The sequence below is a fragment of the Erythrolamprus reginae genome, chromosome 5 (genome assembly GCF_031021105.1).
Source record: "Erythrolamprus reginae isolate rEryReg1 chromosome 5, rEryReg1.hap1, whole genome shotgun sequence".
Classification (NCBI taxonomy): domain Eukaryota; kingdom Metazoa; phylum Chordata; class Lepidosauria; order Squamata; family Dipsadidae; genus Erythrolamprus; species Erythrolamprus reginae.
The window spans coordinates 101,586,693-101,875,050 of record NC_091954.1 but is presented as its reverse complement, the minus strand read 5'-3'; the positions used below and the strand labels follow the sequence as shown (position 1 = coordinate 101,875,050).

Genomic DNA, 288,358 nt, shown 5'->3' with positions numbered 1-288,358 from the left:
TCCTCTTGCTCAGCCACTCATGCCTTCTGACACTTCTGCACACCCTAGCATCAAGCAGAGGCTCTCCTCTTCTTCCAAGTCACTCATCTGCACCTCTTGAGATGCAACAGGCCTTGGTTGGCTTTCAGGTTTTGACCCCATATCCTCTCCGACCTCCTCGCTATCAGAGTCAGGTACATTGGCCTAGGATACCAGCCCACACCTGTCTCTCAATCTTCGGAATCCGTGATCAGCTGCATAGGATGCGGACAGGCCACAACATGTACAAGCCAAGCCACTTGTACAAATGGAACTTCATGGGCACGTACAGTATATGCACCTGCTATTTGCACAAAACCATCTCCTCTCTCCACTGCCACCATCTCCACCAGTTCACAGAGCCATGAAGGTTGGGGACCTCTGTCTTAGAATTACTTTGTATACCCAGGAGCGGGCTACCATTCCCAGCCCTACTGGAACGGGCCAGGAGCACACCCCTGATTCCCCCCCTTTGCGTGTGCCTGTGTGCACACGAGCACGATTTCTGGGGGGTTTTTTGCTTCTGCATGTGTGCACAAGCAAAAACCCCTGGAAATGGGCAAACAAATAAGTGCCCGCTCGCCATTGCCCGCCGCTGTTTGCCCCACCCACTTGCCATGCTCGCCTCTTGCTCTTGGGGCGAACAGCGGCAGCACGGGTAGTGGGGGGAGCCAGCATGAGAGGCGAGCAAGGAGAGGATGGCGGGGGAAGGCAACGCTCAAGGCAGGGCAGGCATAAGTCCAGGGAAGTATCGCCACCGGTGCTAACCTACGCACTACATGGCCGCCACCAGAATGGCATTCCCCACCGTTGAGGCTGGGGCCCACCAAATATTCACATGGGAGATTTTCTCAGTTTTGTTGCTGTAGAAAAATTAGAATAGAGTAGAGTAGAGTAGAGTAGAGTAGAATAGAATAGAATAGAATAGAATAGAATAGAATTCTTTACTGGCCAAGTGTGATTGGACACACAAGGAATTTGTCTTTGGTGCATATGCTCTCAGTGTACATAAAAGAAAAAGATACATTTGTCAAGAATCATGAGGTACAACACTTAATGATGGTCATGGAGGTCAAATAAGCAATCAGAAAACACTCGATATTGATAAAAATCTTAAGGATACAAGTCACAAATTACAGACATACTGTCATTAGTGGGAGGAGATTGTTGATAGGAATGATGAGAAAAATTAGTAGCAATAATAGTGCAGAATTGGTAAATAGTTTGACAGGGTTGAGGGAATTATTTCTTTAGCAGAGTGATGGCATTCAGGGAAAATTGTTCTTGTGTCTAAGTTGTCTTGGTGTGCAGTGCTCTGCAGCAACGTTTTGAGGGTAGGAGTTGAAACAGTTTATGTCCGGGATGCGAGGGGTCAGTAAATATTTTCACAGCCCTCTTTTTGACTCGTGCAGTATACAGGTCCTCAATGGAAGGCAAGTTGGGAGCAATTAAAACCATTGCCTCGATTACAAAGGAAATCACTCTAAATTCTTTCCTAATAACGTATATAGAGGAATCATATGGATCCTACAAACAAATCTCACAATGAAATTACTCTTCAGTAGTCTGTAGTCAATTCTTTTTCCCCATAAGAACCAACTGCCAATAACTTCCAGGTCTGTAGCCTGATGCTTTCCGGACAAAGATTTTGCAAGGAAAACTCTATTTGTTTTCCAAACTGTTGTGTTATTTTAAGTAATGGGCTAATCTTAAAGCAAAAACATTGGCTTGGCTGCCACCAGTATTCTAAAGCAGAACATCGTGTTTGTTTATATGTGTTAATGTTTGAAATAGGCTCTCTGATTTCATGCTACAAATTGGCAAATAAAGAAGTTTTAAGACTTCCTTTTTCCCATAAAGGCAGATTGATGTTGAAAGACATCATGCCAACTTTTATACTGCTCTGGTGCCACCATCGTGAGTCACAGGAAGCAATCCAATAGGATGCTAAACCAATATTAGTTGGAAATTATCCCTTGGTCAATCACACTGCTCGACTTCAAACAGCCCACAGGGCAAAGTCTCTTAATTAATTTTCCATAATTAAGACACTTAAAAGTGTTCTAATTCCATATCTGTTTATGTAACTTATAGCGAGCAAAGCCTTGGGGCGGAAGGCAGAATGTTAATTCTAACTGGGGTTCAATTAATTTGCAGCTTCAAAAACAAAAATTTCAAGCAAAGGGTCACACACAGGGTAAAATTGCACAGCATATACAAAGACCTTTTCTAAAATTTAGTCTTTTCCCCCCCTGAACACCCACCAGTATGTTTTGTTTTCCTACTGTATATTGATTCGTACATTAGCAGGGACAAAATCAGTGATGGGCTCCTACAGGTATAGTCATGTACGCTGAACCGGTAGGTATTCTTCTGCCGGCGTGTCTCAACTGCCCGTAATTACAGGGTGATTAGTCCAGGAAGACACACACCACACGATAGAAGGAAACCCCAAAAGTCTTTATCAACAGAAAAACAGAAACAGCTCCCTTTTTAAGTGTCAAAGTGATTTTCTGATAGGAACCTACTTCTGGGTCAGATCATGGGACTTGAAATAAAACTTCACCTCATGGTGCCAGAATTTTTTTAAAAAAATATCCAATAGACCTACCTATAAAGGAGATTGTTTTAAATGCAACTGCCATTAAGCACAGGTAAAGTCTTTCTTTTACTTTCTTTCTTTACTGACCCGTCACATCCTGGACATAAACTGTTTCAACTCCTGTTCTGCCGGCGTGTTTCAACCACCCGTAATTACAGGGTAATTAGTCCAGGAAGACACACACCACACGATAAAAGGAAAACCCAAAAGTTTTTATCAACAGAAAAACAGAAACAGCTCCCTTTTTAAATGTCAAAGGGATTTTCTGGTACACACAAGGCACAGGTTAAATGCAATGTAATTGCTCACCCAATAACTGGGAAATTGAGTCCAATTTTAAAGTCCAGAGAGTCCACACACAATCTTGACGAACTATGAATCAGATAAACTGCCATGAGGCTAAAACAGCAGGCTGCTCTTTTATCTGTAGCACTAATTACAGCAGCCCCACCCAACCATAGGTGGCCTCATTTATCTCCTGTAATAATCCTTCAGTTGTTGTCTCCTATGCATCACTCTATGCATGTGTGGATGTGTCATAAATTCTTGTTCAGAATCCAGAGATGATTGATCTCCTCCTGGGCTGTCTGCCAAACTCCCCTCTTCCAAGTCACCCCCACCTTCTTCTTCTGAGGAAACATCACTACCTGACTCTGTCAGCAATAAAACAGGTCTATGACATGTTGATGTTTCCCCTGCATCCACCTCCACATTCCTTGGGACAGGAGCTGGGCCAGAGCCAACCACAGCAGGTATGCAGAACCAGTAGAAAAAAATTGATTTTTTTTTTTACCCTTCTGGGGTCGGGGTGTTTTTCCTATCATAGTAAATGAGGTTGAATGTGTATAATTTTAGAAGAGCTCTCTCTCTCTGTGTGTGTGTGTACGTGTGTGTGTACCTACACACAGGGGTGGGGAGCAAAAATGGGCGCTTCGTCTGGCAATGGAAGTCCGGAGGTGGGGTTTCCCAGTGAGCAAAGCCTCAGCGAAATCACAGCATTTGCGATGCTACGATTTTGCTGAGGCTTCCCTTGCTGGGAAACCCCACCTCCGGACTTCCATTGCCAGACGAAGCGCCCATTTTCACGCTGGTGGGATTCCCCTGCTGGGATTCCCCTGCAGCATCGCAAAATCCGGAGGTGGGGTTTCCCATGGAGGGGAGCCTCAGGGGAATCCCACCAGCACAAAAACATGTGCTTCGGCTGGCAAAATTGCCATTGATTCCTATGGGAAACATTCCTATGGGAAACATTTTTTCATCTTACGAACTTTTCACCTTACAGACCTGGTCCTGGAACCAATTAAGTTTGTAAGACAAGGTATCACTGTATATGACAGATATTCATAACATGCAAGGCAAGATAGTTCAAGCTGTGATTTTAATCCAAATTTGTTTAGCTTCAGGACATGTCCACCATAAATGATAATATGTACCGTACAATTTTTTTTACATTTCCATATTGGTGAAGTATTTGGACATATCTTTGCCAATCTTGCTGTAGGAAAAAATAGAATAAATACCGTGATGTTTCAACCGACCCTTTGACACATCACTATACAATTCTCTAACCTCTAAAAATCCCCTGATGTTAGTACTGTCACAAATTATTTCATATATTTATTTTGCATTTTGCTGAAATATCCATATTTACCCCTTTTCACACCTTTCCAAAACATTATTTTTATTTCCCTCAAAATTGCTCTACATTTATTTGCTAATTTTAAATTTAACCTTTGCCTGCTTTCTCTAATTACATTGTTTACAGTTTTCTTTCTCTCTCCATATACACTATGTAATTTACATAAAATGCCCATAACAATTTGAAGGGTGGATAAATGCAGATTTGTACCATTAGATGACTTCAAAACAAATGGTATGTTAATGTAGTTGATTCAGATTTTCAAGCATGGATAGAAGGCCATTCCAACTGTTGTATTTTCCACATTTTGATACTCTCAAAGCAAGGTTTCATATACTGCTGATTACTTTGATTGATTGAATGAATGAATGAACGAATGAACAAACAAATGAATGAATGAATGGACGAATGAATGGACGAATGAACGAATGAACGAATGAACGAATGAACAAATGAATGAATGAACAAATGAACAAATGAACAAATGCTTAGCTCATTCAACCAATGAGGTTCTTTTTGGAGCATTAATAAAATTAAGAATATAAAAAAGCAAGGTAATAGTAGAAAAAGAACCATGAAGCAGCCATGATAAAACCAGAATGAATCAAACAACAGAATTAGACCAAATGTAAGGATTAAAACGATGCAATGATCTGAAAACATTACCCTTATTTATGTATATTACAAAATTTGGCAAAAAAGTGAAATATAAAGCAAAATGTCAAGAGAAACAATGGATTAATAGACTCATGGGCTGAAGAAATGAAGCTGTATAGGGAGTTACCACTTGAGCTGGTTGTCGCTTAGCCAATACATATTACAATAAACAACCAGGGACAAACAAAGGATCAAATATTTTCATATTCAAATCCCTTCTGTCATATTTAGTCATGGTTTATTTTCAAATCCCTAAACAAGTCAGTGATTCTTGCAAACAAGCTGAGGTTTTTTTTCTTTTCAAATATCACTTGGTTATCCCCAAGTTTTTCTAGTTGCCCTTGACTTATAACACTGGAGGCTGATTAGAGACTTCAGTGAGGGAGAAAAACAAGCAGGGATAAGTCAGAATATCACAAACCACACAACCTTGTTTACATCTGTTGATAAGGTAGAAGCTTGGTTCATGCATGCTGATAAGCTATTCAATTATTGTTGATTAAATAACAGTTAGTGATCATGACCTTTTGAAATAATATGAAGGGTATCAGGAAATGAACTGATAACTATAGTTTAATGTTCTAAAAGAAACCATGATCTATTCATTGTCCATTTGGCACACCACACAGGCAAGTCATATTAGGTGATATTTAAGGCCTTACTTATGTAAAAAAGCAAAGCTGAATTTGAGTTTTTGGTAGTTACCTGAACATACCCATATTGTTTTCTTCACAACAGAAAAGAAGTGGTTTAATATTGCTTTCTTCTGGGATCAGATCAGTTCTGGATCCGTTCGCTACTGGTTAACTCAGGGTCACACTGTGCGCAATAAAAATAGCTTCTGCCCATGCGCAGAAGCAAAATTTTGTTTCTGTGCATGCACAGAAACAAAATCCAAGATGGCGGCACCCACAGAGACTTGGATGCATGATGTCATCGCCAAACTACTAACGGTTCTAAAGAACCGGTTAGAACTGGTAGGAACCCAGTTCTGGATCAGATCATGGGACTTGAAATAAAACTTCACCTCGTGGTGCCAGGAATTTTTTTAAAAAATATCCCATAGACCTACCTAAAAAGGTGATTGTTGTTATTTCAACTGCCAATCAGCACAGGTAAAGTCTTTCTTTTACTTTCTTTCTTTCTTTACTGACCCCTCGCATCCTGGACATAAACTGTTTCAACTCCTGCCCTCAAAAGGTCACTACAGAGGACTGCGTGCCAAGACAACTAGACACAAGAACAGTTTTTCTCCCAAATGCCATCACTCTGCTAAACAAATAATTCCCTCAACACTGTCAAACTATTCACTAAGTCTGCACTACTATTACTACTAGTTTTTTCTCATCATCCCTATCACCCATTAACTTATGACCGTATGACTGTAACGTGTTGCTTGTACCCTTAAGATTTTTATTAATATTGTTTCTTCATTGTTTATTTGACCCCTAGGACCATCATTAGATAGAATAGAATAGAATTTTTATTGGCCAAGTGTGATTGGACACACAAGGAATTTGTCTTGGTGCATATGCTCTCAGCGTACATAAAATAAAATATACATTTGTCAAGAATCATGTGGTACAACACTTAATGATTGTCATAGGGGTCAAATAAGCAATGAAGAAGCAATATTAATAAAAATCTTAGGATATAAGCAACAAGTTACAGTCATACAGTCAACATGGGAGGAAATGGGTGAAAGGAATGATGAGAAAAACTAGTAGAATAGAAGTGCAGATTTAGTAGAAAGTCTGACAGTGTTGAGGGAATTATTTGTTTAGTAGAGTGATGGCGTTCGGAAAAAAACTGTTCTTGTGTCTAGTTGTATTGGTGTGCAGTGCTCTGTAGCGACGTTTTGAGGGTAGGAGTTGAAACAATTTGTGTCCAGGATGTGAGGGGTCAGCAAATATTTTCCCCGCCCTCTTTTTGACTCCTGCAGTATACAGGTCCTCAATGGAAGGCAGGTTGGCAGCAATTGTTTTTTCTGCAGTTCTGATTATCCTCTGAAGTCTGTGTCGATCCTGTTGGGTTGCAGCACCAAACCAGACAGTTATAGAGGTGACAGACTCAATGATTCCTCTGTAGAACTGTATCAGCAGCTCCTTGGGCAGATTGAGCTTCCTGAGCTGGCGCAGAAAGAACATTCTTTGTTGTGCTTTTTTGATGATGTTTTTGATGTTAGGTGACCATTTTAGGTCTTGAGATATGATAGAACCTAGAAATTTGAAGGTCTCTACTGTTGATACTGTTTTGTCTAGTATTGTGAGAGGTGGAAGGGTGGAAGGGTTTCTCTTAAAGTCTACCTCAAAGTTGTACCTCCTGATTCTTGACAAAAACATATTTTCTTTTATATAAACTAAGAGCATATGCACCAAAGACAAATTCCATGTGTGTCCAATCACAGTTGGCCAATAAGGAATTCTATTCTGCGAGTCTGCGGAGAGGGGTGGCATACAAATCTAATAAATTATTATTAAATTATTATTATTATTCTATTTTTTTAAAAAAAAATAATCTTATTTTTCCCTATGAAATTGATTGAGGCTTCAATAGTTGCATTGCAGATCACCCTCAGTTGCTGGCAAGGTGTTACAACTGACTATTTCTGCCATCAAGCTGTTAATCACATTTTTGCAGCTATGATAACAATAACACTAAAATAGAACATAAAGCTACATCTTAGCTCACTGAAGATTGGTCCCATATAAATGCCCTCATTTCATTGCCAGTATCTGTCTCAAGAGGTGAAGTTGCGATTTAACTGGGCTTTCCTTTGATCTGCAAAAGAGTTGGCAATAGAAGCCGATGACTAGAGGCTATTTTTGGTGAAGTTAAGTCCCTATAGCTGCAAGTCTTTTTCCCCCTTGAATTGGAGCAGGTTTACTCCAAATGCTAGGCAGAGCTTTGCTATGTTGAAGACATTGGCCATAGCCAATGTCTCCTCCTTCTCTTTCTCCTACTCTCCTTCTTCTTCTTCCATTCCTCTGATCACTACTACATGTTACAAGTGGGACTGCACCCACTCCAGCCTCCTTCCCTCAGCTGTCATCTTCTTCAAAGGGATTGTTCTGTTTTGTTTTAGAAAAGAGTTGCCATTAACAGCAGTTTTAAAACCTTTGATGGTTGGAAAGGAATCTTTTTTCCCCCAGCGCTAATGACAGCTGTTGCTGCTGCTCATATCTCTCCTTTCTTCCTCCCACCCACCATATACTATTTCTTTTTTTCTCTTTACTTTTGGTTCTTTTTTTTAAAAAACCCCCCACAATATCAGTGTGTGTACATGCACATGACCAAGAGATGGAATGGAACATGACCAATTTTCATTTGGTTCCTTTTTTAATTTTCTTTTTACAAAAATTGCCCTGCAGGCAAAAGATGAGAGAAGGAATAAATTCTTAGGACTAACAGGAAGTTAGAGGGGAAGACCTGATGTCAAATCAAGGCAGGAACTAGATTGTCTATAATAAATCATTAGCAGGTGTCCTGAGAAGAAAGGAGGTTGAATGAGAGTTTTTAATGCGGCAATTTACTCGGGATTTGGTGCTTAAGATTGGGTTGAATGTGCAATGTTTATTTATTTATTTATTTATTATTTATTAGATTTGTATGCTACCCCTCTCCGTAGACTCGGGGCGGCTCACAACACAATAAAAAACAGTTCCTGACAAATCTAATAATTTACAATTTACAATTTAAAATAGTTAAAAAAACCCATTTTTAAGCAGACATACCTACAAACATATCATACATAAATTATATAGGCCCGGGGGAGATATCTCAGTTCCCCCATGCCTGACGACAAAGGTGGGTTTTAAGGAGTTTGCGAAAGGCAAGGAGGGTAGGGGCAGTTCTAATCTCTGGGGGGAGCTGGTTCCAGAGAGTCGGGGCCGCCACAGAGAAGGCTCTTCCCCTGGGGCCCGCCAACCGACATTGTTTAGTTGACAGGACCCGGAGAAGGGCCACTCTGTGGGACCTAATCGGTCACTGGGATTCGTGCAGCAGAAGGTGGTCTCGGAGATATTCTGGTCCGATGCCATGAAGGGCTTTATAGGTCATAACCAACACTTTGAATTGTGACCGGAAATTGATCGGCAACCAATGCAGACTGCGGAGTGTTGGTGTAACATGGGCATACCTGGGGAAGCCCATGACTGCTCTCGCAGCAGCATTCTGCACGATCTGAAGTTTCTGAACACTTTTCAAAGGTAGCCCCATGTAGAGAGCGTTACAGTAGTCGAACCTCGAGGTGATGAGGGCATGAGTGACTGTGAGCAGTGAGTCCCGGTTAACACAAGACACTGCTGAATGCTGGCATATAGACAACATGGTCTGAAAGGAAATAGTTATTTCATGAGTATTAAAAGAGTGAGGTACGGTATTTTAGAAATAATCATATATCGGTTATTTCTTATGACCATTCTCAACTGAGCCTTGAGTAATTCACCTAAGTTCAAATATAAGCATAAGTAAGAAACAATGGATGGATGGAGAGAAAGTATCAAGGAGAGAAGCAACTGGTTCTAAGGAGTAAAATATTAAGGGGTAAATGGCAGTCTGCATTGGTTGCCGATCAGTTTCCGGTCACAATTCAAAGTGTTGGTTATGACCTATAAAGCCCTTCATGGCACCGGATCAGATTACCTCAGGGACCGCCTTCTGCTGCATGAATCCCAGCGACCAGTTAGGTCCCACAGAGTGGGTCTTCTCCGGGTCCCGTCAATTAAACAATCTCGCTGGTATGGTATATGGCTGGTATATGGCTGGTATGCCATATACTGGCCACCTGCAGACCCATCGAGTACAGCCCACAACCCATTAGATATCAAGGTCCTCCTTAAACATGATGGACGAACATCATCAGTTCTTGTGCAATCAATAATCACTAATCCCTTTATGGCAGGGATGGATTCCTCCTTGTTTGAACACAATCACCCGAACCCACTGGTTAACCCACTGGTTCTGGTTAGCAACCCACTGGTGATGTAATTTTGGCATCACAGATCCAGTTTTGTCTGTGCTGGTCTGTACTCGCCACCATCTTTTCTTCCTAAATTTTTGGCCGATTTTCCTGTGATGCAAACGGGTGGCAAAGGTAATTGGAACCACCCTTGCTTTATGGTAAGGGAAACTATGGCAATCACCCTTGCTATCTCCTGCAATCACCCTTGCTAGGTCAATGTTTTGCAGGAGAGGCGGAGTAACGACACGGACACAAGAGCTGGATTTAAAACTGGGTCATTTTTATTAAAATAAATTAGCATAATTTATTTTAAACAAATTAGCATAATTAACATAATTAACTATAACCCTAACAAGGACCCGCAGGGTCAAACAATTGCTTCCGGGGCGGAAAATGACGTAGAATAAACTTCCGGGGCAATTTATGGGCGTAGCTCCATGCTAATCCAGGTGAGGGACCACTCCCTCACCTGAGACCTTGCCATGCACTTGCATGTGGGAGGTCCCGCCGGCTAACCCCTACAAGGGGAATTAAATGGGCGGGACCCAAAGACAGGTTCCCCCCAACTGCTCAGGTCGCCAAAACCACAAGCCTTTGGAGAGAACCTGTCAATCATCCCCAAAGATGCCCAACGGAGAACACGCAATTGCTAAACCACCACCCAGTTTTCCGCCCCTAACCTGCCTACCCAAATGACCAAAGGTAAGCCAATTAACCTAAAACGGGTGCAAGCACCCCCTAGCCGCTTATCCGTCTCCACAGTGTGGAATAGGTGAAAAAACGGTCCCGGCTAAAACGCCAAGACCGCCAAAATTTCCTATTCAGCCCCATAGGGCGACCCCAAGTGGCATACTGCAAGATAGGGAGGGTGGGTGGGTGTCTGCTGTGATGGAGTCCGGGCGAAAATGCCGACTCCGAGCCTGCCAGCCCTTTTATAGGGCTGGCTGACTCCGCCCGGACACGTCACCGATCAGACCACTCTGGCCTGATCTTCGGTCGAGATCTCGCGAAACCTCGCGAGATCTCGGCCGAACACCTAAAATGGCGGCCACGCCGGTCTCCGTGTCCCCCGGGCCTCCTGCAAAATGCGCCGGGGGATGAAGACCATCAGCGTTATTTCTGGGTTGGGGAATTCCAGGAATTGACATCCATCTACACATTTTAAACTTACCATGGTTGAAAGACACTTCTCCAATCAATCAGAAAACACAATCCTAGTCTATTCCAGCCAATTTCACAATGCCTGAGCTTGGTTTACAGTGCTTACAGTATCATTTTTGTATGTCTCTCTGAGTAATATTCCACATGTTTAGATAGAGCCTCAGTTTTGAAATAGTGGTGTTTGATAGAGAAAACACAATTGCCCAACGAGACTGGGTCATAAGTGAAGTAGGAATGGATTTTGAAGGAAATTATTATCAGAAGACTGTGTATTCTTATTGCCATCAACAAACTGATGGGCTATAACACATATATAAATCAGACTTTGATTCTTTTTCTTCTGGAACAGACATACCTATGAGTTCAGCTTTCTTGAGGGCTATGATTTTGTAAAAATAGTTCAAATCTATGGTCAGCTACCAAGACAACTAATTTATTTATTTATTTATTTATTTATTTATTTATTTATTTATTTATTTATTTATTTATTTATTTATTTATTTATTTATTTATTTATTTATTTATTTATTTATTTATTTATTTATTTATTTATGTATGTATGTATGTATGTATGTATGTATGTATGTATGTATTTATTTATTTATTTATTTATTTATTTGTATGCCGCCTCTCTCCGTAGACTTGGGGTGGCTAACAATAATGAAACAACATGTAACAAATCTAATATTTAAAATAATTTTAAAACCTCTTATTTAAAAAACCAAACATACACACAAGCATACCATGCATAAATTGTATAGGCCTAGGGGGAAGGGAATATCTCAGTTCCCCCATGCCTGATGACAAAGGTGGGTTTTAAGGAGCTTACAAAAGGCGAGGGGGGTGGGGGCAATTCTGATCTCTGGGGGGAGTTGGTTCCAGAGGGTCAGGGCCACCACAGAGAAGGCTCTTCCCCTGGGTCCTGCCAAACGCCATTGTTTAGTCAACGGGACCCGGAGAAGGCCAACTCTGTGGGACCAGACACAAGAACAGTTTTTTTTCTTAAACGCCTACACTCTACTAAACAAATAATTCCCCCAACACTGTCAAACTTTTTACTACGTCTGCACTTCTATTTCTACTAGTTTTTTCTCATCATTCTATCACCCTTTTCCTCCCACTTAGGACTGCATGACTGTAACTTGTTGCTTGTATCCTAAGATTTTTGTTAATATTGTTTCTTCATTGTTTGACCCCTCTGACAATCATTAAGAGTTGTACCATATGATTCTTGACAAATCTATATTTTCTTTTATGTACAATGAGAGCAGATGCACCAAGACAAATTCCTTGTGTGTCCAATCACACTTGGCCAATAAAGAATTTTATTCTATTCTATTCCATCCACCATTTCAGTGCTCTTGATGAGATAGAACACAGAACATTTGAAGGGACATTGAAGGTCTTCTAATTCAACCCCTTGCTCAAGGAGGAGACCCTTTCAGATAAATGGCTGTCCAGTTCTTTCTTGGAAGTCCCCAGTGATGGGGCACCCACAACTCCTGAAGGCAAGCCATTCCACCCATTGATAGTTCTCACTTTTAGGAATTTTACCATAATATTTTACAATTTACCCCTTAATATTTTAACAAAAAAAGGGAAATGAAATAAATTTGAAACCATTGAGAGACTTGTGCTTTCTCCTTAATATACTGCCAATTAGACAGAATAGACTGTGATTGTCGACCCCCTCCACTGACTTGCCTACTCACCGACCTGTAGTTCTTGAATGTAAGAAAAAATAAGAACTTTCCATCCAGAAATGGCTTTTGATTCCATCCAATTCATCCTGGTGTCAAAAGGTGCATATCCTGTACTCACTTTATAAATAAACAGTGGGGGTTACTCTGTATGGTTTTCTCCAGTGCCTACCAAACAGCAATTGTGTTGTGGAAAAATACCTAAATGCCATGGCTTGCTGTCCGTAACAAAGTGAATGGGTTGAGTCTTAAAAGCAAGATACTACAGGCGGTAATCTATTCTAGGAAGCAAGGGAAGGTGGTGATATTTGAAAAGAGCAGTGACAGCTACAGAAGAAAGAATTCCAATGAATACAAATAGACTGGGGACGTGTATAGAAAGCAGAAAAGCAAATCGCCAAATGTAAGTACAAGCACAGCATCAGACTCTTAGGAAGAGCTGAAGTTTGCAAAAGATGTTAAGATTTGGGATGGGAGTATATTTAGAGAGGGGGGAAATAAGGTGTTGATAAGTCCACAAGGGTGAGAAAGATTGACAAATATTAGTAGACAACAAAGGCAGAAATATTTAAATGCCACAGGGAATGTGGGTTTGACCTTCTGGTACAGTGATAGTAGATCAAATGGACAAATGAAGTTTGAAGCCTACAGTAAGTAAAATAGGGGTTGTAAATAATACGCCAATGTCTATTGACTATAGACATAATGCTAAACTAAGGTGTTAACCATAGATAGTTGAATTATTTATTTGTTTATTTATTTATTTATTTATTTATTTATTTATTTATTTATTTATTTGTTTGTTTGTTTGTTTGTTTGTTTGTTTGTTTGTTTGTTTGTTTGTTTATTTATTTATTTATTTATTTATTTATTTATTTATTTATTTATTTATTTATTTATTTATTTATTTATTTATTTATTTATTTATTTATTTATTTATTGTTAGAGTTGAAAGGGACCATGAAGGCCATCAAGTTCAACCCCCTGCCCAAGCAGGAACCTATAGCACACCAGTCAAGTGGCAGTTCAATCTTCTCTTAAAAATGTCCAGAGTGTTGGAGTTCACAACGTCCGCTGGTAGGTTGTTCCATTGGTTGATCGCTCTGACCATCAGGAAGTTCCTCCTTATCTCCATGTTGAATCTCTCCTTGGTCAGCTTCCAGCCATTGTTCCTCGTCCAGCCCTCTAGTGCCCTGGAGAATAAAGTGATCCCCTCCTCTCTGTGACATCCCCTTGGGTATACTTGTAGACTGCTATCATGTTCGCTCTGGCCCTCCTTTTCTCTAGGCTATCCATGCCTAGTTCCCTCAGTCTCTCTTCGTAAGTCTTGTTTTCCAGTCCCTTAATCATCTTGGTTGCTCTTTTTTGCACCTTCTCCAGAGTTTCAATGTCTCTTTTGAAGTGTGGTGACCGGAACTGAATACAGTACTCCAGGTGTGGTCAGACCAGGGCGTAGTAGAGTGATATTAAGACTTCCCTGGTCTTGGAGTGTATTCCCCTGTTGATGCAGCTTAGGATTGTGTTGGCTTTTTTAGCTGCTGCTGCACATTGTTGGCTCACGTTTAGTTGATTATCCACCAAGACTCCAAGGTCTCTTTCGCAGTCGCTACTGTTAAGAGGGGTTTCTCCCAGGTTGTATGTGTGTCCAGGGTTTTTTCTGCCTAGGTGAAGGACTTTGCTCTTGTTGATGTTAAACATCATTTTGTTAGTATGGGCCCACTGTGTTAGTCTGTCTAGGTCTTTCTGTAGTTTTAGCCTGTCTTCTAGGGTATTGGCTACCCCTCCAGCTTGGTGTCATCTGCGAATTTGATCAGTTGCCCTTCTATTCCCTCGTGAAAATGTTGAAGAGCACAGGGCCCAGGACAGAACCCTGTGGTACCCCATTGCCTACGTTCTTCCATGTGGATTTGGAACCGTTGAGGATTTGGCCATGGCTTATTCAAGTACTGATAAGGCATAGTACTTCAATTACATATGAATCAGCCTAAAGAAGGTCAGGTTTTCAAGACTTGGTAAAATGTACAGTAATGAGTAATAATTATATATTGTTGGCTATAATTCTGGGATCGCAACTCTTATTCTTCCAAGCTAAGAAGCCATATTGGATACATATTAGAGGAGGTATATTCCCAGTTTATCTAGAAAATGCTTGGTTGAAGAAGGCTGATTTAAAGGTTTCTAATTATCCTGATTTATGTTTGATGGTCTTAAATACATTTTGGAAGGTCACACATTAAGGAGACTTATAATATTTAAGTTTGTGTAGCCTTTAGGACTGAGTTCCAAAGAGGACCTTTGGAACATAAAAAATAGCATGAAATACTATCTGTCAGCAGCTCATCAAACCAGCTTGGGAAAATCTATAAAACAATATTTACGCAATCCTAGGAAATAGCACAAATTAATCTCAGTGTAAAGAGTTGCAGGCAGAGAAATCCATGTTCTCATGCACTCCAAAGCATTGTTCTGGAATTGCCCAAAAGCACACTGCACACAGTCATGATTAATATACATTTTCAATAGCTGTGCACATTTTTTCACTAAGGTTGCATCTTTCTGAGATTGTTGCTCAATGGAAAACTTTATTCAGACACATGGAATCTAACCTGCTGGTGTCAACCAGTTCCAAAAGAAATGAATTAGGTTGAGCAAACAGTAAAAAGAAAGAGTCTCTGTCCTTGCAAACATTTTTGGACCTTTGATCTTTGTCTTTGTAGAGCAACAGCCTGTGATCTTGAAAAGGTCAGACTGTACATTTAAATTGAACTGTACTTGCAACATGGGGTCGATAGGTTGGGGGGGGCGGCGAAGAAGATTCTTTAGTCCGTACTGACTGGTTGGCTGAAGCTTTATCTCACCATGTTCCTAACAGAGTGTATATTTGAACAGGAATCAAGCATTCTACATTAACAGGATTTACTGGAAATCTTTGAGATTGGAATTAACTATTCACTTGCTATAGCTGGGCTAAAAAATAAACAATGGATGTTTTAAGGACAGACTGTTCTGGCTGCTATATTCCGTTGGATTATTGGATTGGATTGGATTGGATTTGTATGCCGCCCCTCTCCGTAGACTCAGGGCGGCTAACAACAGTAGTAAAACAGCATATGACAATCCAATATTAAAACAGTTAAAAACCCTTATTGTAAAACCAAACATACATACAGACATACCATGCATAAAATTGTAAAGGCCTAGGGGGAAAGAGTATCTCAGTTCCTAACAGAGTGTATATTTGAACAGGAATCAAGCAGAGGTGGGTTTTAAGAAGCTTACGAAAGGCCAGGAGGGTGGGAGCAATTCTAATCTTTGGGGGGAGTTGGTTCCAGAGGTATTGATGATTAAAAATCAATTAATATAAAAACCAAACATACATACATACATACCATGCATAGAATTGTAAAGGCCTAGGGGGAAAGAGGATCTCAATTCCCCCATGCCTGGCGGCAGAGGTGGGTTTTAAGTTGTTTACGAAAGGCAAGGAGGGTGGGGGCAGTTCTAATCTCTGGGGGGAGTTGGTTCCAGAGGGCCGGGGCCGCCACAGAGAAGGCTCTTCCCCTGGGGCCCGCCAGGCGACATTGCTTAGTTGACGGGACCCGGAGAAGATCCACTCTGTGGGACCTAACTGGTCGCTGGGATTCGTGCAGCAGAAGGCGGTCCCTGAGGTAATATGGTCCGGTGCCATGAAGGGCTTTATAGGTCATAACCAACACTTTGAATTGTGACTGGAAACTGATCGGCAACCAATGCAGATTGCGGAGTGTTGGTGTGACATGGGCATATTTGGGAAAGCCCATGATTGCTCTCGCAGCTGCATTCTGCACGATCTGAAGTTTCCGAACATTTTTCAAAGGTAGCCCCAATAATAATAATATAATTCTTGATTGGACACACAAGGTATTTGTCTTTGGTGTATATGCTCTCAGTGTACTTTTAAAAAAAGATGCATTCATCAAGAATCATAAGGTATGTTCTGTCGGGCTCTCTGGTAGACTTCTCCCAAAAATTCACAGGTACAAATTTCAGACACACACACGTTTGAAAATTCAAAACAATGTTCTTTATAATGAAAATTCACTTAAACCAAGCCCTCTTTTGATATAGCAAAGAGCACTCGTCGCCAAACAAACTGGTAATTTGTACAAGTCCCTTATCAGTTGTGTGATACTTAGCTTGCAGCTGTGAGGCAATTCACAGTCCTTCTTCTTTCACAAAGTGAAACACACTTTGCTCTGGTTTAGTTTCAAAGCGGGGAAAAATCAGCACACAAAAGGTCAAAGTCAGTAAAGCAGTCACGAAACACAATGATCAGATAATCCTCTACAATGGCCAAACCCTGCTATTTATAGCAGCCTCACTAATTACCACAGCCCCACCCAACCACAGGTGGCCTCATTTTCTTTGATAATAATCTCTCAGTTGTTGTTGCCTATGCATCGCTCTCCACATGTGTGGCTGTATCATTAACTCTTGTTCTGAATCCAAGGAGGAGCTAGATAATTGATCTCCTTCTGAGCTGTCTGCCACACTCTCCTCCTCCCTGTCACTCATGTCTTCTTGATCAGAGGAGCCTTCATCATCAGATTCCATCGGGGGCAAAACAGACCTGCAGCATGTGGATGTCTCCCCCACATCCACAGTCCTTGGGGCAGGAGCTGGGCCAGAGCTAACCACAGCAAGGTACAAACACTTAATGACAGTCACAGGGTACAAATAAGCAATCAAATCATACTAGGAAACAATCGATATAAATTGTAAGGATACAAGCAACAAGTTACAGCCATACAGTCATAAGCGGGAGGAGATGGGTGACAGGAACGAAGAAGACTAATAGTAATTGTAATGCAGACTTAGTGAATAGAATGACAGTGTTGAGGGAATTATTTGTTTAGCGGAGTGATGGCACTTGGGGAAAAAACTGTTCTTGTGTCTAGTTGCCTTGGTGTGCGGTGATCCATAGCGACGTTTTGAGGGTAAGAGTTGAAATAGGATGTCCAGGATGCGAGGGGTCAGTAAATATTTTCAGAGCCCTCTTTTTGACTAGTGCAGTGTTCAGGTCGTCAATGGAAGGCTAGCAACCCATTACTGTGTGTTAAGAAGGAGGGGTTCATGTGTCTGCTAAGTCATATCTATCTATCTATCTATCTATCTATCTATCTATCTATCTATCTATCTATCTATCTATCTATCTATCTATTCATTTATTCATTCATTTATTCATTCATTCATTCATTTACTTACTTGCTTACTTACTTACTCACTCACTCACTCACTCATTTATTTATTTATTTATTTATTTAGTCCAATACACAATGAGGGTTTTAGTGGGTATATATCTATATAAACATAGTAAAATACATTATGAAGGTTATAGAGGAGATACTCATAGTAAAATATATCTAAGAAAGAATAGCAAAGAAGGTATAGTAATAGAACATATCAATGAAAGAATAGAAGAAGAGATATAGGAATAGAAGAAAGGTATAGGAAATATAGGAGAGCAATAGGACAGGGGACAGAAGGCACTCTGGTGCACTTGTACTCGCCCCTTACTGACCTCTTAGGAATCTGGATAGGTCAACCATAGATAATCTAAGGGTAAAGTGTTGGGGGTTTGGGGATGACACTATGGAGTCCGGTAATGAGTTCCACGCTTCGACAACTCAGTTACTGAAGTCATATTTTTTACAGTCAAGTTTGGAGCAGTTAATATTAAATTTAAATCTGTTGTGTGCTCTTGTGTTGTTGCGGTTGAAGTAGAAGTAGGATGTTGCAGCATATGATCTTGTGGGCAATACTTAGATCTTGTTTAAGGCGTTTAATATCTAAAGAAATCACATTATATATTAACGAGTTTGTCAAATCGGGCCATAAATATTCTCCATATATAATAACAAGGCACACACAAACGTAACATATATTTTCGGTCTGTATTTTGGATTCTAGATTTTGGATTGATTATTACTCAAATGAATTACTTCAGACCACAGATCAAATGCAAAATACACAACCACTTTAAAATCTTCATGGAGCTCGGCTATTATTTTGAATATGGCAACAGAGGGAAATATTAAATCCATTAAGAATAAACTTTTGAACTGTGTTTCATGAAATTTAAAATTAAAATTAGATTTTGTTGTGACTGCTAATTTAATCAAGTCCTGCCTGACCTCTTTGGTATTCAGACTGTAGAAGAACTTTGAAATGCCAGGTACATCACTCCATCCAAATCATTGATTTATAACTTTCATTCACATATTTTTCTGCAAATTTAGTTTTGTTGATACCCGCATGGAAAGCTAAAGTTGCAGGGGACTAATTTATTTATTTATTATTTATTTATTACTTGGATTTGTATGCCGCCCCTCTCCAAGGACTCAGGGAGGCTCACAACATATCAAAAGTACGTAACAATATACAACTAAAAAATCCAATTAATGACTAAAAAACTTTAAAACCCCGATACAGTTTTTTAAAAAGCATTCATCACCATTCGTTGGTCAGGGGGTTAGGAACTAATGGCCCCAGGCCTGGCGGCATAAATAGGTCATTAAACTTTTTCGGAAGGCGAGGAGGGTAGGGGCAGTGCGAATCTCCAGGGGGAGCTGATTCCAGAGGGTCGGAGCCACCACAGAGAAGGCTCTTCCTTGGGCCCCACCAAATGACATTGCCTGGTTGATGGGACCCTAAGGAGGCCAACTCTGTGGGACCTGACCGGGCGCTGGGATTCGTGTGGCAATTCCTGTGGAAGTGCAGCAGCATCCACAAAAGTGCTAGCAGGATTTGTTGTTGTTGTGAGCCGCCCCGAGTCTGCGGAGAGGGGCGTCATACAAATCTAATAAATAATAATAATAATAATTTGTAAAATAATCTAGATTATTTCATTATCCAGAGTCCTGAATCCTGTACTCCCTGAAACAGAGGCTCTTCAGAGGTGCAATCTATGAAAGGCTGTGGTTGAAGGAAAAGTCAACATATTAAGTCCAACTCTTCTTAGAAATACTCTTTGTGCAGGGAACTCTCTAATTTAGTAATGGGTTGCTAGCCAGTACGGTATGAGCCACATTCCATACCAGTAGTGAAAATGGAGCTGCACACATAGATCAGCATTGACGGTGTGTGTGCGTGTGCATGCGCCCCAGTGAGATTTTGCAGAATGCAGCTGTGAGAGCAATCATGGGCTTTCCCAAATATGCCCATGTCAGACCAACACTCCGCAGTCTGTATTGGTTGCCGATCAACTTCCGGGCCCAATTCAAAGTGTTGGTTATGACCTATAAAGCCCTTCATGGCATCGAACCAGAATATCTCCGAGACCGCCTTCTGCTGCACGAATCCCAGCGACCAGTTAGGTCCCACAGAGTTGGCCTTCTCCGGGTCCCGTCAACTAAACAATGTCGGTTGGTGGGTCCTAGGGGAAGAGCCTTCTCTGTGGCGGCCCCGACTCTCTGGAACCAGCTCCCCCCAGATATTAGAACTGCCCCCACCCTCCTTGCCTTTCGTAAACTCCTCAAAACCCACCTGTGTCATCATATCTCCCCCGGGCCTATACAATTTATGTATAGTATGTTTGTAGGTATGTCTGCTTAAAAATGGGATTTTTTAACTATTTTTTAAATTTTAAATTGTATATTATTAGATTTGTTATGAATTGTTTTATTGGTTTTGAGCCACCCCGAGTCCAAGGAAAGGGGCGGCATACAAATCTAATAAATAAATAAATAAATAAATAAATAAATAAATGAATGAATGAATGAATGAATGAATGAATGAATGAATGAATGAACGAACGAACGAACGAACAAACAAACAAACAAACAAACAAACAAACAAACAAACGGGATGCATACTCATGTGCAATTTCGGCAATTTTTCTGCACATGTGCGGAAGCAAAAATAAATCACCATAATCTCTCTCACACACATCCCCTCACAAGATTTTGCTTCCTGAGCATGTGCAGAAGCAAGATCTCGCTGGGGCGCAGGTATATGCATGCTGGAAGCATGGAGTTGCATCATTCCGGTAGTGGCGGTAAGTAGGAACCCCCACCTGCTCTAAATACTACTCCATACATATAAAGCTGAGAAAGTTCTGGAATTCTTCACAAGAGAATTCTGCAGCAGAGAAATTGCAAGCTTTTTTATTTTTTATTTCTCATACAAACGCACAAATATACTATTCAGGAGTCGGTTCTAACTTATTTCGCTGCCGGTTTGCTTCCTCCCACGTCATGTGAGTGCATTTTGTGGACGCGCCTCATGGGTGAATGTGTATGCAGATGCAGTGCTGAAAAATTTGAGGGAGCCCAAAACAAGATGGTGACTACAAGCACAGTGCCAGAAACTCAGCTTCTGCACATGCCCAGAAGAAGAAAATATCAAAAAATTCAAAAATTCAAAAAAGAGAGAACAAACTGAAAACAAGATGGTGCCCACATGCACAGTGCCAGAAAGTCAGCTTCTTCACATGCTCAGTAGGAAAAAAAATCAAAAAATTCAAAAAAAGAGAGAAGCTGAAAACAAGATGGCGACCACATGCATAGTGCCAGAAACTCAGCTTCTGCACATGCTCAGTAGGAAAAAAAAATCAAAAAATCAAAAAATTACCCAACACCAAGGTTTTTTTGTTTGTTGTAATAAAATTTAATTTAAAAAATTATTTTAAAAAAATCAAAAAATTCAAAAAAGAAGAAGAAGCAGCTTAAAACAAGATGGCGACTACATGCACAGTGCCAGAAACTCAGTTTCTGCACATGCTCAGGGGGAAAAAATTCAAAAAATAAAAATAAAAATTAGAAAAGAAGAAGCTGAAAACAATATGGTGACCGCACATACAGTGCTAGAAACTCGACTTTAAAAATTCAAAAAAATGTTGGCGGTGCCCACAGACCGGCACTGACTGAACTGGTTCCATGACATCATTGTGACATCACCAGCCGGTCACTACCAGTTCGAGAGAACCGGTCCAAACCGAGAAGAACCTACCTCTAATACAATCTCTTAACCATTAAAAATAATTTACCTTATCTTTCCTAAAATTGCTCTTTTACCATTTCATATCCTCTCTTTATTCCACTACAGCCCTTCCCCTCTTTCTCTCCCCTCCCTTCTTCTCTCCCTTTCTACTTTCTTCAGAAGAGAAATTAAATAGGCAATTATTCTGAACATTTCCAGGAAAAAGAGACTTTCTCAAGGACAGGGCTTCCCTTAGTAATGGCAAATGAGTTTACTATTGAAAAATCCAAAATGAATTCTCTCCATTATATCATTTCTTAGGATTTAATAGAAGTACAGAAGACTGCTGCGAAATTATACAGAGAACGATGGGTCACTGATATGTTCATGGATATGAATAATTGTTCTCCTCCATTCTTCATTAGACTACATTCAGAACAATGTGTCCAGTTCTGGGTACACAGCTTTATAAAGACATTGACAAAGTAGAGCGTGGCCAGAGAAGGGCAATCAAGATGATAAGGGAGCTGAAAGGACAACCATATAAAAAATGCTTGGAGGTATCAGATGAGTTTAGCCTGGAGAACAAAAGTTTGCAGAAACTTGAATTGTCTTCAGAGGAACCAATGCATTACTAGTCCAGATCAATTGTCCATGCAGTCCTGCAGTCTATTCTCAGAGCGGTCAAGAGCTGCACAAGGAAGTTTCTCAGCAGATGACTTCAGAGGCAGTCACATGTGGATGCTATGGGTGAGTGTGAGGGGATGGATTGGAATCAGGGAAGGGCTGCAAAAAAATTTACTACCACACTGTAGGCATGGCTTATTGTGTGGGTGTGGCTTGATGGTCATGTGACTGGGTAGGAGTGGCTTGCCAGCCATGTGAACAGGTGGGAATGGCTTGGCAGGTCAGGTGATTGGGTGGGAGTTGCTTACCAACCAAGAGAAGTTTTCAAATAGATGCTTGGACTCTTTTTCAGTTGATTAAGTCACATTATTTGAATAGCCACAAAAGGACAAATGATATTATTTGTTGAGGAGCACAGGAACATTTTAAGGCTATGTACTGAACCCACAAGGTTCAGTATGATAACAGATTAGGCAAGTAGCTCAATTTTCTTTAATTGCTATAAAAGTTGTAAAAACTGACATTCAATCTCCTCTGTGAAGCTCAATCCAGATGTATGGAGGTTCCAGATCACCATGAATTCCTTTCTCCCTATTAAAAAAAAGGTAACAAATTAAGGTAACATAATTAAGTAGAGGCTAGACTAGAAGTGGCAACATAGGAGGGTCGCCCAGAATGTAATGCACCACATTTTTTTCTTCAACAATTATTTACTGAACACAATGAAACTTACCTACAAGAAAGAATGATGTTTCTTCTACACTCCCTATTTTTCCACATAATCCCTGGCCTGTTCTATGGTCTTCCTCCAGCGAAACACAAGGGCGTGTATGTCTTATTGGTACCACTCCTTGTTCTGGTCATGAAGCCATTTCTGCACTGTGCAAATCACCTCTAATGGCCTCACCCTCTGTGCCCAGCGACTAACCGTACTTCTGTCGACTGCAGATTCTCCATAAACTGTACACAAACATTTGTGAATGTTCCCAATACAGTAGTTTCTTTCTCCACAGTGAGAAATTCAATGATGACACACTGCTTGTAACTTACATCACTTAGAGACACCATTTTGAAACACTGCTGCAGCTACGCTATCTGTCTAAAGAAATGCAAAATTTACACACACACTCCTGACAATTCAAATAAGGTACAGTGTTCCCTCAATTTCCGCGGGGGATGCGTTCCAAGACTGCCTGCGAAAGTTGAATTTCTGCGAAGTGGAGATGCGGAAGTAAATGCACTATTTTTGACTATGAACAGTATCACAAGCCTTCCCTTAATACTTTAAACCCCTAAATTGCAATTTCCCATTCCCTTTGCAACCATTTACTCACCATGTTTATTTATTAAAGTTTATTTAAAAAAATATTTATTAAAGGTGGATGAAAGTTTGGCAATGACATATGATGTCATCGGGTGGGAAAAAACGTGGTATAGGGGGGGAAAAAACCATGAAGTATTTTTTAATTAATATTTTTGAAAAACCATGGTATAGACTTTTCGCGAAGTTCGAACCCGTGAAAATTGAGGGAACACTGTATATCTAAAGTTTCACATTCATACCATTACTGTAGGCTGAGAAAAAAATGTGGTGCATTACTTTCTGAGTGACCCTCGTAATTAGATAGATGGGTGTTTGCGGTGTATGATTTTTTTTAAAAGTCACAGCAATGGCAATGAAAACTCCACCATCTTGCCTTTTTTTAAAAAAAACCTGTATCCTATGGACACCCCTGTTGGAATGATTGTTTTTAATTAAATACATACGTAGTTCTATCAGCCCAAACACTTTTTTTGTGCCTGCCTGAGTGTTTGTGCTGCCAATGGAAAATCCCACCCCTAAGCAAGGAGCAATTTGCGGGATTAAAGATATTCAACCACAACAACACAAGAGCACACAACAGATTTGAACTTAATATTAACCACTCCAAACTTGACTGTAAAAAATATGACTTCAGTAGCCAAGTTGTCGAAGCGTGGAACTCATTACCGGACTCCATAGTGTCATCCCCAAACCCCCAACACTTTACCCTTAGATTATCTACGGTTGACCTATCCAGATTCCTAAGAGGTCAGTAAGGGGCGAGTACAAGTGCACTAGAGTGCCTTCCGTTCCCTGTCCTATTGCTCTCCTATATCTCCTATACCTTTCTTCTATTCCTATATCTCTTCTTCTATTCTTTCATTGATATGTTCTATTACTATATCTTCTTTTCTATTATTTCTTAGATATATTTTACTATGAGTATCTCCTCTATAACCTTCATCATGTATTTTACTATGTGTATATACCCACTAAAACCCTCATTGTGTATTGGACAAAATAAATAAATAAAATAAATAAATAAATAAATATTGGCATAATTCTAGATCAGGGTGTCCAATCTTGGACTTCAGCTCCCAGAATTCCCTGACCACAAGTCTTAAAGTTGCCAGGATTTAGATCACCACACACCCACATTCCATCTTACAACTGTTACTTACATTTTAAAAATAAAAAATGATATAACTGCTCATCACTCGGAATCACTCGTTTGAGATGTGTGGCTATACAAATTGAATGAATGAATGAATGAATGAATGAATGAATGAATGAATGAATGAATGAATGAATCTGTTGAAATTACGTATAATTTCTGCCAAAATTTAGCAATGTGGTCTGCTGGCGCTTAAATGTTTGCAGGTGGTGAAACATTTGCAGAACTCAGGTCAGGCTTGTGAGCTGCTACAAGCACATTTTGGATCATGTGAACTCAACTAATGTGGGTAAATCGTGATTTATAGTTTATGATAAGCCATTTGTGAGTTATTCAGACGTATCAATAACAAACTTATGTGCGAATGGAAAGTAGAAGATCAGACAAAAAGAGACACTAAAGAAACTTTCCCATTTGTAGTAGGCTTGTTCTTTTCATCAAAAATAAGCACCACTATCTGCATAATGTATAATGCATAACGGCATGAATCAGTGGACTATTGTGCCTACCGTCCCTGTCTTACTGTCCTATTGCCCAAATTTAACTGTATCTACTTTGCTTTTTGTTTATGGATATACAAATACCTGCTATCTTGTACATGTTTTGATGGATGGATGGATGGATAGATAGATAGATAGATAGATAGGTAGGTAGGTAGGTAGGTAGGTAGAGATAGATAGATAGATAGAGTTACATAGATAGATAGATAGATAGATAGATAGATAGATAGATAGATAGATAGATAGATAGATAGATAGATAGATAGATAGATAGATAGATACCTCATTTTAGCTGAGGTCAAAATATCTGTCTGTCTGTCTGTCTGTCTGTCTGTCTGTCTGTCTGTCTGTCTGTCTGTCTATCTATCTATCTATCTATCTATCTATCTATCTATCTATCTATTAGATTTCTATGCCGCCCTTCTCCTAAGACTCACAGAGCAAATACAATGCAAGAAATCTAACATTTAAAATACTAAAAAACACCAATCTAGAATCACGTCAGAAAATCTAGGAAGAATCATGGTCTAAAACTCCAATTCATTTAAGAAAATACAATCATCCATGTTTCATCCAAACATACATTACTAGTTCACATTAACCAGGTTGGGATGGATTGGTGCTTAGCCCATCAGATTCCCATCAGGGAGATGTAAAAGCTTACTGGACAGCATTGCCTGCCATGGTGTGATTGGGGAATAATGAAAAACAAGACAGTGTTTATGACAAATGCACCCAAGGGTGGGCTACTGCCCGGAGGGGTGGTGGTGCAACACAGTGGGGTAGCAAAAATGGAGCTCCACCCCAGAGCATCCAATATACCCTGTTTTTTTTCCTCTCCCTCCTTTGCTTGCTAATAAACCTATGCATGGCTTTACTAAACAATATTTGTATTGCATAGTAAACCATTCTCGTTTCATGGACCCCTTTAAAGTGAGACTGATGTTTGTTTTCACAAGTGTTTTATTTTAAAGACACTTGCTGGGATCAAGTCTGAAAAGCTCCTGCAATGATTGCTGTCCTCTGTTCACAGCTGTTCTTCTTTTCTTCTCCCTTCCTTTCAATAATTAAATGAAAACAAGCTTGAACATCACACTTAGTGGAGAAAGTAGCGGAGCTTCCAAGAAGAAACTGGCAGGAATAGCGAACACTCCAGATGATAGGCACAAATTACAGAAACTTGAACATTGGGCACTAGATAAATTTAGAGCAGGATCCAAATGGCTTTTCCAAATGTCTGGGCGGAGGGACTGTGGAAGAGAGCATTTCTCTGAATTTATCCAGGGGAAAGAGAAATCCTCTGATTATTGCTCAAGGACAGAAATCTGACTTAATACTTACTGGTCACACCACTGCTTAAAACCCCCCAGAGAAGCTGTGTCATCATGCTGCCTTTCCTTGGGATTTAATGGAAGCATAAATCCCTTACCATTTAACCTTAAGAGAAGCTGTGCACGTCTAAGCTGATTATAGTACCATGGAAGAAAGGACACTAAGATACTTTTTTCCCAGTTGTCTTGTCCTTGAATAAGGGCAAGAAAAATCCTGCTCTGTTCAAGAACATTCCTTTAAAATTCACTTCCTTTCTGAAAAGCGTATTTTCTCCCATTCAATTGAAAGAAGGGGGAAAACTTGCAGAAGAAATTTCTACCATTGCAACAGTTGCAATTACACAATCCCCCTAACCACACTCCCTGGGAGGTACCCTATCTTGATGTAAACTCTAACCAAAGAGGCTGGATTGCATTACACACTAGGCCAAGTAAAGCTAACCAGTATTAACACTAAGGAAGCTTAGCATTTTATGTTAGGACTCAATGACCTCAATCTCTTCCCCACAATCACATTAATGTATTTTCCAGCCATCCTTGTGTTGGGAAATGTTGCACTGCCCACGGCCAATTTTTATGGTGTTTCAACAATGGGCAGTTCCCATTAATGCAGCATAATTTCAGGGCAATAATTGGTGGCACCAGGTTGGCAAGTGTGCCAAACCTTAATTTTTCTTTAAAAAAAAATACTTTATTAATTTATTAAGAATGGGGAAGGGGAATGGGAATACAAAAAGAAAAAGAAGGGTGGAAAACAAGAAATCTTTTTACATAATAACATATATAAATTGTTGTATATTCATTTCAAACATTTATCTATAGATATTTACATTGTATTCAATATTCGTAATTACATAATCTCATATCTATGAAATATGTTAATTTAAGGATAAGGTAGTGCTTTGGTATATGTGTTAAGAGATAGATGATATAGTAGAAGTTTTAGATAGGGTAAGGGAGGAGGAGGAGTACCTGCGAGGTAGCAGGCGTATATATTTTGACAACTTAGTTTTGGTTATATTTATTAAGTTTGTGTATTAAAGATATTTGTGAGTTATGTTGTTAGTAGGTTGTCCATAGATATAGGTTGTCGATAGATATCGGTTGGACTCAGACAAAGCGTGTGTTTTGAATTTAGTCGGTATTTTTGTTGTATATATTTTTCTTTTGGTGTAAGATAAGGAGTTTTAGTTTGGTTTGTGTTTTATTGCTTTTAATATTAGATAGCCATCTGTACCATTTCTCCAAGCCTTAATTTTTCAATATTCACTTATTTAGCCTTAATTTTTCATCATTCATTCTGTGGCTTTTCTGGCATAGCACTGATCTTCCAATAGATTGATAATCTTATTACAGAAGATCAATATACCCATATCAACCCCAACCCTCTTCCCCCCAGTCTAAATGAACTGTGATTTGAAATATAAAGCAGAGAAAAGCCTAATCAGAGAGCTCTCGGTTCTATTATTTTTTTTTCGGATTGTTGTGTATGTTGGGTCTGGTCTCTGGGTTCATGTAACTGTCGTTGTATGTTTATACTCTGTATACACAATGACAATAAATTATTTATTTATTTATATTTATTTATTATGCTTCAGGATTTTTGTTTCCTTTTTCTCTGACTCCCTCCAGTTTCTTCAATTAATTATTTTTGATCAGCAAAGAGCCTCTTTTCTCCTCCATTCTATATTTTTATGCATTTAGGTCCCATTTGTCGGATGGAAAGCCAGCGGCCCAGATTCGAGACCTGAGCTCCATGAGACATGACGAGCTCTCCTTCTTACCCCAGGTCCTGCCACCTAGTTTCAAAGCAGGCAAATGTGAGTAGATAAATAGGTACCACTTCAGTGGGAAGCAAACAACACTCAATGTGAACACTGAAATATGTTCAGATTAACACTGGTTCAATGATTAGATTAGATTAGATTTATTGGATTTATATGCCGCCCCTCTCCACAGACTTGGGGCGGCTCACAACAATGGTAAAAGATAATACATAGTAACAAATTTAATATTTAGCAATCTAAATTACAGTTTTAGGTTAAAAAATCCAAAAGAAACCCCAATATATAAAAAAACAAGCACACAATCGAATCATACACAGAAACTACATGGGCAAGGGGGAGATGTTTCAGTTCCCCCATGCCTGATGGCAGAGGTGGGTTTTAAGGAGTTTCCGAAAGGCAAGGAGGGTGGGGGCAGTCCTAATCTCTGGGGGAAGCTGGTTCCAGAGGGTCAGAGCCACCACAGAGAAGGCTCTTCCCCGGGTCCCGCCAGACAACATTGTTTAGTCAACGGGACCCAGAGACCCAGTTTTGCTATCAGATAAATATCCACAAAGATAACATGATGACAAAAACTCATTCTGACATATCTCTGAATTTTATGGGACACTGATAGTCCAATGATGGGAAAAATAACATGAAGATGCAATGTCCAGTCATTGGATGGGGAAGGAGATGTTTCCATAGCAGAATGACCAGGCTAAATGAAGCTCAATCATATCATCCTATGATTCATTGTTGAGATGCCCTAGATGGCATGTTTTATAGCATAAGAATAAGGAAAACACCACTTCCAACGTTCAGCAAATTAAGCTGGCTGTCAGCTACTCCAGCAGTGGGCTAAAAGCAATGTCATGTGTCCATGTTCGACTAAACAATGTCGTTTGGCAGGCCCCAGGGGAAGAGCCTTCTCTGTGGCGGGCCCGGCCCTCTGGAACCAACTCCCTCCGGAGATTAGAACTGCCCCCACCCTCCCTGTCTTTTGTAAACTACCGCCAGGCATGGGGGAGTTGAGATATTCCTTCCCCCTAGGCCATTACAAGTTATGCATGGTATGTTTGTTTGTGTGTATGTTTGGTTTTATAATAAGAGTTTTTAGTTGTTTTATTATTGGATTGTCACATGCTGTTTTTATCATTGTTGTTAGCCGCCCCGAGTCTACGGAGAGGGGCGGCATACAAATCCAATAAATTATTATTAAATTATTATTATTATGTTCCTCAAAACTATTTAGTATTTTGCTCCCACAACCAGGATAAGTCACTTGGTTAATTATAAGCACAACAAAACTTTGTTTAATTGATATAAAATATTTAGATACCTTCTAAGGTTAAAACTAAGGAACGTTATAAATTCGGCAGATCACTCCAACCACATTTCTGGTTTTCCTATAACTAGATTCCTTAACATTGTTATTTAGGTATTGTTATGGTTAAATGGGTGGCAAACAAATTTAATAAATAAATAAATGTAATAAATAAAATTTATTTTAAGTATTGCTGCTGATAGACGAGCATGGATCAGAAAACCTTAATTTTCTGTTGTAGATTCACATAACTTTCAGAGACTACTTTGCTTTATGAAGTCCATAGTATGTTCTTCCAGCTTGATGTGGAATATAAAATCTACTTCCAGGACAATTATCCTGCTAATTTCTCTCTGACTGATGAGTTTGAGATCTTACTCCATGGTGAGAACAAAGCTAGAATCAGAATACAGTGTTCCCTCGATTTTCACGGGTTTGAATTTCGCGAAAAGTCTATACCACAGTTTTTCAAAAAATATTAATTAAAAAATACTTTGCGGGTTTTTTCCCTATACCATGGTTTTTCCCACCCGATGACGTCATATGTCATCGCCAAACTTTCGTCCGCCTTTAATAATTTTTTTTAAAATAAACTTTCATAAATAAACATGGTGAGTAATAATCTAAATGGTTGCTAAGGGAATGGGAAATTGCAGTTTAGAGGTTTAAAGTGTTAAGGGAAGGCTTGTAATACTGTTCCTAGCCAAAAATAGTGTATTTACTTCCGCATCTCTACTTCGCGGAAATTCGACTTTTGCGGGCGGTCTCGGAACGCATCCCCCGCGAAAACCGAGGGAACACTGTACTATCAACAAACACACTATTGCATGCTTTTCTCTGTAGAGTTTTGTTCTCTCTGATTTATTTTGAAAGAAAAGGAGCAAGACACTGCAGAGGAGAGGGAATGGGAGAGGAGAGGCAGAGGAGGAGGAGGAGGAGGAGGAAGAGGAAGAGGAAGAGGAAGTGGAGAACAGAAATGCTGAACATTTTATTTTCACCTGCTCAGCCCTACTCTAATAAAAACTGTCTTTTCCCTATGTGCTTGATTTAAATTTGATAGAAACAGTATCATCCTATTTAATCTAACAGGCCGTAGGAACTATTGGGTATTAAATGTGCTATAAACCTTAGAACAACGGGATGCAATTTGGAATAGAAATCATAAAATGACTAAATCAGCATCATATAAAGAGAACCTGTATAAAATGTACCGTAGGTGACATCTTCCTCCAGCGAGACTGGCCAAAATGTATCCAAATCTTATGCCAAATTATTGGAGATGTCATTATAAAACCGGATCATATTACCACATATGGTGGACATGACCACTTGTTTTTAAAAAATGGTATAAAATTCATGATTGGCTAAGGGAAATTACAAAACAGGAAATAAATATAAAACCTGAAGCATTTCCACTAGGAATAATTGATTAGAGAATGGAGAAAAATCATCAATATATTCTACTACACATTTTAACCGCAGCAAAAATCAGCAGAGCACAATATTGGGAACAAAAAAATATCCCAAGTAAAAGTATAGTAGTTAAGAAGATTATGGAATGTGAAGAAATGGATATGATGGCAACGAAATTAAAAGATAAGGAGGATTTGGAATATTGCAAAATTTGGAACCTGTTTTACGATTGGTTGGAAAGGAGGAAAAATAATAATAAATAAATAAATAAAATATACAGAATTGTTATTATTCAATGTATTAATGGAAACGGCACTTTGTATACAATATGAGACTATATCCAATATAACTGAGTTGTAAAGAAAAGATATTACTAGGGGAAAAGAAGTAGAGAAATATGTAAGCTATACAAAGCGTATTAGTGTAAATTGTCAATATGAATTGCTGTGGGAAAATCCTAGTGGTCATTTCATGTGTTGTTTAATGTGTCTCTGTGTGTGTGCTTTCTTTTTCTGTTTTTTTAAACTGTGTGTATATATTGTATTTTTTTCTTTTTTTAATGTACATAACTTAATAAAAAATATTTTTTTTCAAAAAAATAAAAAGTGCTACAACAATGCAGCTGTCAGAACTATGTTCTCAAAAATGTATTCATAGGCTGTTTAATGACTATATACTCAATAGATATTGCTTTTCAAGGCATTTTTGGCTTTAAGCCTATGAGCAATTCTGCTGATATTTCTATTGCAGTCCCAAAGGAAAAGCAAAAAAACCTGGTTGATCTTATTGCTTCTGGTTCAAGAAGAAGGAAAGTGGGATAGAAAATAATCAATTTCCCAAATAATAGCAAAGGGTCATTCAGGGTCTCCTCTGAAGAACGCCAAAATTTCTGGAACTCTATAAATAAGGCCCTTGAGAGGGATAAACAACTGTCTGGTTTAGTGGGCTGCAGATTTCTTGTTCTCCTTTTCAGAACCCAGCTGTTTAATTCTGAATTTTTGACTTCCAGATCTTCTAGATTCATTGAACTAACACTGTTTCCTTATTCAGTAAAACCTCAAAAATGTAATAGGGAGCAAAGCAAATAGCAAAACATCATACAACATTCTGGTTAGCAATCTGGTTACATGTAGGTTGGAGGGAGTAAATAAGTCCATAGATGGCTTAAAACCACTACTCAAAGCATAGTCATCACCAGTATTCCATCAAATAAGAGTGGTAGATCAAGTAGGCTTCGGTGTAGGCTCAGCCCAATTACCATCCACTTTTTCATTACTGACTTGAATGAAATAGTGGAGTCAGAGTTTTGTTAAATTGACATAAATGAATGACACAGAACTAAATGGAACTAGATGTATTTTGAACTCATCAGGCAAACTCTGTTTTAAATACTGTATCCAGTTGTCTAAGACAGGGGTAGGCAAAGTTGGCTCTTCTATGACTTGTGGACTTCAAAACAATGTTCTTTATCACAAAATTCAAAATAAACAAAGCACCCTTTTTGTATTGCAAAGAGCACTTGTCCCAAAACAGCCTGGTAGTCTGTACAATCCCCTTAATCAGTCTTTAAGTACTTAGCTTGCAGCTATGAAGAAACGTCACAGCCCTTCTTCTTCCACGAAGTGAAACACAAACACACTTTGCTCTGCTTTGGTTTCAAAGTTGTGAAAAATCAACAAAGTCCGGAGACAGCAAGGCAGTCCTGAAGCACAACGATCAGCAAAACCTACACGCTGCTATTTATATCAGCAGCACTAATTACTGGAGTCCCACCCAAACACAGGTGGCCTCTCTTATCTCCTGTAATATGCCCCCAATTGTTCTCTTCTACGCATAACTCTGCACCTGCATGGGTCCAAGACTTCCGCATCCGAATGGACCAAAGATAATAGAGATTGACTTCCTGGGCTGTGTGCCAAGCCCCCTTCTTCCAAGTCACTCCCACCTTTTTCTTTGTCCGAGGAAACTGAACTACCTGACTCTGTTGGCAATAAAACAGGCCTATGACATGTTGAAGTTTCCCCTGCATCCACCTCCACATTCCCTGGGGCAGGAGCTGGGCCAGAGCCAACCACAACAGGAAGTGACAGCAGCCGATCAGGTGGAGCTGCTCACGTATCTTCATTTCCGCCGGTGGAACTGCGTTCCACCCCATCCTATCTGCTTCCCACCCCTGCCTGTGGGCCATGTGTTTGACAACCCTGTTCTAGACATTCTAGAACAGTGATGGTGAACCTTTTTGGCACCGAGTGCCCAAACCAGAGCGTGCACCACAGCCCATGAAACCTGAAAGCTGGCATGTTGGCCAGCTGGTCTTTGCATGCGCTGGAGCCCTGGAAACCCCAAAAGCAGGTGTCAGTGTGCATGTACATGCCAGCCACCTGGTCTTTGGGTTTCCAGCAAGTGCAGGTTTGCCATTATGGTTCTAGAACAAAGAGAATGGGAGGGGGGAAGATAAAACACCGCTTTTAAATGTTAAAATGGACACAATTTTAATTGATCCACAGGATCTGGGAGAAAGCAATAACTCTGCAATAACTCAGACCGTATTTTGGACATAAACACTCTAGAAAACGTCCAGAGATATTTTACTAGAAGAGCCCTCCACTCCTCCACTCGCAACAGAATATCCTATGCAACTAGACTTACAATCCTAGGTTTAGAAAGCTTAGAATTCCATCGCCTTAAACATGACCTAAGCATAGCCCATAAAATCATCTGCTACAACATCCTTCCTGACAATGACTACTTCAGCTTCAACCACAACAACCCACAACAGATACAAACTTAAAGTAAACAGCTCTAAACTCGACTGCAGCAAATACGACTTTAGTAACTGAGTAGTTGATGCATGGAACTCACTACCAGACTCTGTAGTATCATCACTTAACTCCCAAAACTTTACCCTTAGACTCTCCACTGTTGACCTCTCCCGATTCCTAAGGGGAGTGCATAAGTGCACCAGAGGGCCTTCCATCCCCTGTCCTAATGTTTCTCTTTTACTAGTATCATGTATATAAATAGTATTATATCTTTGTATACCACCAATGCGTACTTGACAAAACAAATAAATAAAAATAAATAAATAAAAATAAAATAAATAAGCTCTGAATTAATACTCACATTTAAATGTCCAGACTGGAAGAGTCTTGCTGTGAGCTTGGCAACAGTAGTCAAAGATGCGCATAGAATGACAAGGCCAGAGATGAAGTCCAGTATTTGCAGGACCAGGTGATACCACTCGTAATGTAATGGATCTTTGCACGAAGAAGCAAACTTGCCGTAAGGAAAAAACGATGAAATGGCATAACTGAGGTAGTTTGTACCGGAAACCCCAGCAAAAGAATAATAACAATAGGGGCCGAGAAGGAGAGATGCCATGGCGGTAGCACCTTGAACAGGAGAGCTGATAACATTGAAGATGCTAAAGGCAAAAGCAGCCTCCCACTGCAGTGGAAACAAAAGTCCATTATCCCATTCAGCCACCACATAATATGCAAAATAGTCAACTAGACACAAGAACAATTTCTGCTAAAGAACACTCTGCTAAACAAATAATTCCCTCAACACAGTCAAGCTATTTATTAAGTCTTCCCTACTATTACTATTAGTTTTTTCCCATCATTCCTATCACCCCTTTCCTCCCACTTATGACTGTATGACTGTAACTTGTTGCTTGTATCCTTAAGCTTTTTATTAATATTGATTGTTTCCTCATTACTTATTTGACCCCTATGACAATCATTAGGTGTTGTACCGCATGATTCTTGACAAATGTATCTTTTTCTTTTATTTACATGAGAGCATATGCATCAAAGACAAATTCCTTGTGTTTGCAATCACACTTGGCCAATAAAAAATTCTATATGTCTATATACCTATCTAAATAGGCATGATGCTTTAATCTGGAGATTCCTAAGCAAACTTTTGCCTATTAACAGCTACTGAGGGTCTTGTGTATTTCTTGATCTCGTTTTTGCTCTTTGATGCTTTTGGAATCACAAATGCTACCAAAAGAAACACACTCAACTTAGAAAGTCAAACTACATTTTAAAAATACCTATTGCCAAGAAGCAAGATCTGCTGTTGTGCAAATTTGCACAAACACAGGCTATGGGCTTCAAAACTAAATCATCTTTCATTTCACATTTCATATCTTCACAAAATAACATTGCATTGGACAATTTTCTAGATAATGTCCATGCACGTTAGGAATCAAACAACACATGGTACAGGAGGAAGCAAACCGGAAGCAAGATAAGTTAGAACCTATCCCTAACATACACACATACATATGTATTATAGAATAACAAACAGACATTAAAAATGGACGTGAAGAAGACACATACATTCTTTAAAATAAAATTGCCTAGAACTAAGATGCCTTAAACAAGATCTAAGTATTGCCCACAAGATCATATGCTGCAACGTCCTGCCTGTCGGCGACTACTTCAGCTTCAACCACAACAACACAAGAGCACACAACAGATTTAAACTTAATATTAACCGCTTCAAACTTGACTGTAAAAAATATGACTTCAGTAACCGAGTTGTCGAAGCGTGGAACTCATTACCTGACTCCATAGTGTCATCCCCAAACCCCCAAGACTTTACCCTTGGATTATCCACGGTTGACCTATCCAGATTTCTAAGAGGTCAGTAAGGGGCGAGTACAAGTGCACTAGAATGTCTTCCGTCCCCTGTCCTATTGCTCTCCTATATCTCCTATACCTTTCTTCTATTCCTATATCTCTTCTTCTATTCTTTCATTGATATGTTTATTGATATGTTCCTATATCTCTTCTTCTATTCTTTCATTGATATGTTCTATTCCTATAACTTCTATTCTATTCTTTCTTAGATTTACTGTATTTTACTATGAGTATCTCCTCTATAACCTTCATCATGTATTTTACTACGTGTATACCCACTAAAACCCTCATTGTGTATTGGACAAAATCAATAAATAGAAACATAGAATCATAGAAGTCTGACGGCAGAAAAAGACCTCATGGTCTATCTAGTCTGCCCTTATACTATTTTCTGTATTTTATCTTAGGATGGATATATGTTTATCCCAGGCATGTTTAAATTCAGTTACTGTGGATTTATCTACCACATCTGCTGGAAGTTTGTTCCAAGGATCTACTACTCTTTCAGTAAAATAATATTTTCTCATGTTGCTTTTGATTTTCCCCCCAACTAACTTCAGATTGTGTCCCCTTGTTCTTGTGTTCACTTTCCTATTAAAAACACTTCCCTCCTGGACCTTATTTAACCCTTTAATATATTTAAATGTTTCGATCATGTCCCCCCTTTTCCTTCTGTCCTCCAGACTATACAGATTGAGTTCATTAAGTCTTTCCTGATATGTTTTATGCTTAAGACCTTCCACCATTCTTGCAGCCCGTCTTTGGACCCGTTCAATTTTGTCAATATCTTTTTGTAGGTGAGGTCTCCAGAACTGAACACAGTATTCCAAATGTGGTCTCACCAGCATTCTATATAGTGGGATCATAATCTCCCTCTTCCTGCTTGTTATACCTCTAGCTATGCAGCCAAGCATCCTACATGCTTTCCCTAATGCCTGACTGCACTGTTCACCCATTTTGAGACTGTCAGAAATCACTACCCCTAAATCCTTTTCTTTTGAAGTATTTGCCAACACTGATAAATAAAAATTAAATAAAAATTAAATAAAATTTTAAAAACCTTAAATTTATTTGGGCAGACGCCCTCAAACCCATATTCTAAAGAACTTATAAGGACAAACTTTTAGGTTTACTTGATATTTCCAAATGCATATCTCGTTTATTCATTTCCTGTGCATTCAAAAAAAAGCAGCAAAACATTTGTTTTGTTTAAAATAAATTGATTTGTTTGATGTGGCTTTTATTGGTTCTTTCAAGTCAGGAAATAAATATCTCTAGCTCTTGCCCAGTTTTGCAAACCCGGTGGAATCATTTAAATTGTGCATGCTCCAAATCTCACATTATTCCTATGATCTATAGCCTAAGGCAGGGGGGGGAAACTCCATACTTTCCCAGTTTGTATCTATGCTAGTTTAATTCTGTCTAGAATGTGACATTGCATGGAATAGCCGCATAAATGTACCAGGTATCTCGAAGTCCACCGTTTCTCAGCCAGAGTAATAAGGGCGCCTGCAATAACCGCCTGTAGACAGAGGGGAAAACATATGGATTTGTATCATAAAGTGAACAACACTAACAATCCCTTTTTTCTTTCTGCAGGATTTTGCAGAATAGTCTTTTTAAGAAAAACAGCACAAGGAAGCCAATTTACTAACATTTAAATAACATTTATTTATTTACTATTACTATTACTGAACATCCAAAATATATCATTTAATTATGTGTATGACCTATAAAGCCCTTCATGGCACCGGACCAGAATATCTTCGGGACCGCCTCCTGCCGCACGAACACCAGCGACCGGTTAGGTCCCACAGAGTTGGCCTTCTCCGGGTCCCGTCGACTAAACAATGTCGTCTGGCGGGACCCAGGGGAAGAGCCTTCTCTGTGGGGGCCCCGACCCTCTGGAACCAGCTCCCCCCTGAGATTAGGATTGCCCCCACCCTCCCTGCCTTTCGTAAACTCCTTAAGACCCACCTTTGCCGTCAGGCATGGGGGAACTAAAACACCTCCCCCTTGCCCATGTTGTTTTGTTGATTGATTGACTGTGTGCCTGTTTTTTATATATACTGTTTTTATGAGATTATTAATTTAAATTGTAACTGGATGGGTGGGCATTGGATTTGGTATTGTGTACTGTACTGTTTTTTATTATTGTTGTGAGCCGCCCCGAGTTTGCGGAGAGAGGCGGCATATAAATCCAATAAACCTAAACCTAAACCGTATACAGTGTTCCCTCGATTTTCGCGGGGGATGCGTTCCGAGACTGCATGCGAATGTCGATTTTCCGTGAAGTAGAGATGCGGAAGTAAACACACCATTTTTGGCTATGAACAGTATCGCAAGCCTTCCCCTAACAGTTTAAACCCCTAAATTACCATTTCCTTAACAACCACTTACTCACCATTATTACTTGTACTCAACTTTGAATAAGACACTTAGTGATCCTGATATTTATAAACACTAAGCTCCATATTTTTAAGTATGAAGATGAAAATGTTGTGTACAGTGGTACCTCTACTTAAGAACCATTTATAAAATAAATGCCTCATGTCATCCATTTTTCTTATAATGTTTCAAAGAATAAAGCGAGGGAAGATATGAGTTTGTTATTCTGGGCAATCTTAATGTCAAATTTATTTCTACTTTGATAAAGTAGCTACGCAACAGAACATCAGTTTGGCACGATAACTGTTTGGCATTGTCCAACTTTTGAAATGTCAAAAATGACCAAGAATGATTGCCCCTGTAGACAGCAGGGAACAAGTAGACAATCATCATTATTTGCATTTAGACTCTGATGACCAAAAGCATGATGGGAAGTTTAAAAAAATGACTGTAATTGACTAAAATCTGAAAGGATATTGGTTCTTCTTATTCATTACAATCATCTCCATTACAAGAAAAAAAAGGAATGAACTGTACAGGAGTTGTCTATAACATACAGTGCCCTCTGGAATCGACATGAAGAATGACTGGCTGATTGGAAATATCCTTGCCATTAAGGATTTTTGTACACAAAAACAAAAAACTGGAGTTTTAAGAACTTTCTTTTATCCGTTTTTTCAGAAAGCAAAGGAACTCCATTTTAAAGCCGGTTATATTATTTCTGCCATCAGGAATGTTAGATATTGCATATTAAATTTCATTACAAAGGGATAAAGTCTTGCTTTTATTGAATATCTCCCTCTCCTTGAAATCATGCTCACCTACTTGAAATATTTGCTTACATCTTCTCTGGAATAAAGAGTTCGCAATGTATAATTGAAGACAAAATAATTCAATTAGTTCAGCAGGGTTTTTTTTTTAAACGATAGCTGGATTCAGTTGCTATGAGTGACAGCCTGAAAGGACTCAGTGTAAATCTCATCCCTTTTATGAATATAGTAAGAGTGTTAGGCTTCAAACTGCCATCCATCTCTTGGCTTCAAATATCTTTTCATACATTATTTTGGATGAGGATTCAGGAGGGCACTTATTATTGTAGCTTCAGATGGATTCCACTGAAAGTAGAACTATACTGTGTTTTTCAGAGTATAAGATACACTGCATTATAAGATGCACATTACTTTTGGGGAAGGAAAATAGGTGAAAAAATCTACCTACCAGGTTTTCATCTGGCTAGCATCCTTAGTCTGTTCAGCTTCAGCACATTATTTTATTCCCTGGTTAGGGCTGAAAAAAACTTTTTCAGAGAGTGCAGGAATGAAAGCAAAGCTGCAAAGACTTCGGACAGGAAAAACTGCTTTGGAAGGAGTAGGAATAAAAATAAATGCTGCAAGCCAGGAAGATCGTTAGCACCATGTTAGGGCTGAAAAAGTCTTTTTCAGAGGGAATAGGAATGAAAACAAACTTGCAAAGACTTAGGGCTGGAAAAAAACTTCTTCAGAGGGAGTAGGACGCTGGGAAGATCGTTAATCCAAATATCTTTATATGCACCCATGATCTCTCCCCAGTATATAACATATGCAAAGGAGATTAGATAGATAGATAGATAGATAGATAGATAGATAGATAGATAGATAGATAGATAGACATAGATAGAAAGAGATAGATAGATAGATAGATAGATAGATAGATAGATAGATAGATAGATGATAGATAGATAGATAGAAAGATAGAGATAGATAGATAGATAGAAAGATAGAGATAGATAGATAGATAGATAGATAGATAGATAGATAGATGATAGATAGAAAGAGATAGATAGATAGATAGATAGATAGATAGATAGATGATAGATAGATAGAAAGAAAGATAGATAGAAAGATAGAAAGATAGAAAGATAGAAAGATAGAAAGATAGAAAGATAGAAAGATAGAAAGATAGAAAGATAGAAAGATAGAAAGATAGAAAGATAGAAAGATAGAAAGATAGAAAGATAGAAAGATAGAAAGATAGAAAGATAGAAAGATAGAAAGATAGAAAGATAGAAAGATAGAAAGATAGAAAGATAGAAAGATAGAAAGATAGAAAGATAGAAAGAGAGAAAGAGAGATAGAGAGATAGAGAGATAGATAGATAGATAGATAGATAGATAGATAGATAGATAGATAGATAGATAGAGAGTGATAGAGAGATTTCCGCCTCAACGCTGGAGACCTTCAAGAAGATTTCTGACAGTCTCAAAATGGGTGAACAGTGCAGTCAGGCAGTAGGAAAAGCAAGTAGCTAGAGGTATAATAAGCAGGAAGAGGGAGATTGTGATCCTGCTGTATAGAGCGCTGGTGAGACCACATTTGGAATACTGTGTTGAGTTCTGGAGACTTCCCCTACAAAAAGATATTGACCAAATTGAACGGGTCCAAAGATGGGCTACAAGAATGGTGGAAGGTCTTAAGCATAAAACGTATCAGGAAAGACTTAATGAACTCAATCTGTATAGTCTGGAGGACAGAAGGAAAAGGGGGGACATGATCGAAACATTTAAATATGTTAAAGGGTTAAATAAGGTCCAGGAGGGAAGTGTTTTTAATAGGAAAGTGAACACAAGAACAAGGGGGCACAATCTGAAGTTAGTTGGGGAAAAGATCAAAAGCAACATGAGAAAATATTATTTTACTGAAAGAGTAGTAGATCCTTGGAACAAACTTCCTGCAGACGTGGTTGATAAATCCACAGTAACTGAATTTAAACATGCCTGGGATAAACATATATCCATCCTAAGATAAAATACAGGAAATAGTATAAGGACAGACTAGATGGACTATGAGGTCTTTTTCTGCTGTCAATCTTCTATGTGCGTGTATGCTCTTTCAGCACCTGAGGAAAAAAAGGTTTTGCCATCACTGCCCTATAATATTTTTGAATTCAAATAAATACAGATTTGGCTTTTCTGATCAGGATTCCGACCCGTCCCGCCCCCTGCCCAGTCCCTCCTCCTCCCGACCTCCTCCCACGCTCCATTCCAATAGATGTTCACTTTTGTGACCTTTACGGCAACATTAACATAAGAGTTTGTGTAGGTAATTTATAAAAGCCTGAAATTATAATCTTGGCACTAGCACGCCATGAAAAAGTTCCCATGAACAAAAGCAGAAACATCTGGAGTCATGAGTGACTGTTGGCAAAATATATCAGGTAAAAAAAAAATGCTTGCGGAGTTTCTAGCCAGAACAAATAACACAACAGAATAAAGAACATTTGGGAAGCTTTCTTTCCCCCCGCCGTCTGCCTTTCCAATCCAGACTCCCTCATTTACACATGTGGTGGAGGGAACAAAGAGAAACAGAACAGAGATTATTCCATGGCTGCTGAGCCAAGCCCAGGAGGAGAACTTAAGCTATCAGATTATCAGTTTCCACATTGCGTTCAGTGTCATGGCAAGAAGTCTCTCTTGCTTTTCCTCCCAATTATTGCGAAAGTATAGTTCCGCAGATATTTTCTCGTTGTTCTTATGTTTTTTTTATATATTTTTTATTAAATTTTTATTACAACAAACAAACAAATCTTAAAGAAAAAGTGCCCAACACCAATAAACTCCACCACCATTTAGGGGGTTAAATTATTTACAATAAATTTCAATTTCTTCCTTGGCTCCGGTTTACATTTCTTTATATACAAAAAGTGATTGGAATTTATTTTTCACATTGTCATCATTAATTCTACTTAAGATATAATTTTTCACCTTATTCCATCGTGCCATCAGCTTCTCCAATTTATTTTCATCAAAGTTATTTAATCTTATTTCCATAATTTCGAAGTGGATGTGGTCCACCATATACCAGTACCAATTCTGGATTGTCCATTTATTACTATCCTTCCACCCTAATACCACTACTGCTTGAGCGCTGTCCAAAGCTGCTGTTTTGATTTCTTTAAATTCTCATAATTCCCCATATTTAACTAGTGTTGCTAATTCTTTCGTAATTATCCAATTAATGTTTAGCATAGTGTTAATTTCATTCTGTACTTCCTTCCAAAATTTTTGAACTTCAACGCATTCCCAGAGCATATGCATAAAAACTCCTTTTATTTGGCAACCATGCCAGCAATTTCCTTTTCCTTTCCTCTGGAAGTGTGCTAGTTTTACTGGCGTGAAGTACCATTTATGTAAAATTTTCCTTCTCATCTCTCTAATTCTTGTGTTCTTTATCTTATATATATTTTCTACTACTTCTTCCATCTCGTTTTCATCTCATTGTTCTTATGTTTGTCCTTTTTTATTATTTCCAGGTTCTGCCATTTTACTTGTCATCTTTTGCAAAACACTCTAAGCTACAGTTCCGCAGCCAACAGCAGGGCTGAAGAATTCAAAACAATATGGAAAGTTCAGAGCTGTTAAAATGATGGATTTCTTACTTATATGCCTCTTCCTGCTTTACCTGTTTTTCCTTCTCAAGTTCTTCTCAACCTTGTGTCAGACATCCGCCCCCACCTTCCTGTCCCACTCCTGCCTAAATAGCCTCCCTTCCTCCCCATTGCTGCCTAATTATTCTGCCATATCTTTATTTTGTAGATTCCTGCCTCAAGTATTTTGGATTGTTCCATTAGACCAGGGGTAAGCAAAGTTGGCTCTTCTATGACTTAGGGACTTCAACTCCCAGAATTCCTGAGGCAATCATGCTAGCTCAGGAATTCTGGGAGTTCTGTTTCCATATATAGAAACATAGAAACATAGAAGACTGACGGCAGAAAAAGACCTCATGGTCCATCTAGTCTGCCCTTATACTATTTCCTGTGTTTTATCTTAGGATGGATATATGTTTATCCTAGGTATGTTTAAATTCAGTTACTGTGGATTTACCAACCACGTCTGCTGGAAGTTTGTTCCAAGGATCTACTACTCTGTCAGTAAAATAATATTTTCTCATGTTGCTTTTGATCTTTCCCCCAACTAACTTCGGATTGTGTCCCCTTGTTCTTGTGTTCACTTTCCTATTAAAAACACTTCCCTCCTGGACCTTATTTAACCCTTTAAAATATGTAAATGTTTCGATCATGTCCCCCCTTTTCCTTCTGTCCTCCAGACTATACAGATTGAGTTCATTAAGTCTTTCCTGATACGTTTTATGCTTAAGACCTTCCACCATTCTTGTAGCCCGTCTTTGGACCCGTTCAATTTTGTCAATATCTTTTTGTAGGTGAGGTCTCCAGAACTGAACACAGTATTCCAAATGTGGTCTCACCAGCACTCTATATAGCGGGATCATAATCTCCCTCTTCCTGCTTATTATACCTCTAGCTATGCAGCCAAGCATCCTACTTGCTTTTCTTACCGCCTGACTGCACTGTTCACCCATTTTGAGACTGTCAGAAATTACTACCCCTCAATCCGTCTCTTCTGAAGTTTTTGCTCACACAGAACTGCCAATACAATACTCAGATTGAGGATTCCTTTTCCCCAAGTGCATTATTTTACATTTGGAAACATCATAGAAGAGCCATCTTTGCCTACCCCTGCATTAGACCAAGGGTAGGGAACAGTGGTCCTTTTATGACTTGCGGACTTCAACTTTCAGAATTCCTCAGCCGGTCACATTTTCAAGAGGTCATTGTTCCCGATCAAACACTTTGAAAAGAAATGGAATCAAAATAAGAGAGAGAGAAGGATTTAGTCAACAGAGGTTACAGTGCAGTACTGCAGGCTACTTCATATCTCTTTATTTATTTAACTTATTTATTTTGTTCAGTACACAATAATACACAATGAAGGTTATAGAGGATATAGTAGAGAAGATATAGGAGATATAGGAGATACTATAGGACATGGGACGGAAGGCACTCTAATGCATTTATGTACACCCCTTACTGACCTCTTAGGAATCTGGAGAGGTCAACCATGGATAGTCTAAGGGTAAAATGTTGGGGGTTAGGGGATGACACTACGGAGTCCGGTAATGAGTTCCACGCTTCGACAACCCGATTACTAAAGACGTATTTTTTACAGTCAAGTTTGGAGCACTTAATATTAAGCTTGAATCTGTTGTGTGCTCTTGTGTTGTTGTAGTTGAAGCTGAAGTAGTCTTTGAGTCTCACCAGACTCAAAGTTGACTCAGCCTTCCATCCTTCTGAGGTGGATAAATGAGGAATCCAATTATTGGAGGTAATATGCTAGCTCTTTAAATCACTTAGAGATGACTGTAAAGTGGTATATAAGTGTAAGTGGCTATTGCTATTGTCTAGTTCTTGGTTCCTTAGGCCTGAAAGAAGGTGCCAGTACACTTTGTCTATTTTCTATATGTTTTCCTGTGAATTGGAAGACAGTTTGATTTTTCAAGCACAATGGAGATACGACCCAATTAGAACTACGGAACTAAATTTCAACAAGCTATTATAAAATACAGGATGAGGTAGCATTTTCTTCTACGCCTGAGGGAGTGAAATATCTTAGAATTTCTTAGGAAACATGTGCAATAGGTCTTTGTAACAAAACTGTGACAGCCGTTAAAAACCCATTAACTAGGAAAAATCTGATTTCAATTTCTCCTTCTCTTCTTTCCTCAAGGGCTTTCAGTGGTAGGACTTGTCCTTGAAAATTTTAGTACTTCTCCAGAAGAGCTGACTTGGAAGAGTTTTCTCAAAATATCTTATTTTTTCCTTCAAATTTAATGGAAATATGCATGACGCAGGGGTGATATTCATTTACCGTCATGGAATAAGCCTTGCTACAAAGCTCAAAGTCTACTGAGCAGCAGTGCTAACTACCCTGATTTATGCCAGTAAATAGGAGGCATGCTAGGCAATTGAACCACTTCCACATGACCTGCCTCCATAGAACAACACAAGAGCACACAACAGATTTAAACTTAATATTAACCACTCCAAACTTGACTGTAAAAAATATGACTTCAGTAACTGAGTTGTCGAAGCGTGGAACTCATTACTGGACTCCATAGTGTCATCCACAAACCCCCAACACTTTACCCTTAGATTATCTACGGTTGACCTATCCAGATTCCTAAGAGGTCAGTAAGGGGCGAGTACAAGTGCACTAGAGTGCCTTCTGTCCCCTGTCCTATTGCTCTCCTATATCTCCTATACCTTTCTTCTATTCCTATATCTCTTCTTCTAGTCTTTCATTGATATGTTCTATTACTGTATCTTCTTTTCTATTCTTTCATAGATATATTTTACTATGAGTATCTCCTCTACAACCTTCATCATGTATTTTACTATGTGTATATATATATATATAATTATTATTATTATTGTTTTTATTATTATTATTATTTATGCCTGGCGATATAGGTGGGTCTTGAATAATTTACGAAAGACAAGGAGGGTGGGGGCTGTTCTAATCTCTGGTGAGAGTTGATTCCAGAGGGCTGGGGCCGCCACAGAAAAGGCTCTTCCCCTGGGGCCCACCAAACAACATTGTTTTGTCAACGGGACCCGGAGAAGGCCAACTCCGTGGGACCTAATCGGCTGCTGGGATTCGTGTGGAAGAAGGCGGTTCCAGAGGTATTCTGGTCCACTGCCGTGTAGGACTTTAAAGGTTATTACCAATACTTTGAATTGTGACTGGAAATAAATAAATAGATAGATAGATAGATAGATAGATAGATAGATAGATAGATAGATAGATAGATAGATAGATAGGTTCAGGACAGGTGGGTAGGCCCACCCACGATTTCTGTTACTAGTTTGGGTAAACCAGTCCAAACGGCAGAATACCATTTCTGCAGTGATGGCAGACCATTGGGAAAGATATTGACATACCGTAGGTTCTGTCCATCTCATCACTTAATAAATCTAAGTATAGTGGTCTCCAAAATTCTATTCTTGAAGGGAATTTTCCCAGAAAACCAGTAGAGAAAATGCAGGTGAATGTACCTTTTATGCCATTATTAATTCCAGCAACTCTTTGGCTAATCTAGAAGCTGCTCACAATGATATTCTTGAACCTTAGTCTACACAGAACATCAGAAAGATTCCATAACTCTTTGGAAGCCCAAAATCTGCTTGCCTCACCATCTTAGATCAAACTAGATATAATGTATGATGTTGGAGTTCCATTTTAATATTTACCAGAGTAGGGGTTTTTTGCGTATTAAAAAATAGCCATAACTTCTAAAGTAATTACATCCCTTTTTTTAAAAAAAAACCTCATTCCCACATAAACCTGCTAATAATGTAGACATTCTATCAATAATTTGTGATGTACTTATGGAACTATCATAGCAGGTCAATTTAATTCAGTTCCAAGCAATTACAGTTCCCAATTGCTAGAAATTAAGGGAAACACTTCCTTAATGAGTTTATAGACATAAGAGACAAAAGAGACAAAAGTTAGTACAGGGCAGCCCTTGACCCTTGAAAGGCCCTTCTGAGAGTACTCAGAAAAAGGACACACCACAAAATTGAGCTTTTGATCTCCAATTTATTGAGTACTTTAACAGGATAATGAGATCAGTGTATCCAAAGTTATACAAAGATCTCGTTTCTCCTGCTAAATACCATCCATTACGGTTATCAAATCTATGTTAATGCCAAAACAGAGGCTGAACCCAAAAAATTTCTATATAATATGTTTCCTCTACGCTGCTTCCCTATGTGTTTAATGCTTTCCTGTTCAGTCAACTTGAAAGTACATTTTGGCAGGAACATCTATAGAAGTAAAGAGAGACATACTCAAAACCATGGGGAGCAGGATGTACTTGGCCCTAAGATCAAAGGTTGGAATCCCCTATTGGTAAGTTGCTAAATGCTAGATGCTAAATTTTATAAGACTACAAAAGGCAAAAGATGCTATTTTTGTGAGCATACTATGATTTACTAGTCTTGGTCCATGTACCTATAAACATACTATGATTTACTAGTCTTGGTCCATGTACCTGTAAAGGATACCGAATATCTATCAAAGTATCCTCCTCGCTGCCTCAGAATGCCTCTTTTTTTTTAAGCCTTAAAGTTTTGGATTTTTTTTTATTCCCCTCACCTCACCTTCTTCCTTCGGCAGTGACTCTCTTCCTCCTCTTCTTCCTCCTCCCCCTCCCACCCAAATTCCGAGCTTTTATTTCTTTCCTAATGGGTTTGCATGCATTATTTGCTTTTACATTGATTCCTTTGGGAAAAATTGCTTCTACTTACAAGCGTTTCTAGTTAAGAACCAGGTCACGGAACGAATTAAGTTCTTAAGTTGTAACAACTGTACTAAAGTTTCTGGATCAGAAATTATGTGTTTGAAAGTTACAGATGGTTTAGATTTAGCCAACAAATGGGGCAATCTCACATTCTCGCAGTTCTCTCTCTATCACATTCTATTTATCCATTTAAAGAGGTTTACACCAATTCAGCAAGTAAACATCTACATGAAAAATACATATTCATCTGATGCCAGCATCCATAATGCAACGTGTGCACAACATACACACCCACAACACCTGCCCCTCGCATGTGTGTGTAACCCCTATGCTCCCCTGCCCACACACATACATATGTAACCCCCTGCCCTCCCCCTGCCCCCCATGCAAGTACACATGACCCCATGCTTCCCCTCTGCCCCCTCTGTGCATTTGTGTGTGTGAGATCCCCCCTCATCCAATTTTGGGCCTAGCAAGCCTCCCTACAGCATCCTTGTTCTTCCAGCATGTCCCAACTGCCCGTAATTACAGGGTAATTAGTCCAGAATGACACACACCACACGATAGAAGGAAAACCAAAAGTCTTTATCAACAGAAAAGCAGAAAAAATTCCCTTTTTAAATGTCAAAGGGATTTTCTGGTACACACAAGGCACAGGTTAAATGCAATCCAATTTCTCACCCAGTAACTAGGAAATTGAGTCCAAATTCCAAAGTCCAGAAAGTCCACACACAGTCTTGAACAGGGAAACAGCAAAACCACGATCTTGACGAACTATGAATCAGATAAACTTCCACAAGGCTAAACCAGCATGCTGTTCTTTTTATCTGTAGCACTAATTACAGCAGCCCCACCCAATCACAGGTGGCCTCACTTATCTCCTGTAATAATCCTTCAGTTGTTCTCTCCTATGCATCACTCTAAGAATGCATGGATCTGTCATAAGTTGTTGTTCAGAATCTAGGGATGATAAGGATGATTGATCTCCTCCTGGGCTGTCTGCCAAACTCCCCTCTTCCCTGTCACTCACACTTCCTTGGTCAGAGGAGCCTTCGTCAGGAGATTCTACCAGGAGCAAAACAGGCATGTGACATGTGGATGTTTCCCCCACATCCACCTCCACATTCCTTGGGGCAGGAGTTGAGCCAGAGCCAACCACAACACTCCTAAGACCAAAAATGGGCCACAGGGGGACACTGCACTATCACCCATGCTCACCCCGCCATCCACACATGCGTGACACCCAAAAATCAGCTGGCCAGTGGGAGGCATATGCACACATGCAGTGGAGCTGAGCTGGGCGATGGTTCGTATGCCCACAGAGAGGACTCTGCATGACAGCTGTGCCATAGGTTCGCCATTTTGTTTCAGAATTTCAAATATTTGCAATCTCTGTACACCAATCTCAGAGAAGTGATTGCCTTTCCTTGACTTTGATCTAAGCCAGTGTTTCCCAACCTTGGCAACTTGAAGTCCAGATATCTTCAAGTTACCAAGGTTGGGAAACACTGATCTAACAAATTTAAAGCATTTGTTTGGTAAAGCCAGGGGGGGAAATGGAAATTGATTTCCTGTGATGTATATAATTATGAAAAATAATAAATACGATTAATAAAGTTACTCTCCAGTTTACATATCATAACCTCAAGGTTCGACTACTGCAATGCATGGGGCTACCTTTGAAATGTGTTTGGAAACTTCAAATTGTGCAGAATTCAACTGCGTGAGCTATTATGGGCCTTCCAAGACATGCCCATATTTCGTCATTGTTCCGCAGACTGCATTGACTGCCGATCTGTTTCCGGACACAATTCAAAGTGTTGGTTATGACCTATAAATACCTACATGGCATAGGACCAGATTACCTGCAGGACTGCTTTCTGCCGCATGAATCCCAGTGCCCGGTTAGGTCCCACAGAGTTGGCCTTCTCTAGGGCCCGTCGACAAAACATTGTTGTCTGGTGGGACCCAGGGGAAGAGCCTTCTCTGTGGCGGCCCCGGCCATCTGGAATCAACTCCCCCTGGAGGTCAGGACTGCCCCCACCCTCCTTGCCTTTCATAAGAACCTGAAAAAGCATTGAGAAGAGCCCACGGAGAGGGGCAGCATATAAGTCCAATCAATCAATCAACCAACAAACCAACAAACAAACAAACAAACAAACAAATTCTCTCCACGATCACATTACAAATTACTTTTAGGAACAGCTTTTTGAAGTCCCTGTTTATCAAGAATTTGTGAATCTCTGGTTTAGAAAGAAGTGTGGGGAAGCTTTCGCAATCCCTTTTATCCCTAGGGTAATTTTTTCACTAGAAATTAATAACTCTGTTTGCATATTTTCACTAGAAATTAATAATCCCAGTTCCATATTAGTACTGTAGAAAAACTGCATTCTAGAACCACAAAACTGAAGCTTCAAATATTTGGCAGGTTATTTCCAAATGCATTGACAATAAACTTTTAATAACTTAAATAGTAATTTATCCTCTAAATCAGTCACTTAAATAAATACGTTAACATTCTTTCTTATTCATATATCAATTCTGCCTACCAAAGACCCGCTCCAGATGGGAGAAGCAATGCGAACGCTCCATCCAACAAACCCTGGTTTATAAGAAAAAACAGGAAAAAAAGCAATAGTTCCCAAAATGAGGCTTAGGATTCCAAAGGAAATGAGCATTTTTCCAGTAACTAAAAACAATTTCCTTGTGTTCATTTTGAATCTCTCTTATTTCTTTCTGTACATTGCCCAAGATTTACAGCAATAGCCTGACACATACCATTGTACACCAAAGCATCTTGGAGACTGTTGCCATGGGCGTTCTCTTATTGTTTGCTTACTCAGGTGGATCGCAATTCATTTTATAATTGAAATACAAGGCACTGATGTGGAATTAGGAACAATTACAGGTAGTCCTGACAATCAAGGCCACAATTTCAGTTGTAAACCATGATGGCTGTAAAGCAGATCAGCACATGACTGGGCTTTAATTTACATCTTTTTTACAGCACTCGTTGTTGTGGTTAGCTCCAGCCCAGCTCCTGCCCCAAGAACTGTGGATGTGGGGGAGACATCCACATGCTGCAGACCTGTTTTACCCCCCGGTGGAATCTGCTGATGAAGGCTCCTCTGACCAAGAAGACATGAGTGACAGGGAGGAGGAGAGTGTGGCAGACAGCTCAGAAGGAGATCAATTATCTAGCCCCTCTTTGGATTTGGAACAAGAGTTAATGATACAGCCACGCATGTGGAGAGCGATGCATAGGCAACAACAACTGAGAGATTATTATCAAAGAAAATGAGGCCACCGGTGGTTGGGTGGGGCTGTGGTAATTAGTGAGGCTGCTATAAATAGCAGCCTGTGGGTTTGGCCATTGTGGAGGATTATCTGATCATTGTGTTTCGTGATTGTTTTACTGACTTTGACTTTTTGTGTGCTGATTTTTCCCTGCTTTGAACCTAAACCAGAGCAAAGTGTGTTTCACTTTGTTAAAGAAGAAGGACTGTGAATTGCCTCACAGCTGCAAGCTAAGTATCACAGAACTGATAAGGGACTTGTGCAAATTACCAGTTTGTTTGGAGACGAGTGCTCTTTGCTATACCAAAAGAGGGCTTAGTTTAAGTGAATTTTCATTATAAAGAACATTGTTTTGAATTTTCAAACGTGTGTGTGTCTGAAATTTGTACCTGTGAATTTTTGGGAGGATTCTACCAGGGAGCCCGACAGAACACTCGTCAAGCAAAAATTGAGGTTATTTAGCAAAGAAAGCTTTTGTTTATTTGTTTTGTCAAGTACGCATTGGTGGTATACAAAGATATGACAATGTTTATATGCATGCTACTAGTAAGAGAGAAACTTTATGACAGAAGATGGAAGGCACACTGGTGCACTTATGCATGCCCCTGACTGACCTCTTAGGAATTGGGAGAGGTCAACAGTGGATAATCTAAGGGAAAGGTTTTGGGGGTTAGGTGATGATACTACAAAGTCAGGTATTTATTTATGTATTTATTTATTCATTTGTCCAATACACAAATACATAGGAAGAAAAATAGACATGTAGTAATATATATAAGGGTAAAAGTGAACTTAGAGGAGAGGATATATGAAAGAAAGAAAATATATATGATAAGTGAGAAAAAGGAAAGACAATTGGACAGGGGACGAAAGGCACACCAGTGCACTTATGTACGCCCCTTACTGGCCTCTTAGGAACCTGGAGAGGTCAATCATGGAGAGTCTAAGGGAGAAATGTTGGGGGTTAGGTGAGTCCAGTAATGAGTTCCACGCTTCGATAACTCGATTGTTGAAATCATATTTTTTACATTCAAGTTTGGAGCGGTTCATATTAAGTTTGAATCTGTTGCGTGCTCTTGTGTTGTTGCGGTTGAAGCTGAAGTAGTCATTGACCGGTAGGACGTTGCAGCAGTGACTACTTGGTTACTAAAGTCATATTTCCTGCAGTCGAATTTAGAGCGGTTTATTTTAAGTTTGTATCTGTTGTGTGCTTGTGTGTTGTTGTGGTTGAAGCTAAAGTAGTCGTCGACAGGAAGGACGTTGTAGCAGATGATTTTATGGGCTATGCTAGGTCGTGTTTAAGGCAACGTTGTTCTAAGCTTTCTAAACCTAGGATTGTCAGTCTAGTTGTGTAGGGTCTTCTGTTGCGAGTGGAGGAGTGGAGGGCTCTTCTAGTAAAGTATCTCTGGACATTTCCTAGAGTATTTATATCCGAAATGCAGTGTGGGTTCCAGACTGATGAGCTGTATTCAAGGATTAGTTTGGCGAAAGTTTTGTATTCTCTGGTTAGTAGTGTGAGATTACTGGAGCAGAAACTCTCATGGTCTTTGTTCTTAAGTGAACCCAAACTACTTTCCAGCCACAAATAATAATAATAATAATAATAATAATAATAATAATAATAATAATAATAATAATAATAAGTGAAATAATAAAATAAAGTAAAAATGCAAAACAAAGCAAAGTAAAAAATAAAATAAAATAATAAAATAAAATAACATAACATAACATAACAAGATAACATAACATCACATAACATAATAAAACAAAACAAAACAAAGCCAGGTATTTAGGGCTTCTGGAAAGCCCTAAAGATGTAGCTTTTCTGGCAAACCTGGGGCCATGATTGATCCATACATCTATAGATCCAGCCTCAATAAGAATTGTATGACTGTATTAATTGGGGTTTTAAAATTGTTTTACATTGTTTTTTAGTCATTGTAAGCTTCCCAGAGTCCTTTGTGCATTGGGCAGCATACAAATGTAATAGATAGATAGATAGATAGATAGATAGATAGATAGATAGATAGGTAGGTAGGTAGGTAGGTAGGTAGGTAGGTAGGTAGGTAGATGATAGATAGATAGACAGACAGACAGACAGACAGATAGATAGATTAGACAGACAGGCAGGCAGGCAGGCAGAGAGACAGACAGACAAATAGATAGATAGATTAGACAAGCAGACAGACAGACAGACAGACAGACAGACAGACAGACAGACAGACAGACAGACAGACAGACAGACAGACAGACAGACAAATAGATTAGACAGGCAGGCAGGCAGGCAGGCAGACAGATAACCAACCAACCAATTTTAAAATCTAATGTCACACGAAGAGGGTGGGATGGGATCTGCAACGTGTCTCCTCTGTCAGTAAGAGTGGGACCGGCCAATCTCATTGGAGTGGGACAGACCTTCAAATAGACTGGATCCATGCCATGAAATGCTTTAATGTTGCTGAGCCAAAGGACACATTCCTTTTATTGTTCCTTTCTACTTCACAAAACTATTCCACGGCTGCTTCCTTGTCAGGAGAAAGATTGTAGGGCTGATCCAAGCAATTTTGATTGTAGGACAAGCACAACCTAGACATAAAGAAGTCAACTCATCTGTTTATTCTTATTTGACACCCCCCCCTCCCTGTTACTGCAGGGTAATAGCCTGCATTTGGGTTGCAGGATAAATTGGGTAGCACACAGTGCTTTCAGAGAGAGGAGGGTGACTGAGAAATTCAGGAGGAATAACACGTCTCAATTTCTGCTGCCTAAAGTGATCTGATCACTCTGCTTAATGCTAAAGCCAGCAGCGGAAAAGACTCCATCCAATGGGAAAACAGCCACTGGCATCTCAGGAATGTGGAAGGAACACACCAGACATGTGGCAGGCAAACAAATGAAAACCCCTCCGTGTGAATTGCACAAGAGCTTCAGTTTATGGCCGTGGATGTTAATACAAACAACGGACCCGGGAATAGCATGCTTCTACCCTGAGATTATTGAGCTAGAGATAAAGGAAAGGATTCAGTATCTATCCAGTAACGAGGATGGCGGAAAAGTGGCTTTTCAGAAGCTATTTAATTATCATTATTCCTATATCTTCTCTTCTCTTCTTTCTTAGAGTAAAATGAGTAAAATATATTTTACTATGAGTACAAATGCACTAGAGTGCCTTCCGTCCCCTGTCCTATTGCTCTCCTATATCTCCTATACCTTCCTTCTATTCCTATATCTCTTCTTCTATTCTGTCATTGATATGTTCTATTCCTATAACTTCTATTCTTTCTTAGATATATTTTACTATGAGTATCTCCTCTATAAACTTCATCATGTATTTTACTATGTGTATACCCACTAAAACCCTCATTGTGTATTGGACTAACTAGATAGATAGATAGATAGATAGATAGATAGATAGATAGATAGATAGATAGATAGATAGATAGACAGACAGACAGACAGACAGACAGACAGACAGACAGACAGACAGACAGACAGACAGACAGACAGACAAACAAACAAACAAAAAACTATGAGTATATCTTCTATAACCTTCATTATATATTTTACTATGTGTATACCCACTAAAATCCTCATTGTGTATTGGACTAACTAACTAACTAAACAAACAAACAAACAAACAAACAAATAAAAAACTATGAGTATATCTTCTATAACCTTCATTAGATATTTCACTATGTGTATACCCACTAAAACCCTCAGTGTGTATTGGACAAAATCAATCAATCAATAAAAATAAATAAATCATTCCCAGCATCTCTCGCTCCTGGCTATTGCAGCGAAGCGTTTTGTAGCTCAGCAAACATCTGGAGATCTGTAACCTCTGCATCCACATGTTAGACGCTCTCCTGGGCTTTCCTCTGTTTTGCTATCCCAGCAGATGTTTTGCAAAAGTTAAGCCATTTGTTTTTTGGTGCAACAGTTTAGCACAAATTATTTATTAGCAGGGTCAAAGCGGTTCCTCGCATAGCTGGCTGCCATGAAGAATTTAATCACTCCAATGGTATTCCAATGGCCCAAGGCTTAAAACAAATCCCAAGAAGTCAGGGAGAAAATATTAATGCAAAGAAAGATTGGGATGCTTGGACCCTATGTGCAATCTTAAATTATAAACAATGAAGATTCCTGGTATGAAGCAAGACAGTTCTCTTTAAGTGCCCTGATTTATTGTTTAAACAGCTCTTTTGCCCAATTCCCCAGGAGGACAAACCACTTCCTTGTGTACACAGAGTTATTGACCTTATGGCTGAGTCAGTGTCATTGTTTTGGGTTATGTTCAGCAGAGCTCAAATGCAAACCCAACTTCCTGTGTGTCCAACTCCCCCCCAAAAAAACCCCTCTGACAACAGCAAAGAAGGAAGAACTAAGCATGGCCCTGGCTTGCAATCACAACCCCCCCTTCAGGATTAAATACAAAGGGTTTATCAAGGAGGGCTCAGAGAGAATTCTGCTTACTTTGGATTAAGGTTTGCTATCATCTGTTTTGCTCATCTGAAGGAGGTTTTTATTCTTGGTTATTGCAACCAGAAGTTGTTCTGCCGGTGTGTTTCAACCGCCCGTAATTACAGGGTAATTAGTCCAGGAAGACACACACCACACGATAAAAGGAAAACCCTAAAGTTTTTATAAGCAGAAAAACAGAAACAGTTCCCTTTTTAAATGTCAAAGGGATTTCTGGTACACACAAGGCACAGGTTAAATGCAGTCCAATTGCTCACCCAACAACTGGGAAATTGAGTCCAATTCTAAAGTCCAGAGAGTCCACACACAATCTTGAACAGCACAAAAAACCACGATCTTGATGAAACAATGAATCAGATAAACTGCCATGAGGCTCAAACACTAGGTTGCACTTTTATCTGTAGCACTAATTACAGCAGCCTCACCCAACCACAGGTGGCCTCATTCTCTCTTGTAATAAGCCTTCAGTTGTTGTCTCCTATGCATCACTCTACGCATGTGTGGATGTGTCATTAATTCTTATTCAGAATCCAAGGATGATACAGATGATTGATCTCCTCCTCGGCTGTCTGCCCCCCTCTTCCCTGTCACTCACACTTCCTTGGGTCAGAGGAGGCTCTCTGGAATCATCTCCCCCCAGAGATTCATGTTGCCGCCACCCTCCTCGACTTCCGTAAGAGTCTAAAGACTCATCTATGCCACCAAGCCAGGGGTTATTAGATTCTACTCCCTGGCCAATGAATGTATAGTAGGTTTGTTTGAATGAGTATGTGTGCATGTTCATAGGCCTTTTAGTTTCTTTTTAAATGTAATTTTTAATTTTAGCCTAATAATTATATCTCAATACATACTGTTTTTATACGTTGCAAGCCACCCCGAGTCTTCGGAGAGGGGTGGCATATAAGTTATAATAATGATAATGATAATAATAATAATAATAATAATAATACATCGCAATCCCAGGAGACAGTAGAATTGAGGAGAAGCAGCTAGAGAAATTAGTGAAATACGAAGATCTAAAAATCAAGCTGCATAAGCCAGTGAAAGTGGTCCCAGTGGTACTTGGCACACTGGGCACAGTACCAAAGGATCTCAGCGGACATTTGAAAACCATCGGAATTGACAAAATCTCCATCTGTCAATTGCAAAAGGCCGCTTTACTGGGATCGGCAAACATAATTCGCCGCTACATCACACAGTCCTAGGTGCTTGGGAAGCGCCCGACTGGTGATGAAATACGAAATCCAGCATAGTGATCTCGTTTGCTGTGTTGTACTGACATAATAATAATAATAATAATAATAATAATAATAATAATAACAATAATAATAATAATAATAATAATAATATGCTAATATGTGACACCATAATAATCAGGGGTGTTAAACTTGTGGCCCATGGGCTGGATGCTTCATGATACATCATGTGACTACTGTTAGGTATGTACATAACTGGTTGGATTTGGCAATATAGAACACAAACCAACAATGTATACTTACATGTAATTAGAACACTATTGCTTTAAGAGGTAGCGCTACGGATTGCCATAAGAGGGAGCCAGATTCTTTGTCTCTCGGTTATTCATAGAAACATAGAAACATAGAAGTCTGACGGCAGAAAAAGACCTCATGGTCCATCTAGTCTGCCCTTATACTATTTTCTGTATTTTATCTTAGGATGGATATATGTTTATCCCAGGCATGTTTAAATTCAGTTACTGTGGATTTATCTACCACGTCTGCTGGAAGTTTGTTCCAAGGATCTACTACTCTTTCAGTAAAATAATATTTTCTCATGTTGCTTTTGATGTTACCCCCAACTAACTTCAGATTGTGTCCCCTTGTTCTTGTGTTCACTTTCCTATTAAAAACACTTCCCTCCTGGACCTTATTTAACCCTTTAATATATTTAAATGTTTCGATCATGTCCCCCCTTTTCCTTCTGTCCTCCAGACTATACAGATTGAGTTCATTAAGTCTTTCCTGATACGTTTTATGCTTAAGACCTTCCACCATTCTTGTAGCCCGTCTTTGGACCCGTTCAATTTTGTCAATATCTTTTTGTAGGTGAGGTCTCCAGAACTGAACACAATATTCCAAATGTGGTCTCACCAGCATTCTATATAGCGGGATCATAATCTCCCTCTTCCTGCTTGTTATATCTCTAGCTATGCAGCCAAGCATCCTACTTGCTTTCCCTACCGCCTGACTGCACTGTTCACCCATTTTGAGACTGTCAGAAATCACTACCCCTAAATCCTTTTCTTTTGAAGTATTTGCTAACACAGAACTGCCAATACAATACTCAGATTGAGGATTCCTTTTCCCCAAGTGCATTATTTTACATTTGGAAACATTAAACTGCAGTTTCCATTGCTTTGACCATTTATCTAGTAAAGCTAAATCATTTACCATATTACAGACCCCTCCAGGAATATCAACCCTATTGCACACTTTAGAGTCATCGGCAAATAGGCAAACCTTCCCTACCAAACCTTCCCCTATGTCACTCACAAACATATTAAAAAGAATAGGACCCAGAACAGACCCTTGTGGCACACCGCTTGTAACCTGACTCTGTTCAGAATACTCACCATTAACAATAACTCTCTGTTGTCTACGCTTCAGCCAGCTGCAAATCCATTGAACTATCCAGGGATTAAGTCCAATCTTCACTAATTTATCTATCAGCTCTTTATGTGGAACCGCATCAAAGGCTTTGCTGAAGTCCAGGTAGGCAATATCCACGGCACCACCTTCATCCAACACCTTTGTGACATAGTCAAAGAAATCAATGAGATTGCTAGTTTGTGACTATGTTGTAAGAGCTATGTGCTAAATTCTGGCTTATGTATTTTGTAAGTTGAACAAGTAAGAATTATAGTTATAGTTTATTAGATTTGTATGCCACCCCCTCTCCGAAGACTCCAGGCGGATATGTATATGTATTGACTGATTTATGACTAGGATTTATGACTAGGATTGCTCTTGACAAAGATATTTGCCAAAGTAAACAATATTTTATACGCTTGATGTATATGGATTGTATTACTGAATTATTACTCATATCTGTGGGCTCTCAGCTGGATATCTGCAAAACCTCCATGTTTCTCTGTATTGTTCTGTTGAGCTCTCTGGAAGAATTCTCCCCAATGCACAGATACAATTTCAGACACACACACATTTGAAAATTCAAAACAATGTTCTTTATACCGAAAATGCAAATAAACGAAGCACTCTTTTTGTATAGCAAAGAGCACTCATCTCCAAACAAACTGGTAATTTGTACAAGTCCCTTATCAGTTCCGAGATAATTAGCTTGCAGCTGTGAGGCAATTCACAGTCCTTCTTCTTTCACAAAGTGAAACACACTTTGCTCTGGTTTAGTTTCAAAGCGGGGGAAAATCAGCACACAAAAGGTCAAAGTCAGCAAAGCAGTCATGAAACACAACAATCAGATAATCCTCCACAATGGCCAAACCCACAGGCTGCTATTTATAGCAGGCTCACTAATTACCACAGCCCCACCCAACCACAGGTGGCCTCATTTTCTTTGATAATAATCTCTCAGTTGTTGCTGCCTATGCATCGCTCTCTGCATGCGTGGCTGTATCATTAACTCTTGTTCTGAATCCAAGGAGGAGCTAGATAATTGATCTCCTACTGAGTTGTCTGCCACACTCTCCTCCTCCCTGTCACTCATGTCTTCTTGGTCAGAGGAGCCTTCATCAGCAGATTCCACTGGGGGCAAAACAGGCCTGCAGCATGTGGATGTCTCCCCCACATCCACAGTCCTTGGGGCAGGAGCTGGGCCAGAGCTAACCACAACATGTGTATGTGTATTTTCGACTATTAAGAGATTACTCTGCACACTCCTTAACACTTAACAACCACAATGTGACATCACAAATTTGACACCTGTACACTATAGAGAAGCAGAAGGTGGACTTTAAAGGAGTAGGATAGGAAGAGTGCTGACACTTTTAAACTCTGACAGTTGGAGAAGATTCCTGAAATATTGGGAATGTCTAATTTAATGAAAAGAAGGACAATGAGTGACATGCTAGTGGTGTTCCAATTTATAAGGGGTTGCCACAAAGAAGAAGGGTTCAACTTATTCTTCAAAGCACCTGAAGAAGAAATAGATGGAAACTAATCAAGGAGAGAATCAACATAGAACTAAGGAGAAATTTCCTGACAGTGAAAACAATTGATTTGATTTGATTTGATTGCCACCCCTCTCCGTAGACTCGGGGCGGCTCACAACAACAATAAAACAATTCAAGACAAATCTAATAATTTAAAAACATTTTTAAAAACCTGTTATTAAGGCAGACATACACACAAACATACCATATATAATTTTTGTATAGGCCTAGGGGAGATGTCTCAATTCCCCTATGCCTGATGGTAGAGGTGGGTTTTAAGGAGTTTACGAAAGGCAAGGAGGGTGGGAGCCGTTCTAATCTCAGGGGGGAGCTGGTTCCAGAGGGTCGGGGCCGCCATAGAGAAGGCTCTTCCCCTGGGACCTACCAAACAACATTGTTTAGTCGACGGGACCCGGAGAAGGCCAACTCTGTGGGACCTAATCAGTCGCTGGGATTCGTGCGGCAGAAGGCGATCCTGGAGATATTATGGTCCGGTGCCATGAAGGGCTTTATAGATCTTGCCTCCAAATGTTGTGGATACGCACACTGGATATTTTAAAGAAAAGATTGGACAATGAAATAGGGCAGTGATGGCGAACCTTCTGTTGCATGCACAGGAAGCAAAATCTCAGGAGGAGACATGCATGTGAGAAAGATTTCGGCAATTTTTTGCTTTGGCAAAAAAAATCAGCAAAATCTCTCTCGCACGCGCCTCCTCTCATGAGATTTTGCTTCCTGCGCAGAAGCAAAATCTCTCAGGGGCGCGCACGCATGCACGCCAGCATCCCAAAGCTGCGCACGCATTACACCTATAGCGGTGGCAAGTAGGAACCCCCGCGTGGCCAGATCTAAGCACCCCATGGGCAGAAGCCAAGCCTACAGCCCTTGAGTTTGCCACCCCTGATCTATGTGTTCATTAGGCTATGAAAAGGACTTGATTTTCATATCATCAATCAAGAATGAAAACACATTTTTATTCATTTAATCATGAAAATGTAATTGTATGGCTTGTATGCTTGTGTTCAAAGTTTGTATTTTAATGTTAGAAACATAGAAACGTAGAAGACTGATGGCAGAAAAAGGCCTCATGATTAGTGTTGGGTGAACCGAATCCGCAAAGTTCAGGTTCGTACCAAACCCGAACCCGAATTTTTGCAAAAGTTCGGGTTCGGGAGAACACCAGGAAACGCTGCCGCCCAGCGAAATTCGGGTTTGGGTTCGGCACCCGAATTTTAAAAACTCCCGAACTTTTGCCAGACTTTTCAGTTCGGCGCTCGGGAAAGCACCAGGAAGCGCTGCCACCCAGCTGTCAACAGATGGGGCGCTTCCTGGCGCTCTCCCGAAGCTGAAGCTGAACTTTTGCCGAACTTCCGGGTTCAGCGTTCGGGAGACCGCCAAGAAGTGCCCCGGCTGTTGACAGCTGGGCGGCAGCACTTCCTGGCGCTTTCCCGAGCGCCGAACTCAAAAGTCCGGCAAAAGTTCGGTTTTTTAAAAAAATTCGGGTGCTGAACCCAAACCTGAATTTCATTGGGTTCGCCTAACACTACTCATGATCCATCTAGTCTGCCCTTATACTATTTTTTGTATTTTATCTTAGGATGGATATATGTTTATCCCCGACATGTTTAAATTCAGTTACTGAGGATTTACCAACCAAGTCTGCTGGAAGTTTGTTCCAAGGATCTACTACTCTTTCAGTAAAATAATATTTTCTCATGTTGCTTTTGATCTTTCCCCCAACTAACTTCAGATTGTGTCCCCTTGTTCTTGTGTTCACTTTCTTATTAAAAACACTTCCCTCCTGAACCTTATTTAACCCTTTGACATATTTAAATGTTTTGATCATGTCCCCCCTGGGTACTGGGGATATTCCAGTCAACATCAGGTATGTTGAAATCACCCATAACCACAATATCTCCCTTTACTGCCATTTGGGTAATTTCATCCACCATCTTGTTGTCATATTCCTCAGATTGAAAAAAACTGCAGTAGTGGATTCAGCTCGAATTGGAAACCTATAATCAAACATTTAAAAGAAAAAACCAAACCATATTGGTGTGATGTTTTAAATGTTCTTTTTTAATTTTTTTTTTCAAAAACAAGACAAAACTTTGACATACAAAGAGGAACAAACATACAACCAAAAAAAAGGAGCTGTAGCCGCTCCACTCTTAATAGAAGTCTCTGGAGAAAATGCTTTGTTGATCAAATCATACATAAAGGAAAAAAATAACATATACTGTACTTATATTTTCCTATTATTTACAACTTTATAGCAATTTAATACCTTTATGGAGGAAAAAAACTGCAGTAGTGGATTCAGCTAGAATTGGAAACCTATAATCAAACATTTAAAAGAAAAAAACAAACCATATTGCTGTGATTTTACTCTGATATGCATTTCTTAGGTTTTTTGCTAATTATTAATTTCCCATGATGAGATGTGTCATAATGAGAAAGAACACTAGGTGTCGCTAGGCAGCAACAATTGGAGCCACTTTCCTTAATCAGCTGTTCTTTCTCTTGTCTCAGACTCAAATCTTTCCGATTTTCCTATCATAACCTATTTCAGGTTAAAAAAACCATCTTTTTCTCTTTAGTTCTCTTTGAGATTCTGAAATTCTGGAAAAGTGCTTGCTCTCCACCAATTCGTTCAGAAATATAAATAATAATATTCAGACAGACTTTTTTTACAGTCCTGTCTTATGCAAATATTTAGTTCAACTGGTTCTGCTTCATAGTTTTGATTTGACTTGGTGGTTTTTGTTTTTATTTTTTTAAAACAAGGGAAAGGACCTGTTGAACTGATAGAATCAGCAATGGTCTGGATAGACCACAAAGCCAAAAAAAGAACTGGAAGGACTGGAAAGTTCTTCTTTTATAGGTTTTCGTTCTATTTTGTTCTATTTCCATATATCTCCGGGACCGTCTTCTGCCGCACGAATCCCAGCGACCGATTAGGTCCCACAGAGTTGGCCTTCTTCGGGTTCCGTCGACAAAACAATATCATCTGGCGGGACCCAGGGGAAGAGCCTTCTCTGTGGCGGCCCCGACCCTCTGGAATCAACTCCCCCTGGAGATTAGGACTGCCCCCACCCTCCTTGCCTTTCGCAAACTTCTAAAAACCCACCTCTGCCACCAGGCATGGGAAAATTGATTCCCCCTGTTAATTTGGTTTATTTGGGATGTATTACTGTTTTATATTAAAGGTTTTAACCATTTTAATCATTTTAATCATTGGATTTGTACTGTGCTTTGCTGTTGTGAGCCGCTCCGAGTCTTTGGAGAAGGGCGGTATACAAATCTAATTTATTATTATTATTATTATTATTATTATTATTATTATTATTATTATCTGTCTTCAGACCATGTTGGCCCTCTCAGCTAAGAAACAGAGATGAGCACCTTCCACTAAAGTCGGACACAATTGGAAATAGGAAACCTTTACCTTTACCTTACCATTGTCATCATCATCAGGTGGGATCTGATGGAGATTTTCTGATGGAGACTATCTTTCCAAAATCAGCCCTTATTCCATGTGACAGATGGCTGTAGGTGGGAGAGGGTGTGCAGGTGGCTGCCATACAGTGATGGACTCCTACACGTATGGTCAGGTACGCAGAACTGGAGAAAAGTTTTGGTCAGGTATGCAGAACTGGTAGAAAAATTTTGATTTTTTCCCCCCTTTTTTTCCCTTCTGGGCTCTGGGTACGTTTTTCCTATTGCAGTAAATGAGGTTGAATGTGTATAATTTTAGAAAAGCTGTGCGCGTGTGTACATAAGTGCACTGGTGTGCCTTTCGTCCCCTGTCCAATTGTCTTTCCTTTTTTTCACCTACCTTATATATTCTCTTCCTTTCATATATCCTCTCCTCTAAGTTCACCTTCACCCTCTTTTTATATTATCACATGTCTATTTTCTTCCTATGTATTTATGTATTGGACAAATGAATGAATGAATGAATGAATGAATGAATGAATAAATAAATAAATAAATAAATAAATAAATAAATAAATAGTAGATAATGTATATTTTTGTGTGCCTGTGTGTGCCTATGTATATATGATAGAATTAAGTAGTATATTTTGACTGTTCAATAATGGTAAATAGACAGTTTATATAGTAATGTATACTGCTCAAAATAAATAAATAAAGGGAACACTTAAACAACACAATATAACTCCAAGTAAATCAAACTTCTGTGAAATCAAACTGTCCACTTAGGAAGCAACACTGGTTGACAATCAATTTCACATGCTGTGTTGTGCACATTCAACTTTGTACAGAACAAAGTATTCGATGAGAATATTTCATTCATTCAGATCTAGGATATGTTCTTTGAGTGTTCCCTTTATTTTTTTGAGCAGTGTATATTTTTGTGTGTCTGTGTGTAATATGTATGTACACATGTGGCATATATACATAGAATTAAATAGTATATTTTGGATGTTCAATAATAGGAAGGGAAATTGAATCTCTTTGAGGCGAGGAGAAGCCAGGCACCCTAACCCAAACCCAAACCCTTGATGTAAGTGACGTCAAGTTGGCCACCATTAAGCCAGTCACATGACCTTTAAATCAGCCCCTGGTCACATGATCATTGAGCCATTCCCACCTGGTCACATGGCCGGCAAGCCACACCCACAGAATAAGCCACACCCACAGTGTGGCAGTAAATTTTTTTTACAGCCCTTCACTACCTTGAACCTGGTGAGATTTGAACTGCCAAGTTGCAGTCAGCTGGCAGTCAGCAGAAGTAGCCTGCAATACTGTATTCCAACCACTGCGCCACCAAGGCTCCAAGACTGGAGAACTTAGAAACATAGAAACATAGAAACATAGAAGTCTGACGGAAGAAAAAGACCTCATGGTCCATCTAGTCTGCCCTTATACTATTTTCTGTATTTTATCTTAGGATGGATATATGTTTATCCCAGGCATGTTTAAATTCAGTTACTGTGGATTTATCTACCATGTCGGCTGGAAGTTTGTTCCAAGGATCTACTACTCTTTCAGTAAAATAATATTTTCTCATGTTGCTTTTGATCTTTCCCCCAACTAACTTCAGATTGTGTCCCCTTGTTCTTGTGTGCACTTTCCTATTAAAAACACTTCCCTCCTGGACCTTATTTAACCCTTTAACATATTTAAATGTTTCGATCATGTCCCCCCTTTCCCTTCTGTCCTCCAGACTATACAGATTGAGTTCATGAAGTCTTTCCTGATACGTTTTATGCTTAAGACCTTCCACCATTCTTGTAGCCCGTCTTTGGACCCGTTCAATTTTGTCAATATCTATTTGTAGGTGAGGTCTCCAGAACTGAACACAGTATTCCAAATGTAGTCTCACCAGCGCTCTATATAAGGGGAGCACAATCTCCCTCTTCCTGCTTGTTATACCTCTAGCTATGCAGCCAAGCATCCTACTTGCTTTCCCTACCGCCTGACTGCACTGTTCACCCATTTGGAGACTGTCAGAAATCACTACCCCTAAATCCTTCTCTTCTGAAGTTTTTGCTAACACGGAACTGCCAATACAACTTATTCCAGATTACATTTCTTATACGGAAGGTGGGGGGAAAGCTTTTCCCCACTTCAGCATCAGGGAATTTTCTCAGTGATCATAAGATTGGTGTGTTATATAAGCTTCTCTCCAAAATAGCCAACGGTTGAGGCTCAGTCTGCCTTGCGCGTTAGTTTCCTTGCTTAGCCACAAGATCCTCTAACTTCTTTCCTAAAGTTGCATTTTTATCTGCAGGGATTCAGAAACTTCCTCTCTTCTGAACCTTTTCTTCAAGCTGCTGCAAAGTCAGCAGTTCTCCTTGGCTAGTGTCTATGTGACAAATGAGCTGTAATTGCAAAAAAGCAAGAAGGCTGGTTTAGTGGCAACCCACAAAGCCAAATTCAGCTCACATTGGTTATGCAATATATCTGGATAAATTGATAAATCCTGTTTGATATACAGCTTTTTTTCTTTCTTTCTTTCTTTTAAAAAAAATATGTTTAAAATTATTTTTAATTTAAAAAAAATTTTTTTTATTCATTTATAAACTTTAAAAATTACATAAAAAGGAAAAACAAATAAGAACATAAGAAGAATCATGCTGAATAAAAAGGAAAAACAAATAAGAACATAAGAAGAATCATGCTGAATCAAAGCCCATCGAGTCCAGCATTCTGTGTCACACAGTGGCCCACCAATTGTCCTTGGGGATCTTCAGCAGAAAGAGAAGGCAAGACCCTCCCTTTCCCCTGACCCCCAACAAATGGTACTCAAGGGAATCCTGCCTGCCTCAACCAACATAGAGGCAGCACATGGACATCCATTTCAATAACCACCGATACAGTTGGCATCCATGAATCTGTCTAATCCTGCCTTGAAGTTATCAAGGCTGACAGCTGTTATGACCTCTTTTGGAAGTGAGTTCCATAAACCAACGACCCTCTGGGTGAAGAAATATTTCCCTTGATTTGTCCTTACTTTCTTACCCATGAGCTTTATGGAGTGCCCCCTTGTCCTAGTATTGTGTGATAGAGAAAATATTTTTTCTCTATCCACCTTTTCTATCCCATGCATGATTTTATACACTTCAATCAAGTCACCCTTTAAACGCCATCTTTCAAGGCTGAAGAGACCAAGGCGTTGCAATCTGGTATCATAAGGGAGGTGCTCCATTTCCTTGATCATTCTTGTTGCCCTTTTTTGCACCTTTTACAGTTCCATTATATCCTTCTTGAGGTGCGGTGACCAGAACTGTACACAGTACTCCAAGTGTGGTCTCACCATCGATTTGTACAGAGGCAATACAACACTTACCAACTTATTTTCGATTCCCTTCCTAATCATGCCAAGCATGGAATAAGACATTATACAATGCAAACCAAAAACAAAATGAAACGTATATACATAAATGTATACCTTTAAGGTTATTTTACGGTACATACTGGTATATCAACCTGTATTTTATGCTTATTTACTATTTTTCTCTATTTCTATTGTTATTGTACTCTAAGGATCTTAATTATAACACCATTACATTATATATATATATATATATATATATATATATATATATATATATATATATATATATAAATACTGTATATATATATTTCTAGGCGCAATACTATGTTAATTTGTCCTTACAATCTTAATAATAATATACTAATGTTTAATATATTATTTTATTTCCTTCTGTCAAGCCACTTATACAACAAATTCCATGTTTTATAATGTTCTGAATCTCCTTTTTCTTTCAATTCTATTGTCAATTTATCTAGTTCTATGCAATCCAAATTTTTTAAATTATAATTATGTTTTAATTATATGTTTTTAATTATAACGTTTTCTGTTTCCTTGTTTCCAGTATTGTGCCAAGATGATTCTTACAGTTGTGAGAATGTGTAATATTATATAACAGCATTGTTTTTCTATGTTTTTTTTCTTTTTATTGGATTTGTATGCCGCCCGTCTCTGCACACTCGGGGCGGCTAACAGCAATAATAAAAACAGCATGTAACAATCCAATACTAAAACAACTAAAAAACCCTTATTATAAAAACCAAACATACATACAAACATACCATGCATAAAATTGTAAAGGCCTAGGGGGAAAGAATATCTCAGTTCCCCCATACCTGGTGGCAGAGGTGGGTTTTAAGAAGCTTACGAAAGGCAAGGTGGGTGGGGGCAATTCTAATCTCTGGGGGGAGTTGGTTCCAGAGGGCCGGGGCCACCACAGAGAAGGCTCTTCCCCTGCGTCCCACCAAATGACATTGTTTAGTTGACGGGACTCTGTGGGACCTAACTGGTTGCTGGGATTTGTGCAGTTTTGATGTAGTATCCTGAGGAGGAATGTTTCTGGTTTCTTCCTAATTTTTTGCTTAGTTATTTCTTCTAATTTTTATTTTGTACCATAGTTTTTGTATCCCCAAGCAGGTCCACCACATATGATAATAGGTCCCATTTTTCTAGCCACATTTCCAACATTTTGGAGTCACATTAGGGTACATTTTGGCCAAATTCAGCTCACATTGGTTATACAATATATTGAGACTTTCTGATTAGACTGATAAATCCTGTTTTATATACAGGTTCTTTTTTCATATACTCCAAGCCAGCTAGAATGCATATAGGACTTAGTTATAGAATCTGCTGTTACAAAATAGGATACTAATCAAAATCTTGCTCAAACCTTACTAGGGAGGGACGGGTGATATACAGGGCATAGCTCCTGTTCCTCTTATCTTCCCATCTTGAAGAGGAAGAGCTGTAGAAATATTCACTGGAACTCAGACAGAAACCTCAAAATGTTGACAAAACCAATGTGGTCAAAAACGTAACTTTATCAAGGTTTCTCAAAATTTTACTTCATGCCTGTAGATATTGTTGCTCTTCAGTAGAGATTTTAAGATAAATGCGAGAAAGTAAAAATCAGAAAGGACAGAATTAACAGTTTGAGGACAACAGGAATACATTCACTACACATGGTCCCACAATTTGATGAAAGAATGCAAAGAGGAGCAACAAAGATGATTAGGGGACTGAAGGCTAAAACATATGGAGAACGGTTGCCGAGACTGGGTATGTCTAGTTTAATGAAAAGAAGGACCAGGGGAGACATGATAGCAGTGTTCCAATATCTCAGAGGTTGCCACAAAGAAGAAGGAGTCAACCCATTCTCCAAAGCACCTGAGGGTAGAACAAGAAGCAATGGGTGGAAACTAAACAAGGAGAGAAGCAACTTAGAACTAAGGAGAAAATTTTCTTACAGCTAGAACAATTAACCAGTGGAACAGCTTGCCTCCAGAAGTTGTGAATGCTCCAACACTGGAAGTTTTTAAGAAGATGTTGGATAACGATTTGTTTGAAGTGGTGTAGGTTTTCCTGCCTAAGCAGGGGGTTGGACTAGAAGACCTCCAAGGTCCCTTTCAAATCTGTTATTCTATTCTATTTATCAAATGCCTGATTTAGACTTTAGCTGATATTAAAAGGGAATTAGAGAACATAGAAGAATGTTTCTTTCAGTAGTCATGAAGGCTGAAACTAGACTTGAAACTATTGAGCCATGGTGGCACAGTGGTTAGAGTACAGTACTGCAAGCTGTTTCTGCTGACTGCTGGCTGTAGTTCACTAGTTCAAATCTTACCAGGCTCAAGGTTGACTCAGCCTTCTATCCTTCCGGGGTGCGTAAAATGTGGACCCAGATTGTTGGGGGCAATATGCTGACACTGTAAACCGCTGAGAGAGGGCTGTAAAGCGGTATATAAGTCTATATAAGTCCAGAAGAACATCAGCTGCTAGAGGAAACCAGGAGAGTCACCTGTTTACTCCAGATTTTGCAGGTAGACTTTCTAAAAGCATCTTAGTGGTTGCTGCAAATAACACAGAATTCTCTGCAAATAACACAGAACTGAACCAGCTGAGGTTTTTTAACAGGGTTAGTAATTGGAAGGTTGTATCTGCTTAGAAAACGTTGAAGTTGGAAATGCTCTCTATTCTATGCTTTGCTATGCTTCCTTGTGGTTTTATTCTCATTTTACTTTTTATTCCAATGATTTTTAGTGATGTGACTGCATTCATGTGTTGGCCGGTACATGAATTAATATAAGAAATAACTTATTGTATATTTGTATAACAAATATGCACAAATTAAAGTATTCTTTTTTTTACAGTATAAATTATGGGAGCCTGTGTGGTGTAGTCATTAAACTATTAGACTAAAACCTGGGAGACAATGCGTTCTAATCCTACCTTAGCCTAGACGCTATCTGGGTGACTTCATGGCAGTCACCCTCTCTCAGACCAAGGAATCAGACAGTGGGAAACCACTTCTGAAAATCTTGTGAAGAAATTTGGGCATTCCCCAGATGTTAAGAATGACTCAAAGGCATGTACATGCACAAATGCACGCAGGCAGGCACTCACACAGAGGAATGTTCAATCTAGTCTTTGGTGCACTTCCCAATGTGTTAAAGTGTAACTCCCAGAAATCCCAGATGCCTTTATTAAAACTTCATAAGGAACAATGATGGGTACAGCCAGGTAGGCAGAACCGGTAGAAAAAGTTTGGTCAGGTATGCAGAATTGGTAGAAAAAAGAGATAGCACTAGAATATTATAAAGAACTATATAGTAAAGATAACATTAAAGAAGAAGATATACTAATATATTTGGAAACCTATAAGTAAAGAAGATAAAGAAATGTTAAACAAAGAAATAACTAAAGAAGAACTAAAAAAAATAATCATGAAACAAAACAATAATAAAACACCAGGTCCAGACGGGTTCCCAATTGAATACTACAAAGTATCACTACATATAATAGAAAGTTATTATTAGAAATACAGTATATAATAATATGTTAAAAACTGGTGTATGTCCACAATCATGGCAAGAAGCCAATATAACATTGATACATAAAGAAGAAACAGATGCAAAATACATTAAAAAAATTTTTTTTGTTTTTTTTCTCTTCTGGGCTTTGGTTTCATCTGACCATATGACATTCTCCCAATACTCTTCTGGATCATCCAAATGCTCTCTAGCAAACTTAAGACGGGCCCAGACATGTACTGGATTAAGCAGGGGGACACGTCTGGATTAAGCATTAAAATAATGCACGTGGGGAAAAGGAATCCTCAATCTGAGTATTGTATTGGCAGTTCTGTGTTAGCAAAAACTTCAGAAGAGAAGGATTTAAGGGTAGTGATTTCTGACAGTCTCAAAATGGGTGAACAGAATGTCAAGCGGTAGGGAAAGCAAGTAGGATGCTTGGCTGCATAGCTAGAGGTATAACAAGCAGGAAGAGGGAGATTATGATCCCGCTATATAGAGTGCTGGTGAGACCACATTTGGAATACTGTGTTCAGTTCTGGAGACCCCATCTACAAAACATATTGACAAAATTGAACGGGTCCAAAGACGGGCTACAAGAGTGGTGGAAGGTCTTAAGCATAAAACGTATCAGGAAAGACTTAATGAACTCAATCTGTATAGTCTGGAGGACAGAAGGAAAAGAGGGGACATGATCGAAACATTTAAATATGTTAAAGGGTTAAATAAGGTCCAGGAGGGAAGTGTTTTTAATAGGAAAGTGAGCACAAGAACAAGGGGACACAATCTGAAGTTAGTTGGGGGAAAGATCAAAAGCAACATGAGAAAATATTATTTTACTGAAAGAGTAGTAGATCCTTGGAACAAACTTCCAGCAGACGTGGTAGATAAATCCACAGTAACTGAATTTAAACATGCCTGGGATAAACATATATCCATACTAAGATAAAATACAGAAAATAGTATAAGGGCAGACTAGATGGACCATGAGGTCTTTTTCTGCCGTCAGACTTCTATGTTTCTATGTTAAGCAGAGGGACACGTCTACAGAATCTTGAGTCCCTGGCGGCGTAGTGTGTTACTGATGGTAGCCTTTGTTACATTGGTCCCAGCTCTCTGCAGGTCATTTACTAGGTTCCCCCGTGCGGGTCTGGGATTTTTGCTCACCGTTTTTGTGATCATTTCGACCCCACAGGATGAGATCTTGCATGTAGTACCAGATCAAGGGAGATTATCAGTGGTCTTGTATGTCTTCCATTTTCTAATTATTGCTCCCAGAGTTGATTTCTTCACACCAAGCTGCTTGCCTATTGCAGATTCAGTCTTCCCAGCCTGGTGCAGGGCTACAATTTTGTTTCTGGTGTCCTTCGACAGCTCTTTGGTCTTCACCATAGTGGAGTTTGGAGTGTGACGGTTTGAGGTTCTGGACAGGTGTCCTTTATACTGATAAGAAATTCAAACAGCTGCCATTACTACAGGTAATGAGTGGAGGACAGAGGAACCTCTTAAAGAAGTTACAGGTCTGTGAGAGCCAGAAATCTTGCTTGTTTGTATGTCACCAAATACTTATTTTCCACCATAATTTGCAAAGAAATTCATTAAAAATCAGACAATGTGATTTTCTGGATGTGTTTTCTCATGTTGTCTCTCATGGTTGAGGCCTCTCTCATCTTTTTAAGTGGGAGAACTTGCACAATTGATCTCTGACTAAATACTTTCCCCCCCACCCCACTGTATAACATGCTTTCAGACTGTTAGGTGGTCAGAAGCTGAGGTGAGTGATGGGAACTCACCATACCACCATACTACCAAACAGTGCTAGGACTCGAACTGTTGGAGCAAAGATCATCCCCAGTATCATTAAGCCACTGAGCAGCCATGCCCATCATTGAATTGTATGTAAACAGCATATACAAATGTGGATGATAGAGATGCTTTCAGTTCCCTGCTCTTCAGTCTATTGAAGAGGTCTGTATGTATGTCCTTTTGACTCTTCAACCATATTTATTGTGGGAAGAATAAAGCAGATGCTTCCCAGATTTCCTCTGTGTTATGGTTAGCTCTGGCCCAGCTCCTGCCCCAAGGACTGTGGATGTGGGGGAGACATCCACATGCTGCAGGCCTGTTTTGCCCCCCCCCCCCGGTGGAATCTGCTGATGAAGGCTCCTCTGACCAAGAAGACATGAGTGACAGGGAGGAGGAGAGTGTGGCAGACAGCTCAGAAAGAGATCAATTATCTAGCTCCTCCTTGGATTCAGAACAAAAGTTAATGATACAGCCACGCATGAGGAGAGCGATGCATAGGCAACAACAACTGAGAGATTATTATCAAAGAAAATGAGGCCACCTGTGGTTGGGTGGGGCTGTGGTAATTAGTGAGGCTGCTATAAAGAGCAGCCTGTGGGTTTGGCCATTGTGGAGGATTATCTGATCATTGTGTTTCGTGACTGTTTTACTGACTTTGAATTTTTGTGTGCTGATTTTTCCCTGCTTTGAACCTAAACCAGAGCAAAGTGTGTGTCACTTTGTGAAAGAAGAAGGACTGTGAATTGCCTCACAGCTGCAAGCTAAGTATCTCAGAACTGATAAGGGACTTGTACAAATTACCAGTTTGTTTGGAGACGAGTGCTCTTTGCTATACCAAAAGAGGGCTTGGTTTAAGTGAATTTTCATTACAAAGAACATTGTTTTGAATTTTCAAACGTGTGTGTGTCTGAAATTGTATCTGTGCATTTTTGGGAGGATTCTACCAGAGAGCTCGACAGAACACTCTGTAATTTTTCTGCCCCAATACATAGCAGACGTAGGAAATATAGGAAAATTCTGTACTTTTGGTATCTTTTTCCTACTTTTATTTCTGCAGACCAACCGATCAGGGTTTTGCCATCTTAATATGGATCTTGAGTGGATGCTCTTGTTTTTATGACCTATTGTTCTCCAGAGGCATTTTAATCTCACTTCTGCATTTCAAGGATGGATGCTTTGTGTCATTTCCAAGGTGAGCGAATCTTCAGGGTTGACAGACTAAAACCTCAATCTGGTCATTTTGAATAGCAAAATATAGACGCAGTGGAAAATCTTGGTTACTGTAGAAAAATACCATGTATTTCTTCCATATTAAACAAGGAAGACAGGTAGTCCTTGGCTTATGACTGTCATTGAGCCCAATATTTATGTTGCTAAGTGGAACATTTATTAAGTAAGTTTTGCCCTATTTTATGACTTTTCACCGAATCCAGCATTCTGTGTCACGCAGTGGCCCACCAATTGTACATGGGGATCTTGAGCAGAAAGAGAAGGTAGAATTCTCCTTTTCCCTTGACCCCCAACAAATGGTACCCAAGGGAATCCTTCCTGCCTCAACCAACATAGTGGCAGCACATGGACATCCATTTCAATGCACATGCAAAACATGCACATCCGACACAATGCGAACTGGTAGCGAAGGTACCATATATTTTGGAGTATAAGATGCACCTTTTTCCTCCCTAAAAGAGGCTGATAATTTGGGTGCGTCTTATACTCTGAATGTAGCTTTTTCCCCCCCAGCCCTAATTAGCTGCTGATAATGTTCCCAGCTCTTACCGGCTTGCAAGCTCTTTCATTGTTTCTCTCTGTGAAGAAAGCCCTAAGTCTTTGCCAGGTTTTTTCATTGCTCTAACTTGCTCCGAATGATTCTTTCCAGCCCTAACCAGGTGCTAAAAATGTTCCCAGTTCTTACCTGCTTGCAAGCTCTTTCACTATTACTCTCTGCAAAGATTGTTTTCCAAACCCTGTCTTTGTAGGTTTTTTTCATTGCTTTACTTGCTCCAAATGTTTCTTTCCAACCCTAACCAGGTGCTAACAATCTTCCCAGTTTGCAAGCTCTTTTATTGTTACTCTCTGGGAAGAATAATGTTTTCCAAGCCCAAAGTCTTTGCAGAGTTTTTTCCATTGCTCTACTTGCTCCGATTGGTCCTTTCCAGCTGTTAATGATGTTCCCAGCTCTTTCATTGTTACTCTCTCTGAATAGGTTTTTTTAGGTCAAACCAGGGGATAAAATCATGTGCTGAAGCTGACCAGGCTAAGGACAATAGCCAGAAGAATATCTGGTAAGCAGATTCTTTTCCCTATTTTCCTCCCCCAAAACTAAGGTACATCTTATACTCTGAAAAATACGGTAAGTAGAACTCGCCCCTGCTTTCAGTCCTGTGTAGAACAGGTCCATCTTCTCTGCCTGCTTTAGCAGCCCAGAGGAAAAGCTATAAAAAACATTAGCTTCCCCTTAAATATGAAACTTTCTGAGATTAAAAACTGCTGAAGGGGACAGTCAAGAAACATTTCCTGGTTTTAGCTGCTGATGGTAAGATCATGACTTAGCTTCAGTCTCTGCAGAACTGGTTCAGTTGGTTGTGTTCAATATGTTTATAGGCCTAAGTCTCTAAATTGCCTATATAGGTCCTTCAGCTGCTGTGGCCTAGAGGTGGGGCTCTTGCCTCATAATCAGAAGGTTTTGAGTTCAATCCTAGATAGTGGCAGATATCGGGTCTCCTGCTTGGGTAGGGGGTTGGACTAGATGACCTCCCAACTCTGTTAATCTGTTAAAGTAAGCCTACACTCTTGAGCTTGCATCTCCTTCAAGCACTATTATTTTGACAGCCCCCCCTTCCCTGCTGAAGAGGGAATTTGTAAATTGTGATTAAGGTCATTCCAACCACCTCTCTATTCCAGGAGAGTTGTTTATGTTATCTAGAGCTGCAGCCGTTCAAAGTTACAGGGGCACTTAAAAAAGTGACTTATAGCCATTTTTCACTCTTAAGCAGTTTACAGAGAGAGAGCATATTGCCCCCAACCATCTGGGTCCTCATTTTAACGACCTTGGAAGGATGGAAGGCTGAGTCAACCTTGAGCCTACTGAGATTCTATCTGTCAAACTGCTGGCAGCCGGTGATCAGCTTGCAATACTGCACTCTAACCACTGCACCACCAAGGCTCTGCAGGTCAATATGTGGGTTTCGGTTGACTTCATGTATTATTTGAACACCACCCATATTGTCACTTATCAAATAAACTAGAATTAAGTATACCATGACCTATGCAAGTACACAGTACTGGTTGCCAGATGGCATCTTAAAGTTACACCCAATTATTAAATAAACATCTGTGTTGTAACAACTGCGTTCTCTGGAATTGCTTTCTCACTACTTACATCCCTTTCTTCTAAAGCTCTAGGTTGCAACTGGCCACCATTCTGATCTTCTAAGAATCCTTGTTGGGCCCAAAAATATTTTGGGAACCAAAGAGGCTGTTTCCATTTCATGTTTATACCAATACCCGCTATCTTGTATATGTTTTGACTTATTTGTTTGTTTAATGGTTTCTTTGGTGACCGTTCAAAGTTACAACAGCACTGAAAAATATGACTTATGACCATTTTTCACCGTTGCAACCATCTCTACGATCATGTGCTCAAAATTCAATGCTTGGCAATTGGTTCATATTTATGACCGTTGCAGTGTCCCAACATCATGTGACCCCCCTTTTGTGACCTTCTGAACAGCAATGTCAATAGAAAGCCTGACTTCACTTTAACAACCGGGTTACTAACTTATCAACTGTGGTGATTCTACTGTGCCATCAACTATGGAAAAAAAGATCATAAAATGGTGGTCTTTGTTTAGTCTTGAAAAATCAATAATTTTTTTTAAAAAAATAGTATTAGAATAGAATAGAATTTTATTGGCTAACTGTGATGGGACACACAAGGAATTTGTCTTTGGTGCATATGCTTTGGTACATAAAAGAAAAAGATACATTTGCCAAGAATAATGTATGTATGTATGTATGTATGTATGTATGTATGTATGTATGTATGTATGTATGTATGTATTTATTTATTTAATTTGTATGCCGCCCCTCTCCGTAGACTCTGGGCGGCTCACAACAGTAATAGAAAAAACAATGTACAATACAAATCTAATAATTAAAACTAATTAAAAATAATGTGGTACAACACTTAATGATTGTCATAGGGGTCAAATGAAGAAACAATCAATATTAATAAAAATCTTAGGATACAAGCAACAAGTTACAGTCATACAGTCCTAAGTGGGAGGAAAAGGATGATAGGAATGATGAGAAAAAATAGTAGAAGAGAAGTGCAGATTTATTAAAAAATCTGACAGTGTTGACGGAATTATTTCTTTAGCAGAGTGATGTCATTCGGAGAAAAACTGTTCTTGTGTCTAGCTGTCTTGGTGTGCAGTGCTCTGCAGCGACGTTTTGAGGGTACAAATTAAAGCAGTTTATGTCCACCATGTGAGGGGTCAGTAAATAGTATTATATCTTCATACCTACATGACCAGTGTTTCCCAACCTTGGCAACTTGAAGATATCTGGATTTCAACTCCCAGAATTCCCCAGCCAGCGTGCGCTGGCTGGGGTATTCTGGGAGTTGAAGTCCAAATATATTCAAGTTGCCAAGGTTGGGAAACACTGTACTAGACTAAACAAATAAATACAATAAAAATAAATAACTAAAAAGCAGGATCGCTGGGGAGTGCTGCAATCTTCGGGGCGTCGTCCCGGGAGCTCCCAGGAGGAAGCCCACGCAGGGGAGCCGTCTAGAGGTCCGACCTCTCCGGCTTCCACCGCCGCCCGTGAGAATCCGTCCACGCCTTCCCGGCTGGACCTCCTCCCCTCCCTCGCGGGGAGTTTTGCAGAAGGAACTCTCCGCCGGATGGCATCGCTGCGGCTTCTCTCCAAAAGGGTGCCAGACACGCTCCGCTCGCCGCCGCCCTTCACATCCAGGTAATCTTGGCGTCTTTTGGGGGGAGCAGTCGAAAGCACGTCTGTAGCGCGTGCGCCGGTGATGCAGGTGATGCGCAACGTGGGGACACAGTACACGTAACAGGAGTCGCGTGAAACTTTCCTGGGGAGACATTTCCCTCCTCCCTTCCTTTCTCTTTTCCTTCTGCCCCAAAATACAGTACATCCTTCTGGGGGTATACAGTATCTCCTTAAATGGCACACATCGAATGGTAAACATTGCCTTCTAGAGCAGTGTTTCCCAACTTTGGCAACTTGAAGATATTTGGACTTCAACTCCCAGAGTTCCCCAGCCAGCACATGTTGGCTGGGGACTTCTGGGAGTTGAAGTCCAGATATCTTCAAGTTGCCAAGGTTGGGAGACACTGTTCTAGAGCCTTATAATTTGGACCGGTGTCTCGATTTTTTTTCGCTGTGCTGCCTCTTAAAATTTTTGGACCATCTTCAAGATGTTCAAAATTCACCTTCCCGCTGTGCTCAAAAAAACCCCGTGACCGTCGAAAAGCAGAACCATTAAAATTACACGCGTTCCCCTTACTGCCACCGCGGTCATACCAGGAAGTTTTTTTTTCCCCTTGCAGTTTTGTTATACTGTACTGTACTGTACCGCCTGCAAATCTGCACAGAATTCAAAAATGCAGAGACAGCTTTTTCAGTTTTATTAAAGGCTCTCCCATCCATATAGTTTACCTTGGTGTGTTGAGCTTCATTTGATCACCGGATTAGACCCTGATCTAGGTTTGCACGATTCATTAAACCCTCAACTGAGCAAATAGAATGGATGTACATAACTCTCTTAAGTCTTTAAAATCCTAGCCAAGATTAAAATAAAGGAAGCTTAATACATTGTATGAATACATGCACACACACATGCGCGAGCATACACACACACACTCTCACACACACATATTAAGGCTTTATTTTTTCTTTTGTGTACACTAAGAGCATATGCACCAAGTCAAATTCCTTGTGTGTCCAATCATATTTGGCCAATAAAGAATTCTATTCTACTCTACTCTGCTCCGCTCCGCTCCGCCCTGCCCCGCCCCGCCCCACTCCTACTCTACTCTACTCTACTCTACTCTACTCTACTCTACTCTACCCTACCCTACCCTACCCTACCCTACCCTACTCTACTCTACTCTACTCCACTCCACTCCACTCTACTCCTACTCTACTCCACTCCACCCCACCCTACTCCTACTCCTACTCCTACTCTACTACACTCCACTCCACCCCACCCTACTCCTACTCCTCTACTCCACTCCACCCCACCCTACTCCTACTCCTACTCTACTCCACCCCACCCCACTCTACTCTACCCTACCCTACTCTACTCTTCTCTACTCACATGCAATGTCACACTTAATATGCCCTGAAGATATCTGAGTGCAGCCTTAAACCTTTTGAGAACAGAACTGGGATCAGGGGTCCTTTTGAAATTCTCTACCAAATTTGTAAAGTAGAGAATTTTTTTTTGGGGGGGAGGACTTCCAAGGATAAATTCTTCAAGAGTTTCTTAAGGACAGAAATCACCCTTTTTTAACAACATTAACGATTCTACTGGAAAGGAATAAGGTCTTGATGTCTTCCCTGGGGTTTATTAAAAATTTGGGGAAGAAAATTTTGGATAAAGGTAGAGATAATTCTCGTTTCGCTGCTGCAGTTGGGACTGCCAACTTGGTCATTAAATGAAGGAGTCCATAAATGAAAAAGTTGCTGTGCTTATGATCTTACTTCAGCTTTCCTTTGCTTTACAGACCTGGGGTAGTTGTAAATGTGAGAATTGCTTTTTGATCACCGTTGTAACTATAAACAGTCACTAAACAAGGCAGTCATAAAACGAGCAAGGCATCTTCCATCAAGTTTGAATGAAAATTGTTAGAGAAAACAAAGTACAGAATAATTTGTTTCCTGGTGTTATTTGAGACTCTGTTGCGTGTCCATAAAATGATGGAAGGGATTTTATAGAGCAGTGTTTCCCAACCTTGGCAACTTGAAGATATCTGGACTTCAACTCCCAGAATTCCCCAGCCAGCATTTGCTGGCTGGGGAATTCTGGGAGTTGAAGTCCAAATATCTTCAAGTTGCCAAGGTTGGGAAACACTGTTATAGAGGAATGTATAGTGTAAACGGAAGCCTGAGGCTTATTTGATCGTGAAAATATTATGGCACCTCTGTGATGATTACTCAAAAGGAACAAGTATATCACAGCACTACAGAATATTAGTTATGTGCAAAATAATCCATTGCACCACCATTTGTTGTTTAATTGTAATTGGCTGGTTATCATAGCACTCCAAGCCAAAACCTTCTTCCTTTGCGAGGGAATTGGATGGTTTTACAATGTGGTACCTCAATAAATAAAATAATAAATAAAACCAAACAATCATAGAGTACAGTGGTACCTCCACCTACAAACGCCTCAACTTACAAACTTTTCTAGATAAGAACCGGGTATTCCTCCCAGGAGATTCCTAGCGAAGTCTTCTCCTTTCCTTTTCTGGAAAGGAGATTTTTTGCCTCTTCTCAAGAACCATTTTCCACTTACAAATCCAAGCCTCCGAAACTGTAACAGGAAAAGGCAGAGAGAAGCCTCCATGGGGCCTCTTTAGAAATCTCCTGGGAGGAAACAGGGCTGGAAAAAGCAGGGAGAAGCCTCTGTGAGGCCTCTCTAGGAATCTCCTGGGAGGAAACAGGGCCTCCACCCTCCCTGAGGTTTCCCCAATCACACACATTATTTGCTTTTACATTGATTCCTCTGGGAAAAAAATGCTGCTTCTTACAAACTTTTTTTACTTGAGAACCTGGTCACGGAAGTAATTAAGTTCATAAGTAGAGGTACCACTATACTTTGTGATCTGCAAATTCAGTCATAGGAAACTGTTATATTTTCTCAATGTTGATTAGATCAGCCTTCTACAATCTAAATGTTCTGGATTGCAGATCCCCAATCCCCATACACTTCAGTCACAATGGAGGTGATGAAGATAGTGGCCCATCTTATTGCCAAATTGGAAACATTGCCACATTGACCACTGGTAAATCCCAAGAGATTTGATGTGATTTTCTGGATTAATACACGATTTGTCACTCACACTTTTGTTGAATCACATAGTAGAGTAATTGAGGTTCAATTGTAATGATTTTAGGGATACATCCATGCCAGTTTCTTGGCAATGCTACATTCTGGATTTTTTTTGTTCAATGTCCAAGTGTAAATTACAATCCTGGTATTTACTGGTAGTCTCTTTATCAATGCCAATAGATACAAATTGAGTTCAGATAAAGGAGGATGGTGCCTCCTTAGGCGATGTATTGTTTATTAGAGTCTTTCTAAGCTTGATATGAATTCTGCAAAGGTAGTTAATGTGGGTGTTTTATTAATAATTTAAAAGAGGACTTGGTCAGGCAAGGAGTTATAAAATGTGAATCCTTATAGAGCAAGAGTCCCCAACCTTTTGAACCTCAGGGACCCCCAAGGTCATAATTTTAAATCCCATGGACTCTAATTCACAATTTTAAGTTCCACAGATAATTAATATGATTTTTTTTTAAAAAAAAAAGATAAATACATTTGTAAAATAATCAGAGAGCTTACATTTTATTAATATGAAATGCACCTGTATAATATAACAAAATGATAAATGCTTATTGAATTTTAATGTTTAATTGTTGAATTCATGGACTCCAGGCCTGTCGGCAAGGCTAGGCCTTAGTGGCCTTACGAAAAGTCAATAGGGTGGGAGCAGTACCGACCTCGGGGGGGAGTTGATTCCATAGAACCGGAGTGGCTACAGAGAAGGCCCTCCTTCTCTGACACTTATTAATGAACGTTGCAGTAACCTGGGGCCATGTGATCTTCTTTTGTGATCTCCTGACAAGCAAAGTCAATGAGGAAGCCAGATTCCCTTCACACCTGCAACACTAACTTAATAATAATAATAATAATAATAATAATAATAATAATAATAATACCACTGTAGATGGTAGTTCTAGTCCACTGGAACTTGTGCCAGAACTACCATCTATCAGTGGCAAAGAACTGGTGGGATCATAAGACTGAAAAAGTGGTCGAAAATGAGCAAGCAAAACTACTGTGGGACTCCTGACTTCAGACTGACCGAATTCTGAAGCATAACACACCAGACATTGTGATCGTGGACAAAAAGAAAATATGGATCATCGACATCGCAATCCCAGGAGGCAGCAGAATTGAGGAGAAGCAGCTAGAGAAATTAGTGAAATACGAAGATCTAAAAATCGAGCTGCAACGACTCTGGCATAAGCCAGTGAAAGTGGTCCCAGTGGTACTTGGCACGCTGGGCGCAGTGCCAAAGGATCTCAGCGGACATTTGAAAACCATCGGAATTGACAAAATCTCCATCTGTCAATTGCAAAAGGCCGCTTTACTGGGATCGGCAAACATAATTCGCCGCTACATCACGCAGTCCTAGGTGCTTGGGAAGCGCCCGACTGGTGATGAAATACGAAATCCAGCATAGTGATCTCATTTGCTCTGTTGTATTGACATAATAATAATAATAATAATAATAATAATAATAATAATAATAATAATAATTTATTAGATTTGTATGCCGCCCCTCTCCGAAGACTCAGGGCGGCTCACAACATAGCAATAATATAATACATTACATATCTAATAATAAAATTTAAAAGTCAATTAAAAAACATTAATATAAAATAACCAGTGTCATAAAATCACCAACTACACAATCATACACATTCAACCCAGTTAATCATACAACAGAGGTCAGAAAACAACTGCAGTAATTCACTTAACGACACTGGCAAGAAAAGTCATAAAATGGGCTAAACTCACTGAACAGTTGGACTTGGCCAATTGTGGTTGGAAGTTGAGGACTACCTGTAATATAGAGCATGCCACGGATTGACAGCGTTCTTTATGTGGGTGAAATGTTCTTGACAGGAACAATTTTTATCAAACGAGGACTTCTTAGTTTTTTTATTTTATTTTATTGACTTTGCAACATTGTGCAAATATGCAGTCCTCTGTAAATTTCGGGCACACCCTATGATTAGAATGGTGGCTAGTGGGAGTAAACCACTGACTTTTCCAATGCACACATATGATCTTGCAGTTAGATATTACATGTGTTGCTTAAGCATCATATATAATGTGAAAGAACAAAACAACCTTATTTTTCTACCGTCTCCAGAGGCCTTGCTGGTTTGCTTTTGATTATACTGTGCTTCACAGGTAGTTGTTAATTTCCACAAAATGTACATAATATACAATTTCTTGGGAGTTTTGTGTCTGAATTTAAACCCCTGGCCAGTGCTTTGGAAATCAATTTTGTATGTTGGGCAAAAAAGTTTATTTTCCTTCTTTCAGGTCACACTTGGCCAATAAAATTCTATTCTATTCTATTCATACGTTTCAGAGCCAACAAGGGCTCTGAACATTAAAGCTTTTATTTTTTAGATAGGGCACAAAAATGTATCAGTTGTTAATAAATTAAAAAAAAATTCTGCAAATCCATTTAGGCTTGACTGTGGCTTCTTGTCATTTCTCACTTTACTCATAATTAGAAATTTTATAATAAAGTAATTGACATTTACCAGGCCATCCACACAACCCAAGGGTTTAAGGTATAGGTAAAATAAAGGATGTGAGATTTACAACGACAGATGAATTAACTCGGAAGTTAATTTGTTTATTTGATAAAGTTAATATTTACTTACATTTTTATTTTGCTCTGTTCCAAGAGCTGCTGTATCAAATAGAGCCTCGGTGGTGGAGAAATGTAAGCTACGTCTGCTGATCACCAGCTGCCAGCAGTTTGGCAGATCGAATCTCAGTAGGCTCAAGGTTGACTCAGCCTTCCATCCATCCAAGGTTGGTAAAGTGAGGACCCAGATTGTTATGGCCAATATCCCTACTCTCTGTAAACCGCTTAGAGAGGGCCGTAAAGCACTGTGAAATGGTATATAAGTCTAAATGCTAAATGCTGAAATATTTTTTAAATGATAGAGAAAAAGCCACAAAGAGACCTGAGTTTTATTTCCATAGATGATTAGTAGTGTTGGGCGAACCAAACTTGAAAAGTTCGGGTTCGTGCCGAACTTTGCAGTGTTTGGCATGCCGAACCCGAACCCAAACTTTTTAAAAACTTCGGCTTCGGCGTTCGGCCCGCCGCCTGAGCAAAGCAAAGCTGCAAGCAAAAGGAGGTGGGGAATCCCACAATGGGATTCCGGGGGCGGGGCTTTGACATCATGGAGACTCTTTCCTGGCCAGCCGAAACGGGGAGGAAGGAGTCTCTGTGACGTCAAAGCCCCGACCCCGGAATCCTATCGTGGGATTCCCCACATCCTTTTGCTTGCAGCTCCGCTGCGGCATCCTTTTCCGTAAAAATAAAAGGAAGCAAAAGGAGATGAGGAATTCCCCACCTCCTTGTTTATTTTTACGGAAAAGGACACCGCAGCAGCGCTGCTGCTGTTCGAGTTCAGGTTTGCCGAACTCACCTGAACTTCACGGCAAAGTTCGGACGAACTCACCAAACCAGAACTTTGTTGGGTTCGCCCAACACTAATGATTAGATCTGTGGTCCAATTGTGGAGGTTGACTTAAGGCCTATAGCAAAATAAATCATTGTACACAGATTCAGGGATTCCCGGCCTATGGACCACCATTGGGCCATGGCCTTCAGGCCACTGAACTACGCGGTGGCCTGCTAGAGCACATGCGTGCAGCCGTACACCTCCCACCACTCATGCTACCTTTGCTTGAGTGCTGTGCAGCCATTACTGGCTTCATAGGTGCCACATAGCTGCTACCATCACTGCAGGCGCTGTGCATGTGCTACCGTCACTGTGGATGCTATTGTTGTTGGTATGTGTGCTTGTGGCCCCATTTGCACATATGTATGCATGCATCAAGATGACTTTCTGGGCAGACAACCTCAAAAGATTGGGGAACTCTAGATTAGATCAGTGTTTTCCAACCTTGGCAACTTGAAGATATTTGGACTTCAACTCCCAGAATTCCCCAGCCAGCGACTGCTGGCTGGGGAATTCTGGGAGTTGAAGTCCAAATATCTTCAAGTTGCCAAGGTTGGGAAACACTGGATTAGATGACAGGTTCCTCTCTTAAGAAGGTAATAGTACAATCAATAAATCTATACTGCATTGCTCTCTACATGGGACTGCCTTTGAAAAGCATTCGGAAACTACAAATTATGCAGTCACTGGGTTGGCCAGACATTCACACGTTTCTCCAACACTCCGTGGTCTGCATTGGTTGCCAATTAGTTTCCGGACCCAATTCAAAGTGTTGGTTATGACCTATGAAGCTCTACATGACATGGGACCAGAATACCTCCGAGACCGCCTTCTGCCGCATGAATCCCAGCGACTGGTTAGGTTCCACAGAGTCGGCCTCCTTCAGGTTCCGTCAACTAGACAATGTCGTTTGGCAGGACCTAGGGGAAGAGCCTTCTCGGTGGGGGGCCCGGGCCTCTGGAATCAGCTCCCTCCGAAGATTCGTACTGCCCCCATCCTCCTTGCCTTCCGTAACAGTCTGAAGACTCACTTATGCTGCTAGTATTGGAGCCATTAGATTCTTGCCCCGTGGCCAATGAATGTGTTGAGAGAATGTAGAGTGAATGGAATGGTTGTTTTTTTTAAATGGTTTTTTGGGGGTTTTCTAGATTTTTAATTAGTTAATTGAATTACATTATGTATTGTATATTTTATATGTTGTGAGCTGCCCCGAGTCTTCGGAGAGGGGCGACATAGAAATCCAATCAGAAAGAAAGAAAGAAAGAAAGAGAAAGAAAGAAAGAAAGAAAGAAAAGGAAAGAAAGAGAAAGAAAGAAAGAGAAAGAAAGAGAGAGAGAGAAAGAAAGAAAGAGAAAGAAAGAGAAAGAAAGAAAAAAAAAGAAAAAAAGAAAATAGGTGGCACATAAATGAAATGAATAAAAGAGAGACACAGAGGGAAGAAAAAGAAAAGAATGCAAGAGTAGACTGGGGAAGAGTGTGTAGTTATTCCACAATTAATAATGCAAAGAATACAGTTTTGAAAACTGTAGCTTAATTTGAATCTGGATATGAAGTGGGACTAATCTCAGGCCGTATTTTAAAAATTTATTATGACATTGTTATGCCGTCATAGAGAAACCGAGCAGCATCTCTATGACTTTTCAGCTCCACATCACAAACTCATGTGTAAGAAAGAACAAGTCCTCTAGATGGCAGACAATACCAAGGATGAGTAAATACATTCTTTTTCATTCTCATGAAAATTCACCCACTTTTCCCTAGTCCCTGCATAATATTCCCCAAGGAATGCTATTTATGGATTTAGGAGATCAGCATTCTTATGAACAGTCTAAAGTAATTTTCATATGTTTTGTTCTGCTTATGATATGTGACACAATTTGCACCTTGACCCTCTGAATAGCAGTAAGTTGAAGAAACCAAGGTCAGAACATAAGGTTTGAGTCCACATTGTTTCTTCACATTGTTTCATAGGGAATAGAATAGAATAGAATAAAGTAGAGTAGAACAGAATAGAACAGAACAGAACAGAATAGAATTTTATTGGCCAAGTGTGACTGGACACACAGTGAATTTGTCTCGGTGTATATACTCTCAGTGTACATAAAACAAAAGATAAATTCATCAAGAATCACAAGGTACAATACCTAATAATAGTCCGGTACAAATAAGCAATAAAATCGTATTTGGAACCAATCAATATAAATTGTAAGGATGCAATGTTTGTGCAAGTAAGGCCTCAAGCCGAACTTTGGGCACAATTCAAAGTGTTGGTTATGACCTATAAAGCTGTTCATGGCATCGGACCAGAATATCTCCGAGACCGCCTTCTGCTGCACGAATCCCAGCGACCAATTAGGTCCCACAGAGTCGGTCTTCTCCGGGTCCCGTCAACTAAACAATGTCGGTTGGCGGGCCCCAGGGGAAAAGCCTTCTCTGTGGCGGCCCCGACTCTCTGGAACCAGCTCCCCCCAGAGATTAGAACTGCCCGTACCCTCCTTGCCTTTCGTAAACTTCTCAAAACCCACCTTTGTCGTCAGGCATGGGGGAATTGAAACATCTCCCACGAGCCTATATAATTTATGTATGGTATGTTTGTAGGTATGTCTGCTTAAAAATGGGGTTTTTAAACTATTTTAAATTTAAAATTGTATATTATTAGATTTGTTATGAATTGTTTTATTGTGTTGTGAACCGCCCTGAGTCCACGGAAAGGGGGGGGCATACAAATCTAATAAATAAATAAGCCTCTGTGATGCTTGTGCGAGGAGGGCAGTGTGTGCACGCACATGTGTAAGCACCAGCTGGCCACTCATGCAGCCCAGTTGTGAATAGGCTGCGGACCGTAGTGGGCTGTGGCCCTGTGATGAGCTGCTGAAATTTTTACTGCCATGCTGTGGGCGTGGCTTGATGGTCATGTGACTGGGTAGGAGTAGCTTGCCGGCCATATGACCAGGTGGGAGTGCTTGACAATCATGTGACTAGGGTGGCTTAAAGGTCATGTGACCGGGTGGGAGTGGCTTGCCAACCAAGATAAGTTTTTTAAATAGGTGCTTGGACTCTTTTTCAGTTGATTAAGTCACATTATTTGAATAGCCACAAAAAGGACAAATGTTAGACAGCATTATTTGTTGAGGAGCACAGTAACATTTTAAGGTTTTGTACTGAACCCACATGATAACAGATTGGGCAAGTAGCTCAATTTTCTTTAATTGCTATAAAAGTTCAGTTTTAGATAATGATTAAAACGATTGGAGCATTTATGGGTAAAAACATACTATTTAATTATTTCCCATTTTAAAAGTAGGATCATGCTAAGGTACTACAAAAGGAAGGACAATTAAAAAAAACTATTAAGTATTCAATAAATAGTGCATAAATTTACTAACCCCCCGGCATCCGTCCCCCCACCCGTGGGGGCAGCAGTCCATCACTGGTTGTGACCCACAGGTTGGGAATCCCCAAATTAGAAAGTAGCTTCATCCCCTTCTGCAATTTTACATGTGAAACCCAAGCCAAAAAGCTGTAAGCCACGTTTAAAAGCTAGCGCAACATTCTCTCATGCAGTAAAAATGGAAAAGAAGTGATAATGCTTATAATAAGCAGTAGTGCATCTCTTTCTAGTAAAGGAAACCAGGGTGAATGAGTTGATCAGCTCAATGCGCTGTTGATGGACAGTATCGAGGCAAGGGTTTCCCCCCTCCCCCCCTTCTTAGTAAAAAGTAGTCTCCTTCCAGCCAAGCTTGACTCTTGCTGATCATTGACTCCTTGGAAATCCATGTAATTTTAAGGGCAGGTGCCCAGCCGATAAGGATTCGACAGAAAATAGACAAACCTCCAGGCTCCTGCATTATCAGTAAAGAGACCGGCCACCTGGGCAGTTCAAGCGGAAGCTGTTAAAAATAAATTATGCAAAGCTCTCCCCTGCTGGCCCAGAAGGAAACTTGTTTTCTGATGGAAAATAATTTGGTTCCTGAAATTCTTGTACTCTGTATCTCTTCCTGGTTCTTATTAAGAAAACCATGCTGTTCATGCCTTGGATTTCTGTTTGAATCAGCTGTTTTGCAACCCATGTATGGTTCTTGGTAATTGATATGGAAGCTGTTGTTTTTCCCCCCTCTTCTTTTTAACATTTTTTAAATTTTATTTATTTGTTTATTTGTTTATTTGTTTATTTGTCTATTTGTTTATTTGTTTATTTGTTTATTTGTTTATTTGTTTATTTGTTATTTACTTACTTACTTACTTACTTACTTACTTACTTACTTACTTACTTACTTACTTACTTACTTACTGTTGTGGTTCAGCCTGAGGCTGCTCAGGGGCCGGCTGTGTCTCTGCTGGCTCCATGCCCGGAGGAGGATGACAGCGAAGAGGAGGGGGGCTGAACAGTCGGATGGGGGAGAGGAAAGTCAGGAATGGGATGAAGGAGAACAGCATGAGAGCCCGGGGGGGGGCCTCTCCCCAGCCAGTAGCTTGGAGTCATTAGGTGATGACGCACAAGCCGTCATTGACATGTGACAGAGACGGTCAGATCAGAGAAAGGAGCAATTAAAGAAGTATTATCAGCACTGAATTAGGAACAGCTGGGCTTGGGTGTGGTCCTCCTTAGCAGGGTTTAAAAGGCAGGCAAGCCCTTGAAGCCATGTGGAGTGTTATCAGTTTGGAGTTGCGTTATCATGTCTTGTTTCTCGGCGTCTCTGTTCCTGGCTTGTGGCCCAGCAGCTTTGGAAGACCCGTGGGAGGTGTAGGTCTGTTATCTACAGCCTCGGCTTGGCAGCAAGAATTCTGTATTGCTGCATGGACTTTTGCCTTCGTGAATATATCTGAAGATACAGCATTTTCCTGTTTGTAAGGACATTTTCTGTTACCTGTGTTTTTCTTGAATTTTATAAAAATGCCTTTGCCTTTTACCAGTGTGTCTGGCTTCGCTTTTTGGGTTGGTATTGGCTTCTGGAGTGACCCAGACAGAACACTTACTTACTTACTTACTTACTTACTTACTTACTTACTTACTTACTTACTTACTTACTTACTTACTTACTTATTAAATTTTGTCCAATACATAGTGAGGGTTTTAGTGGGTATATATCTATATACACATAGTAAAATATATGATGGTTATAGACGAGATACTCATTAAAATATATCTAAGAAATAATAGAAAAGAAGGTATAGGAATAGAAATATCAATGAAAGAATAGAAGAAGAGATGTAGGAATAAAAGAAAGGTATAGGAGATATAGGAGAGCAATAGGACAGGGGACGGAAGGCACTCTAGTGCACTTGTACTCGCCCCTTACTGACCTCTTAGGAATCTGGATAGGTTAACCGTAGATAATCCAAGGGTAAAGTGTTGGGGGTTTGGGGATGACACTATGGAGTCCGGTAATGAGTTCCACGCTTCGACAACTCGGTTACTGAAGTCATATTTTTTACAGTCAAGTTTGGAGCGGTTAATATTAAGTTTAAATATGTTGTGCGCTCTTGTGTTGTTGTGGTTGAAGCTGAAGTAGTCGCAGCGAACAGGAATTTGGGCAAACTCTGGTGGAGTGGAATGAAGAGTGGAGGATGGGGTAGGTGGTGGGTTGGAGTACTGGTGTGTTACGGTCCATGGGGCTGTGAAGAGTCGGTCATGACTTAACAAAATCCAGCCTATAAATTTGCTTGTTTTCACCTGTCCAAGATATAATATAATCAAACTCTTCTTAGGGTTTTTTATTTTTTTTAAATGGAGCCAAAAATAAACCAGTTGCTTCTTTTTCTGATTTTTTTAAAATTAAGCCAGATATAGAATGGGTGAAGTGCAAATTGTTACCTTCTGGGTTAAATTGAGAGGATAGCAATAGCAATAGCACTTAGATATATACTGTATACTGTTTCATAGCCCCCTCTAAGCAGTTTACAGAGTCAACATATTGCCCCCAATAATCTGGGTCCTGACCTCGGGAGGATGGAAGGATGGATCAACCATGACCGGATCAGGATCGAACTCCAGACTGTAGCCAGAGTTAGCCTGCAATATTACTTTCTAACCACTATGTCACCACAGCTCTTAATTTCTGTCTGCTGTAAACAAGAGCATAAAAAGGGGATTTGTAGAAAATAGTGAGGGAGAAACCAATGGCTCCCTGTGAAGATCACTGATGTTAAGCTCATATTGACTAAAAACACAGATGACACTAGATTTGCGGATAAATATTTTACCATGACATACAGATAGTCCTACAGCTTACAACTGTAACCAAGCCCCAAAATTCTGTTGATGAGCAAGACATTTGTTAAGCCACCCAAGTCTGCAGAGAGGGGCGGCATACAAATCTAATAAATTATTTATTATTATTATTATTATTATTATTATTATTATTATTATTATTATTGTTATTATTATTATTATGTGAACTTTGCCCCATTTTACAACCTTTCTTGTTCCAGTCGTTAATCACTGCAGTGAATCACTGCAGTTGTTAAGCTAATGACACGGTTGTTAAGTGAATCTGGCTTTCCCATGGACTTTGCTGCTCAATAAGGTCACAAAAGGGTGATCTTGGGTGACTACAACCCTCATATATATGAATCAGTCACCAAGGACCAAGAGTTTTGATCCTGTGACCAAGGGATGCTTCAAAGGTCATATGAAAAATGGCCATAACTCACTTTTTTTCAGTGCCATTTCAACCTTGAATGACCACTAAATGCCTTTTCCGGCCCTGTATCCTCCCAGGAGATTCCTAGATAGGCCCCACAGAGGCTACTCCCTGCCTTTTCCAGCCCTGTATCCTCCCAGGAGATTCCTAGAGAGGCCCCACAGAGGCTTATCCCTGCCTTTTCCGGCCCTGTTTCCTCCCAGGAGATTCCTAGAGAGGCCCCACAGAGGCTACTCCCTGCCTTTTCCGGCCCTGTATCCTCCCAGGAGATTCCTAGAGAGGCCCCACAGAGGCTTCTCCCTGCCTTTTCTGGCCCTGTTTCCTCCCAGGAGATTCCTAGAGAGGCCCCCAGAGGCTTCTCCCTGCCTTTTCCGGCCCTGTATCCTCCCAGGAGATTCCTAGAGAGGCCCCACAGAGGCTTCTCCCTGCCTTTTCCGGCCCTGTTTCCTCCCAGGAGATTCCTAGAGAGGCCCCACAGAGGCTTCTCCCTGCCTTTTCCGGCCCTGTTTCCTCCCAGGAGATTCCTATAGAGGTCCCACAGAGGCTTCTGCCTGCCTTTTCCGGCCCTGTATCCTCCCAGGAGAATCCTAGAGAGGCCCCACAGAGACTTCTCCCTGCCTTTTCCGGCCCTGTTTCCTTCCAGGAGATTCCTAGAGAGGCCCCATGGAGGCTTCTCCCTGCCTTTTCCGGTTACAGTTTCAGAGGCTCTGGTTTGTAAGTGGAAAACGGTGCTTGAGAAGAGGCAAAAAACCCTTGAACACCTGGTTCTTATCTAGAAAAGTTTGTAAGTAGAGGTGTCCTTAGGCAGAGGTACCACTGTATATCAAAAATGGAATTTTTTAGACAGTAGAAACCAGACAGTGCATTGCACAATCAGAGCCTTTTACTATCTATCAAGCACGAACGTATCTGCATCATACTTTGTAATGGGATGACCAACTGAAAGCCCATAAAATTGTTCTGTCAGGCTCTGAAACAATCAGGACATGCCAGAAAACCTGAAACATTAAAGCAGTTTGACGTGGAAGGATGGGCCAGAATTCCCCCAGGGTAGTGGAAGTGTCTGATTGCCAATTTGCAGGAAATGTAATACTTAGTTGCAGTGATTGGAGCCAAAGGTCATCATCACCATAATCTCTTGCAGGGTAGAGTCTGGGCAAGTTAATGGAGCTAGAGTGTTTTAATGGCCGGATGCCCTTCCAGTTGCTAATGTGGACATTTGTTCAGAAGATAGTCTCAGTATGTCCAGGGAGAGAAATATCTGCCTCTACCTAGGACCGAACTCACAGCCTCCTGATTGTGGGGCGAGAGCTCTACCTCTAGGCCACCGCACCACTTCCATTGCAGTCAAAGGCGATGCAGCCAGTTACTGAATTTAAGGGGGAGAGAACATTTTCACTCTGCCCATCCCATGGCAGAAGACTATCTAGGTTAGATTTATGTACCATGCGGACCAGTAGTGGATTGGTCCTGGTTTGACCCAGTTCTGTGAACTGGTAGCACTGGCAGGAGGGTCCACCCACCCACCCTGGACTCACAGAAGCAGAAGCATTGTACGTGCAGGTGTGTGCGTGTACTGGGTTCTAGACCCACTACTGATGCGGATCTATAGAAAACTGTTGACGTTTGATGGCAAATCCATTCAACACTTATAAAATCCAGAAAGGGATTAATATTTTTTTCCACACATAACCACTTATTAAATATTTTATGTCTCAGGGGATGTGTCTATTGGCCTCTCTGCTATATCTCCATCTGGTCTGTCCTGCAGAACAACCACAGATCGTTCTTGCTTAATGACCAGTTACTTAACAATCGTTCAGAGTTATTATTATTATTATTATTATTATTATTATTATTATTATTATTATTATTATTTATTTATTAGATTTGTATGCCGCCCCTCTCTGTAGACTTGGGGCAGCTCACAGCAATGATAAAAACAATATACAATGACAAATCTAATAGTTAGAATCTAAAATAACAATAATACATTTTAAAAAGTCTAAAAAAACAAGAAACCCCAATATATAAAAAACATACATACAGTCATATCATACACACAAAAAAACTACATAGGCAGGGGGAGATGTTTCAGTTCCCCCACACTTGACGACAGAGGTGGGTTTTAAGGAGTTTACGAAAGGCAAGGAGGGTGGGGGCAGTTCTAATCTCTGGAGGGAGCTGACTCCAGAGGGTCGGAGCCGCCACAGAGAAGGCTTTTCATTTATTCATTCATTCATTCATTCATTCATTTATTTATTCGATTTTTATGCCGCACTTCTCCTTAGACTCAGGGCGGCTTACAACTTGTTAGCAATAGTAGGTCAGCAGTTCAAATCTCATCACTGGCTCAAGGTTGACTCAGCCTTCTATCCTTCCGAGGTGGGTAAAATGAGGACCCGGATTGTGGGGGCAATATGCTGGCTCTGTTAAAAAGTGCTATTGCTAACATGTTGTAGGCCACCCTGAGTCTAAGGAGAAGGGCAGCATAAAAAATTGATTGATTGATTGATTGAATGAATGAATGAATGAATGAATGAATGAATGAATGAATGAATGAATGAATGAATGAATGAATGAATAAATAAATAAATAAATAAATAAATGACACAGACAATTGGTAAGAAGACTTGGTAATTGGATATTCTTTGGACTGTTATTCTGTCTATTACATGTATGACCTGGACTGTTTATTGAATTATGCTATATCTTCTAAATAAACTTTAATTTGTTGGCCACTGCTGTTGTCCAGGTTGTTTTTCAAGTTCCCAGTCCAATTTACAAACCTGATATTACCTAATAGTTTCCCATTGAAGTCCTAACCAAATCAAACCCTGTTTAGATAAGGCTGCTGTTTCCTTTGTTTGAATAGTATGCTTGGCTAGGGATCGGCTTGTTCGTGTAAATGCCCTACTTTGATAATTGTGGATTTGTGGCATGAGCTTTGAACTGTGCGTTGTATGTGCATACATTCTTAAGTATGTGGTGATGATTACAGCCCCAACACTGTTGCTGTTCTTTATTATTGTTGTGCTGAATGTTGAACCAGAAGATTGCCAAGGCAATAAAAGCTTTCTCCTGACACCCAAAGGGAGTTGATAAATTAGGAGTGACATAGGAGAAACAGACCATTAATAAATCTCTCAGCTTGCTATCCATCCTTTGCTTTGCTGATGTTTTTAAATGCATGACTCGCTATAGACTTTGTCTAGACTGGGCTTTTTCCACCTGCATACTTATTTGAAAGTTAGCTCCCTAAAACACCATTGCAGAGATATTTAACCGAATTTAGAAGCAGCACATTCACAAACGGGTTGGGAGATAGCAAGGACAATGTATGCAGAAGCCCTGCTTTTAATATGATTTACTTATTGTGTGTGATTAGAAGTTTCAGATTAAAAAGCATGGTCACCGTTGGTGACATTGCTCCTTTATGATATCCTTCTGAATTACCTGTGAAGGTTAGAAGTTGGAGGTTCTTATTTCAAAATCGTCATAGGCTTTCTTAAAATGGATCGTTTTATTTAGTGTTGATTATCTTGAGTATATTAAATGTTAATGTATCTTTTTTTTAATGTACACTGAGAGTAAATGCACCAAAGACAAATTCCTGTGGCCAAGCACACTTGGCCAATATTCTATTCTATTCTATTCTATTCTATTCTATTCCATTCCATTCCATTCCATTCCACTCCACTCCACTCCACTCCACTCCACTCCACTCCACTCTTTTTTTTGTACACTGAGAGCAAATGCACCAAAGACAAATTCAATGTGTGTCCAAGCACACTTGGCCAATATTCTATTCTATTCTATTCTATTCCATTCCATTCCATTCCACTCCACTCCACTCCATTAAATTGCATTCTATTCTGAAATAGTATTATGGTTGCTCCATATGAAGTGCCCTACCTCCTCCATTATGACACCAGTGCAGCCCTTTGCAACCTGTAGCATACTAGCAAGGCCTAGTCATTACTCAACATCAGCCCAGGGCCTGAAAAACATTTTCCCTGTGGTTCACTCTGACAGGGGAAGTTCACCACTTCCCAAATACTGAGTTGTCCCCTCAGAGCAAAATCACAACAGGGAGCAACTATAATGGTAAAAGGGAAGTAGGCTTATCTCAGCCATGATACTTATGCCTTAGAAGGGCCGGGAGCACAGAGACACACCACTTCCTTCTTTATTCCAATCCTGATATGATGAATCTCTCAGAGTCTGTGAAGGAACTTCTCCAATGTCCCTTTTGTATCAGGAAAGTGAGTGACAACTTCTCCACTGGTTTGAGAAGCAGACAGCAAGAGAATCACAGAATTCCTATCCACTCGAAACAGAATGCCCTACGAAAGCAGACTATCAATCCTAGGTCTAGAAAGCTTAGAACTACGTCGCCTAAAACACGATCTAAGTATTGCCCACAAGATCATATGCTGCAACGTTCTACCTGTCAATGACTACTTCAGCTTCAATCGCAACAACACAAGAGCACGCAACAGATTCAAACTTAATATTAACCGCTCCAAACTTGACTGTAAAAAATATGACTTCAGCAACTGAGTTGTTGAAGCGTGGAACTCATTACCTGACTCAGTAGTGTCAACCCCTAACCCCCAACATTTCCCCCTTAGACTATCCACGATTGACCTCTCCAGGTTCCTTAGAGGTCAGTAAGGGCCGTGCATAAATGCACCAGTGTGCCTTCCATCCCCTGTCCAATTGTCTCTCCTTATCTCATTTATCTTTTCTTCCTTTCTAATATGTTCACCTATACTTTTATATCTTTTCTTCTATTCTTTTCTTTACTTATATTATTACACATCTATTCTCTTCAATGTGTATTATGTATTGGACAAAATAAATAAATAAATAAATAAATAAAATAAACAAATTAAATGGGATGCTGAAGGATACACATTCCATTTCCAAGGTTCTGTAACCTGACCCCCTTTTTCTTTTCAATAAATCTGTCTAACTGTAATAAAACCCTGTGAGAACCCAGCCTTTTTTTGATCTTGAGCAGCTGCTACAGGCTTGGCACCAAGGGGAAGACCTGCCCTCTTCACAGATACTGTACAAGTTTTACAAGACCTCACCCCAACCCTGACAGCTGACCCTCTGTAGCTTTGATCTCCACCGCTTTGACCTGCTCCCTCCCAAGCTCCCTCCCTTTCAGAAAACACCTGGAGTGTTAAGATGCATACTATCAGCAACTCAAACATCTTATTTGCTAGGATTGTGTAGCAATCATGGCATTTTAAAAAGAAGATTAGGTCCCTTCTCCGGGTCCCGTCGACTAAACAATGTCGTTTGGCGGGCCGCAGGGGAAGAGCCTTCTCTGTGGCGGCTCCAGCTCTCTGGAACCAACTCCCCCCCGGAGATTAGAACTGCCCCCACCCTTCCTGTCTTTCGTAAACTACTCAAGACTCACTTATACTGCCAGGCATGGGGGAGTTGAGACACCTTTCCCCCAGGCTTTTTTATACTTTGTTTTATGTTTGGTATGAATGTGCTGTTTGGTTTTTAAATAATGATAGGGTTTTATATGCTTTTAATATTAGATTTGTTCCACTGCTATATTGTTTTTATTACTGTTGTGAGCCGCCCGAGTCTTCGGAGAGGGGCGGCATACAAATCTAATTATTAATAATAATAATAATAATAATAATAATAATAATAATAATAATAAGTACCCCATCTGTTTTGAAACGCCCTTTCAGCTTTGATTGAAGATGCTACCAATACATACATATTTATGTACGTACGTATGTACGTTCGTTCGTTCATTCACTCATTCGTTTGTTCACTCGTTTGTTCACTTGCTTGCTCACTCGCTCGTTTGTCAAGTACAAATTGGTAGTATACAAAGATATAACAATGTGTATATACATGATACAGTACTAGTAAGAGAGAAACATTTGGACAGCGAACGGAAGGCACACTGGTGCACTTATGCACACTCCTTACTGACCTCTTAGGAATCGGGAGAGGTCAACAGTGGATAGTTTAAGGGTAAAGCTTTGGGGGTTAGGTGATGATACTACAGAGTCAGGTAGTGAGTTCTGTGCATTAACTATTCGGTTACTAAAGTCATATTTCCTGCAGTCGGGTTTGGAGAGGTTTGCTTTAGGTTTGTATCTGTTGTGTGCTCCTGTATTGTTGTGTTTGAAGCTGAAGTAGTTGTTGACAGGAAGAACTTTATAGCACATGGTTTTATGGGCTATACTTAGGTCGTGTTTAAGGCAACATAGTTCTAAGCTTTCTAAACTGTAAATTGCAAGTCTAGTTGCGTAGGGTCTTCTGTTGCGAGTGGAGGAGTGGAGGGCTCTTCTAGTAAAGTATCTCTGGACATTTTCTAAAGCAGTGTTTCCCAACCTTGGCAACTTGAAGACATCTGGACTTCAACTCCCAGAATGCTGGCTGGGGAATTCTGGGAGTTGAAGTCCAAATATCTTCAAGTTGCCAAGGTTGGGAAACACTGTTCTAAAATGTTTATGGCTAGTTTAGGATAGCTAGCTTAGGATAATTTTTCTAATTCTATGACTCTATGTTAGCTTTTCTTCTCTGTGTTTTTCCTTCCAAAAATCCTTTTACTGGACTTCTTTCTGGTTCAGCTCCAGTGTGGTCCGAGTAAGCCCATTCTTTTTTAGTCCTAAATAGCTTAAGGGTGTGAAAACAGATTGAGATATTAAATGCCTTGCCAGATTTATTTTGGGAGTTGGGTTTTGGAGCAGTGATGACAAAATAAGAGCATTGGTGATAAGAGGGGGAAAAAAGTGTATCTATGGACAGATCTGGATTAAAGGCTGAATTACATTTGCATAAAAAATGAAATGGTGCAGTATACCAATTTCTGTTAGAATTGGTTACAAGAGAACTTTTCCTTCTGTCCTCCAGACTATACAGATTGAATTCATTGTCTTTCCTGATACCATTTTTGTAGCCCATCTTTGGACCCGTTCAGCAGCCCTAATTACTGGAGCCCCACCCAAACACAGGTGGCCTCCCTTATTTCCTGTAATATGTTCTTACTTGGTCTCTTCTACGCATAATTCTGTGCTTGCATGGGTCCAAAACGTCATCATCTGAATCAATGGAAGATAAGGGAGATTGACTGCCTGGGCTGTGTGCCAAGCCCCCCTCTGCCGAGTCACTCCCACCTTCTTCTTCGTCCGAGGAAACTAAACTCTGAACTGATTCTGTCGGCAATAACAAAGGCCTGTGACATGTTGAATTTTCCCCTGCATCCACCTCCCCATTCCCTGTGGCAGGAGCTGGGCCAGAGCCAACCACAACAGTTTCCGAGGTGCGACGGTGGACTCGCCAGCTGGTCATCAGATTTCTGGTGCTCTGGCACACACTCACACACTCCTTTCAGTTTGGGCACTCTTGTGCCTAATAGGTTCACCATCACTGGTATAGGGCCTCCTGCTTGAGCAGAGGGGATGAATTAGAAGACCTTCAAGGTTCCATCCAGCTCAATTCTGATTGATTGATTGATTGACATCACATACTAAAGTATGTGTTGCTTCCCGAAAATATATTGTCTTCAATTTTCCCCAGAGTTTTAACAAGTCTGAGGAGAGGGGCGGCATACAAATCTAATAAATAAATAAATTAAAAAAACCACTTGATTTGTCCGATGATTTGCCATGATGTGTGATTCTAGAAGAAATATCCCTTTTGCAACATAATAAGGCCTCAGTTGATAGTATGGAAAAAGAGTCCAGAGTTTCATGTTGACAAAGAGTTCTGCCCAATAAAACTTGACAAAAATGTGCAGTCCCACTTTTCCTTACTCTCCAAAGATTTCAAGCAAGCAGAGGTTGCATGTCATAACTTGCTTGCTTTTCATTGAAAACTTAAAAATATCATGGCTATTTTTATCATATTGAAACAGTCAATTCTTAAAATATGGAAGTTGTATTTGTACTCTACTGATCTGGAAGGAAAGAAAAGCCATTTAAAAAATCCTGTAAATTCAATGGTTCTCAACCTTTCTAATGCCATGACCCCTTAATACAGTTCCTCATGTTGTGGTGAGCCCCAACCCTAAGTCTAGCGCCAATTCTCCCAACAGAGCTTTAAGCTGATTGGCAGGAAGGTCAGAGGGACACCCCCACTGTAAACGCCTGATTGGTCGGATTGTAAAAATATGTTCCAAGGCACCAGAATAAAACTTTAGTTCCTAACACCATGGGAAATTTATCGTTTCCCATGGTCTTAGGCGATCCTTGTCCAGACCCCCAGGTTAAGAACCACTGCAAATAGAAATAATACAGTATTGACAAATTTGTAGCCATCGTTTTCTCCAGCTTTCCCACTCCGCTAAATATACGAGATTCTAACATCTAGAAATCGCCAGTCAGCTAGGTATATGGGAGTTGTAGTCCATCAGCTCTGGAGAAACAGCAAGATGGGTAAGCTGCTAAGGGTCACACCATTTCCACACATCTAATACCAATATGGTCTTTAGAACTAGCTATTTTTACTAAGAATATTTAAAATAAAAATAAAAATGTGTAGCACTACAAATATGAGAAAAGCTGACGTTGTATGATTTCTTGACTTGCATAATAAATTTTGTTTTGAATGATCTCTCTTTCGTTTTCAGTTTCTAAATGCTGTTGATGAATCTTTGGGTGTTTTTTTTTTAAATACACAGTTTGTAAATTTAAGAAATAACCTAAAACTCAGGGTCAGGAGACCTTGGTTGCATACATATCTTCCCGGCTTATGACCTCTCTTAAAATGACTTTAATTTTAGGAAGAAACATTGTTCCTGATTACTGTTGAGCAACATTGCACTTAATTGAACCGATAGCTTTTGCATCATTAAGCTGTCTGTGTTCAAATACACGTACCAAGACAAATTCCTCATGTGTCCAATCACACTTGGCCAATAAAAAAATCTATTTTTGTCCTGTCCTTTCCTTTCCTTTCCTATCCTATCCTATCCTATCCTATCCAACCCAATCCTATCCTATCCTATCCAATCCTATCCTATCCAATCCTATTATTAGGGGGGCGTTTGCCCAGGTTCGCCTGGTGCACCAGTTGCGGCCCTATTTGGACCGGGACTCACTGCTCACAGTCACTCATGCCCTCATCACCTCGAGGCTCGACTACTGTAACGCCCTCTACGTGGGGCTGCCTTTGAAAAGTGTTCAGAAACTTCAGATCGTGCAGAATGCAGCTGCGAGAGCTATTATGGGCCTTTCTAAATATGCCCATGTCACACCAACACTCCGCAGTCTGCATTGGTTGCTGATCGGTTTCCGGTCACAATTCAAAGTGTTGGTTATGACCTATAAAGCCGTTCATGGCATCAGACCAGAATATCTCCGGGACCGTCTTCTGCCGCATGAATCCCAGTGACCAGTTAGGTGGGCCTTCTCCGGGTCCCGTCGACTAAACAATGTCATTTGGCAGGACCCAGGGGAAGAGCCTTCTCTGTGGTGGCCCCGACCCTTTGGAACCAACTCTCCCCAGATATCAGAGTTGCTCCCACCCTCCTTGCCTTTCGTAAGCTCCTTAAAACCCACCTCTGTCGTCAGGCATGGGGGAATTGAGATATTCCCCTACCCCTAGGCTTATAAAATTTATGCATGGTATGTCCGTATGTATGATTGATTTCTTAAATTGGGGTTTTTTTTACATTACTTTTAATATTAGATTTGTTCATGTTGTCTTTTTACTGTTGTTAGCCGAGTCTACGGAGAGGGGCGGCATACAAATCTAATTAATAAATAAAATAAATAAATAAATATATATACTGGAAATATATATATTTCATATATAAATATATATATTCAGAGAGGGGCGGCATACAAATCTACTAAATTGAATTGAATTGAGTATAGCAGAAAATCCAGACATGCTTATGTGGTGTATGTGTGTAATTCTGCATAGCTTCATGCCTTGGGAATTTAGCATTCCGGTACAGTAGCTGAGTCCAGCAGCTAAAATCATCCAGCATTTGAAGAGGCTAAAATAGTAAGTGCATAGTGTAAATGTTCTGCATATGTGCACATGTGTTTATAAATATTAGCGCTGTTAGGGAGAACTTTGGATACAATCTCCAAAGGCTGTTGTATGCTGTCAAACTCGTCAGTATGCAAGTATTTGAAGGTATGTATAGCAGACAGGGGCTATATTATGTTCTCCTGCAGTTGGAAAACATTGCGCAGCTTTAAATGAGAGGAGGGGTCCCAGTAAGAGAAATAGATCAAGTGTGACTTTTCCTGGCTGGTCCTTTTATAACCATTTCATTCACTGCACCGCCCAGAAATGCTCCAGATATGCAACAATATGGAACAGTCGTTTGGCAACAGAGCTTATGCAGAGAACAAGGAAAATGTTTCTTGTGACCTCTGCCAATTAAAGATCTCAATTTGGAACTAGTTTGGTGAAGTGGTTAAGGCATCACTCCAGAAACTGGGATGTTTTGAGTTCTAAATCCGCCTTAGGCACAAAGCCAGCGGGAGAAACCTTGGGTCAGTTACTTTTTCTCAGTTCTAGGAAGAGGATAATGACAAATTTTGAAATCTTGCCAAGAAAACTAGAGTTTTCCAGGTAATTGGCAAGATCAAAAAAATGATTTGAAGATGTTAAAAAAAGGTTCTAAATTTGGCAGCTGGATTAGGTTGCTGTACAGGTAGTCCTTAAATTACAACCACGATTGCACCCAAAATTTCTTTTTTAAAAAAAGTTTTATTTATTAGTTTTTCCAATTTTTATAAAACAACATTTCTGTAATTTTATACAGATCTATGTCTGGTTTTTAAAGTTTGTTACATTTCTTATAATTACCTCTTTATAAATATTACATTACATATTTATATATTTCTGTTTTTGTACGTCCTTTCACATTTTATTCCAGTCTTTTATCTTTATTGCCAATCCAATTATACCAATTATTTCATATCTCGTGGTATTCTAAATTGCTAATTCCCTTAACCTCCATGGTCATCCTATCCATTTCTGCACAACTAAAGATTTTGTCTATGATATTATTTTCTGTCGGGGTCTCTTTGTTTTTCCAAAATTGTGCATAGGATATTCTTGCAGCTGTAATTATATAACAATTGCAACCATAATTTCTGTTGTTAAGTGACTTTTGTCCCATTTATCCCCTTCCTTGCCACAGTTTTAAAGTGAATCACTACAATTGATTAGCTAGTAACAATGTTGTTAAATGAATCTGTCTTCCTCCTTGACTTTGTCAGAAAAAAGATGATCACATGACATGAGCTGCTGTAACTTTCATAAATACAAGTCAGTTTCCAAACAATCTGAATTTTGATTACATGACCATGGCGAAGCAGTGGAAGTGATGTGCCGGTGCCTGGAGGCTGTTGGGGCCTGGATGGGTGTCAACAAACTCAAGCTCAACCCAGACAAGACGGAGTGGCTGTGGGTCTTGCCTCCCAAGGACAATTCCATCTGTCCGTCCATTACCCTGGAGGGGGGAACCACTGACCCCCTCAGAGAGGGTCCGCAACTTGGGCGTCCTCCTCGATCCACAGCTGACATTGGAACATCATCTTTCGGCTGTGGTGAGTGGGGCGTTTGCCCAGGTTCGCCTGGTGCACCAGTTGCACCTATTTGGACAGGGAGTCACTGCTCACAGTTACTCATGCCTCATCACCTCGAGGTTCGATTACTGCAATGCTCTCTACATGGGGCTACCTTTGAAAAGTGTTTGGAAACTTCAGATCGTGCAGAACGCAGCTGCGAGAGCCATCGTGGGGCTTCCAAGATTCGCCCATGTTTCTTCAACACGCCATGGCTTGCATTGGCTGCCAATCAGTTTCCGGTCACAATTCAAAGTGTTGGTCATGACCTTTAAAGCCCTACATGGCATTGGACCAGATTACCTCCAGAACCGCCTGCTACCGCACGAATCCCAGCGGCCGATAAGGTCCCACAGAGTTGGCCTTCTCCGGGTCCCGTCGACTAAACAATGTTGTTTGGCGGGCCCCAGGAGAAGAGTCTTCTCTGTGGCGTTCCCGGGCCTCTGGAACCAACTCCCCCCGGAGATTAGAATTGCCCCCACCCTCCCTGTCTTTCGTAAACTACTTAAGACTCATTTATACCGCCAGGCATGGGGGAGTTGAGATAGCTCTTCCCCCTCTGCTATTACAAGTTATGCATGGTATGTTTGTGTGTATGTTTGATTTTATAATAGGGGTTTTTAGTTGTTTTTATTATTGGATTGTACATGTTGTGTTTATTATTGTTGTTAGCCGTCCCGAGTCTGCGGAGAGGGGCGGCATACAAATCCAATAAATTATTAATTATTATTATTACTGCAAAGGTCGTAACTGAAAAATGGCTCTAAGTAATTTTGTTCAATGCTGTTGTAACTTTGAAACGGTCACTAAATGAACTGTTGTAAGTCAAGGACTAGCGGTATTATAATGCCAAAATTTGTATTCAGTTCCACCAACAGATATGTGGGAATCCACAAGTTAGCAGCAACAACTGGGTTTAAATTTGGAGAAAGCTTCCATCGAATAATAATACTACAGCATTAACAGCTAGAAATACAACTCTTCTTGTCCCCATTACAGTGTATGTGTGCGTGAATGTGTGTTTCAAGGATACAGCTTGGCTCCCTTCAATTTCATTTGTTTATTTGTTCCTAAGGAACTCAAGGCATCATAAATACTTCCCTTGCCCTCCGGTGTTATCTGCAGTCTTGTGGGGTTGTTTGGGATGAGATTTAGTAACTGATGCAAGGTCAGCAGGTAATTTCCATGTGTGTATGAAGAGTTGCATCTGAGCTTCCTTATCTTCACCCTTTGGTTTCCATGGCAAATTCCATTTCCCCTCAAAAATCACAGAACTGTGGGAAAGAGGAAGGAAGGCTTATCAGCTTCCTTGATATGATTGTGATATGCTATTTGGACCCTAACCTGTCCCAGATATCTTCCACAAGTTCCCATCTAGAAGGGTCACATAAAAAATGATAAAGAGACTGGAAATCAAGACATATGAAGAGAGGTTGCTACCGTGTTTCCCCGAAAATAAGACACTGTCTTATATTAATTTTTACTCCAAAAGTTGTGCTACGTCTTATTTTCGGGGCGTGCCTTATATTTCTCAAATAAGACAAATTCACAGGCAGAAAAGCTGACACCCCCAAAGAAAGTGTACCCCACGGTACACTAATTACGGTACGGTACCTGTTAGTATGGCACCCACACACACAAACGATGGCACTTATATGGTACAAAAGTATACTCCCGCTATTGCAGCTTCCGGCCACCAGAGGAACTGCAGTCTACGCACTGTAGTGGAGACTGTAGTGGCGGTGAGACAGCAGCAGACTATGTCTGCTGTTCTGGACGATACAAAGCGATGGAAGGGGCCAGCAGGGGACACCACATTATTACAGTACCGCTATGAACAGCTTTGAATGGTACTGTATGTTTTTCCACCGTACCATATGTAAACTTGACTACGCCTTATTTTCGGGGGGTGCCTTATATTAGCAAATTCTGCAAAACCTCTGACATGCCTTACTTTCGGGGACGTCTTATTTTTGGGGAAACAGGGTAGAACTGGGCATGGATAGTTTAGCAAAAAGGAGGGCCAGAGGGGACATGATAGCAGTATACAGATACTTGAGGGGTTGCCAGAGAAAGGAGGGGGGTCACACTATTTTCCAGGGCACCAGAGGGCCAGACCAGGAGCAATGGATGGAAACTGACCAAGGAGAGATTCAACCTGGAAACAAGGAAGAACTTTCTGACAGTGAGAGCGATTAACCAGTGGAACAGCCTGCCAGCAGAGGTTGGGAATGCCCCATCACTTGACACATTCAAAAGAAAATTGGACTGCCATCTGGTTGGGGTGGTGTAGGGTTTCCTGCTTGAGCAGGGGGTTAGACTTGATGACCTGCAAGGTCCCTTTCAACTCTAATGATAGATAGATAGATAGATAGATAGATAGATAGATAGATAGATAGATAGATAGATAAATAGATAGATAGAGAAAGAGAGAAAGAGAGAGAGATGATAGACAGACAGACAGACAGACAGACAGACAGACAGACAGATACACACAATATAGAACAGGGGTCTCCAAACTTGGCAACTTTAAGACTTGTGGACTTTAACTCCCAGAATTCTCCAGTTGGTCTTCAAAGGTAGTTCTTCAAAGCTTTATGAAAGACCAGGAGGGAGTGGGCGGTACGTATCTCCGGAGGGAGTTCATTCCAGAGGGCTGGGGCCACCACAGAGAAGGCTCTTCCCCTAGGCCCCATTAGCTGACATTGTCTGGTCAAAGGGACCTGGATAAGGCCAACTCTGTGGGACCTAATCAGCCATTGGGATACATGAGGCAGAAGACGGTCCCGAAGATAATCTGGTCCTAAGCCATGTAGGGCTTTATAGGTCATAACCAGAATTTGAATTGTGCCCGGAGACAATTGGCAACCATTGCAGCTCACTGAATGATGTTTTATCTTAAACGGAGCACCTTATTTGTTTGTTTGTTTGTTTGTTTCATTTATATATCCTCTTTTCTCCAAAAGCAATTGGGCAGCAATCCCATCTCCACTTATGCCTGTATCTTGTCTTGGGTCCAGAATCATCCAATCAATGAACCATCAGTGCTGAGATTGGTCTTAAATTGGGGGTTCCCACTTTGAGTCCTCTGCCACCAGAGCCCCACTTGCTTGTAAAAACTTCAAATGTTCCCATTGTCTCTTGTTTTCTTTTTAAATAGAAGCTAACCAAGGAGAGAAGCTACCCAAAATTAAGGAGAAAGTTCCTAACAGTCAGGACAATTAACCAGTGGAACAGCTTGCCTTCAGAAGTTGTAGATGCTGCATCACTGGAGGTTTTTAAGAAGACACTGGACAGTCAACTTGTCTGAAATGGTATAGGTCTCCTGCTTGAGCAGGGGGTTGGACTAGATGACCTACAAGGTCCCTTCCAGCTTATTCTGATTTTAATTCATTTAAATTAAATGAATTAAATGTAATTAAATTATTAAATTAAATTAAATTAAAGTTGGCATTCTTATTTGTGTCATGGATTAAAGCCTCCAGAGTAGCCTGAAGTTTGTTTTGTGTTTGTTTTGTGTTTGTATGTTTGTTTAGATTCCCAAAAGCTCTTTTAAGAAAGTGCTTGATATCTGTAAAACTAAAACAGAACTTGGGGAATGTTCACTTCATATATTCTTGACGTGGAACATCGATCGGGTGGCTTTCTTCTTCCTTCTGTTCTTCGCCTTTTCTTCCGTTTCTTTCTTCCATTCTAGCATTCTGCTTGCCAGGGAGTGGTTTTCCCTCGCTGAGCAACTTCATAGGCTGAAGGGATTTTTGTGGGCTGGGTTTTCCCTCAAACTGCCTCTGGAACCAGCTCTGAGCTACTTGGTGCTGAAGAGACACAGCAAAAAATACAAGCTGCCTGCCGACTGTTGCTTCTCTACCCACGGAAGAGTCCCACTGTGCTTTCTTTTCGGTTGCTGAACCATAGCATGAATATTTAACAAGAAAAGAGGGACAGGTGTCGCTTTTTTTTAGAAGGACAATGGGGCACTTCCCTCTCCTGGGGCACAAGGTTAGTAAACTTCAAACTTCGGTCTTCCCTGTGTGTCAAACCTGTTGTCATTCCTCATGATTCCGTGGAGCGGCCAGAGGAATAAAGCAATTTAAAGAAGAAGGGGAAAAAACCAGCAGCGACTGCTGTCTGGCTGCAGACAGAGGGGAAATGACTTTATATTTAAGGAAATGGTGTTTATGCTTTTGCAGGAAAGGCAGGGTGCTGGAAATTTGGTGCTAAAAATGTCTCCACTGGTGTTTTTTTTTTTTTTTTTAAATTAATTCAAGCTTCTGAGTTCTGCTTCTTTCCCTTGGATTTTTGAGATCTCTTTTTAGTTTGCTTTTGGTGGCGTTTCAGGAAAAAGCATCTGGGAAGTTTTTGGAATGGGGAATGGACTAAACTTTTCGCAAAAGGAGGGCTGTTTAAAGTTTCGGTTTGAAATTGTGTTTCACCGGCTATTTAGGAGGTTAGATGTTTCTGCCTAAATTTGCTGAGTACAGGGCGGGGAAATTGCCATGGGTGTTTTATAATCAGCATGGTTTCTAACCCCATGGGTATCTTTCCAAGCGTAGCCAGTCGGCAACAGGCAATCCTAAAATGGGATAATGTGCAGATATGCACATATTTGACAGCCATTCTTGAACATAGAATAGAATTCTTTATTGGCCATGTTGAACACAGAAGGAATTTGTCGTTGGTGCATATGTACTTAGTGTACATAAAATAAATCCATTTGTCAAAAATCATGAGGTTCAACACTTAATGATGCTAACATGCAATGAATAATCATCGGATGGGTCCATAAACTGTACCAGTGAGACAAAAATATGTATCTAACGGCTGGCAAGCAAGCAATTTGTGAATAGGGAATGATATTATTTAAGGTTAGTTCTTCGTTTATCTATAATTATTAATAATAATAATTTATTAGACTTGTATGCCGCCCCTCTCTGAAGACTCGGAGCGGCTCACAACAAATGAACCTCAATGGTAACCTTGAACCCATCATTAGCTCCAACTTAAAAGACATTTTAGGGTTATATGTGTACAGAGAAAAGTAAATAAGTGGGTGAAGAATGATGCAAACAACCCAAAGTTAAAGGGGGTAAATTTGTCAATGCAAATAAAACTTCCTTTTACTGAAAGAGTAGTAGATGCTTGGAACAAACTTATTATTTAGAAACATAGAAGTCTGACGGCAGAAAAAGACCTCATGGTCCATCTAGTCTGCCCTTATACTATTTTCTGTATTTTATCTTAGGATGGATATATGTTTATCCCAGGCATGTTTAAATTCAGTTACTGTGGATTTATCTACCACGTCTTCTGGAAGTTTGTTCCAAGGATCTACTACTCTTTCAGTAAAATAATATTTTCTCATATTGCTTTTGATCTTTCCCCCAACTAACTTCAGATTGTGCATGGTATGTTTGTATTTATTTATTTTTATTTATTTATTTTGTCCAATACACAATGAGAGTTTTAGTGGGTATATATACATACACACACATAGTAAAATACATGATGAAGGTTATAGAGGAGATACTCATAGTAAAATATATCTAAGAAAGAATAGAAAAGAAGATATAGTAATAGAACATATCAATGAAAGAATAGAAGAAGAGATATAGGAACGTGGTTGGTAAATCCACAGGAACTGAATTTAAACATGCCTGGGATAAACATATATCCATCCTAAGATAAAATACGGGAAATAGTATAAGGGCAGACTAGATGGACCATGAGGTCTTTTTCTGCCGTCAATCTTCTATGTTTCTATGCAGACGTTGAAAATGTGCACTCAGTTTAAATTTGCAGAGGGTGAAATTGCAATGGAGAGTTTATGAATGATTCTAGCCCAGGTGTTTAGTATCTCATCAACTGCACCCAAGTGATCATTGAGGATATTTTTTCAAGATTCAGAACCGCAGAGCAAAAACCTAAATGATGCCGCCCAGTTCTGCAATTTCTTGATAAACATGTTTGCCTTTGCAGCAATTGAGAGTTTTAAAAAAAAAATCAGGAAATAGTGGGTTCTCCCTGCAAGGCTCTCTGAATGACCTTTGCATCAATTAGTGTGCTTAGAAAGCAGACATGGGAGCAGATTTGATGTTGTTTGTACTGTTCTCAGAATAAGGTCATTGAAATCAATTTATATCTAAAATGCATGCATATGTTCATGCATTGCATAGATCAGTGTTTCCCAACCTTTTTGGAGCCGCGGCACATTTTTCATATTTTCAAAATCCTGGGGAACATTGGGGGGGGGCCCTAAAAAAAGTTTGGACAAAAAAAATCTCTCTTCCTCCCTTTCGCTCTATTTCTCTCTCCCTCCCTCTTTCTCTCTCTTCCTTCCTTTCTCTCTCCATCCCTCTTTCTTTCTCTCTTCCTTCCTCTCTCATCTCTCTTTCCTTCCTATCCCTCCCTTTCTCTCTTTCCTTTCTCTCCCTTTCTGTCTATCCTTTCTATCTCTCACCCCTTCTCCCTCTTTCATTCCCTTTCTCTCCCTCCCTTTCTCTCTCATTCCTTTCTCTCCCTCTTTCCTTTCTATCTCTCTTTTTCTCCCTCCTTCATATCTTCTTTCTCTCCCCCCTTCCTCCCTCTTTCCTTTCTCCCCCTCCCTTTCTCTTCCTTTTTCTCTATCCTTTCTACTTCTTACTCTTTCTTTCTCTCCCTCCTTCATTCAATTTTCTCTCCCTCCCTTTCTCTCTCTTTCCTTTCTCTCCCTCCCTTGTTCTCCCCTGGGGCTGCCTGTGCCTGCCCTGCACCACCGAACACGGACGGACAACCCCCGGTCGTCAGTTCGTCGCCCCCCCCACACACACGGAGGGAGATCAGCCACTGGAGGGAAATCGGGCTGGCGGGGGCGGCGAATCCACCTCCCCACCCGGGTGGAGGGAGATCGGGCTGGCGAGGGCGGTGGATCCGCGTCCCCAGCCGCGCGGAGGGAAATCGGGCAGGCGGGCGGGTGGCCGCGGCTCCCTGCGCGCCCCTGGAAAAGGGTGCGCAGGGGGGCATTTTGGGGTGCGTTGGCGTGCGCAGCCTACAGGGAACGGTGCCCGGGGCCGCTGCAGCCGGCAGCCTGTTTCCGCTGCCAGTGCCCTCCCGCCGGGCCCCAAAGGACACTTGCCGCCGACGCCAGGGAAGGCGGGGAAAAGGCACGAAGAATGAATCTCTCCTTCTTCCTGCCTTCCTTCTTTGGGGCGCAGCAGGAGAGCGCCAGAAACCGCGGCATCGGGCAGGAGCCGGGAGGTCAGAGGCACCGGCAGCGCCCCGCCCAGCTGGAGCTGTCGCGGCACACCTGGCCATGTCTCACGGCACACTAGTGTGCCGCGGCACACCGGTTGGGAAACGCTGGCATAGATAGAAATGAAAGAGAGCTAATTAGGGAATTGCAAAAATATAAACCATCACTAGATGGCAGTGGAAATATTCAGGGACACTCCCTCCTCCCAACTCCTTTGTTGCCATCTAGTGGTAATTTGGATTTTTGCAAATTGATGGTCCTAGGTCAGTGTTGGCGAAATGGAAGCACATGCAAGCTGGCCACCTGGACTTCTGATTTCTGACGCATATGCATGTTTGAAGACCAGCTGGCTGGTGTGCATGCATGCGCCAAAAACTGGAAGAACAGCCACACTGGCTAACTGGTCTTCCAGTTTCAGGTGTGCATGCACGAACAAAGACCAAATATTCAGTGCTCATGCATGCACTGGAAACCAGAAGATCATCTTCCCAGCATGCGCATGCGCCCCAGACATGCTTCTCCAGTTTCCAGCATTCCTGTGCATGTGAAGACCAGCTGGCCAATACCCCAGAACCCAGAAGATCAATAAGTGACAGCTCACGTGCCTGGAGAGATGGCTCTGCATGTCACTTCAGGCATGTGTGTCATAGGTTCGCCATCACAGTCCTAGGGAGACACAGTCTTGCCTGACAAGTTACATTTCAGGTTGCATTTGGTTATGACCTATAAAGCCCTTCACGGCATCGGGCCAGAATATCTCCGAGACCGCCTTCTGCTGCATGAATCCCAGCAACCGGTTGGGTCCCACAGAGTTTGCCTTCTCCATGTCCCGTCGACTAAACAATGTCATCTGGCGGGACCCAGGGGAAGAGCCTTCTCTGTGGCGGCCCCGACCCTCTGGAACCAGCTCCCCCCGGAGATTAGAATTGCCCACACCCTCCTTGCCTTCCGTAAACTCCTTAAAACCCACCTCTACTGCCAGGTATGGGGGAATTGAGACATCTCCCATGGGCCTATACAGTTTATGCATGGTATGTTTGCGTGTGTGTATGTTTTGCTTTTTAATAAGGGTTTTTTAGTGACTTTTAATTATTAGATTTGTTATGAATTGTTTTTATTATTGCTGTGAGCCGCCCCGAGTCTGCGGAGAGGGGCGGCATACAAATCTAATAAATAATAATAATAATAATAATAATAATAATAATAATAATTTCAACAACTCTGGGAAAATGTCAGCTTGGTGAAAGCTACTTCTCAGTGCAAAAGTTTGGGGAACTGTCTTTTTGAGCATGTTTCTTTAGCTCACGAATTTTACGATTTACGAATTTCATCTCCCAAAATTCCCCAGCAAGCACCTGACTGGAATAAGAAACAGTAATATGGATGACAAAAAAAAGGGAGGGGGAGTTTAAAGCACTATAGGAGAAGCTTTGATTAGCATTTGCATAAAGGAAAATCAGCCCAAGACTAATTGCTTGCGGGCTTCTTCTTGAATGTTTTCTTGTAAGTATCAAGCATTTGGGAATTGAGCCAGCATTCATTCACCCAGCAGGAAATCGCTTTGGAAAGTGATTCGCATATTAACATGGACTGCAAAATAAAATCAGTCAACCGTTTTCTTCTGCCTGCATTTCTTCAACTCAGGTTATCTCCGGGACCGCCTTCTGCCACACGAATCCCAGCGACCAATTAGGTCCCACAGAGTGGGCCTTCTCCGGGTCCCGTCAACTAAACAATGTCATTTGGCAGGACCCAGGGGAAGAGCCTTCTCTGTGGCGGCCCCGGCCCTCTGGAACCAACTCCCCCCAGAGATTAGAATAGCCCCCACCCTTCTTGCCTTTCGTAAGCTTCTTAAAACCCACCTCTGTCGTCAGGCATGGGGGAACTGTGATATTCATTCCCCCTAGGCTTCTACAATTTATGTATGGTATGTTTGTATGTATGATTGGTTTTAAAATAAGGGTTTTTAGCTGTTTTAGTATTGGATTGTCGCATGTTGTTTTTACCACTCTTGTTAGCCACCCCGAGTCTACCGAGAGGGGAGGCATACAAATCCAATAAATAATAATAATAATAATAATAATAATAATAAGAAGAAGAAGAAGAAGAAGTCATACATGTAGAGCAGGGGTGTCAAACTCAACTTCAGTGAGGGTTGTGTTTGACCTTGCGGGGCTGGGGCGGTGTGGCCAGGATGGGCCTGACCAGCTCGACTCACTTCTCTCAGGCACCTGTGGAGGGTTGAGCGCTCTGCCAGTAAAAATGGGCTCCCAAGCTCTGTTTTCATTGGTTACTTCCTCCTGCAACCCTCTCCCAGTGAAAACAGAGCTCGAGAGGGCCCTCCCAAGCTCCGTTTTCACCGGCAGAGACACCACCGGCCGGTCCGTCGCTGTTTTCAGGGCAGCCTTGTAGGCCAGAATTAAGCATCCCACAGGCTGGATCTGGGCACCGGACCTTGAGTTTCATACCCCTGATGTAGAGGGTTGTATATTTACAGAATAACTTGCATGCCATTCCTTCAAGAGTAATGTACTTCTTAAAATGAAAATTACAAGAGCCAACTTAACTGCCTCTTATTTATTGGTGAAGTTTTGGAATTTCTTGAAGCAAGTTTGCAAATTCAGCATTCGCTGGCTGGGGAATTCTGGGGCGAGTACAAGTGCCTTCCGTCCCCTGTCCTATTGCTCTCCTATATCTCCTATACCTTTCTTCTATTCCTATATCTCTTCTTCTATTCTTTCATTGATAGGTTCTATTACTATATCTTCTTTTCTATTATTTCTTAGATATATTTTACTATGAGTATCTCCTCTATAACCTTCATCATGTATTTTACTATGTGTATATAGATATATACCCACTAAAACCCTCATTGTGTATTGGACAAAATAAATAAATAAATAAATAATTGAAGAACTGCCATTATTGAGAGCATCTTCTACCAATTCAACCTTAATTGGCAGGCAAGTACAGAAGGCAAAAAATATTAATTCATACTGTTAGCACAATTATTTTTTTATCTTCATTCATGCCCATCCTGAATGTTATAGCAAAAGTAGAGCCAGTCTGTTGTAGTGGTTAAGACTCCAGGCTAGAAACAGAGACAATGCATTTTAGCCTTGCCTTAGGCACAAAACCAACTGTGGCCTTAGGCCAGTCACTCTGTCTCAGCTCTGAAGTAGTAATGTCAAATTACAGTAATCATGGAGTGTTGTCAAAAACAAAATAATTGCAGGGACTAATCCAGGCAATTGCTAGGAGTCACAAACTGCCTGAAAAGTGCACACAAACACACACAGGGAGGTGACACGGGGTGAGGGGAGAAACAACTGGAGAAAGAGAAAGGTGGGATAATGCAAAAAAATGGCTGTAGTTATTGGTATCATAAACCAATCTCTATTTAAAGTTGTTAGTCAAAGATAAGTTGCTTGAAGATCAAATAATCCAATTGTCAAACCTTGAAATTTGGCCTATTTAGGAAACAGACACTATTAGAATTATTGGAATAATATTGCAGAAGCCTGATAGACATTCACCCTCTCTCTCATATTTTTATTTATTTACTTATTTTGTCCAATATACAATGAGGGTTTTAGTGGGTATATATATATACACATAGTAAAATACATGATGAAGGTTATAGAGGAGATACTCATAGTAAAATATATCTAAGAAAGAATAGAAAAGAAGATATAGTAATAGAACATATCAATGAAAGAATAGAAGAAGAGATATAGGAATAGAAGAAAGGTATCAGAGATATAGGAGAGCAATAGAACAGGGGACGGAAGGCACTCTAGTGCACTTGTACTCACCCCTTACTGACCTCTTAGGAATCTGGATAGGTCAACCGTAGATAATCTAAGGATAAAGTGTTGGGGGTTTGGGGATGACACTGTGGAGTCCGGTAATGAGTTCCATGCTTCGACAACTCGGTTACTGAAGTCATATTTTTTACAGTCAAGTTTGGAGCGGTTAATATTAAGTTTAAATCTGTTGTGTGCTCTTGTGTTGTTGTGGTTGAAGCTTCAGTACTCGCCGATAGGCAGGACGTTGCAGCATATGATCTTGTGGGCAATACTTAGATCTTGTTTAAGGCGTCTTAATTCTAGGCTTTCTAGGCCCAGGATTGAAAATCTAGTCTCATAGGGTATTCTATTTTGAGTGGAAGAATGAAGGGCTCTTATGGTGAAATATCTTTGGACATTTTCAAGGGTGTTAATGTCTGAGATGCGATATGGGTTCCAAACAGAAGTCCCTAACTTTTCCGGCTTAGCGGGCCGGCGGGGGTGAGGGTGGGGGGGCAAGAGAGGGGATGGTTCCTCATATTCGAGGATGGGTCTGGCAAAAGTTCATATACTAAAGACAATCAAGATGGGGTTATCTTGAGTTTCTTTTTCATCCCTCTTTCTCTCATAGCTAAGCTGATGTTTATTTAACCAATCTTGCATTCCTTCTTCAAGTAGATCTTCACACTTCTCAATCTAGCCAAATAAATGGGGGCATTTGTAATTGTTACTGTGATGTCCTTGCTGTAACTCAAGTGTGATTAGGTGAATGGGTTGTGAAGTTTGTGAAGGGTTACATCCTTTATTGTCTCTTACACGTGACAATGCTTAGCTGATCTTGAACAGGGCAAAAAACAAGCACCCGGCATTTTTGTTGAATAAATACAGACAATTACAAATTATTTGTTTGTTGGGGTTGCTATTGCTTTTAGGGAAGTACTGTTTGTTTTGAAGCAATTTTTTTGAGATATTTGCACAAAATTATAATGACTGGAAGAATCCAGAGTAAATTTATTAAATTTTAAAGTGGAATAGGTAAAGTCTGAGATAAAGGTGGAATTTAAAAATGGGAAAATGTTGCCATAGCATTGATAGAATTTATATCAGCAGATTAATCTTTTGAAATTGGTCTCAAGTGACTCATGTTTTGATCTAATTGCAGACTTAAGATGAGATACATCTTATCTTAAACCTAACAAATCTTAGTGCTGTCAATATATTATCGTATTTTATGTAAGCTATTGTTTTTATACTTTGCATGAAAATATTGGCACAGTCCTCATTAAGCCACCAATCGTTCAGTGACTGTTTGAAGTTACCCATCAACATAGAACAAGAGAATTTAGGAGCCAAGGTGGCGCTGTGGGTAGCATGCAGCACTGCAGGCCACTAAAGCTGACTGCTAGATCTGCAGGTCAGCGGTTCAAATCTCCATCACTGGGTCAAGGTTGACTCAGCCTTCCATCCTTCCGAGGTGGGTAAAATGAGGACCCAGATTGTGGGAGCAATATGCTGGCTCTGTTAAAAAGTGCTATTGCTAACATGTTGTAAGCTGCCCTGAGTCTTAAGGAGAAGGGCGGCATAAAAAATTGAATGGATGGATGGATGGATGGATGAAGGAATGAAGGAATGAATGAATGTACAACTATTCTTCATAGCTTCTGCCATCGCAAAGTCCTGTGGGCACATGATTGCGATTTGTGCGCTTGGCAACCAATTTGAAATTATGACCATGGGACATCTCAAGGTTCTGTGATTGCCATTTGCAACTCTCCAACAAGCAGAGTTACATAGGTGGTATAGAACTTTGATAAATAAATAAAAGTCAATGTTAAAGCCAGCATGAGGTCACAAATGGCAGTTCCACAACTGCAAAAAGCAGCAACTGCATGAGATTCACTTAACAACGGCTACCAAGACTGCTGTTGTAAGTTGGTGTGGTCATGTGAATTTATGACCACATCACCTAGCAATGGATTTCTGCCAATAGTAAAGACGACCTTACATGTATCATTCGATATTGCAGGAGTCCTCAATCCATTTGGAACCGGCCTGTGAAAGAGACGGGGAAAATGCACATGTATTCACAACGCCACTTGTATCATCGGTGAAGCCCCATTTGTGTGAGAGGTGTGCCTCTCACATGGAACCATCCCCTCTCTTGCCCCCCCCCTCCCGCTGGTCCGCTAAGCCAGAAAGATTAGGGACTTCTGTGTTATTCCATACTGGTGTAATCATACCTGAGGATGTGTTCTGTCGGGCTCTCTGGTAGAATCCTCCCAAAAATTCACAGGTAGAAATTTCAGACACACACGTTTGAAAATTCAAAACAATGTTCTTTATAATGAAAATTCACTTAAACCACGCCTTCTTTTGGTATAGCAAAGAGCACTCATCTCCAAACAAATTGGTAATTTGTACAAGTCCCTTATCAGTTCTGTGATACTTAGCTTGCAGCTGTGAGGCAATTCACAGTCCTTTTTCTTTCACAAAGTGAAACACACTTTGCTCTGCTTTAGTTTCAAAGCGGGGAAAAATCAGCACACAAAAAGTCAAAGTCAGTAAAGCAGTCATGAAACACAACGATCAGATAATCCTCCACAGCCCCACCCAACCACAGGTGGCCTCATTTTCTTTGATAATAATCTCTCAGTTGTTGTTGCCTATGTGTCGCTCACCGCATGCATGGCTGTATCATTAACTCTTGTTCTGAATCCAAGGAGGAGCTAGATAATTGATCTCCTTCTGAGCTGTCTGCCCCACTCTCCTCCCCCCTGTCACTCATGTCTTCTTGGTCAGAGGAGACTTCATCATCAGATTCCACCAGGGGGGGGCAAAACAGGCCTGCAGCATGTGGATGTCTCCTTCACATCCACAGTCCTTGGGGCAGGAGCTGGTCCAGAGAAACCACAACAGGATGATTGAGGTTTTTTCCCTCCACAAAATTTATTAACAATCAACAGCAGATTTAGTCTGTATACATTCTTACGCGGTGGATAATATTTGTCTAGTATTTCCCAGTTTTACTTTTGACTTTTTCTGGTTTTCAAATCTTTTACTTACGTCACAAAAGCTTATTTGGTGATTAATTCTTTGCTGTTTATTGTGCAAGCTGGACAGTTTCAGAAGGAATTGTGTCGCCATATCTTCCTTAGAAGGACTAGGTTTAGCAGAAATCAAAATGTGACTTTCATCTTGTAGGAGAGGCTGGGTTCCAGGTTATCCTACATATGTATGAGAAAGTTTTGGGGATTCTTATGGTACAGTTATTATATTTAGGAGTTGTGGTAGTAAAAGGGTTTCTGAAAAAACACTGGTTTTTTTAAAAGAAAAGTTAGATGGTATATTTCTCTCCTTTTTTGATTTTAATAAATTTTATTATTTAAAAAAGATACATACATAGTGTATTTACAAAAATAACTTACAAAATATATAATCATGATAACGATAGTAATAACAAGCAAGCCGGACACCTTTTTTTCCCTGGAAAAACACTATTTTTAGAGTCTTTCATCGTTGCAAAGTGAATTTGGAAGGACATGATATCCAAGGGAAAAAATGTGAGGCCAGGAACTTCATCTTTTCACTACCAGTTGAGTCTTTGCCATAAAGGTTCTTTTCTCAATTGCTTTTTAGGCAGTAGTCAGGAGATCAAGACATTCATTACTTGTTGTGGTTGGCTCTGCCCCAGCTCCTGCCCCAGGGAATGTGGAGGTGGATGCAGGGGAAACTTCCACATGTCACAGGCCTGTGTTATTGCCGACAGAATCAGTTCAGAGTTTAGTTTCCTCGGACGAAGAAGAAGGTGGGAGTGACTTGGAAGAGGGGGGCTTGGCACACAGCCCAGGCAGTCAATCTCCCTTATCTTCCATTGATTCGGATGAAGCTGTCTTGGACCTATGCAAGCGCAGAATTATGTGTACAAGAGACCAAGTAAGGACATATTACAGGAGATAAGACAGGCCACCTGTGTTTGGGTGAGGCTCCAGTAATTAGGGCTGCTGCTATAAATAGCAGCGTGTGGGTTGTGGAAGAGTATCTGATCGCAGTTCTTCAGGAATTGTGTGTTGCTGTTTTCTGGACTTTGTTGATTTTTCACGCCTTTGAAACCAAAGCAGAGCAACGTGTGTGTGTGTATGTGTGTCTCACTTCTTAGAAGAAGAAGGGGTGTGAAGTTTCTTCGCAGCTGCTAGCTAAGTACTTAATGACTGCTTAAGGTTAATTGTACAGACTACCCGGTTGTTTTGGGACGAGTTCTCTTTGCAATACAAAAAGAGTGCTTAGTTTATTTTGGATTTTGTGATAAAGAACATTGTTTTGAATTTTCAAACGTGTGTGTGTGTCTGAAATTTGTACCCTTGAATTTTCGGGAGGCTCCTACCAGAGAGCCCAGCAGAACATTACTGAGAAAAGTAGTTAAGAGGAAAGATTTATTTGTATTTCTTATAAAAAGAGATTTTCCTTTCAAAAGCCATCAAATATCAGCAAAAAAGACTTAAAAGGGGACATTCTTTTCAAGTAATTAATATCAAGAAATAATGTTTTTTTTTTTAATGCTTTTGAATACCCAGGCTAGTAGAGAGGGCTGCAAATGATAAGGCTGGGATTCTTATTTTAGATGTTTGAGGGCCTAAAAGCAGCTGGAACTTTGCCAAGGTGATTTCTCTATAGCTGCTATCTTGTGGATTTGGTTTAAAATCACTAGTAAAAATGCTTGATTTAAATCAACTCAGTTTAAATCATAACTTTTACAGAGCAACTGCCGAATATTGCAGAATATACAGCCTCATGCCACATAACTAAAATCCATTTCATGCTAAATAAGCTAAATTACTAATATATCTTAAATAGAAACTATCTTTAAAAAGATTTTTACTCCAAAAGCATTTTATTAAAATAAACTTGATAAAAATTTAAAAAATCCAATTTAATTTTTTTAAAAATCGATTTAAATTGTAAAAATCTAATTTGTTTTATTTTATTTTATTTTAAAAAATGATTTTTATCCACTCTGTGTGTGAGGAATTTCAGCTAATAAGTAACTAATTATTGTTGGAATTTGGAACGCAGCATGCATTCCCATTGAATTTCATATCCAATGACCTTTCACCACAAAATATGAAGGTTTCCACTCAGATAAACAGAATTTGATGTTTGTGATCAATCATTTTGTATCGTTGAGGTGCAATTTTCATCATAAAGTGTCTGAAATGTCATTTGAGATTCCCAGATGGCCCTCTTTGGCATAAATAATATGAACAGAATCCCAAATCAGTTGTCAGAATGATTGATTGGCTTACTTCTGCTATTCCTCCTTACATTTTTTTAAAAAAAATACTTTTCCTCCTTTAGCCAATTTAAAGATCTAAAATAAGAAAATCTGCCTCCCCCCCTCCCCCAACCAGTGTCTAACTCTGCTGAGCTACTTTGAAGATTAGAAAGAAAAGGTATTAGCAAAGATGATATAGTGGTACCTCTACTTAGGAATTTCATTCATTCCGGGACCAGGTTCTTAAGTAGAAAAGTTTGTAAGAAGAAGCCATTTTTCCCAAAGGAATCAATGTAAAAGCAAATAATGCATGCCGTTGGGGAAACCACAGGGAGGGTGGAGGCCCTGTTTTCTCCCAGGAGATTCCTAGAGAGGCCCCACGGAGGCTTCTCCCTGCCATTTCCGGCCCTGTTTCTTCCCAGGAGATTCCTAGAGAGGCCCTATGGAGGCTTCTCCCTGCCATTTCTGGCCCTGTTTCTTCCCAGGAGATTCCTAGAGAGGCCCCACAGAGGCTTCTCCCTGCCTTTTCCAGCCCTGTTTCCTCCCAGGAGATTCCTAGAGAGGCCCCATGGAGGCTTCTCCCCGCCTTTTCCGGCCCTGTTTCCTCCCAGGAGATTCCTAGAGAGGTCCCACAGAGGCTTCTATCCGCCTTTTCCGGCCCTGTTTCCTCCCAGGAGATTCCTAGAGAGGCCCCACGGAGGCTTCTCCCTGCCTTTTCCGGTTACAGTTTCGGAGGCTGGGGTTTGTAAGTGGAAAATTGTTCTTGAGAAGAGGCAAAAAAAGTCTTGAACACCCGGTTCTTATCTAGAAAAGTTCGTAAGTAGAGGCATTCTTAGGTAGAGGTACCACTGTATTTGATTATTTCTTTTGTAAGCCTTTTCTCCAAGCTAAATCTTTTATTACTGTACTAACATGAAAAAAAAAATTTCCCTTATTTTTCTTCAAAACAATTTACAGTATCTTAACCCAATTATCTTATTAGGATTCTTTTTAGATTTGCTGAAAATTTAGGAGTGGCCACAGGGGTGTGGTTTCTCTTCCCTATTGGTTCAGAAGTGTGCGCGTCTCATGTGCGTGCTTTGCACATCCGCACTACACTTGCACACATGCGCATGTCATATCCGGGCATTGACCCTTTCTGTATGCACAGAAGCCTTTGTGCATGCACAGTGGGTAATTTGCCAGCCGCTTTCAAGCAGCAGCGACCAGGGAACTAGTTCGGGGGCGTGGCAAGCAGGCACTGCCTACTGGTTTGGTGACCATGACCAAATTTCAGCCACCAGTTTGCGTGAATTGGTAGCAACCCTCCACTGAGTGGGCTCTTTCTTAAGGTGGGTTGTCTTAAATTCATATTTCCTTTGGGAAATAAAGACTAGATGTTGTTTTTTCAAGAGAGGAACTTCAGATGCAACATTTGTGTCTGCCGTCTCCCCCTGCCCTCTCCCCCCTCCCAGCATAGGTAATTCCATAATTTGTAATATGTATTTGGAAAAAGAAGCATGCAAGGAAAGGTTAGTTTTAATTATTTATTTATTTTATTAATTCAATTTCTATGCTGCCCTTCTCCTGAGACTCAGGGCGGCTTACAACGTGTTAGAAATCTGAATAAAATTACCTTCTAAAAATCCCCATAGATAAAAATTAGACAAACAGATTCATACCTCATACCTTCATTCATTAGGTGGGGCAAGATATCAAAGTATCAATGGCCCCAAGCCTGCCAACAGAGATGGGTCTTTAGAGCTTCACGGAAGGCAGGGAGAGTGGGGGCAATATGAATTTCTGGGGGGAGCTTGTTCCATAGGGCCGGGCCCCCCACAGAGAAGGCTCTTCCCCTAGGCTCGGCCAGATGACATTGTCTGGCTGATGGGACCTGGAGAAGGCCGACTCTGTGGGACTTGACCGGCCAATGGGATGTAAGAGGCAGAAGACGGTCCCATAAGTAATGTCCCATGCCGTGTAGGACTTTATGGGTCATAACCAACATTTTGAATGTAACCTTAAAGTTTGAACACCTTCTGTTAAAATGCTGTTTTTTCTTTCTTCTTAAATAACAGGGAGTTAAAAATTGCTAGAGTATGTAAATGGGCTAAAATGGTTACCAATTGAAGTAATATGTACAGATAGGCCATGACTTACAACCACAGTTGACCGCAAAATTTATGTCGCTCAGCAAAACAGCTATTAAGTGATTCCCCCCCTCCATTTTACAACCATTTTTTACCCCACTTCAGTGGTGGGTTGTTACCGCTTCACACCAGTTTGGTGAACCAGTAGCGATGGCGGAGGGTTCCGGCCCCACCGCCCGGACACCATCAAAAACATTGTATGCAGAAGCTTCTGCACATACGCAAAAGCATTGAGCCCACATACTAATAAATGAATGAATGAATGAATGAATGAATGAATAAATAAATAAATGAAATTTGAAAACCATTGGAATTGACAAAATCTCCATCTGTCAATTGCAAATGGCTGCTTTACTGGGATCGGCAAACATAATTCGCCGCTACATCACTCAGTCCTAGGTGCTTGGGAAGCGCCCGACTGGTGATGAAATATGAAATCCAGCATAGTGATCTCGTTTGCTGTGTTGTACTGACATAATAATAATAATAATAATAATAATAATAATAATAATAATAATAATGGTTATTATATATTATAATAATATATATTATTATTATATATAATAATAATAATATTATATTATTATTATTATTATTATTATTATTATTATTATTATTATTATTATACGCCCATTCCCGAATCAGTAGCAAGGTACGTGGAACCCTCTACTGCCCCATTTGTTAAGTGAACTGCTGCACTTGTTAAATTAGTAACAGGCTTCTTAAGTGCATCTGACTTCCCATTGATTTTGCTTGTCAGAAGGTCACAAAAGGTGATCACATGCCTGCACGACACTGCAAGAGTCATAGATACGAACTGGTTGACCAGCATCTGAATTTCTGCATTGCTAGAGCAGAGGTGTCAAACTCATATCGTCACAGCGACGTCATTTGACATATCACAGCTTCCCCCCTCCCTGCGCTAAACCAGGAGTGGGTGTTGCCAGCATGTGACACATCCGGCTCACAGGCCATGAATTTCCCCCCGGAGATTAGAACTGCCCCCACCCTCCCTGTCTTTCGTAAACTACTCAAGACTCACTTATTTATTTATTATTTATTAATCAGATTTGTATGCCGCCCCTCTCCGCAGACTTGGGGCGGCTCACAGCAATAATAATACAATGTAAACAAATCTAATATTTAAGTTAATTTAAAACCCCAATTTAGAGACCAATCATACATACTAGCATACCATGCATAAATTTTATAAGCCTAGGGGGAGGGAAAGTATCAATTCCCCTATGCCTCACGACAGAGGTGGGTTTTAAGAAGCTTACGAAAGGCTAGAGGGTGGGGTCAACTCTGATATCTGGGGGGAGTTGGTTCCAAAGGATCGGGGCCGTCACAGAGAAGGCTCTTCCCCTGGGTCCCGCCAAACGACATTGTTTAGTTGATGGGACCCGGAGAAGGCCAACTCTGTGGGACCTAACTGGTTGCTGGGATTTGTGTGGCAGAAGGCGGTCCCAGAGATATTCTGATCCGATGCCATGAAGGGCTTTATAGGTCATAACCAACACTTTGAATTGTGACCGGAAACTGATCGGCAACCAATGCAGACTGCGGAGTGTTGGTGTGACATGGGCATATTTAGGAAAGCCCATGATAGCTCTCGTAGCTGCATTCTGCACGATCTGAAATTTCCGAACACTTTTCAAAGGTAGCCCCATGTAGAGAGTGTTACAGTAGTCGAGCCTCGAGGTGATGAGGGCATGAGTGACTGTGAGCAATGATTCCCGGTCCAAATAGGGCCACAACTGGTGCACCAGGCGAACCTGGGCAAACGCCCCCCTCGCCACAGCTGAAAGATGTTTCTCTAATGTGAGCTGTGGATCGAGGAGGACGCCCAAATTGCGGACCCTCTCTGAGCGGGTTAGTGATTTCCCCCCCAGGGTAATGGACGGACAGATGGAATTGTCCTTGGGAGACAAAACCCACAGCCACTCCATCTTATCAGGGTTGAGTTTGAGTCTGTACTTATACCATCAGGCATGGGGGAGTTGAGATATTCCTTCCCCCTAGGCCATTACAAGTTATGCATGATATGTTTGTGTGTATGTTTGGTTTTATAATAAGGGTTTTTAGTTGTTTTATTATTGGATTGTTACATGCTGTTTTTATCATTGTTGTTAGCCGCCCCAAGTCTACGGAGAGGGGCGGCATACAAATCCAATAAATTATTATTATTGTTATTAATATCACAGCCCTGTTCTTGAGCCTCCCTATCTTTTTTACAGTGGGGTGACTTCTAGGAGTCTATATGTGTTTTATGTTCCTGGGTATTATGATTATAAGTGCCTTGTGTTTTTCTAAGCCCCTGCCCGTAAGTGTGCAAGTAAGCCAAATAAGACCAATAAAATTGAAGGCTTCCATTTTATAACCACTTAGAGAGGCCTGTAGAGCACCATGAAGTGATATATAAGTCTAAGTGCCATTGCTATTAAATCTAATCTCATATAAGTTTCAGTGGGTGCTGTCTATCACCAAAAGGTTAAGTCAGGTTAAGCTGCAGTATGAGGAAGGGGAATTTCTTGTCCTTCATCATCGGTGCTAAAATATCTTCAGCCAGGATGTCAGTTCGTAAGCAAGTCAACAAAGCAGAAGGCTGTTGATAGGTCTTCAGCTACTTACCTGGTTGAAAGGTGACTTAAATGGGGAAGCTCATGGGTTCAAAATGTTGAAATTCCTGGCACCTCAGCCTGTAAAGTAGTGAGGCATTGCAGAGCAATCCAAATAAGGCCATGAGGAAACGTGAGGAGTTGGAAAGATGCCACATTCTCGGCCTATTACGTGGCTAAATGAATGGAAGTGGCCCAGTTTATACGGCTTGAAAAAATAAAGACACTCGAGTCAGGTTCATCTCCCGGTGGCTACACAAACGCAGCTTCACACAGAAAACATCTATTTATGTAGTTCTATTTATATAACACTCCGATCCTGAGATTCCAGATGGCCCACCATGTAGGACTGAAGCATAACCTAACAGTCCCAAAAATAGATTTTTGGCAGCTCTGAGGAGGGACGTGTAATTGTCTTCCTTGTGGTCTTTTGCAGCTCCCCAGATTAACCTATTGACCTGAAAGTCTCTTCTGGTTCCCTACACAAATAATATTTGTTTGTTTGTCTGTCTGTTTGTTTATTTGTTTATTTGTTTATTTATTTACTTACTTACTTACTTACTTACTTACTTACTTACTTACTTACTTACTTACTTACTTACTTACTTACTTATTCCAATACACAATGAGGGTTTTAGTGGGTATATATCTATATAAACATAGTAAAATACAGTACATGATGAAGGTTATAGAGGAGATACTCATAGTAAAATATATCTAAGAAATAATAGAAAAGAAGATATAGTAATAGAACATATCAATGAAAGAATAGAAGAAAAGATATAGGAATAGAAGAAAGGTATAGGAGATATAGGAGAGTAATAGGACAGGGGACGGAAGGCACTCTAGTGCACTTGTACTCGCCCCTTACTGACCTCTTAGGAATCTGGATAGGTCAACCGTAGATAATCTAAGGGTAAAGTGTTGGGGGTTTGGGGATGACACTGTGGAGTCCGGTAATGAGTTCCACACTTTGACAACTCGGTTACTGAAGTCATATTTTTTACAGTCAAGTTTGGAGCGGTTAATATTAAGTTTAAATCTGTTGTGTGCTCTTGTGTTGTTGTGGTTGAAGCTGAAGTAGTCACCGACAGGCAGGACGTTGCAGCATATGATCTTGTGGGCAATACTTAGATCTTGTTTAAAGCGTCTTAGTTCTAGGCTTTCTAGGCCCAGGATTGAAAGTCTAGTCTCGTAGGGTATTCTGTGGAGGAGTGAAGGGCTCTTCTGGTGAAGTATCTTTGGACATTTTCAAGGGTGTTAATGTCTGAGATGCGATATGGGTTCCAAACAGATGAGCTGTATTCGAGCATGGGTCTGGCAAAAGTTTTGTAAGCTCTGGTAAGTAGCGTGAGATTGCCAGAGCAGAAGCTACGTAGGATTAGGTTTACAACTCTTGAAGCCTTCTTGGCTATATTGTTGCAGTGGGCTTTGGCACTTAAATCTTTTGTTATTAGTATACCAAGGTCTATACTACTGCAATTGAGAGGGGAATTTCTATTGCTAAACTATGCAGTCAAAAAATGTGACTACATCACGTAGCAGTGGCAATTCTGGGATCCTGGTTGCCACTGTAACCCCAGGACCGTGCAGGGCAATAGTTGGACAGGGGTGAAAATCCCAGGGAAGGAGTTAGGGTAGGTTGGGTGTTTGCCATGGGCAGGCACTACAGAGCATGGGCTGGTCAGCTGGGGGCCATGAGCAGACATTACAGAACACAGGTGAGTCATTTGGGACTATGGGTGTGCGCGCTATGAAGCAGAGACAGGCAGGTATTGCTACAATGAGTACTGTGATACTTTGTGCTAAGTAACCATGGTTTATTAAATAAGCCATAATTGTCTCCATTGACAGAACGTGCTAAATATGTAAATTGTGATATAGAAAAAAAAAAGAGGATGGATTTGGGAAGCACATTGAGACCCCTTACAGTTTTGTATGTTTCTTTATCACTCCACTGTATAGGTCAGTGATGGCGAAACTCTTTTGGTTCACGTGCCCTTCCCTCTCCCCCATGAATGTGCAATACACACACACACACACACACATGGTGCTGCTCCACTGCATGCGCACAGCCTTTCTGAAGCCTGGTGGGCAGTGATGGGTTCATATCGATGTGGTCTGAAGCGTTGTACCACTAGTAACCCACTGATGCAATTTTGGGTGATATTTTCCCTGGCGTCTCCGTGGCAGAAAAAGCCATCTGACCCACCCTAAGAACATAAGAAGAGCCATGCTGAATCAGGCCAAAGCCCATTGAGTCCACCATTCAGTGGCCCACCAATTGTCCATGGGGATCTTGAGCAGAAAGAGAAGGCAAGACCCTCCCTTTCCCTTGACCCCCAACAAATGGTACTCAAGGGAATCCTGCCTACCTCAACCAACATAGAGGCGACACTTGGACAGCCCTCATCTTAATGTCTTCATCTGAAGCACAGCTGAGAAGCTACTTCTCAGGAAATGCTGGGAAAAAATTGCCAAAAATTGCATCAGTGGGTTCTTACCATTAGTATGGCACTCTGGACCATACCGGTATGAAGCCACCACAGGTGAAAAAATTGCCCAAACAGGCAAACCAGAAGTGCGTTTTTCCAAACTTCCGGTTTGTCCATTGGAGGATTTTTTATTATTATTATTATTATTATTATTATTATTATTATTGTTGTTGTTGTTGTTGTTGTTGTTGTTGTTATTGTGATTGTGTACCCTCCCATATGGCTCTGGGTACCACCTGTGGCACGCTTGCCATAGGTTTGCCATGATGGGTATAGGTAGTCCTTGATTCACAACCACAATTGAGCCCAAAATTTATGTTGCTAAACAACACGTTTGCCCCGTCTTATGACATTTCTTGCCACAGCGGTTGTGAAGTGAATCTGGATTCACCATTGACTTTGTTTGCCAGAAGGTCAGAAAAGGGAATCACAGGACCCCCAAGGCACCGCAACCGTCACTAACGTGAGTCGGTTGCCAAGCATATGAATTTTGATCACGTGACCATGTGATGCCGCAACGTTCCTGTGAAAAGTGGTCATAAGTCACATTTTTCAGTTTCGTTGTAACTCTGAAGTGTTGTAGGTCGAGGGTTAACCTGTATATGTTATGGAATATATACACTTGTTGCAGGCCTTTGGAAACACATAAGATGATTATTATTATTTATTTTTATTTATTTATTACTTAGATTTGTATGCCGCCCCTCTCCGAAGACTCGGGGCGGCTCACAACATGTAAAAAACAAATCATAAGCAATCAGACAAATTTAAAATATTTAAATATTTAAAAAACCCCATATGCTAACAGTCACACACACAGACATACCATGCATAAATTATTGTTGTTGTTGTTGTTGTTGTTGTTGTTGTTATTATTATTATTATTATTATTATTATTATTATTATTATTATTATTATTAATTGGATTTGTATGCCGCCCCTCTCCGCAGACTCGGGGCGGCTAACAACAATGATAAAAAACAGCATGTAAAAATCCAATACTAAACAACTAAACAAACCCTTATTATAAAACCAAACATACATACAGACATACCATGCGTAAATTGTAAGGCCTAGGGGGAAAGAATGTCTCAGTTCCCCCATGCCTGACGGCAGAGGTGGGTTTTAAGAAGCTTACGAAAGGCAAGGAGGGTGGGGGCAATTTAATCTCTGGGGGGGAGTTGGTTCCAGAGGGCCGGGGCCACCACAGAGAAGGCTCTTCCCCTGGGTCCCACCAAGCGACATTGTTTAGTCGACAGGACCCGGAGAAGACCCACTCTGTGGGACCTAACTGGTCGCTGGGATTCGTGCAGCAGAAGGCGGTCCCTGAGATAATAGAGATTATAGCGACTGAGTATGCGCGGAAGCAGAATTGCATGACGGGAGGGGCGCGAAACATCGCGATGAAACTAACTGGGACCCACCCTGGGTAGCATTGGTGATGTTTCCGCTTCAAAGTTTGTCAAACTGTATCCTGAGATTAGCCTGTAGAACTTCGCTACAGTGCCCGAATATGCTTACTTTGATTTGTAAAGCAATTACATTGATGTAAGGCCTGTCTTCCTGTTAATACACATTGCTTAGGCAGCAAAACCTGAGTATTGATTTATGCATCCATTTTCTGTTCATCTTTCTAAGCTCTTTTAAAATACCTTCCCTTGCGATGAAAGGGTGGAAAGAGAGCTGTGTGGGAAGAGAAAGACTTGCAGCTTTCTGTCTTCCTCCCTCCGCGTTTCTTTGTTTGCTGTGATTGAAGATATAAAGGTGGGCAGATGCCTTCACTATTCCTGCCCACATATTTTAAATTACATAAGAATGAGCTTCAATATATTGACCACGTAGCTTGTCATTTAGAGGTTTTCCCCAATGCACCATTCCACTCCCATCCATTCCAGAACGTTGTAGGCGCTTTCTCTCAATTAAAAGCAGATGAAACACCATAAGTGAAAAATTATATAATCACTGCTCTTCATTTGTCAGACAATTCACCCACTCTGGTGTATTTTAGAGGGACTGTAATCACCAGGAACCATCTGCCAAAACAGATGGAAAAGGAGAGAGGCTAGGAAGACTTCTAAGCAAGTGAGTGAGTTTATGAGAACAAGAAAACACTAAGCTCACAGTAGACAAGTTGACTATCTGTTTCCAACTTTGTGCGCCCACAACTTGCAAAGGGAAGCCATTCCATTGATTCATTGTTTTAACTGCCAGGAAATTTCACTTTGAATTGTGACCGAAAACTGATCGGCAATAACACACACTGAGTTCCTCTTAATAAGACCCATGAAATTCACAATTCAAAGTGTTGGTAATGACCTTTAAACTCCTACATGGCATTGGGCCAGAATACATCCGGAACCGCCTTCTACCACACGAATCCCAGCGGCCGATAAGGTCCCACAGAGTTGGCCTTCTTCGGGTCTCGTCGACCAAACAATGTCATTTGGCGGGCCCCAGGGGAAGAGCCTTCTCTCTGGCGGCCCCAGCCCTCTGGAATCAACTCCCCCCAGAGATTAGAACGGCCCCCACCCTCCTTGTCTTTCGCAAATTACTCGAGACCCACCTTTGTCGCCAGGCATGGGGGAGTTAGGATATTCCTTCCCCTAGGCCATTACAAGTTATGTATGATATGTTTGTGTGTACGTTTGGTTTTTATAATAAGGGTTTTTAGTTGTTTTATTAAATTGGATTGTTACTTGTTGTTTTTTATCATTGTTGTTAGCCGCTCCGAGTCTGCAGAGAGGGGCAGCATACAAATCCAATAAATAATGAATAATAATAATAATAATGAAAGTTTGTCTCACCTTAAGAGACTGGGGAGCTACAACTAAGAAGGAGCTCACATTTTGTTTCAGTTATAGATGGGTTTTATTCAGGCATGTGTTTTACATGAATCACTCCCTTATATGCTATATAATATTTTCTTGGTATGAGTAAGAGAATGATGAAATTATATAAACCATTATGTGATAGCGCTTATATTATATATTATAATCTGAATTCTAGTCTCTGTCTTATGGAAATTTATTTAGTGACTTAGCCTATATTTCTGGGGTGATAATTGTTACAATAGAAAGTAAGCAGAGCTCTCTGTGGAATTTCTTGAGTACCCGTACAAAAAACAGGATATTAAACTAAGATCCGATAAAATATAAGATAAAATAAGAGATGTTTTCTTTACTCATTTTTTGCAAGCATCATTTCATTTGAAGAAATGCAGATTTGAGCATTTATATTCATTGTGGAGAAAATCCTCATAATGAATTTGGTCTGCTTTGCACATCTATGCATTTTTGTGGTGGTGCCTTCATTGATTAAGGAAAAAACAAACAAAATTGATCTTTGATAATGTAAAATGCGAAAGAGAGATGTACGATTTATTTCATGATTTTTATACCAGCTAAATTAAACTAGGACAAAATCAAGATTTTTTTAAAAGGAATCAACACACATTTATGTTCTGTATTTGTAGCCAGAATATTTTGAGAACATCAAAAATAGCAACAAAATTTGAAGAAATAAATGTATGAGTGTAGAGTTTTTAAAATCACTGATATATTTATCTCCCCCTTCCCCGAGTTGCCTCCTAAATACTTCTTCTCCAGAGAAACACATAATGTTTTCTGTTTTATTCAGTATTTTGGAATAAAAAATACAACTCTGAACCTGAATGTTTGAATGTTGTCTTAGGAAATTTGGCCAAAAAAGCAATAGCATCATTTAGTATAAAAAATCTTTGGTTATATGAATTTATTCTACTATACTTCCACTTCCATTCCATTCTATTCTGTGTACCGGTAATTAGAATCTTTTAGAAATGTGCTTAAAAATTTGCATGTTATACCCTTTACAATCAATTTTAAAATAGCACTGTGGGGGAAACTGTTATTGAAAACGATGCTTTGACTTTTTGCATGGTTTAATAGTAACCACAAAAATTCTCCATAGCTTTTATTGGAAGAATTTAGTGAAGAAACATGAACAATAGCTTGGTGTTAATGGGCATAGATCGACTGTTGTGTCAATCTCATTTTCTTGTGCCAAAATAACAAATAACAAAGAATAACTTTGTTCTTAGGTTTCATTATTGTAATTCACTTCTCTGTGTTATTGTTTTCATCAGTATAATTTTGATGTTTACAGTAAAGTAATTTTGCAATAATTTAAGTACTGTCTGGTAAGAATAGGCCATAATCTGCAAATTTTGTTTTTCTGGGTTGATGATCTAGAGCAGTGCTTCTCAACCTGTGGGTTGGGACCCCTTTGGGGGTCGAACGACTGTTTCACAGGGGTCGCCTAAGACCATGAGAAAAGACAAATTTCCCATGGTCTTAGGAACTAAAGCTTCTAATTCTGGCGCTTTGGAACATATTTTTACAATCTGACCAATCAGGCATTTACATTGGAGGTGTCCTTCTGACCTTCCTGCCAATCAGCTTAAAGCTCTGTTGGGAGAATTGGCTCTAGACTTATGGTTGGGGTCACCACAACATGAGGAACTTTATTAAGGGGTGGCGGTATTAGAAAGGTTGAGAACCACTGATCTAGAGTCTTGCACTGGAAATAATAATTCAGGTCTTTGTGTCCATTTCTCTGTTTAGTGTAGGACTTCAGATAAATTTTATTTTTGAAATTGTGCTCTTGAACATATAAAGTTTGTTTATGTAGTAGATGACCAAACTGAGCCTGAAGGAGGGATCAAATATGTCATCAATCATGAGTCCAGCTCATTTTGAATTCCTTCTATTCTTCTCTCCCAATAATTTCCCTTAGCTGCTAGTAGTTCAAATTCTTGCAGATAAATCTTTATACCCATTTGAACTACTGTATCTGGATTTCCTGATTTTCCTGGCGCTTGATAAGTTATCTCATTTTGTTTCTTGGCATATACTTATTTATTCATTTATTGGATTTGTATGCCTCCCCTCTCTGAAGTTTTGGGGCGGCTAACAGCAATAATAAGACAGCATACAATAATAATCCAATACTAAAAACTATTAAAATACCCATTATTATAAAAACCAAACATACATACAGACATACCATGCATAAAATTGTAAAGGCCTAGGGGGAAAGAGTATCTCAATTCCCCCATGCCTGGCGGCAGAGGTGGGTTTTAAGTAGCTTACAAAAGGCAAGGAGGGTGGGGGTAATTCTAATCTCTGGGGGGAGTTGGTTCCAGAGGTTAGGGGCCGCCACAGAGAAGGCTCTTCCCCTGGGTCCCGCCAAGCGGCATTGTTTAGTTGACAGGACCTGGAGAAGGACCACTCTGTGGGACCTAACTGGTCACTGGGATTCGTGCAGCAGAAGGCGGTCCCGGAGATAATCTGGTCCGGTGCCATGAAGGTGCCATATACCCTCTGAAATCACTATTGGAGAGAGCAAAGTTTCATGGGTTGCATACCCCAAAGTTGAGTCTGAACTCAACTAGCCTTTCTAGATCATCTCCTAGATTAGACCTGGGCAAAGTGTGGCCCGGGGGCCGGATGCAGCCCCCCGCTGTCTGTGACCGGCCTGCGGAGGTAGGAAGGAAGGAGGGAGAAATGGAGGAAGGAAGGAAGGAGAAATGGAGGGAGGAAGGAAGGAAGGAGAAATGGAGGGAACAAGGAAGGAAGGAAGGAAGGAAGGAAGGAAGGAAGGAAGGAAGGAAGGAAGGAAGGAAGGAAGGAAGGTGTGGGCAATTAATTTATAATTATAATATAATTATAATATATAATTATACATTATTGGGTAGAACTGAGTTAATTATATTAATCCGGCCATCTAAAACCATCCCAATTTCTTATGCGGTCCCATGGCAAAATTAATTGCCTACCCCTGTCCTAGGTCTATCCAAGATTTTAAGTATAAGTTGCTTCCAGTCCAATATCCAGTCTGCTTTATCTGGAGCTGCTGGGAATTAACTTTTGAAAATATTAGTGTATATTAGCACAAATATATTAGTGTGTATATTCTAACACCACATAATCTGTAACCTCTCTAACCCCTTTAGATCAAGGATATCAAACTCAACATTCCCCCATTCGCAGAGCTGGGGTGGGTGTGGCCTATGCGTGACACATCCAGCCACCAATTTGATACTACTGCTGTAGATAATTGAAAATACAAACTCGGTTTTGTAACTGCTTGGTGATTTCTGGTATTTGACTTGAAAAAGACTGGCTTATCTGTTTGTGGTTTCTTTTGGGCGGTAGAGAAAAATTCCAGTGTTGCTTTAAAACATTTTACAGTAATATGCCCTTTTTCTAGGTTCATGTCAACAAATGACAGTTCATTTCATATTAGTTTTTCCTTCAGTCACTTGCTACTTTCTAGTGTTGACGTACAATTCTCATAAATTCTAATGAATAGGCTAGCTAGGAATTCTAGAAATGTTAGCCTCATATGAAGGTCAATAGGTTGATGAAAGCTAACTCAATGCTAATTGTGCAGGAAACTACAATAGTTTTCTGGAGTCTATTCACATGACATCATTAACCAATACAGCTGAAACAAAATTCTCTCTCTCTCCCTCTCTCTCTCTGTATCCATCCATCCATCCATCCATCCATCCATCCATCCATCCATCCATCCATCCATCCATCTGTTAAATCAGTGCTCAGAGACTGCTTCAGTTCAACAGGTTTATTTCGTTAGGCATAATCAGTGGAACAGCTCTCTCCAACAATCAACTCCCTATTTATACGTTGTTTTACGCGGGAACATTTTCTGACAACCGTTTATTTTTGGCGGCATTCTAACTTAAGCCGCGTCTTAACCAATCAGTGATTTTACAGTTTATTTTCTTTTTTACAGACATAACACTATCTATCCATGTTTCCCTGAAAATAAGACCCTGTCTTATATTTTTTTGAACCCTGAAATAAGCTTTTGGCCTTATTGCCATGCATTCAAAAGCCCGACTGGGGTTATTATCAGGGGATGTCTTATTTTGGGGGAAATAGGATATCTTTTTGTCACATTTAGAAACCACGGATCTCCCTCATACTAAGCTTTCTCAGCGATATTGTTAGGCTTTCTTTTGGTGGCCCAGCCCTTGGGGTTAATTTATAATTCCATGTCCATGATCAGTATTTTATGGCCAGTGAGCATTCTTTGAAAAGTGTCAAGCTAAACATTTCAGTCTTTTTTTCCCTTATTTTGTGCTTCAGTTCTGTTTGGATTATGCATTAAGATTAAAATGGAAGTATAAAGTGGAAGTACAATGAAAATTGAAGTATAACTTGATATTTATAATGATCCCAATGCACTCAGAAGAGTGCTTTAAGACTCTAACACATTAAACTAAAGAATAAAAAGAAACAGGCAGCAATTATGTCTGCTTTTTCTTTTTTCTTTTGTTTGCGATCTCGGATTTATGCCATTTTATTATTTCACATCGTCATGCAGCATGGAAATGTACAGCCACATTATTCAGAATTTCCCTTATTTTGACTCTGAAAGAATAATTTATTAAGGCTGTTGGTGTTTCCCATGATAGATAGAAATAATAAAAGTTTTTTTTAAAAAAAAAACCCAATAGCATTGCAACTGTATGCATTCAGCTCTTGGGGAATATATGGAAATAATTAAAAGGAAATGAATTGATGCTCCTTTGTTTTCACATCATGGACAAGCTGTGGCTTGGATTGAAAGACAGAAAAAGGGATGCTGAACTTAATGGGAAAGGACCAAACTCAGAAAAGGAATCTCTCTTTTTGCATAGGCAAACTGTGCAGCACATAACAATACAGGTTGTTGTTGTTGTTGTTGTTGTTGTTGTTATCTCTGTTTTTGTTGAGGTAGACTGTGCAGTAGCCCTCAACTCATGACTACAATTGAGCCCAAAATTTATGTTGCTGAGAAATTTGTTAAGGGAGTTTGCCCCATTTTACAAATTTTCTCACCACATTTGTTAAGTGAATCACCGCAGTTTTTAAATCAGTAACACTGTTGTTAAGTGAAACAACAGTGACTCTATGACTTTGCAACAACTAGACACAAGAACAGTTTTTTTCCAAATGCCATCACTCTACTAAACAAATAATTCCCTCAACACTGTCAGACTTTCTACTAAATCTGCACTTCTATTCTACTAGTTTTTCTCATCATCCCTATCACCCATTTCCTCCCATGTTGACTGTATGACTGTAACTTGTTGCTTATATCCTAAGATTTTTATTAATATTGCTTCTTCATTACTTATTTGACCCCTATGACAATCATTAAGTGTTGTACCACATGATTCTTGACAAATGTATACTTTATTTTATGTACGCTGAGAGCATATGCACCAAGACAAATTCCTTGTGTGTCCAATCACACTTTGCCAATAAAAATTCTATTCTATTCTATTCTAAAGTTGCAAAATTGCATCATATGACTCCAAGACACTGGAATCATCATAAATGTGAGATAGTTGTCAAGCATCCGAATATAAATTACGAGCTGCAATGGACATAAGTATGTAAAATGGCATTAAATCACTTTTCTTCAGTGCTGTAGCAACTTCAAATGGTCACTAAATGAACTGTTGTAACTCCAGAACTACCTGTATAGTATTTAAGCCCTACTAAACGGATCAAAGCAGGATAGGATAGCAATATTCATATATCATCTTGCAAGCTGTTCCATTGGAAACAGGTACGAAACAATTAATAGCTTACTAATTAATGGACAATCCTTATTAATCAGAGAGGCAGAACTTGGTCGTGGCAAGCACAGGATGGTACAGCTAAATAAAGAAGATGGTTCTCATTTCCGCCTTTACTGCCTGCTGATAATGAATACCTTAACTAGGCCTTTGTGATAAGTAATTGAAAGCAGGATAGGGACGGGTTTTATGAACTTTGTGCAAACAATGGTGGCATGGATAGCGCCCCACTTGGGGAAGGAATGTGCTCTGAGATAAATGCCAGGCATCATAATTGAGTCATAATTGAGCCTGGCAATTATGGTTGAAAGTTTTGACAGTCATAAAGTATGACTAAATCCAATTTTACGATCTTTTCTGCAGTGGTCATTAAACAAGCACTATGGTTGTTAAGCAAACCCATTGTTTGCTATGGGGCAATTCTCCCCCACCCACCTCCAGAAACTGGAAGTAAATGGTGATTTCCAGAAAAAATATATATCATAAATTGCGGTCACATGGCCAGAGGACTCAGAGAACCATAAATGTGGGTTGAGTAGTAAGTGACCAAAATGTGGCCACATGATCTCAAGGTGGAACAGAAATTCAGAACTGGGTTGTATGTAGCTTTGGTAAAATATTGCACTTGGGGAAAAGGAATCCTCAATCTGAGTATTGCATTGGCAGTTCTGTGTTAGCAAAAACTTCAGAAGAAAAGGATTTAGGTTTAGTGATTTCTGACAGTCTCAAAATAGGTGAACAGTGTGGTCGGGCGGTAGGAAAAGCAAGTAGGATGCTTGGCTGCATAGCTAGAGGTATAAAAGCAGGAAGAGGGAGATTGTGATCTCGCTATATAGAGGATCGGGACATTTGGAATAATGTGTTCAGTTCTGGAGACCTCACCTACAAAAAGATATTGACAAAATTGAACGGGTCCAAAGACGGCTACAAGAATGGTGGAAGGTCTTATGCATAACACGTATCAGGAAAGACTTAATGAACTCAATCTGTATAGTCTGGAGGACAGAAGGAAAAAGGGGGACATGATCGAAACATTTAAATATGTTAAAGGGTTAAATAAGGTCCAGGAGGGATGTGTTTTTAATAGGAAAGTGAACACAAGAACAAGGGGACACAATCTGAAGTTAGTTGGGGGAAAGATCACAAGCAACATGAGAAAATATTATTTCACTGAAAGAGTAGTAGATTCTTGGAACAAACTTCCAGCAGACGTGGTTGGTAAATCCACAGTAACTGAATTTAAACATGCCTGGGATAAACATATATCCATTGCAAGATACAATACAGGAAATAGTATAAGGGCAGACTAGATGGACCATGAGGTCTTTTTCTGCCATCAGTCTTCTATGTTTCTATGGGTGGGGGGGTGTCTGTTGTAACTGATTGACCAAATATTTGTTTGTTTGTTTGCTTGTTTGGATTTCTATGCCTCTCTTTCCACTGTTCCACATCTACAACATATTGCTAAATGGCAGTATTTGTAGCTCAGGGTTGAAATGAAGATCCTTGTTGCCCTCTAGTTTGCATTCTAGTGGCTTGTTCTTTCAGTGTTGATAGCAATGGTCTTAAGAGGTTCTTTGGTTGGACTGTTTACCGTTGGCTCCTTTAAGAGTTTCTTGATTGAGGTATTGTTAACTTCTTGATTATTAGTCTGATATTAATCTTGCTGTTAATCTATGCATAGAAAGGTGATGTTACCTAATTTAGGTTATTAAATGTCTGCAAGAAAACAACCAAGCTTATTCCAATAGCAATAGCATTGGCATTTAGACTTATATACTGCTTCGTACAGCGATGGTCTACGAGCCGGAACGCTAAATTGCACTTGCCACCGCGTGTTGTGGTTAGCTCCAGCCCAGCTCCTGCCCCAAGGACTGTGGATGTGGGGGAGACATCCACATGCTGCAGGCCTTTTTTGCCCCCGGTGGAATCTGCTGATGAAGGCTCCTCTGACCAAGAAGACATGAGTGACAGGGAGGAGGAGAGTGTGGCAGACAGCTCAGAAGGAGATCAATTATCTAGCTCCTCCTTGGATTCAGAACAAGAGTTAATGATACAGCCACGCATGCGGAGAGCGATGCATAGGCAACAACAACTGAGAGATTATTATCAAAGAAAATGAGGCCACCTGTGGTTGGGTGGGGCGGTGGTAATTAGTGAGGCTGCTATAAATAGAAGCCTGTGGGTTTGGCCATTGTGGAGGATTGTCTGATCATTGCATTCCGTGACTGCTTTGCTGACTTTGACTTTTTGTGTGCTGCTTTTTCCCCGCTTTGAAACTAACCCAGAGCAAAGTGTGTTTCACTTTGTGAAAAAAGAAGGACTGTGAATTGCCTCACAGCTGCAAGCTAAGTATCACACAACTGATAAGGGACTTGTACAAATTACCAGTTTGTTTGGAGACGAGTGCTCTTTGCTATACCAAAAGAGGGCTTGGTTTAAGTGAATTTTCATTATAAAGAACATTGCTTTGAATTTTCAAATGTGTGTGTGTCTGAAATTTGTACCTGTGAATTTTTGGGAGGAGTCTACCAGAGAGCCTGACAGAACACCACGACTCGTAAGTTCTTGCGGGACCAGCGCGATTTTGCTGTTGCACTTGTGAAGGTAGCAAAATCGTACACGGAGCCGCAGGAAAAACCTCGCTGAAACACAGGCGCAATTTTGCCACCTCCACAGGTGCAGCAGCAAAATCACTCTAGTCCCGCAAGAACTTATGAGCCGCCGCGGCGAGCACAATTTGGCGTTCCAGCTTGTAGTCCATCGCTGGCCTCATAGTGCTTTTACAGGCCTCTCTAAACGGTTTACAGAATTAGAATATTGCTCCCAACAATCTGGGTCCTTATTTTACCCACCTCAGAAGGATTGAATTCTTATTATACGAAACATTGTCATCTGCTCTAGCTCAGCCCACTTGGTACAGTTGAAGGAGTGAAGTGCCAGATAGAATTCCAACGCTGTCATTCATTTTGACATGGTAGAAACATCATGCAGCAATCTGATTTGGCAGGTGGTTGTTTTATCTGCCTGGTCTATTATATAAGGATCCCAGAATAGCATTCAGAATGATATACAAAAGCAATAGCAGGGACCGGGGCTGTGTGTTGCTAGCATTAAGATAATTAAAAGCATGCAGTTAGTTAGTTTTTAAAAGACTCTTAGAGATATTTATGATAGCCCAAGAAAAAGTACAGCTGCAAATGAAAATGAAACACTGCTGCTTGGGACTTTTTCATTAAGCTAATGAGGAAAGCTTGGCACAAACACCTATTTTGTCTTCCATATCCTCTTATATGCATTGTAGAGATTCCTAGATTTTCTGTTTATATCTTACTAAACCACAGTTTAAGTATCCTTTGGTGAATAAACATAATGCTGTTTTGCACACTTCAGACGAAATAAAATCCAAAACGAACCAAATTATGGCTTCATATTGTTGAATGAATTGTTGAATCCTTATTTTAAACTGATTTCCTTAGCAACCGTAGAGCTTATCAGAAGTAAATGACATTTTCTTACTTGAATAATTTGATATGTGCATATATGCCCATAATTCTATTCCCTATTCCCTTTCGGGATAAGCAACATTATGCCAAGGAGTAAGAAATTCAGAATAGAAATATAGATAAATTACTTTACATCAATTTCATTTGCTGCATTTCTCCATAACGTTTCTATTCCTGCCGGCTATCTTCCTTCCTGCCTCTACTTCAGTAATGGCTTTATATATGCCTTTTATGTCCTCCCAAATGTGCTTTTTCAAGAGGCAACTGGACTTTCTGATTTTTCTTCGAAGACATTTCATTTATCATCCAAGAAGCTTCTTCAGCTCTCAGTTGAAGAAGCTTCTTGGATGAGGAGCAAAATGTCTTCAAAGAAAAACCAAAAAGTCCAGTTGCCTCTTGAAAAGGCACTTTTGGGACAACTGTGACCTGGATGACTGAGAATCTCCATAGGCATTTAGAGAGGGGTGGCATACAAATCCAATCAATCAATCAATCAACCAATTAAATAAATTAAGTAAATTAAATAAATAAATACATTTAAATAAATGTATCTTGCTGTGAGCCGCCCCGAGTCTGCGGAGAGGGGCGGCATACAAATCTAAATAATAAATAAATAAAATAAAATAAAATAAATAAATAAATAAATAAATAAATAAATGCCTTTTATTTATTTTTTAAAATCTTATCGCTGCTCTTTTTGAAATTTTCATCAGCCTTACCCAGCCACAACATTCTTAGTCTCCTCTCCTCACTCTAGCTATCATACAGTGCTATCTCTACTTAAGAATTTAATTTGTTCCGTGATCAGGTTCTTAAGTAGAAAAGTTTGTAAGTAGAAGCAATTTTTCTCATAGGAATCAATGTAAAAGCAAAGAATGCGTGCAAACCCATTAGGAAAGAAATAAAAGCTCGGAATTTGGGTGGGAGGGGGAGGAGGAGGAAGACGAGGAGGAGGACAGTCGCTGCCAAAGGAAGAAGGTAAGGTAAAGGGAATAAAAAAAATCCAAAACTTTATGACTTAAAAAAAAAAAAGAGGGACTCTGAGGCAGCGAGGAGGAGCACGTGCCTCCGATACACCCGGCCCGAGGCTGCCTCCCATACACTGCGCCAGAAAGAGAAATCCAGGGGGAATGGCAGGAAACTGGCCGCTCTCAAATTTCCTGGGAAATTTTCCGGGCTCGGGTTGTTAAGTAGAAAATGGTTCTTGAGAAGAGGCAAAAAATCTTGAACACTCAGTTCTTATCTTAAGTAGAGGCGTTCTTAAGTAGAGGTACCACTGTATATTGGTTTTACAACTATTATTTTCATCCATTCTGCCTAGATCAGGGGTATCTGTTGTTGTGAGTCGCCCCGAGTCTTCGGAGAGGGGCGGCATAGAAATCTAATAAAACTTAAACTTAAACTTAATGGCTCTGGCAGACTTCAGAGACAACAAGTGTGTCTGTTATTTCAAAGATGAAGTCTAAATACTATATAAATTTAGTTTGTATCTGAAGTCTGCTAAATGAAGGCCTGGAATACAGACTTGATGGTCAGCTGTCACAGTTTGGGTGATGGATTTGAGGTGGCATCAGATTACGGTTATCATGAAAATATTGTGTTGGGGGTTAGGGGATGATACTACGGAGTCTGGTAATGAGTTCCACGCTTCAACAACTCAATTACTAAAATCATTTTTTTACAATCACGTTTGGAGTGGTTAATGTTAAGCTTGAATCTGTTGTGTGCTCTTGTGTTGTTGTGGTTGAAGCTGAAGTAGTCTTTGATAGGTAGGACATTGCAGCATATGATCTTGTGGGCAATACTTAGATCATGTTCAAGGCATCGTAGTTCTAAGCTTTCAAGACCCAGGATTGTAAGTCTAGTTTCGTAGGGAATTCTGTTTTGGGTAGAGGAGTGAAGGGCTCTTCTGGTGAAGTATCTTTGGACATTTTCGAGGGTGTTAATGCCAGAAATGTGGTATGGGTTCCAAACAGATGAGCTGTATTCTAGGACGGGTCTGGCGAAAGTTTTGTAAGCTCTGGTAAGTAGTGTAAGATTTTCAGAGCAGAAGCTACATAGGATTAGATTAACAACTCTTGAGGCCTTCTTGGCGATGTTGTTGCAGTGGGCTTTGGCACTTAGATATTTGAGCCACAAACTAAAGAACCATGCTTTCATTTTGTGTATTTGACCTCAACCCTTATGATTTTAGTTTTAGTTTTCAATCTATAAAATTTCAGAAATAGGAGTACAGCTCTCCCAATTGCCAGCTAATCCATTCAAGATGACTACGGCAGTTCTGAGGCCATTAGTCAGGCCATGAGGCCATTAATCAGGTTGAGGTAAAGTTGGATAGCAGCTTGTATGAGAAAACGGGATTGGCCTAAAAGGTTCAGAAGAATTGTCAGATACAGGCTGATATAGCTAGGGGGAAAACTGTTTAGAGAAAAGACAATGGCTGGTGTCTACAGTTATTGGTGACTGGAAACTTTTTAAATAAAGAGGAAGAGGAGGAAGAAGGAGGAGGAGAAGAAGGAGGAGGAGGAGGAGGAGGAGAACAAGAAGAAGAAGAAGAAGAAGAAGAAGAAGAAGAAGAAGAAGAAGAAGAAGAAGAAGAAGAAGAAGAAGAAGAAATGAACTTGCTGTTTATGGTTTTGAGGATTAGATAGGATAGATTATAAAAAGGGAGTCATGACAGAACTTTAGAGAGAGAGGTTAAAATATAATTGTACTTATAATTGTTGTGAAGATCAGAAGCATCTTTATAAACTTTTATTTTCTTTCCTTTTGCACTGTTAGTTTTTTCCCCTTCCTTTCTCTTTTTTCTTCTTTTTTGTTCTACTTTAGTTTGCATTCTTATTGGTGTTAAACATTTCAGTAAAAAAATTATGATAGATAAATAGATAGAAAGATAGAAAGATGATAGATAGATAGGATGATAGATAGATAGATAGATAGAAAGATAGAAAGATAGATAGATAGATGATAGATAGATGATAGATAGATAGATAGATAGATAGATAGATAGATAGATAGATAGATAGATAGGTAGATAGGCAGGCAAGCATTTACAAGAATTGTCACAGACAATTGATGGAATCCCAGAATAAGCTGTTTCCAGATGTGTCAAGGCTTGCCAATAAGAAAAGTCTCTGTGGCATAATCATAACAACAGTTTGAGAGCTTGTAATTAAAGGAATGAGTAGCTATGTTTAGTTCAGAAAACCAAGTTATGAGTATGTGTTTTGTTTTTATGTGGAGTTATTCAGCTGCATCAAAACATACAGAAAGCTGCAAGTTTGTTTTGCCTCCATTAAAGTTACTGATTAAACTTCCTGTCAATAGTTGCTGCTCTCTTTGCTCCATTAATACTCAGACCTAAGAGCAGAGGTCCTCAAACTTGACAACTTTAAGACTTGTGGACTTCAACTCCCAGAATTCTAGTTAATTCAGGAGTGTAGGTTGAATGGACGTCTATTTCTGATCAAAGTAAACCACTCTTTATCATTCCGTCTTTTTTTTAAAAAAGCTACAATTTTCCAGCTTTGATAATGGTGCACAGTTTAGCTAATATCTCAGCAGATATCTCAACATAAAGATGAATAGATTTCATTGATTGAGAAACATATAAAGTCCCTTTAATGGAGGTTTGCTTAATATATCTGTCACTAAGCAGAGTTGTTTTTTTTTTTAATTAGATGCTTACAAAGTGTCATTATGGGCTAGAATGCATTTAATATTAAACCACATATAAACAAAACAAAGTATAGATTTTTATTATATGTAAATTAAGCCATTGACTGACTTCATAAGTCATATTCAGTGGTGATTTGTTTTACCATAATTTAATAAATAAGCAAAAATTGGCTAAATGTACACAACAAATACTAAGCCTGTAAATTAGGCTATAACTCAGTGTCAGGGTTCTATCTAATGTGTGAACTTAACCAGTAGTGGTTAGTTAATAAATGATGTGCTACAAAAAAAAGAAAAAGATGATTCAACTCATCAAATTTGCAGATGACACCAAACTGGCAGGAATAGCCAACACTCCAGAAGATGGGCTCAAAATACAGAAGGATCTTGACAAACGTGAACATTGGGCACTATCTAACAAAATGAAATTCAGTGGTGAAAAAAGTAGGGTTCTACATTTAGGCAAGAAAAAGAAAATGCATAGATACAGTATATATGGTACATCGCTCAGCAGTAGTAACTGTGAGAGGGATCTTGCAGTCTTAGTGGGCAACCATTTAAATATGAGCTAGCGGTGTGGAGCAGCTGTTGGAAAAGCCAACACAGTTATTATTATAATTTTTTATTATTATTATTTATTGGATTTGTATGCCGCCCCTCTCCGCAGACTCAGGGCGGCTAACAACAGTGGTAAAACAACATGAACAATCCAATTAATAAAAACAACTAAAAAACCCTTATTATAAAAAACCAAACATACACACAAACATACCATGCATAACTTGTAGTAGCCTAGGGGGAAAGGATAACTTAACTCCCCCATGCCTGGCGACAAAGGTGGGTCTTAAGTAATTTGCGAAAGACAAGGAGGGTGGGGGCAGTTCTAATCTCTGGGGGGAGTTGGTTCCAGAGGGCCGGGGCCGCCACAGAGAAAGCTCTTCCCCTGGGGCCCGCCAAACGACATTGTTTGGTCGACGGGAACCGGAGAAGGCCAACTCTGTGGGACCTTATCGGCCGCTGGGATTCGTGCGGTAGAAGGCGGTTCCGGATGTATTCTGGCCCAATGCCATATAGGGCTTTAAAGGTCATTACCAACACTTTGAATTGTGACCGGAAACCGATCAGCAGCCAGTGCAGTTCTAGGCTGCATTAACAGAGGGATAGAATCAAGATCCCGTGGAGTGTTAATACCACTTTATAAAGCCTTGGTAAGGCCACACTTGGAATACTGCATTCAGTTTTGGTCGCCATGATGCAAAAAGGATGTTGAGACTCTAGAAAGAGTACAGAGAAGACCAACAAAGATGATTAGGGGACTGGAAGCTAAAACATGAAGAACGATTGCAGAAATTGGGTATGTCTAGTTTGATGAAAAGAAGGACCAGGGGAGACACAATAGAAGTGTTCCAATATCTCAGGGGTTGCCACAAAAAAAAGGAGTCAAGCTGTTCTCCAAAGCAATGAACAAAGTAGAACAAAAAGCAATGGGGAGAGAAATAACTTAGAACTAAATAAGGAGAGAAATAACTTAGAACTAAGGAGAAATTTCCTGGCAGTTAGAACAATTAATCAGAGGAACAGCTTGCCTCCAGAAGTTGTGAATGCATCATCAGAGCCGGAGTGGCGCAACAGGTAAAATGCTGTACTGCACGCCACTGAAACTGACTGTAGATCTGAAGGTCAGTGGTTCAAATCTCATCACCGGCTCAAGGTTGACTCAGCCTTCCATCCTTCCAAGGTGGGTAAAATGAGGACCCGGATTGTGGGGGCAATAGGCTGGCTCTGTTAAAAAGTACTATTGCTAACATGTTGTAAGCTGCCCTGAGTCTAAGGAGAAGGGCGGCATAAAAATTGAATAAATAAAATAAATAAAATCATCATCATCATCATCATTTCTGGGAGTAGAAGTCCACAAGTCTTAAAGTTGCCAAGTTTGAAGATCTCTGTTCTTGAGTTTCATCTTAATAATTATTATCAGCCTTACTTTATTTGGACACATGGTTAGGACCCTATCCAAGTAACAAGCTAGCAACTCAGGATGTTCTCATGAGAAAAAAAGATCTAAAGCAATCTTTTTTTAAAAAAAGAAAATAATTCTTTCCAGTTATGTATTTAGGCTGACGGGTTCTTGCAGATGTCGCCTTTTACGAGAAGCAAAACTTTTTAATGGCTGTTTGTTTAACATTGTCAACATCCAATCTAGTGAAATAGTTTTTTCTTTCTTTCTTGTTATGGTGAAGAAGGCCTCAGACACTCAGATTATCTGAGTTATGAACACTGTGTGCACATCTTATATTTTTCTGGAAATGAACAGTATGTATTATCTAACTGTCATGCTGACCTGTGGTCTGTTCCTTCCAGACAAAAAAAAAAACCAGATTGAAATTTTCACTCAATTTAGTTTTAAGCCATTCATGCAAAGGGTTTCAGCTCTAGGAATAGTTTTAATGAGATCTTGCCTCAGGCTTCAATCAGATACACTCATCTCTCTATATTTAAACCAAATATACAGTGTGAGGACCCAGATTACATGTTGTTCAGATGATAGGTTTAGTTGTCAGCATCCCTCCCAAAAGGGGACTAGAGCGGGATGGTTGCTGGAACTGGGTATGTGTACATAGGGCTACTCTTGAAAAGTCTTCGGAGACTGCGAGGTGTTGTGGGTGTACCACATTACACCAAGACTCCGTGTGCTGCAATTGGTCTCCGGTAACAATTCAAGGTGTTGGTTATGACCTATAAAGACCTACAAGGCTTAGGACCAAACTATCTACAGGACCGTCTCCTGTCACATACCTCCCAATGATTAGAGCCCACAGGATCGGCCTTCCCATGTCGCGTCGACTAAGCAGTGTTGGTTGACAGTCCTGTGGGGGAGGGGCTTCTCTGTGGTGGCCCCGCTCTTTAGAACCAACTACCTCCTGAGGTCCGTTCTGTCCCCACCCTACTGGCTTTCCAGAATGCCTTGAAAACCTGGCTTTGCCAGCAGGCCTAGGGGCCGTGACAACTCACATCTTTTAATGCCAGCCAAAACAGGGTTTTTTTGGTATGTATGATATAGTATGAGTGTAATGATTAGATTTAAGGGTTTTATACTGTTATTAATGTTGCAAACTGATTTTATATTGTTTTGTAGTTTGGTAGGTAGGTAGGTAGGTAGGTAGGTAGGTAGATAGGTAGGTAGATAGATAGATAGATAGATAGATAGATAGATAGATAGATAGATAGATAGATAGATAGATAGATAGATGAAAAGAAAGACTAGGAAAAATATGATAGCTGTATTTTAACATCTAGGGCACTGATGGCAAACCTTCTTTTGCTACTGCTTGCCCATAATTCAATGCTCCCCATGTGCCCCACCCCCTTCCCCATGTGGGTGTAACCCACTCACACACTTTCCCGCCCCACACATGATTCTCCCACTCCCCCATTTCCTGACTTTGGTGGGCCTGGTAAGCCCGTTTTTTGCCCTACCCAGGGGAGTGTGAAAACAGTCTCCCCAGAGGCCCTCTGCAGATGGAAATGGCCTGTTTCCCAACTTCCAATGGGCCCAGTAGGCCCGTTTTCGCCCTCCCCAGGCCCCGCCCCCAGAGGCCCTCCAGAGGCTGGAAACACTCTCAAAAGAGCCTCAACACAAGCTGAAAATCAGCTGGCCAGTATGCACATACAGTATATGCTGGAGCTAACCCAGGGCAATGGCTTGCATATTGGCAGCTATGGCTCCACAGGCCAGCTATGGCTTGTGTGCCATATGTTCACCATCACAGATCTAAGGGGTTGCTGCAGAGAAGAGGGGGTCCACTTTAAGTCAACTGGCTACTTGAAGGCAGAACAAGAAGAAATGAATGGAAAATAATTGAGGACAGAATCAACCTAGAACAAAGGAGAATTATTTTGCAGTTAGAACAATTAGCCTGTGGAACGGCTTGCCTCCAGAACTTATTATTATTATTATTTATTATTATTTATTGGATTTGTATGCCGCCCACACTGGAGGTTTTTAAGAAGAGATTGGACAATCATTTGGTATAGGATTTCATATTTTATTTATTTATTTATTAGATTTGTATGCCGCCCCTCTCCGTAGACTCGGGGCGGCTCACAGCAATAATAAAAACAATGTACAATAACAAATCTAATATTTAAAAATATCTAAAAACCCATAATTTAAAAAGACATACACACAACATACCATACATAAACTATATAGGGCTGGGGGAGATGTCTCAGTTCCCCCATGCCTGACGGCAGAGGTGGGTTTTAAGGAGTTTACGAAAGACAAGGAGGATGGGGGCAATCCTAATCTCCGGGGGGAGCTGGTTCCAGAGGGTCGGGGCTGCCACAGAGAAGGCTCTTCCCCTGGGTCCCGCCAGATGACATTGTTTAGAGAAGGCCAACTCTGTGGGACCTAACTGGTCACTGGGATTCGTGCGGCAGAAGGCGGTCCCGGAGATATTCTGGTCTGATACCATGAAGGGCTTTATAGGTCATAACCAACACTTTGAATTGTGACCGGAAACTGATCGGCAACCAATGCAGACTGCGGAGTGTTGGTGAAACATGGGCATACCTAGGGAAGCCCTTGATTGCTCTCACAGCTGCATTCTGCACGATCTGTTTCCGAACACTCTTCAAAGGTAGCCCCATGTATAGAGTGTTACAGTAGTCGAACCTCGAGGTGATGAGGGCATGAGTGACTGTGAGCAGTGACTCCCGGTCCAGATAGGGCAGCTACTGGTGCACCAGGCGAACCTGGGCAAACGCCCCCCTCGCCACAGCTGACAGATGGTTCTCTAATGTAAGCTGTGGATCGAGGAGGGTGCCCAAGTTGCAGACCGTCCTTGAGGGGGGCAGTAATTTCCCCCCCCCGGGTAATGGACGGACAGATGGAATTATCCTTGGGAGGCAAAACCCACAGCCACTCCGTCTTATCTGGGTTGAGTTTGAGTCTGTTGACACCCTAACAGCCTCCAGGCACTGGCACATCACTTACACTGCTTCGTTGACTGGACATCTGGATACTTGAACAGGGGTTGGTCCAGAAGTTCCCCAAAGACCCTTCTGAGTCTTTTGTCCTATTATTCTGATAAAAACAGGGGGGAAACTAAGTGTGGGACCCTAAGGATTAGCAGCTGAGATGTTTTAAAAAGTAACAGAATGGCTGAAATGAGTTTTACAAAATGCGAAAATGAAGTGTGGATATTGTTGCAATAAGCTACATATTCACAGAAAAGAACCATGGAAATCTCTGGACACCTCTAAACTAAACAAATCTAACACATTCAGAAAAAGCTGTTAAGTTTATTTCTCTTGATGTGTTAACTCCTGGTTTGGGGAATTTTTTTAGGAAAAAAAATCATTTAATCACATGAGCCACTTTCTGTGACTGCAAGTGCCTAAATTTGTCCTTTGGGAGATAAATTTGATCACAAGGTTTTTTTAAAAAAATTTTTTTTACCTTAGTTGGAAAAGAAAAGAAGGCTTATTGCAAATGCTGGTTGTTTGAAGCCTCATCAAAAGACCATAAGTCTAGTCTTAAGGAAATAGACTTGCAAGGACCTTCCTGCTATTGTTTGCAGTGTTAGGAGAATAGCAGGGCAATTCTCAACTCTGAAAATCTGGCCCAAAACAATACATTGGTCGCTGTGTCATTGGCTTCAGAAGAAATCTGTAGAGGTTGGGTCTGATGACTGACTGTGAGTCAGACCATGCAGTACTTCAGATTTTTCCATAATATTCTACAGGAAGTTATGAAATATTTTGCTATGCATTTAAGTAATTTATAGAATACCGTATTTTTCAGAGTATAAGACACACCTTTGTTTTTGGGGAGGAAAATAGGGAAAAGAATCTGCTTACCAGATATTCATCTAGCTAGCATCCTTATTCTGGTCAGCTTCAGCACATTATTTTATCCCCCGATTAGGGCTTTTAAAAAAACCTTATTTGGAGAGAGTAACAATGAAAGAGCTTGCAAGCCAGTAAGAGCTGGGAACATCATTAGCACCTTGAAAGAAACATTTGGAGCAAGTAGAGGATGAAAAAAACCTGCAAAGACTTAGGGCTTGGAAAACATTCTTTGCAGAGAGTGACAATGAAAGAGCTTGCAAGCCGGTAAAAGCTGAGAACATTGTTAGCACCTGGTTAGAAACATTCGGAGCAAGTAGAGAATGAAAAAAAAAAAAACCCTACAAAGACAGAGTTTGGAAGACATTCTTAATGGAGAGTAACAATGAAAGAGCTTGCAGGCTGGTAAGAGCTGGGAACATTGTTGGCACATGGTTAGGGCTGGAAAGAAACCTATTAAGAGCAAGTTAGAGCAATGAAAAATACTGCAAAGACTTAATGCTTAGAAAACATTCTTCTCAGAGAGAAACAATGAAAGAGTCTACAAGATAAGAGGTGGGAAGGTCATTAGCAGCTGGTTAAGGCTGGAAAAAAAAGCTACGTTCAGAGTATAAAACACACCCAAATTATCAGCCTCTTTTAGGGAGGAAAAAGGTGTATCGTATACTGTACTCCGAAATATACAGTATCTATTCTTATAGCTGCTCAAGGATATTTTTCTTCAAACTGGAATCTATCGTAGATATTGGGCAACAAACCATATCTTATTGTCAGCCTTGCAAGACAGGCTGGATATGAAACACAACTCGACGTACTAGTTCTAACTTTATTCTAAGGTTACACTAGCAGAATCTTGCAAATCTGAAAGTATTTTTCTCCCATTTTTACATCCTAAGGAACTAGGGAGGGTATCTTCTGAAATCTATGCTCCCGTGCCTTCTGTAGGCTCGGCTGCCTCTTATTTTATTGTTTCCCAGTCTGTGGCTCTTCCTCCTTGGCACCTCAGATTATTCTTTCCATTACACTTATCCAAATGGTATATATTAAAGCAGTGACGGCGAACCTATGGCACGGGTGCCACAAGTGGCACGCGAAGCCATATCTGTTGGCATGTCAGCCGTTGCCCTAGCTCAGCTCCAGTGTGCAAGTGTGTGCCGGCCAGCTGATTTTTGGCTCACACAGAGGCTCTGGGAGGGCGTTTTTGGCTTCCTGAGATCCTGTTGGGGAATTGGGGAGGGTGTTTTTAGTCTTCGGAGTCCAGGGAGAATGAAACAAGAGCCTACTGGGCCCACCAGAACCTGGGAAACAGGCCGTTTCCAGCCTCCAGAGGATGTCTTGGGGTGCAGGGGAAGCTATTTCGCCCTCTCCAGGCATTGAATTATGAGTGTGGGTGCTTACGCATGCGCGATAGCGCACGCCCATGCTCTTTTGGTACCTGAGGGAAAAAAGGTTCGCAATCACTGTATTAAAGTGTAAATGTAATATCTAAGGATGATGTCTACAGTGAGTTTAGCAATTGTGGTTGGCTCTGGCCCAGCTCCTGCCCCAGGGAATGGGGAGGTGGATGCAGGGGAAAATTCAACATGTCACAGGCCTGTGTTATTGCCTACAGAGTCAGTTCAGAATTTAGTTTCCTCGGACGAAGAAGAAGGTGGGAGTGACTCGGGAGAGGAGGGCTTGGCACACAGCCAAGGCAGTCAATCTTCCTTATCTTCTATAGCTTCAGATGATGACATTTTGGATCCACGCAAGCGCAGAATTATGCGTAGAAGAGACCAAGTAAGAACATATTACAGGAAATAAGGGAGGCCACCTTTGTTTGGGTGGGGCTCCAGTAATTAGGGCTGTTGCTATAAATAGCAGCATGTGGGTTTGGCCGTTGTGGAAGAATATCTGTTGCAGTTTCGTCAGGAATCTTGTGTGCTGGACTTTGTTGCTTTTTCACGCCTTTGAAAGCAGAGCAGCGTGTGTGTGTGTCTCCTTTCAATGGAAAAAGAAGGGGTGTGAAGTTTCTCCCCAGCCGTGGACTAAGTACTTAATGACTGCTTAAGGGAAATTGTACAGACTACCTGGTTATATTGGGACGAGTGCTCTTTGCAATACAAAAAGAGTGTTTAGTTTATTTTGACTTTTGTGATAAAGAACATTGTTTTGAATTTTCAAACGTGTGTGTGTCTGAAATTTGTATCCTTGAATTTTTGGGAGGCTCCTATCAGAGAGCCCGACAGAACAGCAATCAGTGAGCTTTCTGAAAAATCTGCCCTTTTGCAGTCTTACCCCTTGGATATTTTTTCATGATTTTTGAGCACAGAAGGAAGGAGGTGAGAATGGGAAAGATACGTGAGGTTTACAGCCAGATATTTTCATGGATGAGAAATGAAACTCCTTCATAGGAAAACAAAGAAAGTGCAGTTGCCTTTTGAAAAAGCAAATTTGGAACATTTTTTTTTAAAAAAAATAAAGCTTCTAGTCCAGGAGAGATCATAGCTGTTCTGACAAAAAAATAACAAAAGCAACCTCAGCCGTCCAATTCTCCAGAAGTGCAGACTTCCACAATTCTCACGGTGTTGTAGGAGCATAGTGAGTTCGTTTGAGGAATTCTGGGAGTCAAAATCTACATATTTGGAGGGCAGCTAGGTAAGGGAGGGTGCTGAGTCCTTTATGCAGCTAAATTAGAGTTATTCTGAGTTGATCTCAACTCTGTGTGACTTTTGTAGACACATCTATGCAACAGCATGAAAGCAGTTCCTTCGTCCAAGATGTTTTTCTTTCCCTGTTGAAATTCTTAGGAAGACATTGGCTCCAGACATTGGTAAAATAGGCTTTTTCATATGCTTCTTAAAGCTTTGTTCACAGTAACATTGGTTTTCATTGTTTCCAGTGAAATGCCGTGGGTGGTACCAGTGAATTAGAAGAGCAATATATAACTTGCTTAATCAATGGAGCAATCAACTCTAGAAACTCTGGCAAGAGCCGGGGTGGCGCAATGGTTAGAGTGCAGCGTTGCAGACTATTTCACCTAACTGCTAGCTATAGTTCAGCAGTTCAAATCTCACCACCGGCTAATGGTGAGGTGGTTAAATGAGGACCCAGATTGTTGGGGGCAATATGCTGATTCTGTAAACCACTTAGAGAGGGCTGGAAAAGCACTATGAAGCGGTATATAAGTCTAAATGCTATTTCTACTACTAAATGGAGGCATTTGGAGATGGAATTAATTCTGCAGGGCATTCAAAAACAGAGTTGGCCTTCTCCGGGTCCCGTCGACTAAACAATGTCGTTTGGCGGGCCCCAGGGGAAGAGCCTTCTCTGTGGCGGCCCCGGCCCTCTGGAACCAACTCCCCCCGGGGATTAGAATTGCCCCCACCTTCCCTGTCTTTCGTAAACTACTCAAGACTCATTTATACCGCCAGGCATGGAGGAGTTGAGATATTCTTTCCCCCTAGGCCATTACAAGTTATGCATGGTATGTCTGTGCGTATGTTTGGTTTTATAATAAGGGTTTTTAGTTGTTTTATTATTGGATTGTCACATGCTGTTTTTATCATTGTTGTTAGCCACCCCGAGTCTACAGAGAGGGGCGGCATACAAATCCAATAAATTATTATTATTATTATTATTATTATTATTATTATTATTATTATTGCAGTTCATTATCACATGCGGATGCTGTTGCCATTCGTAATCTATATTAGTGTTATGATTTATTCCTGGTGCAATGTGTTCTTAAGCTGGAATGGACAAGTTAAGGCATTTGAAAGGAACTTTAGTTGGTGGAAATGAGAGTACAGTAGAGTAGAGAAGAGTAGACTAGAGTAGAGTAGAACAAACAGAACAGAACAGAATAGAATGGAAACAATATTGTCACTTTGAATGTACACTAATCGGCATACATTAAAATGAAATTTCATTGCATACAGCTCTCAGAGTCACCATCTCCAATATACACAGCATAACCATGAAAGAATAAATATTTGAATAAATGCAAAAATATGCATATACCCATACAGTCTACAACACAATCTAGTTCAGATGTACAGTATACATGTACATGGCGAGAAAAACTAATCTATAGATCGTACACGTTGTAATACAATTACACTATTTTTAAAACTATATTCCTTTTATTTTATGGGTGAATTGCTCTTTTACTAAAAACAGGGGTCCTGCTATACAGTATACGTGATAATATTTGGTAATTGATGTCATTTGAATGAATTTATGAGGTTTAAATAACTGTTTTATGAAATTGACAGGAATTCCCACAATGTACAACTCTTTGATTCAATAGATTTTCACCCCACCCTCCAATTTAACCATTAAAATGAGGATTCCCCGTGAAATGTTAATCACTGGATTAAAGATCAGATAATGCTGTAATTCTAGTGCCAGAATGGTATTTATCTCAGAGCACATTCCTTCCTCACTATCCACGTGAACACCGGCATTGTTTGCACAAAGTTCATAAAACCCGTTGCTCTCATGGTTTTAATTATTTATCACAAAGTTCTACTTAAGCTATTCATTATCAGCAGGCAATAAAGGCGGAAATTAGAACCCTCTTCTTTATTTAGCTGTACCATCCTGTGCTTGCCACGACCAAGTTCCGCCTCTCTGATTAATAAGGATTGCCCATTAATTAGTAAGCTATTAAGTCATTGTTTCGTACCTGTTTCCAATGGAACAGCTTGCAAGATGATATATGAATATTGCTATCCTATCCTGCTTTGATCCGTTTAGTAGGGCTTAAGTACAGGTAGTTCTGGACTTACAACAGTTCATTTAGTGACCATTTGAAGTTGCTACAGCACTGAAAAAGTGACGTATGGCCATTTTTCATACTTATGACCACTGCACCATCCCGTGGTAACGGGATTTACATTGGGATGCTTGACAACTGCTTCACATTTATGATGTGTTTTGGGGTCATTGTGATCCAATTTTGCAACCTTGTGACAAGCAAAGTCAATGGGGAATTCAGTTTTCATTTAACAACCGTGTTACTGTTTTAAAAACTGCAGCGATTCACTTAACAAATGTGGTGAGAAAAATTGTAAAGTGGAGCAAATTCACTTAACAAATTTCTCACTTAGCAACATAAATTTTGGGCTCCATTGTGGTTATAAATTGAGGATTACTGCACAGTCTGTCTCAGCAAAAACAGATAATAATAATAATAATAATAATAATAATAATAATAATAATAATAACAACAACAACAACAATAATAATAATTCAATTCAATTTATTAGATTTGTAAATCTAATCTAATAATAAATTGAATTGAATTGAATAACAATAATACTCAAGTGAGTATATAATCAAGTGAACACAAGAACAAGGGGACACAATCTGAAGTTAGTTGGGGGAAAGTTCAAAAGCAACATGAGAAAATATTATTTTACTGAAATAGTAGTAGATGCTTGGAACAAACTTCCAGCAGACGTGGTTGGTAAATCCACAGTAACTGAATTTAAACGTGCCTGGGATAAACATATATCCATCCTAAGATAAAATACAGGAAATAGTATAAGGGCAGACAGACTAGATGGACCATGAGGTCTTTTTCTGCTGTCAGTCTTCTATGTTTCTTCTAACAACAACAACAACAACAACAACAGAGTTGGAAGGGACCATGGAGGTCTTCTAGTCCAGGGAGGAAATCCTACACTAATTCAGACAAATGGTTATCCAACATCTTCTTAAAAACGTGCAGTGTTGGAGCATTGACAATTTCTGGAGGCAAGTTATTCCACTGATTACCGTAATTGTTCTATCTGGAAATTTCTCCTTAGTTCTGAGTTGCTTCACTCCTTGTTTAGTTTCCACCCATTGCTTCTTATCCTACCCTCAGGTGCTTTGGAGAATAGTTTGACTTCGTCTCCTTGTGGCAAACCCTGAGATATTGGAACACTGCTAACATGTCTCCCTGGGTCCTTCTTTTCATTAAACTAGACATACCCAGTTCCTGCAACCATTCTTCATATGTTTTAGCCTCCAGTCCCCTAATCATCTTTGTTGCTCTTCTCTGTCCTCTTTCTAGAGTCTCCACATCCTTTTTGTATCGTGGCAACCAAAACTGAATGCAGTATTCCAACTGTAGCCTTATCAAATAAAGAAGTATCAATTGACTTCCTTTTAATTACTTCCATATATTCCCCAAGAGCCACAGTTGAATGCATTCCATTGCAATGTTATTTGAATTTTTTTAAAAAAAACTTTTATTACTTATATCTATCATGGGAAACACCAGTCTTAATAAATTATTTTCTCAGAGTCAAAAGAAGGAAAATTCTCAATAATGTGGCTCTACGTTTCCAGGCTGCATGACGATGTGAAGTAATAAAATGGCACGAATCTGATATCTCAAACAAACAAAAAAGAAGCAGCAGACATAATTGCTGCCTGTTTCTTTTTAGTTTTTAGTTTAATTTATTAGAGTCTTAAAGCAATCTTCTGAGTGCTTTGGGATCATTATAAATATCATGTTATACTTCCATTTTAATTGTACTTCGATGTTATATTATGTTATACCTTCAGGACCGGCTTCTGTCACCCGAATCCCAGCGACTGATTAGGTCCCACAGAGTTGGCCTTCTCTGGATCCCATCGACAAAACAATGTCGTCTGGCGGGACCCAGGAGAAGAGCCTTCTCTGTGGCAGCCCCGGCCCTCTGGAATCAACTTCCCCTGGAGTGGGGTGACAATTTGCTTCGCATTTTCCACGCTCTCCTTCCTAGGTCGCCTCCCTGCCTCAGGCTGGGTAGTTAGGCGAACGGGTGCTGCCAAAAACATAAATGCTGCCAGTGCCGTGTCCATCCACGCCTTCTGCTTGCACCTCAGGCGGGAGGTGACCGTGTGAGGCTAGAGGAGAGCCGGGCAGGAAAGAGGGAAGCTCGTCTGAGGCCAGGAAGTAGGAAAGAGGAAAAAGGCAAGGAGCGCAGATGCAGCAGCAGGGGAAAAAAGGAGAGCTGAGCCGAGCCGACACCAGTAATCCAGAAAGTGACAACAGCTTACATTAGAAAACCATCTTTCAGCTGTGGCGAGGGGGGTGTTTGCCCAGGTTCGTCTGGTGCACCAGTTGCGGCCCTATCTGGACCGGGACTCACTACTCACAGTCACTCATGCCCTCATCATCTTGAGGTTCTATAATGCTCTCTACATGGGGCTACCTCTGAAAAGTGTTCAGAAACTTCAGATCGTGCAGAATGCAGCTGCGAGAGCAATCATGGGCTTCCCTAGGTATGCCCATGTTACACCAACACTCCGCAGTCTGCATTGGTTGCCGATCAGTTTCCGGTCACAATTCAAAGTGTTGGTTATGACCTATAAAACCCTTCATGGCATCGGGCCAGAATACCTCCGGGACCGTCTTCTGCCACACGAATCCCAGCGACCGGTTAGGTCCCACAGAGTTGGCCTTCTCCGGGTCCCGTCGACTAAACAATGTCGTCTGGCAGGACCCAGGGGAAGAGACTTCTCTGTGTTGGCTCTGACCCTCTGGAACCAGCTCCCCCCAGAGATTAGAATTGCCCCCACCCTCCTTGCCTTTCGCAAGCTCCTTAAAACCCACCTCTGTCGTCAGACATGGGGGAATTGAGATACTCCTTTCCCCCCAGGCCTATACAAGTTATACATGGTATGTTTGTGTGTGTGTTTTGTTTTTTTAATAAGGGTTTTTTAAATAATTTTTTAATTATTGGATTTGTAATATATTGTTTCTGTTGTTGTTGTGAGCCGCCCCGAGTCTGCGGAGATGGGCGGCATACAAATCTAATAAATAATAATAATAATAATAATAATAATAATAATAATAATAATAATCACCGATCAGCTGGAACTGCACAGGCATCTTCATTTCTGCCGCTGAAACTGCGTTCCACCCTGTCCTGCTTGCTGCCCGCCTCTGCCTCCATCCCACGCATTTCGGTGCAGCTCATTCCGTCACTTTCTATACCCTCTAAAAGCAATAGAAATCTCCCAGCTGTTCTTGTAAGTGCAGGCAAACTGTTATGGCTGATAGTCCAAGCTTTTTTAAAAGTCACTTAGATCAGGGGTCCCCCATCCGTTGACTGGCAGTGGTGCGCGACATGCCAGAAACGGGTCCATGCAAACAAGCAAAGCCCCATCTGCGGGATGCAGGCAGCAAGCGAAACCTCACTCCCTCCGTTCTGTGGAAAAACCTCTCTCCATGGAACTATCTCCGGTGCCCAAAAGGTTGGGAGCTGGGTTGAAATCCAGCAGGTTGTAACAGGTTCTGGAGAACCAGTAGTGGAGATTTTGAGTAGTTCAGAGAACCAGCAAATACCACCTCTGGGTGGCCCCAGAGTTGAGTAAAAATTGAGATTTTGCAGTATCCTTCCCCCGCCACGCCCACCAAGCCACACCCACCAAGCCACACCCACCAAGCCACACTACACTTACCAAGCCACGCCCACAGAACCAGTAGTAAAAAAAATGGATTTCACTTCTGGTTGGGAGCCACTGACTTAAGATAGTGAGATGGGTAATGCATGAATTGGATGGATGGATGGATGGATGGATGGATGGATGGATGGATGGATGGATGGATGGATGGAGAGAGAGAAAGAGACAGATAAGCAAGGTATCTTAAAAGCTAACCATGGCCAGTTCTTTTTTTTAATATAAAAATATTGTCTTTATTGACAATAATTAGGGAAGGGGTACATAAAATAAAGAGACTGTACAAATTCAAATATATAGGAGCGTTGAATATATAATTGTAGATCACATTACACATTTAAGAAAGAGAAGGAGAGAAAGGAAGAAATAGAATAAAACCATGGCCAGTTCTACGTGCCTTTTTGTATGACAAATCCCTGGAATGGGATTTTCTAACTTAGGTGAAATGGCTAAAATAGGTTAAAGGGAAAAGAATTTCTCTTTCCGCCATGCCTTCTCATGATTTAATAAGAGTACATGATGCAATTATTGATTGAAAGTTATGACTCTGGAAGGATCATGAGGTTTCTTTGTGACTTTTATGTTACTCATTAAATAAAGAAAAAGAAGGAAGGAACAGGGAAGGAAACCATAAAAGCATGAACTGTAACAAAAGGTTGCTGCGGTGTATGCTTCTCTTCAGTGCTACAGCTAGGTGTACAGTCAGAAATAACACTGGGCAAACATCCAAATATAGACGTAGAATGTAAACGTTGACTGTCATAGATCTGTCCAATGCAGGAATCCAATACTAAAGCTTTCCCAACAGATGATTATTCACCTACTTCTTTAAAAAAACTAGTTCAAAAGAAAAAGAATTTGCCAACTCTGGAGACAATCTGTGGCTACATAGAAACATAGAAGACTGACAGCAGTCCATCTAGTCTGCCCTTATACTATTTTCTGTATTTTATCTTAGGATGGATATATGTTTATCCCAGGCATGTTTAAATTCAGTTACTGTGGATTTATCTACCACGTCTGCTGGAAGTTTGTTCCAAGGATCTACTACTCTTTCAGTAAAATAATATTTTCTCATGTTGCTTTTGATCTTTCCCCCAACTAACTTCAGATTGTGTCCCCTTGTTCTTGTGTTCACTTTCCTATTAAAAACACTTCCCTCCTGGACCTTATTTAACCCTTTAACATATTTAAATGTTTCAATCATGTTCCCCCTTTTCCTTCTGTCCTCCAGAGTCCAGACTATACAGATTGAGTTCATTAAGTCTTTCCTGATATGTTTTATGCTTAAGACCTTCCACCATTCTTGTAGCCCGTTTTTGGACCCATTGAGAAGTTCTTATTTTTAGGAAACAAAACCTGATATTTGCTCAATACTTCTGATTTTATTTATTTATTTATTATTTAGATTTGTATGCCGCCCCTCTCCGCAGACTGATGTTCAATGAGTAATCTAACCCCTTGTATTTAAATTCGTTTCCTGAAAAAATTCGTTTCCTGAAAAATTCTACCTCTTTGTCTACGTGATAGCCCTATAGAGCAGCGATGGTGAACCTGTGGCACGGATTCCACAGGTGGCACATGGAGCCATATCTGCTGGCACACAAGCTGTTGCCCTAGCTCAGCTGCAGCATGCATGTGTGTGCCAGCCAAGTGATATTTGGCTTGCACAGAGGCTCTGGGAGGATGTTTTTGGCTTCCAGAGAGCTTCTGGGGAAATGGGGTAGGGCGTTTTTGCCTTCCCCTGGCTCTAGGGAAGCTTTTGGAGCTTGGGGAGGGTGAAACATGAGCCTACTGATCCTACCAGAAGTTGGGAAACAGGCCATTTCCAGTGTCCAGAGGGCCTCCGGGGATTGGGGAAGTGGTTTTTGCCCTCCCCAGGCATTGAATTATGGGTGTGAACTTGTGCATGTACGATAGCGTGCACACTCTCTCTATTGGCACCCGAGGGGAAAAAGGTTCGCCATCACTGCTACAGATACTTGAAGAGAGCTCTCATATCTTTTCTGCAAGTTAAAAGATATCAAAGGTGACAGTTGTTTTCCTGTTTAATAAGATGGCTAGTAGCTACCAGAGTTGGAACTTGGAGGTCATAGTCTTGGCTCAAGCAGGAGACTCTATTCCATTTCTGACAAGTGGCTATCCAGTTAAAGCCTCCAGTGAGGGAGAACACACAACTTCTGAAGACAAGCTATTAGTTGATTATTATTATTGTTATTTAATTATAAAATTAGTTGATTATTCTGTCAGAAAAATTATCCTCATTTCTAGGCTGAATCTTCCCTTGATCAGTTTCCATCCATTGTTCCATGTTGGGAAAATTGGCTCAAGACCTATGATTGGGGGTCACCACAACATGAGGAACTGTATTAAGGGGTCACGTCATTAGAAAGGTTGAGAACCAATGTAATCCCAATAAATGTGGGATTATTTATTTATTTATTTATTTATTGGATTTGTATGCCGCCCCTCTCCAGAAACTCGGGGCGGCTAACAGCGCAATAAAACAGTGTACAATAGTAATTTGGTATTGATGATTAAAAATCAATTATGTGTGATAAGTGTTGTTTATGACCTATAAAGCCCTTCATGGCATCGGACCAGAATATCTCCAGGACCGCCTTCTGCCGCATGAATCTCAGTGACTGATTAGGTCCCACAGAGTTGGCCTTCTCCGGATCCCGTCGACTAAACAATGTTGTTTGGCGGTTCCCAGGGAAAGAGCCTTCTCTGTGGCGGCCCCCGACCCTCTGGAACCAGCTCCCCCCTGAGATTAGAACTGCCCACACCCTCCTTGCCTTTCGTAAACTCCTTAAAACCCACCTCTGCCATCAGGCATGGGGGGATTGAGACACCTCCCCCAGGCCTATACAATTCATGTATGGTATGTTTGTGTGCATGTCTGCTTTAATAACGGGTTTTTTTGTAATGTTCTTAAATTATTAGATTTGTCTTGAATTGTCCTATTGTTGTTGTGAGTCACCCCGAGTCTACGGAGAGGGGCGGCATGCAAATCTAATAAATAAATAAATAAAGTTTTTCAGGACTACATGCAAATCCATGATGCAGTGTTCCGGCATCCCTCTAGAGGCCGCTCTGGGGCAGAATTGTTGGTAATCACTGATTGGCTGCTTGTATAGTTCTGTTTGTATTTAAGGAGCTGTCAGAATGTTTTGCCTCAGATAAGTTCTAGTTATGATGTGTGCCTGAATAAAGAGTTATCACTTGTCACTTCTTGTATCTCACCTCACTTAATTTAGGCCAGCTCGCTATTAGACACAGCAAAAAGTTTTCCCTATTTTTCCAAAAAATGGTACACATAAAAAAACAAAATGTAAATAAAACTCTGGATACCCAATGCAGTGTCCATGCCAGAGTGGATTTGATTTAAATCAAGTCGATTTAAATCACGGCCCTCTGGAATCAGTTCCCCCCTTCGTACGTCCCCCACCCTCCTCGCCTTCCGCAAGTGTCTTAAGACTCATTTTTGCCACCAGGCTTGGGGCCATTAGATTCTTGCCCCCTGGCCAATGAGTGTGTTGAGAGAAAGTTGATTGAATGAAATGACTGTTTTAATGGTTTTGGGGTTTTTAGATCTCAAGTACACACCAAGACAACTAGACACAAGAACAGTTTTTCCCCGAACGCCATCACTCTACTAAACAAATAATTCCCTCAACACTGTCAGACTTTTTACTAAATCTGCACTTATATTTCTACTAGTTTTTTTCTCGTCATTCCTATCATCCTTTTCCTCCCACTTAGGACTGTATGACTCTAACTTGTTGCTTGTATCCTAAGATTTTTATTAATATTGATTGTTTCTCCATTGCTTATTTGACCCCTATGACAATCATTAAGTGTTGTACCACATGATTCTTGACAAATGTATCTTTTTCTTTTATGTAAGCTGAGAGCATCTACACCAAGACAAATTCCTTGTGTGTCCAATCACACTTGGCCAATAAAATTCTATTCTATTCTATTCTATTAATTAATTGCATGAAGATGTTTCATATTGTTTTATTATATGTTGTAAGCCACCCCAAGTTCTCAGAGAGGGGTGGCATAAAAGTCCAATCAATCAATCAATCAATCAATCAATCAATCAACCAACCAATCAATCAATCAATCAATCAATCAATGACAATATCTATTTCAGGGTTCAATATCTATTTCAGGTATTCAAGTATGAACGATATTGAGTCCTTGGTACTCTCTGTTGTTTACTTGCAGACCTTTCATTACCGAACAAGGTAACATCACCAGTGCTGGTGAATGTAGGATTTATTCCCTATTTATACAGTATTTATTTATTTATTTATTACTTAGATTTGTATGCCGCCCCTCTCCGAAGACTACTGGCAGGGTAACTTGCCCTGCCAGTATTGGTGGAGTGTAGTTTCTCCTTGGTAATTTCTTGACTGGGGTATTGTTTTCTGCTCGGTTGTTTGCTTTGGTATTAATCCCTGCTTATCTGGGTGTTGGCTTCCAGAAAGGATGTATTTTAGTCTTTCTGTTTCCTGTCTAGCTTTTTTTATTGTCTGCTTTGAATGGTGCCTAAATATGACTTATGACCAATTGGTCTAAACATCAAGTTTCCATGAATTCCCTAGTATTTTTGGATTTAGGTTTGTTTGTTTGTTTACTTATTTACTTACTTACTTACTTAATTAATTACTTAGTAAAGTACGTATTGGTGTTATATAAAGATTTAATAATATTTATATACATAATACTACCGTGTTTCCCCGAAAATAAGACAGCGTCTTATATTAATTTTTGCTCCCAAAGATGTGCTACATCTTACTTTCAGGGGATGTCTTATTTTTTTCCCCAATTAATTGTATCCTATATCCTGTTGCAACAAAAATGGATGTGTTACAACATATTGGATGTGTTTTACTTTTGGGGGTGACTTATTTTCGGGGAAACAGGGTAGTAAAAGAGAAACATTAGGACAGGGGATGGAAGGCACGCTGATGCACTTATGCATGCTCCTTACTGACCTCTTAGGAATCAGGAGAAGTCAACAGTGGATAGTCTAAGGGTAAAGTTTTGGGGATTAGGGGTTGGTCTCGGAGGCTCACAATCTCCCAATTGAAGTTATGGTCTGTCCACGTGTTGTGAGATTAAAATTTTTTCATCATGTCTTCTGACTGCTAGTTGGTGTTCATGGATGCACTCTGCTAGTTTTCTGCCTGTCTGTCCTACATAGTGACAGTTACTCGATAGGTTGCACATGATTTCTGCTTTTTGTCTTTGGGCTACCAAATATATAGATTGTCAGGGTTCCAAATAGCATCCTGACACAGATATAGTGGCTGTATGGTAATAAAAGTTGAATAATCAAGTCATTCTTTGGCTCTTGGTACCAACTCTACGTTCCTTTTTTCATTTCATTTATTCATTTGTCCAATACATAAATACATAGGAAGAAAAATAGACATGTAGTAATATATATAAGGGTAAAGTGAACTTAGAGGAGAGGATATATGAAAGAAAGAAAGAAAATATATATGATAAGTGAGAGAAAGGAAAGACAATTGGAGAGGGGACGAAAGGAACACCAGTGCACTTACGTACGTCCCTTACTGGCCTCTTAGGAACCTGGAGAGGTCAATCGTGGAGAGTCTAAGGGAGAAATGTTGGGGGTTAGGGGTTGACACAATTGAGTCCGGCAATGAGTTCCACGCTTCAATAACTCGATTGTTGAAATCATATTTTTTACAGTCAAGTTTGGAGCGGTTCGTATTAAGTTTGAATCTGTTGTGTGCTCTTGTGTTGTTGCGGTTGAAGCTGAAGTAGTCATTGACCGGTAGGACGTTGCAGCATATGATCTTGTGGGCAATACTCAAGTCGTGTTGCATTTATCTTTGCAAACAGGTAGACTGAACAGGGTATATATAGGTCATATAAAGGAAGAAGGAGGCTCTAACCCTCGATTTCCCATTGCTTTGTCTGATCTGTCTTCCGAACAATGAACAAAATGGATGATGGCATATTCTGCTAATTGTAACTATTGTTCCAATGCAAAACAAAACAAAACACACCTCCCACAAACCAGAAAAGCCAGTACAGTAATTCTTTTTTTTTTGTCTTAAGGGGAAATAACCCAGAAAACTATATCCAAGGGAAAAATGCATGGCTTTTCATACAGTTTGTACAAGAAGAACTGGAATTGCAACTATCTGTTTCTGTTACATCCTTTCTGAAGCATGTGCCTTGGCTGTTCTTTTTCTCGTGTGGTCTTTTTTTCACTTTTAAACACACCTAAGCTTGGCACTGGTGGCAAAGATTGCACACCTACCCTGCTTTGTTTTGGAGCTGTAGTCCCTTTAAAAGATTCAGGTATAGCGGCAGCCTCGTTGCTACTGAATATTTTAAAGGAAGAGGACACTAAAATTGCTTGCTCAATTAAATATGCATGCCAATTCCAGGCTTTTTACATTTAAGATTGAATCAGCTTGGCAGGAACAAAGAGATAATGGGACAGAGAGGTAATTCATTTAAAAAATTAATCAATATATAGGCAGTTTAGTGGATATATATGTCAGACCTAGCCCAAGAACTAAGTTAAACTAAGAAAAAAAACCAATTTCTTAATGAGAAATACCAGCTTGTTTGTTGCTGTTGGTTTTTTCCTGTTCTTGCTAAGATATCACTCCTGTGTGCGTGTACTACAGAACGGGATTCTTGGAATAATCCTAGATCTTACCCTGTTTCCCCGAAAATAAGTCACCCCTGAAAGTAAGACATAGGAGAGGTTTTGTAGAATTGCCTAATATAAGGCATTCCCCGAAAGTAAGACATAGGAGACGTGCAGCATTCCTGAACAGAACTTATATAACACTGCTGCCCATAAATTGCATCCCAAAATGCTGCATCAATCAGATTTAAAACACATCCAACATGCATCCAACATACGGCTGTGTTTTTGAATGCGTTTTTGCTGCAGCAGGATACAGGATACAATTCATTGGGGAAAAAATAAGACATCCCCTGAAAATGAGACATAGCACATCTTTGGGAGCAAAAATTAATATAACATGCTGTCTTGTTTTCGGGGAAACACGGTATGAGTCTTCATTTTTTCCAAAACAACCAGTATTAAACTAAGCACATAATAATTCTCATTTATACATACGTTCCCATTTATTGCAGTCCTTGAGTTACAACTGTTCATTTAGTACTGGGCGAATTCCCATTACTGCCACTATTGTTGTGCGTGCAGCTTTGTTTATCCTGCATGTGTGCACGTGCGCATCGCAGCTTGTTTTTGCTTCAGCGCATGCACAGAAAGCAAAATACTGTGCTGCCAAATGTACAAATCTGATTGGCCAGAATTAGACAAAGGAGGCAGCTTAAGCAACATAATGCTCAGATCCTGCTAAGCACCTTGTATAGATTCTTCTTTCTTTTAATTTTGAAATTCTCGTTGTGTGATGCTTTGTTTATACTTAATCAATTAAAAAACAGTCAATCAGTCCATCCATCAATCCATACATACATACGCACACACACATACACAGCGGGCTATAAAGCAGTGTGAAGCGGTATATAAGTCTAAATGCTATTGCTATTAGCGAAGCAACAAACTCCAGTTCTAATCACCGCAGTAATGTATTTCCTTTGCTCTTTCTCTCAAACAGCCCCTTGTGCGCAAGAGTAAACCTTTAAGATGTCTCTCACCAATAGAAAGCAAGTGAGCACTTTAGCACTGAGGAAAATCGCTGCCGACATGAGTAACTTAATTGAAAGTCTGGACCCAAGGGAGCTGCATTTTGAAGGGGACGAATTGGATAGTGATGTGGTACATGATCCAAAAGCGCCTGGTAAGTCAATAGCACAAGCATATGCAATGTTTCCTTGAAACCCGAGTGTTCTTCTGAAAAAGAAGGTTTCTGGTTCTTACTGAATTAGGGGGAAGAGAAACCAAATGTGATTGAATTACACTGAATCCGGGAATTTTGAGTGGAGCTTTGATGTGCTCCGGGAAGTCTCCAGCATCCATGATTTATTTATTTATTTTATTTATTTATTTATTTATTACTTGGATTTGTATGCCGCCCCTCTCTTTGTATGCTTGATATTTCTGTATTTCTTGTACTACTGTAGAGTAGGGTAGGGTAGGGTAGGGTAGGGTAGAACAGAATAGAACAGAACAGAATTCTTTATTGGCCAAGTATGATTGGACATACAAGGAAATTGTCATTGGTGCACATGCTCTCAATGTACATAAAAGAAAGGTTCATCAAGAATCATAAGGTACAACACTTAATGATCGTCCGGGTACCAATAAGCAATCAAATCATATTAGGAACCAGTCAATATAAATTGTAAGGATACAAGCAACAAAGTTACAGTCATACAGTCATTTGTGGGAGGAGATGGGTGATGGGAACGAGAAGATTAATAGTACTACAGACTTAGTAAATAGTTTGACAGTATTGAGGGAATTATTTGTTTAGCAGAGTGATGGCATTCGGGGAAAAACTGTTCTTGTGTCTAGTTGTCTTGGTGTGCAGTCATCTATAGCATAGTTTTGAGAGTTGGAGTTGAAACAATTTATGTCAAGGATGCAAGGGGTCAGTAAATATTTTCACTGCCCCCTTGGGGGTGGTAATTAGCAACTAACCTTCTCCTTTTACCGACTAAAAACCAAAAGTCTATATTTAATAACTCCAAAAGCTGGTTTTCTTTTAAACGAGGGAGAGAGAATTTTTCAGGTGATGAAAGTTCCCAAATACCCCACAGATTACAGAAAGGGTCTTCTGGTTATCAGAAAAGAGAAGTTTGAAAATTTGGACCCCTCAAACTTTTCCAAAAGACTTGCAGTCCCATGCCTGCCCTTATTCTGCAGTTTAAAAGTATGAAATTGAAAATTTAGCCCTCTTGACACAGGGTTCTAGAGATGACATCTTGCACTGCTTTGAGAACCAGAAAGGAAGTACTGGGAAGCACATAGTCTATGGGTTTATCCATTCCTGTTTTTAGAAGTCTTGGAGTCAAGTTGTACAAAGTTCGTGAGAAAGCAAAGAACTATACTGCTAAATGCACATTCTGGAATGTTTTTATTTGATAATGTTGAAGTGCTCATACTGTACTGATTTGTTATTTGATTGTATGTGGGGGAGGGAGGGAGAGAGAGAGAGAGAGAGAGCGAAAGAGAGAGAGCGGGAGGGAGAGAGAGAAAGAGGGAGGGAGAGAGAGAGGGAAAGTGAGAGAAAGAAAGAGAGAGGGGAAAGAGAAAGAGAGAGAGAGGGAGGGAATGAAAGAGAGAGAGAGAGAGAGACAGAGTGACATGTGTTGTATTCAACAAACTATGGTTAGGCAAACTATAAATTGCTGTCCAACCTGATCCAGAGTGTGAACTGTGTTGCTTCTCCTATAATATATGTGGGTATATGCATAATTTTGTATTTTATTTTGTTGTTTTTATGTAGCGGATATTGGAAGTGGTGACCCTTTAAGAGCTGTATGCAATGAAATTTCATTTTTATGTACAGTATGCTCTACAGTCAAATTAGAATAAAGTTATTCTAATTATTAGAATAAAGTTTTGCAGTAGAAGAACACAGATTCAATCCCTCATATTCATATTCATTCATACAATTAATGAATTTAAGTTTTTGTTGTAAAACATCTATTCTTTTCCCCCCCTTTTAAACATTTCACTCAAATTAACCATTTGGGCATCAGGTTTCCTATCTAGAAATGACTAATACAAAATAATCCAGAGCTTTTATCTATTTGAAGGGAGCTGCTACACCCCATGGAGCACTTGGCTGAAGGAATCCGCATTGTGCTGCCATTTTGTCTCGATCCGTCATTTAACTGCTTTTGCTGTAACCTGTTAAACATGCGCTTTAAAACTCATGTAAAGATCTGATACCCAGCCATCTCATTATTTGCAGCGGGCATTCCATTTTCAACCATTTATAACACTAAAGGATTTAAAGAGCCTCACGTGCAGCTCTACCTAACCGGGTGTCCTATCCGAGTACGGGTTCTAGAAGTGGAGCGTTTTACGTCAACAACCAAGGTCAGACCTAGCTCTCTCTCTGAACTCTCAATCATACTTTCATGTTTTGCAAGGCTGCAGGAGGCCTAGTGCAGTGATGGCGAACCTATGGCACGGGTACCACAGGTGGCACGCGGAGCCATATCTGCTGGTACGCGAACCATTGCCCTAGCTCAGCTCCATTGTGTATGTGTGTGTCGGCCACTCATTTTTGGCTCGCTTGGAGGCTCCGGGAGGGCATTTTTGGCTTCCACAGAGTCTCGGAGAGGCATGAGGGAAAGCATTTTTGCCTCTGAAGTTTGGGGAGGGCGAAAAATGGGCCTACCAGGCCCCCAGAATTTGGGAAATGGGCTGTTTTAGGCCTCCAGAGGGCCTCGCGGTGGGAGGGGCAGGGGATGCCATTTTTGCCATCCTGAGGCATTGAATTATGGGTGTGGGCACTCGCGCTTGTGTGATAGCACACACACACACTCACACCCATGCACACACACACTTTTGGCACCCCAGGAAAAAAAGGTTCACCATCACTGGCCTAGTGGGTTGAATTATTGGAAGATTTAATCTTTTTTTAAAAAAAGCATTGGATATCATGTTTAAATGCTTTTTAATCTGATCCATAAAAATGGCTACTCATTAAGGTTTCTGGGTGCCATTTTTTAAAAAGTTGGTACACCTGAGGATTTGCGTTGGAATCTCCACTGCGGGATCTTAATCGTTAACCGAGATAAATTTTCCCCAAATGTGATATAGGTAGAAAAGAAAGGAGGAAGGTTTTAAAACAAAAATAAATTATATGCCACTGGTTTCACTATCCAAGTCAATGAGAAGTCAAATTCACTTAACAACTGTGTTACTGTGTTAACTGTGGCAAGAAAGGTCATAAAAGGGAGCAAAATGTCACTTAACGGTCTTGCTTAGCAACAGAAATGTTGAGCTCCGTTGTGGTCATAAGTCGAGAACTGCTTGTATTAAATGAGAGTTTAGATTGCAACTCTAACCCAGGAGTGTCAAGCTCAATTTCATTAAGGGCCGCATCAAGGCTGTGGTTGACCTTAGGGGGTCGGCCCGGCATGGCTGACTGAGTGGGTGTGGCCAACTGGGTGGGCATGGCCAGCTTGACACCACTAATTGGGTAGAGCTGACTTTGTGGGCGTGGCCAGCTTGACGCCATTCCCCAAACTGCTGGCATGTTTCCTCTTCGCACTGGGTAGACCGGGCCGAAGCCATGCTGGCGTGATTTTTCCTCTTCACATTGGGTAGACCAGGCCAAAGCCATGTGGGCCCCAGCCCCTTGTATTTTCCAGGACCGGCCCATGGGCTGGATCCAACCACATCACAGCCCAAATCCAGCCCGCGGGCCTTGTGTTTGACAACCCTGGTCTAACCCTACTGGAAGGTGACTAATTGACTCTTTGCGGAATGTGATTACGTTAAAGCTGCTCCAAGAAGGAAATGACTGCATAATCTTCTTTGGAGTCTTTAATGCCTGTTTTCCTTTTTGAAGGTACCAAGTCCACGCGTTTACACCATTGAGCTGACCCATTCGGAGTTTACATGGCAAGTGAAAAGGAAATACAAGCATTTTCAAGAGCTGCATAGAGAACTCCTTCGATACAAAGCTTTTATCCGAATTCCCATCCCAACACGGAGGTGATTGCATGCGATCTTTCTAAACGGGAATTCATTTGAAGCCTTGAGTGGGAAAAAAACCCCCTATACTCATAGCTACCCAATTTTCATCCGACGGTATGCTATGATTTGTTCAGAGCTCAGCACATTGTATGGGCTATGTGATTTTTCTCTCGGACTATATTGTTCAGATTTGTATTAGCTTTAGCAGCACAGTAGTCTTAGTACAGTGATCCCTCAATTTTCGCGATCTCGATCTTCGCGAAACGCTACACCACGATTTTTCAGAAAATATTAATTAAAAAATACTCCACGGTTTTTTTGCTATACCACGGTTTTTCCCACCCGATGACGTCATACGTCATCACCAAGAGTCACTTCTCTGTCTCTTTCTCTTTCTTTCCTGTCATTCTCTGCTTCAATCATTTTCTCATTTCTCTTTTTTTCTCCCCTTTTTTCTATCATTTCTCTCTCTCTTCCTTCCACTCTTCTCTCTCTCTCTTTCTTCCTCTCTCTCACTGTCTTCCTTCCTTTCTCATCTTTCTTTCTCTCTCTCTTTCTCTATCTTGCTTCTTCCTCTCTCACACTCTCTTCCTCCTTCTCTCATCTCTTTCTTTCCTTCTCTCTCTTTCTCTATCTCTCCCCCTCTTGCTCTCGAGCGGCAAACGGCAGGCGGGTCGGCGGGTGAACAGGCGAGCGGCAAACGGCGGACAGGCGAGCGGCAAACGGCAGGCGGGTGAACGGACGAACGAGCGGCGGGCGGGCGAATGGACAAGCGACGAACGAGCGGAGGGCGGGCGAAAGGACGAGCGGCGAACGGACGAACGAGCGGCGGGCGGGCGAAAGGACGAGCAGCGAGCGGCGGGCGGGCGAACGGACGAATGAGCGGCGGGCGAACGGACAAGCGGCGAGATGTTTACTGTATTTTATTTATTTAGATAGATGTTTATCTAATACAGTATTAGTTGCTCCACCATCTGCGCATGCGCGACCATTGAAAAAAGGGCGCACATGCGCAGATGGTGTTTTTACTTCCGCACCACTATATCGCGAAAAATCGATTATCGCGAGAGGTCTTGGAACGTAACCCTCGTGATACTCGAGGGATCACTGTATATCTGTTTCTTGATGGCATAGTTGGTTCTTTCTCTTTTTCAAAAAGGAAGAATGTCTTATATAATTCTATAAGGTTGGATAAGCTAAAAGATAGTGAATTATCTAAAGTAGGGCTGTCCTATTGAATTATAAGCATCCAGATGTCTAACTTTATTGAGAAGATAATTGGAAATACAGTGTTCCGTCGCTTTTCGCGGGGGATGCGTTCCGAGACTGCCCGCGAAAGTTGAATTTCCGCGAAGTAGAGATGCGGAAGTAAATACACTATTTTTGGCTATGAACAGTATCACAAGCCTTCCCTTAACACTTTAAACCCTTAAATTGCAATTTTCCATTCCCTTAACAATCATTCAGATTATTACACACCATGTTTATTTATTAAAGTTTATTAAAAAAATATTTATTAAAGGCAGATGAAAGTTTGGTGATGACATATGACATCATCGGGTGGGAAAAACCGTGGTATAGGGAAAAAACCCACAAAGTATTTTTTAATTAATATTTTTGAAAAACCGTGGTATAGACTTTCCGCAAAGTTTGAACCCGCAAAAATCAAGGGAACACTGTACAAGCATTTTCAAGGAATACCGAAGGTTCTGAATCTTTGCTTTGCAAAAATGGGGGCAGCTCTCTGAAGGCCTCCCAAACCTTCTGTGCACCCAATTTTTTTGCCAAAAATGGTTGGAAAATGGGCAATTTTTTGCAAAAACTGAGAGATTTTTGCCTTCCCCCAAACTCAACTGCTGTGCAGGCTTCACAAACCCTCTGCACACTCCATTTTTACAAAAAATGGGGCCCGTGGAGGGTTTGGGAAGCTTACAGAGTTCTCCTGGGGGTCAGGGAACTTTTTTTCCTCTCTCTTTGAAATCTTCGTGCGTCTTATAGTCCGAAAAATACGGTATCTATTGGCTAAGACAGAACTTAATTATTTATGTAAGTTAAGTGTAGTAAAGGTATATTGTAGCACTTCCGAATATTTTGTGGGGGATGAAAACACAAGCCTGAAGGTGCACATGCAATTAATGTGTTTTATGTTATTTTCCCCAGTAATTAAAAGGCATCTGAATCATTAGCTGCAAGTGTTTTCTTTTAAACAATGAGGTTTTTTTCTATCGGCAAATTCACCTTCCATCTCTGGGACACATTCCAGTGCATGAAAACAAATCAATGTTGTAATTTTTTTAGACACACTGTGCGGAGACAGACTGTCAAAAGAGGAGAAGCAAGACAGATGCCGAGTCTTCCACGCACCTCTGAAAACATGGTCAGAGAAGATCATCTCTCCAGTACAAGAGTAAGATCCTTCACCTGAAAAATAAGTTTTCAGTTATTTTTTTTTCCCAAGTTAATTTTAGACCTTGGCTACATATCGAATTGTACTTTCCATAAATGAGCTTATGCATGCAGGTCATGTATTTAGCCGCTCCGAGTCTTCGGAGAGGGGGGCATACAAATCTAATTAATGATAACAACAACAACAACAACAACAACAATAATGATAATATATAATAATAATAATAATTATTATTATTATTATTATTATTATTATTATATTATCACTGGGATTCCCTTCATTTTTGCTGGCGTTGCTTTGAATCCCAGCGAGGGGAGGCTCAGGGAAATCCCAGCAATGCAAGAACGGGCGAAAGTCCAGAGGTGGGGTTTCCCAGCGAGGAGAGGCTCAGGGGAATCCCAGCGCTTCAGCTGGCAACAGAAGTCCGGAGGTGGGAATTACCAACAGCACAAGGCAAAAGGGATGGGGTTGCACGCATTATTTGCTTTTACATTGATTCCTATGGGGAAAATTGCTTCGTCTTACGAACTTTTCGACTTACGAACCTCGTCAGGGAACGAATTAAGTTCATAAGATGAGGTATCACTGTAAGTGTTTTTATCAGGGAAATCTGGTCTACCCAAATACGAGACAGAGCATACTGCTACCTAATATGCAAGTAGCCTGTGTTTGAATCCCAGAAGGGTATGGCTAGCTGATGAGAGCTAAATAGCTTGAAATTTATCTATACTAGTCTCCCTTTATTTCTTTGTCAGTAAATATAAATTCAACACAAAAATAGTTTGTCACGATAGCGAAGGACCCTGGATTGGGGCTGAAAGACGAAAACAGAAGTAGTATGCTCTGTCCCATAGTTGGGTGGACCAGGTTGCCCTGATAAAAAAGCACTTAATCTTTCCCCTGGTATAGCTGAGGAAAGCCTATAGTTTAGAAATAGATCAGTGGTTCCCAATATTTATTTGGCCATGTCCCACCTAAGCATCTCTCAAATCCTGATGACCCTCTATCCCCGTTACATATAGTTCTTACTATTCAAAAAGTGAACTACTCACATGGAAGAACCCTAAAAGGCCATTGATTTGGTTTAAACAAGGTTCCATTTGCCCCCATTAAAAATCAAATTGCGCCCCACGTTGGGAATCAGGGAGGTAGATGCATCTACCTAATATGCAAATACTCCTGGTTCAAATCCCAGAAGGGTATGGCTAGCTGATGAAAGCTAAATAGCTTGAAATACATCTATACCAGTCTCCCTTTATTTTTTTGTCGATAATCTTTATTAACACAGAGAGAAATGGACCACAAATATTATATATAAAATTCATATTGATGTACAGTACTAAAGAAGGATTATGTTGACATTCAAATCCAAGTCCAATTTTAAACATGCTGTTTATGCTTGGTCCTGTCATAGAGATTTAAGGCTTTGTTTTGTTTTGGGAGGGTTGCCCCCCCCTTTAGTTTCTCTTTTTCATTTTTTTGCTCTGTTTACCCAAAAGAAATATTATCTTGAATTTAAAAGACTCTCCCCAAGAGCAGTTGAAGGCAGGAAAAAAACCGTATCTTTTTTTTACCCTATTCTCAGCAAATCTAAATTCATCCTCCTGTCTTCAAAGTTAATTACTTGTGAAAAAATGTCATTCTTCCTTTCATGTAAATCTCCAGCTATTTCAGACTGCTTTTTATCATTAGGCATTTCTCAGATTCACCTGCAAAGTAAAATCAGTTACTCCTTTGTTAATTATCTCATTTTTTTCATTATCGTTATCTTCATAAATCCTCCTCCTGCTTAATCTTCTACATATCCTATTTCCTTTGCCTCCCTCTCCACTTGCTGTCTTTCTATCACCGGTGCAACATTTCAATTTTGTCATTTCTCTCCCAAAGAGATCTTGTTGTTTTAGTCTGATTCTGCATAACAACAACAACTGAGATTGGTGGTTTGCTAGCAGTCATTTCTTTACCTGACTAGGTAACATCATCAGTGATTGTGGGGTTTCTTCCCTGTTTATATACAGTGGCTTGCCTTGCTAGTGTTGGTAGGGTTGTGGTTTTCTCCTTGGAAGTTCCTTGATTGGGATATTGTGTTGCGGTGGACGTGGAGTAAGCACACGGACACAGTAATAGGTTATAAAGTGGGTCACATTTATTATAATCAAACAGGACCTGCAGAGGTAAGACAAAGAGGGCGGAAACGTCAATCCAAATTTTCTGAGCAACTCTGGGCGAAGCCTCCTGCTGAGCAAAAGGGGGAGGTCACCTTGAACTTGAACTTGAACTTGACCTCCCCCCCTTTTGCTCCCTGCCACGCCCTTGCATGTGGGGAGGCTCACCCACCCAGATACTCGACTCTGGGCGTGCGGTGGGTGAGCCCCAATGGCATCTCCCCTCTATACCCGAGCCGGCCGAGCCCTGTAACCATGTCGGGGAGTGGCTGTTCACCTTCCAAAAGGTACCCAAAGAAGATCACACAGTTGCTTCCCCGTGACCAGAGGGACAAGGAAATTAAATGCCGAATGGACTGCCGAATTAGCCTAATTAAAACTAGAGTATGCCGGACACCCCCTAACCGCATCCCCGCTCCTGTAGTGTGGAGTAGGCGAAAAAACGGCCAAACTGAAAGCGTTACAGCCGCCAAAAATTCCTACTCAGACCCCTATGGTGACCTCTTACTTGGACCCCTATGGCGACCCCTATGGCGACCTCACACTACGTAGAGGGAGGGCGGGTGGGTGCCAGCCTGGCCATGCCGGTGGCAGCGCAACGCAAGAGGGAGGCGAGCGGCCCTCTGCCCCCTTTAAATGGGGGAAGCCGCTCGCTCTCCCCCCCGGAAGCACTTCACACCCCGCGACAACGCGGGGCACACTGGGACAGTGGGGAGCGGGAGGGGGTGCCTCCTCCCTTCGCCTACGCTCGCTACCCCCCACTCACCTTTTCTGCCACCGGATCCCGTGTCCTGTGGCGCTCCTCGCACCACCGCAATCGCCGCCGGCCTGAAGGCGGCCAACGGACCCTTCTGCTTCATTATTTTTCTGGTGTTAAACCCTGCTTATCTGTATGCTGGTTGCCAGAAAGGATATATTCTATCTTTTTGTTTCCTTATTAGCTTTTGAATGGTATGTAAATGTGGTTTACCTCTATGTGCCTGTTGATGGCTAATTTATGTATCAAGTTTCCAAGAATTGTCTAGCAGTTTTGAACTGAACTTAATATAGGATGCTTAGTTTTCCAGTTGAAACTATAATAATAATAATTAATAATAATTTATTAGATTTGTATGCCGTCTCGCTCCGAAGACTCGGGGCGGCTCACAACAACGATAAAAACAATATTATACTGGCACAAATCTAATATTAAAAAAAACCCTAAAAACCCTATCATAATTAAAAACTATGGTTAAATCTGTCCATGTGTTGTGAGATTAAGAAGTTTCCATCATGCCTTCTGAATGGCAGCTGATATTCACGGATGTGCTTTACATGTCTTTTAATAATGACTGTTGCAATCCTTAACACTAGTATGTTTGTGTTTCCTTTGCACATTATATCTCTGTGTTTCCTTTGCAGAAACAACTGGAAGATTATCTCACAAATATCTTAAAAATGCCCCTGTACAAGAATTATCATGGAACAGTAAGTGACCTTAAGATGGTGTTTACTTTTGTCTGCTCAATTAAAGTTATTCTATCATTATTATATGATTGTTTGATAAAGAAAGATAAAATTAGTGAGTTATAATTGACAGTTTGACTGAATTACAGTGGGTACAGAAATCATTCAGACCCCTTTAAATTTTTCACTCTTTGTTTCATTACATCCATTTGGTAAAAGCAAAAAAGTTCATTTTATTTCTCATTAATGTACACTCAGCACTCCATCTTGACAGAAATGAAGATATGTTTGCAAATTTATGAAAAAGGAAAAACTGAAATATCACATGGTCATAAATATTTAGACCCTTTGCTGTGACACTCATATTGAACTTACATGCTGTCCATTTCCTTCTGATCCTCCTTGAGATTGTTCTCCTTCATTGGAGTCCAGCTGTGTTTAATTATACCAGTGTTTCCCAACCTTGGCAACTTGGAGATATCTGGACTTCAACTCCCAGAATTCCCCAGCCAGCATTCGCCGAAGTCCAAATATCTTCAAGTTAGCAAGGTTGGGAAACACTGAATTAAACTGATTGGACTTGATTAGGAAAGGCACACACCTGTCAATATAAGATCTCACAGCTCACAGTGCATGTCAGAGCAAATGACAATCATGAGGTCAAATGAACTGCCCAAGGAGCTCAGAGATAGAATTGTGATAAGGCACAGATCTGGCCAAGGTTACAAAATAATTTTTGTGGCACTCAAGGTTCCTAACAGCACAGTGGCCTCCATAATCCTTAAATGGAAGAAGTTTGGGATGACCAGAATTCTTCCTAGAACTGGCCGCCCAGCCAAACTGAGCAATCGTGGGAGAAGAGCTTTGGTGAGAGAGGTAAAGAAGAATCCAAAGACCACATCTGGAGTACTGCATCCACTTCTGGTCACCACACTTCAAAAGAGACATTGAAACTCTGGAGAAGGTGCAGAAAAGAGCAACCAAAATGATTAGGGGACTTGAAGCCAAGACTTACGAAGAGAGATTGCAGGAACTGGGCATGGATAGCTTAGAGAAAAGGAGGGGCAGAGGGGACATGATAGCTGTATATAGGTATATGAGGGGTTGCCACAGAGAGGAGGGAGTCACTCTATTCTCCAGAGCACCAGAGGGCCAGACTAGGAACAACGGCTGGAAGCTGACCAAGGAGAGATTCAACCTAGAAGTAAGGAAGAACTTCCTGACGGTCAGAGCGATCAACCATTGGAACAACCTGCCTGCGGAGGTTGTGAACTCCCCAACTCTGGACACTTTCAAGAGGAGATTGGACTGCCACTTGGCTGGAGTGCTTTAGGATTCCTGCTCAGGCAGGGGATTGGACTTGGTGACCTACATGGTCCCTTTCAACTCTAACAATAAATAAATAAAAACAAAATCACTGTGGCTGAGCTCCAGAGATGCAGTAGGGAGATGGCATGAAGTCAACTATCACTGCAGCCCTCCATCAGTCGATACCTTATGGCAGAGTGGTCCAAAGGAAGCCTCTCCTCAGTGCAAGACATATGAAAGCCCACACAGTTTTCCAAACAACACATGAAGGACTCCCAGACTATGAGAAATAAGATTCTTGGGTCTGATGAGATAAAGATTGAACTTTTTGACACGGATGAAAAATTTTCGGTATGCTATATTTAATTAGAGGACTGCAACAAATTATGGAGAAAAAAATATAAATTGACTTTATTGGCTTCTTATAAAGAAAATTTATTTAAAATGTTCTACCGTTGTCATTTTAGAAACATAGAAACATAGAAGTCTGACGGCAGAAAAAGACCTCATAGTCCATCTAGTCTGCCCTTATACTATTTTCGGTATTTTATCTTAGGATGGATATATGTTTATCCCAGGCATGTTTAAATTCAGTTACTGTGGATTTATCTACCACGTCTGCTGGAAGTTTGTTCCAAGGATCTACTACTCTTTCAGTAAAATAATATTTTCTCATGTTGCTTTTGATCTTTCCCCCAACTAACTTCAGATTGTGTCCCCTTGTTCTTGTGTTCACTTTCCTATTAAAAACACTTCCCTCCTGGACCTTATTTAACCCTTTAATATATTTAAATGTTTCGATCATGTCCCCCCTTTTTGCCCCAGACTTGCCAAAATTTTAGATTAGATTAGATTAGATTTATTGGACTTATATGCCGCCCCTCTCCGCAGACTCGGGGCGGCTCACAACAATGGCAAAAACAGTACATAGTGACAAATCTAATATTTACCAATCTAAATTACAGTTTTAGGTTAAAAAATTCATAAAAGCAACCCCAATATATATAAAAAACAAGCACACAATCAATCATACACCAAAACAACATTTATCCTAATATAGACCTAACATGTTGGAAGTGTAAAATATCCCATGGTAGATATTATCATTTATGGTAGTCCTGCCCAGTGGCAAGAAAATACTGAAACATGATTAGGAGCTGGATAAAATAAATGACTGACTGTGAAATAGAATTAAGACGAGAGACATACCTATTAGGGATTGTTAGAGGGTAATACACTAAAGCAAACCAATATCTTATTATACACATTTTAACTGCTACCAGATTATCCTTCGCACAGATCTGGAAGGATGAAAAAATCCCCGGACAGAGAATATGATAATTAACAAAATGATGGATGGCGCAGAAATGACAAGACTCACTTTAGAATTACGGAATCGTCAAGAGAGATAATTTTTTACTGTGTGGGGAAAAAATTATGATTAGCTAGGAATTAAATAATAATAATTAGTAGTAACTGTAAATATTAACGTTAATGGAAACTAATAATGTGATAGATTAATAATATGATAGATGGATATATACGCATAGCAATTTTCATGCTGATGCTACAGAAATGTAAAACGTAAAGATGTTCTTTTTTCTCTTCCTTTTCTTTCTTTGTACTTTTTCAAAGTTTCCCTTTTTAAAATAGTTATTACTCTTTCTTTGCTGTCATTTATTTTGTCTTTTTATTAGATCATTTATTTTTAACTTTTAATGGTTTTCTATTCCTAAAAGTTTTATATTTGTTTCCTGAGTTATTATATCTTTAAATTTTTAAATTTTTAAAATAATTAATAACAATATATATTGGATTTTGAATTTTGAATTTTCTTGATAATTGAATAGTTATAATTTAAGCGTAACCGCTAATAAAACAGATTGAATAGATTTGGAATTTATAGAAATTTTCTCCTTTTCACTATATATAAATTTAGATTGATTTAAATTAATTCAAATTTTAAACAGCGGATTCAAAATTGATAATGTCAACTTCTTCAACCGTTGTTAAAACAGTCAAAAAACAACCTACTGCAACAATCTCTTCTCCACAAGTGTCCCCACGTCCTTCCCCGACGCACCAGGCCTCAGCTATGTCTTCCAAGGATAAAGAAAAAGACAAAACAACGCAGCCCAACTTTGCAACATTACAAGAAACTTTAAACAATATGCAGGACTCTATCTTTAAATCTCTAGAGAATGCCACCCAACAAAGAGAGGCTATAAAAGAGGATGCAACACAACAAAGGGAAACTATAAAAGCAGACTTGGCAGAATTTAAAAAGGAGATGGCCCAACTGAAAGCTGATATGGGCGAGGTGAAAGACCAGATAAAGGTGATCCAACAAACACTACAAGAAAGTGATGATCGAGTGAAAAAGGTTGAAGAGAAATCCGACAAAAACGCAAAAAGAATTGATTATCTTGAAGGGAGAGCTGATGCAAGACACAGAAGACATGATGAATCAATTATTCAGCTGGAGATGCAACGTGCTTCGTATGGACTACGATTTCAGAACATGAAAGAGGAAAAAGATGAAGATTTAAAAATGACTATGGCGGAAACGATTGGAGGAATACTCCAGGAGGATCCTGCTGCGCTAGTGAAAGAAATCGATGAAGTTTACAGGACTTCGAATAGTTACATCCGTCGCCACAATCTTCCAAGAGAGATTCATATCAAATTCACCAGGAAAACTTTGCGAGATGACATACTCCATTGGGCAAGAAACTCCAAACTCCAACATCAAGGAGTGGAAATAAAAATATTAAAACAAGTTCCAAGAAGTGTCAGAGAGAGCAGAAGAGATTACCAGTTTCTTACCAGAATTTTGATCAAAGAAAATATAACCTATCGTTGGTTAATCCCACAAGGTCTTTCTCTGACATGGCGTTCTACAAGATACAAGCTGGAAAATGTAGAACAAGCTAGGTATTTCTTTGAAAATAGTGGCATCAGCCACATGGACTTTTCAGATAAACAACAAGAGGCTCAACAACAACCAGCACAACAGCAATCAGGGGAGATACTAGCAATCCAACAAGAAGAACTATTGGGGGCCACAGCTCAAGCAATAGAGCAGGACCAAGGTGCTATAAGAAGAGTTCAGCCTCAGCGAGAAACCAAAAAACCCACTAAATGACAACAACTAAAGATCTAAAGATCTTTTCGGTAAACGTTAACGGACTTAATGAACCAAGGAAAAGGAAACAAATCTTCTCTAAAATCAGAAATCAAAATGCTCAAATTGCAATATTACAAGAAGTACATATCAAAAAAGATAACCAAAAATTATTGTTGAATCCCAAAATTGGAAAAATGTATGCTGCATTAGCAGATCAAAAAAAAAGAGGTGTGGTGATGTATGTAGAGAATTCTATAAATTCCAAACAGATATATAAGGATAATGATGGTAGAATATTGATTGTACAAGTTGATATTGAACCTAGACCTATAGTGGTTGTTTCTATTTATGCTCCCAATGAAGACCAAATGACATTTTATAAAAATTTACATCAAATAATAATAGACTTAGCTATTGAGAATGTATTAATAATAGGTGATTTTAATGCTATTGTGAATAGGCAATTAGACCATTCAGGGGGAGGGAGCCATAATAAAAGGAAAAAAACAAAAAGAAATCTACTACCTAGTACTTTCCAAAAAATGAAAACAGAATTATTGCTAAATGATATATGGAGGGAAAGACACCCCCATGAAAGACAATTTACGTTTTATTCTAATCCCCACAAAATCTGGACAAGAATAGACATGGTATGGACATCAAAAATGGTTGCAGAAGAAATAAGGGAAGTAGAGATAGATGTTAATACATGGGCTGACCACAACCCAATAGTGGTCTTACACAGCAAAATACAATAAGGAAAATAAATTAAAGTACGTACAACTAATAAATGAATTAAAACAATTGGAATTTGTACGTACAACTAATAAATGAATTAAAACAATTGGAATTTGCATCGCAGCAACACACCAAGAACAGAGACTTTAAAACAGAAATAAATGTAATTAAACATAAAATTAGAATTATAGAACAAAATCAAATAACTGAAAAAATTAAAAGAGCAAAACAACATTATTTTGAACATGCAAATAAACCAGGCAGATGGTTAGCATATAAACTTAGAAAGCAGAGTCAATCCAAATTGATAAAAAAATTAGAAGACAAAGATGGTACAATAAAATATGATACAGAAGGAAAGGCGGACATTGTTTATAATTTTTATAAAGATCTTTATGCCAAAGACAATGTTAGTGAAGATGAGGTTTTTAATTACTTACAGGCTTCAAAATTACCACAAATAACAGAAGATCAACAGACTATGTTGGATGGTCCAATAACAATGGAAGAACTCCTAACTATAATTAAAAAACAGAAAAACAATAAGGCCACTGGTCCGGATGCTATACCGGCAGAATGGTATAAGATAGACAATGAAATAGTAAGAAACTATATGTTAGAAATTTTTAATTTATGTAGACTTGAGGGTAAAATTCCGAAATCTTGGTCAGAATCGCTGACAACTTTAATACACAAATCCGGCACTGACCCACTAAAAATCAAAAATTACAGACCCATATCTTTATTAAATGTAGATTATAAAATATTTATTGCCATTTATGCAGATAGACTTAAAAGAATTATAAATGGAATAATACATCAAGACCAAAATGGATTTCTACCAGGGCGACAAATTAAAAATAACCTTAGAACAGTAATAAATACATTAGAATACTATGAACAACACCCAGATAAGACAGCATCCTTAATGTTCTTAGATGCTCAAAAGGCCTTTGACAACGTTAACTGGACATTTATAAAAATGCAATTAAACAAAATGAGATTTGGTTCAAAATTTGTTAATTTAATAGATACTATATACTCAAAACAAACGACTAAAATAATATTAAATAATAACCAATTACAAGCACTTGATATAAACAAGGGAGTTCGTCAAGGATGTCCTATATCACCATTGTTATTTATTATGACACTTGAAACTTTATTAATTAAAATAAGAGCGGATTCCGAAATAAAAGGCTTAACTATAGGAGACGAAACTTACAAACTCCAAGCTTTTGCAGATGACTTAACGTTTATAATTGAAGAACCGATAACAACTGTCCCTTCTTTATTGCAAACTATTGAACAATACGGAAAGGTAGCAGGTTTAAAGATAAATAAAAGCAAAACTTCTTTCTTAACCAAAAATATGAATAAAATACAAGAAACTAAATTAGAAAATATTTCTGGAATAAAAACCGTAAAGAAAGTAAAATATTTAGGAATAAATTTAACAGCAAAAACAATAACTTTAAAAAATGATAATTACATAAAATTATTATCAGAAATTAAAAAAGATTTAGAAACATGGAATAACCTGAAAATATCATTTTTAGGAAGAATTGCCACAATCAAGATGAATATTCTGCCTAAGGTTTTATTTCTCTTTCAGGTAATTCCAATAAACCCAGGGGGAACTTTCTTTAAAACTTTGACAAACTTAGTTAAAAAATTTATATGGCAAGGGAAAAAAGCAAGGATAAAAATAAACTGTTTGGAAGACATTAAAGAAAGAGGAGGATTTGGTCTTCCAAACTGGAAATTATATCATCAGGCCGCCGCCTTAACATGGATTAAAGATTGGATAACCTTAGAGAATAAAAGAATATTAAATTTAGAAGGACATGATCTTATGCTGGGTTGGCATGCATTTATATGGTATGACAAGGAAAAAAATCACTCATATTTTAAAAGACACACATTAAGGAAGTATTTACTAGAGGTTTGGAAGGACATAAAGAAAAATCACTTCTTAAATGTTCCAGAATGGATAGCCCCCCTAGAAGCAATAACACATCCAAAATCTATAAAAGACACGAAAATATTTTATAGATATAAAGAATTATTAAATGATCAGATGAAGCTAAAGCCTAGGAATAAACTACAAGAAGAAGGGATAATAATAGATTGGTGGCATTATGCCCAGATTCGATCCAGATACCAGAAGGATATAACTCTTTATACTTTTAATAAAAGTAAGAATTTGCTAAGTCATTTAATTATTAATAATTCAGTAAAAATGATAGGGAAAATATATAAATTTCTTATCGCTCACAAAAATATAGAGTTGACTCTAAAAGATACCATGATAAGATGGTGCAGAAATATAGGTAAGGAAATAGATATAGATACTTGGGAAAAAGTCTGGATTAATAATTGGAAAATGACCAAGTCAGTTTCATTAAAAGAAAACCAAATTAAAATGTTTTATAGATGGCACCTTCCACCAAACAGGATAGCTAAAATGTTTCCTAAAACATCCCCACTGTGTTGGAAATGCAAGAAAGATATAGGAACTTATTACCATCAATGGTGGACATGTAGCAAAGCTAAAACTTATTGGAAGATGATTGAGAAGATATTAAAAGAAATATTAAAATATGACATAGATAACACCCCGGAATTTTACTTATTAGGAATTACTAATCAGACTTATAAGAAGGAAACTCTTTACTTAATCATACACATATTAACTGCGGCTAGAATAATATACGCGCAAAACTGGAAGGGGGAGGAAATCCCCAAGAAAGAAGAAGTTATAGCTAAAATATTAGATTGCGCCGAAATGGATATGATGACAAGACGATTAAACGATCAAGAAGATACAAAATTTTATGAAACATGGAACAACATATATAAATGGTTAGATAAGAAAAAATAAGAGATAGATCTGTTTTTATTTAGGTAATAACAATATTAGATGTATTTGTTGATGATTTTGACATAGTAGTTTATTCACAAGCGATATATTAAAAATTTTGTTTTATGTATGTTTAGTAATTGAGATTAGTTTGAATGTTTGATTAGATGAATATATTACACATAAATAACATATTAAGCATTTTTACTTATACTGTACTAATATTGCATTTAAGATTTGAAAATTTTTTACTAGACTTTTTAACATTTAACAAATGTTTGATTATGTATTCTTTTCTCTATTTGAATGTATACTTTCAAAAGAAGCGGGGAAATACATCCCCATTTTATGTTTAATGTTTGTACGTCTGTATGTCTGTTTTATGAAAAATAATAAAAAAATTGAAAAAAAAAACGTAAAGATGTTTGTGTGCTTTGTTATTGTCTTCTTTGTTTTTGTATTTTTTTAAAAAAAATTGAATAAAAATTATTTTTTTAAAAAAATGCAGTGTTGCAGACTAATTCTGCCAACTGCTAGCAGTTCAATCCTAACTGTCTCAAAACTGACTCATCTTCCATATGCTGACTCTGCAAGCTGCTTAGAGAGAGCTGTAAAGCACTATGCTCAAAAAAATAAAGGGAACAGTTAAACAACATAACTCCAAGTAAATCAAACTTCTCTGAAATCAAACTGTCCACTTAGAAAGCAATACTGATTGACAATCAGTTTCACATGTTGTCAGCACCAGTGTTCCCTCTAATTTTTTTGGGGGGTGGGCGGAAAAGTATAGTGTCTGAGCGGCAGTCCCTTTGGGACTGGGCGGCACAGAAATAATAAATAAACAAACAAATAAACAAACAAAAACCCCACCCTGATTTGCCTCAGAGAATATCAAAATAAAATACTGTACTGTGTGTCTATAACAGTGAGCTCATAATAGGGCAACTCTATCAATATCAAAATGCCACTTAAATGGTTGAGCTAGTTTCAAACTAGATTTTGATTTTCTTTCTCTCTTCCGTACTCCCATACTTTTTCTTTCTCTTTTCCTTCCTCTCTTTTTTCTATCTGTTTCTCTCTCTTCCTCTCTTCCTCTCTCTCTCCTTCCCTCTCACTCTTTCCCTCTCAGCTTCTGGGCAGGTTTGGAAAACTCTGAGTTGATGATGATTTTTAAGTGAGCTCACTGCTCAGCTTAGAGGGAACTATGGTCAGCACATTCAACTTTGTACAGAACAAAGTATTCAATGAGAATATTTCATTCATTCAGATCTAGGATGTGTTCTTTGAGTGCTCCCTTTATTTTTTTGAGCAGTGTATAAGTCTAAGTTCTGTTGCTGTCTTTACTTCACTAATCACATGCAAATCGGGGGATCTGAATTAATAAAAGGTTAATATGCTGATTTATTTATTTATTTATTAGATTTGCATGCCGCCCCTCTCCGAAGACTCGGGGCAGCTAACAACAATATAAAAAGACAATGTAAACAAATCTAATATTAAAAACAATATAAAAAGACAATGTAAACAAATCTAATATTAAAAACCCCAATTTAAAGAACCACTCATACATACAAGCATACCATGTATAAATTCTATAAGCCTAGGAGGAAGGGAAATTTAAATTCCCCCATGCCTGATGGCAGAGGGGTTTTTTAAGGAGCTTGCGAAAAGCAAGGGGGGTGGGGGCAACTCTGATATCTGGGGGGAGCTGGTTCCAGAGGGTCGGGGCCGCCACAGAGAAGGCTCTTCTCCTGGGTCGCGCCAAACGACATTGCTTAGTCGACGGGACCCGGAGAAGGCCAACTCTGTGGGACCTAACCGATCGCTGGGATTCGTGCGGCAGAAGGCAGTCTGGTCCGATGCCATGAAGGGCTTTATAGGTCATAACCAACACTTTGAATTGTGACCGGAAATTGATCGGCAACTAGTGCAGACTGCGGAGTGTTATACCTCAGCCACAATTCCGCCTTTCGGTTTCTCTGCCTATTTTATGGAACTAACATTGCCTGAAAGATATTTTGGCTCGAAACAGTGAAGTATCTCTTGGATGAATCCGCAGAGAACAATGCAGTCAGCAACACTTGAACTTTAGGATTTTGAAAAAAAGTGATTATAACTTCTCACCTGTTTGTCTAGGCTTGAACTGGTGTACATGTGTAATAACATAATTGCCGTCTGTTCATAAATGCAATATCATGCCAACTTGGCACTTGGAAATGTTGAGTCACTGAAAAGAATGTAAGCACATAGTGCTGCTATATAAAATTTTGCTCCTGACATGTTTTCACCTCTTACAGTGTTCTTCCAAAGCAGATGTCCACTTCCTTTGTGGAATTTTACTGAGTCTTCAACAAGTAATTTCTGGTAGCATGGAATAATTCATGTCCATTGAAGAATTATTTCCAGGGCAAAGTTTTTAACTGAGAAGGACAGTATATATGCATAGAAAGGAATATATAGGTGTGCCTGCACATGTATTGCAGTATACAGCGACCGGTTAGGTCCCACAGAGTTGGCCTTCTCCGGGTCCCATCGACTAAGCAATGTCGTTTGGTGGGACCCAGGAGAAGAGCCTTCTCTGTGGCGGCCCCGACCCTATGGAACCAGCTCCCCCCAGATATCAGAGTTGCCCCCATCCTCTTTGCCTTTCGCAAGCTCTTTAAAACCCACCTCTGTCGTCAGGCATGGGGGAATTGAAATTTCACTTCCCCCTAGGCTTATAGAATTTATATATGGTATGCTTGTATGTATGAGTGGTTCTTTAAATTGGGGTTTTTTAGATTATTTTTAATATTAGATTTGTTTTCATTGTCTTTTCATTGTTGTTAGCCGCCCCGAGTCTTCGGAGAGGGGCGGCATACAAATCTAATAACTAATAATAATAATAATAATAATAATAATAATAATAATAATATTTTCTTGATCCTGAAGAATAAAGCTACTTCTTGTATTAGGGAGTATGTTTGATTACCAGATATATTATGGTCTTCCAATATTATTGGCTGTGTGCTTGATAGATTTGTGGCTTTTCTGCCTTCTGTTGCAATATTGGATGTTGGATTACAAGCCAGGATTCATCCTGAATCCTATTCTACTTACCTTTTTACATCGTTCTCCTGGATGCTTTGATTATAGTCATTGTTTATGTCAAAGTTCTCAGTGATGATGAATGGTCAATGGTTATGGAATGTGTTTGTAAAGCAGCTTTTTTCATCAATGATGATCAGCTTAATTATGCATCTATTTGTTCACTATATAGCAAGGTCACTAATTCTTATTTGAAGCCAATAACTGTTTATTGATTTGGTAGTTGTGAACTGTTTACCGCAGGTGGCAATATTGTAATTGCTGTATTTTTTTTTAATTGCACTGCAACTAAAGGGGTATATGAACATTATAATGAAAGAGATGAACAACTTGTGTCTTGCATGCAGTACAGTACTTCATTTGGGACTCCTATATAGCACAAGTGAGTCTGTGTGATTAAAAATATTGACCCAGTTTTTCTGTTATTTACATGTGGGGTGGGGGGGACAGATATTAAGGCCTGGAATTAGTGCCCTTTCCTCCAAAGGCAATTAACTCCATTAGCAGAGAATTAAAGTCAAAGCACAAAGGTAAAATTTGATCTTTAGCTCAAGCATTTCACATATCTGTGTTACCCTGATCATCAGTATAATGTTAAGATAGAATGTTGTCATGATCATAATTACCTTTGTTTTTGGCTTAAAAGAACCCGAATTTTGTGTTTCAAGGATAACACAAAAGATCCTTTGGGATTTGTCTCCACCAAACAACTGTTGCCAATTCACATTCAATTCTCCCTTTCTCTTAGAGGGATTTTCTCTAGATATTTTTCTTGGTAGAACAATGTATGTTGACACTGAAATCTTCAGAGGCCTTACTTCATAACTAGGTTCATTGGAAAACCTGGATGAAATCTCAAATGTTCCTTTGAATAGCCTAGAAAATCTATAATTTCATAATTTATAACCCCATATAAATAAGGGGCGTGCATACTTGCATCAGAGTGCCTTCCGTCCCCTGTCCTAATATTTATCTTTTACTAATATCATGTGCATAAACATTGTTATATCTTTGTATACCATCAATATGTACTTGACAAAACAAACAAACAAATAAAATTACAGATGTAGCAGAGATGTTGTTACTTTGCTGTCCTTTATGGGATTCTGCAGTTTTTAAGCTTAAGACATCTTGCAGTACTTTTCCGCAGTTCTTTTTCTGTTAATGATTACTCTGCAAATATGCTGTATGCTCACATTCACCAAATTCAGGCAGTGATTTAATTCTCTTTTTTTAATGATGGGCAGAGATTACACTTTGACTGAATGAGTACATTTGCACCAAATAAATCAGTGGTTTTTCAAATATTGATTGGAGTGTGTTGAAGACTGGCTTTTAAGTCATTAGCTATCTGTTTGTTTGTGCTGCCCAGCCCTCACCTTCTAAGTACCAGCGACTGATTAGGTCCCACAGAGTAGGCCTTCTCCGGGTTCCGTCGACAAAACAATGTTGTTTGGCAGGACCCAGGGGAAGAGCCTTCTCTGTGGCGGCCCCAGCCCTCTGCAACCAACTCCCCCCAGAGATTAGGACTGTCCCCACCCTCCTTGCCTTCGGTAAACTACTGAAAACCCACCTATGTTGCCAGGCATGGGGAAATTGGTTCCCATGGCTGTGCCCCTTTATGTATGGTATGTTGAGTTGTGTGATTATTCTTAATAAGGGTTTCTTAATTGTTCTGCTTTTTAACATTGGATTTGTAGACTGTATTGTTTGTTGGGAGCCACTCCGAGTCCTCAGAGAGGGGCGGCATACAAATCTAATAAATAATAATAATAAAATAATAATAATAAAAAAGCCAATCCTTTTAATTTTGTCCCTAAACCATGTGTAACAGTACAATAAGTGATTATAGCCACTGCCTTATTCAACAAATGATTATAAAAACTAAAACATGTTAGCACAAATGTGTAAATATGAGTACGGTTTGTTGGAGAAGCCATAGTGCCTTTCTTCAGATTTAACCCTAAAGCCATATAGCCTGGCTTGGATTACTGTGATGGTTCAAATTCATCACAGTAACCTCAAAGCAATTAGCTCATCAGCTCATCATTTATTAAAATACATAAATCAGGGTTTGGCTCAAATAGGGTTTGTGATTCCAGCAATAATTGTGCATTTTGCACAATTATGAAGATGGCAAAAACACCTGTAAGTGTGTTGTTCCCAACAGATTTGTTTGTTTGTTTGTTTGTTTAGTTAGTTAGTTAGTTAGTTAGTTAGTTAGTTAGTTAGTTAGTTAGTTAGTTATTGGATTTGTATGCCGCCCCTCTCCATAGACTCGGGGCGGCTAACAACAGTGACAAAAAACAGAATGTAAAAATCCAATATTACAACAGTTAAAAACCCTTGTTATAAAACCAGTCATACATACAAACATACCATGCATAAATTGTAAACGCCTAGGGAAAGATTATCTTAATTCCCCCATGCCTGAGGGCAGAGGTGGGTTTTGAGGAGCTTACGAAAGGCAAGGAGGGTGGGGGCTATTCTAATCTCTGTGGGGAGTTGGTTCCAGAGGATCGGGGCTGCCACAGAGTAGGCTCTTCCCCTGGGCCCCGCCAACCAACATTGTTTACTTGACGGGACCCGGAGAAGGCCCACTCTGTGGGACCTAACTGGTCGCTGGGATTCGTGCTTCCTGTTGACCTCAACAACAACAATAACAAAGGTTATCCAACATTTGACAATTGCAAGCATTCCGAAGAATATCAATACAGAGTTATAGTGCTACCATCCACAGGCAGTATAAATACCCAAGGAGCTGGAATTTTATATCACCGTGGAGATATTTATACTCAATGAAATGGTGTTGTTATGTAGCTGGATAATAAAATATCTGCAAGTAAACAACTCATTTCAGAGATCACCAAAAACTTCACACTTCAATACTGAGCTAAATTCTCTTCTATTAATATTACATTACTCTTGATCTGAGTAAGAGCTCAAGCCACAGCATGCTTCTCTGCAGTTTTGATGTAGATGAAATTTGGGCTGAGAGATAGTAGTCATCCAGTGTTCTAATGAGGTATAATTATTGAGTGTGAACTTGGGTTTTCACTGTCTTTAGTTTAACCACTAAAACACACTGGTCATTTGCTTGTTCGTTTTCCTTTCTGTGAGAAATAATCAGGGTCTTTAAAGACTAAGCTTTTTACTTTAAAACAAGGCATGTGCAGTGTGCATAGGGATTTGTTCATAGTTTCTTTTATAGTCCGGCCCTCCAACAGTCCGAGGGACAGTGAACTGGCCCCCTATGTAAAAAGTTTGGGGACCCCTGGTCTAAACATTGGAGAAGCTTCTGGATCTGCCATTATGCAGAGACAATGTTGCCATAATATGCCTACTGGTGGCTCTCTCAACCGAGCTCTCTGGTTTTCCACATAATGATTTGGACCATAAATCCCCTACAAAGGTTGGGTTTACACAACATACTGAATGCATTTAGCTTGTTGGTGGTCCTGTGTTTTGTGTAGAGGTCACAGAATAAACAAAAGGAGTCCAGATGAAACTGACTCAGCTTAAGGCCAGCAAGCTCAACTTAGAAGAAAGTTTCTGACATGGACCTTTTCAATAACTTTTGCTCTGAAGTATGGCACAGAACCAGGCATTTATAACCTATTATGTTGGTTAGGACCTATAAAGCCTTTCACGGCACCGGACCAGATTATCTCCAGGACCGCCTTCTGCTGCACGAATCCCAGCAACCAGTTAGGTCCCATAGAGTGGGCCTTCTCCGGGTCCCGTCAACTAAACAATGTCTTTTGGCGGGACCCAGGGGAAGAGCCTTCTCTGTGGTGGCCCCAGCCCTCTGGAACCAACTCCCCCCCAGAGATTAGAATTGCCCCCACCCTCCTCGCCTTTCGTAAGCTTCTTAAAACCCACCTTTGCCGTCAGGCATGGGGGAACTGAGATACTCTTTCCCCCTAGGCCTTTACAATTTATGCATGGTATGTTTGTATGTATGTATGTTTGGTTTTATAATAAGGGTTTTTTTTAGTTGTTTTAATATTGGATTGTTACATGCTGTTTTTTATCACTGTTGTTAGCCGCCCCGAGTCTACGGAGAGGGGCGGCATACAAATCCAATAAATAATAATAATAATAATAATAATAATAATAATAATAATGATAATTTATAATAATAATAATAATAACAATAATAATTTATTAGATTTGTGTGCCGCCCCTCTCCGAAGACTCTGGCAAAGTTAAATGTAGAATTCTCCCCATTTCACTCAATTCGCTGCTATCTTCATATGAGATCCTGTTAGGTAGCAGAATCTAAAATACTACAGGTTTATAACATGCTGCCCAGCAATAGATTGCTCCTGGATTGGCCAGGTTTAGTAAATTGGTAGTGGCGGCACCGAGAAGCTCCACCCACCAACCAGGGATGCTTCTGCTCATGTGCAAACTGGTAGCGATGGGATTTACACACCACTACTGGTGCTACCTATATAGAAACATAGAAACATAGAAGTCTGATGGCAGAAAAAGACCTCATGGTCCATCTAGTCTGCCCTTATACTATTTTCTGCATTTTATCTTAGGATGGATATATGTTTATCCCAGGCATGTTTAAATTCAGTTACTGTGGAACGTCTGCTGGAAGTTTGTTCCAAGGATCTACTACTCTTTCAGTAAAATAATATTTTCTCATGTTGCTTTTGACCTTTCCCCCAACTAACTTCACATTGTGTCCTCTTGTTCTTGTGTTCACTTTCCTATTAAAAACACTTCCCTCCTGGACCTTATTTAACCCTTTAACATACTTAAATGTTTCAATCATGTCCCCTCTTTTCCTTCTGTCCTCCAGACTATACAGATTGAGTTCATTAAGTCTTTCTTGATACGTTTTATACTTAAGACCTTCCACCATTCGTGTAGCCCATCTTTGGACCCATTCAATTTTGTCAATATCTTTTTGTAGGTGAGGTCTCCAGAACTGAACACAGTATTCCAAATGTGGTCTCACCAGCACTCTATATAGTGGGATCATAATCTCCCTCTTCCTGCTTGTTATACCTCTAGCTATGCAGCCAAGCATCTTACTTGCTTCCCCTACCGCCTGACTGCACTGTTCACCCATTTTGAGACTGTCAGGAATCACTACCCCTAAATCCTTTTCTTCTGAAGTTTTTGCTAACACAGAACTGCCAATACAATACTCAGATTGAGGATTCCTTTTCCCCAAGTGCATTATTTTACATTTGGAAACATTAAACTGCAGTTTCCATTGCTTTGACCATTTATTTAGTAAAGCTAAATCATTTACCATATTACAGACATGTACCATATACAAGACTTAAACCACTAAAGATCAAGGTGAATTGGTCCCAGGTAAGACACAACAGACTTCAAAGGGGTCTGAATTTAGGACTCTTATAGGGATGCAGAGGTTCCAAACCGATGGTGTGTTTGATCCTGCCCTGATGCTCAGCCTAGTTGTCTCCTACATATTCCCCCTTTTTTTAACTTGATAAAACAAATAGTTGTCCTAATTTATTTTCCTCTAGAACTTTTTCATTTTCCTGGTTTATGTGGGTTTCTTGGAGACATATAATATCGATGTTAGATTTCTGCAGTTTATTAAATATATTTTTATATTTTTTATATGAGTTCAATCCATTGATGTTTACTGAAAGTAAAGTAATTCTTTTCAATTACTTTACTTTCAGGTATTACAGATTCCCAATCTGGTTTTGGTTTACTTTGATTTAGCATCCTGGTAACTTTAAAGTAAAGCAATACATAGACTATTTTTGCATTAAACTAATGGGAAATGTTCCCTTTCCCTTTGTATTTCACTTTTCAGTTGGAATTCTTTGGTGTCAGTCAACTGTCATTCATCCATGACCTGGGACCTAAAGGCATGTAAGTCTTGGCCTCTTTATGGATATGTTTAGTGAAAACATTTTGTTTTAGTTTTTTAAGCTTCTGGTTTACAGAACATTTTAGATAGAACATATAACTACTTTGGAAGGTAGCTGTATGTCTTATGTATGTATGGTATGGTGCCATTTTTTTTTGTTTACTTAATTTCTCACATTTATACAGCTGTCCATCTCACAACAAAGTGATTATAGGCAGCTTGCAATAGAAATAATCATAAAATCCAAATATAAAATAACTACATTTTTTAAAAAAGCAGATAGCAATATTATTGCTGAAATAAGGTAGTGGATAGAATTGATGTTAAAAACAATGTGGTCATTTCATGGCATCAGACCAGAATACCTCCAGAACCATCTTCTGCCACACGAATCCCAGCGGCCGATAAGGTCCCACAGAGTTGGCCTTCTCCAGGTTCCGTCAACTAAACAATGTCGTCTGGCGGGCCCCAGGGGAAGAGCCTTCTCTGTGGTGGCCCTGGCTCTCTGGAATCAACTCCCCCCAGAGATCAGAACTACCCCCACCCTCCTTGTCTTTTGTAAATTGCTTAAGACCCACCTGTCTTGCCAGGCATGGGGGAATTGAGACATCTTCCCCAGGCTTATATAGTTTTATGTATGGTATGGTTTTTAAATGATGTTTTTTTAGATGCTTTTTTAAAAATATTAGATTTGTTACTTTATCATATTGCTATTATTATCATTGGGAGCTGCCCCAAGTCTCCGGAGAGGGGCAGCATACAAATCTAATAAATTATTATTATTATTATTATTATTATTATTATTATTATTATTAATTATTATTCACGCGCCATTGCACCAAGATCCTCAGGCCTGCTGACATAGCCATGTTTTAAGGGACCTCTAGTAAGAGATCAAGGATGGGGGGCAACTGTCACCCCTGAGGGGCAGACAATATTCCATAGGGTAGGTGCCACAGCAAAAAAAAAAAGAGGGGGGCTCATCTTCTTTTGTAGACAGGACCCACAGCATACCTGTTTTACCAAACCTGAGAAGACTTCATATAATCAGATAGAGACAGTTCCTTAGATAAATTGTAGATAAATTGGTTAGGCCACATTATTGAGAATTTTCCTTCTTTTGACTCTGAAAGAATAATTTATTAAGACTGGTGTTTCCCATGATAGATATAAGTAATAAAAGTTTTTTTAAACAATCCAAATAACATTGCGATGGAATGCATTCAACTGTGGCTCTTGGGGAATATATGGAAGTAATTAAAAGGAAGTCAATTGATACTTCTTTATTTGATAAGGCTACAGTTGGAATACTGCGTTCAGTTTTGGTCAGCACGATGCAAAAGGGATGTTGAGACTCTAGAAAGAGGACAGAGAAGAGTGACAAAGATGATTAGGGGACTAGAGGCTAAAACATATGAAGAACAGTTGCAAGAACTGGGCAAATCTTCCTGCAAGATTTCACTTGCTGCGCATGTGAAGAAACCAAATCTCATGCTGATGGGCTCGTGCATGCCTGCCGTATGCGCCCACGCCCGTGGGAGCCTCAGAGGACACATCGGTAGCACCGAAGATGGCAGAACTTTGCTGACTCTAACTAATCACCAGAAGTTGAGCTCAACCCAAGGGAGATTTTGTGCAGAAAGAGATTTGCAGGAGGAGAAGCTGTGAATTTTTCCAGCTACCTCTTGCTTCTATTTCTGTAGCAACTAGAGGTAGTAAGTGACAACTTGTTGTGAAAGATTTCTCCCTTATAATCCGTGCAAACTACAGCGAGTAAGAGTAAAGCAATGGCCAAATGATGACATGTCTGTCACAGGTGGCATTGCCACTTTGGCGATGCTCCAGGCTAAACCATTTATATAACCTGGTTAAGAAAAAGGCATGAATCTGTGGATGAAATCACCACAACATGTGAATTCAGCTCCAGTGATCTTAGAAGCCGATGTCTTAGAAGAACTTGAACGATTAAAGATAAATAAGTCAATGGGTCCAGATGGCATCCACCCCAGAGTTCTTAAAGAACTCAGATCTGTCATTGCTACCCCCCTGACTGATTTGTTTAACCAATCCCTGTTAACAGGAGATGTTCCTGAGAATTGGAAAATGGCCAGTGTTGTGCCTATCCACAAGAAGGGCAGTAGAGAAGAAGCTGGTAACTACAGGCCAGTTAGCTTGACATCAGTTGTAGTTAAAATGATGGAGACTCTACTCAAAAAGAGGATAAATCAGCACCTAAAAAACAATAACTTATTGGACCCAAATCAGCATGGCTTTACTGAAGGCAAATCATGTCAGACTAATCTCATTGATTTCTTTGACTATGTCACAAAGGTGTTGGATCAAGGTGGTGCCATGGATATTGCCTATCTGGACTTCAGCAAAGCCTTTGATACGGTTCCACATAAAGAGCTGATAGATAAATTAGTGAAGATTGGACTTAATCCCTGGATAGTTCAGTGGATTTCCAGCTGGCTGAAGCATAGACATCAGAGAGTTATTGTTAATGGTGAATATTCTGAGCAGAGACAGGTTACAAGCGGTGTGCCACAAGGGTCTGTTCTGGGCCCTATTCTTTTTAATATGTTTGTGAGTGACATAGGGGAAGGTTTGGTAGGGAAGATGCCATCAGACATCTAGGTTTCTAATTCCAGAGAGTGAAAGACAGGATTATAACTGGATATTCTTTTTTTAATGGAATTCCTAATGGTAAAAATTCAGCATTATTTAGATTGTTGGCAGCTTTCCTTTGCTAGATATATTCAAGCAGAGACAGGGCAATTTTCTGTCCAGGAACATTGGATTTCTATCCTGAACAGGGGTTTGGATTTGATGACCTAAACATCTGCCTCTAGCATTACAGTTCTCTAAATTTGAGACAAAGACAACTTTATAGTCAGTTATGAATGGACTTGATTGTACTAGCTGGCTCTACCATGCTTCACCACGTGGTTCTCTGGTGTTCCTGCTGGCTTATTTCATATTTATTATGTTATTTGCTTCTGGCTGGTAATCCAAGAAACAAACGTAAAAGGACTCATGCTTTGCTTTTAGTTTACTAAACAAAGAAATAAGCAAGCATCTGGTTTAATAAGTTCACTGAGAAATACAACTGGGTTAGAGCATGATCTGATGCATTCACTGTCAACCAAGCATAAATTGTGGTTGCTTGAATGCCTCCACTTAGCAGGGCTAAGGTCCTGGTTGCAGTAGTACCTCTACTTAAGAACTTAATTCATTCCGTGACCAGGTTCTTAAGTAGAAAAGTTTGTAAGTAGAAGCAATTTTTCCCATAGGAATCAATGTAAAAGTAAATAATGCGTGCAAACCCATTAGGAAAGAAATAAAAGCTCGGAATTTGGGTGGGAGGAGGAGGAGGAAGAAGAGGAGGAGGACAGTCATTATCCAGAGTGAAGGGAGCGTTTCTTTTCTCTGGATGCTGGGATAGGTTTATTCCCTCTCCAAGCACCCAGAGAAAGGAAAATGCTTTGTTTGCTCTGGGCTACCAAAGCCTCCTTAAGTGCCGCCAAAAGGCTCCTCTGGCAGCCCAGAAAAGCCCAAGATGGCTGGGATTAAAGGGGGAATGGCAGGAAACTGGCCAGGCCTTCGTGCCGCTCTCAAATATCCTGGGAAATTTTTCCAGGCTCGGGTTCTTAAGTAGAAAATGGTTCTTAAGAAGAGGCAAAAAAAATCTTGAACACCCGGTTCTTATCTAGAAACGTTCCTAAGTAGAGGTGTTCTTAAGTAGAGCCGTTCTTAAGTAGAGGTACCACTGTATTTTGACATCCTTCTCCTCCAGGTAGACTCTCCCCAAACAATTTGGGATATTCTGGGTATCCCACAGGGTGCATTCTCCCTGGTTCAGACCGGTTCGCCCAAACCAGTAGCAACCCGCTGGTGACACCAGGATGATGTCACAGAACTAGTTCTGTCAGTGCCAGTCTGTGGATGCCGCCATATTTTTAAAAATTATTTTTATTTTTTTTCTTCTGTGTATATGCGGAAGCCAGGTTTCTGGAACTGCGCATGTGTCGGCATCTTGTTTTGGGCTTTTTAAGGGGATTTGGACCCCACTCGTCCCACGAGGTCCCACTCGTCATCTTCAGGCTGGTGCTTTTGGCTTTGTGCTAGGGCGAGCAATATATATATATTCATATTTTTGGTGATAAGTGAAAAGGAAGGGAGCCTAGCATACATCTATTTTTAAGTGAAAAGGAAGGGAGCCTAGTATACATCTATTTCGAGCTTGTTATGCTCTCATTACATCTATTTCGAGCTTGTTATGCTCTCATTAGCTAAACATACCCTTACTGGGATTTGAACCTGTAGGATTCTGCGTGCAAGTCAGGATATTAACCTCTAAACTACAGGCTCGGCTCCGAATCAGCTTTTGACAGAAAACAATGTATCAATGTATGAATCAATGTATGTATCAGCTGGCCGCTGGGAGGTATGTGCACATGCACAGTTGAGCAAAACTGGGGTAACAACTCGCACACCCACAGAGAGGGCTCTACATAAAGCCCTACATGGCATCGGAACAGAATACCTCCGAGACCGCCTTCTGCCGCACGAATCCCAGCAGCCGATTAGGTCCCACAGAGTTGGCCTTCTCCGGGTCCCGTCGACTAAACAATGTCGTCTGGTGGGACCCAGAGGAAGAGCCTTCTCTGTGGTGGCCCCGGCCCTCTGATACCTTCTCCCCCCAGAGATTCATACTGCCCCCACCCTCCTCACCTTTTGTAAGTCATTAAAAACTCATCTCTGCATGGGGAAATTAACACACACCCCAATTGTCAAGGTTGGTGTATGGTTTGATTGGATTGTGTGATTATTTTATTATAAGGGTTTTAAATTGTATTTTTAAAAATTGGATTTGTACACTGTTTATGTTGTTGGGAGCCGCCCCGAGTCTTCAGAGAGGGGCGGCCTACAAATCTAATAAATTATTATTATTATTATTATTATTATTATTATTATTATTATTATTATTATGTCAGTACAACACAACAAACAAGATCACTATGCTGGATTTCGTATTTCATCACCAGTCGGGCGCTTCCCAAGCACCTAGGACTGCGTGATGTAGCGGCGAATTATGTTTGCCGATCCCAGTAAAGCGCCTTTTGCAATTGACAGATGGAGATTTTGTCAATTCCAATGGTTTTCAAATGTCCGCTGAGATCTTTTGGTACTGCACCCAGCAGTACCAATGTCGCCGGTATCTCTGAAACTTACATGGGAAGAAACCCAAATATGTCAAGACTTATTATTATTATTATTATTATTATTATTATTATTATTATTATTATTTATTATTATAGGTTTGCCATCACGGTGCTAAAGGTTTTCTAACTCATTGCATCCTTTTTCTTCTCTTTTGTCTTCAGAGAAGGTATGGTTATGAAAAGATCTGGAGGACACCGAATTCCTGGCTTAAACTGTTGTGGGCAAGGAAGGCTATGCTTCCGATGGTCAAAAAGGTACTTTTGCGGAAATCCTGAATTTCTTTCTAAATGCTGCCCCCCACCCTCCAACATTAAGCTCAATGGTTTTGAAGCAAAAAAAGATAGGTTTTTTTTTAAAAAAAAATGCGGGAGGTACAAATGGATGAGAATCCTCAAGGTGAAAACATCTCAAGATGGTTCAGGCACCAGGCTAAAATAAGGAGATCCTGAGTTCTGGTCCCTCTTTAGGCATAAAGCCAGCAGGGTGATCTTGGGCCAGTCATTCTTTTTCAGCCCTGGAGATTAGAACTGCCCCTAGTACCCTCCTCGCCTTTCGCAAACTCCTTAAAACCCACCTTTGTCGTCAGGCATGGGGGAACTGAGATATCTCCCCCGTGCCTATACAATTTATGTATGGTATGCTTGTATGAATGTTTGTTTAATAATGGGGTTTTTAAAATATTTATATTGTAAATTATTACATTTGTTACAAACTGTTTTTATTGTGTTGTGAGCCGCCCCGAGTCTGCGGAGAGGGGCGGCATACAAATCTAATAAATAAATAAGTAAGTAAGTAAGTAAGTAAGTAAGTAAGTAAGTAAGTAAGTAAGTAAGTAAGTAAGTAAGTAAGTAAGTAAGACAATGGCAAATCACTTCCAAAAATCTTGCCAAGAAAATATCAGGGAGTGGTAGTTGCCATGAGTCAATGCTCACTCAAAGGCATGCACACATTTGTACGTTCACGCACGCACGCGCACAAACACACACACACACAATCATTACTGTATTACTACTATTGATGAATAATCAATGCATACTTTTCTTCTTAAATGAAAGTTTCATTGATTAGGAATTAGGACCCCCTAAAAAGCAATTTATTACAATTAACTTTAAGGTGAAGGTACACACTTATAAAATATGCAGCGACCTTCTTTCAGACTTACTTTCAGGTCGGAATGACATTCTGCTGACTTAACAATGGCTTCTCTAGTTCATTTTCTGTCATTATTTAGAAACATGTTTTGCCTTGTAGACTCACGAAAGATGCAGCATAACCTTGGCAGCCAATCTGCTACCCAATGTTCCCGGATGATTGTTCTCCTTGGAGAGCCTTGGGGTGTCCTGAAACATTTGCAAAAAAATCTCAATTCAATTACTAGTGTTGAGACAATGCTGGTTTTGTCCTGGAGTACAAGGCACCATCCAATCACTGTCGCCAGTAAGCAGGCTGGATGCCCTCAGTGGCTCATTTGCATTTTATGGAACATCAAGTCTCAGGCTCCCAAACATAGAAACAAAAGCCTGTCTTCCCAGGACAGAAAATAACAGAATCTGCTGCATGCACAATCAGCAGTCAATCATTTTTTAAAGTTAATATTTTTATTTTATTTATTTATTTATTGGATTTGTATGCCGCCCCTCTCTGCAGACTCGGGGCGGCTAACAACAATGATAAAAAACAACATGTAACAATCCAATTTAATAAAACAACTAAAAACCCTTATTATAAAAACCAAACATACACCCAAACATACCATACATAACTATGATTGATTATTGATTTTTAAAATGTAAAACACACACACACAACAGCAATCAATCAGAGTACAGTTGGAGGTCTTCTTGTCCAACCCCCTGTTCATGCAGAGGACCCTATTCCATTTCAGACAAGTGAGACTGTTCAGTGTCTTCTTAAAAACTACCTGTTGCTACCTGTATGGTAAAGGACGTTGCAACAGTAGCGATCACTGCACTGTGCATACAGTTTCAGTTAGCTTGTGTGCGCATACGCCCCCAGCGTGTTTTTGCTTCTGCGGGCATGGGAGAGATTTCGGTAATTTTTTGCTGCTGTGCATGCATGGAAGCAAAAAAATCACTGAAATCTCTGTACAGTACTTGTATCTTTGGTCCAAGTGTCCAGCACCGCTGCTCCATTAAAATTAAATATATTTTAAAGATAAAATGAATATTATCTCAAGGCTCACAAAGTTGCATTTATTGCTGATTTGGAAACCCTCTTACAGATTTCTTTTGTGTCAAACATGAATTTAACCATTTACAGCTTTAGACTGATTAGATTAAAGAATGGAGAGAGTTATGATGTAGCCACTTTAACCCAAAGGTGCTTTTTCCTTGCTTTGTTTCCTGAAGCTTCTTCAGTTCTGACAAGGAAAATCCAGTTGTCTCTTGAAAAAGCACTGTTGGGATAACCTGGATGACTGAGAAACTCCATAGACAGAATTTCAGGGCAGTCGCCTGCTGCACTGTTCAATTGTGTAATTTCACTGAAGTCTCTCACCCAGTTATACATCTCCACCCCATGTCCAGCCAACGAAGCAGTGGAAGTGATGGGCCGGTGCCTGGAGGATGTTAGGGCCTGGATGAGTGTCAACAAGCTCAAACTCAACCCAGACAAGACGGAGTGGCTGTGGATCTTACCTCCCGAGGACAACTCCATCTGTCCATCCATTACCCTGGGGGGAGAATCACTGGCCCCCTCAGAGAAGGTTCGCAACTTGGGTGTCCTCCTCGATCCACAGCTGACATTAGAGAAACATCTTTCAGCTGTGGCGAGGGGGACGTTTGCCCAGGTTCGCCTTGTGCACCAGTTGCGACCCTACTTGGACCGGGAGTCACTGCTCACAGTCACTCACGCCCTCATCACCTCGAGGCTTGACTACTGTAATGCTCTCTACATGGGGCTACCTTTGAAAAATGTTCGGAAACTTCAGATCGTGCAGAATGCAGCTGCGAGAGCAATCATGGGCTTTCCCAAATATGCCCATGTTACACCAACACTCCGCAGTCTGCATTGGTTGCCGATCAGTTTCCGGTCACAATTCAAAGTGTTGGTTAGGACCTATAAAGCCCTTCATGGCACCGGACCAGATTACCTCAGGGACCGCCTTCTGCTGCATGAATCCCAGCGACCAGTTAGGTCCCACAGAGTGGATCTTCTCCGGGTCCCGTCAACTAAGCAATGTCGCCTGGCGGGACCCAGGGGAAGAGCCTTCTCTGTGGCGGCCCCAGCCCTCTGGAACCAACTCCCCCCAGAGATTAGAACTGCCCCCACCCTCCTTGCCTTTCGTAAACAACTTAAAACCCACCTCTGCCGCCAGGCATGGGGAAATTGAGATCCTCTTTCCCCCTAGGCCTTTACAATTCTATGCATGGTATGTATGTATGTATGTTTGGTTTTTATATTAATTGATTTTTAATCATCAATACCAAATTACTATTGTACACTGTTTTATTGTCGCTGTTAGCCGCCCCGAGTCTCTTGAGAGGGGCGGCATACAAATCCAATAAATAAATAAATAAATAAATAAATAAATAAATAAATAAATAAATAAATAAATCATATATAGGTACTACCTAGCTCACATTGAGTTCAACTCTGGGCAATTCCTCGGACATGTCATCTAATATTCTTGGCTGTGATTCAGAAATGATTTGGAACAGGCTCTTCCGCAGACAGAAAGGGAAACAGCAACAAGTGGGTAAATATTAGTGGTTGGCAGATGGATGCTTCTCTCTAAGTAACAAAACAGACTGAGATTTGACACTTTGCTATTAAAGATGGCATCACTACAGCGCTTCTAAATTGCATGAAAAATTGGCACACGAGGCGATTTGGAACAAGTTATGGCTCTGCAGCAACAAAGTGGAGAAATATACCAATTCTGGTCCCTCGTGTGAAGAGGAACAGTTTGGATGCTCCCGTGACACATGTTGTGAATTCATAAGAGTTGAGAACGTCACGTAGGGAAAGCATGTGGCCAGAGTATGCTTATGCTCACACACACATATACACTCATGTGTCATTTCCTGCATCCAGAATGCAAACTGTCAAGAAATGTGTACTACCAAAGAGGAAGGGCAAAACATAAAAATAACAAGGTGTCACAAGTCCTTATGAAGCAGTCTGGAGAAAACCCTGCACCCCAGGCCATGATTGAGTTCTTCCTCCTTTTGAGAACTGGCTTTGTGAAGCATTCGTTTCGATATTACGACTATGTACGTGCATACCCTGATGGTAAAAATAGTTTGAATAGGAGACTTTCTCCTCCCCATTCCTCCCACAGCACTGAGGAAGTCTACACTGAACAGAGCAAAATCTATTCAGTCTTCTCTTATCCCAGTGGTCTGTCTCTCCCTCCCTCTCTCCCTCCCTCCCTTTCTCTTGCTCCCTCTCCCTCCCACCCTCTCTCTCTCTCTCTTTCTCTCTCACTCTCTCCCTCCCTCTTTCTCTCTCTCTCCCTCCCTCTCATTCTCTTTCTCTCTCCCTCCCTTTCTCTTGTTCCCTCTCCCTCCCACCCTCTCTCTCTCTTTCTCTCTCACTCTCTCCCTCCCTCTTTCTCTCTCCCTCCCTCTCTCTCTCTTTCTCTCTCTCCCTCCTTCTCTCTCTCTTTCTCTCTCTCCCTCCCTCCCTCTCTCTTTCTCTCTCTCCCCCTCCCTCCCCCCTCTTTCTCTCTCTCTCCCCCTCCCTCTCTCTTTCTCTCTCTCTCTCCCTCCCTCTCTCTTTCTCTCTCTCCCTCTCTTTCTCTCTCTCTATCTCCCTCTTTCTCTCTCTTCCTCCTTCCCTCCCTCTCTCTCTCTCGCTCCCTCCTTCTCTCTCTCTTTCTCTCTCTCCCCCCTCTCTCTCTTTCTCCCTCCCTCTCTCTTTCTCTCTCTCTCTCCCTCCCTCTCTTTCTCTATCTCTCTTTCTCTCTCTCTCCCTCCCTCCCTCTTTCTCTCTCTCTCCCTCCTCTCTCTTTCTCTCTCTCTCCCTCCCTCTCTCCTTCCCTCCCTCTCTCTCTTTCTCTTGCTCTCCCTCTTTCCCCCCTCTCTCTTTCTCTCTCTCTTGTGTGTGTGTGTATGAATCTATACACACTTTTCCTCTCTCTGCTTCACAGCCTGTTGCTTAGCAATTCACCTTTTCAAAGCTGAAGTTGCAGTCTCCTTTTTGTAAACTTTAATGGAATTAAGTTGGTGTGTTTTTTTATAAACAACTAATACAGTAACAGCTGAGTTTTAAAGTGCTGAGTTTATAATGAGGGGTGGAAGCGTTTCCAAACAACATGCTCCAAAAATTGGAGGCCAGGAATCACTAGCCAAACAAACATTGAATATTATTTTTGTTGAATCAAATCCTAGACTGAATGGTGGTTTGTGTTACCAGACCAGAGCACCATGCGAATGTGTCTTTTCTTCCAGCATTAAGGCTCAGAAGATCCAGTGAGTCACAGAAGAGCTTAACAACTAATTATTGCCTAGGAAAATTTCAACCTGGCTTGCATGGATATGAAAAGTGTCAGAATGGAATATTCCTCTCCACTTGGCTAGGTGGAAAATGTCATTTCTGAATCACAAAACCGGAGCAATAGAGAGAAGACAGAGAGTCCCTTCAAGAAACTCACAAATGCAGAGTAGAAAGGAACAAGCATAAAAACTTTAGTCCAATTAAAAAGTCCAGGGGGTAAAAAATGTATTCACATTAAATTGAGATAATGATGAAGTCTATAGAGCTCCAGAAGTATACAGCAGAAAGACCTAATATTTATTTATCTGTTGTTGTTATTATATATATATCAACCCATAGAGTGTGGTCTTAGTATTTTTTTTTCCTTTTATTATTTTCTTTACTTCCCCTTTTTATTGGTATTATGGTTCATCACACAGTCACCAGACGTTCAGACTGGGTTTAATACTTTTCTCAACCTATGGTGAGATCATCCAAGGGCATGGGGTGAGATATCATCAGTATGCAGATGATACCCAGCTTTACATTTCCACCCTTTGTCCAGTCAGCAAAGCAGTGGAAGTGATGTGCCGGTGCCTGGAGGCTGTTGGGGTCTGGATGGATGTCAACAGACTCAAACTCAACTCTGATAAGACGGAGTGGCTGTGGGTTTTGCCTCCCAAGGACAATTCCATCTGTCCGTCCATGACCCTGGGGGGGGAATTATTGACCCCCACAGAGAGGGTCCACAACTTGGGTGTCCTCCTCGATCCACAGCTGACATTAGAGAAACATCTTTCAGCTGTGGCGAGGGGGGCGTTCGCCCAGGTTCGCCTGGTGCACCAGTTGCTACCCTATTTGGACCGGGAGTCACTGCTCACAGTCACTCATGCCCTCATCACCTCGAGGCTCGACTACTGTAATGCTCTCTACATGGGGCTACCTTTGAAAAGTGTTCGGAAACTTCAAATCGTGCAGAATGCAGCTGCGAGAGCAATCATGGGCTTTCCCAAATATGCCCATGTTACACCAACACTCCACAGTCTGCATTGGTTGCCGATCAGTTTCCGGTCACAATTCAAAGTGTTGGTTATGACCTATAAAGCCCTTCATGGCACCGGACCAGACTATCTCAGGGACCGCCTTCTGCTGCACGAATCCCAGCGACTGGTTAGGTCCCACAGAGTGGGTCTTCTCCGGGTCCCGTCAACTAAACAATGCCACTTGGCGGGACCCAGGGGAAGAGCCTTCTCTGTGGCGGCCCCAGCCCTCTGGAACCAACTCCCCCCAGAGATTAGAATTGCCCCCACCCTCCTTGCCTTTCGTAAACGCCTTAAAACTCACCTCTGCCGCCAGGCATGGGGGAATTGAGATGTTCTTTCCCCCTGGGCCTTTACAATTCCATGTGTGGTATGTCTGTATGTATGTTTGGTTTTTTTATATTAATGGGTTTTTTTAATCATTTTTAGTATTTATTGGATTATTATTGTACATTGTTTTATTACTGTTGTTAGCCGCCCCGAGTCTCTGGAGAGGGGCGGCATACAAATCCAATAAATAAGTAAGTAAGTAAGTATGTAAGTATGTAAGTAAGTAAGTAAGTAAGTAAGTAAGTAAGTAAGTAAGTAAGTAAGTAAGTAAGTAAGTAAATAAACCTGTTCTGGGATGTCATTGTGATGTCACCAGCAGGTTGCTACCAGTTCGGGCAAACCGAGAGGAACCGATCTCTGACCAGGAATGTCCAACCTTGGCAACTTTAAGAGTTGTAGACTTCAATTCCCAGAATTCCCCAGCCAACATGTTGAAGTTGAAATCCACAAGTCCACAAGTTGCCAAGAATTGACATCCCTGATCTTTCAAATTTTTAACATCAGTTCTGGTTTGCTTTAGAAAATGTAACAAAAGGCAGTCACGTTTACAAAGCTACCTTTAGTTGAGTAAGACCTTTAGCTCAAGTCTCTTAGAAGTTGTCTCTTTTGTAAGATTGCTATCTCTTAGCACAGTGGCCCCCAAATATCCCCCCCCCCCCTGAAGAATGCAGTCATAAAAATATTATCTCTGGTCAAGCTTCCACATCATACTGCCAGCTCAGAGTGTTATGTCAGGGGCTATTCAACTTCAGAATTCCTAGCTGGTTGTTTTTCTTTGTGTGTGATCCGTATAGTTTCTTGTACACACCTAGTTCTTGTAGAGAAGTTAGTAACAGGGGATGCAATGAAAGGTTTTGTGGTAGATGATAATTAGCATGTAGAAGCAATGACCAGCCCGAGGTGACTCAGCTGACTCCCACGCAAAGAGGACAACTATAGACCCTGGTGCTGAATTAACTCATTTTTTGAATTTCTGCTGTACAAGAGCCAGTTTGGTGTAACAATTAAAGTATCAGGCTAGAAACTGGGAGACAATGCATTCATGTACCACATTAGACCCAAAGACAGCTGTGTGACCTTGGGTCAGTTACAGTCTCTCAAGGCCTAGGGAAAAGGCATCAGCAAACCACTTCCAAAATCTTACCAAGAAAACTACAAGGAGTCAACAATAATTTGAAGGCAAACAAACAAAATAAAGAGCCTATAACAGTGATGACGAACCTATGGTATGGGTGCCACAGGTGGCACGCGGAGCCATATCTGCTGGCATGCGAGCTGTTGCTCTAGCTCAGCTCCAACATTCATGTGTTTGCCGGCCAGCTGATTTTTGGCTCACACAGAGGCATTTTAGCTTCCAAAGAGCCTGTGGGGGGATAGGGGAGGGTGTTTTTATCCTCCCCCAGCTGCAGGCAAGCCTTTGGAGCCTGGGGAGGGCAAAACATGAGCCTACTGGGCCCATCAGAAGATGGAAAATAGGCCATTTCCGGCCTCCAGAGGGCCTCCAGGGAGCAGGGGAAGCTGTTTTTGCCCTGCGCGGACATTGAACTATGGATGTGGGCACTCACGCATATGCGATAGTGCATGCCCTCACTCTTTCGGCACCTGAGGGGGGAAAAGGTTTGCCATCACTGGTCTATACCATAAATTAAGCAACAGCTAAACAATACATTAAGCCACAATCAAATTTTTAAAAAATGAATGAACCAAAATTACTGATTTGCATGTGAATGCAACTAACCAAAATTAGTATGTTCTGTGAATGCATCTTTTTAAATGTTTAATTAGCATATACGGTGATACCTTGTCTTACGAACTTAATTGGTTCCGGGAGGAGGTTCGTAAGGTGAAAAGTTTGTAAGACGAAACAATGTTTCCCATAGGAAACAATGGAAAACCGATTAATGCGTGCAAGCCCCCCCCCCCAAAAAAATGCAAAAATGGGCGCTCTGCTGGGCACCGCTGCCCGGGCACTTCTTGGTGCTCTCCTGAACCCGAAAAGTTCGGCAAAAGTTTGGGAGAATGCCGAGAAGTGCCGCCGCCCAACTGTTACCTTCCCAGAAGAGCTTTCGGCTGGTCGGAAGGCTCAAACGGAGGTGGGGAATCCCAATAGGGAATTCCAGGGGCGGAGCTTTGACGTCACAGACACGTCCTTCCTGGAGTCCCAGTTTCAGCCAGTTCGTATCTCGAAAAGTTCGTATGATGAGGGGTTCGTATCACGAGGTACTACTGTATTTGAGAGTATATCCAGTTAGACGTTTGAGGAGGTAGGGTCTTAATGTGATGTTATGTTGCACATTTAGCATACGCAGCAATATCTTGGCTTGCTATGTTGTATTTTTAGTTTTTTCTTAAATGCAAATCAACATACTAGGTGTAACCTAAAACTATGTCGAACTTTGTGGGAATCGAGTATATAAATATAAATAAAGTCTTAACGGCCAGGTGAAACAAAGCTGGGTTAGATGATTCATTGGTTACTTAAAAACTCTAAACTGGGAGGGTTTTAACCATACTTAACCGCTGTTGATACACCTCAGTGAACTGCGCCTGGAAATTGCCTACCTGCATTCTCTTCAGAAGAGGAATAACTCCAATTATGCTTTATCTTGTCCAGAATAGATTGTGTTAAAAGTAAAGCAGTTTACAGAAAATTGGATACAGAAAAAAAGTATGCAGCAGGCAAATTGTGTTGCTTTAGGAACAGGCTTGGAAAAAAAGTATTGTTGCGGTTATAGCAAACATGGTTGAGATGCTTTAAATGTTAATATGATTAAGCTATCAACATAATCTACTGGGGTTTTTTTCCCACTTGTATTCCTTTCCCAGGTGGTTAGTGGTAAAAGATTCTTTCTTATTGTATATGAAGCCAGACAGTGGAGCTATTTCTTTCGTCCTCCTCGTTGATAAAGAATTCAGCATAAAAATTGGCAAGAAGGAGACAGAGACTAAATATGGTTTACGAATTGATAATCTTTCCAGGTAAGAAGTTCATATTGTACCACCTGATTATCTCCCTCTGCAATGTTGAGCGTTCTGATTCAACGTGTTCCAAATTGGAAGTTTTCTGCTGGTTGCTTATGGCAAGTAGTGATTGTGTACAAGTGAAAAAGTGACAAAGCCAATTATTTTTTTTACCTGTGCAGGTCACTGATTTTGAAGTGTAACAGCTACAGACATGCTCTTTGGTGGGGCCAAGAAATAGAAGCATTCATTCAGAAGAATGGCAAGAACTTCCTCAAACACCATAGATTTGGTTCCTATGCAGCCATCCAGGAGAACACACTAACCAAGTGGTAAGAGAAGATGTTCCATTGTGTAATATTCATTCATTCATTCATTCATTCATTCATTCATTCGACTTCTATGCCGCCCAATCCCGAAGGACTCAGGGCGGCTTACAACAATAATAAAAATACAACATAAATAGTTACAAAGTGTTCTGTCGAGGTCTCTGGTAGAATCCTCCCGAAAATGCACAGATACAATTTCAGACACACACACGTTTGAAAATTCAAAACAATGTTCTTTATACCGAAAATTCAAATAAACGAAGCACTCTTTTTGTATAGCAAAGAGCACTCGTCTCCAAACAAACTGGTAATTTGTACAAGTCCCTTATCAGTTCTGAGATACTTAGCTTGCAGCTGTGAGGCAATTCACAGTCCTTCTTCTTTCACAAAGTGAAACACACTTTGCTCTGATTTAGTTTCAAAGCGGGGAAAAATCAGCACACAAAGGTCAAAGTCAGCAAAGCGCAACGATCAGATAATCCTCCACAATGGCCAAACCCACAGGCTGCTATTTATAGCAGCCTCACTAATTACCACAGCCCCATCCAACCACAGGTGGCCTCATTTTCTTTGATAATAATCTCTCAGTTGTTGCTGCCTATGCATCGCTCTCTCATGCGTGGCTGTATCATTAACTCTTGTTCTGAATCCAAGGAGGAGCTAGATAATTGATCTCCTTCTGAGCTGTCTGCCACACTCTCCTCCTCCCTGTCACTCATGTCTTCTTGGTCAGAGGAGCCTTCATCATCAGATTCCACCGGGAGCAAAACAGGCCTGCAGTATGTGGATGTCTCCCTCACATCCACAGTCCTTGGGGCAGGAGCTGGGCCAGAGCTAACCACAACACAAAGGGAGAAAAAAGAAGTCAAACTTTATCTAAAACTACCTGGTGGGTTAACTTCCGGGTGCACAAAATTCCCTCTGCCCAACCGGTTATGGGCCAAGTAGCTATGCCCAACAGAAGGCATTCAGGAGCCACTTCACCTTCTCCTCCGATGGCTGGGCTGGGTCGGGATGGGGCCTCCGCGGCCTCTGCGGCCGTGCTGTAAAAACCCACATCCATCCTTCCACCTGTCGAAGGCAGGTGCGACTAGAGAGTTTCGGGAGGTCCCGATTCTTCCTGGACCAGCCGACAAGCAAGGGAGCACCAGGGGCGGATGGAATGCTTTATCCCAGGACCTCCTATGTATTTTTCTCCTGCCTTGACAGTAGAGTCTGGATTATCTGACATTTTCATCTGTCCCGTTTATCCCGTTTATGTTGGATAATCCAGACTCTACTGTAATAATAAACATTTATTTATAATGCCCTTTTAACAAAGAGCATAACAGCAAGCCATATACAACTCACAAAGACAGACAGTAGGCAGTACACACACTGAAACTAAAACACAACTAATAAAACCACAAAACTTGTTAAAAACTGTTGGTCTCCAGCCAGTAACGCTTAAATATTATACCTCTTATACTGTTGGTCTTCAGCAATTGCTGTTTAAATATTCTGCTGAGATTCAGTGCTCCTATGTTGCAGCCCTGCCCTATTTTCCCTGAATTGTACAAATCCCTTTTTAAAACACCAAAACGGCTGGTCATTGTCATCTTTAATGACAGCAATTTCCCCCAGTATTACTATCTATGGATAAAGTAATCCTTTCTTTGCTTTTGAATTTCTTTAGTACTTAGTTTCAGTGGATGAACCCAAGGTTAAAGACTGTGAAATGAGAGAGGGAGGAAAAAGAAAAAACTTTCCACATTTTCTAGGCCATGCCTGGTTTCACGTATCTCCATTATGTTTGTTTTTCAACATATCTTTATAGCTGTAGGCTAAAAAAATCCTACAGTTATTGCTACAATTTTTTCTGCAAAAAACCTCCTATATTTATTGCTTCAATCTTTCCTGACTAGGAAGATGTTCTAGTAATCTAATCACTTTTCATTTCTTCTTTCTTTCTTTCTTTCTTTCTTTCTTTCCTTCCTTCCTTCCTTCCTTATTTATTGTTATTGTTATTTATTGGATTTGTATGCCGCCCTTCTCCGCAGACTCGTGGCAGCTTCCTTCCTTCCTTCCTTCCTTCCTTCTTTCCTTCTTTCTTTCTTTCTTTCTTTCTTTCTTTCTTTCTTTGCATTTCCTCCTTTTCGGTGCTTCTTCCAATAATTAAAAAACAAAAAACAAAAAAAGTCCTGTATATTGTTAACCTTTTGCTTCCAGATTTCCAGACCTACCTGTTTTTGTAATGTTGTCATTGTTTCTAGGTATGTCAATGCCAAGGGGTACTTTGAAGACGTAGCAAATGCCATGGAAGCGGCCAAAGAAGAGATTTTCATCACCGATTGGTGGTTAGTATTTAACTGACATGATCAGATCCCACCCTTCCTGATCAGCCTCCTTCTAGCCCAGGGGTCAGCAACCCGCAACTCTGGAGCCACATGTGGCTCTTTCATCCCTCTGTTGCAGCTTCCTATCGCCAGTCAGTTCCACAATTGATAGGACTTTCGGTTAGGACAGGTAGAGGAGAAAAGGACGCCATGCAGGGGAAGACTCTATGGTGGGGGAACCAGACTTCCAGTTGTCAGAGAAAAAGGAAAGCGTGCTAGGAGAAGACTCTATGGTAGGAGGAACCAGATTTCCAGTTGGCAGAGGAAGAAGGATGCTGTGCTAGGAAAAGACTCTGTGGTGAGGGAACCAGACTTCCTGTAAACTCCAGAACTGAATGTGGGGCTTCCAGTTAGGACCTTTGTAGTTCTTTAAGGTTGCTGAGCCCTGTTCTAGCCTCTCAAGCAGGGGTGGATTGTTGTTGCTGCCACTACCGGTGCGCTGTGGATGCAGCTTCGGTTCTATTACATGTGGGCATCCCCTTGTGAGAGGTTGCTTCCGGCGCATGCACAGAAGCAAAAACACACTGGGACACATGTGCGCGCATGCAAGATAACTGAATCTGTGCACACAGTGTATCTTTCGCTACCAGCACGCCGTCCTCTACCACAGTGTTTCCCAACTTTGGCAACATGGAGGTATCTGGACTTCAACTCCCAGAATTCCCCAGCCAGCATTTGCTGGCTGGGGAATTCTGGGAGTTGAAGTCCAAATATCTTCAAGTTGTCAAGGTTGAGAAACACTGCTCTACCGTACTGATAGCAACCCAGCACTGCTCTCAATGTATTTTCTAGAATATTTAATTATAATGTGGCACTGTTAGGGTCCTCTCACATGGAAACTTAACAGCGGGACCAGATGGTTTGGCATGTCTTAAAAGAAGAGGCAGACAATAAGAGAGGCTTTGCTGCAAAGGTCTTTTCAGGACACTTGGCTAAGGAAACAAAGACGAACCAACGGAAACTTTTAATCTAACAGAAATTACTTTAATGTACTGATTCCTTTTCAACTTGTCGCTTTTGCATGTAGGGGGGATCAAAAGTCTCTTACTGGCCTTTCTTGAACATTTAGCTTGTACAAGTAGTCCTCGCCTTAACAACAGTTCATTTAGTGACCGTTCAAAATTATAACAGCACTGAAAAGTGACTTATGACCATTTTTCACAGTTACAACCTTGGAAGCATCCCCAAGATTGTGTGATCAAAATATACAGATGCTTGGTTCATACTTATAACCATTGTTGTGTCCACGGGCTCACGTTAAGCCAGATTCACTTAACAACAGGGTTATAATAAATTATCTACTGCAGTCATTCATTTAACAACTAAGGCAGGAAAGGTCATAAAATGAGGCAAAACTCACTTATTTGTTTGTTTATTTATTTATTCAATTTTTTTATACCGCCTTCTCCTTAGACCCAGGGCAGCATACAACATATTAGCAATAGCACTTTTTAACAGAACCAGCATATTGCCCCCAAAATCCGGGTCCTCATTTTACCCACCTCGGAAAGATGAAAGGCTGAGTCAACCTTGAGCCGGTGATGAGATTTGAACCGCTGACCTGCAGATCTAGCAGTCAGCTTTAGTGGCCTACAGTACCGCACTGTACCCACTGCGCCACCTCGGCTCATGACAAATATCTCACTTAACAACAGAAATGTTGGGCTCAATTGTAGTAGAGGGCTACCTATAAATTAAGAGACCCGAAGCATAATTGGAGGGAGAGAAGGGAATAGAACAGGAGTGTCAAACTCAAAGTCCTCGAGGCTGGCCTGGGAATATCAAAGGACCAGCCCGTGGTGTCCTCTGTCACCAAAACCGGGCCATTTTCAGCTACCAGCAGTACTCGGCTGGCCGAAAACGGGCCACATAGCGGCCATGAAAGGCTCATTTTTGGTCCATTCTTGGTCCATTTTCAGCCAGCAAAGTGCTGTAGGAGGCCAAGGAGGGCAAAAACAAGTTGCAGGGGGATGCATACAGCCTTCCCATCTCCCATTTTGGCCAATAAAGTGCAACATAAGGCGTCCGTCACATCTTCCGCTTAGCCGCCCCCTGCCAGCCTGCAGAGGAGAACTACAATCCTGACCTGGCCCTCGAAGAAATCCAGTTTGACACCCCGGGGATAAAAGAAGCTGTTGTTTTTACAGGATTAGAAAAAGAGGTCTGAAGCAGTAGGGAATAGAGACAGCTGGCTTGGCATTGCTTTGCTCAACAAACAACCACAGTGCTTATAGACTGGATACCCAGCTGACTGTTTAGACTGAAGCCTGGTCCCCATGTAAACATGAACTTTTAAAGTCAGACTGGTTGGTGTTATTCACATATAAACAATGTACAATCTAACCTTGTAATAAAAAGGGAGCTGAGCTGAGCTTCTGGTGACATCATGGATATGTCCCAGTCAACCACAGTACAGACATGATTTGCCATTGCTATCTTACGATGAATTTTTGTAGCTTTCAAGCTTAGTCTTAAAGTTTAAACCTTGGAATTTTTTCAGTGGTTTCCCATCCCAGAACTGATTAAACTTTACTCTGGTCAGCTTCCACCTTCAGACAAAGAAATAATAAGCTAGACTATATTACTGAATAAATGAAAACTGCAAAACTTCTTGTTGTATTCGCAGGTGTCAAATTTGCCAAAGGGAACTGGGAAGTATTAGTGAATTTTTAAAACATAGAATCGTAACTTTGAAAAACTTTTGATGCCTTATTTTCCCCATCTGTTATGAATGTCGTGAGCATCAAGGATGGTTGTGGCCTATTTTTGGGGAGGCGAGAAATATGGAGTATAAAAAGATACTTTTTCTTTTCCTCAGCATACAGACCTTGTACCATTTCATGTGCTGCTTGTTTTGTGAGTTTGTAGGCAACCATGAGGATATTTTGCCTATGAATGATTAATGGGAGTTTTTTAAAGTAGAATTTTCAGGATTGTTTTTTAATGTATTATTAATTGGATTGTTTATTATTGGTTCTTGTATATGCTGTGAGCCCCCCCCCCCGAGTCCTTGGAGAGGGGCGGCATACAAATCCAAACAAACAAACAAATAAATATAAATTAATTAATTAATAAATAAGAAAGAAAGAAAGAAAGAAAGAAGGAAGGGAGGGAGGGAGATAGAAAGAAAGAAAGAAAGAAAGAAAGCAGGAAGGGAGAGAGAGAGAGAGAAAGAAAGAGAGAAAGAAAGAAAGAAAGAAAGAAATATTTTTCCCCCTTCCGGCTCTGGGAAAAAATTAAAAAGAAGAATAAAACTGTCCATCTCCAGATTTAAGTTGTTTGTATTTTTCCTTCCAAATATTAGAATGAGAAATAAAATACTGTATGGAAGACAAAGAGCCTCTAAAACCTAGGCAACAGAAAGACTTTTCCCACTCAGAATGATTATATTTCCTATTGGGAGGCACAACAACACTTGAAAATGTCTTTCAGTCTTAAGGAGGCATTGCTGTTTTATATTGTAATAGAGAGAAACCGGGGTCCACTTTGCTAGCAGACTCTCGCATTCAACTGCTTGGATTGGGGCATCTGTTTATGTTCACTTCCGAAAGTGTATTTTTCAGCCAAACTTACTTCCTTTTCTACCTTTTTTTACAGGCTGAGCCCTGAAATATTTATGAAGCGGCCTGTGATGGAAGGGAATCGCTGGAGATTAGACTGCATTTTGAGGCGAAAGGCTGTAAGTGTGCAGTATTTTTCAAAGCTGCGAAAGATAACAAGAATTGAGATATATCTCATTTTTCAGGCAGGAACTCAAGGCTGCATTCATGATGGACTACCTGTGTTCACGCAACACTCTTAGATGAGTGAAGGGAAGATGTAGTGGATAGCCTTCGTACAACAAACAAATATTGTGTCTTGGGTGAATGAATGGTACTGCAAATAACTGAATTAACTAGTTAAAGCCGAGACCGCCTTCAGCAACCAGTCAGGTCCCACAGATTCAGCCTTCTCCAAGTCCCATCAACTAGACCAGTGTTTCCCAACCTTGACAACTTGAAGATATCTGGACTTCAACTCCCAGTGTTCTGTCGGGCTCTCTGGTAGAATCCTCCCGAAAATTCAAAGGTACAAATTTCAGACACACACACGTTTGAAAATTCAAAACAATGTTCTTTATAACGAAAATTCAAATAAACTAATCACTCTTTTTGTATAGCAAAGAGCACTCGTCTCCAAACAAACTGGTAATTTGTACAAGTCCCTTATCAGTTCTTAGATACTTAGCTTGCAGCTGTGAGGCAATTCACAGTCCTTCTTCTTCCACAAAGTGAAACACACTTTGCTCTGCTTTAGTTTCAAAGCAGGGAAAAATCAACACACAAAGGTCGAAGTCAGCAAGACAGGCACGAAAACACAACGATCAGATAATCCTCCATAATGGCCAAACCCACAGGCTGCTATTTATAGCAGCCTCACTAATTACCACAGCCCCACCCAACCACAGGTGGCCTCATTTTCTTTGATAATAATCTCTCAGTTGTTGCTTCCTATGCATCGCTCTCTGCATGTGTGGCTGTATCATTAACTCTTGTTCGGAATCCAAGGAGGAGACAGATAATTGATCTCCTTCTGGGCTGTCTGCCAAACTCTCCTCCTCCTTGTCACTCATGTCTTCTTGGTCAGAGGAGCCTTTATCATCAGATTCCACTGGGAGCAAAATAGGCCTGCAGCATGTGGATGTCTCCCCCACATCCACATTTCTTGGGGCAGGAGCTGGGCCAGAGCTAACCATAACACCCTGGGGAATTCTGAGAATTGAAGTCCAAATATCTTCAAGTTGCCAAGGCTGGGAAACAGTGAACTAGACAATGTCATTTGGCGGGACCTAGGGGGAGAGCCTTCTCTGTGGGGGGGCCGGCCCTCTGGAATCAGCTCCCTCCAGAGATTCGTACTGCCCCTACCATCCTTGCCTTCCACAAGAGTCTGAAGACTCATTTATGCCTCCAGGCCTGTGGCCATTAGATCCTTGCCCCCTGACCAATTAAGGTGTTGAGTGAATGGAATGATTGTTTTTTATGCTTTGGGGTTTTTTTAGATTTTTTACTTAATTAATTGGATTCAAAATATTGTACACTGTTTATTATATGTTGTGAGCCGCCCCGAGTTCTTGGAGAGGGGCAGCATAGAAATTTAATTAATTAATTAAATAAATAAATAAATAAATAAATAAATAAATAAAATAAATTGGTTTTTGAGCTGCCCAAGTTGTTGAACCATAAACTTCCATTACGCCCTTGTGCTAATGCAGAGTTCTAGGCTATTTGGATGATGACTCACATTAGTATCCTAAACCTGTAAGAAAAGACTGGTATCAGTCTGGTAATCAGTTAAAATAATTATGGCTTACATGGTAAGTTCCAGATTTGTTTCCTTCTGTTCTTTTCTGCCAGTATCCAGATGGTATATCAGATGTCATGGAGGTTTTGCCCATGTTTTCTTAGGAATATGTTTGTCTGCTTATGCATTTGTGTATGAGTGGAGAAAATGTGAGTTAGCTCTTTCTCTGTGTGTGTGTTTATACACGTACACAATCATAAATACACAGCGGGAACACTGTATGTTTTAGCTTATCTTTGGGTTCCATCCTAATCTGTGGTTAACATAGCCAGTGTTTATATAACTCGGTTGTTTAGATTTTGATGGCACATTGAAGCATAAACTAACCATTTTGTTATATGAATTTGTCTGAATAATAAACCCTCCCCTTCCCCTTCCTTTCTTCCCCTTTCCCTTCCTTCCTTCCTTCCATCCTTCCTTCCCTTAGGGCTATGCAAAGTTCCTATAAAAGTGAACTATTTATCTTTAGATGTATTTATACTACAGCCCCAGTGCTGATTGCTTAAGCTTCATTACATTTCCTAGAGCAGTGATGGTGAACGTTGCCGAAGGTATGTGCACGTACACTATTGTGCCTGCATGAGTGCCCACACTCATAATTCGATGACTGGGGAGGGCGAAAATTGCTTCCCCTGCCCCCCAGGAGGCTCTCTGAAGGCCAGAAACAGCCCATTTTCCAACTTCTGGTGGGACCAGTAGGCTGATTTCTCACCCTCCCCAAGCTCAATAGGCTTCCCTGGAGCCTGGGGAAGGCAAAAACACTCTCTCCCATCCCCCCGGAGGCCCTCTGGAAGCCAAAAATGCCCTACCAGAGCATCCATGCAAGCCGAAAATCAGCTGGCCAATGCACACATGCACGCTGGAGCTGAGCTAGGGCAACGGGCAGGTATGGCTCTGCGTGTGTTGTGGTTAGCTCTGGCCCAGCTCCTGCCCCAAGGACTGTGGATGTGGGGGAGACATCCACATGCTGCAGGCCTGTTTTGCTCCCGGTGGAATCTGCTGATGAAGGCTCCTCTGACCAAGAAGACAGGAGTGACAGGGAGGAGGAGAGTGTGGCAGACAGCTCAGAAGGAGATCAATTATCTCGCTCCTCCTTGGATTCGGAACAAGAGTTAATGATACAGCCACGCATGCGGAGAGCGATGCATAGGCAGCAACAACTGAGAGATTATTATCAAAGAAAATGAGGCCACCTGTGGTTGGGTGGGGCTGTGGTAATTAGTGAGGCTGCTATAAATAGCAGCCTGTGGGTTTGGCCATTGTGGAGGATTATCTGATCCTTGTGTTTCGTGCCTGTCTTGCTGACTTTGACCTTTGTGTGCTGATTTTTCCCCGCTTTGAAACTAAGTCAGAGCAAAGTGTGTTTCACTTTGTGGAAGAAGAAGGACTGTGAATTGCCTCACAGCTGCAAGCTAAGTATCACAGAACTGATAAGGGACTTGTACAAATTACCAGCTTGTTTGGAGACGAGTGCTCTTTGCTATACAAAAAGAGTGCTCCGTTTATTTGCGTTTTCGGTATAAAGAACATTGTTTTGTATTGTCAAAGGTCTGTGTGTGTCTGAAATTGTATCTGTGCATTTTTGGGAGGATTCTACCAGAGAGCTCGACAGAACAGCGTGCCACCTGTGGCACCTGTGCCATAGGTTCGCCATCACTGTCCTAGACTGCGTTCAAAAATAGAGATCAGTTTGCATCAGTGAGATTTTTTTTTTTTAGGTCCATCTCCCTCTCACATGACCTCTTGTCTCATTTTTTATTGCTTCCTTGACCTCTGTGCCAAACCCCTGAATATTGCCAAAGGTAGACAATCCCTCCTTCCTAAACCTCTCCTTGATTGTACTTTTCAGTTTTCAAACATTTCCCCACGTTCATTTTGAAGGCATCTGCACTCAAAAAAAACTCCTGATGCAAACTGAAGGGAGTTTAGTTCAAAGTGTTATTTGCATCCTGTGTGATTAACTCTTTTGGTCTGTTCCAAGGGACAACAGGGCCGTGAGCAGAAATAGTTGAAAATTGACTTTCCAGACAGAGATGATCTCACTGTAGTGTGATATATTCTATTTGTTTGCTTTTGAAATGGATACTCATTAAATTGCTAACGATGGGCATTGATCTTCTCCAAAAATATAGATCTAATTAGGAGAGAGCTTAACATGTGACTTGTTACTGAGCTTGAGGTGACTGATTACTTTAATGGAAGCTTTCTGTTGTCTTCATAAAATACTTGTGCCAATGTGGAAAAGGTATGGTTTGAGTTCTTGTAGGTTGGAAAGAATTATTTCCTTTCTGCCAAGGATGATCCCATCCTAGAGTATCACCTTGGGATGGCGATCAAATCATTGATACACTTCTGGCTAGCATAACAATAATTTTATTGTGGCAAAGGGAGAAAAGGTCATGTCACAAATTGAAGGCTCTATCAGAGCTTGTATTTGCGGAAACTAGCCTGTTTGTGCCCAGTCCAGTCAGCCCACCAACCCAAGCAGCCAGCCAGCCACAGAGCAGTAGAAATGGAGTTGAAGTCTTCAATGAAACACAGCAGCAGTAGGAAGTTGTGGAAAAATATATTTACTTCTTTATACTACTACTACTACTACTACTACTACTTTCTATACTATACTATACATACAATAAACTAGTATCTTACTAGTACCTTGCTACAACTAGTTCAATAACTCACAGGAACAGTGTTACAGTGTTACAGCTTCTTCTAAATATACAGTGGTACCTCATGATATGAACCTCTCGTCTTACGAACAACCCGAGATACGAACCCGGGGTTCAGAAATTTTTGCCTCTTCTTACGAACTTTTTTGTTCTTACGAACCCGCCGCCACCAAGAAGCCCCGCCGCCCGGCTGTCGCTTTTTGAAACAGCCGGGGGGCTTCCCAGCGTCCTCCTGAACCCGAACGACAAACCCGAACTTCTGGGTTCGGCGTTCGGGAGGCCGCCGAGAAGCCCCCCGGCTGTTTTAAAAGGTGACAGCCGGGCAGCGGGGCTTCTTGGCAGCCTCCCAAATGCCGAACCCGGAAGTTCGGCAAAAGTTCGGGTTCGGGAGGCCGCTGGGAAGCCCCGCCGCCCAGCTGTCATCTTTTAAAACAGCCGGGGGGCTTCTTGGCGGCCTCCCGAACGCCGAACCTGGAAGTTTGGCAAAAGTTCGGGTTCAGGAGGTCACTGGGAAGCCCCGCCGCCCGGCTGTCACCTTTTAAAACAGCCGGGGGGCTTCTTGGCGACCTCCCGAACGCCGAACCCGGAAGTTTGGGTTTGGCGTTCGGGTTCAGGGGGACGCTGGGAAGCCCCCCCGGCTGTTTCAAAAGGTGACAGCCAGGCGGCGGCGTTTTTTTGCGTTTTTGTTTTTCGTTGCACGGATTAATTGGGAAACAATGTTTCATCTTACAAACTTTTCGTCTTACAAACCTCCCCCTGGAACCAATTAGGTTCGTAAGACGAGGTATTACTGTACTTCCATGAACAGCAACAGCACACAGCTAACAGCGAACAGACAGAGAGAGAAAGCAAGGAGCTCTTGCCTAGTTAAATACTTTTCACATAATTGTAGGTTGCTGCACGCCCAACTGCCTCAGAATAGCATTCTGCATTCTTACCTGAGGCCTACTTTCTATGATATTACCTAGGGATTTTTATTTTCTGACAGGCTCTTGGATTGTTCTGCTTCCAGATCTCAGATTTTAAGCTTTAATTTTGAGTTTAGCTGATTTTTAAAAAACATGCACAGGTTGCTAAGTTTCTTGGTTATTTTAAAATAGAATAATGTTTATCAGCATTAAAAGAAAGAGCAGGAGCCGAGCTGTCTATAATGTTTTGGAATATTTAGTGAGCTCATCTGGAATTTTGACAACTCATCCTGGGCACATCCTAGGTATTAGAAACATAGAAACATAGAAGTCTGACGGCAGAAAAAGACCTCATGGTCCATCTAGTCTGCCCTTATACTATTTCCTGCGTTTTATCTTAGGATGGATATATGTTTATCCCAGGCATGTTTAAATTCAGTTACTGTGGATTTACCAACCACGTCTGCTGGAAGTTTGTTCCAAGGATGTACTACTCTTTCAGTAAAATAATATTTTCTCATGTTGCTTTTGATCTTTCCCCCAACTAACTTCAGATTGTGTCCCCTTGTTCTTGTGTTCACTTTCCTATTAAAAACACTTCCCTCCTGAACATTATTTAACCCTTTAACATATTTAAATTTTTCGATCATGTCCCCCCTTTTCCTTCTGTCCTCCAGACTATACAGATTAAGTTCATTAAGTCTTTCCCAATACATTTTATGCTTAAGACCTTTCACCATTCTTGTAGCCCGTCTTTGGACCCGTTCAATTTTGTCAATATCTTTTTGTAGGTGAGGTCTCCAGAACTGAACACAGTATTCCAAATGTGGTCTCACCAGCGCTCTATATAAGGGGATCACAATCTCCCTCTTCCTGCTTGTTATGCCTCTAGCTATGCAGCCAAGCATCCTACTTGCTTTTCCTACTGCCCGACCACACTGCTCACCCATTTTGAGACTGTCAGAAATCACTACCCCTAAATCCTTCTCTTCTGAAGTTTTTGCTAACACAGAACTGCCAATGCAATACTCAGATTGAGGATTCCTTTTCCCCAAGTGCATTGTTTTACATTTGGAAACATTAAACTGCAGTTTCCATTGCTTTGACCATTTATCTAGTAAAGCTAAATCATTTACCATATTACAGACGCCTCCAGGAATATCAACCCTATTGCACTTTAGAGTCATCGGCAAATAGGCAAACCTTCCCTACCAAACCTTCCCCTATGTCACTCACAAACATATTCTTATCTTAACATCCTAATCTTAACATCCCTTCTAAGTGCAACCCCTGGCCCACAAAAGATTGCCCACCTTGCTATTGTAGCATAACCCCAACAAGTAAATACTGGTGTAAAGCATTTGGCTAAGCTATTAGTTGGTTCTGCATGCATCAAATATGACTGGTTTTTTTTTTCCTGACAGCAACAAGGGGTGAGAATCTTTGTGATGCTCTACAAAGAATTAGAACTCACTCTGGGTATCAACAGTGAATATACTAAGAGGACTCTAATGCGTCTACATCCCAATATTAAGGTATTTGTATCCATTATAACAATTGTACTGTTTATTTAACTTTAGATATAGCTGCTGCACATTGAAGCTGTTGACCTCTATAGAGTAACTGTTGCTCTATTCACAAAAGAACTTCAAGACACAGGAAGAAATGGTATTTTAGTACTGTACTCAAAAACATGTTTATTATATTTATGAGGATATGTCCAAAAATAAAGTAGTTTTCATTCTGTCATTCTGGCCTTCTGAAGGTCAGTCTTTTCATTCTTCTAGAGAAAATCACATACTTCAGTTCAGTTTTATTACCAGATCTAAAAAATATAGACCATATGAAAAGAAGTTCAAAGATGTACTGAAAGATACATAAAATATGCTGTTTCCAAATAAACAGCACTATACAGAACTGTAAAAATGTAATGTTGCCAATTGTAATTAAATAGAACTAAATAATAAGAAATAATAAAAATAATGAATAATAATACAGAAAGATCTAGGCAGATTAACACTATGGGCCCACACTAACAACATGATGTTCAATGTCGACAACAGCAAAGTCCTTCATCTTGGTTAAAAAAAAAACTAGACACACATACAGCCTGGGAAAAACCCCACTTAGCAGCAGTGACTGCGACAGAGATCTTGGAGTCTTGGTGGATAATCAACTAAACATGAGCCAGCAATGTGCAGCAGCGGCCAAAAAAGCCAACACCATCCTAAGCTGCATAAACAGAGGGATACACTCCAAGACCAGGGAAGTATTAATACCACTCTACTACGCCCTGGTCAGACCCCATCTGGAGTACTGCATCCAGTTCTGGTCACCACACTTCAAAAGAGACATTGAGACTCTGGAGAAGGTGAAGAAAAGAGCAACCAAAATGATTAGGGAACTTGAAACCAAGACTTACGAAGAGAGATTGCGGGAACTGGGCATGGATAGCCTTGAGAAAAGGAGGGCCAGAGGGGACATGATAGCTGTATACAGGTATATGAGGGTTGCCACAGAGAGGAGGGGGGTCACTCTATTCTCCAGAGAACCAGAGGGCTGAACGAGGAACAACGGCTGGAAGCTGACCAAGGAGAAATTCAACCCAGAAGTAAGGAAGAACTTCCTGACGGTCAGAACGATCAACCATTGGAACAACCTGCCTGCGGAGGTTGTGAACTCCCCAACTCTAGACACTTTCAAGAGGAGATTGGACTGCCACTTGGCTGGGGTGCTTTAGGATTCCTGCTCAGGCAGGGGGTTGGACTTGATGACCTGCATGATCCCTTTCAACTCTAACAATAAATAAATATCTGAAACCTTCTTATTAATATTTTTTTGAATATTAGAAATAGCAAAATGAGAACATAAGAAGAGCCATGCTGAATCAGGCCAAAGCCCATCGAGTCCAGCATTCTGTGTCACACAGTGGCCCACCAATTGTCCATGGGGATCTTGAGCAGAAAGAGAAGGCAAGACCCTCCTTTTCCCTTGACCCCCAACAAATGGGACCCAAGGGAATCTTTGACTTACAGCCACAGTTGGAACCTATATTTCCATGGCTAAACAAGGCAATTGCTAAATAACCCACACCCGATTTTACAACTTGTCTTCATTTGGCTGCATTCTGTGAGGTAGAATTAACATAGTCAGAATATCTGCGAGACCGCCTTCTGCCGCATGAATCCCAGTGACCGATTAGGTCCCACAGAGTTGGCCTTCTCCAGGTCCCGTCGACTAAACAATGTCGTCTGGTGGGACCCAGGGGAAGAGCCTTCTCTGTGGTGGCCCCGACCCTATGGAATCAGCTCCCCCTGGAGATCAGAACTGCCCCCACCCTCCTTGCCTTTCATAAACTTCTTAAAACCCACCTCTGCCGTCAGGCATGGGGGAAGTGAGACATCTCCCCTTGCCTATGTAATTTTATGTATGGAATGTTTGTGTGTATGCTTTTATATAAGGGTTTTTTTAGGTTTTTTAATGTAAAATTGTTATTTTAGATTTTAATATTATATTTGTTATTGTCTGTTGTTTTTGTCACTGCTGTGAGCCGCCCCCACTCTGCGGAGAGGGGCGGCATACAAATTTAATTAAATAATAATAATAATAATAATAATAATAATAATAATAATAATAATAATAATAATAGTCAGACAGTGCTGGTCAGATAAAAGGAATCTGAATGACCAAGGCATGTATCTAGAAACAGAGATAACAACTCCAGACATACATCAAGGGGGAAAAAATACAAAATGACTCCAAGTTGCTCCTGTTCCATGTGAGCATAGAAACTAGCTTCACCGATGAGTGTCAAGTAGGTGTTAAACCTAGCCAAAGAGAAAGTCCAGCTAAATTTAGGAATGATTACATAATTGTGATAGCATGCTAGTTGAATGTGATGGAGAAAAACCTGCTCAGAAAGAGAATCTTATATATTTATTCATCTGTATGGAATTTCTGATCATCTAAGGTTTGCACCATTAAAATCTTCACCTATAATCCACTTGATGTTAAGGTCAGTGTTTCTTTTTTTTCCAGGTAATGAGGCATCCTGATCATGTGTCCTCTACTGTTTATTTATGGGCCCACCATGAAAAGCTGGTGATAATTGACCAGTCCGTAGCTTTTGTTGGTGGTATAGACTTGGCATATGGCAGATGGGATGACAATGAGCACCGACTGACAGATGTGGGCAGCGTGAAACGGGTGATAGCGACCAAATCTGAGTCTTCAGTGAATCTTTCCGTAAGTATGATTTCTGCAGCCTGACAACAAAGGAAAAAAGCACAAAATGTTGAAATGGAATTACACAAATCATGGAAGCTACCTCTGAGATTGATACTACATTCAGCTTCTTCAGGAAACGTCACTATCAAACAAGTTTCTGTTAGTATTAGTGTGGCATAGGAGTTAAAGTGCGAGCTTAGAAAGCGGAAGCTTGTGAGTTCTACTCCTGCATTACGCATGAAAGCTGCCTTTGGACTAATCACCAGAAGTTCTAGTCCTGCTTCATCAATCTTTGTCAACCAGACCTACCTTGCAGAGAAAATGGATATACAGTATTTGCTGTCTCGAGTTATTTATAAACAAGAATAAAAAATAAATAACGTAAAAAATAAAAATTAACGAAGGTGGGATACAAATAAATAAAAATTAATTGAATTAAAGATCAAGACACTAGGATTAATGTTTTATGAGTTTGCTTATAGATAAAGGATGGAATATAGGATGAAGAGATATTTATTTAACCTTACAGGGATGAAGAATTGGTAAATTAGTTTTTATTTGTAGCCAGGAGGTCTAGAACTCATTTATTTTTATATTTTCATTTTCTTTATTCTTGTTTTTCTTTTTGCTAATACTTTTTATTTTTTTCCCATTATGTTTGCTTTCTCTATGTTTAAATTTTATTAGTTTTTAATAATTGAAATTCATATACATACATACACAGGCACACACACGCACACATACATGCAAATACAGTGATACCTAATCTTACAAATGCCTCATCATACAAACTTTTCGAGATACAAACCCATGGTTTAAGATTTTTTTGCCTCTTCTTACAAACTATTTTCACCTTACAAACCCACCGCCGCCACTGGGATGCCCCGCCTATGGACTTCTGTTGCCAGCGAAGCACCCATTTTTGCTCCTGCGATTCCCCATAGGAAACCCCACCTCCGGACTTCAGTGTTTTTGTGATGCTGCAGGGGAATCCCAGCAGGGGAATCCCAGCAGTGCAAAAATGGGTGCTTCGCTGGCAACGAATGTCTGGAGGTGGGGTTTCCCATGGACGGGAGCCTCAGGGGAATCCCAGCAGCACAAAAACGGGTGCTTCGGATGGCAAAAGGGGTGAATTTTGGGCTTGCACGCATTAATAGCTTTTCCATTGATTCCTATGAGAAACATTGTTTCGTCTTACAAACTTTTCACCATAAGAACCTCGTCCCGGAACCAATTAAGTTTGTAACACAAGGTATCACTGTATATGTATTAATGTACACATTCCCAAGGTAACTTTGCCTGGATAAAATCATATTCACAAATACCTCAAATATCTGCAGGGTTGTCTTTTATATCTTTTCTGCCAGGTTATAGAGAACTGTTGGTTTAAGAAACAGCACTCTTAACATCTTTCTATTTGTGATTCTTTGCTGCTTTGATTTAAACTGATAAGACATCACAAAGGAAAAGCCAAGGAACATGGGATGATGTCTATCGGATTTTGATTTTGTTTTCCGCGGTCAATTTTGTATGTTGCTTACCTTGTGAAAGCCTGTGCTTTTTTCTTAAAGAGATTCTAAATTTATTAATACTCCCATCCAAAATTAAATTGTGCAGGTATCTTACAGTTTACTGATCTCTGAATCCTCTGAACTTGTGTAAAATAAATGCATACAGATCTGTTATAGGTCAGCTTCCCTTCCTTTTAAATTATGGCTTCCGAAAATCAACAAGAAATTGAGAAAGTAATTCTCCTACCTTGTTTCAGATTGACATTTAGACAGCTGCTCGGGTCAGTGGAGGTGCCTGGCAATTGGTTTAAGATTTCTGGCAGGCTTAGCTCCTGGGAAATCATTTTATATAAGGCTATATCTATCAAACAACATATCCTGCATCCAATTTCTGGTGCCTTTTAACCTGCTCTGCTAAACTCTGTGTTTCCCTGCTAACAAGCCAGTTTAATGCAGATTGCAGACTCCCTGTGGTACAGTAGAAACTGAATACCTATCTACTTTCAGTTTTTATCTGAATATCTTTTGCAGGATCAGTTGGGATGCTGCAGGTCATCTTATTGTTATTTTTTTTAGAATTAGAATTCTTTATAGCCCAAGTGTGATTGGAGAGACAGGGAATTTGACTCTGGTGCATAAGCTCTTTGAGTACAGACAAGCAACAAATGATAAATCATGACCATAATTATAAAATACAATCATCGTAAATCTTAAGATACAACTCTCAGTGATAGTCATAGGATACTAAATAAAAGCAATCAACATAAATCATAAGACATAAACAACATAGTGATAGCTGTAAGATGCTAAAAGAATAGCTAATAGGAAATATGAGAAGGATAATACAGCCCTGGTTTGATATTCTAGCATCAACCCTGTCAACCCTAGCATACAAGTCCTCAGTCCAGACAACTATTTTTGTAATTTTTTTCTCCCCATCAAAATCATACATAACATTATATATATCTTAATAGAGTAATCCCTCGTTTTTGGCAGGGGATGCGTTCCAAGACCATGGAAATTGAATTTCCATGAAGTAGAGGAAATATTTTTTTTTATGTATTTAACAAGTATTTGGAGTTTTAAAACCCACCCTTTGCGTTAAACAGTCATTCTATAATGTTTCTCAGCTGGAACTACATGTGATATCCTACCAGTTTCTTTAGTAGAGTACAGTAGTACTGCAGAAGAATTTTATGAATTTTTAATGGCTTTAAAATTTTCAATGGATTTAATGGATTTAAGCCCTCTTTGAAAACCCATGAAGTAGCGAATTCGCAAAAGATGAACCGCGAAGTAGCGAGGGATTACTGTATACATATATTATCACTTTAAAAATAGTAATACAATAATCCAATTTTAATTGTATTATTCGATCTGTCTCAATCTTCTCTCTCTCCACTCCCCTCTTTCTATCTCGGGTGGCTATTCCACCCCTAATAATTATTTTCTTACGCCTTCTCTCCCCTTTCCTACTATCATGTCCTCCTCCTTCCTCCTGCTCTACTTCCCCCTCTAGTCTCTCTCCTTTCTCTCCTTCCTACCACCTCTCATATCTTCTTTGCCCTTTCCTACTAGCATCTCCTTCTTCTTCTTGCTTCTCTACATCCCTTCCTACTCTCTATCCTTTTTCTCCTCCTCTCCTACTTCCTCTTATGTCCTCTAAATCCTTCCCTGAGTGGATAATTCTCGTTACAATTTTAAAAAAAATATTTCTATTCTTCAATGCAACTTAATAAACATATATTATTTACTAATCATTAATACTTCTCATTTTCATATCCATATGTCATTAATCTCATGCTACCTCCTTTGTCTAATTTCATCACCCGGATTACACCAATTGTTTCATTTTACAATGAAGTTTTAATGCTTTTGCTTACTTCCTCAGCTAGTTATTCTCTCTTGCTGAATAAATCTAGGCCTTTGTGCTTCATTCATTTACTTGCTTTCTTACTCATCATTCATTTTTCTTAACCCCATCTTAATTTAATGCCTCAAAGAAAATTCCACAATTACTTATTATCAAAAATAAAGTATCAATTCATATTGAATATTTTATATCTTATATCTAACTGATATCCTTACAATACAAGGAAAAGCAGGTATCATTCAAATTCCAAAACTCAAGCACATTAACTTCTTTCATTCATTATTCATTATACTATATCTTCATCCCTAATATTACAGATATATTATTTTACATTTATTTCAACAAATCCAATTTGTACTACTCTATAATATAATTATATTTTCCAAATTATTGCTAAATTGTATAATTAATTGCTTTTAAATAGTTATATTAAATTTAAATTCTTAAGCCATCTGTCCCTACATAAGCATCACTTGATGGACCTACTGGGGTTGTGAGCTAGCTGGAGCTGTTTCAGGAAATGTTCTATAGGGGTTACACAACTGTTAGACATATTCAGACCCTCTGACTTGTGGCTCAGAATCCAGACTTCATCTGTTGAAAAGAACTGTGATTTAAATAACTGCATAAGCGTTTCCTTTAATATTTGTTTTTGTTAACATGCAGTGAGAAATAAACCAGGGATGAAATGCTACTGGTAATAAAAAAGTTCACCTGCACTGGTAGTAAAAAAAATGCTTTAAAAAAGTTTTTAAAAGTGGTTCCAATGATCAGATGTGCTGTGCGATCATAGGAACCTTTTTTTTTTACTTTTTAAAGCATTTTTTACTACTGGTTTTGGCAACTTGGTAATTAAAAAATGCTTTAAAAAGTTTTTTTTTTTAAGGTGCTTAATCGATTGTGGGCACTGATTGTCACAGCTGATTGTTGGAACTTTTAAAAAGACATTTAAAGCATTTTTTAACTACCGGTTAACTGGTAGTTTAAAAATTATTTTTAAAAGTTTTAAAATGTTGGCCACACCTATCCAGTCACATGACCTGCCCACCAAGCCACGCCCACAGAACTAGTAGGGAAAATTTTTGAATTTCACCACTGGTATAAACCCATGGAACCCAAACTAGTTTTGCAGTATTGGCTTGGAGATTTACTTCTGTTTTTCTTAAAGTTCACGCTATGTGTTTCCTTTAATCTTTTCAGAAACAGCATATAGTGTTTTCAGAAACAGCACATAGTGTAGTTCTTGTGAGGCTGTATAATTTTTGAATGAAAATATGAGGGTTTTTGTTCATAACTGATTTGTTTTCCGTGTGAAGCAGCTTTAATTCATTTTGGTCCAAAAGCCTCTTTGGGCAAGAAGAACAAGTGATGATAAGTGTGTCATGTTTTTAAGCAAATGACATGATTTGTACAATCATCTTAGATGTCATGATATTATTACGTGATAATACATTATTGGCATTATATTATAATGTACGTCCTCATTTTAATGTTGTTATGGCTTTTACAGATGCTGCAGGTTTGATATATCCTCATTTATAGGATATGCTTTAAGGCCTGTAGCATATTCTGAATAGACAGAGATAAATGTTGATTAAAATGGATTACATACCATCAATATCAGATGTCAAGTCTTCGCAATCAAGATAGATACTCAAACACATACTTAAATTGGACCGTACTTGTCCTTTTTCTTTCCTAAGTCTTTAACTGAAACTGTTCAGCCTCAGGTGGAGACTCCAATGACCACACCTCTTCAAGGATGCACTGATGATGCCCCAGATACTTCAAGAATGAAAGGAGTAGGGAGACCCAAGAAATTTTCCCGATTCAGCATCTACAAACAGCTCCATCGACATACTCTGCATCGTGCGGATAGTGTGAGCAGTGTAGACAGTGATTCTTGTGAGTGGTTTTTTTATTTATTCATTGTATTTGTGTGTCGTATTTTAGAGTCAAAATCTTTCCAAGACAGGTCTCAAGATGTTTGTCAACAGGATGATGTAAAAATGAATTGATGGATGGATGGTTGGTTGGTTGGTTGGTTGGTTGGTTGGTTGGATGGATGGACGGACGGACGGACGGACGGATGGATTGGGTGGGTGGGTGGGTGGGTGGACATTCAAATAAAATCAATTAATTAAATTTTGCCATAAAATAGGGAAAACCTGGGCAACTTAAATGTAGGGCAGCCCTTAGGTTATTATATAGACTATTCATCCAACTCAAGGTAGCAACAAAAACAATCTTCTTATCTTTATAAGGACCATATGATCATTGAACAGCTTCTGGCCAATGAGATTTACAATATAGGAAATTACAATATAGGAAATTGGGAACTGGGTCTCCTCATTGCTAAGACCAACTATTGCTGCACTGATCTCCAGGATGTATAAAGAAGGAATGTGCCAGGCTTCTGAAATAATTTTTAAAAGAATGCAGGAGAATGCAGGAACATGAATATAACTTCTGTTCACACTTCTTTGTTAGAGTGATCACTTAACTGTTACTGGTGAACATTGTAAAACAGAAGAAATAGAAAGAAAATAGGAAAAAGCTCTTTGCCCTGGGACATTAATGCATGCTGGAGGAAGAGAAGGGAGTAGAGTAGAGTAGATAGAGGAGAAGAGAAGAGAAGAGACCTGTAATCCAGGGATCTCCAACCTTGACAACTTTAAGACTTGTGGACTTCAACTCCACGAGTCCACAAGTCTTACATTTGCCAAGGAGACCCCTGCTCTAATCTATTGAATAACACTCCACTTCTGTTTGCTCTGCTTTGAAGCTGCACTCTTCTTCATGATCGGTATTAATTAAATATTTGGATAACAATAATTGAGGCAGAAAATCTGTTTTGTGTTTGATTGTTTGAAACAGGTAAAGGATCAGTTTATAGTTTGAAGACAGGCGTTGGAGAGCTTCTCGGTGAAACCAGATTCTGGCATGGAAAAGATTATTGCAACTTCGTCTTTAAAGACTGGGTCCAACTAGATAAACCGTTTGCTGGTAAGCACCACTGCAAATTAGAATCATATCTGAACAGTCAGTGGGGACCAATGAATTTGTAAACGTTTAGAGACGTTTAGAGACAATGAGTTTGTGGCAAATAAGATACTTTGCTAGCGGAGGGTGTTGGATATATTGTTTCCCACAATAACCAAACAAGTGTTGGTAGCATGCCCAGTAGTAACTGATGGTTTGGGGGCTCTTGATATTTATTTTCGTTGCTTTCCCATCAGATTTTATTGATCGTTACACCATGCCAAGGATGCCATGGCACGACATTGCCTCTGTAGTCCATGGCAAAGCTGCACGCGATGTAGCTCGGCACTTTATTCAACGCTGGAACTTCACAAAGGTGGGATTCATATGTTTTTTTCAATTAACTGCTGACGGATATGTTGGGCTCTTCTGAATCCCTAGTAGAGTTATGGGGAACCTATAGCACGGGTGCCACAGGTGGCACGCAAAGCCATATCTGCTGGCATGCGAGCCGTTACCCTAGCTCAACTCCAACATGCATATGTGTGCCAGCCAGCTGATTTTTGGCTCGCACAGAGGCTCTGGGGGGGCATTTTTGGCTTCCAGAGAGCTTCCTGGGGGATAGGGGAGGGTGTTTTTACCCTCCCCTGGCTTCAGGGAAGCCTTTGGAGCCTAGGGAGGGAGAAACACGAGCCTACTGGCCCCACAAGAAGTTGGGAAAGAGGCTGTTTCCGGCCTCCAGAGGGCCTCTGGGGGACGGGTGAAGCTGTTTTTGCCCTCCCCAGGCATTGAATTATGGGTGTGGGCACTTGTGCATGTGCGATAGCACGCACGCACGCTCTTTTAGCGCCCAAGGAAAAAAAGGTTCAACATCACTGCCCTAGTAAGATGTAAAATGATGTCACATTCATACTGCATCTTAAATCTGAACATTTGCAAGCCTGACTTATTATTATTATTATTATTATTATTATTATTATTATTATTAATTAGATTTGTATGCACCCCTCTCCGAAGACTCGGAGCGGCTCACAACAAGAAACAGTACAAATCCAATACATTGAAACAAGTTAAAACCCTTAATATAAAAAACAATCATACATCTCTTACAGACCATACATAAACCAGAAACGGTCCAGGGGAATCAATTTCCTCATGCCTGATGACAGAGGTGGGTTTTGAGGAGTTTGCAAAAGGCAAGGATGGTGGGGGCAGTCCTAATCTCTGGGGGGAGTTGATTCCAGAAGGTCGGGGCTGCCACAGAGAAGGCTCTTCCCCTGGGTCCCACCAGACGACATTGTTTCATCGACGGGACCCAGAGAAGGCCAACTCTGGGACCTGACCGATTGCTGGGATTCGAGCGTCAGAAGGCAGTCTCGGAGATATTCTGGTCTGATGCCATGAAGGGCTTTATAGGTCATAACCAACACTTTGAATTGTGACTGGAAACTGATCGGCAACCAATGCAGACTGCGGAGTGTTGGTGTAACATGGGCATACCTAGGGAAGCCGATGATTGCTCTCGCAGCTGCATTCTGCACGATCTGAAGTTTCTAATGGTTTCTCTTTCTCTCTCCCCCCCCTACTCTCTCTCTTTCTTTCTTGATACAAGATCATGAAATCCAAATACAGATCCCTTTCGTACCCTTTCTTGTTGCCAAAATCTCAGCGAACAGCTGATGAGTTAAACTATCAAGTGCCCGAGGCTATGAATGCCAAAGTGCAGGTAAGAGTCTTATAATTTTTATGAAATGTATAACTGCTCTATAACTGCCAAGTGTTAGGCATTGGAATCCTTCTGTCATCATATAAAATGACTCCAAACTTGAAATTGTTCTGAGCCCATAGATTAAATGCCACTTTTTTTCTTTCTGTATCCCTGATGTACCTGGAGATGCTGTGGAAGAGGCCCATGGCCTTTTATTTTTCTTATCCACTGAAAAAAAACATCTATATATAATTTTTTATCATTCTTCAAACCAGAGACAAAGCTACCCCTGGGGATATTTACTCAAAAGTAGAGTTACTCAGTGTTGAGCAGCCTTTTGGAATTGCCAACAAAAGACATTTCCCAGTTGGATCACTAAAGTAGGCTTCCATTTACCACTTCAATTTCATTAATATCTCTTTTAAACAATGTGGGAGAAAAATATGTTTTTGGACTCTTAAATCATGAAGAATGGGAAGGAGAGGAAGACAGATGCTATTCTCTGGAAAAGCTCTGCACATTTCTCAATTATTTGCAAGATTGAGAGTCGCAGTCTAAGATGGTCTGAAAAATGTGAGGTTGTGAAAGCTTGTTCCTTGTTCCACAGGAAATAAATCTTAGGAGTTGCAATGACTTGCCCAAACACAATTAGTTGGTGAGAAAAAGTTTCAAAGGAGGCCGATTGTGGATGGAATTGATTGCTCTCTTGTAATACCATGAAATTGAAAATGATTTGTCTTCCTTGACTTTATGATCTGATGGCCTTTGCTTTCGCTAGACAAGGTCCCCGACTAGATAAAATTTATTTTCAACAGGAGAATCATCATCTCAAAACAAATTTAAAAAATGTTTATCAAACTTTTATTTAAATGAAAATGATTTATGGAAACTCTACTGGAACAAAGAAAGAGGTGTTTTGTGGTCATGGACAGCAATTTGAAGAGAAAGTTTTCAAACTGAGCATGACTCCTAAGGATTTCATGCCTGCAAACATGTATAGTATTTTTCGGAGTATAAGAGGCACCTTAGTTTTTGGGGAGGAAAATAGGGAAAAGAATCTGCTTACCAAATATTTATCTGGCTAGCATCCTTAATCTGGTCAGGTTCAGCATATTATTTTATCCCCTGGTTAGGGCTTTAAAAAAACCTTATTCAGAGAGACAAGAGCTTGTAAACCAGGATACCTGCCTTCTGCCGCACGAATCCCAGCGACCGGTCAGGTCCCACAGAGGTGGCCTTCTCCGGGTCCCGTCGACTAAACAATGTCATCTGGCGGGACCCAGGGGAAGAGCCTTCTCTGTGGCGGCTCCGACCCTCTGGAATCAGCTCCCTCCAGAGATTAGAACTGCCCCCACCCTCCTTGCCTTTCGTAAACTCCTCAAAACCCACCTTTGTCGTCAAGCGTGGGGGAACTGAGACATCTCCCCCTGCCTATGTAGTTTTAGTGCATGATATGACTGTATGTATGTTTTTTATATTGGGGTTCCTTGCTTTTTAGATTTTTTTAAATGTACAATTGCTATTTTAGATTTTAAATTATTAGATTTGTCAATACATATTGTTTTTTCTCACTGTTGTGAGCCGCCCCGAGTCTACGGAGAGGGGCGGCATACAAATCTAATAATAAATAATAATTAATAATAATAATAATAATAATAATAATAATAGTTTCAAGTTCAAGTTTCAAGTTATATTGGATTTATATGCCGCCCCTCTCCGAAAACTACTACTAGTAGTAGTAGTAGTAGTAGTAATAATAATAATAATAATAAGAAGAAGAAGAAGAAGAAGGAAGAAGAAGAAGAAGAAGAAGAAGAAGAAGAAGAAGAAGAAGAAGAAGGAAGAAGAAGAGGAGGAGGAGGAGGAGGAGGAGGAGGAGCTGGGAAAATGAATTCAAGTTTGACACCCCTGTTATAGCTAATTCCTTCTCCTACACATACAATAGGGCAGTCCTCATGATCTTCCTTTGTCATTATATTATATTGTGAAACTGTTCTGAGGAATCTGCTTTCGTCTGGTTTAAGTCCATTAGTTTGTGACCTGTACGAGTTTTAGGAGATGAGCTCATTCTTTTCAGACAAGAGAAAGGAAATGCTTTGTTGCATTAACCGTGGCAATAGAGGCAGTAGCTGTTTGAGGTTTTTCTACTGCTTTTCTTAGGAAAAAGACCTTCTGCTGACAACAATGCCTTCCTCTTCACCCTCCTTGTTGCCTCCTCGAATGAAGCGAATGGCAGTCTGGGGTTATTGTCTAATATTCCCTTAGTTTCTCCCTGTTTCGAAAATGGATAGAGGTCAGCAACAGAGTTTAGCTCAATCTCAGCTCGCCAATAATTGGATGTTCAGTGTCCCGACACCTTCAGGCAAGGCTGAAAAACAGCTGCAGTCAATCAATGAGTGGGTTCACATCTCACCCAATGCCATTGTTTGCTCGACGATAAGCTTCAAATGGGGGCTTCAGACGACATGCTGATACAACATAAAATAATATTAAGACTTGCCACCAGAAGCAGATTCTTAGGAGATAGACCTGATAGACCTAGACCTTTGTGTATAATTAGAAACATAGAAACCATAAACTAATCCATTAGCTTGATTTGCTACAAACCAACCATAGAAACATAGAAACATAGAAATATAGAAGTCTGATGGCAGAAAAAGACCTCATGGTCCATCTAGTCTGCCCTTATACTATTTTCTGTATTTTATCTTAGGATGGATATATGTTTATCCCAGGCATGTTTAAATTCAGTTACTGTGGATTTATCTACCACGTCTGCTGGAAGTTTGTTCCAAGGATCTACTACTCTTTCAGTAAAATAATATTTTCTCATGTTGCTTTTGATCTTTTTTGTGTTAGAACTGGCTGGATGCTGTGAATTGGAAAATCCTTGTATAGGATTTTCTAAGACAGGGGTGTCAAACTCGCAAGGACATGTCATCATGTGACCTATCAAATATTTTCCCCTTCGCAATATCGGAGGTAGACATGGCCAGTTTGTAACACATCCTGCCTGCAGGCCGCAAGTTTGACCTCCCTGATCTAAGATATATACTGTATTTTTCAGAGTATAAGATGCACCTTTTTCCTCCCTAAAAGAGGCTGAAAGTTCAGGTACGTCTTATACTCTGAATGTAGCTTTTTTCAAAACTTTTTTTTCAGACCTAACTAGGTATTAACAATCTTCCCAGCTCTTACCTTGCAGGTTTTTTCATTGTTACTCTCTGCAAAGAATATTTTCCAAGCCCTAAGTCTTTGCAGGGTTTTTTATTGCTCTAAATTGCTCCAAATAAGTTTCTTTCCAGCCCTAACCAGGTGCTAATGATGTTCACAGCTCTTACCAGCTTGCAAGCTCTTTCATTGTTACTCTCTGCAAAGAATGTCTTCCAAACCATGTCTTTGTAGGGTTTCTTCATTACTCTGAATGTTTCTTTCTAGCCCTAACCAGGTACTAACAATATTCCCAGCTCTTACCAGTTTGCAAGTTCTTTCATTGTTACTCTCTATGAAGAATGTTTTCCAAACCCTAAGTACAGTATTTGCAGTTTTTCTAATTGCTCTAACTTGCTCCAAATGTTTCTTTCCAGCCCTAATCAGGTGCTAATGATTTTCCCAGCTCTTACTGGCTTGCAAGCGCTTTCATTGTTACTCACGCCAAGTAAGATTTTTTAAAGCCCTAACCAGGGGATAAAATAATATGCTGAAGCTGCCCAGACTAAGGGCTCTAGCCAGATAAATATCAGCAGATTCTTTTCCCTATTTTCCTTCCCCAAAACTAAGGTGTGTCTTATACTCCGAAAAATATGGTAGATATATAGATATACTGTATATAAAAAGCTGGTGTTTTGTCTTTTAGGTGCTTCGCTCTGCTACTGATTGGTCTGCTGGTATTAAGTACCATGAAGAATCAATCCATTCTGCTTACGTGAGCGTCATAGAAAACAGCAAGTACTACATCTATATAGAGGCAAGTAGTTGCCATGTGTGGAGACCTGGCTTAGTTCAGTGAAAGTAGCTAGTGGCTATGTTTATAGTTTTCATATAGGTTGAAATTCTTCAGGGACATAAATTGTGCTGCCTGTATGTGCATAAGTAGGAATATTTTTGTGATTGGAGGCAGCGGCCGTAGAAAGGCCCTTTGAAAGCTGTATGCAACAAAATTTCATTTTAATGTATGCTGAGTAATGTATTCTAAATTCTAAGGTTGTCCCCTGGAGTTGGATGCAATCATAGAAACATAGAAACATAGAAGTCTGACGGCAGAAAAAGACCTCATGGTCCATCTAGTCTGCCCTTATACTATTTCCTGCATTTTATCTTAGGATGGATATATGTTTATCCCAGGCATGTTTAAATTCAGTTACTGTGGATTTATCTACCACATGTGCTGGAATTTTGTTCCAAGGATCTACTACTCTTTCAGTAAAATAATATTTTCTCACATTGCTTTTGATCCTTCCCCCAACTAACTTCAGATTGTGTCCCCTTGTTCTTGTGTTCACTTTCCTATTAAAAATACTTCCCTCCTGGACCTTATTTAGCCCTTTAACATATTTAAATGTTTCGATCATGTCCCCTTCTGTCCTCCAGACTATACAGATTGAGTTCATGAAGTCTTTCCTGATAGGTTTTATGCTTAAGACCTTCCACCATTCTTGTAGCCCGTCTTTGGACCCATTCAATTTTGTCAATATCTTTTTGTAGGTGAGGTCTCCAGAACTGAACACAGTATTCCAAATGTGGTCTCACCAGCACTATATATAGTGGGATCATAATCTCCCTCTTCCTGCTTGTTATACCTCTAGCTTCATTTGGCCTCTTCTTCATCACATATCTTATATGTTATCTTCTATAGGAATCAGGCCAACAGTAAAATAAATTAGACTTTCACATATTGATTGCCCTACAGATATGTTCCCAGAATTCTCAGTAATGTTCATACTAGCTGGAGGACCTTAGGAATCGAAGTCCACATAACTGGAAGGTACTCAGTTTATAGGAGTCTGCTTTTATTGTGTAATTTTTGCCTGTGACATTGCCTTCTGTGTTGAAATGATAGGCCTTCAAAGTGCAGAATGAGTCACACAATTCATTATTTTCTTCACGTCCACAAATGTGCCCTCACTCATCAGTGTGCCTTGAGAAACTATTGTTAGTCATTCTCATAAACTTTTCCTGGTTTTATGTGATGTATCTGGTAGGTAAATTCTTTGAATAAAATCTAAAGATACTCAAATTCTATCAAAGATAAATATAAATTAAATGTTCCCACATATGCAGAACTCTCATAATTTCAATGGGATTTTTTTCCTATTATAATTAATTGATTGATTGATTGATTGATTAACTTGCAATTTTATCTGGCCCAGTCTGCAAAAACTGGGTGGCTAACAATGAAACAATATTATATCTTAATGTTATTTGCAGTCTTTGCAGGTTATATTATACCATAGCATAATCCATTATGCTATCATGTTATAATCGATAGAAGCAACGTAAATAATTATACAAATGAAAATCACTGCAATAATAAACCATAGTTAAAGGCCACTGGAAAAGTGTAGATTTAATTCTTTGAAATCCACAAAGAACAGGAGAAGAATATTGCAGAGAGTGGGATTTATCACATTTTCATGCAGATCTTGAGAAGAGGCGTCTCTCGATAAACTTCCTTTTCTCCCAGAATTGAAGAAACATTTGTCTGTCTGCTAAGTAACCTTTCTACGTGGCTGAGAATTCTGCAATTCATTCCAAGATGCACTCTTTGATTAAATAGTATTTCAGCCAGAGCTTTCCATGACCTTGTGCTTTTCAGAAGTGTTTATTTTCAGAAATAAAATGTCCCAGAATTCTCAACCAGCCAGCAGGAATCCTGAGAGTTGTTTCCAAGGCACTTGGAGCACAGCAGGTTGGCAGTAGTCCAATCTTAAACATTCAAAAGATCCACAAAGGTCCTAACCAGAAGCCCCCCTCCTTCAATTATGGAGCCAACTAGAAATTCAGTTCCCCCCACCATAGAGTCTCTTCCTACGGTAGTGACCTTTTTCCTCCGCTGACCGGAAGTTCAGTTCTCCCACCATAGAGTTTCCTAGTGCGGCATCCTTTTTTCTCTACCTGTCCTAACTAAAAACCCTATCAATTTTGGAGCCGACCAGCGACAGGGAGCTGCAGCAGAGGGATGAAAGAGCCACATGTGGCTCCAGAGCTGTGGATTGCCGACCCCTGGTCCAGTCTTTGTAAATAGAAGGCTTTGAGATTGTGGCCAGTGCTTTCCTGTAACCAAGGTAGCAACTGTAAGGGAAGGGTTATTAATTATAGATTTCCACTTTTAGAAAAACTGATCTTCTCTGACATCTTCGCATCAGACTTCACAAAATAACTTGACAAATAATCCCAGAGCTCCTTCTTTAGAAATGGTTTTCTTTTCAAATATCGTGCATTCAAAACTTGCAATAACTCAGTTTTGTTAGCAGCATAAATATTTGCAATTCCTTTCTGTTTTCCTTTCCCAAACTGTAGAACCAGTTTTTTATTAGCTGCGCCGATGACAAAGTTGTGTCGAACCGAATTGGTGATGCCATTGCAAGGAGAATTCTCAAAGCTTACAGGTAATCTGGCCGCAAAAAAAAAATGTTTTTTGCAACTATTTTTGCAATGGGGAAAAAAAATTGGTGGGGAATTCTGGGAGCTGAAGTCCAGACTTTTTAAAGTTGTCAAAGATGAGAAAGCCTTCAAAGTTAGATAATCTTCAAGGAGTAGCAGGTTTTATAGAACTTGGTAGAAAGAGGGGTTTGCAATCAAAATTGTCAGTCTTGGTTTTCTTTTTTCCACTAAAGAAAAATAAGTTTTAATGTAACGTCAAGCAATATCTTAACAGTCTTCAGCCCAACACTGATATTATTTTATAAAATTTAGATATCATCAGGGGAAAAAATAATAGAAGAAAATATTTTTGGCTCAGGATTAAACTGTTTGGTGGTGTGTTTTTTAAGTGTCCTCTGAGCTTAGCTGTTTTCTTGCAGACATTTCATTACCTAACTAGGTAACATCATCAGTGCTAGGTGATGTGATAGGCTAGGCTAGCACTGAAGACGTAGCCTAGCCGGGTAATGAAACAATTGAGCTCAAAATTTCAAGACAATTGTTAAATGAGTTTTGCCCTGTTTTATGATCTTTCTTGTAACAACTGTTAAGTGAATCACTGCACTTCTTAACTTAGTTTAATTAACAACTAACATTTAGTGAATCTGGCTTCCCCGTTGACTTTGCTTCTCAGGTCACAAAAGGGAATAACATGACCCAGGACATTGCAATTTGTGATAAATACATGTCCGTTGCCAAGCATCCATATTTTGATCACAAGGATGCTGAAAGGGTCTATTCTCTATTTCTATTTCTTTTGGGTCCATCCCTATGTATGCCATTTTCCCTTCTTTTATTTGCCTTATTTATATACAGTGGTATAGCTACTTAAGAACTTAATTCGTTCCATGACCAGGTTCTTAAGTAAAAAAGTTTGTAAGTAGAAGCATTTTTTCCCATAGGAATCAATGTAAAAGCAAATAATGCATGCAAACCCATTGGGAAAGAAATAAAAGCATGGTATTTGGGTGGGAGGAGGAGGAGGAAGAAGAGGAGGACAGTCGCTGCTGAAGGAAGATACATTCAGGAGGTAGAATCTAATGACCCCAGGCTTGACTGCATAGATGAATCTTTAGCCCCTCCCCCTCCTTTTAAGGCGAGGAGGGAGGGCAACACAAATCTCTGGGGGGAGTTGATTCCAGAGGGCTGGGGCCCCTATAGAGAAGGCTCTTCATAATCCTGAATTGCTTTTTTCAGCGCCATTGTGACTTTTGCAGCCTTCCACTTACAACAGTTCATTTAGTGACCATTCACAGCTGCAACGGCACAGGGAAAAAAATGACTTGTGACCATTTTTCACATGTGCAACCCTTGCAGCATCCCCGTGGCCAAGTAATCAAAATTCAAATGGTTCACATTTATGACGGTTGCCATGTCTCAGTCATGTGATCCATCTTTTGTAAGCTTCTGAAAAGCAAGGCCAGCGGGGAAGCACTCAACAGCTGCGTTGTTAATTTAACAGCTGCAGTGATTTGCTTATTATTTATTTTATTTTATTTATTTTATTTATTTTATTTATTTTACTTTATTTTACTTTATTTTACTTTATTTTATTTTACTTTATTTTACTTTATTTTATTTATATTATCTCTGAAACAGACTCTGAGCGGCTAACAATGGTTTATAAATAAATACGTAAATAAGTAAGAAACAGTAAAAAAACCATCAATAAAACCACATATATCATTTTTTAAAAAACCATGCGTACTAATCATCCATCTTTTTTTCGATATAATTTTTTTTTCTCCACCACAAAATAAAACAATAAATGGTTATAAACACAACAACAATGCTTAAAATCAATCATATACAAACATTTCTTTTCTCATTACTCACTCCACGGAAGGTCTTATCTCTCTTCCCGTATAAAATTTTCTGTTGATTTTACACCATATTAGCAATTCTTAAAATTCTATATTAAAATCCATCTTAATTCCAGGCCTGCCGGAAAAGCCAGGTTTTGACGGCTTTCCGGAAGATGGGTAAGGAGGAGATAATGCAAATCTCTGGGGCCAGTTGATTCCACAGGGTCAGAGTCGCCACAGAGAAGTCCCTTCCCCTAGGCCCTGCTAGGCAACATTGCTTGGCTGACGGGATCTGGCCGCAGCGAGGTATGAGGTCGGAGGCGGTCCCGTAAATAGTTAAGAACTGTGACTCACTCAACAAATGTCTTGTTTAACACTAGAAATTTTGAGCTCAATTGTTGTCCTATGTCAGTGCTTCTCAATTATTTTGTGCCCCTCCCCAGGAAGAAGTAAACATTTCGCACACCCCCAACTCTCTGCCGGGACTGTAAATAGTATCAGTAGCAAGATTCATCCCGAAACACAGCTGATCAGGGGAGGACGCCCCCTCTATTTGAGAAACACTGTCCTAAGTTGACGTCCAGCTGTACATGCAATTTTGCAATCAATTTTCACATTTTTTAAAATAATAATAATAATAATATTTATTTTCCTGCCGCACGAATCCCAGCGACCGATTAGGTCCCACAGAGTGGGCCTTCTCCGGGTCCCGTCAACTAAACAATGTCGGTTGGCGGGGCCCAGGGGAAGAGCCTTCTCTGTGGCGGCACCGGCCCTCTGGAACCAACTCCCCCCGGAGATTAGAACTGCCCCTACTCTTCCTGCCTTCCGTAAACTCCTTAAAACCCACCTTTGCCGTCAGGCATGGGGGAACTGAAACATCTTCCCCTGGGCATGTCTAATTTATATATGGTATGCTTGTGTGTATGTCTGTTAGTATATGGGGTCTTTTTTAAATCTTTAATATTTTAAATTGTCAGATTATTTATGATTTGTTTCCACGTGTTGTGAGCTGCCCCGAGTCTTCAGAGAGGGGCGGCATACAAATCTAAGTAATAAATAAATAATAAAATAAATAATAATAATAATAATAATAATAATAATAATAATAATAATAATAATAATAATTTATTGGACTTGTATGCCGCCCCTCTCCAAAGACTATTTAAACTATTGAGCCATGACAACAAACAATGTACTGTTCAGAGATCACAAATTCTTTCTAGAAAGGCGTTGGCTGAAATCCTTTCGGATTGCTTGAAGGATCCCCAACTCTGGGTTAGTCAAATAAATTATGGAAATGAAAAACAGATAATTTACATAATTCTAAATAGAGCCTTGGGTTTCCATGGTACAGAATATAGCTAAAGAGACGGGATATGATTCCCTGGGTATAATTGTGATTCAGGTAGTGGCATATGCATGGTAACAAATTGTATTCCTGTATCAAAACAAGTGATCAATTTTCAACCCCTAGAGCATTTTCAGAAGCTCAATTGATCATGAGATCTGCAGCTTGGCCTCCAGATCGACATTTTATGCCGCAGAGCCCACATACTTCAACCAAATTGGATCTCCGGGATTCTATTTGACAGCCAAACAAAATATCAAGTTTTACATTTTCTGTATTCGCCACTGTTGTGCATACAAATAAGCAAACATGTTTCTCAGCAGGAGAATTGGAAAAAAGATATCTAATGTGTGTTTTGATGCTCGGAGCACTGGAGATATTCTCTCCAAAGTAGCCCGGAGGTGGCATATGTCACCTTTGGTAAGGCTGGCTGGAATTTCTGGGTTTGGCAACATCTGGATTGTGTCAGTTTAGTCATTTCTAAGCTGCAGATTTGGATGGAGTATAGGATATGTAAAATATGTCTTATGAGGTACAGATCTGATCTAAGATCATAAAGGTAGTCCTTGGAATTACATCCATAATTGAGTGGTCATTAAGCAAACTGCGATGATTCAATGTTCAGGTTAGCCAAACCCATGGTAACCAATTGATGATTTATTGATTTTTTGCAAGGAACAGGAAATTTTTTAAAAAGTGATAAATCCCCCAGTCCTCAGAGGAGATTCCATAAATAAATAAATAACTAAATAAATCACAATTGTGTGACAATGACAATTCAAGCCATTGTAAATGCAGACCATTTGCCAAACACCCAAAATGTGATCCCATGAATGTGGGGAAGTTAAAACCAGATTGTAACTACCGTACCTTTGTGGAGGTCTGTCGTAACTTCGAATGGTTGCTTAGCAACCAGTCATAAGTCAAGGGCTACCTGCATATAGTACATTCTCAGAAATGACACAAGCATTTTGAGCTTCTGGTTACTGGCATTCACACCGGTAATAATAATAATAGTAATAATAATTATTATTATTATTATTATTATTATTATTATCATCATCATCATCATCATCATCATCATCATTATTATTATTTATTAGATTTGTATGTCGCCCCTCTCCAAAGACTCAGGGCGGCTCACAACAACGATAAAAACAATATTATAATGGCACAAATCTAATATTAAAAAACTAAAAACCCTATCATAATTAAAAACCAAACAGCACATACATACCAAACATAAATTATAATAGCCTGGGGGAAAGGTGTCTCAAATCCTCCGTGCCTGGCGGTATAGGTGGGTCTTAAGTAGTTTACGAAAGGCAAGGAGGGTGGGAGCAGTTCTAATCTCCGGGGGGAGTTGATTCCAGAGGGCCGGGGCCGCCACAGAGAAGGCTCTTCCCCTGGGGCCTGCCAAATTACATTGTTTAATCGACGGGACCCGGAGAAGGCCAACTCTGTGGGACCTTATCGGCCGCTGGGATTCGTGCGGTAGCAGGCGGTTCCGGAAGTACTCCGGTCCAATATCATGTAGGGCTTTAAAGGTCATGACCAACACTTTGAATTGTGACCAGAAACTGATCGGCAGCCAATGCAGGCCATGGAGTGTTGTAGATACGTGGGCGAATCTGGGAAGCCCCACGATGGCTCTCGCGGCCGCGTTCTGCAGGATAATCTGGTTTTCTAGTTTCCAGCTGGCCGCTACATATGCACACACTGGAAACCAGAAGCTCAGTTTCCATGCACACTGAGTTCTCAGCACTCCCACATGCGCGAAGATCAGCTGGCGGGAACCCAGAAGCGTAACAGGTAATGGCTGGCATGCCACTCCCAGCACATGTGCCATACGTTCGCCCAGCGGTGGGCTACGAGTTGGAACGCTAAATTGTGCTTGCCGCCACGGCTCATAAGTTCTTGCAGAACCAACGCGATTTTTCTGCTGCACCTGTGGAGGTAGCAAAATTGTGTCTTGGCGAGGTTTTACCTGCATCTACGTGCGTGATTTTCCTTCCTTCACAGGTGCAGTAGCAAAATCGCGCTGGTCCTGCAAGAACTTATGAGCCGCAGCTGCGAGCACAATTTAGCATTCCGGCGTGTAGCCCACCGCTGGGTTCGCCATCCTGGCCCTAAAAGATCAACCAGTTCTAGCAGGGAATACGTAGTTTAGTTGCTGAAATTTTTGTAACGCCTTTCATTTAGTAAACCTGAAGTGAGAAGATTGCGAGATCCATGACTTGGAAAAAGGTTACTTTTGGTTTGAGTTTACTTCCCCAGAACCAGTAATGGGTTGCTGGGATTGGGGTTTCGGTGGCGGAAATTCAGATGCACATGTATCTCTGCGCCCCCGATGCGTGCAAGCATGTGCACCCATTAGATTTGGTTTCTGCGGATGTGCAACAAGTGAAATCTCATGTGTGGATGCTTGCATGCATGAGATTTCACTGATTTTCGGAATTTTTTTTGCTTCTGTGCATGTTTGGAAGCAAATTGATGAAAATTGGCAAAATTTTATGTAGGAGAGCTTCTTCACACGAAATTTCGCTTGCTGCGCATGCATAGAAGCCAAATCTCGTGCTCGCGAAGATCCTGGAGAGTATACCGGTAGCAGCCGGTAAGTGAAACCCTCGCCTGTCCAGAACCCAGCAGCACCCAACCAAGATGGATCGTGATCCCAGGTCCTTTTCCCAGGGCCTGGGAAATAACCTGATTATGTATGTATTTTCTTATGCACTTCGATTCAGCAAATGACAATCAGCTTCCCTCCTGGCTCATGGTTAATCTGTAATAACCTATTTATAAATCTTGGGATTGGGAAAGAGACCCAGTATTGAAATATATATGAAATAAGAATAAGTGTATGCCCTCCTCATGTTAAGTTCTCAGACTTGGGAGACAAATTGTGGTACGTCATGCACACAGGCTACAGCAGTGATGGCGTACCTTATTTTCCTCGGGTGCCTAAAGAGCGTGCCTGTGTGCTATCACGAATGCGCGAGTGCCCACACCCATAATTCAATGCCTGGGGAAGGCAAAAACAGCTTCTCCTACCCCACGGAATAACTCTGGAGGCCAGAAACGGCCTTTTTCCCAACTTCTGGTGGACCCAGTAGACAGAGAAGTCCCTTCTCCTAGGCCCCGCTAAGCAACATTGCTTGGCTGACGGGATCTGGCCGCAGCGAGGTATGAGGTCGGAGGCAGTCCCGTAAATAGTTAAGAACTGTGGCTCACTCAACCAATGTCTTGTTTAACACCAGAAATTTTGGACTCAACTGTTGTCCTAAGTCAGTGCTTCTCAATTATTTTCTGCCCCCCCCCTCCCCCAGGAAGAAGTAAACATTTCGCACACCCCCAACTCTCTGTCGGGACTGTAAATAGTATGAGTAGCAAGATTCATCCCGAAACACAGCTGATCAGGGGGGAACGCCCCCTCTATTTGAGAAACACTATCCTAAGTGGACGTCTAGCTGTACACCCATAATTCAATGCCCGGGGAAGGCAAAAACAGCTTCTCCTACCCCCCGGAAGCCCTCTGGAGGCCAGAAACGGCCTGTTTCCCAACTTCTGGTGGGTCTTGTAGGCTCATGTTTTGCCCTCCCCAGGCTCCAGAGGCTTCCCTCTCCCATTCCCCCAGAGCTCTCTGGAAGCCAAAAACGCCCTCCCCGAGCCTCCGTGCAAGCAAAAAAATCAGCCATCACTGGCATAAGAGTTTCAACTCTTGCTAAAAAAAAAAAAAAGCAAGTTGAACTGATTGAAGATCTAAAATTGATGAGTTCCAATAACGAAGAAACCAATCATACACTGCCTCCTGTTGGTCAATCAGTGATAAAACTTCCACAGGCATATACTTTGCCTTTGCATCTTCCAGTCTGAAAATTTTGCTCTTGCATAATTGTTTAAATGATTCAGGTGGTCCTTGACTTACGACCATTCATTTAACAATGCTTCAAAGTTACGAAGGCTTTGAAAAAAGGGGATGACCTGTATTTGTACTTATACCACCCCTAAGAGCTTCATGGTAATTTGAGTGCTTGAGAACTACTTGCATTTACAAACAATTGTTGTGCCCTGCGGTCATCTGCTCATGATTTGCAACTTTTTTTTGGGTCAATTTTCAGCCACAAAACAAAACATTGGAGAAGCTAGATTTTTAATGACTGTAGTGCTTTGCTTAATGATTGTTGTAAAATTTGTCATAAAATCAGGTCCAACTTGACTGTCATGGCTTATAATGGAAATCCTAATTGTGGTCATTAGTGATGGGCGAACCGAACCCGCACAATTCGGGTCTGTACCGAATTTTGCGGTGTTCAGTATGCCGAACACGAACCTGAAATTTTTTCAAACTTCGGGCAAAGTTCATGGTCGTGTTCGGCGTTCGGAGCTTTGACGTCACCGGCAGGTTGCTAAGGACGCCAAGGTGATCACTTCCTGGATTCCATGGAATCCAGGAAGTGATCACCTTGGCGTCCTTAGCAACCTGCCGGTGACGTCAAAGCTCCGCCCCCGGAATCTCTTCATGGGAGAGATTCCCCGTTTGGGTTCGAGTTCGGGTTCGGCCGAATTTTGCGTAAAGTTCATTCGAACTTGCCAAACCCGAACACCGTTGGGTTCACCCATCACTAGTGGTCATATGTCAATGGAGAGGCTTGATGGAGAATTCCTACCCCTTGAATAATACACCTCTCAGTCCTTGAGACAATTGAAATGTATATAATAAATACGATCACCTCTTTGCAACATCACGTTCTCCAATAAATAAATAACAAATGTTCTATTTTTCCAGGCATGCTGTAGCTGTTTTTAATGAAGTAGGTTGCTCCTGGGTGATTAATTTGTCTAATTAATTTTGAAAAGTTTCATTAATTAACTTCACACATGTGCTCTCTATGCTGGCTCACACAAGTGATAGTCTTTAATTTCAAGTCAAATGTATATTTAACACTTGAAAACCAATTTCAAGAAAAATACACAGAGTACCCTAGTCTTTGCAGAAAAAAAGATGTATTTTTATTACTGATATAAACTGTGTATTTTAGGAATAAATCCATTTCAAGCAGATACCAGCTCTTTTCCCTGTTAGCTTTAGAACCTATTAATAGAGATGTCGCCTTCTTATAGGTTTGTTTGTTTGTTTGTTTAATTCGAATTCTATGCTGCCCAATCCCAAAGGACTCAGGGCGACTTACAATAACAATATAACTACAGAAACAATAAAAATAAGTCAAATACTGTATACAATCTAAAACTATAAAACCCTGATTAAACCCTGATTAACCCTGATTAAATTTTTTTGACTATGCTTCCTTGAGAGAGCTGTTTGTTCGGGATAGATGTGCTTAAGACCACAGGTGGGCTTCACATATTTTTAACATCGGTTTACCACGTACAGGCTCACTTTGCACACTCAAGTTCCTTCTGTGCATGCGCTCGGCCTCGAAATCATGGCTAAATAGGATGGCATAGTGCTTGAGCGGGTAGGCGGGGCAGATCCACCCACAGTTACCGCTATCGGTTTGTCTGAACCGGTCCAAATACCATCACTAGTTATGACTACATCCTATTCTCTCCCTTACTTTGACTCCACCCCTTTCCAAAGTGTTTTTCTGGAAGACTTTTATCCAGATGTATGACTTAATCCCTTTTAAGGAACATTTGAACTATAGCAGAAGCTGGTCCATAGACCATATTTATATATTCATTCATTTATTTATTTATTCATTCATTTATTCATTCATTCATTCATTCATTCAATTTTTATGCCGCCCTTCTCCTTAGACTCATTCATTCATTCATTCATTCATTCAATTTTTATGCCGCCCTTCTCCTTAGACTCAGGGCAGCTTACAACATGTTAGCAATAGCACTTGTTAACAGAGCCAGCCTATTGCCCCCACAATCCAGGTCCTCATTTTATCACCTCGGAAGGATGGAAGGCTGAGTCAACCTTGAGCCAGTGATGAGATTTGATCCGCTGACCTACAGATCTACAGTCAGCTTCAGTGGCCTGCAGTACAGCACTCTACCTGCTGCGCCACCCTGGCTCTTATACAGTCATGGTCTATGGTGTTGAAGATTGCCTGCTTTTGATCCATATTACATCTTAGTAATGCTAACAACAGAACATGGTTAAATCAGTAAAATATCAGTGTTGCCTAATATAATATATTCATCAAACAAAGCTATACCAATCTTCGTCCACTCTTAGCTTGTTTGTCTAGTAGTTTGGCATGCTGAAATGTGGGGGACCGACTGTGAGAAGCATAGCAGAACTGTAAGGAGAAGATAATCTGTGAGAGAATTTGCTATTTTTAGGTTCTACCGTACTCTTTCGTATTTGTAATAATTGGTGAACATTTTTCACAGATCATCGTTCTTTATGTAAATGATTCAAAAATAAACCCAACCTAAACACTCCTCTGTGATTATGTATTAAAATAAATTATTAGTTTTAGTATAATACCCACTCACCCACTCATATACATTTTTAAAATACATTCTTCAAATAGAAGAAAATAAGTAAGGCTTAGGATTGAACTTTGGAGTCCTTGGGGATCAGAATTATTTGGTTACCAAGGGAGGTAACATTAGGGCTTGTGTAGGTAATTCTCAACTTATAACTTTTTAAACATTGGTCCAAAATTATGACAATCTTTGTTAGTACAGTAGTACCTCTAGATACGAGCTGCTCCACATGCAAGTATTTCAAGATACGAGCCAGGAGGGGAGAGACATTTCTGTTCAAGTTCCGAGCTCAAATTTGGGATACGAGCCGAGCGTCCACTAGGTGGCGCAAGAATCCTTGTTTTTGGTTATCTCGGAGGGGGAAAACAAAGTCTAAAGCAATTTGTTCCAGATACAAGTTTGCTCGAGATACAAGCTCCCTTCTGGAATGAATTATGCTCGTATCTAGGGGTACTACTGTACTCTGTACAAAACAGTTGGGTTTGCAATATATAAAGAAGCTAACAATGAACGTTTGTAGGTATTGAAGTACTATAGCTTTAAGAGGTAGTGTTGCAAATTGCCATAAGAGGGAGCTAGAAAACATGATTTTTATCTCTGTTCTCTCTGTTCTTTCTGCTGATTCACTGTGACTGATGTAGTAAGCTCTGCGTTAGCTTGATGTATTTGGAAGCTGTAATGTAGGTCTGATATGTAAGACAAAGACAGGCTTGTAATATTATTATTGTATTGAGAAATATTGACTGATCTGAAGGTGTATGCTCAGACTGTTTAACTTGACTGTGCTATTTCTAAAGTAAACACTATTTTATACACTTTAATGCATTTGTCTTGTATGACTGAATCATTACTCATATCGCCTGGATATCTGCTGGAATCCCATGTTTTCCTTGGTGCATGTCTTGATAACTCAGGGGTTCATACTCTTTACCAACCTTGGAAAGGATTCTTTATTACCTGTAAAGCAGTCCCCACCTGTTGCAAAATATCCCACCATATCCCTGCATCACATGATCATGATCTATCATGGGCTTTCCTAAATACGCCCATGTCACACCAACACTCCGCAGTCTGCATTGGTTGCCGATCAGTTTCTGGTCACAATTCAAAGTGTTGGTAATGACCGGACCAGAATATCTCTAGGACCGCCTTCTGCCGCACGAATCCCAGCGACCAGTTAGGTCCCACAGAGTTGGCCTTCTCCAGGTCCTGTCAACTAAACAATGTTGTCTGGCGGGACCCAGGGGAAGAGCCTTCTCTGTGGCGGCCCCGACCCTTTGGAACCAACTCCCCACAGATATCAGAATTGCCCCAACCCTCCTTGCCTTTCGTAAGCTCCTTAAAACCCACCTCTGTCATCAGGCATGGGGGAATTGAGACTTTCCCTCCCCCTAGGCTTATAAAATTTATGCATGGTATGTTAGTATGTATGATTGGTTTCTAAATTGGGGTTTTAAATTAACTTAAATATTAGATTTGTTTACATTGTATTATTGTTGCTGTGAGCCGCCCCGAGTCTGCAGAGAGGGGCGGCATACAAATCTGATTAAGGAATGAATGAATGAATGAATGAATGAATGAATGAATGAATGAACGAATGAACGAATGAACAAATGAATGATCTGTTATACAACCTGTGTTCTGCGATCCTGTGGTCACCATTTGCAATGTTCTCTGCTGACTTATTGAGAAAGTCAGTGCAAAGCTGGCAGGGAAAGTTGCAAACTTCTGCTGCCTGCCAATAGGATTCTGTCTCAAATTCTTTGAGAGCAGAAGGGCTGCCTGCCAGAAGATTTCAGCTCTGTGGGAAGCTGAAATCCTTTGGATGGCAGCTCTTTTGTCCATCTGCTTCAAAAAACAGGGATTGTTTAACGAATGCAACCAAGAGGGCCAGGTTTATGGTTCTTCAGTGACACAACTTCTCATTTAATGACCTTACGCTCAACAATCACAATTCCAGTTCCAATTGCAATCCTGAGCTAAGGATTCCCTGAACGATACTGAAACATCAGTAACTGTAAAATATACAACATTGTCACAAAACTAAATTACTTGTTTTGTGTTTTCTTTTAGGGAAAACAAACGATACCGAGTCTACATAGTGATCCCCTTGCTGCCTGGTTTTGAAGGTGATATTTCAACAGGAGGAGGCAATGCTCTCCAGGCCATTATGCATTTTAATTACAGGTAACCTTAGAGATCCAGTCTGGATTCGTGTCTTTTCAGCAATGCAGTAAAGCATTATAAATCGAAACAAATAAAGCAATGTAGTAAGGAATGTAAACAGCTCTCTGGGTGAGCAGTGTGGTCGGGCAGTAGGAAAAGCAAGTAGGATGCTTGGCTGCATAGCTAGAGGTATAACAAGCAGGAAGAGGGAGATTGTGATCCCCTCATACAGAACGCTGGTGAGACCCCATTTGGAATACTGTGTTCAGTTCTGGAGACCGCACCTACAAAAAGATATTGACAAAATTGAACGGGTCCAAAGACGGGCTACAAGAATGGTGGAAGGTCTTAAGCATAAAACGTATCAGGAAAGACTTAATGAACTCAATCTGTATAGTCTGGAGGACAGAAGGAAAAGGGGGGACATGATCGAAACATTTAAATATGTTAAAGGGTTAAATAAGGTTCAGGAGGGAAGTGTTTTTAATAGGAAAGTGAACACAAGAACAAGGGGACACAATCTGAAGTTAGTTGGGGGAAAGATCAAAAGCAACGTGAGAAAATATTATTTCACTGAAAGAGTAGTAGATCCTTGGAACAAACTTCCAGCAGACGTGGTAGATAAATCCACAGTAACTGAATTTAAACATGCCTGGGATAAACATATATCCATTGTAAGATAAAATACAGGAAATAGTATAAGGGCAGACTAGATGGACCATGAGGTCTTTTTCTGCCGTCAATCTTCTATGTTTCTATGATGGATGCTTCGCCAAAATTCAAAAAACAAATTGAGAACAGAGATGACTCCAAAGTTAAAGGAACCTTTGGCATAGGGCCCTCTGCTGAAACAGTGTCCTAAGATGAAAATCTTAATTGCTGCCTAGGTTTCATGATGAGCAGTTATTATTATGGTCCCTGCAATGCTAGACTAAAGGAATAACAGAATACCTGAGTTGGAAGGGACATTGGAGGTCTTCTAATCTAAACCCCTGCTGAAGCAGAAACCCTATATCATTTCAAACAAATGTTTGTCCAATCTCTTCTTAAAAACCTCCAGTGTTGGAGCACACACAACTTTTATTTCACTAATTAAATGTGAAATGTTTTCTTAGTTCCGGGTTGTTACTCTCCTTGATTAATTTCATCAATTGCTTCTTGTCCTGCCTTCATCTGCTTTGAAGAATAGGTTGGTTCCCTCTTCTTTGTGGTTCTAGTTCTTGGACACACCCAATAAACAGACTCTGTAGACTAGAGGTCTTCAAACTTGGCAACTTTAGGACTTTATGGCAGGCCCTTTAGATATTGGAACATTACTATCATGCCACCCCCTGGTCCTTCTTTTCATTAAACTAGACATACTGAATTCCAGCCACCGTTCTTTATTATGTTTAAAAGCTTGCGAAACCCATCCTCGAATACAGCTCATCTGTTTGGAACCCATATCACATCTCAGACATTAACACCCTTCAAAATGTCCAAAGATACTTCACCAGAAGAGCCCTCCACTTGAAACAGAATACCCTACGAGACTAGACTTTTAATCCTCGGTCTAGAAAGCCTAGAACTAAGACGCCTTAAACATGATCTAAGTATTACCCACAAGATCATATGCTGCAACGTCCTGCCTGTCAGCGACTACTTCAGCTTCAACCACAACAACACAAGAGCACACAACAGATTTAAACTTAATATTAACCGCTCCAAACTTGACTGTAAAAAATATGACTTCAGTAACTGAGTTGTCGAAACGTGGAAATCATTACCGGACTCCATAGTGTCATCCCCAAACCCTCAACACTTTACCCTTAGATTATCTACGGTTGACCTCCCCAGATTCCTAAGAGGTCAGTAAGGGGCGAGTACAAGTGCACTAGAGTGCCTTCCATCCCCTGTCCTATTGCTCTCCTATATCTACTACAGTGATCCCCCGTTTATTGCGTCCCCAACCATTGCGAACAGGGTACTTCGCTATTTTTCAACCCGGAAGTCAAAAATACCATCTACGCATGCGTGCCGGGCACGCATGCGTAGATGGCAGCGGCTTCCCTGGGTCTTCCCCCTCTTGCTGGCGTCAGCGAGGAGTTTCCCCACCGCCCACGCAAACTCCTCGCTGCCGCTCGCCCGCCCTTCGCCTGCCCACGCCGTTCGCTCCCCCCTCTTGCTGTCGGGAGGGCGAGAAGCCCTCCCCAGCACCCGCTCGCCCGCCCTTCGCCCTGGCGGAGAAATTCCAGCCCCCACCTGGTCCCGCCCGATCCTCCTCCCTGAGGCAGCTCGCCCTCCCATGGCCGCTTCCTCCACCCTCTATTGCAAGCCTCTCTCCTCCCATATTCTGCCCCCCTCCCAGCTTCCAAGCCGCATTCGCCTTCCTCCGCCACCACCAGCATCCAGCTCCCGGCCAAGCAGCCAGGAAAGCCGAGCCGGGCGTGGCGGGGAACATCGGCGCGGGAGGCAGGAGACGGCCGCCGTCACCGCCATACGCGGCTCGGCTTCCCTGGCTGCTGCTCCGGTCGCCCGATCGTCTCCTGCCTCCCGTGCCGATGTTCCCTGCCAAGCCTGGCTCGGATTCCCTGGCTGCTTGGCCGGGGGGGGGGGGCGCTCGGCCGAAAGGAGCTGGAGACGCAGAGCTGAACACACCCCTTCATCCCCAAAGGCCGGCCTTTTTGTCTGGGAGGGAAGATGACGTGCCGGTGGCACAGGGGCGAGGGGCGGGAGGCAAATCGCTGCGTCTCCAGCCCCTTTTGGCCGAGCCCCCCCCCCCTCCGGCCAAGCAGCCAGGGAAGCCGAACTGGGCTTGGCGGGGAACATCGGCACGGGAGGCAGCTTCTGCCGGACATGGGCAATGGGCGGGACAGAGAAGCGGGGAGAATCAGGAGGCTCCTTTGGCAGCTGGGGGCTGCCTGGCTTTGTTGTTTTGGCTGCAGCGGGTGCCAGGCAGCCTCCAGCCGCCAAAGGAACCTCCTGATTCTTCCCGCTTCTCTGTCCCGCCCATTGCCCGTGTCCGGCAGAAGCTGCTGCCTTATTGCTCTTTGCCGGCGGGATGCAAAGTGCTGGGGTGGGAGGGTGTCCTGACAGCCCCCCCACCCATATGCTTCGCCTCCCGCCGGGCAAGAGCGCTCGGGTGGCAAGTTCTTCTAGATACGGGCGATGTCCACGCTCTCTCTCGGCGCTTTCGAGCCGAGTCCGTGAGCGAGTTCGCTCCCGGACTCGGCTCGAAGGCGGCGAGAGACAGCGCCAAGGAACGGGCCTGTCCACGCTCTCTCTCGGCGCTTTCGAGCCGAGTCCGTGAGCGAGTTCGCTCCCGGACTCGGCTCGAAGGCGGCGAGAGACAGCGCCAGGAACGGGCCTGTCCACGCTCTCTCTCGGCGCTTTCGAGCCGAGTCCGTGAGCGAGTTCGCTCCCGGACTCGGCTCGACAGCGCCAGGAACGGGCCTGTCCACGCTCTCTCTCGGCGCTTTCGAGCCGAGTCCGTGAGCGAGTTCGCTCCCGGACTCGGCTCGAAGGCGGCGAGAGACAGCGCCAGGAACGGGCCTGTCCACGCTCTCTCTCGGCGCTTTCGAGCCGAGTCCGTGAGCGAGTTCGCTCCCGGACTCGGCTCGAAGGCGGTGAGAGACAGCGCCAGGAACGGGCCTGTCCACGCTCTCTCTCGGCGCTTTCGAGCCGAGTCCGTGAGCGAGTTCGCTCCCGGACTCGGCTCGAAGGCGGCGAGAGACAGCGCCAGGAACGGGCCTGTCCACGCTCTCTCTCGGCGCTTTCGAGCCGAGTCCGTGAGCGAGTTCGCTCCCGGACTCGGCTCGAAAGCGCCGAGAGACAGCGCCCCCCGGACCCCCAACCCGGGTTTGGGGGGCTGCTAGGAAGCCCTCCATGCCGGCGGCAAACAGCCGCGCCGCCCCCAATCTTCGGCTCCTCGCTAGCGCTGTGGGAGTAAAAACACCATCTGCACATGCGCAGACGGTGTTTTTACTTCCGCATCGCTACTTCGCGAAAACCCGCTCGTTGCGGGGGCTCCTGGAACGGAACCCTCGCAACGAGCGGGGGATCACTGTATTCCTTTCTTCTATTCCTATACCTCTTCTTCTATTTTTTCATTGATATGTTCTATTACTATATCTTCTTTTCTATTCTTTCATAGATATATTTTACTATGAGTATCTCCTCTATAACCTTCAGCGTGTATTTTACTATGTGTGTGTATATATATATATATACCCACTAAAACTCTCATTGTGTATTGGACAAAATAAATAAATAAATAAATAATAAATAAATAAATAAGCTTCCAGTCCCCTAATCATCTTTGTTGCTCTTCTCTGCACTCTTTATAGAGCCTCGACATATTTTTATATCATGGCGACCAAAACTGGATGCAGCATTCCAAGTGTGATTTTACCAATACATTTCTTTTTCGACTTCCATAATGCACCAGAAGTTTCATTATCTCTAAGCCAGTGAGCTGAAAAGAGCAACTTAGTGGTGTATATATTTTTCTTCAGATCAATGCTCTGGAGATCCACTCAGCTTTTGAAGCATTGGCAGAAATGAAAAATGGGGAAGGCCACTTTGGAGCTAGAGTAGGAGCAGTTGATAACGTAATAGTGTTACATTTTCTTGTTCGTATACACATACAGTACTTCGGCAACTTCTTGGAGTCTTGTTGTAGTGAATAGGCAAGCTGTCTCCACATAATTGCTACAAACCAAACCCTCAGACTGGAACCAAGATGCTAGTTCTTGGACACACCCAATAAACAGACTCTGTAGCCCAGAGGAAAATTCTGGGAGTTGAAATCCACAAATCTTAAAATTGCCAATTTGGGGACCCCTGCTGTAGACAAAGCACACCTGGGATTATCAACAACATTTTCCTCATTTTAGCCCTTTCTGCTAAAGAGAAAAGTCTCTCTGTTGTTTGAAATGGGAGATAGATCACCTGGAAAAATAAGTCTGGTACTGTGATAAGAAAAAGCTTTGATAAAAATTGTTCCAGAGACTCTGATTTAAGGTGGCAATTTATCAGATTCAAGGAACATCTAGGAAAAGCAAGCAAGAGTCATTTGCTGGAGCAATCCTTTTTCTCTAAGATAGCAGTGGACATTTTAACCAAGAATCTGTGATTGGATCTGTAGAATTTGTTTCATTTTTATAATCTTTCTTCCACTTTGCTGGCTGGTAAAGGCATAGGATTGTCTACTTTTCTCATGCCTGTGTTAAAAGGAAGGTTGTCTTTAAGTTTTAAATTACAGATTTTACATGGTTTATATGTTTAGGATTCTGGTACAGTAAATTTTGATAGTTTCTAGATTCATAGTGGGGCCTTACCCCATTGAGTTTCCATTGGAAGCATGGAAGGAAAAGAAAGGAAGTCAAAAAGAGATATCAAAGTGAACATATATCTGGTTCTCTGGTTCTGGTTATATTCACGTAAAACACTTGTTATGCAAACATGTAGAAGATGCATTTATGCACTACGTCTAGTTTGGGTGGCATTAACCTTAAGATACATTTTTTGTTATAGAATAGAATACAATTCTTTATTGGCCAAGTGTGATTGGACACACAAAGAATTTGTCTTTGGTGCATATGGTTATTCTTATGTTCTCATGTTCTTAGATGTCAGGGACTAAACAGTCCAAACCCTAAAGTGGAAATGCAGTTTAAAAAAATATTTTATTTTTATTTATTTTTATTTATTGGATTTGTATGCCACCCCTCTCTGTAGACTCTGGGCGGCTAACAACAATGATAGTAGCAAAAACCACTTATAATAGATTTTTGAATCACTCTAAGTATTTTCCACCTGCTTTCCTCTTGCCAGCAATCCAACAGGGTCAGTGTTGGACGGTCTCAGAGATGAACAAACCTTATTTTATTTTATTCATTTTATTTTACTATTTTATTTTATTTATTATTTGTTTTGTTTTGTTTGGATTTATTTTATTTTATTATTTTTTGTTGCTTGTATCCTTTATTTATTATTGATTGATTGATTGATTGATTTTGTCCAATACACAATGAGGGTTTTAGTGGGTATACACATAGTAAAATACATAATGAAGGTTATAGAGGAGATACTCATAGTAAAACATATCTAAGAAAGAATGGAAGAGAAGATATAGGAATAAAACATATCAATGAAAGAATAAAAGAAGAGATATAGAAATAGAAGAAAGGTATAGGAGATATAGGAGAGCAATAGGACAGGGGACGGAAGGCACTCTAGTGCACTTGTACTCGCCCCTTACTGACATCTTAGGAATCTGGAGAGGTCAACCGTAGATAATCTAAGGGTAAAGTGTTGGGGGTTTGGGGATGACACTATGGAGTTCCACACTTCTACAACTCGGTTACTGAAGTTGTATTTTTTACAGTCAAGTTTGGAGGGGTTAATAAGGCCCAGGATTGAAAGTCTAGTCTCATAGGGTATTCTGTTTCGAGTGGAGGAGTGAAGGGCTCTTCTGGTGAAATATCTTTGGACATTTTCAAGGGTGTTAATGTCTGAGATGCGATATGGGTTCCAAACAGATGAGCTGTATTCGAGGATGGGTCTGGCAAACGTTTTGTAAGCTCTGGTAAGTAGTGAGAGATTGCCAGAGCAGAAGCTACATAGGATTAGATTAACAACTCTTGAAGCCTTCTTGGCTATGTTGTTGCAGTGGGCTTTGGCACTTAAGTCTTTTGTTATTAGTATACCAAGGTCTTTAACCTAGTGGGGGTTATCCTTACGATTTATACTGATTGTTTCCTAGTATGGTTTCATTGCTTATTTGTACCCTATGACAATCATTAAGTGCTATACCTCATGATTCTTGACAAATGTATCTTTTCTTTTAAGTACACTGAGAGTATATGCACCAAATTCCTTGTGTGTCCAATCACACTTGGCCAATAAAGAATTCTGTTCTATTCTATTATGTATTTCTGCTGAAGAGTCAGCAGAGGGAGCACTGGGTTTGGGGTTATGGCTCACCAAGAAAATCTAGAATGCATTTTCTTGCGTTTTAATTAACCTTTCTTCTTTCCTTTTCCCATTGTGTATTGTGGTTTTGGGTGGGGCAGTCTACATCTCTGTTTTACAAACACCTTCTTCAAAATAAATTAAGTGATGCATATGGGCATGGGTTCGCATTCACATTTTTATTGCTTTTCAAAATGATTGAGGGAACTACCTTATTTCTACTCTAACAAAGAGATGAACTGGAGTATTCCAGTGGCTGGATGAAGAATGATAGCATCCTTCCAATATTTGAGGGGCTATCGCAGAAAAGAAGGGGTCAGACTATTCTTCAAAGCACATGAGGACAGCACAAGAAGAAACAGTGCAGGGGGAATCATTAATGAAAGATCCAACCTAGAACTAAAGAGAGATTTCCTGACATTGGGAACAATCAATCAATCAATGAAACAGATTGCTTTCAGAAGTTGAATGTTCCATCGCTGGAGTATTTCAAGAAGAGAATGGACAGCATGATATTAGCTCTCCTGTTTGAGCAGGGGGTTGGACTAGAAGACCTTAAAAGTCCCTTCTGGGTTGTGTGTTCTTCTATGTCTTACATACTGGTATCATTCAGCATGGAACTTGCCTTAGTAATGACCATAGAAACATAGAAACATAGAAGACTGGCGGCAGAAAAAGACCTCATGGTCCATCTAGTCTGCCCTTATACTATTTCCTGTATTTTATCTTAGGATGGATATATGCTTATCCCAGGCATGTTTAAATTCAGTTACTGTGGATTTACCAACCACATCTGCTGGAAGTTTGTTCCAAGGATCTACTACTCTTTCAGTAAAATAATATTTTCTCATGTTGCTTTTGATCTTTCCCCCAACTAACTTCAGATTGTGTCCCCTTCTTCTTGTGTTCACTTTCCTATTAAAAACACTTCCCTCCTGAACCTTATTTAACCCTTTGACATATTTAAATGTTTCGATCATGTCCCCCCTTTTCCTTCTGTCCTCCAGACTATACAGATTGAGTTCATTAAGTCTTTCCTGATACGTTTTATACTTAAGACCTTCCACCATTCTTGTAGCATTTTGTCAATATGTTTTTGTAGGTGAGGTCTCCAGAACTGAACACAATACTCCAAATGTGGTCTCACCAGCGCTCTATATAAGGGGATCACAATCTCCCTCTTCCTGCTTGTTCTACCTCTAGCTATGCAGCCAAGCATCCTACTTGCTTTTCCTACCGCCCGACCACACTGCTCACCCATTTTGAGACTGTCAGAAATCACTTCCCCTAAATCCTTCTCTTCTGAAGTTTTTGCTAACACAGCAATTTACAATTGTGTTCAAAGAGGGACTTTTGTGTCCACAATTTACAATTGTGTTCAAAGAGGGACTTTTGTGTCCACAATTTACAATTGTGTTCAAAGAGGGACTTTTGTGTCCAGTTTGTTGTCTTGAAGATCTTCAAGATGCCAGGCTTGCAACATCTGTACAGTGATTTATATTTAAATAAATATATTAAGTGATATTTATATTATATTATATTATATTATATTTATTATATAATAAATATATTAAGTAATATATTTATTTAGAACCATAAGAACAGGGATGAAATGATCCTGATTCGTTCATGCCTGTTGGTCGTCAAAGAGCTGGTCACGAAGGCAGTGTGAGGCTCCATCCACCCACCCGTACGCTGCCATTTGGGTTTTTTTACCCTCTCTACATGCACAGAATCCTTTTGCATGCACCTTAGATTGTCTACAGTTGACCCTCTCCCCGTTTCTAAGAGATCTGTAAGGGGCGTGCATAAGCGCACCATGGTGCCTACCATCCCTGTCCTATTGTCCTTCTTTTTATCATTACTTTTTACTTATGTTATGTTTATACAAACTACTATCCTATACATGTTTGACAAAGGAATGAATGAATGGATAAATGAACGGATGAATGAATAAATAAAATAAAATATAAATAAATAAAATAAAATATAAATCAATCAAAACAAAACAAAACAAATAGATCTATCTATCTATCTATCTATCTATCATCTATCTATCTATCGAAAGAGACATGTATTTGATGATTACAGCTAAACACATTCTTATAAACTCATTCACATAGTGCTTTTTTTATAAATGTAATGGTGGCTTTCATTTTTCCAGGACCATGTGCAGAGGAGAAAATTCAATCTTGGGACAGCTGAAAGCTGAAAGTAAGTCCTTTACTTGGGTCTCTGTAGGTGTCTTCACCATAGGGTTTTGAGGACACCAAACCTTGAAGAATCTGCCATCAAACACATAGCAGCTGAAATAATTGTAGGATTGTGTAATAGCTGAAGTAGGAGGCTTCAACTGTGTCAGGCAAATCTTCAGAAATAATGAAAACAAACTAGCAAAACAACATCTGGGTGTCTGGGAAGAAGAAAAAAAAAGCTGCTATCTTATGCATCCCTTTGGACGTGATTCTAAATGAGCTCCTTCTTCTGATTTTACTTGATGTCATTCCAGCAAGCCAACTCCCTCGGCTCAGCAACAAGGTTCTGGGGAGTTGAAATTTGGATTTATACCAAAACCGCTAGGTAGTCAGATTGAGAATGTTTAATGTTTCCTTCTCTCCCCCCCCCCTTTAGTAGACATTAGCTGAATGATAAAATAAAAATGCACATTTTGATGCATACATTTCAGATATTTGCACCCATGTTTTCTTTTTTTTTCAGATACAGTCAGTAATGGGCAGCCAAAATTTTTACTGTGGGTGTGGCTTATTTTGTGGGTGTGGCTTAATGGTCATGTGACTGGGTAGGAGTGACTTGCCGGCCATGTGACCAGGTGGGAGTGGCTTGAACAATCATCATCGTTCAAGTGAACTGTTAAGTCCTCGACTTACAACCGTACCAGTGTTGCTCGCTGGGGTGACAATTTGCTTCACGTTTCCTGTTCTCTGTTTCCTGGGTCGCCCCCCCACCTCAGGCTGGATAGGGAGGCAAATGGGTGCTGCCAGAAGCATAAATGCTGTCAGCGCTGCTTGAACCCACGCCTTCTGCTTGCACCTCAGGCGGAGGTGGTCGTGTGAGGCTGGAGGGGAGCAGGGCAGGAGAGAGGGAAGTTCATCCGAGCCCAGGGAGGAGGAAAGAGGAAAAAAGCAAGGAGCGCAGATGCAGCAGCAGCAGCAGGGGAAAAAAGGAGAGCTGAGCTGAGACCGGTAATCCAGGAAGTGACTGCTGCTGATCAGCTGGAGCTGCACATGCAGCTTCATTTCTGCCGGTGGAACTGCATTCCACCCCGTCCTGCCTGATGCCCACCCCTGGATACAGTGGTACCTCTACCTACAAATGCCTCTACTTACGAACTTTTCTAGATAAGAACTGGGTGTTCGCAGGTTTTTTTGCCTCTTCTCAAGAACCATTTTCCACTTATAACCCAAGCCTCCGAAACTGTAACCGGAAAAGGCAGGGAGAAGGCTGTGGGGCCTCTATGAATCTCCTGGGAGGAAACAGGGCCGGAAAAGGTGGGGAGAAGCCTCTGTGAGGCCTCTCTAGGACTCTCCTGGGAGGAAACAGGGCCGGAAAAGGTGGGGAGAAGCTGCCATGGGGCCTCTCTAGGAATCTCCTGGGAGGAAACAGGGCCAGAAAAGGTGGGGAGAAGCCTCTGTGGGGCCTCTCTAGGAATCTCCTGGGAGGAAACAGGGCCAGAAAAGGTGGGGAGAAGCCACCACAGGGCCTCTCTAGGAATCTCCTGGGAGGAAACAGGGCCTCCACCCTCCCTGTGGTTTCCCCAATCGCACACATTCTTTGCTTTCACATTGATTCCTATGGGAAAAATTGGTTCTTCTTACAAACTTTTCTACTTAAAAACCCGGTCACTGAACGAATTAAGTTCGTAAGTAGAGGTACCACTGTACATTTATGACATTTGTTTTTATTGGAACTGCAGGTGCACAATTATAATAATATAAGATTACTGTGGTTGAATGTTATCCAGTCTACCTCTATAGCCTCTGATACATCCAACTTGGCATTATTATGCTCAATGCAGAAAATCCAGAGTTGCTATCGCACATTAACTCCTCCAAGACTTCTTCCACCAATCTGATGCTATCTCCCATAATTCTAACCATCATTGCTAAACATCACGCTGTCTTGGAATTATAGTAATTAAGTACAACATATCTGAAAGGTTCTAAATAGTAGCAGGTCTCCCTAGGTAATTGGCTTAGCAGGCTATTACTGTCAAGAAATATATTCTAACAATTAGCCCACATGTACATTTCTGTAATTTAAAAACTCTAGGGGAAAAAACTTACATTTTCATTTCTTCTACTTTTTAAAGTCTTAAAGTTTTTCTGTTCTTTTTTTCCCCTTTTCTTTCATCCTCCATTTCTTAATGGGACCCTTCAGTTGGAGACCAATGGATTAATTACATTTCGTTCTGTGGACTTCGAAATTATGCTGAGCTGGAAGGAAAACTCATTACTGAACTGATCTATGTCCACAGCAAGCTGCTGATTGCTGATGACAACACGGTCATTATAGGTAAGAGAGAAATTTGCTAAGTGCCAGTGTTTGGGAGTTGACCATCCCTGCCATATATCTGCAGATTTCAAGAGGACCATGGGACCAATTTGGAGTTTCAATTAGAGAGCAGTTTGAATGACTCACTCCTTTGAATCAGTCATTGAAGTGGATGATTGATGTGTTTATTCAGTCTTTCTCCAGATTGAATAGGTCTGTGATGGCTAACCTTTTCGTCGCCGAATGCCGAAAGCATCGTCCCCTTCTCCTTTTTGCCTTCAATCTTTCCCAATCTTTCTCATTGGTTTTTTTCCAATGAGTCCTCTCTTCTCAGTAGATGGCCAAGGTATTTGAGCTTCAATAGTTAAGTTAAACTATTTAAATTATTGTTTTATTAGGATTTTTTAAATTGTAAACCAATCTTGGGCTCTTGTTTTTTTTACAAGTAACTGCTTGCGTAAGTAAATTTAGGAAGCAGCTAGAATAAGGTAGGTACATTAGAAGCACATTAGATCAGGAGAGGAACATGATTAGATTAGATTAGATTAGATTAGATTAGATTAGATTAGATTAGATTTATTGGATTTATATGCCGCCCCTCTCCGCAGACTCGGGGTGGCTCACAACAATGGCAAAACAGTACATAGTGACAAATCTAATATTTACCAATATAATTACAGTTTTAGGTGAAAAAATTTATAAAAGCAACCCCAATATATATAAAAAACAAGCACACAATCAATCATACACCAAAACAACATGGGCAAAGGGGAGATGTTTCAATTCCCCCATGCCTGATGTGAAGTAACAACAAAATTAATAGCAAGAAACAATGGTCATATTTTTAAATTTTATTTATTGAATTTATAGTCTGCCCTTCTAGCGGACTCAGGGCGACTTATAATGGATATTGCTCTACAAAGAGAAAAATCCAGTAGCCGTAATTATATGATACATTAATTCAGAACAAACAGTATCCCCCGAAGATTATTCTTTTGGATTAAAGGCAAAGGATGGCATATGTATGTATGCATGTAATGGTAAAGGTTCCCTTCACACATATTGTATGTGCTAGTCCTTCCTGACTCTAGGGGGCAGTGCTGGTCTCTGTTTCTAAGCTGAAGAGCCAAAGCTGTCCGAAGATATCTCGGTGGTCATGTGGCCAGCATGACTAAACAGCAAAGGTGGACAGGATGCTGTTACTTCCCACCAAAGGTGGTCTCTATTTTTATATTTGCATTTTTACATGCTTTTGAACTGCTAGGTTGGCAGAAGCTGGGGCAAGTAACGAGAGCTCACCCCATTATGCGGCACTAGGGACTTGAACCGCTAAACTGCCAACCTTTCCATCAACAAGCGCAGAGTCTTAGCCACTGAGCTACCATGTCCCTATATATAAAAAGAAAACTGACAGTTTAAAACAAAATGCCCAGTAGGTGAAATATCTTTTTATTTTACTGTATCTCTGGAGAAGAATAAATGCCTCCAACATTGAGCCAACCCTTACTTACTTAAAACTGGCCCTGCATTTCATGTGTTTCAACAGTTTTCAACTAAAATAGCTTCCTGGCAAAGTTGTGGATACTGTAATGTATGGGTGCTGCTACGCAGAAAACCTGTGGAATTATGGAAGAAATAAATCGTATTTTTACCTGATCTGAACTGAGAATTATTTAGCCTTCTTTTGTAGGCTGAGATTTATAAAGCTGTTGGTACACAAACACAGACACAGAGAGAGAGACAGATCTTTGTGACATTGCTGTTTTAATTCAGTTCAATTTGTTTATTGATTAGTCCATTTCAAGTAATTGTAAAAACAATAATGACAGTATATTATGGCCCGGCAGTTAACCCCAATCTGTTCTACGTGGTCTACCCTCTTAATCTTTTGATATAAAAACAGAACCCTAACCTTACACACACACTCACTCCAGTTATGTGTTAGTGCATTCCCTGCAAAATATCTAATACAGTGTTCCCTCGACTTTCGATGTATAACAAGCAGGAAGAGGGAGATTATGATCCCCTTATATAGAGCGCTGGTGAGACCACATTTGGAGTACTGTGTTCAGTTCTGGAGACCTCACCTACAAAAAGATATTGACAAAATTGAACGGGTCCAAAGACGGGCTACAAGAATGGTGGAAGGTCTTAAGTATAAAACGTATCAGGAAAGACTTAATGAACTCAATCTGTATAGTCTGGAAGGCAGAAGGCAGAAGGAAAAGGGGGGACATGATCGAAACATTTAAATATGTTAAAGGGTTAAATAGGGTTCAGGAGGGAAGTGTTTTTAATAGGAAAGTGAATACAAGAACAAGGGGACACAATCTGAAGTTAGTTGGGGGAAAGATCAAAGGCAACATGAGAAAATATTATTTTACTGAAAGAGTAGTAGATCCTTGGAACAAACTTCCAGCAGACGTGGTTGGTAAATCCACAGTAACCGAATTTAAACATGCCTGGGATAAACATATATCCATTGTAAGATAAAATACAGGAAATAGTATAAGGGCAGACTAGATGGACCATGAGGTCTTTTTCTGCCGTCAGTCTTCTATGTTTCTATGCGTTCCGAGGCCATCCCCGAAAGTTGAATTTCCGTGAAGTAGAGATGCGGAAGTAAATACACTATTTTTGGCTATGGACAGTATCACAAGCCTTCCCTTAACACTTTAAACCCCTAAATTACAATTTCCCATTCCCTTAGCAACCCTTTAGATTATTACTCACCATGTTTATTTATTAAAGTTTATTAAAAAAATATTTATTAAAGGCAGACGAAAGTTTAGCGATGATATATGATGTCATCGGGCGGGGAAAACTATGGTATAGGGGAAAAAACAGCAAAGTATTTTTTTAATTAATATTTTTGAAAAACCGTGGTATAGACTTTTCACGAAGGTTGAACCCGCGAAAATCGAGGAAACACTGTAATCTATTCTTGGTGTCCAAGTATTTCTTGGGTTTTAATGACCTAAGCAGGGGAAACAATATGTTATAAACCTGTCCTACTTTTCTTTGTATTGTTTTTATAGTTTTTCAGAATGGTCAAATGATTAATCAATAAACAAATTGTCTTGGGTATTACTTTATGTGGCTATGACTCTTTATAATAAGCAGGACCTTTGATTGCCTCTCTTCAGCAATCTTCATCTTCGGACTGCTATCTACTGTCACACCATTTTCTTTGTGTGTGTTTTTTTTTAACGACAGAGCAGTGGATAATGTACACAAGACATTTCTATTGATTGATATGCACAAATTAGCAAGATGATTCAGCTTTCTCTTTCCCATCTGCCAGTAAAGGAAGGTTTTAAACAGGCCCTAATGGGTAGCTTAGATCTATAGCTGAGATAAAAGCCAACTAAGCAAAAAAAGATGTAAAATATTGCCAGTACAGTCTACTCCTCTGAATTAACAAAATGTGGCCCACAAGCAGAGATGAAATACTACCGGATTGGATCAGCTCACCCAAACTAGTAGTAAAAAATGCTAGAGGTTCGGACGAACCAGTACATCGACGATCAGCTGTTCAACAATCAGCTGTGCCGCATGATCTAGATTAGCTAAAATCAGGATAACCTGCTTTCTAGCTAATCTAAATCACGCAGCACAGCTGATAATAATAATAATAAATTTATTATCATTGTCAAAACAACAAATTGTCATTGGCAACAAAAGTCGTGTGACACCCAAAGACCAGTCCCACCATACATAAAATCAGAATAGGTAAATTTAAAAATAGAATAAAAATAGAATAAAAAATTGAATAAAATGTCCCACCACTACAAATTCCCCATCCTGAACCACTCAACCATCTAGAATAGAATAGAATAGAATTTTTATTGGCCAATTGTGATTGGACACACAAGGAATTTGTCTTGGTGCATATGCTCTCAGCGTACATAAAATAAAATATACATTTGTCAAGAATCATGTGGTACAACACTTAATGATTGTCATAGGGGTCAAATAAGCAATGAAGAAGCAATATTAATAAAAATCTTAGGATATAAGCAACAAGTTACAGTCATATAGTCAACATGGGATGAAATGGGTGAAAGGAATGATGAGAAAAACTAGTAGAATAGAAGTGCAGATTTAGTAGAAAGTCTGACAGTATTGAGGGAATTATTTGTTTAGTAGAGTGATGGTGTTCGGAAAAAAACTGTTCTTGTGTCTAGTTGTCTTGGTGTGCAGTGCTCTGTAGCGGCGTTTTGAGGGTAGGAGTTGAAACAATTTGTGTCCAGGATGTGAGGGGTCAGTAAATATTTTCCCCGCCCTCTTTTTGACTCGTGCAGTATACAGGTCCTCAATGGAAGGCAGGTTGGCAGCAATTGTTTTTTCTGCAGTTCTGATTGTCCTCTACATGACAAACCGAGTAATATTGTCCAACAGTTCACTGATGGTGACCCTTTAGTTCGTTGTTAAGTGCGAGTATAGCTCTGGGATAAAAACTATTCAGGAAACCCCCCTCGCTGTTCTACTTACCTTTGCAGATTCTGATGGCTTCAAAATGCTCCTTTTTCAATGTTGCCTAGAAGTGCTTGCAGCACGCAAATGTGGGGTGAAGCAAACTGGTAGCAGACTTCAGAGGATTTCAACCTTGCCCACAAGACATAAGTGATGCATCTGAGGCTGGCAAAAGACAGACTAGCATAGAGCAGTTCCTCCCCAACTCATTATAAGCAAACCCAGTCAGATTATATTGACATTTGAAGCAGAAAATGCCAGAAGAGGTTCACCTTTCCTGCCTTGATTCATTGCTGTTAATTTGCTGCCTTTACATGATCCCTACACTCCCCCCACCCCCCAGTATGCAAAGATTAGAAAATTCCTATAAAGGAAAGAAAATTGTTATCAATACTAATACCGTCGACTAAGCAATGTCGTTTGGCGGGACCCAGGAGAAGAGCCTTCTCTGTGGCGGCCCCGACCCTCTGGAACCAGCTCCCCCCAGATATCAGAGTTGCCCCCACTCTCCTTGCCTTTTGCAAGCTCCTTAAAACCCACCTCTGTCATCAGGCATGGGGCAATTGAAATTTCCCTTCCCCCTAGGATTATAAAATTTATACATGGTATGCTTGTATGTATGAGTGGTTATTTAAATTGGGGTTTTTTAGATTATTTTTAATATTAGATTTGTTTACATTGTCTTTTTATATTGTTGTTAGCCGCCCCGAGTCTTCGGAGAGGGGCGGCATACAAATCTAATAAATACAAATGCAATAGGATTTGCATACATTTTGCACTGCAAAAAATTCCAATAAACTACTTTTTGTCAACAAAGAAAGAAACAATAATTTGGTTTTGGGCTCCCAGTTTGGATCCAGTTGAGCAACAAAGCAGTAGATTTTCTTGCAGTCTTAATATGGTTGTTTACTCAAAGTTTACTTATCTGATTATAGTGCAGCTTTAGGTCTAACCTTTCACATTCCAAGGTATGCAACTCCCATTAACCAGAAATGTTGGTTAGAACCAGCCAAAGTTCAGGAACAATTGAAGGCCAGAAAATTTTAATCCTTGCCCTATGGCAGTGATGGCGAACCTATAGCACGGGTGCCACAGGCGGCACGCGGAGCCATATCTGCCGGCACGTGAGCCGTTGCCCTAGCTTAGATCCAGCACATATGTGCACACCGGCCAGCTTTTTTGGCTCCCATGGGAGGGCATTTTCTCTGGGAGGGCATTTTCGGCTTCCAGAAGGCCTCTGGAGGGATGTGGGAGGGAGTTTTAGCCCTTCTCAGGCTCTAGCAAAGCCTCTGCAGCCTGGGAAGGATGAAAAACAGGCCTACTGGGCCCACAAGAAGTTTCTGGCCTCTAGAGGGCCTCCGGAGGAGCAGGGGAGGCAATTTTTGCCCTCCCCAGGCATTGAATTATGGGTGTGGGCACTCGTGCAGGTGCAATAGTGTAAGCACACACACTTTCAGCACCCAAGGGAAAAAAAGGTTCGCGGAAATAGGGGTTTTTTTTTCCTATTTAGTTTACCTCTTCAAAATCTTGGTGCCTCCTACACTACGGTGCCCCTTATAATCCAAAAAATATGGTAAGTGGTTTCATCAAATCCTGAATTTGAAAGTAAACACTTGTTCTAGAAAACTGCTCATAAAAACAGTACTGTATTTTTGTTAATTTTTGTATAAAGCCTAAATAGCCTTCCATCTCACCAGATCAACTATTAGTTATCAAATGAATTAAGATCTAACATTTTCTTACATTAATTGTATTTCAGAGGTAGGTTTTTTTATTACCCTGGATCATAATTGATGATTGAGTAGACTATGGTACCCAATCATCAATTATGATCCACGGTAATAAAAATGATAATTGGGTGGACTATGGTAGTATGATTGATTGTCTGATGGTGGGATCACTGAGTACATGTTTGTTTGTTTATTTATTTATTTATTTATTTATGATTTGATTTGATTTGATTTGATTTGATTTGTATGCTGCCCCTCTCCGTAGACTCGGGGCGGCTCACAATAAAATAAAACAGTTCATGACAAATCTAATAATTTACAATTTAAAATATTTAAAAACCACATTATTAAAAAGACATACATACAAACATACCTAACATAAATTATATAGGCCCAGGGGAAATATCTCAGTTCCCGCATGCCTGACGACAAAGGTGGGTTTTGAGAAGTTTACGAAAGGCAAGGAGGGTAGGGGCAGTTCTAATCTCTGGGGGGAGCTGGTTCCAGAGCGTCGGGGCCGCCACAGAGAAGGCTCTTCCCCTGGGGCCCGCCAACCGACATTGTTTAGTTGACGGGACCCAGAGAAGGCCCACTCTGTGGGACCTGTTATATGTAATATGTTGTGTGTGTGTTTTATATTATAAAAATCAATAATAATAATAATAATAATAATAATAATAATAATAATGACTATGGTAGAGTTTGAAACATAGGATTGTTTGCATCAAGTTATGGTACAAACTTGGGTGTCATGTGCTATTTTTTTTAAAAAAATACATATTTCTCTATCCCTTGAATTTGCAACTCTGCCAATGCTTTGTCTTTACAGGCTCTGCAAACATCAATGACAGAAGCATGTTGGGGAAAAGAGACAGTGAAATGGCTGTCATTGTGGAGGATACCGACATGGTTGCTTCAGTGATGGATGGGGAAGACTACAAAGCAGGAAGATTTGCCCAGTCTCTTCGCCTTCAGTGCTTTAGGTACCACAGCTGACAAAACGGCTTCGAGAAAAGTCGGAGTAAAACTGATCTACCAAGGATTTACAGTCATTTGATTGCCTTAGCATCCACAGAATAGACAATCCTGTCTTTGTCTATTTGGCCAGGACTTCTATTTAGTTCAATGGGGTCTATTCTCATTTGTAGGTATATGTATTAAGGTAGTCCCAAAAGTGCTTTTCCAAAAGCAACTGGATTCTCTTGTTTATTTTTTTCTGTGAAAACATTTCATTTCTTCTCCAAGTTCAGTGGTACCTCTACCTATGAACGCCTCTACTTACCAACTTTTCTAGATAAGAAACGGGTGTTCAAGATTTTTTTGCCTCTTCTCAATTTTCTACTTACAAACCCGAGCCTCCGAAACTATAACTGGAAAAGGCAGGGAGAAGCCTCCGTGGGCCTCTCTAGGAATCTCCTGGGAAGAAACAGGGCTGGAAAAGGCAGGGAGAAGCCTCTCTGGGGCCTCTCTAGGAATCTCCTGGGAAGAAACAGAGCCTCCATCCTCTCTGTGGTTTCCCCAACCGCACACATTCTTTGCTTTTACATTGATTCCTATGGGAAAAATTGCTTCTTCTTACGAACTTTTCTACTTAAGAACCTGGTCACAGAATGAATTAAGTTTGTAAATAGAGGTACCATTTTAAATTGGTAGCGTCAGTGGTGGGCAGCCCCTCAATGCCCTCAATGAAATCAAGTTTGCCACCTGCTTTGGAAGAATCATGACCTGAATCATTGAGAATCTCTGTAGTTTGTTTGTTTGTTTGTTTGTTTGTTTGTTTGTTTGTTTAATTTATTTACTTACTTACTTACTTACTTACTTACTTACTTACTTACTTACTTACTTACTTACTTACTTACTTATTTATGTGCCACTCATTCCAAAATGGACTCAGAGCGACATAATAATGTATCAAGATGGTCCTCAACTTACAACCATTTGAGGTTTCAACTGGGCTGAACAAAATGAGTTACAACTAGTTCTTTCACTGATAACCATTGCAGCATCCCATCGATCGCTTGATCGAAATTTGAGGTTTGGAACTCAACATGTGTTTCCAATGGCTGGACAAGTTAGAATCTGACACCTGTCCAGAGACAGGGAGCTTTCTACCCATTAAACCATAACCTGGATGAATGTTTTCACCTTTCATCTTTTCATTTTATACCATCTCATCATTTATTCAGCTTCAGAGTCACTTTGCAGTAAATATAGCCTGGCGTCTCCCTATTTTGAAGGGGGGAGGTTTAATTGTCTTTATAATAATTGCCTGCTTGTCCAAAGTTCTTCCTTTGAGAAATTGTTCAGAATTAAAGCTGCCACCCTCAGAGTGGGAAAGATAATTAGCAGGCCTTCTTTTTTTTGGGGGGGGGGGGGGTATAAATGTTTTATTATTTTTCCACACCTTACAGAGATTTAAATTCACATACCTTCAAATTAAAATACAATAGAATATAATATCAATAGCCAAATTCTTAATCAAAGTTTCCTAATTATTTATCTACTTTATTCTGGTACGCATCATTCATCTTGTGCTACCTCCTTTTCAAATTTTATCATCCAGATTTCAAAAATTATTTTCCGCTTTCATTCGAATTCAAAATGCTATTAGCTATCCAAATTTCTCTTGGTTATTTGCTTTTTTTATACTAAAACCATGCCATCGTGCTTCAATCCATTTCTTATATTCTTACTCATTCCTGCTTTTTAAACCCTCATTTTATCTGTAGCTGCCCTTAACAAAGAAAGTTCCAAATTTACTTCTCTTTTATTTATTTTTTATTTATTCATTTGTCCAATACACAAATACATAGGAAGAAAAATAGACATGTAGTAATATATATAAGGGTAAAGTGAACGTAGAGGAGAGGATATATGAAAGAAAGAAAATATATATGATAAGTGAGGGAAGGAAAGACAATTGGACAGGGGACGAAAGGCAAACCAGTGCACTTATGTACGCCCCTTACTGGCCTCTTAGGAACCTGGAGAGGTCAATCGTGGAGAGTCTAAGGGAGAAATGTTGAGTCCAGCAATGAGTTCCACGCTTCGATAACTCGATTGTTGAAATCATATTTTTTACAGTCAAGTTTGGAGCGGTTTGTATTAAGTTTGAATCTGTTGCGTGCTCTTGTGTTGTTGCGGTTGAAGCTGAAGTAGTCATTGTCCGGTAGGACGGTGCAGCATATGATCTTGTGGGCAATACTCAAATTGTGTTTTAGGCGCCGTAGTTCTAGGCTTTCTAGGCCCAGGATTGTTAGTCTATTTTCGTAGGATATTCTGTTTCGAGTGGAGGAGTGAAGGGCTCTTCTGGTGAAATATCTTTGGACATTTTCAAGGGTGTTGATGTCCGCGATGTGGTATGGGTTCCAGACAGATGAGCAGTAGTCTAGGATGGGTCTGGCAAAAGTTTGGTAGGCTCTTGTGAGTAGTGTGAGATTGCCTGAGCAGAAGCTGCATAGGATCCGGTTAACAACTCTAGAAGCTTTTTTGGGGATATTGTTGCAGTGGGCTTTAGCACTTAGGTCATTCGATACTAGTATTCCAAGGTCTTTTACTTAGTGTGGGTTGGCACACGCTTAATACAATAGGAAGGAAAGAAAAAAACCCATTCACATCATTCTCCCTATTTTGAAAGGGGGAGGTTTGTCTTTATAATAATTGCCTGCTTGTTCTCAAAGTTCTTCCTTTGAGAAATTGTTCAGAATTAAAGCTGCCACCGTCAGAGTGGGAAAGATAATTAGCAGACCTCCTTAATTTGCCCCTGCTATCTGACTGGACAGATAAGCAGCAAGAGCAGCTGCCACAAAAATCCGGGCCTTTTCTACCTCCTACGGTGATATGTCAAGTCAAGAAAGCCACAGGCCTTTGCAGAAAGCAGGTTGAGAAAGAAAGAAAGCAGGAAGAGGGAGATTATGATCCCGCTATATAGAGTGCTGGTGAGACCACATTTGGAATACTGTGTTCAGTTCTGGAGACCTCACCTACAAAAAGATATTGACAAAATTGAACGGGTCCAAAGACGGGCTACAAGAATGGTGGAAGGTCTTAAGCATAAAATGTATCAGGAAAGACTTAATGAACTCAATCTGTATAGTCTGGAGGAGAGAAGGAAAAGGGGGGACATGATGGAAACATTTAAATATGTTAAAGGGTTAAATAAGGTCCAGGAGGGAAGTGTTTTTAATAGGAAAGTGAACACAAGAACAAGGGGACACAATCTGAAGTTAGTTGGGGGAAAGATCAAAAGCAACGTGAGGAAATATTATTTTACTGAAAGAGTAGTAGATCCTTGGAACAAACTTCCAGCAGACGTGGTTGGTAAATCCACAGTAACTGAATTTAAACATGCCTGGGATAAACATATATCCATCCTAAGATAAAATACAGAAAATAGTATAAGGGCAGACTAGATGGACCATGAGGTCTTTTTCTGCTGTCAGACTTCTATGTTTCTATGTTTCTAAAACACCACCTCATTTGTATTGTATGAGCTACGACGGAAGCCAGTTTCAAGTAGTGCAGGGGTGGACATTTAATTTTCCATGGGGCCACATGAGAAATTGGGATGGTTTTAGAGCAGTGATTTTCAACCTTTTTTGAGCCACGGCACATTTTTTACATTTACAATATCCTGGGGGACACCACCAACCAAAATCACACAAAATGACACTCTAACACAGTACATATTATACATATAGTTAATAATATAGTATATCACTCTCTGCGGGGGCCTCTTATAAAAAGAAAAAGGTCAAATATCCATATACACCATTCAGGATAGACATAACCAGCTGAGGCTGAGGCTTCATCTAGTGGTGGCAACATTTACCTCCAGTCCTGACCAGGATTAGAAATCAAGACCATGGGGAGGAGTAGCAGCTTCAACTACTTGCCGCAGTCACACAATGACAAGTGCACGGCAGCCCGAGCGGGGACCTTCCTGGGTGTGGATGAGAGGCAGCCTGCTATTGGTTCATCGGTCTTTGTTTGGCTTCTGTTGGAGCAGTGTTGTTATATTTTATTAGTACCCTGTGGGGTTGTATTTCATCTTCCTGATTTCAAAGTGGTTAACCTTGTTGACCTCATCTACGAGTTTAATTGTGTGTACTTTCTTTTCTTTTTCTTTGATCTTCTCCCATTCTTCAGGGTTGTTCTTGGCAGCACAATAGATCCGAATGATATCCAGGATCCCATAAGTGACAAATTCTTTAAAGAAGTGTGGGTTTCAACAGCAGCCCGTAATGCTACTATTTTTGAGAAGGTGAAGTATAGGTTTCTGTTTCACATATGTTGTTACTGAAAGCCATGAATATTGTACAGAGTTCAGAGAGAGACAACAGTACAGAATGAGCTGAGCCATGCCCAGCCTTCTAGTTTCAGTTTCGATTCTCTGCACAGACTGAAATGTGTTTGGCTCTGATTGGCTGACTTAGTTGCTATGCCTATTTATTGGCTGACCTTGTTACCATTGGCTCTGCCAGTTCATGAATAATCTTACAAACCAGAATGTAAATGTAAACATACTTACTTGACTTGAGTCCAAAAGCTCTTGACAAAAATCAGTGTCTTGGAGATTCTAAAAATCCTATGTTAATGTTCTAAAATTGGATGACTAGAGGTAACATGACTCAACAGTTGGATAAGTTTCTAGTATAGATATGTTCTTGGAGATAGATCTGTTCACACACCTTTTTCTTCACTCTTCCTCTTTTCAATTAGGTTTTCCGATGTCTTCCTAGCGATGAAGTCAATAACTTAACACACCTGCGGGATTTCATCCATAAACCAAGACTTGCATGTGAGAATCCCACTAAAGCAGCTGAAGAACTGAAGAAAATCCGTGGATTTTTGGTCCAGTTCCCCTTTCGCTTTCTGGATGAAGAGAATTTGCTTCCCTCCGTTGGAACAAAAGAATCCATAGTGCCCATGGAGACGTGGACTTAAAGAGAAGTCAGGTTGGATTTTTGTTTCTGAGCCAACAAGACTAGTTTGGCTTCCGTTTTCACAAGAACCTGTTGTCATAAGAAGGAAAAGTTGCACCAGTCCAAAAGTGCCTTTTGGTGGTAGAGTTTTAGAGAAAATAACAACCGACTAGAAGCAGGATTGGAAATAGCAGATCATTGATAAGTTATGTTGTCAATGATAGCCAGACCATCCAAGCAACCTGGGAAGAGGGAAGACGGTAAAGGAAGATACTTTCTCTAAAAAACTATGGTCCTACTTCAAGACACTTTCAATATTCCATGCATGCTTGGATATCTCAAACAAAATCTACAAAGTCTTTGTTATAAGTAACTCAGATGAGATATTTCCTTATACTGACCAACCTTTATTCTGGACAAAAATTGTAATCACTTTTCCAGAAGGAAAACCTTGTAATTAAGGTTACTCCTTGTAGAAATTATCTTTCCAGGCAAAGGGACTACTTACATCTACATTTCTACTTTAGAAGAAATCCATATGTAACAGTGAAAATGCCTTCACTCTTCACTAAGGCTCTTAAGTGTTGTTTATGTCTTTGGAACTACAGAATCTGCTATGATAATTCCTTTTTCAATTATGTCAACTGTATAGCAACTACTGAAGAAACACTGCACAGCGCCCCACTGGGCTTAACTGTGATCTTTCTGGAGTAAGTTATAGAGGTTTTGCATAGATTTTTTTTTTTAGTGCTGCATTTAGCAGGAGAAATAATGTGTTCTGTGTGTGTCATGTTGGAACAGTATGTGTTGAAGATTTCTGAAGCAGTACTGGTAAGCCGACAGATTTGTTTTGTGTTCTTAATGGCCGAAAAAAGTGTATTTATGTAACTATTTAGCAAAAATTTCTTTATTCCCTTCAAGAGGGACCAATTAGCTCAGAGACACATGGCCAAAAAATTCCTTCGCGTATGCCTACGGTTCAGTGTTCCAATATTTGAAGGGATGCTACCAAGACAAGAGGGGTCAACTTATTTTCCAAAACGCCAGAAGGCAAGACAAGAAAATATGGAGAGAAACTAATCAAGGAGAGGAGCAACCTAAGGAGAAATGTTCTAACAATGTGAACAATTAACCAGTGGAATGGTTTGCCTTCAGAGGTTGTGAGTGTTCCACCACTGGAGGTTTTTAAAAAGAGACAGCTTCTGTCTCCTGCTTGGGCTGCGGATTGGACTAGAAGACCTCCAATGTCCCTTTCAACTCTGTCATTTTACTTCCAAACAATCTATGAAATCCTATGGTAGAGGCAACTCAAACTTTTTCAAGCGTTGCAAAGTTTATGATTTTTTTCACAGATGCAAGAGTCTAACATTACAATGTAGGTGTGTTTCCTGTCCATACACACCAGGTATCTATGCCACTAATTTGGCAGTTGCGATTGGAAGGACCTGCAAAAAAAAAAGAAGGGTAGGAATCTCATATGTTGCTTCCTGATAGATTGTTCAGCCCTGTGCTTGTGAGATTCCTCCCATCATCACCCCACAATAGATTGACGTAGAGAAAAGAAACATGCTACTGGACTCTAGATTCTAGTCTTTGTGCTATTCAATCCCTAGCATTTCAAGGTCAAAGGAATTAAGATCTTTGCCATGAATCCCAATGCAGTTTTCTCAAATCCAGCCTCCTTCTGTGTTATGCTCTAATTCCCTTCATTCCAAACCAGCACGGCCAATCACAATAAACAAAACCGAGCTAAATGAGATATACTGTAAATGATTGTTCTGTTTCCAAGTCCCTGTTTCTTAGGACGTACATGAGAACATATCTTGATTTGAATTGATTTGATTACATTTATATGCCGCCCATGTTCTCGCAGACTCAGGGCGGTTAACAACAATAATATGCAATACAAAAAGTTAAATCCCATAATAAAAACATTCATTTCATAATCATACAACAGTCAGGCTGGAGCAAGATGTCGATGCTCAACGGTCTTCCCTGGCCTGCCGTCAGAGCCATGTTTTTAGGGCCTTTCGGAAGGCCAGGAGAGTGGGGGCAGTACGAATCTCCAGAGGAAGCTGGTTCCAAAGTGCTGGAGCCATTACAGAGAAGGCCCTCCCCCGTGGTCCCACCAGCCAGCATTGTTTGACTGAATGGATCCAGAGGAGGCTGACTCTGTGGGATCTAATCGGTCGCTGCGAGAAAGCAGAAGGCGGTCCCATTAGTAATCTGGTCCTAAGCCATGTAGGGCTTTAGAGGTAATAACCAACACCTTGAATTGCGCTCGGAGATCAACCGGTAGCCAGTGCAGCTCGCAGAGAGTATTGGAGTAACATGGGTGTATCTAGGTACACCCATGACTGCTCGCACAGTTGCGTTCTGGACTAATTGAAGTCTCTGAATGCTCTTCAAGAGTAGCCTCATGCATTCTGCCGACGTGTTTCAACCGCCCGTAATTACAGGGTAATTAGTCCAGGAAGACACACACCACACGATAAAAGGAAAACACAAAAGTCAACCGGACTTTCTGGGTTTTTCTTTGAAGACGTTTCAGTTCTCATCCAAGAATTGAAGAAGCTTCTTGCGTAAGAAGCAAAACGTCTTCAAAGAAAAATCAGAAAATCCAGTTGCTTCTTGAAAAAATACCTGTGGGACAAGGATTTTTAAAAAAAATTAAAATTAAAACTTCCCAAGCTTATTTTGCTGGATGAATGGAACCAATTTTTAATTTAACTGGTTAGGTATGTCTTATAAAAAGCCAATGAATTATTTCTGGTCTAGATTCTGTTTGTTTTATCATGCTTCCAATAATCTGTTACAACTGCTGATTCTGTTATTGTGTCAGAACAATATCCAACAAATGTGCACAATTAAATGTTCACTACATGAAATACAGATGATCTAAAAATGGTTTCTCAAATGTGTAAATGATCTGGATATAACCATGGATAATATCTTATTTAACAAGTGGGAAATGAACAGAGTGTCATTGACCACCCATAAATTAGGGAACTTACTTTATTACAATGGGGGAAATGTCTTGCATTTTTAGAATAATTCTAATCATACACTTGCACATAAATTAACAAATGCACATTGTACAAAACTAGATCCCTTCACATACACACACACATCTTTTTAAAGTTATATTTTATAATTTTTTTATATTCTTATCTGGCCCAGGAAATTGTCAGACCAATTAGTTCTTTTATTAAACTCCATCGTCTTCACTCTTGTATAAGTCCTACAAGAAACATGATGTACCAAAATTACATAGACTGTAATATGGCTGGTATCAATAATGGACTTTTTTGCTGTGTTGTTTGCAACAATTCCTCCAGGAATAGTCTTTTGCTGTGGGGAGCACCAGAACTGTCCTGACTCCATCCTCTAGGAATCCTAAATTGACAAGAGGAAATATGACTCCGACAAGTCAATTTTCTTGTAGGCACTAACCTCTGTTAAAAGATCCATTCTAGTTAGGACAATGGAATCCTTACGGTACATAGCATGAAACCAATACAGCTAAAATATATCTTCCAGAGCATCCTTCCTGTTAACTCATCTTACAAGAGCTTTATCTTGTCACAATATTGTCCAAAATGTGTCAGATTGTATTATGTTGGTCACAGTATAGAACCTTCTCAGCTATGGCATCAATTTTATTTAACTTTACACAGCGAAGCTCACTTGACCTTCATATTCTGCATTCAAATGAGGAAATGTGTGTGTTTTGATATGAGTCATATTTTTAGCCTCTTTTTCTGGTTTGAACTGGGCTAATGATATATGCAGATTCATGTGCTGGTCTGTATCATTCAATGTTAAGGTCTTACTTTTAATTGGCAAGTGTTTGCGGCACTGGAAAATCGGTACATATAGATTTATTTTATTTATTTATTTATTAGATTTGTATGCTGCCCCTCTCCGTAGACTCGGGGCAGCTAACAACAATAGTGAAACAATATGAACAAATCTAATATTTAAGTTAATTTTAAAAACCCTTATTTAAGAAACCAATCATACACACAGATATACCAAGCATAAATTTTATAAGCCTAGGGGGAAGGGATATCTCAGTTCCTCCATGCCTGACAACAAGAGATGGGTTTTAAGGAGCTTACGAAAGGCAAGGAGGATGGGGGCAACTCTGATCTCTGGGGGGAGTTGGTTCCAGAGGGTCAGGGCCGCCACAGAGAAGGCTCTTCCCCTGGGTCCCGCCAGACGGCATTGTTTAGTCGACGGGACCCGGAGAAGGCCAACTCTGTGGGACCTAACTAGTCACTGGGATTCGTGCGGCAGAAGGTGGTAGCGGAGATATTCTGGTCTGATGCCATGAAGGGCTTTATAGGTCATAACCAACACTTTGAATTGTGACCGGAAACCGATCGGCAACCAATGCAGACTGCAGAGTGTTGGTGTGACATGGGCATACCTAGGGAAGCCCATGATTGCTCTCGCAGCTGCGTTCTGCACGATATGAAGTTTCCGAACACTTTTCAAAGGTAGCCCCATGTAGAGAGCATTACAGTAGTCGAGCCTCGAGGTGATGAAGGCATCAGTGACTGTGAGCAGTGACTCCCGGTCCAAATAGGGCCGTAACTGGTGCACCAGGTGAACCTGGGCAAATGCCCCCTCGCCACAGTTTCTCTAATGTGAGCTGTGGATCGAGGAGGACACCCAAGTTGTGGACCCTCCCTGAAGGGGTCAGTAATCCCCCTCCCCAGGGTAACTGACGGACAGATGGAATTGTCCTTGGGAAGCTAAAACCCACAGCCACTCCATCTTATTAGGGTTGAGTTTGAGTCTGTTGACACCCATCCAGGCCCCAACAGCCTCCAGGCACCGGCACATCACTTCCACTGCCATCAGGAACTAGGAATGAAGGGATATACTGGGATGAAACAGAGTTATGCTTCACATTTCTATTGATGTTTAAATGTCCAAGAACTTCAAACAAGATTATCCCGCTTGCTATAATTGCTGAGACTTTATTGCCTGATGAATCAGGAACCCATGAAGGACAAAACTCAGTATTGATTGAAATAATCCTGCAACCAGAACAGAGTCTGAATGAAAGTCAGAAAACTACTGGAATTTAAGGATTGTTGAGGGTTTTTTTTCCTATTTGACCTTTTAAGAAGAGAATAAAAAAGTTATTTCTCTCTCTCTCTCTCTCTCTCTCTCTCTCTCTCTCTCTCTCTCTCTCTCTCTCTCTCTCTCTCAGTTGTCACTAAGTCCTTTATTTTCTCAGTATTGCATTTTCCTAAAATAGATGTAGACGCAGGGAATAATTGTAATTTATTTGTCTCCATCCTTGACACTGAGATAATGGGAGAAAAAACAACATTAGCTTTTTAATTGGCCAGTCAACTGCTGTCACATCAATGGGAGTGTTATCTAGGTAGCCAAAAAAAGATTGTAGTTTTACATCTTCGGAACAGTTGGAACAATTTCATGTATTTGTTCAGCACTGTGAATATTACCTTCTGTGAAGGATACATTATTATTATTATTATTTTTAATTGCTAGCCTCGCTAATGTGTGCTTTCACTATTTTTCTCCTTTCTTCTGTAACTGGGAATACTTGCATGTTTTATCAAAACTAAACTTGAATATAAAATATTGGACCCACTGCATCATGTGTCTTCATCTCCGTTCATACTAGATGATGTGGACTATCTCTCTTATTAACGGGACAATTTCTTAACACACTGTTTTTCAACCTCAACAACTTTAAAATGTGTGGACTCCCAACTCCCAGAATTCCGCAAGCAGCTTGGAAGTTGAAGTTCACACATCTTAAAAGTTGCTAAAACTGAGAAAGACTGCAGAAAGCGGTGCCTGCAGATGCTAGATTCGGTAACAATAATGGGAAACAAACACTGCGGTTTTTAGATAGTGGGACCTAATAACCAGCACAAAAGAGACTGCTCAAAAAAATAAAAGGAACACTTAAACAACACAATATAACTCCAAGTAAATCAAACTTCTGTGAAATGAACCTGTCCACTTAGGAAGCAACACAAAGTATTTATTTTATTTCTTTATTTATTTATTTTGTCCAATACACAATGAGGGTTTTAGTGGGTATATATCTATATACACATAGTAAAATACATGATTAAGGTTATAGAGGAGATACTCATAGTAAAATATATCTGACAAATAATAGAAAAGAAGGTATAGTAATAGAACATATAAATGAAAGAATAGAAGAAGAGATATAGGAATAGAAGAAAGGTATAGGAGATATAGGAGAGCAATAGGACAGGGGACGGAAGGCACTCTAGTGCACTTGTACTTGCCCCTTACTGATCTCTTAGGAATCTGGATAGGTCAACCGTAGATAATCTAAGGGTAAAGTGTTGGGGGTTTGGGGATGACACTATGGAGTCTGGTAATGAGTTCCACGCTCCGACAACTCGGTTACTGAAGTCATATTTTTTACAGTCAAGTTTGGAGCGGTTAATATTAAGTTTAAATCTGTTGTGTGCTCTTGTGTTGTTGTGGTTGAAGCTGAAGTAGTCGCCGACAGGCAGGACGTTGCAGCATATGATCTTGTGGGCAATACTTAGATCTTGTTGAAGGAGTCCTAGTTCTAAACTTTCTAGGCCCAGGATTGAAAGTCTAGTCTCATAGTCTCATGATGCAATCATTCAAAAAGTAATAACATCAGAAAGATGGGTTTCTTTTTAATATTAATTTTAAATCATGTGATCTATGTAGGATCAGGCCAAAAAATGATTTATTCCAGCATTCTTCTGCCATAGTGACTAACCATAAACAACAGGAGGCCCCAAAGAAAATGCTGAATTGAATCTGTAAGGATGGGTAGCACAACACCATTCAAAAGAAAGGTAAATAGCAAATTTATTTTTAAAACCTTAGCTTCCGAAAACATGCAGGTACCCATGGTTTCATATCTATTTATGCAACATTCTGTGTGCATGAATTGGTATAAATTCATATTTATAGATGTTCTGTCGGGCTCTCTGGTAAAATCCTCCCGAAAATTCACAGGTACAAATTTCAGACACAGACACGTTTGAAAATTCAAAACAATGTTCGTTATAATGAAAATTCACTTAACCTAAGCCCTCTTTTAGTATAGCAAAGAGCACTTGTCTCCAAACAAACTGGTAATTTGTACAAGTCCCTTATCAGTTCTGTAATACTTAGCTTGCAGCTGTGAGGCAATTCACAGTCCTTCTTCTTTGCTCTGCTTTAGTTTCAAAACGGGGAAAAAGCAACACACCAACGTCGAAGTCAGCAAGGCAGGCATGAAACACAACCATCAGATAATCCTCCACAATGGCCAAACCCACACGCTGCTCTTTATAACAGCCTCACTAATTACCACAGCCCCACCCAACCACAGGTGGCCTCATTTTCTTTGATAATAATCTCTCAGTTGTTGCTGCCTATGCATCGCTCTCCGCATGCGTGGCTGTATCATTAACTCTTGTTCTGAATCCAAGGAGGAGCTAGATAATTGATCTCCTTCTGAGCTGTCTGCCACACTCTCCTCCTCCCTGTCATTCATGTCTTCTTGGTCAGAGGAGCCTTCATCAGCAGATTCCACCAGGAGCAAAACAGGCCTGCGGCATGTGGATGTCTCTCCCACCTCCACAGTCCTTGGGGCAGGAGCTGGCCCAGAGCTAACCACAACATATAGATATTTGAACTACATATAAGGTATGAAACAATCCCTATACATTAAAAACTGGTGCAGAATTGGGAGAAATGTTAAATGGTTTATATAGGACCATCTGGATTCAAATATATGTAGACATACGGTGACATAGGCTTTGTTCACTTATACCCAAATCCAGCAATATTCAGCCATGCATAATAATCTATAATGAGAATTGGAGATGGGGTAAACTTTGTTTGAATAATACGAAACACCATTTGAAATTAAAAGGGGGCTAAAACATTATCATGCTTTTCCGGATTTCTGTTACATAAGGATTAGTCTACCTCAAGAGGAAATGCAAGAGTGGTCAGCATGCAATTTAACAGCAAGCAATTTAAAAATTAACATATACTGTACTTTATTGTATATGATTGCTGGGAAATCTGGCTTCATTTGAATCTCCATGCATATCATTAGACTTAGGAAACATTTTGTGAGTTATCTGGAAAGATCTGAATTGGCAAGGAGCTTCTCTTTGCCAATTCAGATAAGAAAATATCTGAATACAGTGGAACCTCGACATACGAGCAGCTCTACTTACGAGCTACTCGAGATAAGAGCTGGGAGGGGAGCGACATTTTTGTTCGCCTCCCGAGCTCACATTCGGGATACGAGCGCCAAGGAGCTGTCTCCTGAAGCCGAACGCTAACTTCCGCGTTCGGCTTCAGGAGACAGCTCCTTGGCGCTCGTATCCCGCGTGTTTTAAAAGGTTGCATCTGGCCTGGGGGTCTCGGGGGGGTGCTGGCAAGCCCCCCAGGCCGGCTGCAACCTTTTAAAACACGCGCGCCGCTTCGCAGCTGTCTCCTGAAGCCGAACGCTAACTTCCGCGTTCGGCGGCAGCGGGTTTTTTTGTTGTTGCACGGATTAATTGACTTTACATTGTTTCCTATGGGAAACAATGTTTCATCATACGAGCGTTCCGACTTACGAGCCTCCTTCCGGAACCAATTAGTCTGGTAAGTCGGGGTTCTACTGTATAAGACACATAAGAGAAAATCTGCAAATTGGTTGTAAGATTATGCTTTTTCCTACAGCTAAAGAGAGATTTTGAAAGATTATTAAAGATTATCCTAGGTTTATAAAAATTAGAACTATGTCACCTTAAATACAACCTAAGCATAGCCGTAAAATCATCTGCTACAACACTCTTCCTGTCAATGACTACTTCCACTTCAACCACAACAACACTTGAGCACACAACAGATATAAACTTAAAGTAAACTGTTCTAAACTTGACTGCAGGAAATACGACTTTAGTAACCAAGTAGTTGATGCATGGAACTCACTACCAGACTCGGTAGTATCATCACCTAACCCCCAAAACTTTACCCTTAAACTACCTACTGTTGACCTCTCCCGATTCCTAAGAGGTCAGTAAGGGGCGTGCATAAGTGCACCATAGTGCCTTTCGTCCCCTGTCCTAATGTTTCTCTTTTACTAGTACTTGACAAAACAAACGAACGAACGAACGAACGAACGAACGAACGAACGAATGAATGAATGAATGAATGAATAGGTAGATAACTAAATATTTTTAAAAAGATTTTGGTATGTGGATTTCGGCAGTGGACAAATAAAAACAGATTGTTTTGTTGTCAATAAGACCAGATTGACATTCAGACCCAAAGTGGCAATGTGGTTCCATATTTGATTTTCTCAGCTGTTTCTTTTATCTCACAAAAAGTTTTATGTAAGTTAATAGCAATAGCAATAACACTTAGGACTTACATACCACTCCATAGTGCTTTAAGCCAGTATTTTTCAATCTTGGCAACCAGAAGATGTGTGGACTTCAACTCCCAGAATTCCCCAGCCAGCATATTGCCCCCAACAATTTGGATCTTCATTTTACTGACCTTGGAAGGATAGAAGGATGGGTCAACCTTGAGGCAGTCAGGATCGAACTGGCAATGAGCAGAACCAACCTTCAATACTGTATTCTAACCCCTGCACCGCCATGGTAATAGAATTTAATTACCGGTATATCTAGATTCAACGAGCAAATTTAAAATGGTTTTGCATTGATTGTGGTTTAAATGATATGTTCACCATGGTTTTAGCATAATATGGGAATTAGGCCATGGTATAAACCTCTACTTGCAAGAAATAGAGATGCTGAATCAGGAATTGGATGTTCTTAAACTAAACAAAAATGCTATGTCAACATGGATCAGGTACTTCTCAGGGTCACCGAGAGAACAACCAAAAGTATCCACTAACTTGCAGAAATAGGAGGAAAATGGCCAGATTTAAAAATAGACCTATAGAAAGGATTGGACATTTTGGGCAAATCTGTATTGGCATGGCTTCATTCTTGCCTGCAATCGAAAGACTTATTTATCTAAGCTCTTTCTTAATATCTTTAGAAGTCTGGAGAATTAAAATTTGGTGTGAAGCCTGACAGTAATGTATCAGTTAAAAATAACTTTATGTAACTTTATAACACAATCCCAGGTTTAGGATTTATTGTGTGTTATGAACTCAGTCAGTGAGTGCATTGGTATGCCTTCCTCAGACCAGGATCAATTGCCTTCAGTGCTGGCTAGTATCCCAGCTAGCTTGTGGTCTGAAGATTTCATGTCTGTAAACTGGAGTAAGTTTGATGATCTGTTTTTTATAAATCCCAGTAGATGGCAATGGGAATGTCAGTCCATTTTGATATTGAGGAGTTCTTGGTGTTGTCTGAATTTGGTGTTTGGTGCTCTGCTTTCAGATGTTTCATTAGCATAACTTTATCTAGTCACTGTTGTGGTTAGCTCTGGCCCAGCTCCTGCCCCAAGGAATGTGCAGGTGGATGTGGGGGAAACATCCACATGCCGCAGGCCTGTTTTGCTCCCGATGGAATCTGCTGATGAAGCCTCCTCTGAACAAGGAAGTGTGAGTGACAGGGAAGAGGGGAGTTTGGTAGACAGCCCAGGAGGAGATCAATCATCTGTATCATCCTTGGATACTGAACAAGAATTAATGACACATCCACGCATGCGTAGAGTGTTGCATAGGAGACAACAACTGAAAGATTATTACAAGAGAAAATGAGGCCACCTATGGTTGGGTGGGGCTGCTGTAATTAGTGCTACAGATAAAAGTGCAACCTGGTGTTTTAGCCTCATGGCAGTTTATCTGATTCATTGTTTCATCAAGATCGTGGTTTTTGTGCTGTTCAAGATTGTGTGTGGACTCTCTGGACTTTAGAATTGGACTTAATTTCCCAGTTATTGGGTGAGCAATTGGATTGCATTTAACCTGTGCCTTGTGTGTACCAGAAAATCCCTTTGACATTTAAAAAGGGAGCTGTTTCTGTTTATCTGTTTATAAAAACTTTGGGTTTTCATCAAGAATCATAAGGTACAACACTTAGTGATCATCCAGGTACAAATAAGCAATCCAATCATATTAGGAATCAGTCAATATAAATCATAAGTACAAAGTTACAATCATACAGTGTTTAGTGGGAGGAGATGGGTGATGGGGATGATGAGAAGATTAATAGGGCAGTGAATAGTTTGACAGTGTTGAGGGAAATATTCATTTAGCAGAGTGATGGCATTCAGGGAAAAAAACTGTTATTGTGTCTAGCATACACTAATATCCATGTCTGGAACCCACAGAAATCCTGTAAATAATAAACTACAATTACATTAAGCAGAGTTTACCACTTAGTCTAGGTTTGGATAGCATGCCAAATCCAGCCAGCATGGCATCTAGGCTAGATCAATAAGTTTTCATCCAGTCATCTAATGATCATTTGTGGTGTGACTGTTTTCTTCTCAACTTGAATTCCTTTCTTAAGATATAACCATATTCAGTACCTGCAAATCTGCATCTGCTTCTAACAAGGGGAAAGAGGCTTTTACACCATCTGAATAAATGTTTTACAGCTTTTCTTTAAATATTCCCAATAAAAGAAAAACAATTATGGTTATGACCTATAAAGCCCTTCATGGCATCGGACCATAATATCTCTGGGACCGCCTTCTGCCGCACGAATCTCAGTGACCAGTTAGGTCCCACAGAGTTGGCCTTCTCCGGGTCCCATCGACTAAACAATGTCATTTGGCGGGACCCAGGGGAAGAGTCTTCTCTGTGGTGGCCCCGACCCTATGGAACCAACTCCCCCCAGATATCAGAGTTGCCCCCACCCTCCTTGCCTTTCGTAAGCTCTTAAAAACCCACCTCTGTCGTCAGGCATGGGGGAATTGAAATATTCCCTTCCCCTAGGCTTATAAAATTTATGTATGGTATGACTGTATGTATGACTGATCTCTTAAATTGGGGTTTTTAGATTTTTTTTTAATATTAGATTTGTTTATGTTGTCTTTTTACTGTTGTTAGCTGCCCCGAGACTGCGGAGAGGGGCGGCATACAAATCTAATTAAAAAATAAAATAAAATAAAATAAAATATAAAATAAAATAAAATAAAATAAAATAAAATAAAATAAAATAAAAAATAAAATAAAATAAAAAATAAAATAAAATAAAATAAAATAAAATAAAATAAAAAATAATAAAGTAAAGTAAAGTAAAATAAAATAAAATAAAATAAAATAAAATAAATAATTTCCGTAAGCGTAATCTCTGCTTTTTTAAGAGTTAGAAAACCAGAGAGGTTAAGGCATGCCCATAAGGGAACATGAAACAGGTCATAGAATTCACCAACCGTATCGAAAAGAATAGATCGCTTTCTCTAAATCCCTGAGGCCAAAACCTTTCTCAGAAGGAAATTGTAAAGGATAAATTGAAGGTCTTTTGATAACCCTTTATATACCTAGGGTATTCCTTTTGTTTATTTTTAATTTAAAAAACAAATCTGTCCCACCCTTTAAAATTGGGTTGCTCCGAAACCAGCTATTAGAATGTTTTTGATGCCAGTGGATGGCTGATCGCTAAGTCTTCTAATATTATATCCCGCTTCATAGCTAGGTTCATCCCAGTTTAAAAGAGAGTAAGCTCTGTGAATAGAGAGAGCTTTGAAGTGAAAGCTTTATCTCAGGAGGACAATAGAGAACTGCCTGATTAGAGGCAGTTTGATAACCTTCCATTTCAGCAGGTCAGAGAGAAAGAGAAAATGATGGCTTTCTACCGGAGAATGTAATATCTACCTGATTACAAGACATGGAATGAAAAGAAGTGGGAGATGCTAGCATTGGGGGACATTTTGTTATAATGAAAAATGATCTCTTGCTTGGCCCCTATGACTAATTTTCTTCAGTTTAAAATTGACATTTATAAAAAAATATATATGCATATATGTTGTGGTTAGCTCTGGCCCAGCTCCTGCCCCAAGGACTGTGGATGTGGGGGAGACATCCACATGCTGCAGGCCTGTTTTGCCCCCGGTGGAATCTGCTGATGAAGGCTCCTCTGACCAAGAAGACATGAGTGACAGGGAGGAGGAGAGTGGGGCAGACAGCTCAGAAGGAGATCAATTATCTAGCTCCTCCTTGGATTCGGAACAAGAGTTAATGATACAGCCACGCATGCGGAGAGCGATGCATAGGCAACAACAACTGAGAGATTATTATCAAAGAAAATGAGGCCACTTGTGGTTGGGTGGGGCTGTGGTAATTAGTGAGGCTGCTATAAAGAGCAGCCTGTGGGTTTGGGCATTGTGGAGGATTATCTGATCGTTGTGTTTCGTGACTGCTTTACTGACTTTGACCTTTTGTGTGCTGATTTTTCCCCGCTTTGAAACTAAACCAGAGCAAAGTGTGTTTCACTTTGTGGAAGAAGAAGGACTGTGAATTGCCTCACAGCTGCAAGCTAAGTATCTCAGAACTGATAAGGGACTTGTACAAATTACCAGTTTGTTTGGAAACAAGTGCTCTTTGCTATACCAAAATAGGGCTTGGTTTAAGTGAATTTTCATTATAAAGAACATTGTTTTGAATTTTCAAACGTGTGTGTGTCTGAAATTTGTACCTGTGAATTTTCGGGAGGAATCTACCAGAGAGCCCAACAGAACACATATACAGTGAACCCTCGATCATCGCGAGGGTTCCGTTCCAGGACCCCAAGCGATGATCGATTTTTCGCAAAGTAGCGGTGCGGAAGTAAAAACACCATCTGCGCATGTGCAGATGGTGTTTTTACTTCCACCGCCGCCCGCAGCGCATTGCTGGGGAGCGCGCGCGCGTTGCTGGGGCCGCTCCCCAGCTGGGGAGCGGATCTGGGGTTTCCCCAAGCGCGCGCGCGTTGCCGGCTCCGCTTCCCAGCTGGGGAGCGGATCTGGGGTTTCCCCAAGCGCGCGCGCGTTGCTGGGGCTGCTCCCCAGCTGGGGAGCGGATCTGGGGTTTCCCCAAGCGCGCGCGCGTTGCCGGCTCCGCTTCCCAGCTGGGAAGCGGAGCTAGGCTGCCCCAAGCTCGCGCGCGCCGCCCACCCGCCCACGCTGTTGCCGGCTCCGCTTCCCAGCTGGGAAGCAGAGCTAGGCTGCCCCAAGCTCGCGCTCCAGCCCACCGCCGCTGGGGTCTTACCGGGGCAAGAGGGGGAAGACCCAGGGAAGCCTCTGCCCGGCGGGGAAACTCCACCATCTACGCATGCGTGGAAGGGCACGCATGCGCAGATGGTGGAGTTTACTTCCGGGTTGAAAACTAGCGAAATAGCCCTTTCGCGATCCTTGAGGACGCGAAACTCGAGGGTTCACTGTATATATATTGAATTTTTATACATGAATCTTTTGTCAATTCTCAGCTATATATTCTTGCTATCCTGAAGGAACATGCTCACATTTAATTGTTTTCAAACAAATTAACCTGTTTTGCTCCCAATGGAATCTGCCGATGAAGCCTCCTCTGACCAAGGAAGCATGAGTGACAGGGAAGAGGGGAGTTTGGCAGACAGCCCAGGAGGAGATCAATCATCTGTATCATCCTTGGATTCTGAACAAGAATTAATGACACATCCACGCATGCGTAGAGTGATGCACAGGAGACAACAACTGAAGGATTATTACAAGAGAAAATGAGGCCACCTGTGGTTGGGTGGGGCTCCAATAATTAGGGCTGCTGCTATAAATAGCAGCGTGTGGGTTTGGCCATTGTGAAAGAGTATCTGATCACAGTCCTTCAGGAATTGTGTGTTGCTGTTTTCTGGACTTGGTTTGTTGATTTTTCACGCCTTTGAAAACAAAGCAGAGCCACATGTATGTGTGTGTGTGTCTCACTTTGTTGGAAGAAGAAGGGGTGTGAAGTTTATTCACAGCTGCAAGCTAAGTACTTAATGACTGCTTAAGGGAAATTGTACAGACTACCCGGTTGTTTTGGGACCAGTGCTCTTTGCAATACAAAAAGACTGCTTAGTTTATTTTGAATTTTGTGACAAAGAACATTGTTTTGAATTTTCAAACGTGTGTGTGTCTGAAATTTGTACCCTTGAATTTTTGGGAGGCTCCTACAAGAGTCTACGGAAAGGGGTGGCATACAAATCTAATAAATAAATAAAATAAACATTACTGTGTATGAAAAAGGAAAGGGAAAAAACTGTGATTCCCTCCTATTCTGTATTTTGCTTTTTGGATTCTTTATTTTTCAATAAAATGGAGAATTTAATAGGGATTCATTTGGTCACCTGGAACAATAGTAGATGAGGTGATTAATACTATTCTTCTGCAAACATTCAAAAGCCACTGGTGATACATGACTAGGAGTGTCATACTTCCTCTGAACCCTGCACATGCCTTTCTTAAATGAACAGATCGCTTCTTAGTCAGTAATAACAATTCATTCCTCTAAATAAAAGAAATTCTGGAACCAATGGCACCAGAGAGTATTGACCTAAGAAGCATGTGTTAAATTAAATGTATTTCTTTTTTGTCAGGTTCCTTATTTTTAGCTTTTTTTTTAGAAACCAAAAGGCAGCATAAAAGGTTACCTCTTAAATACAGAAAAAGAGTTTTCCCATCATTTATTTTTATAAGGGCTATTAAAGTAGTAACAGAAACTGACTAGGTACATCTTCTGGGCAATTTTTTATTTATTTATTTATTTATTTATTTATTTATTTATTTATTCATTCATTCATTCATTCATTCATTCATTCATTCATTCATTCATTCATTTGTCCAATACATAAATACATAGGAAGAAAAATAGACATGTACAGTAGTAATATATATAAGGGTAAAAGTGAACTTATAGGAGAGGATATATGAAAGGAATAGAATATATATGATAAGTGAGAGAAAGGAAAGACAATTGGACAGAGGATGAAAGGCACACCGGTGCACTTATGTACGCCCCTTACTGGCCTCTTAGGAACCTGGAGAGGTCAATCTTGGAGAGTCTAAGGGAGAAATGTTGGGGGTTAGGGGTTGAGACTATTGAGTCCGGCAATGAGTTCCATACTTCGACAACTCGATTGTTGAAATCATATTTTTTACAGTCAAGTTTGGAGCAGTTCGTATTAAGTTTGAATCTGTTGCGTGCTCTTGTGTTGTTGCTGTTGAAGCTGAAGTAGTCATTGACCGGTAGGACGTTGCAGCATATGATCTTGTGGGCAATACTCAAGTCGTGTTTTAGGCGCTGCAGTTCTAGGCTATCTAGGCCCAGGATTGTTAGTCTATTTTCGTAGGATATTCTGTTTCGAGTGGAGGAGTGAAGGGCTCTTCTGGTGAAATATCTTTGGACATTTCAATTTCAGTAATAATTGATACTTTGCCCATTTTTGTTAAGTAGGTCACTGGCATTTGTTTCTCTGCATAAGTCAAGAAACTGTTATTTTGTTCAATAACCTTGCCTGCCGAACTTTAAAAAAAAGATTATTTAACTGTTGTGTTCTTAATTGTTGTTATCTTCCTATAATCATTCTGAGAGTTTACATTTCCAAATGATTCCTTGTACTTTTTTAAAAACACATTTTGGGAGAAAACAAGAAACCATTTTTTCTAATTTCAAAATGTTGTGCTTTTGTGGAAAAACCTCCACAGATAATCAAAATTATTTTGTCCAATTTAGTGCCATTGTTATATCATGTTTTCTATGTATCTTACAATCACATTTTTTTCTCCTGCAAAAGAACGGGAAAGGGCATCTGGGGATCACCAATTTCTTTTTTAGTTTGGTATAAGAATACATTTAGTCTCATAACATTTTAAGATAGGAAACATTTTTCTACATGTGGAAATTGATTACTTTTGCTATTTTCAATGAGTGTGCGTGGTTACACAATAATAGGAATCAGAGCTGGCACTTCCCCCCTTATTTCTCTAACTGCTTCAACATAATCTATTTTTTCACTGCACCCAAAGCTTTCCTTTAATGCCAAGGGAATATTTTACTCTTTTGTCAGTCTCAAAATGGGTGAACAGTGCAGTCAGGAGGTAAGGAAAGCAAGTAGAATGCTTGGCTGCATAGCTAGAATAACAAGCAGGAAGAGGGAGATTGTGATCCCGCTGTATAGAGCGCTGGTGAGACCACATTTGGAATACTGTGTTCAGTTCTGGAGACCTCACCTACAAAAAGATATGGATAAAATTGAACGGGTCCAAAGACAGGCTACAAAAATGGTGGAAGGTCTTAAGCATAAAACTTATCAGGAAAGACTTAATGGACTCAATCTGTATAGTCTGGAGGACGGAAGGGAAAGGGGGGACACGATCGAAACATTTAAATATTTATTTATTTATTTTATTGGATTTGTATGCCGCCCCTCTCCGTAGACTCGGGGTGTTATGTTATATGTTAAAGGGTTAAATAAGGTTCAGGAGAGAAGTGTTATGTTTCTTGCTTTTTAGACTTTTTAAATGTACTATTGTTATTTTAGATTCTAATTATTAGATTTGTCATTATGTATTGTTTTTATCACTGTTGTGAGCTGCCCCGAGTCTACGGAGAAGGGGCAGCATACAAATCTAATAAATAAATAAATAAATAAATAAATAAACAAACAAACAAACAAATAAATAAATAAATAAATAAATAATGCTAGCAGGAGGGTGACGGCGATGATTTCTCAATAAAATATACTATTTAAATTGTGTCGTGATTGGTTCTTTAATCTCAAAATAGAGACACGTGAGGATGAGGATGAGAAGGATGAGGATGACGTCTAGAAATCATATTCCAGATTCCTTGAAAATGAATAGGATTCAACAGCCAAGAAATATATTCTTCCCATCCTCTAGATGGCGCCTATGAACAAAACATGGTCCCGTGACACAATGCTTTTCATCATGAGAAAATTTCCTTGATTTTAAGTTAAAAGCTCCAGATTTGAAGATGATTGATGATAACTGATGCTGATAATGATTTTGTCAAAGTTGGCACGCAGAGCCATGTCTGCTGACAGCCGAGAC

At 40.4% G+C, this 288,358-nt stretch overlaps 2 protein-coding genes across 4 annotated transcripts; one reads left to right on the top strand and one right to left on the bottom strand.

The window, feature by feature from the left end:
- Positions 1-22,008: 22,008 nt before the first annotated feature.
- TMEM212 (transmembrane protein 212) lies at positions 22,009-50,102 on the bottom strand. The gene is made up of 4 exons (XM_070753625.1): positions 49,863-50,102; positions 37,251-37,310; positions 34,260-34,583; positions 22,009-22,916 (listed from the first exon to the last, which is right to left on the bottom strand). Exons 1-4 carry the CDS (start codon positions 50,025-50,027, stop codon positions 22,896-22,898), a joined length of 570 nt encoding a protein of 189 aa, XP_070609726.1. The 5' UTR covers positions 50,028-50,102; the 3' UTR covers positions 22,009-22,895.
- Positions 50,103-76,256: 26,154 nt separating this feature from the next.
- PLD1 (phospholipase D1) lies at positions 76,257-271,697 on the top strand. 3 transcript variants are annotated; one of them, XM_070753638.1, is made up of 26 exons: positions 76,257-76,360; positions 162,414-162,596; positions 164,679-164,806; positions 166,290-166,435; positions 168,716-168,824; positions 172,391-172,456; positions 189,374-189,432; positions 194,818-194,910; positions 204,292-204,444; positions 204,609-204,758; positions 207,008-207,091; positions 210,728-210,809; positions 217,472-217,582; positions 220,086-220,292; positions 225,383-225,563; positions 226,536-226,664; positions 226,898-227,016; positions 228,253-228,366; positions 232,205-232,315; positions 234,868-234,956; positions 246,685-246,798; positions 255,896-255,945; positions 258,130-258,264; positions 265,279-265,432; positions 269,598-269,712; positions 270,171-271,697. In XM_070753638.1, the coding sequence occupies exons 2-26, from the start codon at positions 162,443-162,445 to the stop codon at positions 270,393-270,395; spliced, it is 3,078 nt and encodes a 1,025-aa protein (XP_070609739.1). In that variant the 5' UTR covers positions 76,257-76,360; positions 162,414-162,442; the 3' UTR covers positions 270,396-271,697. The 3 variants fall into 3 exon arrangements, with proteins under 3 accessions (XP_070609739.1, XP_070609738.1, XP_070609740.1); XM_070753637.1 differs by lacking the exon at positions 76,257-76,360 and adding an exon at positions 105,059-105,143; XM_070753639.1 differs by lacking the exons at positions 76,257-76,360; positions 194,818-194,910; positions 204,292-204,444 and adding an exon at positions 105,059-105,143.
- The last annotated feature ends 16,661 nt before the right edge of the window (positions 271,698-288,358 follow it).

Bases quoted from the DNA above. Each gene is read 5' to 3' on its own strand.
- TMEM212 (XM_070753625.1), bottom strand. From the start codon at position 50,027: ATGAACACAAGGAAATTGTTTTTAGTTACTGGAAAAATGCTCATTTCC. The intron at 37,311-49,862 runs GTAGGCAGAATT...CTCTGTCTACAG, and splicing joins CCATCTGGAGCGGGTCTTTG to GCGGTTATTGCAGGCGCCCT. The intron at 34,584-37,250 runs GTACATTTATGC...TTTCCACTGCAG, and splicing joins GGTGGACTTCGAGATACCTG to TGGGAGGCTGCTTTTGCCTT.
- PLD1 (XM_070753638.1), top strand. From the start codon at position 162,443: ATGTCTCTCACCAATAGAAAGCAAGTGAGCACTTTAGCACTGAGGAAA. The intron at 228,367-232,204 runs GTAAGAGTCTTA...TTTGTCTTTTAG, and splicing joins CTATGAATGCCAAAGTGCAG to GTGCTTCGCTCTGCTACTGA. The intron at 232,316-234,867 runs GCAAGTAGTTGC...CCCAAACTGTAG, and splicing joins AGTACTACATCTATATAGAG to AACCAGTTTTTTATTAGCTG.